This window comes from Delphinus delphis, chromosome 8, assembly GCF_949987515.2.
Source record: "Delphinus delphis chromosome 8, mDelDel1.2, whole genome shotgun sequence".
Classification (NCBI taxonomy): Eukaryota; Metazoa; Chordata; class Mammalia; order Artiodactyla; family Delphinidae; genus Delphinus; species Delphinus delphis.
The window spans coordinates 6,006,557-6,231,806 of NC_082690.1; the positions used below are offsets into that span (position 1 = coordinate 6,006,557).

Sequence of the window (225,250 nt, forward strand, 5' to 3'; positions counted from 1 at the left end):
CAGGATCCTTGGCCCAGCCCAGACCTGTGCCATTAGGACTGGGGTGCCAGCCAGTGCTGCTTTTTGTGGTCTTGAGAGAGGACCGTACCATGCCCCTCTCCAGGTTTCAGCCCCTCTCATCCCAGGGAGGTGACGTTGTGGGACAGAATGAATCAACTCTCATACACTCTGGTACCCACAGCCATGGGCAGTGCGATGGGGGGTGGGAGTGCCACCTTTCTTGAGGTCCCCGGGCAGCTGAGCACTGTTCCAGTTGAGTTTTCAGGGCCAGACACGAAGCCCCTGGAGCTCAGGTGCCCTCCTCGCCAAGTGCTTACCTGCCCCGGCGTGATTCCACCCTGCTGCCACCTCCCCTGCTGTAATTTACCCCCGTGCTGGGTTCTGCCCCCAGCCCCAGACCAGGCAGTCACAAAGTCCTTGGCTGCCTTAACCAGGTGATATTGCTTGCCCCGATCCACAGCTTGGGGTGAAAACACCAAGTGCAGAGTGACTTTAATATGACCTTTCTCGCCTCCCTCTTTTGCTTTACAATGAAAAGCTCTGGAACCTTCTCTGGAGATCTCTCTTCTGCATAGTCGGATCCCCGAAGTGACACTGTCGCTGGGACCGGTGTGAGGGTCTCCTGGGGTATATGTCTCAGGCACTTGGCCTCAGAGGAGGGAGCGACTGGGGTCTCCCCAAGGACGCTGGTTGAGGGGCCTGTCCAGCACTGGAGGAGTTAATGTGGGAGCGCGTAAGCGAAGGGGAAAAAGTTGGAGTTGACACTTAAAGGGGGGCGGGGGGGCGGGGGAGCGAGCCCCGCTGACTCCTGATTGGTTTTACATTTCATCCAAATTTTTTTTCTCTCCTCTCTCGCTCCCTCTTTTCAGTTTCTCTCTCTGATCCCAGGGGAGGGGAAACGGGAATAGTGAGAGATCAAAAATAAACCTCTTATGTCAAAGCCGGGAAGGAAGTATAAATACGAAGGGCTCGGCAGCCCACTCTGTGCTTCCCGGGGTGGGGAGAAGGCAGGGGCGGAGGACGCGCACGCTGCCGGGGCGCCAGTTGCTCGCGATCGGCTGGGCGGGAGGGCGCGGGAGCAGCGGCAGCGCCGCCAGCCAGAGGGGCCGCCCGGGAACCGCCGCCGCCAGGCGCCCACGGGCCACGCGGCCGGCCAACCGCCCGAGCTCCTGCCCGCAGGGACAGCGGCCGGGCCGCCAGCACCTGCCCGCGCCGGGCCCGCTTCCTCCATCGCTCGCGCCGCAGCCGCAGCCCCCATGCCCCGCGCCGCCCCCCGGTGGCCGCCGCTCCTGCTGCTGCTGCTGCTGCCGCTGCTGCCGCCGCCGCCGCTCGCCCGCGGCGCCCCGGCCAGGCCTGGAGGCGGGGGGCCGGCCTCGGCGCTGGTGGTGCCCACGCGGTTGCCGGGCGGCGCGGGCGAGCTCGCGCTCCACCTGTCCGCCTTCGGCCGCGACTTCGAGCTGCGCCTGGCGCCCGACGCCAGCTTCCTGGCGCCCGAGTTCAAGGTCGAGCGCCTCGGGGGCTCCGGCGGGGCGGCCGGGGGCGAGCAAGAGCTGCGCAGCTGCTTCTTCTCGGGCACGGTGAACGGGGAGCCCGAGTCGCTGGCGGCCGTCAGCCTGTGCCGCGGGCTGAGCGGCTCCTTCCTGCTGGACGGCGAGGAGTTCACCATCCAGCCTCAGGGCGCGGGGGGCTCCTTGCACCAGCCGCACCGCCTGCAGCGCCGGGGGCCCGGGCGCGCAGCCGCCGCCCAAGCCCAGCCCTTGCCGGGAGCGCCCGAGTGGGAGGCGGAGAAGGGAGAGGGTCGGAGGCAGGAGGACGACGAGCAGGGCAAAGACGAGGAGGCGGAAGGCGCCAGCGAGCCGCCGCCGACCCTGGGGGCCACGAGTAGGACCAAGCGGTTTGTGTCTGAGGCTCGCTTCGTGGAAACGCTGCTGGTGGCCGATGCGTCCATGGCTGCTTTCTACGGAGCCGACCTGCAGGTAGGACTCGCTGTGCCCGGAGACGCCGGTCACCTCCCAGAGTCTCCAAATTCTTCCCTTTCCGTCCCGCTGAGAAAACCCTTCCCGTTCCTCACCCCAGACAAGGTTCTTTCCTTTCTGAGAAAGCCCAGTAACTCCTTTCCTGACCCCTGACACCTGGGCTACCTCCAGCTCCTCCCATGCGTCCCTTCCAACTTAGAGGGCGGGTCCTGGGCTTCCTCCTCCCTGCTCACCCCCCTCCCTCACATCCTGAACTGAAAGTGGGTTTTAAAGCCCCCCCCCACGCCCCAGACACCTGCCCCTCCCAACAGACATGATAAGTGAACATCTGGGGAGAACCTCCACCCCACCCCCGCCTCTCCGCCCTCTGCTGTCTCCAGACCTGGGAGGCTCCCAGGGAGAGGCAGCTGGGATGGAAAGATTCCCTTTGCCTACAGAACTGAGGCTGCCATAAGTAAAAGACATTGTTTGCAGGGAGTTGAACCTGGAAAGGGGCTGCCCAACTTCTGTGTGCCCAGCTGGTTCTGATCAGGGGCACGGACACCTTGCCAACCTGGCGCTCAGCCCTGGCAGAACTTGGCAGTGCCGGCATCAGCACAACAAGGGAGGGGAACAGAATTTCTGCCTGGGGGCTCAGCCCGGGAAACTGAAGCTTTAGTGGAAAAGGGAAGGAGAAGGGGGTGGGGATCTGAACTCCTCTGGTGAATGTTCCTGGTGGAGCCAGAACTATCCTTGGTCCGCCCGAGCTGCTCTCCGCCCAGACACAGCTCTCTACGGAGCTGGGACAGGAAAGCTGATTCCAGGGGACAGCTCCTGTAGCCAGGCCATTTCCCACTAGATTCCAGGACGGTGCAGAAACAGCAGGAGGTGTGTGTGTCACCCTACACCCCAACACCTCGTGAAGTGGAAGGGTTCCAGGAGAGGCTGCGCTTTCTCCTCCCTGGGGGAGCGCAGAACCAGAGACGTGCGCGGTGGAGAAGAACTGACCTGCCCCGCGGTCACAGTTTCCTGAAAAAGGCACCTTGGCCGCTGCTGCAGCTTAGTTGCTGCCTTTTCGGTGATGGCAGTCTTGGCTGGGACCCTATTCTAGGCTCGGCCTGTGCCCAGCTGTTGCGGGCACCTAGTGCTTCGGCGTTCCCTGTGCAGCATAGTCTAGACGAGGTGCAGCCGGCCCTCCAGCTTCTCGCCCCAGCTTTCTCACTCTGCAGTCACTGGGAAATGCATTCTAGATGGAAGGGTGGGAAGAGCTGGCCGCTCCCCTGGCTGCTGCCGGGCCGTTAAAGCCCCGCGGGCTCCGTGTGCGCTGTCCCGGTATTCAGTCCTCCCAGAGCACGGGGAGGCGGCTTGGAGCCGTCAGTGCGGTCCGCCCCCGGGACTGTGGGTCTGCACTGACTGAGTATCTGCTTCCCTGCCTTCCATGAGAGCAGGGGGAGGTACCAGCCGCCTTCTCTGACTCCTTTCCGCAAGCAAGTCCTCCAGAGGGCGGCAGGGCGGTGGGCTTCTCCCGTCTCGGGTGAGGATGGCTGCTCCAGCGACCAGGGGCTCCATCAGAAAGCACATTCACCGCAAACCCAGAGCTGAGGGGCTCAGCCCCTCCCACGCACGACTCCTTTCTGACGGCTGCCTGAGAACCAGGAGGTAGGAAAGCCAACAAGAACACAGAGCAGCAGCAGAAAGAGAAATTTGCCTTTCTGTCTTCAGAGCCAGAATGTCCTCCCTGACGTTTTCCTACCATCTCACTCTGAGCTCAGCGCCCAGACACTTCAGATGCTGTGTGTTTGCCTCCAGCACACACTCGGCAGCTCCGGAGGTCAGAGCCATCTGAAAGCAGACGTGACTGCTGCCGCCAGGGCTCCCAAGCCACGGAAGCCAGGGGCTGGGCTGGGTTCTGCCCAGGTCTGCTGCACCAGACAAGTTGACTTGCTCTTTGCAGAGCCACCCAGGAGCACTTCCACCCTCGTATGACCCCTGGCTGGGTGACGCAGAGCACGCTTGCCCCCTCTGCTCCGCCTGCACACACACAGGTTTCTGGACCACACAGACTGGCACCTCTGCAGCAGCCGGCTCCCTCGGGCCCGGAGAGCGCGTCGCAATAGGCATCGGGCACCTTGAAGACTGAGGTCCTCTCCCTGGGCGGGCGGGGGGCTCCCTCTCTCCTTGGGGCCAGCCCTGCCGCCTCCACCTCGGTCTCATCACGTCACTGCCTGCACCCTGCTGTCGCCGCGCTGGGGTGGGGCAGGGGCCGAGACACAGCTGTCTCTGTGACTGGCCCCTGGCCCTCTGCTCCGACCGCTCACAGGCGACGGAGATGCCACAGAGCAGACCTGAACTTCTCAGCTCCATTGCCTGGGCTTCCTGGCTCGGCCAAGACAGGAGCGGATGTCAAGGGCCGGTTCCCCACGACCTTGCCTGCCCAGACCCACCTCCCCACATGGAGCCTAGTTCTTTACAAGTAACTCTCCGAGGGGCCTCCTGGAGACTACATTCATACGGACGGAAAAAGCTTCGGGGTGTCCCGGCAGCGGGGGTGTGTGAGGAGGGTGAAGAGCGCCTTCCCCTCACCTGTGAAGCGCGGCACCTGCACTAGGTAATCGATTCTAGCCCAAACGTCGACGAGGCTGCTTCGTGGTGAGTCTTCTGGAAAGTTCAGCACCACGTGGAGAAGCCGCCCGCTGAGTGTGCTCAGTCTGCACCTGGGCGGAAGTGCCTGTGAAGGGGCAGAGGAAGAAAGGCCAGCTCTCCAGCATCCGAGGGCGGTGCCGCCTCCTGAGCACCTGGAGGGTGTGAGGCCCTGGCTCCCCCGACATCATCCACGCTGTGGGACTGGGTCACTGAACCCAGCAGCCCAAAGACGTCCAGCCGCAGTGGGAGGCCCGGTCCTGAGAAGGACCCACCTTCGAGGCCAAGAGAAAGAATCATCCGCGCGCAAGGCTGGTCTCACTGCTAAGCGACAGGGGAATCTTCCAGACTCTGTACACTTGAGTTCAGTCAGTCCCTTGACAGGAGGGGCCCTGTCTCCCACCTTCTTCTCTGGTTTCAGAGTTAAGGAGCTCAGACAAAGGGGGTGTCCTGAAAGGAGGGACCACCTCAGAAGAGACCGTTAACTCTGTCTGCATCCGGCCACAGCTAATTGTTCCCTGGATGAAACTGGAGCAGGAGAGGGGCGTGTGGGGACCGTGCTGCGCCCCAGGGTTGGTCTGGGAAGCTGTCCTTCCAGGGCAGCGGCTGCAGGCTGAGCTTCTGAACTCGCTGCTGAGCAGGGAGGGCCCCCAGAGGAGGAGTCCCAAGATTCAGGCTACTAGCAGGTGGTTTCCGGGAAGGGCCAAGTCACAGCCATTTCGTCTCCCCTTGCCCTTGCCCCGTGGGGAAATGTCTCCCCCGCCAGCCCTAATACCCGAAGTGGCCAAGTACCCCGGCTTGCCCAGCACAGCCTCCATCTAGGCCTGTTCGTTCTGGCATCATTATTAATAGTCTCATCTTTCACTCTGAAAAGTGTCCTGTTTTGGATAATAACAGAAACAGACACATGCCCGAGTCTCCACAGGCCACGTAATGTGCATGTGAAGTATGTTCCCCCACTGGCAGAAGACCAAGTCTTCTCCATCCCTTCGGTCTGCTGCCGCCAGAGGGATGGACTCTATGAAGTATTTCCCAAAGAGAAGGCCCTAGTATTCAACGCCACTTCCCCCTCCCCCCCGAGGGGGGCGGCGGGGGGAGTTGGGCAGAGACAACATCAGGGGCACCCTGGCTGGCTGGCTGGCATGCTTTGTCCGGGCTGTGCTGCAGTTTTCCTTGCAGCAGCAAAGAGGGTGGCAGTCAGTGCCGTGAGGAAGAGCATAGACTTTGACAGGAAATAGACGTGAGTGGCCTTGAGCGAGCCACCCATTCCTCGGTACCTCGATTTCCTCGCCAGCCTGACAGGCACAGCTATACCAACGTCCTGGCAGTGTCTGGAGGAGACGGTAGAACACGGACGGCACCTGACCCAGAGCCTGGCACGTCGTAGGTGCGCGGCGAAGCGTGGCTGGCGCTAGAGCTGCCTCGGGTGACGCATTTGTCAGGGCAGGAGGGCAGGGCAGTCCCACGCCGTCAGAGCCAGCCAGCGCTGTGCCAGCTGTGCTGTCGCACGCAGCCCAGGACCTGCCTCTCAGCCTCTGCTCTGCCTGGACTGTGTCCACTGGGCCCCTTGTGGTGCTGAAAACTGCGTGCTTCGGCGACGTGGCCTTGCCCCTCGCTGCTTGGAGGACGAGGACGGAGGAAGGACGTCTGTGCAGGACCTTGTCTTTTCTCCATCTCTTCTTTCCTCTCCCTTTGCTTCTCCCTCCTCCCCAGCAGTCTCAGGCCCCAGAGAGATGCCAGAAGGGAGAGTGATGGCCCCGTTGCGGAGGCCGCAGAGTTTCCACGTTACCACCCCTCCTCTCCCTGCCTCTCCCAGGCATGCTGCGAGGAGAGCGCTGGGCCCACAGCGTCAGGGATGACGCTCTGAAGAGAAGTAGTTGCTGGAAGTGTGTTTGGCCCGGGCCCAGCCTTCGCCAGACTCCCGCCATAGCTGGCCCTGGCTGCACGGGGGGTGGGGGTGGGGGGAGCTCCGGGGAAGGAATCTCCTTGTTTGTGTCTCAGAGAATCAGAGGGCTATGTCCCAGCCTAGCTGGCGGAGTGTCTTTTCGCTCCTCCAGGTCCTGGGGGCGCCAATGGAGAAGGAGGCCCCCTGAAAAGTGCCCACCTTTCCCTAAGGAGACCCAAGGGCAGGAGATCCCCGGGCCATTCCAGAGTCGGGTTGTGTGACCACCCCGGCCCGGCTGGCCCTGGCCTCTGACCTACCCGACCTGGCTGTGGGGAGGCTGTCTGCTGGGGGCCCCGCTGCAGCCCACAGCCCGCACCCACGTGGTGCACAGGGAGGTATAAATCGACAGGGCGCGGTAGAGCAAGCGAGCTAACCTTCTCCTTGACTGGCTCCTGGGCCCATTCTCTGTGGGACTGGAAGTCAGGCCTGCCCTTTTGGACCAGGAAATGGACCGAGAAGCGAGGGCTCACAGACTCACGGCCGCCCACCCGCCCAGGCCCAGTGGCCCTTCCCCCAGGGCGCTGTCAGATGCACAGGGAGCCGGGCCACCGTTCCTCAGAGGAGCTGATGGTGGCAGGGCATCCCGTCCCCAAGTGCAGTGAGGCAAGACAGAAGGGGAGGTGAGCCAGACCAGGACTGGGGACTTGAACAGAAACTCTGGCGCACACAGTCCTGGCAGCCCTCTTGCGATGGGAATTATCTTCTGAGAAAGCAGCCAGGACCTTCAAATGTCCTCCCGTCTAACCCACCTCCTGGAAGGGAAATGGCTCTCAAGCCAGCTCGGCCCCCCAGTTGTTACTCGGTGTCGGGAGAAGATGCTGTGAGCTGCCTGAACTCAAGCAAGGAGACTCCAAGAACCTCGGTGTCGGGATGCGCGCCCGTGCCGGCCTTTGTGCAGCAGTTTGTACGTGTGCACCTCTGGTTTTCGTCGGGGACGCGCCCATCACATGGCCTCTGCTAGTCTGACCAGGCAGCTTGGGAACCAGACCCTTCCGAGACCTTAGGTCTCCAGTTCCTTATTCTGAGCCTTCGGGGCATCTCTCATCTTCACACCTTCTTTGTAAGACATCAGCTCCCCAGTTATGAGATTGTGACGGTGGGACTGAAAGGAAGGCCTCCTGTGAGGAGAGTTTCAGGTTGTCTCGGAAGAAGTTCCCGGAGTTGGCCCCTGGTCCTTCCCGGGGTAGGAGGCCCTGGACGCAGGAGAGGCCTGGAGGAAGTAGGCCCCAGCAAAAGCTGTGCTCCTCAGCCCACGCCCCCAGTTGCATACTGATGTAATTGCTTGTTTCCCTCAGGAATCCGACTCCAGGGGCTGGTGCCAAGTTTCAGCTTTGCTGATAAGATGTTTACATCAGCCTAAACATAGCTGGAGTGCTTGACACACTAAGTAACCTGCCAACCCCTGTTCGTAGGGCTTAACTTACAAAATATCTGGCTGGTCGCCGGCGAGGTGAACAGACAGATCCCATTCACAAACAGTGGGATTCGTCTGGAACTCCCACACATGGCCTCAGCCCGTGGAATGTCTGTCTCCAGCCTTTCACCCTCCTTTCCTTCCTTCTTCTCCCACCTTCCAAAACACAGGAGGGAAGAAAGAGAGGCCACAGGAGGTGGTGCCCTGGGGAGCAGGGAGGAGGGCTGGCTGGAGGCCTGAAGGCCTGTAGGCCTCTGCGCCATTCGTCTCCTGTTCTGCAAAGTCATCCAAGAGGACTCCTTTCTGGAGGCCCTGGAGGCAGAAGAGTGAGCCCCATCTGGCCTCCACCAAAGCCTTGGGAGCAGTTGGCAGCCCAGGGTTGGGGCAGAGGCCAAGCACCGATGTCAACTCCTTCAGCTGGCCTTGGTGGGACCGGAAGCAGTGGGAGGCTGAGCGCCTGGGTCTCAGCGACCCACCCGATTCTCTCCCACCCCAGGCAGAGGGGAATAAACCCTCTGGGCTGTCCAGGCAGAAGCCAGGAGGCCAAGCCCTGGGAGACTTACTGAGAAGAGTGTAGACCTCAGAGACAGACACGCTTGGCTGGCACTCCGGCATTAAGAGCTGCGCGGCTGTAGACAAGTTATTTAACTTGCGAGAACTTCCACTTCCTCGTTCGTGAAATGGGGATGACAATCCCTACTTCCCAGAGTTTTTGTGAGCATTTAATGAGGTGACACGTGTACCATCTGCAGAGGAGCTATTGTTAGGAGTGATCATCAGAGCAAAGTTTTCCCATCCTGAAGAATAGGGGTTGCCCCAGCAGACATCAGGAAAATTCTCGACGGATTTTAACCTTGAGCGCTCAGATAATTGCTTCTGGGCTGAGGGCGGAGAGGGGATGCGTGGCTGGCAGGGAGACGGTTGGTGTCAGGGTTAAGGTAGAATAACCAGTGCAGTCCACTAGAAGAACTTTCTGTGATGATGGAAATGTTCTGTCTGCTCAGTCTGATGCAGTAGCCACAAGCCATTCACGGCCATTGGTGCTCGTGAAATGTGGCCAGTGTGGCAGAGGAGCTAGCATTTTAATTTTATTGAATTGTAATGGATTTAGATGTCCGTGGCCACATGTGGCTGGTCAGGATGTTAAACACTTAAGCTTTGGAGCCAGGTGCTCTGGGTTCACATGCTGGTTGACACACTAACTCTGGGACATTGGGCCATACTGAGCCGTGAATTTCTTATATGTACAGTGAAGGGAAGTGATGCCAGGGCCTCGGGGGTTTTGGGAGCCTTCACCGAGGTGCTGTGTACCGATGCCCAGCACACAGGGGGCATAACTCGGCGTGACGGCAGGGGCGGGCGGCGGCCAGGAGATTTACCCCTCCCTCTCCACCCCTCCTTCCTGCAGAACCACATCCTGACGCTGATGTCTGTGGCGGCCCACATCTACAAGCACCCCAGCATCAGGAACTCCATCAACCTGATGGTGGTGAAGGTGCTGATCGTGGAGGATGAGAGATGGGGCCCCGAGGTGTCCGACAACGGCGGGCTGACGCTGCGCAACTTCTGCCGCTGGCAGCGGCGCTTCAACCAGCCCAGCGATCGGCACCCCGAGCACTTCGACACGGCCATCCTGCTCACCAGACAGGTCCGCGGGCCCCTGGGAACCGGGGGCGGGGTGGGAGGGCGCGCCGAGGGGGCCACGGCCGCCCAGACACGGGGACCGGCCCCCTGCTGGCCCCAGCTAGACCCCAGGAGCCTCGTGCGTGGACAAGAAGGGGGAGGTCACGAGGACACGTATGAGGTATTTGCGAGGGAAGGAGAGGAATTCGTGGGGGCTCTGCTCCAGAACTTTGAGAGCAGCTGTCTGCTGAGGTCATAACAAGAGGAAACGGGCTCAAACTGCCCGGAGAGCAATGTGGAGCTGGAACTAAGACAGGAGGTCCAGCTGCCGTGGGGGTTAAAGGCGGTGGAGGTAACCAGGGAGTCCCCTCAAGATTTCCCCAATGGCAGGAGGCCTGCCCATCTCCCTGGTGTGGTTTAAACAGATGGCTTCCTGAAGGCCAGCAAGTGTGATCAGGTGTGGAGACCCTGCTCACCCCCCAGGCCTCACGCACAACCCCAAGGCGAGTGCTGCATTTTTTAGCCCCACTTTACAGCTGGGGAAAGCGAGGCACAGAGCTGCCACCCCGTGGCAGCGCCCGCAGTCAGGCCCCGGCCACCTCGCTGTGGGGTCCACACCCTTAACCACCGCCAGGCTATCCCACCTCCCGGGACGAGCTTTCCGAGTGTCTGGCAGCCCAAGGACACGCCGACACAGAAGGAGAAACGGCCTTTGGGGAGAAATAGGGATTTGACTTAAAACGTGTCCTGCGTCTCCGGAGGCGCAGGAATGGGAAGGGTTTCCATCCTGTGTCTGTCCTCACGTCCCGCTTTCTCCGCGAGCAGAACTTCTGCGGGAAGGAGGGCTTGTGTGACACCCTGGGCGTGGCGGACATTGGCACCATCTGTGACCCCAGCAAGAGCTGCTCCGTGATCGAGGACGAGGGCCTGCAGGCGGCCTACACTCTGGCCCACGAGCTCGGTAAGGCTCGCCACGCCAGAGGCCTGGGCTGCTGGACCGGGTGGGAGGACCGGCCCTCCCGAGTCCAGCCAGCGAGGCCCCCCCAGGACCCTGCCGCCTCTCGGGGCCACCCCTCCTTGTTCCGGCAGGGTGACTCTGCCCTCGTGCTCTCTCCACCCCCACCCTGAGCACGGGGCCATCCTCGGAGGTCACCAGGGAAATGCCAGCGCTCGGGTAGAGCCGTGGGGCCGCATCCCGGCTAAGCAGTCAGGGTTCTGGAAGGTCAGCTAGCAAATGACTGAGACAAGTGTGAATCCGCACAGGCCCCGGCAGAAAATAAAGGAACCCCGGTGTTCCTGGAGCTCTGAGCAAGCTTCCTGGGAGAGGAGAGGCAGGCAGGGTGGGCCGGGAAGAGTCTTTGAGGAATGAGTGCAGCGCCGTGGTGGTCCCTCGAGGCGCTGGCGCCGCGTAGGCCTTCAGAGGCCCTCTGCCCCCTGGGCGGACGGCTGAGGGCAGTGGCGACGCTGGGTGGACCGCGGGTCTCGTCCTCCCCAGGGCACGTCCTCAGCATGCCCCACGACGACTCCAAGCCCTGTGCTCGGCTCTTCGGGCCCCTGGGCAAGCACCACATGATGGCGCCCCTCTTCGTCCACCTGAACAAGACGCTGCCCTGGTCCCCCTGCAGCGCCATGTACCTCACGGAGCTCCTGGACGGCGGGCACGGTAGGTCCCCCAGGCTCCTCCCCGGCCAGCGGCCGGCACCTGCAGCGCAGACGTCTCGGCCTGGGAGAGACTCAGGAGCTGTGTCCCCGCCACCCCGCCGGGCTCAGTGTTCTGACCACTCCACAGAGCACGCCCTTCCGTGGCCCAGCTTCCAGCAGTCCCTTTAGATTAACCCACAGAGCAGGCGGAAGGAATCTGAGAAGGTCTGTCTGGAGGAGGTGGGTTCGAACAGAGCTCGAAGGAACGGAAGAATTTTTGTCGTGCAGAGGGGAGAAGGGAGCTTCTGGCTGGAGCGATAGATCACAGGGGTAGCATGCAAATGGCAGAGAGGCAGGAAGCGCCCCGTGAGGGCAAGGAGTGGGGCAAGGTGCTTGGTGAAGACAGCCTGACTTGTTGAGTAAAGCAGTGAAAACACAACTGGTTCTTGATTCTTGATACAAAAATAATAGATTGTCCAACATCAATACTTTGGTTTTATTTCTCCTGGCCTGGTTTTTAAGAGTCCATTTAGGGGCTTCCCTGGTGGTGCAGTGGTTGGGAGTCCGCCTGCCGATGCAGGGGACACGGGTTCGTGCCGCGGTCCGGGAGGATCCCACGTGCCGTGGAGCGGCTGGGCCCGTGAGCCATGGCCGCTGGGCCTGCGCATCCGGAGCCTGTGCTCTGCAACGGGAGAGGCCCGCGTACCGCAAAAAAAAAATTTAAAAAAAAAAAGAGTCCATTTACATCCGCAATTATACTGTGACCTAGGTTAGTGTTACGCTTAGCTGGCCTTCCCTCGGTAAACACTGAATGCGTATAAGATGTTCTGGATACCAAAAGAAACGCAACCCTTAAAACGAAAACTTGCTACTGAGAGTCAAAACTTGGAGGAGCTTCTGTGGGTGACTGAGTGCTGACAGTTTGTAGGCGGAGGTCAAGGAGGCCTCGAGTGTGACCCCTCCTTCCTATTTCTCTGCTTCCTCCACAGGAGACTGTCTCCTGGACGCCCCTGCCTCGGCCCTGCCTCTGCCCACAGGCCTCCCAGGCCGCAGGGCCCTCTACGAGCTGGACCAACAGTGCAAGCAGATCTTTGGGCTGGGCTTCCGCCACTGCCCCAACACCTCTGCTCAGGACATCTGTGCCCAGCTCTGGTGCCACATGGATGGCGCCGAGCCCCTTTGCCACACGAAGAACGGCAGCCTGCCCTGGGCGGACGGGACGCCTTGCGGGCCCGGGAGCCTCTGCTTGGATGGCAGCTGCCTGCCTGAGGAGGAAGTAGAGAAGCCCAAGGTGAGGGCCGGCCACTGGGAGTGCGGGACAGGGACGGGGAGGGCTGTTTCCAAGGAGGAAACCACACCTGAGAGCCATGAACTAAGAGACTTTGGGCCTAGGGGCAACTATGAGGAAAATCACTCACCTTTGGACAAAGCAAAGCGTATTTATCCAAAGCCGAGAGGAGCTGTTCAGGACTGATGGATGACGTCAGCAGGGCTCCGGGCATTTGGGGGACTCCGCCTGTGGGGCTGCCACGGAGTCGACTTGAAGGCCTGTGAGGCTTGGTGCTAGGTGTGGAACGCTCCAGCGCAAGAGCAGGTGTGGGCACGCAGCAGACAGAAGCCGTTATGAATTCTGTTATAAACAGGTAGCGTGACAGCAGAGGAGGGACATCCAATCGAGAATGAGGGGAAGGTATTCACATCCTACCCGTGGCGGAGCCGAGTGCATAGCTAGGGGTCAGGAGAGTGAGAGTAATTGTGGGAACTCCTTGCTCGAGGAGGAGGGAAGGAGGAATCGGAGTCACCTCTGACCAGGCAGAGAAAACCTGGCAGAGTAACCTCGCACGGAAAGGCAAAAAGGCAATGCCAGGGAGAGTTTTTAAATGATTTGCTTCTCTGCCCTCTGCTCTTAATACATCCGAACTGGGAGGCCGATCACATTTCTCGGCGAGTCACTGAGCCATCTGTGAAACAGCATCCGCCGGGTTCGCAGCCTGGGCCCGGCCCAGCTCTGAGTCACCAGGGTGGCCTGTGCGCTCACCCTCCGCAGGGCTGTCCTCGGGGGTGCTGCCGTTGCACTGAGGCCCGGGAGCCCGCGTGGGCGGGGAAACCACATGCTTCTTCTAAGCCTGAGCTGGGACGGGATCCACGGATTCATTCTCAGCCCCCTCCCAGCCCACACCCCGACACTGAGCTTCTCCCAGCCCTGTCCTATAGCGTGCGCTTCACACGTTCCTGAGGGGAGAGGCAGGGAGGGAGCCCATCCAACCTTTCCCAGCACCACAGCCAAGCCCAGTACAGGGAAAGGTGGCCAGAAAATGATCACGGGATGATGCTTATCACCTATTTTTAAGGGGAAAAGACAGATCATAAAATACTGTATATATATATATATATATATATATATATATATATATATATATATGTATATGACAGAATCATATCTGTGTAAAATAAAACCTGGCACCTTCATGATTCTATAGTCAGAGCAAAGGTACAAAAGGATATTGATGAAAATCACGTCGATCGTTTCATCTGGGTAGTGGTATTTTGTAAGCGTTACTTTCTTTTTTACACCTGTATTTTTCATTTTTTATACGAGCACGTATGACTTCTGCAACTTTTTAAAAATTATTTTCATTTCGAAACCTTAACGAACCCACCCAAGGCAATGCCTTGTCCTCAGGGTCAGTTGTAAAGTTGGAAGCCACTCTAGTTTATTTCCCAGCACCATCCTACCCCTGGACCTGGCAGCCGGCAGACTCGTGGCCACACCTCCTGGAGCTCAGTCCTTTAGATCAGAACTTAACCCGCCTCAGCACTGGTGGCATCTGGGCTGCGTGCGTCCCGGCTGTGGGAGGCTCTCGTGCTCGTGGCTGGATGTTTAGCGGCACCCTGCCCGCCGCCCGCCCGAGGCCAGCAGCCTACGCCCTGCCCAGCTGGGACAACCGCAGGGTCTCCGAACACTGCCACGTGTCCCGGCCGATGGAGAGCCGCTGCGTTAGACCCAACCTTATTCCCGTAAAAGTGTTTCACTCAGCAACTCCTGTTGAGCACCTTACAAAGGGCAAGGCACTGTTGTAGACACCGGGGGGCCGGCCGCGAGCAAGGCCAGCACAGACTGCGATCGGGGAGCCGCGGCTGCACGGGCCACACAGCCCCTGCACAGGTGAATCAGGCAGTTTACCGAACTGCGTGCGCCAGGACGGGTGCAACTAGGTGAGGAGGTCACACCAAGAGCCGAGGCCTCCTGCCCTCTGCTCCCCACTCAGCGCAGCCTTGTGTGTTGCAGGCCGTGGTGGATGGAGGCTGGTCCCCCTGGGGAACCTGGGGAGAATGTTCACGGACCTGCGGAGGAGGAGTACAGTTTTCACACCGCGAGTGCGAGGACCCCGAGCCTCAGAACGGAGGGAGATACTGCCTGGGTCGGAGAGCCAAGTACCAATCGTGCCACACGGAGGAGTGCCCCCCTGATGGTAATCACCACACCGGCCAGAGCAGCTGCTGTGTTGCCTGCAGCAGATCCCCAGAGGACTGCAGGGGTCTCCCGGGCGCAGAGCTTTCCTGGGTGCAGACATAAATGGTTTAGAGCAGCCCGTGGCGACCCGGGACCGCTCTCCCTGTCCGGGGAGAGCCTGGCAAAGTCGAGGAGAGACACTGCCCTGGTCTTCCAAGATGCGGAGATGGAGGGCGTCACTCCCAACCAAACTTACTCATTAGAGCTGGAGGAGGGCTTTGCAGAGGGGCGGGCGTCTAGGATAACGTCTGAACCCTCGTCTGTATGCAGAATGGAGGCGTTTTCCAAAGCTAGGGTCAGAGCCAAACCTCCAATATCTTTCCAGCCAACATCCAGCTCAGGGTGGAGGGAAGATTTCTGCATCTGACCCTAGCGCACATTCCCCCTGAGAAGAGTTGCCCGTCTCCCCTTGGAGCGTGGTAACTGCCTGGTGGCCCCTTCTTGGGAAGCAGCCCCACCTCTGCCTCTCCTGGGAACGTCCTCCCCAGTGCCTGCTACAAAGCCCACACATTACCACAGGGGCAGCAGACGGTGTGAGAGCAAACCACTGCGGGCCTTTTCCCCACCATCCCATCCGTGCAGCCCCAGGAAGTATTGGCAGGCAGCAAAGGACAAGCAGAGAGACGCATCCAGGCGCAGAGGCGCACTGGCATTGGAATGGTGTCTAATGAGGGAATCTGGAGGCTCTGCAGTTTTGCAAGATGAGGAAGATCAGTAACGGCACGAAGCTCTAGAAACCCTGCCCTGGAACTGTGAGGGTCTGCCTGGCACACGGGTGAAGCGTTCCCGGGGGAATGAGAGAGAGAGAAAGGGGAGGGGAATGAATATAGGCGTGAGGTAGACACGGAGCCTAGGCGGTACCAGGATTTCAGGTGCACCGGGACCAGCCATCTCAGTCAGTGAGTGTTTTGGTGCCTCTTGTGTGGCTAGAACTGGAATAGGTGTTATAATGACATAAGAAGCATGTTCTCTGTCCTCAGGGAACGTGCAGATCTTGTTAGAGATCCAAACCCCTTTTACAGAGCAATTAAAGGTCAGTCTGTGAGGCACAGACCCCAGACCGACAAGGAATCCAGAGCGAGGAGAGGCCTGGCCTGGCCTGGCCGGAAGTTTCTTGGGGACCCAGGGCTGAGCGGGGCCCGGAGGGCTGAGACGGTGATGAAGTGCAGGAGGACGCGCTGCGATGGGGGCTAGGGTCCCCCCCAGGGCACAGCTGGGCAGAGTGGGCCAGCATTTCCAGGCCAGCCAAGGGTGCGTAAAAGCTAAGATAGCCTCAGGAGGCTCTCTGTGCTGGCTGTCCCATCAGGTCACCGGGGAAGCTTTTCCAAACACAGAGGCCCAGACGCCTCAGGTGTCCTGACTCAGAATCTCAGGAGGAGTGCACGGCCACCTGGGATTTGAAGCTCCTCAGACCATGCAGATGTGCAGCTGGCGTGGAGAACCTCGGTAGTAAGAGCGGGTTTAACTTCAGGATTGTGGAAGGGAAAAACCCAGGTCTTAATTCAGACAGATTGTTCTGGAGGCAGCCTGCAGCAGGACGGGAGAGGAAGCAGGCTGTGTGTCGGAGGCTGGGCACCAAGTCTCGCAGGAAACCACAGGCCTTGGCTTGCGAGCAGTGGACCGAGATGCTGACAGTGGGAAGGAGACATTTAAGATCACAGATCGTCCTGAGTAGAGTGCAGGACTTAATGACAGGTTGGAAATAGTGGATGTGGATGCGCAAATATTCAGAAGATACCAGGGTTCCGGTCTCAGGCTGGAACGTGGTAGCATCACCAAATGAAAATCCAGCCAGTTCTTCATATGGAGAAACCATATGGAGTTGGGCCTCGCTGAGCTGGAGGTAATTGCAGCATCTACAAATGGAGCTCCCCCAGAGAGACCCAGAATTACAGCAAGTGGGGTGGAGAGGCGAGGTCAGAACTAGAGACGTAGATCTGGGAGCCTTCGGCCACATGTCCACGGAGGTCAGGATAAATCACGATCAGTAGAGGCCCAAAAACATCACTCCACGTGTCATTCCGTGGTTCCCCCGTCCCCACCTAAATTTATCCATCTGTAAAGCAGAATTAATATTCTCCCCAAATGGGAAGATATTTTCCCCAGAAAGCCCAGCTGCGGCTGGCTGCTCCTTTCCTTGCCCCGTGAGTCAGGCCTTAGGTCGGTGTCTAGGAAAGTTGGGCCCAGGTGACACTGGACCTGTGTCCTCGGGTTGGGTCAAGTCCGGGAGGAAGAAGGGTGCCCGGAATCTCGGCATTTCTCCCGTGGGGTCCTCCCTGCTTCAGCTCAGCCTGTTAGCTCCATGCCCTCTCGCCCTCATTTCAGGGAAAAGCTTCAGGGAGCAGCAGTGTGAGAAGTACAATGCCTACAATTACACGGACGTGGATGGGAACCTGCTGCAGTGGGTCCCCAAGTACGCAGGGGTGTCCCCCCGGGACCGCTGCAAGCTGTTCTGCCGAGCCCGGGGGCGGAGTGAGTTCAAAGTGTTCGAAGCCAAGGTGAGGATCCTTCTGGAACTCAGGTGCACAGGTGGGGAGGAAGGCCCCCTGGCCTGAGCCCAGGAGTGGGCGGTGTCAGGGCTCACTGGGCCCTCTGACTGCCCCCTCCCTCCCCCACTGCAGGTGATCGACGGCACCCTGTGCGGGCCCGAGACTCTGGCCATCTGTGTCCGTGGCCAGTGTGTCAAGGCTGGCTGTGACCACGTGGTGGACTCGCCTAGGAAGCTGGACAAATGCGGCGTGTGCGGTGGCAAAGGCAACTCGTGCAGGAAGGTGTCCGGTTCCCTCAACCCCTCCAGGTGGGTCTCTCCAGAAGTTCTGTCCCTGGCTGCGCGAGCGGACCGGGCTTTGGAGTCACAGGGGCCTAAGTGTGCACTGTGGCTGCTACTCCATCCCCGTGGAGCACTGAGCTTCAGTTTCTTCATAAAACGCGGCATCCTCTCTATCTCAGAGGCGCTGTGGCGAGGCACGAGATGGACAGAGCGCTTGGCCCGGGGTCTGGCCCGCAGAGATGACGGCTCTCAGGGCAGCCAGAGGCCACATGGATAGGGATGTATCTTCTATGAGTCAACTGGCAGTAGAGCTACACTGAGTAACCGGGACCCTTGCCAGAAAGCAGCTCTTCCAGGCCTGCTGTGGGAAGGACATTTCACCCTAATCTGGCGGGCTCTGCCCTTTCTGCAGGTGCATCTTCAGAAACGGGGCCCACGGGGGGGTCTTGGCAGCCTCGGGGCTTCACGGACCTGAGAACTCCAGACGCTTTCTCACACCTTAAAGCCACACGTTCATAAAGCTCCTATATCTGTTCAAGTGCTTTCACTTCTGTGGGCTCGACGGATTCCTAAAATAAGTCTATTGGGGCCAAGACCGTTACTCCCCTTTTACAGACGAGGAAACTAAGGCACAAAGAGATTACATGACTCTTCCAGGGTCACAGTGGTAGGTCATGGCGGCCAGAGGTGAGCCTAGGTTTGTCCATTCCCGGGCGGTTTTTTCCTGTCCCACACACACTTCCCGGGGAGGAAGGGCTAGGGCCTGCGGCCACACTGCACCCCTAGCCGGCTCCCTCACTCTCTCTCCTCTCATCAGCCTCAGAAAACAGAATCCGCCTGTTTGGCAGACAACTCAGGAGTCTTTTCAAATTTAAACTCAAAGGATATAGGAAAAAGAAGCACGGGGTGTGGGACAGTCAGACATTGAGTCCCTTCCCAGAGCTCTCTCAGGCATTAGACATGGGGCCTGGGGTCCTTTCTCAGCTGCCCAGTGGGCGCGAGGCAAGGATAGCAAAGAGCAGCGTGCCTGTGCTCCTCAATCCTCCTCACTCCCCTCCCAGCCTACGAAGCCAAATACTTCCACCCCAAAAGAGAAGAATAAGAATTAAGGCTGGGCTTCCCCGGTGGCGCAGTGGTTGAGAGTCCGCCTGCCGATGCAGGGGACGTGGGTTCGTGCCCCGGTCCGAGAGGATCCCACATGCCGCGGAGCGGCTGGGCCCGTGAGCCATGGCCGCTGAGCCTGCGCGTCCGGAGCCTGTGCTCCGCAATGGGAGAGGCCACAACAGTGAGAGGCCCGCATACCGCAAAAAAAAAAAAAAAAAAAAAGAATTAAGGTTTCTCCATCCCACATAAAGCCCCAGACCCACGATAAAGTTGAAACATTTTCCCCAAACAGCATCCCAGCACCCCAGACAGCCCCACTCATGGTGCTGGGCACGCCCAGAAGAAGGCTCCTCAGAGCAGGCTGGGTTGCCCTGCGCCCTGCCCTAGAGCCACGATAACCAAATACCAGCACCTGATGGACTCTAGGAGGTGGCGTGAGGCGTCCGTCTGGTCAGCTTCTGGAATCGCTGTGTGTATCAGATTTGTCCACATGGGTGTGAGCTCTGGGATGAAAGTGGCCAAAGTTTACACCACTGCAAGGAGCTGCACGTGCCTGAGATCTCTTTTCAGCCAAGAGCCCAGGTTTGGCAGCAACGGCTCAGCGTTCGCCCCCTCTAGGCTGCCTTCCCCTCTGTGCTATTGTCGAGATCTAAACTCCAAACATTTGAGATAGAGCTCCCAGGCCAAGCAAAAGTCCCGGTGTACCAAGTGTTCCTGTCGGCCTCCGCAGCTAATTTACTGGGCACTTTGGGGCGACTACTTCCTTATTTGCTTGCAGACTTTTGTCTGCCCACCCCCAGTCTCTGCATGCTGACTTCCTGAGTACCGGGCTGGGGAGCCACGGGTTCTAAAGGTGTCTTCCTGTCATAGTTATGGCTACAATGACATCGTCACCATCCCAGCCGGCGCCACTAACATCGACGTGAAACAGCGGAGCCACCCAGGGATCCAGAACGACGGCAACTACCTGGCCTTGAAGACCGCCGACGGGCAGTACCTGCTCAATGGAAACCTGGCCATCTCCGCCGTGGAACAGGACATCCTGGTGAAGGGCACCATCCTCAAGTACAGCGGCTCCATCACCTCCCTGGAGCGGCTGCAGAGCTTCTGGCCGCTGCCTGAGCCCCTGACCGTGCAGCTCCTGACAGCCCCCGGGGAGCTCTTTCCCCCCAAAGTCAAGTATACCTTCTTTGTCCCTAACGACGTGAACTTCAGCATACAGAGCAACAAAGAGAGAGCGACGACCAACGTCATCCAGCCCCTGCTCAACGCGCAGTGGGTCCTGGGAGACTGGTCTGAGTGCTCCAGCAGCTGCGGGGCCGGCTGGCAGCGGCGGGCGGTGGAGTGCCGTGACCCCGGAGGCCAGGCCTCCACCACCTGCGACGAGGCTCTGAAGCCTGAGGATGCCAAGCCGTGCGGAAGCCAGCCATGCGCCCCGTGATCCGGCGGGCGGGCCAGGCTTATGCTCATGGACTCGGGGCCCGGGGTGCAGACCAGGGTCACGCTACGGTGACCCCACGTCTGGGGGTGGCGTGGCCTGCCTACCCAGGCTCCCCACTGCTGCAGCTGGGCATGAATCCATGGGGGGAGGAGAGGAGAGGAGACAGACCACAGATGCTAATGTCTACTATCTAGTGGGTTGGACCTTGCTTGGGTTCAAGTAGAGGGCATAGGTTAAAAGGTAAAGAGTGCTCTCACGGACCCAAAAAGAAGACTCGGTCAGCCTGTTTGCAAAGGACTAACAAAGTTAAACGAAAAAAGTTATTTCTACTTGGTTCCCTCGTTAAATAATCTACCTCAGAGGGGAAAAAATTAGTCAAAGAGAGATGTGGAGTAGGGGTGGATGGTGAGTGTCAAAGCAAGCACTGTAGCTGCACCCCGAACTCTCTTCAGAAATGACCAGGAGTGTCTTCAGTATTAAACCCATCGCCTGGAGGGCTGCGAGCCACAGGATTGTGGAGAGCCCGTGCTCTCAGGCTCCCACCTGCAGGGCTGGGTCCATTTCAAGTATTTATGCAAATGTGTCTCTGAACTAAAGTGTGATCTTGCGCCAGTGGAGTGGTCTGATCTGGTTCGGTATTTCTTCGGCAAGAACGGGGGACCCAGGGCCCGAGGACAGAGGCTAAAACTAGGTCGGCTCACCTTGAGCACAGCCAGGGAGGCTGGCACCTTGCCTGCACCTCTGGGGCCTCCCCCGAGTTCTCACGTCTGCTGAATCCAGGTCATTCAGGCAAGTCTTTATCTGCATGATCTAGACCAGTGGTTCTCAAACTTCAGTGGGCATTAGGGTCATCTAAAGGGCTGCTTGAAACACAGATGGCCGCGCCTCACCCCAGAGTTTCCGATTCAGCGGATCAGGGGCCTGAGAATCCACATTTCTAACAAGTTCCCAGGTGACGTGGAGGCTGCTAGTTTGGGGACCACACTTTGAGAACCACTGCTCTAGTGGAAACTTCCAGCTCTGAGGTAACACAACGTTATTCCCGAGAAAGCCCATGCCACGCCACTCTGCATATGTCCTCGTCCTCACATGTACACACTGACCAGGCAGAGATACAAGATTCTCCTCGCATCTGAGGAATGCTGCACCTGTTTCCAAGTAACATCATCCCAATGACCTCAGCTCCTTCTCTCCACGCCAAATGTCATTCCCAGCTCACAACTCTTTTGACCCAGGCGAGTTGCAACTGTCCCAATCAGCCCTTTTACATAGCCTGACCTTCCCCACTTAGCCACCTGAAACCTGCCTGAGAGCCTCCCAAACCCCATCTTCCCTCCATGTCACCTCATCTCTTCCTGGTCAGATGAAGCCCCCAGCTCGACTTCCATATGGTCTGGCGTAGAGGGAGCTCAGTCCTTGGTCATAGTGGGCGAAAAGGAACAGACGACATCAAGAAATGACATTCTAGGGAAAAGGAGGAAAATATCTAAATTTGCATCGTCCCTTTTCCTGTCACCATTGACCCCACCCCCCCTTGTCCTTCCCTTTAGCTTTCTCTCAAGACCCCTTCAAGTAAAAAGTGGCCTGGAGCCCTTGTGTAAATGAGGAAAAGGTGCCCGCTGGGAGGACTCGGGCCGTTGGGACACAGGCAGGGCAAACAGGCAGGGATGTCAGCCCCTACCGTGTCCTCAGCTGGTCGTCTTCTTGTGGTGCACACTCTACACGGTGGCCGTGGACACCGCGGACCACTTTTCCCCGACTGCCGGCTTTTAGTGAGTGGGAGGCCGGGCTTACCTAGGCATAAACAGTCACACACACACTGGCACATTGCTGACGACCAGGAAAGCCAGATCTGTCCTTGCTGTGAACCGGCTTTACTGAGATGGATCGTATGTCCCTGCAACCCTTCATCTCCTTCCATTTCTCACTCTTCCCCGAATAGTCAAGGCCAGGTGTGTCCCCATTAACCACCCAGGCCAGTCCAGCTGTGCCGTACCTAGAGCCTCTGCGTCGTTACCAGGCGCAGAGCTTGCCCTGGAGTTCAGCTGGCAGCTGGGCTGCTGATGCGCAAAGCAGAATGGAATCCAGCTTGGCTCTTCCTTGCTGTGTGGCCTCAGCGAGGCTCACAGAATACATACTTGTTTGTGTCTGGAAACTCAACAGCTGCAGCTCAGGGACTCAGGAAACAGATCTGCCTACCAGAGAGAGACCACGCCATCATTTCCCCCAGCCTACCACGACCACCCTTCTAGCCCAGAGAAGGGAAGGTTGCATTTCCTCTGCTGAGAGCTTGCATTTTCCAGCAAGAGTTCCTCGCAGAAACGGTCGTGGTGCCTCCTCGTGCAAGTCCACAAGGCCCTGACTCAGCAGGTAACTGGGTCATTCCTCTGGATCCTCCGAGCTCCTGCCAGAAATATTTCAAAGGTGGTACATTAGCATCGAAGTCCATTTCCAACCTCTGTCCGTGAGACAAGTGAATCCTTGTCTGGGGTTTATTCTCTGCCCTTTATTCTCCTGTAGCGGACCAGAGGGCTTTGTGAATTTACAGAAGCACGTTCCCCGGCCCGCTTTAGTAAACCACCCTTCTCTCCCAGGGGTGATGGGAATGTCTTCCCACCAGCTCCACACCTTGCTCTCTGATGACGTCCACTAGCTTTAGATCCTTCGTGTTTGGGCATTTTAGCCAGTGGACCCTCTTACTGAGGACTTTTCCTCCTTCCTAGCATCCAAACATTAGTTCTTCTTGCTTTCCCCTGGAGCCCTCTTCATTTTTACCAAGCCTTCCTACCACCACCAAAACAAACAAATAAACAAACAAAAAGGACAGGAACAAGAGGAATGTTCTCAAGAATATGTTGTCTTTTGCTTTGCTGTGATATCTCTGTGTGGTCCAGACAGATAGAGTGGCTTTGTCACAGCTTCACTCTCAGGCCTGTGAAGTGAGGTGGTACCTCTGCTGTGCGCCAGGCCTTCACACACGGCCTGAGTCCCCCAGAGTCCGAGTCTCACCTGGTCGCGGGGAAAGAGGCTCCCGAGCCCACAGCGATCTGGGCTCTGTACGCTATGCCTCAGATCTCCAAGCCCCTCCGGGAAGCAGCGGGGCACCCGTGGCTGTTGGGGAATTAGGAATGGTTTGTCCATAAGAGTGACCAGAAACATGGAAGTTACCAGAGGCTAGTGCTATCCTTGGATTTCCAGATTTCCAGATTTCTCCTGCCATAGTCGCGTCACTTCCTCTCGCCTCTAGGGTGAGTTGAAGCTAGATTACTAAGTACACGGTCAAAGTCAAACACGAGACGGGGTGAGCGCGACGAAGACTGTGACGACAGCATTTTAGGCCAAAGGCTAAGTCACTGTCTCAACACCTGTCCTCCTCCACCCAGGGTGTGCTCCGTGCGGAGTGGAGAGACGTGTATCCCCGGCAGCGCCCTCCTCCCCTAATTCCACCGTCGATTAGACACTCAGCCAGCCCAGGGTCCTGAGCAGGCACTGCCCGTGAGTCCTAGGACGGGAGAGAGGCAGTAGCACCCATGCCCGGGAGGCACGCAAACCGGGGTTCACTGCCTGTGGTGGCCTCGGCTGCAGGATGGCGTGTCTTTCTGAGAAAGGTCTCTCCTAGTACGGCACCTTTCCCCGTGGTCCTCCACCGAGCTTGTAGCTTCGAGAAAGCTGCCTGCGGAATATGAGAGAGAGAGAAGGCACCAACCTAAGCTGCTGTTTTTGCTGGTTCAATCTAGGTAATCACTAGAGACGTACTGTGGTCAGATCGACCTTACATTCAAAACAGTTCTAAACAAAACGAAATAACTCGCAAAGGGAACTGGAAGTTGGAGCGCTGAGTGAGCAGGGCGGTTGGGTTGCGACACCCCTGCTGCCCCTGCCTCGCGGGCACCACGTCAGCCCCTCCCAGCCACCTGTCTGCTCTTCAGGTCAACACTTCTTCCCAACAACCTGGCCAGGTGTATCAGAACAGGTGCACCCCGTTACAGCTCTGTTCCTGCTTCTTCACATGGGGACCTTCTCTGATACTCCACTGGGGAGGTAGTGGGCCTTCCTGGCTAGTGTCACCTTCCCAGTAGTGTCAGCCAACCCACACCCCCCAAAACAAGACCCTGCTCAAGTACTGGGAAGAGAAAGATGAGACCCAGCGCAAAAGCAGAGCCTGAGCTGAGATGCTAGTGCTGGAAGAGAGGAACACAGGAGCCTTCAAACGCACCTGTCTCTTTTAGGACACACTTTCCCTCAGGCCTGGGGCTCAGCGACGAGAGACAGGAAAGTCCTGGCTAGTCTTCCAGCCCCACGAGCTGCCCAGCCTACCCCTGGCAGACACACAATTGCCCCAGGAAAGGAGAGAAGAGTCTTCCCCAGCCCTCATCGTTCCTCATTCCAAACAACTTGTAAGTCCCAGGGGCACTGGAAGAGTTTGCCCTCAGCCAAACACAACTTCCTGTTTCTAAGAAAGGGAAGAAAAAAATAGTTGAAAGGGTTTTTGGATACTGGAGATGTCGAGTTTCTGTAAACGCAAATGAATCAGACACATGTGGAATAAATTTCTCCGGAAGTAAGAAAAGATGCTGTGAGTTTCTCTTGCTGGACCAGAAAGTGGAAAAAGCGTAGCTGAGATGAGAGGTGCATCCGAGGCTAAAAGGAGAGAGAAAAGCGGTGTGAATGTCGCATCAAAGAGAGGGACCCGGTGATGACGAAGGTCCGTGTGGGCCTCCGAAGACCACATCCTGAGCTCGCTTGTTTATTCCTCACCACTTCTCCACCTCTGAGGTCATAGATTTAAACATCCTGCCCCCCAACCACAAGTTACGACCCTTCCCGACCTCTCACTGCTCCCCTTACACTTATTCTAGCGAGTCCAGATCCTTGACGGCCCCCCATACACACGTCCCCATCTTTATTTCTCTGCCTCTGCCTCTGTTTCTTCTTTCCCTGTGTGCTTAAAGTCCGTGTTCCAGCACCTCAAGTTCGATCTTCCAACGTTCCCACCTTCCTTGCCCCACTGACTGTCTGGGGCTCCACAGCAGAGCCCACGAAGACCGTTCCACCCTCTGCCTGAGGCTCGCCGTCGTGACTCTGGCAACCGGGCTCCACACCCCCGAGCATGTGGGACCACCGTGAAGTTGGCATCTCCAGTGGAAGCTCTGACCAGCCACCCACACAGGCTTCCCTCGTCGGCTCTGTTGCTGCTTCTCTACAAGATTATCGTCCACTTTCTCCACTCTCCTCACAAGCTCATGATCCTGCTGTGAGTGGAAGACCTCACCACCACCTACTCAGCAGAACCCAACACTGCATCTCCCATGATACGAGGAGAGAGGGGACACGGTCTCGCTGTTGACAGGTCAGGCTACGGACTCGAGTCTAGAGGAACATCCTGATTCTGCCTTATTTTAGAGTCAAGAGGCATATTCCAGTAACTATCAAGTCCGTCGGAGAGCGGAGATTCAGGACCTTATTAAATGAGTCTCCCAGGTCCTCCAGGGCACAGCACGCCAGGTCCTAGGCCTCCAGGAGTCCCTACCCCGTCATCCTTGCCCACACCTCTGTTCTCCACCGCCCAGCCAGAGTAATGCCTTTCCTTGTGCTTGTCCCCTGACATGACTGATCAGTTATTCCACTCTGTCTGGTTTCACTGCTGCAGGGAGCTTGAATTTCAGATGTCAGGGTGGAGGAAGGGGAGGTGGAAAAGCCCTCCTGGGGACAGAACCAAGAACAACAATGACAGCAGCCTTTCCCCCATGCTCGCCCATCTCTGGTGTGTTACAATGCTGAAAGAATGTCTCCCTCTTCTCCATCTCGTGTTATATTACCAAAGATCCCTTCTATTTTTCTAGCCCCCAAATGCGCTAGATCTCAGAACAGGGATGGGAAGAAAACAACAAAACAAAACAAAACAAAACAAAACCCTGCCCCACAAGAGAATGAACGTCATCATACAAGAAAGCTCGGTGTCTTACCGCCCGTCCTAAGCCTTACCTGTAGCTCTATCTATTCTTTTAAAACCTATCCTCTTTTCCTTTTTCTGTTACATGTTGAGGTATTTCCGCCGGTCAGAATCAATCCCTTCTAGAAGCCAGAGCCCTCCACCTTCTCTAGGTCCTCAGCCCATATATATTCTTCCCTCTGCCTGAAATGACCTTTTTCCCTTTTTCTACTCCCCGGACTTCAACACATTCCTAGTTATTCATCAATTCCCAGATTCAAGGTCACTTAGTCAAAGAAGCCCTCGGGCTAGATGCAACAGCCGCACGGCCTTGTGCACTTTGCTTTTCAAACACTCAGCTGGACCACAGACTCCGTGAGGTCTGGACCACACCCTGTGCTCACTGCATCACTCACGTCTGGCCTAGAGCCTGTCATGCAGCAGACACTTAATACATGAGAAAACAAGTGATCAAGTTGTTTTTCTGTCTTACAAACAATATGTTTACACCTCCCCACGTCCCTCTCTGTTCCTTTCACCCTCCTCACCCCCTAACAAGCCAGCTCTCCCCACCACTGCCCACAGGACTGCTGGCCAAGGCCGTCAGTGACCTTGCTAAGTCTGCAGACATTCCTCTCTCCGGCTGCCTGAGTCCTCCCCTCCTTCGTGGTTCCTGTCCCCCGCTCACTCCTAACTTGCGGAGATCCTCAGGGTCCTACTCACGCTTCCTGGGGTGGGGGGCGGGGGGCGGAAATCTCGTACGGTCACGTGGTTACGGTTTTTTCCTACATGCTGATCGCTCCCAAATTTAAATCCTGAGACTGTCGGGGTCCCCAAGACCACCCCATCATTCTGAGATTCGCTAGAACTCCCGAGACTCGGGGCGGCTTGTGCTCATGGCTGAGATTTATCGGAGACATGCTGAGGATACCGGCTGAATCATAAGGGACAGAGACACGGGCGGGTCCAGAGAATCCGTGTGAGGCTTCCATGCTCTCCGCCTCCCACGGGGGCTGCACGGAGCTCGCTCTTCCCCAGCAATGAAAATGCAGCCACGCGCGTGTGAGGTTTCAGCCCAGGGACGCCCAGGAGAGACTCAGAGCTCAGGGCTGTATCCGAGGGCTGCGCATGTGGACGCCCTCCACCTGGCACACAGCAACACGCCAGACTCCCGGAAGGAAAGCCGGCGTCCACCATAAACCACAGGGTCTGCGCAGACAGTCTAGGCGCAGAAAACCAGCCTTGTCGGTTCACTGGTGACGGGGGCACCCTGAGAGCCGAGGTCCCAGACACCAGCCGAGGGCCAGCCGTGCCATCAGGTGTCTCTAAGGACGGCGGCCTCGGGCCTGCTGTGTTCCCTTCTTTCCGCGCAGGCTGGCTCTGTCTCCTGAACCACAGGCCCATATGCTTCCAGCTCCCCGCCAGACTCAGTGGCCTCAAACTCACCCTCTCCCAGCTGTTGTGCCTGTTCCCTCCCCGCCACCCATCCTATGCACTGGCCTCCACGTGAACCACTTCTCTCTAGTCCGCCAGCTGCTCGGGACCCCCAATCCAGGACGGAACAGACAGCACGTCCCACCCCTCCCATCTGATTCTCACATTATTCAGAGTTCTCTTTTAAACCTGAACATTGGATCATTTCACTTCTCCACTTAAACCCTTTAATGAGCACATAAATGTAACCCTCTCAGCAAGACCTGCCAGTTCCTGAGCGACCTGCCCCCAGGAGCTCCCAGTCTGATTTCATGTCCCTCCCTGCTCTGGGGACACTGTGTCTTGTCAGTTTCTCTCCAAGCCCTTTCTCACCCGGGGGCCTCACACGCACCCTCCCCGAGCCTGTGATGCCCTTTCCTCGGCTCACGCCAGGCTCCCTCCACTCATCCTTCACGTTGAGGGTTGGAGGTCGCGTCCTCAGAAGTCCTCCCCTGTCTTCCATAGTCTAAATGAGGCCCTGTTACTCTCTTCCATAACAGTAACTACATATGTCTGCGAGGAGCGTTCATTTCATGCCTCCCTCTCCCCACCACTAGACTGCAAGCTCCATGGGGGCGAGGATTCTGTGCTCGCCCTGGATTTCCAGAGCCAACACGCACAGGGCTGTGTGCGTCTCCGCCAGGTGGGCTGCCATGACACAGCGCCGGAGACTAGGGGCTTAAGTAACATGAATCGGATTCTCCCCGTTCTGGAGGCTGCAAGTCCGAGACCAGGGTGCAATCACGGTCAGTTCCTGGTGAGAACCCACCTCCTGGCTGGCCGGCAGTCCCCTTCCTCCGTGTCCACATACGACCTTTCCTCGGTGCATGCTCACGGGGAGAGAACCTCCTTCAAGTTCCTCTGTAATTCCCACCGCCTCTAGGACAATTCCTGAGGCCCTCAGCACAGCTTCTGAGCCTGCGGTGACCCGGCCCTCCTCTCAGTCCGGTGCCTGTCTTGGCAGCGCCCCTGCAAAACTTCCTCTTCTGCAGGAGCACGTTCAGTGCCCTGGCTGCCCTGACACCCCTGCCTCCTACGGGGCAGCTCTCTCCACCGTGGCAGCACACCTCGCCCGCAGCCCCTTCGCAGCCCGGATCCCTGCGCCGGGGTGGTGCAGCCGAGGATGCCCGGTGAGCGGATGCAGTAAAGCTGCCCCAAACTGTGCTCCTAGGAGGTGGGGAGCTGCCGGAGAGGAGAGGAAACACATGCCGGGGGAGGAAAGAGCCGCGCACGTGAGCTGGGGGCAGGAGGCTGAGACCAGCTCGGTGCGCGCGGTCAGCTCGGTGTGCGAAGTCACTCAGTCCCTGGCTGCCCGCCGGTAGAGCAGAGGCGGCCCACCACGCCCCGCTACCACGTCCTGAGGGAACCAGCGGGGCCTGCCGCATCTGTGTGCGCGTGTTCCCCAAGTCCCGTGAGCGGTTAACGGGTGAGCGTGGCACACAGTGGACGCTCCGTGCACGGACGTCCTTCTCCCCTCTCCCTGCTGCCCGTTCCCAAGCCCATCCCCTGACCTCCACATCACACGTGTGCCTCCAGCCCTGGCACCTCTCCCATATTTTCCTGCTGGCACCTGCTGGCAGCCCTGGCACCTCTCCCATATTTTCCTGCTCCCTGGACAGCTGGCGTTGCCCTCACCGTGTTGTACGCTATCCCAGCGGATCCATGTAGATGAAGTGGTGCATAATTCCTTTTGTCTGAATAGCCTCAATCTATCTACTGATGGAAATGAAAATTGAGAATAAATTTGCTAGATCTTAGCCTCCACTGTATTCCAAGCTGAAAGCTGACTTGGATGTCACATACATGGCAAAAGGGTAAGCATGTGTATTCGAAAAACTGTAGACTGAGAGTTAGATGATTTGGCTTTGAGCTTTGTGTCTGTCATTTATCAGCTAAGTGAACTTGGGCAAGCCACACAGTCCCTCTGAACAACAGTGCCTTCGTGGAGAAAACGTCCTACCAACCTCAGATAATTTGTGTAAGATTTAGATGAAAGAACGCTACATGAGTGTGCTTTGCACATTACCACGTGCTATGGAAGTGTAGGGGATTCAATACCCTGAGTCTTAGGAGAGTGGAGGCATCACCTGCTGGATCAGCATTTTGGTTACAACCAAATCCCTGGGTTGGAGGAGGCTGTAGGCAGAGGAGGAGAAAGAAAAGCATAAACTTACCTAAGTTAGAGAACACCGGAATCGGTAGCATAAGTTCTCTGTGTGATGGCAAGTCGGCGAGAATTGGAGGGACAAAAGAGCCACGCTGGCCATGTCTGACTCAGGGCTCTGGGGCTTCAAAGCCAGCGCCAGGCTGGGCAGACGTGTAGAGGGTGGACCACCCTCCTCCCCCTCTGAGTGTGGAGACTTGGGAAATAAACACAAGATCTGAGGATCAGAATAGACACTTTATATTTTTACAATAGCAAGAGATTGGAAACTCCCAAATGCCCGTCCATATGGGACTAGTTAAATAAATTATGGAAATTCATTCAATGATACACTATGCAGCCATTTTAAAAGGTGAAAAAAAACAAAAGGATGTTGAACACTATGTATAGTATGCTACCAACTGTGGGGCAATGTAAGATTTATTTGCTAATGTATGTTTAAAACATGTCTGCAGGGACAGGAGACACTGTAAACCCTGGTGGGATCTACAAAGGGGACTAAGAAGCTGGGGAACAGGCGTGCGGGAAGATATATATGCCCCTTTTTGCCTTTTGCGTTTTGAACTGCGTGACTGTGAGACCACCCTGTGTGTGCGTGGAAGTGCGTGCGTGCACATACGTGTTTATGCGTGTGCGTACCAGTTTTACTGGACTGGATCAATGTCTTGAACCTGAAGCCAATGGACTCTCTCCTTCCTAATACTTAGGTCTCCACCCTAATTTCAGACCCCATGACCCACACATGCAGAAATCAAATCCAGACAGCAACACGCAGGACAAGAGCCACAGAACACATGCTGTCAGTCCCTGGGAAACGGCCAAGGGCTGTGGACAGCAGTGCCTTTCTCCCAGTCTCAACAGTGGGAAGAGAGGGCTTGGACGTTTCTCCAACTGGATGGCCTCTCCCTGCCGTGTCGATATAAAGGGTGGGATGACAAGCATCCTCCCTAACGGTACAAGAAAAGTCAGCGTCAAGTGGAGGAAGAAAAGATGAGCCACACATGTGAAACGGTTGGGGCTGGGGAGGTGGGTGCTAAGAAGGAAGCTGATGGGAGTGTGCAAAGCTAAGTTAAAGGATTCTGAGAAAAATTAAGTGGTGTCAGCGTGTCGTGGGTCACAACTCCTGTGAGGGCCAGGGACCCAAATATTTTCTATTGCATCCGTTAGTGAGACGGAAGGGTAAAGGGGATACAACTTTTGATCTGGCGTAATTAGCGAGGATGCTGACAAGATGGGAGCCTGATTCAGTCTGGTTCTAAGGAAGCCCCTCCCTCACTGCCCCTCACTGCATTCCTGCTCCCCACACATAGAAATATCTCTTCATTCGGTGTTCCAACGTTCTGTTTTACATTTGGTTTTGTTCAACTGCTGCGTCTGCTTAGCCAATTTCTGCTTAGACGCTGAAGCGCCAAGAAACTACACGAGAAGAGCAGGGCCTGGGCAGGATCAGAACTGCCGGAGATTTTGCCACCAAGCCTCATGCACCAAGACTGCCAGGAGAGCTTTGCAAATGGAATCAGTCTGAATGCAGCTGATGAGAAACATGTGAATGAACGAAGCCAGTACAAACAGAAACCGTTGAGTTTCCCACCGCAGTAGCCTGGAGTGGCTTCCCCAAAGTTTCTACTCAGATGTGTTTGCCTTTCTGTCACCAAGAGGACTCATGCTCATGCCTCCAGATCCTGCCGACTAACCCTGACCTCCCAAAGCCCACGTCCCCTCGAGTCCACTCGGCGCTCAGGGTGCAGTTTGCCCGGGAGCTATCTGGTTCCTCTGTTTGGTACACTTTTATAGGGGACAGGTGGGAGGTAGAATTTGGTCACAATATGGTGCCTCCTCTTCCCTGGAATTGGAAAACGTTACAAAACCTCACCCACTGACTAGGTGTGTCCCCATCACCCCCAAATAAAAGTCCAAGATGCCTCTCAAATGTTGTTGGGGAATTTGGGACATTCTCCTGTAATTTCCTCAAAGAAGCATACCTGATATCAAACCATCAATGGCAACATGCATTGTAACACGTCTCAGCTGAAGTTGTAATAAAGGAACATGATTATTTGCCTAGAGCTAAGAAGAACAGAGTTAGGTAGTAATAAAACCTGAACAGAGGTTGTCTAGGAACTTCCAAGGAAGAGGGCACCCTGATTCCTACTAATACTTGCACTGGAGCCCAGCCTGCTGTGTCTACAGAGTGGAAAATTACAACACTCCCAGGAGATATTAACTCCAGACAGATGTGGTTCTGGCAGTGTCCGGTTTCCTTTTCCTGATTCCATCTTCACCATGCGGCCTTTTCCATCTTAATTGAGAGCAGTTGGCCAGCTCCAACGGCCCTAACAGATAGCGGCCATTAGCTACCCGGACATTACGCTTTATCAGTCAGGCACTGTGTGTTTAGCCGGCGTGATTTTGGGCAAATGCCACATAGGGATTTGGCATCTGCAAAGCTTTGGTTCAGACCTGGGACCGACGGTGATTGATGGTGCTGTGATTCAATATTTAGGAATCGTTGAGCCGCCAGTCCAGAAACAATTAAACCACTGGTCAGAGAGTTGTTCTGCTTCTTAGGTTCTCTGAAGGATAACTTAGCTACGTGTTACTCCGAGCATAAACATTACGCTGACCTCGATCCAGGAATTTAAACAGTGTCATTTAATGTAAACGCTAGCAAATACCTTCTTGCTGAAGTGGTCTGTTTTCGGGATGGGTTAGGGTTTCTTCTCTCCAAAGGACTTTGGGGCATTGGACTTTAAACTCACAGTCAGATCTGCGTTTCTTCTCTCATTTGCATGGCGTGGCCTCCCAGGCATCCACAGCAGCTGCTAAGGTTGAGAGAGCCCCCTGCTGATGGCCTGCGTGTAACGTCACGGCACACGGCAAGGAAAACTGGGGGAAGTCTCAAGATCTCCCGAATCTGAAAACTGTGACCTGTCTCTAGACCCAGAGCAGACTTCTGCTGTGAAAATCCAGGCTCTAGAAATGTCCTTTATTTCCTCAAAGAATCCGCATTTTTTTCCAATTTTACGCTTCCGGGAAGTAGAACAAAGGAGGGCGGTCTGTCTGTCTGTCTCTCTCTCTGCAACTGCAGTGCCCTGATCCACTCCAGGACAGTTCTGCTCTGTGTGTGCATCCTGGAGGACAGGAGTGGGAGCCTGAGTATATCTAGAGTCCCAGAATCATGGCACTGAATTTAGGAGCATTCACCCTTTGTGGCGCGTCCAGACGGAGAACTCTGCTGAGGCCACAGCCTGAAAGAGCAATTCTTCCCGGCAGCTGTGGCCTTGATTCTGGAGGTTAACAGCTTAACACCAGGGTGTGGTGCCCAATTACAAAGTCTGAAAATTAACGGTGATAAGGGCGGGCCGCCTGCCAAGGCCTGCAGTGTGAATCCCAAGAGAAGCGCTTTCTATTTCGGGACCTCTCTCAACCCAGCGCGCGCTGTCCTGTGCTTTGATGCATGTCCCATCTCACCGTCTATACGTTTCTTCCTCCAACTCTTTTATTCCTAAACTTTCTTGAGTTCTCAACCCATGGACAGTGACGACAACTTACTCCCTATCCCATCTAACTCTCCGAAAAGAATAGTCATGAGGTCATATGAGTCAAGTACCTGACCCAGATGTCAGCAGGAAGAACCAACGATACAACTTCCCCTGCCACAAGTATCAAAGGGAAGGGAGAGGAAATGGCAAACAGAGTATCAGACCTGGATGACAGGGAACAAAAGAACAATAAGGTCCTTTTCCTTGAGACGGCTCCCCTGGAAAGAAAAAAAGAAAAGTGAAATCTCGCGCCCGCATAATGTAGCCAACACTGCCAAGAACTGTATGCAAAAGGAGTCATCTCCGGAAAATCAAGAGATCAAAAGGTCTTCGGTGCTCAGAGATCTTCAGGGACTCCCCATTGCCCGGTAAAGTCTGAAGTCTTTAAGAGGGTATTCAAGTTTCTTTACTTTTTCTGCCACAGTCCCTACCTGACCCAACACATGTATGCAGAGCTCACTCTGGCAGCTACACCGCTTTCACCTCATGTTTTCTTGCTCCTGTTCCTTCCTTCTCCTTCTGTCAGGGGCCTGCCCGTCCTTCAAGAGTTAGCTCAAATGGCCCATCCTCCGTGAAGGCTTCTCCAGCTCTCCCAGACCGAATAAACTCCTCTCTCCCTTAGGTTCCCAAAGGATTCTTGTTTATATCCTGCCTCCAACCCCACCGTCATAATACTTATGTACAGTCCTGATAGTTCAGTCTCCTCTGCGGTTTATAAAGTAAGATCCAGCCACGCATTCATTCCTGCATCTCCCCTCGAATTCCCACCTCCACCAGGTCTCTCCATGCCCCACCATTCCCCATCCTCATTCCTCCTGTAAAGGAACTATCATAGCTTCTTCTGCATAGGAGATTCTCAACACACTTCTTGTTCCATTAAATTACGTTAATAACTAAGAAGATTAGGAGATTACAGTTCACTCCAAATACAGAAGAAGGGCAGTACCATGACAACGGGCAAGTGAGATATTACTTCAGACCCTAAGTAATAAGAACCCTCATTTGTCAGTTCCAAGATGGCTCATCTAGAAGCTGCTCAAGATTTTTAATTTCTCCAGGTTACGGTCCCCGCCTTCTACATGTGACCAGAGAGCACTGAGAACCATTTTTGAGCAACTGTGAATCAGGAACCACTCCCCACCCACCTTGCTCAAGACAGTTTACCGCCATCTGCCAGAAAGTTGTCATTAAAAACGACCCAAATATGCTATGAGCAGGGGGCAAGTGCTGACCCCGGAGTTGTGCAATGACCAGCCCTAAGTGGCCTTAAACATGAGAAGTTGAACATATCTGTGGACCTAAAAAATTATTCACAACCTAAAAGTTGAGAGTTATGTTTTATTCGGCGGGAATTTTTAGGACTTCAGGCCCGGGAGGCAACATCTCAAGTAACCCTGAGAAAACTGCTCCAAAGAGGCGAGGTGGGAGCCAGGTTATATATCAACAGAAGTTTTGCAACAAAGGACAGGGAGCCAGAACATCAAAAGATGATTATTATTTTTTTAATATTTATTTGGTTGTGCTGGGTCTTAGTTGCGGCAGGCGGGCTCCTTAGCTGTGGCATGCGAACTCCTAGTTACGGCATGCATGTGGGATCTAGTGTCTGTGAGTGAATCCCTGGCCAGGGACCGAGCCTGGGCCCCCTGCATTGGGAGTGCACAGTCTTAACCACTGCGCCACCAGGGAAGTCCCCAAAAGATTATTTTTAATGAAAGAAAACCAGATATCCCAAGTTAAGGAATTTAGCGCTTTTCTATGGATGGGAAGATGCAAGAGTCTGTGCTCACTGAAATCATTCCTTTGATGTGCACCTCAGCTCTCTGGGGCCAGTATCCTGCACTTTCTCATCCCGAGTCTCCTCAGGGTGCACCGTGGGGAGTGGCTGCAGCCTGATGGCTGCTAGATGGCAGGTATTCTTTCCTTCCTGAGTTCCCTCAGGGCTCTCCAGCTCACATCCATTGCAGTGGTGGCTGCAATTGGTGATGACTGTGACATACTTTCTTTACTGATATGGCAGGAAATACTCCACCTTTCATATGCAATCAGTGTTTGTCCTTCAAGATGGTCGTCACAGTGGTACATTGACTTTGGCGTTCAAATCCAGGTTAACTATTTTAACCTTCAGTTTCCATGCCTCTGAAATGGAGCTAATAAAATCCCTCTTCATCAGGTTGCTTTTAGGATTAAATGAGATTTTGAATATCAAGTACTTAATGACTCACAACAAATGCTCAGTAAGTGAAAGCTATTCTTATTACAGTAATGCTTCCATAATTTAATACATTTCTGAAAGTTTTCTTTTGGAATCACCTTCAAAGCCCTTTTATAAGCCACATGTAAAAATCATGGGGTTTTTTTTTCTAATTTTTTTTAATTCCTTATTTTTGCTAAAATATTACCATATTTGAGTCTCCATTTTATTAATCAGATTTATCTAAAAATTATATTTAGAGGTTCACAAAAGTCAAATCCACTATTTAAAGAACAAGTGCTGCAATCACTGACTAGACACTTCAGGTACTTATGGAATTCCAAAGGCATGGTTCAAAACTCAAATGTTGTATAAAAAGCACTTACATCTTACTCAAACATCCCAGACCCATTCTCCACAATATCTAGAAAAAGGTTAGAACTGCTCCCAGTTTAATTCAAATCAAGTATTTACTGAATAAATATATGAAGGTTATTGAGGGATGACAATTGTAAAAATCAGGTCTTCTGAATCCATAGACTAGAATGCCAAGAAACCCAAAACTGTGGAAGCAACCCAGCGTGGAAGCTGAGTTAAGCTGACATTCTAGATGGCTCCAGGGCACTTCAGTGGAGGGATAGTCTCTGAGCTCCCTTCTGGACCTGAGAATAACTTGAATTATTACCTCATATTCCAATTTTTCGCTGCTTAGCCAGAGAATGTCCTTGAAAGGTCACTGGATTCACTCACAGACACTGCCAAAGCTCTGATTTTTCGAGAGTGGATTATTATTCATTCAATCAACAAGCACTTCCTGGCTCCTCTTGTAGATACAGCACTTAACACCGTAGGAGTTACAGGGAAGATAATGCACGAACCCTGACCTCATGGGGATTCCACTCTAGAGGAGACTAGAATCTAGAATTCCAATGTGAAAAATGTCAGTTCTAATCAGTGTACAAGACTACAAAGTATCTATCATAAGTAATGTAATGACTCATTGAGTAAAGAGTAGAAACAATGCACGCTCTGGAGAGAAAGACACCAGTGGGAGTGGTCATGGAGGTCTCGGAATGAAACTCAGCCTTAGAGGACAGAAATGCTTTCAACAGGCAGCGAGAAGGGGGACTGTTCCAGGGGAGGGGACCATTACAATGGCATAGTGATATAAGTGGCCTTGGAAAACGGAAAGCGGACAAGACTCAGAGGCTAAAGTAAGGACATAGTGGTTATAGAATGGGAAAGGTAGTTTGGGACCATATTGTATAGAATCTGAATGGCAGGAATTCATACTTAATCCTGCAGAGTCTAGGACGGGACACTCCCCTGTTGTACGCTGGAGAAAGTTAGGCAGGAGATGTGGAAATGCTAAGCTTTCAATGGGCCCTTTTGACATGAGTTCCAGAGTCAAAGGGCTTCACAGGCAAATGGGTCTAAATTTTCTGCCTGGAAAAAAAAAATGGGGGGATTAGCTGTACATTTCAGTCTTCCGTGTTCACCCTGGCCTCTCTGACTGAGGGTCACCAGTAACGGGCAGCTGAAGCAGGAAAAGCCAAAGAAACTGAGAGCTGCTGGTGGCTGGAAAGAAATTGTTCCTGGCAGTGAAATCTGCCCCATCGATGCCTGGGGTAAAGCAGTTGGGATTAGGTGGTTCGCTGGGCCCCACGGCATGGTCTGTGGTGCTGTCAGCAGTCTTTCATCAAAACATGAGCGTGTAGCGCGCAGTGGTGGCTGGTTTATATTCTGGATATGAAACGCAGGCTTACGTGTCCGTCTATTTATATGTGCACCCAGGCCTGCTGGATGACTACCATTCCATTCAAGGGAGGTGAAATAAAACCCTCTGGTATAGCACGCTGAGATACACACCACACATTCCTGGAAGCAGCAGGCAAGAAAGGGTTTGCCCTGCAACCACAAAAGAGAATACAGTAGGGGAAACCACACAGTGGCATAACAGACCACAAAGAGAAATCCACTCTCAGAGTGTGGAAAACTGGTCTTGGAGAAAGCAGTAGGTGGGATTTTGAACAAACCACACGGACTCTGAAAGCAACATGAAGGGCCCTGGGGGCACCACCTGTCCCATCTGCATCAGCTCCATTGTCCAACTCCAGTCTTGTTGAAATCCTTGCATTGGGAGCCCACGTAGTTTGCGCTGACTTCATGCCGCCATGCCTTAGGCATACCCTACAACCGAGACTAAGCCAATTTCCACCCAGAGGAAAGCAGATTGCAGAAGTCAGCAAGGTTGGTTGTGTGGGAAATGGCTAAATGGAGTTTGAAGGCTCCCAGAGTTACCACCGGTCGGCAGTGTACCCTGACGAAACCCGCTGCTTTTGTGGACTTGCAGTGCCAACCGCCAGCCTCCCACTCCTCTCGGGTTCCCCACCCTTGGGCATTTATAGACAGACCCATATTTCATTTTGTCGGCCTAATGCTTTCCCAGGTTACCAGGACTGAATGCTGCCTCTTTGGAACTGGTGCTCAGCTCATGGCACTTTTCACGCACCTCGTTTTGTCTGATTATTTACATACACAGCTTTCCCCCCCACTAGTTTGTAAACTCCTGTGGGTGAGACATAATCGCCCCCTCCCCACATCACCTTAAACATCAGAGATATTCAATAAACTCTTACTGACAGTATATACAAATATATTTTGTATAGTTGGGAAACTATAAATCATCTAAAAAAAAAAGGAAACTTGAAGCTTTGTGAGTGGGAAACCAATTAGGAGACAACTGCCATAGTTGAAGGGACAGTTAGTGAGCGTCTGGAGTCAAGGGGGCGGAGAAGGAGACGTGAGGCCTCAATACCTGTTGCCGACTCCTTCACTGACTTTTAGAGCAAAGTGACACCTAGGCAAAGCACAGATCACCTCCAAGATGAAGATCACAGCCAAACAGTATCGCTGTTTGTCCAAACTCTGACTTGCTCTGAATGGATAATTGGGTATTAAAACCAGTACTATTCTAATAAAAAAGTAGAGGAACAGTCAGGTTTGGGGAGGTGACCACCAACCTTGAGGAAAAGAAGCAGATGTGAGGATTCTTCCCTCCAGCCTCCCTCACTCCATCCCTTCCTTTCCATCCCCACAGTAATCCTTTCCCCAGCCAGTCCTCACATCCCCTTCTCTCCCCTGCCCCTTGAGCTAAATGCTCACTAACTGTCCCTTGACCTGTGGCAGCTGTCTTCTAATTGGTCTTCCACTCAAATATCTTCGACAGTTTTTTTTCTAGGTAATTTATAGTTTCGCAAACATATCCCACACATTTCCACCCCCAGATCTTTGTTCAAGCCTTTGTGGGGCCTCTGGACTATTTTCCCCCATATCTGCCTATTCAAATTTTATTTATTCTTCAAGATTCAGTCTAACCACATCATCCTTCATTGAATCTTCCCTGAAATTTCCTCCTGGAAGCAATTTCTCTTTTTCTGAACTCTCATGGCACTTGGCACCTTTCTTACTGTATTTGGCATACTCTGTATTACAGTTTTCCATGTACATCTTTGCTCTCCAATTAAAATGGAAATTCCTGGGGACACAAACTTTTATCTTATCTCCCATAGTACCATGCATTGTTAATTTCATATAATATGTCCTCCATGAATACTTGTTGAGTGAAGGAATGTATGAATGAATGAGGATATAAAGCAATATAAATAATTGAATGAATGGGATGGATTGTCAGTATTTCCCAGACTTAAGGAAAAGGAAAGTCACTCCAGATGCTTATCAGGTTGAACCTCTTACCGTTACTTAGGTTAATTATTATTAGCCTCATTTTACAGACAAAGTAACCGAGGCCAGTGTAGACCAAATGCTTATGGAAATCATATTGCCCAATGCAAGGCTCTTTATTCTAGGCCATTCTGCTCAATATTAGCCTCTATTTTTTAATCTCTGGCACGTATGTCATGGGATTCTCTTCAAGAAGACCAGAAAAGATACCCTAGTTCTTTTTATTCCCTTCTCATTAACCCCTTTTTTTAGTCCCATGCCTTCATAGAGGGTACAGATGAGCACTTATAATAAGAAGATGTCCTACTCTATATAAACAGGGCAGACAGGGTCTAAATACATCCAAAAGGCAAAAGTTTTTCAGGATCAAAAGTAATTCCCAGAGAATCCCCTGGTGGTCCAATGGTTAGGACTCAGCACTTTTACTGCCGTGACCTGAGTTCAAGCCCTGGTCGAGGAACGGAGATCCCGCAAGCCAAGCAGCTCAGCCAAAAAAAAAGTAATTCCCAGATTAGAGTCTATGGATACGGTGAGGAGGGAACTTTATCAAAAGCAGCAGCCTAACTGTGCAGAATGTGAGAAATCAGCCAATCACAGACGCCTCCATCAGCAGGCAGGGCTGGGAGAACAACTGTCTGCAAGTGTTCCTGTCTCTCCTGGCCACAACGCTACCAGGACCTCCTTGGTAGATGGTTCCCTGGACTTGGTTCAGAGCCCATGAATGGAAACTCTCAGGACAAGCTTTTTCTTCTTGCTGCTGGCAAACTGCCCCAGAAGCATTCCAACCCCCTGGGCTCCACCGGGAAGCAGGCATCAGATCACAAGAGCAGAGCACCAGCTACCAGGGACAGGGTGGACCTGGCTTGGTAGAGGCCCCAGGCTCCAAGAAGTGAGAAGATCACTAAACAGGCTAGTTCTGCTACAGCAGGAAGAGTTAAGCCTGCTCCTGAGAAATCTCTGGCAAACGTTCTCACGGTATGATTTGTGAACAGCAGTTCCTGATAAAAACTCAGAAAGAAGATAGTAGTTATTAACACCCTTTGGGCTGAGGCCTGCACCTCCTTTGACAGTCTTTCTGCATGTTAGACAAAGGGGTGCAGAAAATCAGAAAGATTTACGGGCAGTTGGGGGTTAGCGCCGCAGCCTGGAATCAGAAGGTAGTTCTCACCTGGCCTTTCTAAGAGATAAAAAGCTAAACGGTTCTGTGCCTCTATGTCCCCAGCCGTAAGATGGGTTTTCCTGGACTGGGACTGTTGTGCTTGTATGTGAGATGCCAGATCTACGCTCCACGCATCAGCCACGTGTCCTCAAGCCACATCAGCCTGGAGTGGGAACCGTGATGGTCACTTCAGGCTCAGTTCTCAGCGGTAACAAGAACCTTCCTCGTGGGCTGCTTCCTCCCGGCAGCTCAGTCCCCGGACGCCGTGCCCTTCCTCTGGCTGCGGCGACGCCACTGGAGCCCCAGTCTGGGCTGTGGGCCGTGCTGACCTTACAAACCCTGGTGTGGCATTCTAGCGCTCGGCTCCAGCACTCCCCTCCCCAGAGGGCCCAACTGCTCCTCTCCGGTTTCATTCCATTCTCTTCTTGGGCTCCCACATCACACAGACCTTGAAGTACCTGACTGGTTTCTGCACTTCACTAAGCTTCCTTGAAGGGTTGGGGTAAAAGGCCATTCGAAAGGTGTCTCACCATGTTACGCTCTTTTTTTTTTTTTTTGGCCAAGTCCCTTGCATTGGAAGCGTGGACTTGACCACTGGATGACCGGGGGAGTCCCAGTACGCTCTTCTAACGTTGAGGGCATATTTTAAAACATAATCACTGAGCCTTCATCACACTTATCAAAAATAACAATAATTCCTTAAAGTCCTCTCCTACCAATCCCTATGCATATTTCCTTGATTTTCCCAGTCTTTTTACTATGGATTTGTTTCCATCAGGATCCAAACAAGGGCCTCACGATGCATTTGGTTATCTCTTCTGACTCTATTTTGTCTGATAATAACTCACCCTCCCTTTTTCTCTAATGCCATTTTTGTTGCAGCATAATGCATTATTAGTTGGAAAGACTGGGTCATTTCTCCCACAGAATGTCCCACCTTTTGGATTTAGCCAATTGTATCCTTGTCATTTAAGTATTTCTTCCATCCCCCATATCTCCTATAAATTAACAGCAGTTCTAATGACTTGATTAAAATCAGGATCAGTTTTTTAGGCAAGAAACGTTATAGAGATACTTCCCGTTGCATCACCACATATAATGTTTGTGTTGTCCCACTTTTAGGGAGGCTAAGGTTGATCACAGGGTGTAGGTGGTGTCAGCCTGACCCTTCCATCATAATGCTCCCCACTGACATTTCAGCTAATAGTTTTAGCCTCATTAATGGAAGTTGCCTAGATCAATTATCTCTTTAGAGGTGGAAAATAGTGCATTTTAAAAAATTCTATCATTCCTTCTGCATTTATTGGTTGGAATTCTCCTATTATAGGACCTACTTGTATGAAAGATTTAGTTACCCCATAATATATGGCATAGAAAAGATAAAATACTTTCTCATTATTTATTCATTTTCAGAATAAAAAAATATTACCCTAGCAACTTCCAATGGCAAGGCTATTAGGTTGTTTGTGATTTTTTTGGTTTCATTATGAACTCATGTTTTTTATGTATTCGATGGGTTTTAATCGATTGAAGTTATTATTCTTTTTGATGCAGAAATTGCCCTATCTTGGCCAATAAGGGCCTTTAAAGTGGTTCCTGTGTTGTTTTGACATGACCTCTAATAGTCTGGGAGAGTTTCCTTGCAAAACAAGTGGTCCATGGCTCATCATGTAGATTTCTTGTCCCAGACCTGGAATCAGCCATTTCACCATGGGAAATGGTATTTAGAGACCCATGTCAGGATTTTTATTTAATTAAGCTTTGCAAACATAATTGAGACTTTCTGTGTGGACATCTCTTGCATCTCACTGCCCTTTTTTTTTCCATTGGAGGTAAATACTACCATGAATGTGTTATTTATCCTTCTTATTTAAGTTTTTATTCTTTTACTACATATTTTGTATACATACATATTGAATGGCATTGTCTTGCAGATACTTAAATCTTATAAGATGGTATTACACTGTGTGTATCTTATTTCAATCAGTGTTTTCCACACTATACTATATTTTTTATATTTACCCATATTGGTAGATATATTGCCAGGTCATATTCACTGCTGCGTTTTCTTTCCTGGTATAACTATACCACAGTTCTGTTCCTGTTGATGAATTCTTTGGTTTTCAAATTTTGCTATTACAAACAATACTGCAATGGATATTCTCCATCACACCTCACTGTGCATAGCATGAGAATTTCTCTAGGGTATATTTCTAGATGTGAAACTGCTCAGTCTTCGGGTATGAGCACCTTCAGGTTTCCTAGATACTGCTAATTGCTCTCCAGAATGGTTGTGCAAATTGATACTTCCACCAGCAGTGTACAAAAGTTCCCACTTTCTTCCTACAATCTCACTCAAACTTGGTATTATCAGACTTTTTAATTTGCGAAGTGATTTCTCCTTGGCATCTTAATTTTCACTTCTGTGACTGCTAGTGAGGTGTGTCAGCTCCTTGCGTGGTTGTTTCTATTGCGTTTGAGAGCACAGTAGTTAAGACCATAGGAACTGAAGCCAGACTCCTAGGCTCAAGCTCAGCTCTATCACTTAACTATCAGTGATGTTAGGCACACTATTTAGCCCTTTCTGTGCTCGTTTCTTCATCTGTAAAGTGGGGGTGATAAACACCTGTCTCGTAGGGGCATAGTAAAGATTAAATGAGTTCATACATCTCGAGTGCTTAGGACAGTGCCCAGCCATCATCATCATCATCATCATCGTTATTGGCTCGCCGGGGTTCTTTCTATATTCTGGATACTATTTTCTTTGTTAGATTTTGCATTTTAAATATCTTTTCCCAAATGTCTGCAATTCGTCTTTTTACTTTGTTTTTGGTATCTTTTGTTTTTGCAGAAAGTTTTTTGTAATATGATGTAATAAAATGTTGTCCTTAGTTTTTCCCATACAGTTCAAGGTTTTGGTGTAAAGCCTAAGAAATCTTTCTATACACAAGGTCATAAAGACCTGTATTTTCTTATAAAAGTTTAAAGTTTTTTTTTTTTTTTTTTTACTTGTAGGGTTTTAACCCACCTGTGATGTAAGAGAGGGATCCAACTTTGTGTTTTTCCACACACATAATCAATTTTCCAAGCACCATTTATTGAACGGTCTTTGTCTTCCCATTTATTTATAATTCTACATTTATTACATATTGGGTCCACATATGTGTGAGTGTGTTTCTGGGCTTCCTATCCTGTTCCATTGATTCATTTTCCAATTCTTGTGCCATCCCACTATGTCCGAATTTCGAAGACTTTTATCTTAAAATAAGCCTTCATATCTCATAGAACAAGTCCCACCTCCTCTCTCTTTTTTTTTAACATCTTTATGGAGTATAATTGCTTTACAATGGTGTGTTAGTTTCTGCTGTATAACAAACTGAATCAGCTATACGAATACATACATCCCCATATCTCCTCCCTCTTGTGTCTCCATCCCACCCTCCCTATCCCACCTCTCTAGGTGGTCACAAAGCACCGAGCTGATCTCCCTGTGCTATGCGGCTGCTTCCCACTAGCTATCTATTTTACATTTGGTAGTGTGTATATGTCCACGCCACTCTCTCACTTCCACCTCTTCTTTTTTGAAATGGAATCTCAGTTCTTGGCCCCTTGCTCCTCCACAGAGTCTCCCGGAGCCTGAAGGACAGTGTAGACTGTGTCTAACATCTGAGAAATCTGGCTGGTAGCTGCTCTGATGACGGAGCAAAGGGAGGTATTAGGGAGATCCCACATCCCCAGAATTTATCTGAGTGAAGTGTGGAGGTATTTCCCCTGAGCCAGTTGTGGGCCATAGGAAAGACTTGCCTTTGTGGGATCATCTTAGACCCATGTAAGAGGGCCAGCTTCTATAAAGAACTATAGCTGATGGTAAGCTAAGTAACCCGGTGGAAAAGATGCACTCTCCCATATGAATGACATTGGAGACGAGAGATTCCCAGAAACAGCAGGTGCCCCAAAACGCCCACAGAAGACCTTCTGGATAGAAAAAGTCAGCTTTAAACCTCCGCCCAGTCCCAGGTGATCTGACCTGCTCATAACGGGGCTGGGCCAGTAGGACCTTTCCCTTTGCTCCCCTTTCTTTCCCTGCTTCAATTCTAGAGGAGCCAGAGACCACCTAATGAGTGCAAGGGGAGGAGGAGAAAACCTCGTCGAGGAAACAGATGGCACACATACCGTGCTGTCTATTCCCGTTGCAAGCTTTCCACCTGTTGCAGACTCAGGCTGGGGATGAAGATAAGCTTCAACTTGGTGATGCTGGAAGTTTTGACTATTACCTGGGACTATATATCTTAATTCATAAACTGAGACCATTTCTCACGATCAAAGGACTTTTTAGTTGGAGTGGCCAAAAAAGTGAATGAGTTTTCATTTATTCAGTGGCAAGGAAGAATTGGTCCACAATTCAGCTTACAAGGACAAGAGCGGGAGGCAAATAAGGACACTGCACAACTGTATTCCACGGATCCTACTCATGTGAGGTACTTACTATCTTTATTATGTTGCTGAATTAAATTTGCTAATATTTTACCTAGGAATCTTGCATCTACATTCTTAAGTGTGGTTAATAGATAATTATCTTGTCCTTGTCAGCTTTGGTATCGAAGTTATACTAACTTCATAAAAAGATCTGGGGAGCTGTCCCCCTTTTCTATCATCTGAAACAGGTATAATATAAGGATTATATGTTTGTTGATGACTTTGTAAAACTTGTCTCCAAAACCACCTGGGCCCGACTTTGGGGTGACTTTGGGGTACAGGAGACTGGGTAATATAACCTATAATTCCACTTAGGTACAATAAGGTCTCAGTCGCTGGGAGGCAAACAAATGTGGGGCACCATTCTCCCTGTGCATCGTGGAACCCTCACCCGCCTCTTAGGCCCCTCAGGTAGCATGGATAGCCCAGGGCTCATGATGGAAGGAGAATGCCAGTGCCAATTTGGATATCAAATTTTAGTAAAGCTGGATTTCTTTCTTTTTAGATAAAAGTTAAATAGAAATTGAAGAAAAAGGAAAAATATTGCCTCCCCTGCACCAGTGGAACCTCTTATGCACCCCATCTTTGGAGATGTGGACTGAACATGACCAGCAGCTAAAGCGGTCCGCGCGGAGCCTCTGCGGGGAAAGGGAGAGACAGGAAGAGGGGCTGGCGGTGGCAGCAGCCACGTGCAGGTTTTACCTGTGAGTCTGATCATAAGAGTCCCTGAGCGCGCTTGTTAACAAAAGAGACTCCCAGACTTTAGCCCAGACTTACCAAATCAGAATCTCAGAGTGGGATGTGGGTGGGTGCCTGGAACCTGTATTTTCATTTTGATAACCACTCCAGAAGTCTTGTAAATGGGCAAGTTTGGGAAACACACAAAAGGAGAATAAGCATGGGCTTTGGAGTTAGGCCAGAGCTCCATAATCACTCACCCTTTAACAGTTGTGGGCTTAGGGTGTGCCACTTAATCTCCCTGTGCCTCCAGGCCCTTAAGAAAAGGGGGTTAGTCATACCTCCCTGGTAGGGTAGCCACAAGGATTCAATGAGAGGATTCATGTAAAACACCCTGTACAATGTCCAGCACTTGGTAAATGGTCATCTTTTTTATGGACAGGCTTCTGGTGGAAGATGTGAGGCTTACATTTCCAACCTGCAAAACATTCATCCGTGAGGTTGAGATGAAGGGATGGTGCCTCAGTTCTCGTTTGTTCAGCATTCAGTCCCATTTTTCTGGTAGCAGTGACGGTTTTTTCTTAGAGAATCATCACCACCTTTTAGTGCCAGTTCATGTAGTTCAGGTTGATGGATCTGACCCTGCCCTTCACCTCCAGGGCTGAGTGTGATCAAGGCCTGGCCAATCAGCATACTCCTTTCCCCCTGGCCGCCATGACTGGTTCTGAATAAGGAGTATGACCCAAGTTGGTCCAGTGAAATTCCACCTTGGGACTTTTCACTAGAGCTGTGAGCCTGGAGCTGAGCTGCCAGCTGCCCGCTTGCCAGAGGAAGGGAGGGCCCACCTGAGAACGCAGCAACAGAGGAGAGAAAGCCTGAGATATGGGGAACATGGGACCAAAGCTCAAAGGAACCTGGAGCCCTGGAATCGAGACATGCTGAAGCAATTCCATCCTGGGAATTTTCAGTTACGTGAGCCAACAACTTTTTTTCACTTAAGACAGTTTGAGTTAAATTTTCTGTTACTTGCATTCAAAAGGGTTCTGACAATGAGTTTTAAGGCACTTCTTCTATTTTAGTCTTCAACTTACTGTATAATCATGTAAGCCCCTTTCTTGTCTGATACATTTCCTAACTTTATTAGGAAGAAGCAATCCCATGGCCTTAGCATTTAGACTTGATGGATAATGGAAATTGCTAAGGCATGATCACTCCCTGGGGATTAGACAACTCAAATCCTTTCCATCTAAATAGATTCTTTTCTCTCAGGGTGAGAAGGAGCTGATATTTAGGTAGGTCTCTGTTTTTGTTCTCCAAACTCTGAGAAAGGTTGCCGTTAAAGGGCAACACAACAATTAAAAGCTGTTGGATGTAAGAATGACACGCTGGGTTGGTATGCAGTACTGTGCAGCTGAGATGATTATTCTCAATTAATGGGCAAACATTACACAATTGTCTCTTTCAAGTCCAGAGTGCTAATGTATAATACACAATCAGAGGGCATTGTCCATCAGCCTGTAACTCGTTAGCCACGGCCAATTCCTTACCCCTTAGAAATAAAGTAGTCTGTTGTTCATGAAAGCCACAATTTGGGGTCTTTTAAATTTGCAGCTATAGACCAGGTGAAGGATTTCTATTTGGGAAGAATCCAGGTGGAATTGGGAACCGAAATTCCTGTTGCGAACTCATTATTAAGGCAAAATCAGTGTTGGTAGAATGGGGGTGGGAGGGAGGTGGGCTCTGATCTCCTGTGCCTCTCACCAGGAACCCCACTCAAGGACTCTTGGCCAGTCTGGCTGAGGCAGCATCTGCCCTGCTGAGGGACATCCCAGAATGGACATGTCCCTATGTGACTGCCCAGGGAATGCCAAATAGATTGGGTCATTTTATTCAAACCTGGGGGACTTGGCTGCCCAGGCACATGCTCTGTGGATGAACTCACTTTTGCTTTGGTCCACATGGCTGCCGAAGTCTGCAGCTCAGACAGCAAGGGAAAGAGGTGAGGAGAAGGCAGGGAGGGAGATCAGAGAAATCTGTGGAAGAGGATTGAATTACTGTCGGATCACAGGGTGTGGGAGACTCTGGGACAGATTGATGGGAGAGCCTACCCGGCTGGCAGGGACCTGAGAACTGTCACAGATGGCGGTGCTGAGCCAGCTGCCTTGCTTGTGCGTGCAGAGCACAAGCTAAATGGGAGCAAGACATCTTAACAGCTACCAAAACACCCAGCAGTATATCAGCCCACCTAACTGGAAAACAAAGCAGGCCTTTGGACTCCAAATCCCCCAGGCCAAAGCCATATCTACAATGTTATCCAGTGTCTTGCTTCACAGGGCATGTCTCTATCAGTCTTTCAACAAACACCTATTAAAAGCTTCTAAATGTCAGGGCTGGCTGCGCTAGGTGCTGGGGATGTGAAGGAAATATGCACAGTACTCCCCTCTAAGGGTCTCACCACCTAGTAAACAATTATAAAAAAGGGAAAAAATGCAGTAGGAGCTGGGGTAAAAGAGAGCACAAGTACTACAGGAAACAGGCACCAGCTTATGTTAAGTTGTTATGTAAAGCTAAAGAATTCGTATCTTCAAACATGCATGAACCACTCTTCAAATTCCACCCAACAGTTGTCTCTCATCCAATCCAGGCTCATACCTATGACCTCAGCATGGTAAAAATATCCCCCATGGCCCTTAAGGTCTAGTAATAATTTAATGTTTTGTTTTTCTCTGTATGTTCTCTGATGTGTTTTCATATCTCGGATGTCTTTCTTTTCGAGGGTGTTATTTACTCTGGTTGGTAGGATATGATATTAAAAGGTCAAGGCTTTAATTTTTTGGAACATTTAGCTTCATTTGGAAAGAGAATTAAGCCCCCACGATCAGAGGTTTACCCCTCAATCTAAGCCAGAGGCTTAGCAAATGTGGATTGTGTCCTTGCTTACTGGGGCCAGAGCAAGAGACAAAGAGGTTCGCTCCATTCAAACCCATCGTCATTACCAGATATTATGGTATTGACAGGACACAGCCATTACGTGGTTTGGCAGCGTTACTGTGCTCATAAATAATGGTAAATATGAGCATGTGTGTGTGTGTGTGTGTGTGTGTGGGCATGTGCCCATGTAACGTTTTGCAGTCTCCTTGAGGGCAGCGATAATGGTAATTATTGTGAACGGACAAGCATAACCCCAGATACTGACAAGGCACACTCCCTCATATCTCTCATGTCTGTGCTCAGCATCACCTCCTCAGAAAGCCCTTCCCTGATCACGACTAGAATGTAAAGTCACTGGGATTTTTGTCTATTTTGTTCACTGTCCACAAAATTAAAGACCTGAACTTTTAAAATGTCATATTCCACTGAGTACGTTAAACAACACAGTCAAGAAGAAAGATGTCCTATATATAGGATGAATAAACAGCAAGGTCCTACTGTATAGCACAGGGAACTATATTCAATATCCTATAACAAACCATAATGGAAAAGAACATGCAAAAGAATATATGTATGTAACTGCATCAATTTGCTGTACAGCAGAAACTACCACAGCATTGTAAATCAACTCTACTTCAATAAAATAAGTTTAAAAAAAAAAGAAAGATGACCAAGACGTGAAAACAGAGAATCTACACGGAAAAGAACACAATCAATAAATTGTTGCTAGACCTGAATGGCCTGGGGATAGTTTGACCCTGTTGAGGTCATGGATATGAAACTAATGGGACAAGAGAAAACCGTTGGACGGACATAAGGGAAGATGTGGCATCTGAAGAGTGGTTTATGTGGCTGAGGACAATCACGAAGTCTTTGGCTTCACACCACAACTTACATGAAATGGTGCTACCTTCTGGGTGCAGCTCCTAGAACAGTGCCTGACACATAATAGCCACTCAGTAACTTCTTATTGAATGTCAAGCGCTCTTCAATGAAGTTATTTGTTTCCTGTCATTTAATTTTGTAAAAAGGTAGTATGTTGACATAGTTCAACATTCATTTTAGTGTAAAAAGGTAACACAAGGCCTTGTTCTTACCCTATTCTCTGCCTGACTGGTTCCCACCCAGCAACCATGTCCTGTAACCATTTTTATTACTTTCCTTCCAGACTTTGTTTATGCAAATCAAATATAACTATATTTTTATTTTATTATGCAAAAGATAACATACTATCTACTCTGATATTAACCTTGCTTTTTTTCATTCAATAATATAAGTTGATGAATGGGTAATGTGGTATATTTATACAACAGAATATTATTCTACCATAAAAAAGAAGGAAATTCTGCCATTTGTGATAACATGGATGGACTTTGAGGGCATCATGCTAAGTGAAATGAGTCAGACAGGAAAGACAAATACTGCATGATCTCATTTACATGGGAAATGTAAAAAAAAAAATCGTACTCATAGAAGCAGAGAAGAGGTTGGTGGTTGCTAGAGGCTGGGGGCAGGAGGGAGAAACTGGGGTGAAGGCAGTCAAAAGGTACAAACTTCTAGTTCTAAGATAAGTAAGTTCTAGAGATAGAACATATAGCATGGTGACTATAGTTAACAATACTGTATTGTACATCGGAAAGTTGCTAAGAGAGTAGATCTTAAAAGTTCCCATCACAAGAAAAAATAATTGTAACTATGTGAGGTGATGGATGTTAACTAAACCTATTGTAGTGATCATTTTGCAATACATATGTACATCAAATAATTATGTTGTACATCTTAAACTAATACAATGTTATGTCAGTTGTTTCTCAATAAAATGGAAGGGAAAGATATAAGTTGGAGATTCTTCAAGTTCAATTTGGTGTCTTCAATTTTTTTTTTTTTTTTTTACAGTTCCAGTCAATTCTACTGTTTAAATGTTCCACAGTTTATTAAACCAGCCCATGTGGATGGACACTTGTGTTGTTTCCAGTCTTTTGCTATTAAAAAACAAAAGCACTCTATACCATATAATAGTATAAATTCCCAGAGATAGGATTGCTAGGTCAAATAGTTTATGTCTTGGTAATTTTATATACATATTGCCAAATTGCCTTCCAAAGGGGTTATGTAAATTTAAGTCCTCACCAGCAATGTAAAAAAAAAAAAGTCTGTCTCCCCACCACCTTGCCAACAGAGTTTTATCAAACTTAGAATTTTGCTAATCTAGTAAGTAAAAAATAATACCTCAGTATGTTTTTTATTTGCATTTCTCTTGTGACACAGAGCACCTCTTTATTTCTATGAATGGATACTTCATACCTTTCTTATGTTTCTGTTAGGTTAATCGTCTTTGTATACTTGGCTTATAAGAAGCACATTACATATAGGGAGGTTAGCCCTTTCTCTGTAATGTGAGTTTCAAAATTTTTTTCCAGTAGTGTGTTGGTTAGTGTTTAGTAATGGTCTCTGGGGAAAATAAATCCTGGTTTATAGCATTTGCCAAGTTCCATGATGTAAATATTCCCACCACAGCCAATTTCAAGCTACCAACATATCACTAAATGTGGAGTTGGGGAGAAACGTGCAACACCAGGCCATTATGTAATATCTCCATGATACAGACACAACAGATGTAAATCACTCCAAGAGCATGGATGATAGCAAAATGTTGTTAAACAATTAGAGTGATGAGTCTTTGAGCATATATTACCTTTGTTTCATTCTTTATTTAATTATAAGTTTATATAACTTAATTTTAAATAATGGCTGTGGTTGACAACCAGCTTGCAAAATTTCTAAAATTTAATAATCAGCTCCTGTGAGCCAGTGCAGGCCATCTCCAACACCCCACTGCCTTTTATTCTATTTGTTTTCTGCCTTTTTTTTTCAAATGATGTTTTTCATCATGCAAAGGTTTCATTCTGATGTAGTTTTATTTATCAGTCATATTATTTATGAGTTCAGAATATTAAGTAATGGTTAGGAAGACCTTCCCCATTCCAAGATTATAAGAGTTTTACCATGTTTTCTTCTGACACTTTTATGGTTTCACTTTTATGTTTAAATCTTTAATCCATTTAGAGGATATGCTAGTGTATGGTGGGAGGTGCGGCTCCTACATGCAGTGTTTCCATCCAGTTATCTCACAGGAGGTGTTGAATGGTCCGTCTTTTCCCACTGGTTTGTAAAGCCACCGTTATATGATGTGGCTTTCTCGATTTTAATGAACGTGGTATTTATCATTATTTGAATGATGTTTTAATTATGATTATAGTTCATAAACAGCTTCCCTGTGTCTGCTCATTTGATTCTTTAACCTATAGTGGTAGGTTTGGTAGATTATAATAGCTACCATATTTTCATGCCCAGCATACTTTCCCATCCTCTGTCTCTTGAATCCTTTAGGGAACTCCCCCTTCATGCAATGTGATCCTGGAGAGACGGTCAATTATGGTACACTGGCCAAATACTGCGTTATATATGCGACCTAGGCTGGCCAATCCAAAAATCCCAACCCACGGTAATAGGCTAGGGTTTGGACATCTGACCTGAGCAAGGCAATATAATCTTCCTTGGGAATGATATTTGAAAAAGATTTTCTGTTGGAATTGTTAAGCTGGGAGATACGTTCTTTAGATCTTCTTAACTGACACATAAATTAAAACTATCTGAGAAAAAGCCAAATAAAAACAAGCAGAGCTAAGAAATGGAGAGCCAAAAAGTTTTAAAGGCATCATTTGGGTCTTTGGATCCAGCCTTGCTCCAAAGCCAATGCCCTTGGACAACCAGGAATAAAAGCCTACAAATTCCTTTTTTTATTTTTAACTTACGTTCATGTGTTCAATATGGCTTCTTATAATTTGCAGTCAAAAGAGTTCTAACCCTCTTCAATAGATATTACTGTTCCCACATTACAGAGGAAGAAACAGAGGCTGGTAGAGGTTAAATTCAATCAGTGTTAACGTGCTTCCCACTCTTTGCTCTTACCTTCTGGGACCCGTCCTTCCAGCACTGGCAGCTCCTCTCTTTGTGTATTGTATCCTGAAGATTTTCTGGTGATGACTGGGAAGAAAGGCCATATTAATGTATGGAGGCTGCTTACTATCTTCTAAAACAGTTAAGATTCTAAATTAGATCTGTTCTATTCCTCCTCATCAGACTTTCTTTTCCTGTAGCAAGGTGAAAATCTCCCTGACCCGACTTCTCAATATGATCAAAGTTTTGGCTTTATCCTTGGTATCTTTGGCTGGAAAGGTATAAAAGCTCATTATCCAATGATGTCACATTCAAATCAGCCTCAGAGTGTCTTTTCATATTGCGAGGAGAAATTTGATTTTCTAAAGTCCCTTTATAATTGGGAATTTCTTTATACTATCTGGAGTAGAGTATACCTCAAAAACATTCTGAGTTAGAACCAGGTCCTCTAAGAATTCTCCTTCCTATGGAACAGCTAATACTTAGAGCTTCACAATTAGAAATGTTATACAGACTTCTGTTAAAATGCAAACAGCCCCTGGACAGGTTTACACTCGAGTCTTTTGGCTATGTGCACTTTAATGTGAATTCATTTAGCAGATTGGAACATATTTTCACTGAGGTAGTAGGAGGCAAAGGAGGACAAGTAGGCAGAGAAGAAAAAGGAGAGGAGAGGCAGGGGATACTAATGATAGGAGAAAGAGTGAAGAAATGGAGAGGTGAAGACAATTACTAAAGGCTTTCCTCCCAAGTCACTTCTGAGATAGAGCTGTGAACCACAGTCAGGGTTAGGACAAGCTGATATGACAGCTACCATTAGGAATGAATTGAATTAGATTCTCGAGCTCTGAGGGGGGATCTAATTCAGCACTAGAACCAGCCATATCATTATCTTCACATTTTCTTCTACTTGGTCATTTTTGGCATCGCTCAAGACCCTTCATGAGCTGGAATTAATATGCATCCAGAAATCAGACCCAACCATTTGTAGCATGTAACTGCAGCTGTCCCACACTGTCAGCAAGCACCAACTCCCTGAGCAATTTACTACCTGGACAGAAGTTCATTTCATAAGCGTATCTGTTCTCAAATGTCATCCAATAACCTAGTGGATTCCTCATCTATAAAATTTCAACTCTCCAAGCAAGTTCCTGTTCCAAGCCTCCTTACAGTGGCTCAGAGCGTCTTTGCTCCACCATTTTTTAGTAACTACACACACCTTCACTTAGGTTACATGCCAAGTGCTCTGATGCTCTTTGGTGAAAGTCCAAGTGAAGGCAAAACTAGGTTAAAGAAAAGACTTCAGCAAAATGGCAGCCTAGGAAGCTCCAAGTTTTCATTCCCCAACAGAAATGTTTTTTAGAAAGGCAGAAACTGTCTGAACCAATCTTACTGGAGCTCTGGAAAACACTCAAAGTTTTGAGCCACCAAACAAATACCCAATCAAGAAAAAGCCATCGTGGGGCTTCCCTGGTGGCACAGTGGTTAAGAATCCGCCTGCCAATGCAGGGGACACGGGTTCAAGCCCTGGTCTGGGAAGATCCCACATGCCGCGGAGCAACTAAGCCCATGCGCCACAACTACTGAGCCTGCGCTCTAGAGCCTGGGAGCTACAACTACTGAAGCCCGCGGGCCTAGAGCCCATGCTCTGCAATAAGAGAAGCCACCACAGTGAGAAGCCCATGCACCGCAAGAAAAAGTAGCCCCTGATCGCCGCAACTAGAGAAAGCGCGCACGCAGCAACGAAGACCCAATGCAGCCAAAGATAAAATAAATGTAAAAAAAGAAAAGAAAAGAAAAAGCCATCTTCAAAACAGCAAGAAAGTTCTGTGGCATTTTTAGTTACATTTACTCCACCCTTCCCCAGCATGGCAGTGGTTTTGGTCTTGAAGTGGTGGCAACCTGGTTTCCAGTATCATTCCTCAAACTAGAAGAAGCAGAGCAGAAATTATTTGCAAATTATTGTGTACATTTAAACTGTCCGGTGGATACCTGAAGGACTGACACAAGAGCCTGTCTCTTTATGTCTAACTCAGAAATCAGGTGGTAAAAGTGGTGGACACTACTCATAAAACTTGCAAATGACAATAGCCCCACAGACTCCTGGAGCAAGAAATTATAGGTGGAAACATACAATAGACCTTCTAAGGTGCAGAGGACAATCTGGGGTAAGACTGGGAATCTAGGACATTTGAAAGCAGTCAAAAATATGGGGGGATTTAGGAAGCCATATGCACACCCAGGCAAGATGCGTGCTCAGAAAATTGCTGAGAAGACCTTAAGATTTTACCTGACTGATTGCTAGCCTCAGAACTAGCCTAGCTAAGTACTGAAGGAATGCCCTAGTACAGAGCCAATCTGCAAACACTGGAAGAGTTCCTGGCACTCAAGAAAATTTCTATCAAAACATCTGATTTTGAGCTGAATGTGAGCTAAAGGAACAGAGACTTCAGTGATCACATGTGACCAGCAATAGCCTCTGCAAAAATAGTTAGGAAATCACTCAAAACAAACAGACTATTACAGCCTTCAACAACAATAACAACAACAAAACCAGCAAACCCTGGGAAAGGGGAAGAATGTGATTTCCAGAGTCATCATATATATATATTTGGCCATGCCCCTGACATATGGGATATTAGTTCCCCATCCAGGGACGGAACCTGCACCCCTGCAGTGGAAGCATGGAGTCTTAACCACTGGACCACCAGGGAGGTCCCCAGAGTTACCATATTATAGTAGTTAAATATCCAATTTTAAGCAAAAGAAGATTGCAAGGCATAGAAAGAAATGGGCAAACATTCAAAGGAACAAAATCAATTCACAGAAACCATTCCTGAGGAAGCCCAGACATCAGACTTACTAGATAAAACTTAAATATGCTCAAAGACCTAAAGGAAAACATGGATAAGGAACTAATGGAAACCAGGAAAAATCATTTATAGATAAAATGAGAATATCAACAGAAATTATAAAAAGGAACCAAACAGAAATTGTGGAGCTGAAAATTACAATAATTGAAATGAAAATTTCACTGGAGGGATTCAACAGCAGATGTGAGCAAAGAGAAGAAAGAATCAGCAAGCTTGAAAATAAGACAATCAAAATCATAGAGTCTGAGGTGCAGAAACAAAAACAATGAAGAAAAGTGAACTAAGGGATCATGAAGTATACCAACATACACATTATGAGAGTCCCAGAAAAGACAAGAGGGGGGTGGAGATTATTTGAAGAAATAATGGCAAAACATCTCAACTTTGATGAAATAAATAAACCTACAACTGTAAGAAGCCTGATGGACTCCAAATAGGATAAACTCAAAAAGACCCAACCAAGACATATAAGCAAACTGTCCAAAGATAAAGAGAGAGTCTTAAAAGCAGCAAGAGAAAAGTGAATCATCATCACGTACTAGGGATTCTCAATAACAATATCAGCCAATTTTTCACAACAAACCCTGGAGGCCAGAAAGACATGGGATAAAATCTTTAAAGTACTGAAAGATAAACCTGTCAACCAAGAATTCTATAGCTGGCAAAACTTGCCTTCAAAAATAAACGAAGGGTTTCCCTGGTGGTACAGTGGTTGAGAGTCCGCCTGCTGATGCAGGGGACGTGGGTTCGTGCCCCAGTCTGGGAGGATCCCACATGCTGTGGAGCGGCTGCCTGTGTTCCGCAACGGGAGAGGCCACAGCAGTGAGAGGCCCGTGTACTGCAAAAATAAATAAATAAAAATTAAAATTAAAAATATAAACGAAAAATTAAGACATTCCTAGATAAACAAAAGCTGAGGAAACTGATTACCACTAGGCTTGCCCTACCAGAAATGCTAAAGGGAGTCCTTCAGGTTAAAATGAAAGGATGTTATTCAGTAACTTGAAGTTGTATGAAGAAACAAAGGTCTCTGATAAAGGGTTTAAAAGAAAAAATGCATAAAGAATAATTATAGAGCTATGTTATTGGGCACTGTTATGGGTGGTATTATGTCCCCCACCACCACCACCAATTAATAGTTGAAGTCCTAACCCTCAGTACCTCAGAATGTGATCTTATTTGGACATAAGGTCATTGCAGATATAATTAGTTAAGATGAGGTCATACTGGAATGGGTGGACCCCTAATCCAATATGACTGCTGTCCTTATAAAAAGGGGAAGTTTGAGACAGGTATACGGGGAGAATGCTATATGAAGATGAAGGCAGAGATCAGGGTGATGTTTCTACAAGCCAAGGAACAACAAAGATTTTCAAGAGACCACCTGAAGCTAAGTAAGAGGCATGGAACAGATTCTCTCTCACAGCCTCAAAAGATAGCAACTTGCTGACATGTTGATCTCAGACTTCTAGCCTCCATACCTGTGAGACAATAAATTTCTCTTATTTAAGTGATCCAATTTGTGATAATTTTTTAGAGTAGCATTAGGAAACTATTATAGGCACATAATACATAAAGATGTAATTTGTGACATCAATAACATAAAGTGGCAGGGGAAGACAGTTATATAGGAGTGGAGTTTTTGTATGCAGTTGAAATTAAGCTGGTGTCAGTTAAAATTAGGTTGTTATAAATTTAGGATGTTAAATGTTATCATGATTATAGCCACAAAAATATAGCTAGAGAATATATACAAAAGGAAATGAGAAGGGAATCAAAATGTGTGACTACAAAAAAAATCAACAAAACACAGAAGAAAGCAATAATGGAGTAAATGAGGAACGAAAAAGCTAACAGACATACAAAAACCAAATAGCAAAATGATGGAAATAAGTCCTTCATTATCAGTAACTGCTTTAGATGTAAATGGATTAAACTCTTCAATCAAAAGGCAAAGGCTGGCAGAACTGATTTAAAAACACAATCCAACTATATAATGTCTAAAACAGATTCACTTTATATCCAAAAACACAAAAGGGCTGAAAGTGAAAGGGTGGAAGAAGATATCCCATGCAAACAATAATCCAAAGAGTGCCAGGGCGGCTATACTAGTTAGACAAAATAGACATTAAGTCAAAGACTGTTACAAGAGACAAATAAGGACTATCTAAGATATTATATATCTATAAAAGGGTCAATTCATCAGGAAGATATAATAATTATAAGCATAGATGCACCAAACAGCAGAGCCAAAGACTATATGCAGAAAACCTTGACAGAATTGAAAGGAGAAATAGTCCTTCAAAAATAGTTGGACACTACAAACCCTACCTTCAGTAATGAACAGAACAACCAGACATAATATTAATAAGGAATAGAGGGCTTAAACAACACCATAAACTAAATATATATGTATATATATACATATATATGCAGAAAACTCTAGGAACAACAGAATACACACTTTTCTCAAGTGCACATGGAACATTCTCCAAGATAGACCATATGTTAGATGACAAAACAATTCTTAATAAATTTAAAAAGACTTAAGTCATGCAGAGTATCTTCCTATCAAAATAGAAGGGAAATTAGAAAATTCAAAAATATGTGGAAATTAAACAACATACTCTTAAATATCCAAAGGGTTAAAGAAGAGAAATTAGAAATTAGAAAATACCTTGATAAAAATGAAAATGAAAACACAACATATCAAAATTTGTGGGATGCAGAAAAAGTAGTATTAAAAGGAAATTTTGGGCTTCCCTGGTGGCGCAGTGGTTGAGAGTCTGCCTGCCAATGCAGGGGACATGGGTTTGTGCCCCGGTCCGGGAGGATCCCACATGCCGCGGAGCAGCTGGGCCCATGAGCCATGGCTGCTGAGCCTGTGTGTCCAGAGCCTATGCTCCTCAATGGGAGAGGCCACAACAGTGAGAGGCCCACGAACCGCAAAAAAAAAAAAAAAAGGGAAATTTGCAGCCGTAAAAATTTACATTAAAAAAAGGAGAAAGATCTCAAATCAATAACCTAACTTACACCTTAAGAGAACTAGAAAAGACAAACAGGGAAGCTCAACACTAACAGACAGAAGGAAATAATAAAGATTAGAGTGGAGAAAAATAGAGAATAAAAAAAAATAGAGAAAATCAACAAAATTAAAAATTGATGTTTTGAAAAAAATCAGTAAAGTTGACAACTCTTTAGCTAGATTGGATAAGAAAAAAAGAGAAAACTCAAATTACTAAATAAGGTTGGGGGGAAAGGACATTACTATTGACTTTACAGAGATAAAAAGGATTATAAGAGAATACTATGAATAATTGTATGCCAACACACTGGATAATCTAGATAAAGTGGATAAATTCCTAGAAACATACAACCTACCAAAACTGACTCATGAAGAGAAAATCTGAATAGATCTATAATTAGTAAGAAGATTGAATCAGTAATCAAAATCTCTCAACAAAGAGGCCTTCCCTGGTGCCACAGTGGTTAAGAATTCACCTGCCAGTTCAAGGGACGCGGGTTTGAGCCCTGATCCGGGAAGATCCCACATGCTGCAGAGCAACTAAGTCCATGCGCCACAACTACTGAGCCTGTGCTCTAAGGCCCATGAGCCACAACTACTGAGCCTGTGTGCCACAACTACTGAAGCCCATGTGCCTAGAGCCCGCACTCCGCAACAAGAGAAGCCACTGCAATGAGAAGCCTGCGCACCACAACGAAGACCCAATTAAGACCCAATGAAGACCCAATGCAGCCAAAAATAAAAATAAGTGAAATAATACAGGTACAAAAGGACAGATACCATATAATTCCACTTACATGAGTTACCAAGAATAGGCAAATTCACAGAAACAGAAAGTAGATTAGAGGTGACCAAGTGCTGTGGGGAAGGTAGAATGGGCATTATTGTTTAATGTGTACAGTTTCTGTTTGGGATAATGAAGGAGTTCTGGAAAGGGTTAGTGGTAATGGTTGCACAACAATTTAAATGTACTTAGTGTCACTGAATTTTATACTTTAAAATGGTTAAAATGGTAAATTTCATGTTATATATATTTTACAATAAATTTTTTAAACTATATTGAAGATAAAATGTGTTTTCATAGCCCTCTCGAACCACCCATTGTCATTTGATCTTTTCCCCTTATTCAACCAAATGTATTGATTGCTAACCAGATGTCAGCTCTCCGATAGGTTCTCAGCTTTCAAAGATACACAGAATAGTCTCCGTCATAAAGGGCTTTATAATCTGCTTGGAAAGGCATGAAAGTAAATCTAACAGACAAAAGTGGGTGATAAGTACCATGATATTGGTAAGCGTAGGGAATTTAGGAAGCACATAGGTATGAGCATTTAGCTCAGGTAGGAAATATCTGGAAACACTTTCCAAAGATGTTAGTGACTGAGCTGAGTCTCAACATATAGAAGTGGCTAACTCCTGGCTAGGAGAAAGGGGATAAGTTTCTAAGGCAAGAGGAGCAATATGTAAAAAGACACAAACAGTAAAGAGAAAATGAGCATATTGGGGAAATGGGATAATATATGATATGAAATTGGCGGGGGTGGGGTGGAGAGAGGAGGGTGAATATTGAAGAGTTGGACAGGGTTCAGAAAGTGCATACCTTATATAATATGGGAGTTTGTACTTTATCCTAAGGGCAATGAGTAGCCATTGTATAAGGTTTCAGAAAGAGGAATCATGTGATAGCTATGTCTCTAAAAGAGACCTTCCTGGCTACACCAAGACAATGGACAGATGAGGGGTTCGACTCCAGGCATACAAGTGAGAACTGATAAAGGGCCTGAATAAGGCACTGGCAACGCCCATGGAGACTGGTAGCCAGAGTTGAGAAATGTTCATGATAACAACTCAGAAGACTAGTTATTGGTTGGATGTGAGTGATGGGAAGACTCTTGGGTTTCTAGCTTGGGAAATTTGGTGAGAGGTAGTATGGTTCACTGAAACGAGAAACTCAGAAGAAACAGGTCCAGGGCAAGAGGGATCATTTCTGTTCAGAAATGTTGCACCTGTGGGGTAGAAACAGATGGCTATTTAAGTGTGGAGTTCAGGAAAAATGCTTGATGTACAGATGTAAATTGGAGAGCCCACTGAATAGAAAGGAGAATTTGCCTTAAAGGAACCGATGTCTAAACATACAATCACATTATAGAAGGAACTATACTCCTTCCATCCACCACAGGGTAATTCAAGGAAAGGAGCAGTTCCCCTGTGTGACATCAAAATCAAACTATATGGGCAGTCACCCACTCAACCTTGTATGTAATAAGGCTTATGAGAATAAACTGATTATCAGTAAACCTGGGAGCTTTCCAAACTGGTTTCTATTTTGAAGCAAAGAGGACTTCTAACATATATCTTGTGCATGGCAAATCAAATCTTAAATCCATATTTGAGATCAATCCTTTGGGAATCTTGTCAACAACCAGAAAAGGGTAGCTATCAAACAAAAACAAAACAAAACAAAAATAAAACAAGTGTTACTATGCTCTATTCTTTTTTTTAATGGGCATTCAGCCGTTTTTTCCCATAACTGTTCTTCTTTCCTTCTAGTGCTGACAGAAATTTTTCTTCCTAGCAGGTAGATTCTATCTGCAGAATTCCTAAAAAAACTGGATCACATCATATATGGGAGAGGAAGACCAGGCTTTAGAGTAAGAAAATCCTGAGTGTGAATTCCATTCCACCATTTACAACATCACGGACAAATTTATTTATTCACTCATCCATTCATGCAACAGACAGGTATAGAGCACATTCTATATGATAGGTCCTGTCCTAAATACATATATTTAATACTGAGCTGAAAGTTCTTGTTCATAGACCAATGAGGGAGCAGACATACAATCACAGAATTACAGAATAAGGTAATTTCTAGAAAATTGGGGAACACAGTACACCTAACTCTGCTTTTTAGGAAAGCTTTACTGAGACTTGAAGGAGGAGAAGGTGTTTGGCAGATAGGAGAGGTGGTAAGAACTATGAAAGATTAAAGGACCCTGGAGAGATGGGAAATAGAGGGGGAGGAGATTCCTGGTGGAAGGAACTACAAGACCAAAGTCAAGGAGGCATTAGAAAGTAAAACGTTGGGTTCTAAGAGCTTCAGGTCATTTTTATAGGGTAGGCACATGAATGATACAGACAGGTGTAAGCTTCCATGTGTAAGCTGGGGCCACATCATGCACATTCTGCTGTCTTTGTCACCTAGAGGCACCATTGAGGCATCCTCCTTCCTCTCCACTTAGACTGAAGAAATACTACTCTTTGGGGTACATACTGCTTTTTCATACTATTGCTGTCTCACACTCTGCTTCGGAAACTCCCACTCATTATTTGGGGACTTTGACATTGTGTTCATAAGCTCCTCTAAATTCTGTAGCACCCTGTATTACTCGGGGGTTCTCCAGAGAAACAAAACAAATAGGATATATACGTACAGAGAGAGAGAGATTGATCTTAAGGACTTAGCTCACACAGTTGTGAGGGCTGGCAAGTCCAAAACCTGCAGGGCAGGCCAGCAGGCAGGAAATTCACGCAGGTTTCTATGCTGCAGTTTGGAGGAAGAGTTGCTTCTTCTGTAAGAAGCCTCAGTCTTTGGCCTTAAGGACTTCAATTTATTTGATGGGGCACACCCACATTATGAGGGGTAATTTGCTTTAAACAAAGTTGGTATACATACATACATACATATACATACATACATACATACATATATATATAGAGAGAGAGAGAGAGAGAGAGAGAGAGAGGGAGAGGGAGAGAGAGAGAGAGAGAGAGAGAGAGAGAGAGAATGTTAATCACACCTAAAAATATATCTTCGTAGCAACATCTAGGCTGGTATTTGACCAAATAACTGGGCACCATAGCCTAGCCAAGCTGACACAGAAAATTAATTGTTGCACATCCCTTGAGATTTCTTTTTTTAATTGAAATATAGTTGATTTATTTGGGTTGGCCAAAAAGTTCGTAAACGAACTTTTTGGCCAACCCAATACAATGTTGTGTTAGTTTCAGGTGTATAGCAAAGTGATTTAGTTATACATATACACGTATATATTCTTTTTCAGATTCTTTTCCCTTATAGATTATTACAAAATATTGAGTATAGTTCCCTATGCTATACAGTAGGTCCTTGTTGTTTATCTATTATATATATGTATTACTGTGTATATGGTAATTGCAAACTCCTAACTTATGCCCCCCTTCCCCTTCAGTAACCATAAGTTTATTTTTTATGCCTGTGGGTCTATTTGTTTTGTATATAAGTTTATTTGTATCATTTTTTAGATTCCACATATAAGCAATATCATATGATATTTGTCTTTCTATGTCTGACTTACTTCACTTAGTATGATAATCACTAGGTCCATCCATGTTACTGCAAATGGCATTATTTCATTCTTTTTATGGCTGAGTAATATTCCAGTGTGTATATATATATATATATATATATATATATATATATATATATATATATATATATATACTGCATCTTCTTTATCTATTCATCTGTCAATGGACATTTAGGCTGCTTTCATGTCTTGGATATTGTAAATAGTGCTGCAGTGAACATTGGGGTGCATGTCTTTTCAGTTATGGTTTTCTCTGGATATATGCCCAGGAGTGGGATTGCTCTATTTTTTAGTTTTTTAAGGCACCTCCATACTGTTCTCCATAGTGGCTGTACCAGCTTACATTCTCACAAACAGTGTAGGAGGGTTCCTTTTTCTCCACACCCTCTCCAGCATTTATTTGTAGACTTTTTGATGATGGCCATTCTGACCAGTGTGAGGTGATAACTCATTGTAGTTTTGATTTGCCTTTCTCTAATAACTAGCAAGGTTCAGCATATTTTCATGTGCCTTTGGCTATCTGTATGTCTTATGTGGAGATGTCTATTTAGATCTTCTGTCTATTTTTTGACTGGGTTGTTTGGTTTTTTGATATTGAGCTGTATGAACTATTTGTATATTTTGGAGATTAATCTCTTCTTGGTTGCATCATCTGCAAATATTTTTTCCCATTCTGTAGGTTGTCTTTTTTTTTTTTTTTTTTTTTGCAAAGGATTTTCAGTTTATTATCGCTAGGTAAATATCACACTAAAAAACAAGCTCCTCTTCCTCCCCCCCACCACCCCCGTAGGTTGTCTTTTTGTTTTGTTTATGGTTTCCTTTGCTGTGCAAAAGCTTTTAAGTTTAATTAGGTCCCATTGATTTATTTTTGTTTTTATTTCCACTACTCTAGGAGATGGATCCAAAAAGATATTGCTGTGATTCATGTCAAAGAGTGTTCTGCCGATGTTTCCCTCTAGGAGTTTTATGGTATCCAGTCTTACATTTAGGTCTTTAATCCATTTTGAGTTTGCTTCTGTGTATGGGGTAAGAAAATGTTCTAATTTCATTCTTTTACATGTATTTGTCCACTTTTCCCAGTACCACTTATTGAAGAGCATGTCTTTTCTCCATTGTATATTCTTGCCTCCTTTGTCGTAAATTAACTGACCATAGAGATTTCAAACTATCTAGATATATCAGGCAGGAGTCCAGCAGGAAATAGAAATCAATGAGACGGATTTTGTGAAAGAACTACCTTTAGAAGTACTGTTGGGTTTAAGGGAACAAACAAGAGATGCCAAGGTACCTGTCAAGAACTGTTAGGGATCTGAGATTTTACCCTATTTGAAAGCTAATGAGATAGCCTGTTACAGCTTCATGGGCAGTGATTGAAGACATGACACTCCTGGATCAAAGATGAAGGATAGTTGACTACACATAGCAATAACAGTAGCCAGAGCATCAGCATTTTTTTTTGGTTATCTAAGCCTCAACTCCCCCAGAGTGACACGAAGGGGGCCAGATAACAACTGTACATGTGATGGGTTGAATTACAGGCCAGGAAACCCTGAGTTTAGGAAATGCAATCTTTTATAATGGGCAGTAGGCATGTCTGCCCTTTGCTTCAGAGGGAGACGTTATCTTCATTACACTGGACAGTGAGTATGACTGCCTTTTGCTCCAGAGAGAGACACTATCTTCACTTTCCAAGGCTATTCGGTATACAAACATCCTTGAAAAGATCATCAGCAACAAAGGGCATTTAGTACCTTACTCACAAGATGTACAAAAACATGAGAGACCCGTGGAGAATTATCTCCTGATATTACCTAGAAATCAGTGGGGTAAAAATCTTTTATTCATAGGGTCAAAATTCAAGAAGAAGAGAGTTATCTGAGGCCAGTGAGAGCTGGATCCATGGAAAAGGGGCCATTAGTGGGAACTCTAGTCATGGAGAGACACATATGCTACTAGAGAAGCAATGCTGAAGCAGGGAGAGACTGGGAAGGAACTCTGTTCTCTCTTTCACTCACACTGATTTTTGGCCAGTGACTCCAATTTGTCAAACTCCACATGAAGCCAGCTAGCAAGGACACCTGCAGGACACAGTTCATAGGGGCCAGTCTTACATATCCAAAGCAGCACTGAGAGAAGACTGGAGAATCTATTGGGGATGCAGTGGAGGAAAATAATCAGTATAATATATGGTCCCTCCCATATCTTAGTTTCAAAACTTCTTGACTTTCTGGGATCAAATGATCTTCACGCTGCTCACTCTAGTCAACCACCCTTGAGGCTACATGAAACTTATCAGCACACAGGACTCCTCTACCTATGAAATATTGAGCCTAAATATACAGATCCATGACCACACTTGCTAAACCTCCAGCTTTTTCACTCTCTTTTTCCCCAGTAAACCTGCTTTGCTTACTTGAGCACCACTGATTCTTGCATTCCATGTATTTCTTCCGATTCCAATTTCCTTCTTATTGAGTTACTACATTTAATGATGCTTTCAGAAAGAGTCACTGAGAGATACATTCTCAGTCTTTTGACTGGCTAAACATGTTTTTATCCTATTCTCAATATTCTATGTTAGTTTAGCTGGGTATAGAATTCTGGTGTACCGGTTATTTCTCTCAGAACTTTAAAGATATTATTCCAGTGTTTTCTAGCTTCTAGTCTCAATGACGAGATACCAGGTTAATACTTTTTTTCTCCGTAGGTGACCCTTGTCTTTGTCTCTAGTGTCCTGTGTTTACATAAGGATTGCTATTGATTTATTTTGCTCATGAGTCAGCTTTCTTCAATTTGAACAATCAAGTCTTCTAATACTTGGAAAATTCTCAGCCCATATCTTTTTGATATTGCCTTTCCCCATTCTTTTTTTTAAATTTAATTTTTATTTTTTTATACAGCAGGTTATATTAGTCATCAATTTTATACACATCAGTGTATACATGTCAATCCCAATCGCCCAATTCATCACACACACACACCCCACCCCACCCCACCCCCGCCGCTTTCCCCCTTTGGTGTCCATACGTTTGTTCTGTACATCTGTGTCTCAATATCTGCCCTGCAAACTGGTTCATCTGTACCATTTTTCTAGGTTCCACATATATGCGTTAATATACGATATTTGTTTTTCTCTTTCTGACTTACTTCACTCTGTATGACAGTCTCTAGATCTATCCACGTCTCAACAAATGACCCAAATTCGTTCCTTTTTATAGCTGAGTAATATTCCATTGTACATATGTATCACATCTTCTTTACCCATTCGTCTGTTGATGGGCATTTAGGTTGCTTCCATGATCTGGACATTGTAAGTAGTGCTTCAAGGAACATTGGGGTGCATGTGTCTTTTTGAATTATGGTTTTCTCTGGGTATATGCCCAGTAGTGGGATTGCTGGGTCATATGGTAATTTTTTTAGTTTTTTAAGGAACCTCCATACTGTTCTCCATAGTGGCTGTATCAATTTACATTCCCACCAACAGTGCAAGAGGGTTCCCTTTTCTCCACACCCTCTCCAGCATTTGTTGTTTGTACATTTTCTGATGACGCCATTCTAACTGGTGTGAGGTGGTACCTCATTGTAGTTTTGATTTGCATTTCCCTAATAATTAGTGATGTTGAGCAGCTTTTCATGTGCTTCTTTGCCATCTGTATGTCTCCTTTGGAGAAATGTTTATTTAGGTCTTTGGCCCATTTTTGGATTGGGTTGTTTGTTTTTTTAATATTGAGCTGCATGAGCTGTTTATATATTTTGGAGATTAATCCTTTGTCTGTTGATTCATTTGCAAATATCTTCTCCCATTCTGAGGGTTGTCTTTTCATCTTGTTTATGGTTTCCTTTGCTGTGCAAAAGCTTTGAAGTTTCATTAGGTCCCATTTATTTATTTTTGTTTTTATTTCCATTACTCTAGGAGGTGGATCAAAAAAGACTCTACTGTGATTTATGTCAAAAAGTGTTCTTCCTATGTTTTCCTCCAAGAGTTTTATAGTGTCCAGTCTTACATTTAGGTCTCTAATCCATTTTGAGTTTATTTTTGTGTATGGTGTTAGGGAGTGTTCTAATTTCATTCTTTTACATGTAGCTATCCAGTCTTCCCAGCACCACTTATTGAAGAGACTGTCTTTTCTCCATTGTATGTCCTTGCCTCCTTTGTCACAGATTAGCTGACCATAGGTGCGTGGGTTTATCTCTGGGCTTTCTATCTTGTTCCATTGATCTATGTTTCTGTTTTTGTGCCAGTACCATACTGTCTTGTTTACTGTAGCTTTGTAGTATAGTCTGAAGTCAGGGAGTCTGATTCCTCCAGCTCCGTTTTTTTCCCACAAGACTGCTTTGGTCATTTGGGTCTTTTGTGTCTCCATACAAATTTTAAGAGTTTTTGTTCTAGTTCTGTAAAAACTGCCATTGGTAATTTGATAGGGATTGCATTGAATCTGTAGATTGCTTTGGGTAGTATAGTAATTTTCACAATATTGATTCTTCCAATCCAAGAACATGGTATATCTCTCCATCTGTTGGTATCATCTTTAATTTCTTTCATCAGTGTCTTACAGTTTTCTGCATACAGGTCTTTTTTCTCCCTAGGTAGGATTATTCCTAGGTATTTTATTCTTTTTGTTGCAATGGTAAATGGGAGTGTTTCCTTAATTTCTCTTTCAGATTTTTCATCACTAGTGTATAGGAATGCAAGAGATTTCTGTGCATTAATTTTGTATCCTGCAACTTTACCAAATTCATTGATTAGCTCTAGTAGTTTTCTGGTGGCATTTTTTAGGATTCTCTATGTATAGTATCATGTCATCTGCAAACAGTGACAGTTTTACTTCTTCTTTTACAATTTGGATTCATTTTATTTCTTTTTCTTCTCTGACTGCCGTGGCTAGGACTTGCAAAACTATGTTGAATAATAGTGGTGAGAGTGGGCATCCCTGTCTTGTTGCTGATCTTAGAGGAAATGCTTTCAGTTTTTCACCATTGAGAATGATATTGCTGTGGGTTTGTCATATATTGCCTTTATTATGTTGAGGTAGGTTCCCTCTATGCCCACTTTCTGGAGAGTTTTTATCATAAAAGCTTTTTCTGCATCTATTGAGATGATCATATGGTTTTTATTCTTCAATTTGTTAATATGGTGAATCACATTGATTGATTTGTGTATATTGAAGAATCCTTGCATCCCTGGGATAAACCCCACTTGATCATGGTGTATGATCCTTTTAATGTGTTGTTGGATTCTGTTTGCTAGTATTTTGTTGAGGATTTTTGCATCTATATTCATCAGTGATATTGGTCTGTAATTTTCTGTTTTTGTAGTATCTTTGTCTGGTTTTGGTATCAGTGTGATGGTGGCCTCATAGAATGAGTTTGGGAGTGTATCTTCCTCTGCAATTTTTTGGAAGAGTTTGAGAAGGATAGGTGTTAGCTCTTCTCTAAATGTTTGATAGAATTCACCTGTGAAGCCATCTGGTCCTGGACTTTTGTTTGTTGGAAGGTTTTAAATCACAGTTTCAATTTCTTTACTTGTGATTGGTCTGTTCATATTTTCTATTTCTTCCTGGTTCAGTCTCAGCAGGTTATACCTCTCTAAGAATTTGTCCATTTCTTCCAGATTGTCCATTTCATTGGCATAGAGTTGCTCATAGTAGTCTCTTAGGATGCTTTGTATTTCTGCGGTGTCTGTTGTAACTTCTCCTTTTTCGTTTCTAATTTTATTGACTTGAGTACTCTCCCTCTTTTTCTTGATGAGTCTGGCTAATGGTATATCAATTTGTTTACCTTCTCAAAGCACCATCTTTTAGTTTTATTGATCTTTGCTATTGTTCTCTTTGTTTGTATTTCATTTATTTCTGCTCTGATCTTTATGATTTCTTTCCTTCTGCTAACTTTGGGTTTTGTTTGTTCTTTTTTCTCTAGTTCCTTTAGGTGCAAGGTTAGATTGTTTATTTGAGATTTTTCTTGTTTCTTGAGGTAGGCTTGTATAGCTATAAACTTCCCTCTTAGAACTGCTTTTGCTGCATCCTATAGGTTTTGGATCATCGTGTTTTCATTGTCATTTGTCTCTAGTTATTTTTTGATTTCCTCTTTGATTTCTTCAGTGATCTCTTGTTTATTTAGTAACGTATTGTTTAGCCTCCATGTGTTTGTGTTTTTTACGTTTTTCTCCCTGTACTTCATTTCTAATCTCATAGCGTTGTGGTCAGAAAAGATGCTTGATTTGATTTCAATTTTCTTAAATTCACCGAGGCTTGATTTGTGACCCAAGATGTGATCTGTCCTGGAGAATGTTCCATGTGCACTTGAGAAGAAAGTGTAATCTGCTGTTTTTGGATGGAATGTCCTATAAATACCAATTAAATCTATCTGGTCTATTGTGTCATTTAAAGCTTCTGTTTCCTTATTTATTTTCATCTTGGATGATCTGTCCATTGGTGTATGTGAGGTGTTAAAGTCCCCCACTGTTATTGTGTTACTGTTGGTTTCCTCTTTTAGAGCTGTTAGCAGTTGCCTTATGTATTGAGGTGCTCCTATGTTGGGTGCATATATATTTATAATTGCTATATCTTCTTCTTGGATTGATCCCTTGATCATTATGTAGTGTCCTTCCTTGTCTCTTGTAACATTCTTTATTTTAAGGTCTATTTTATCTGATATGAGTATTGCTACTCCAGCTTTCTTTTGATTTCCATTTGCATGGAATATCTTTTTCCATCCCCTCACTTTCAGTCTGTATGTGTCCCTAGGTCTGAAGTGGGTCTCTTGTAGACAGCATATATATGGGTCTTGTTTTTCTATCCATTCAGCAAGCCTGTGTCTTTTGGTTGGAGCATTTAATCCATTCACGTTTAAGGTGATTATCGATATGTATGTTCCTATGACCATTTTCTTAATTGTTTTGGGTTTGTTTTTGTAGGTTCTTTTCTTCTCTTGTGTTTCCCACTTAGAGAAGTTCCTTTAGCATTTGTTGTCGAGCTGGTTTGGTGGTGCTGAATTCTCTTACCTTTTGCTCGTCTGTAAAGCTTTTGATTTCTCCATCAAATCTGAATGAGATCCTTGCCGGGTAATCTTGGTTGTAGGTTCTTCCCTTTCATCACTTTAAGTATATCATGCCACTCGTTTTTGGCTTATAGAGTTTCTGCTGAGAAATCAGCTGTTAACCTTATGGGAGTTCCCTTGTATGTTATTTGTTGTTTTTCCCTTGCTGCTTTCAATTATTTTTATTTGTCTTTAATTTTTGCCAATTTGATTACTGTGTGTATCAGCGTGTTTCTCCTTGGGTTTATCCTGTATGGGACTCGCTGCACTTCCTGGACTTGGGTGGCTATTTCCTTTCCCATGTTAGGGAAGTTTTCGACTATAATCTCTTCAAATATTTTCTTTCATCCTTTCTCTCCCTCTTCTCCTTCTGGGACCCCTATAATGCGAATGTTGTTGCTTTTAATGTTGTCCCAGAGGTCTCTTAGGCTGTCGTCATTTCTTTTCATTCTTTTTTCTTTATTCTGTTCTGCAGCAGTGAATTCCACCATTCTGTCTTCCAGGTCACGTATCCGTTCTTCTTCCTCAGTTATTCTGCTACTGGTTCCTTCTAATGTAGTTTTCATTTCAGTTATTGTATTGTTCATCTCTGTTTGTTTGTTCTTTAATTCTTCTAGGTCTTTGTTAAACATTTCCTGCATCTTCTCGATCTTTGCCTCCATTCTTTTTCCGAGGTCCTGGATCATCTTCACTATAATTATTCTGAATTCTTTTTCTGGAAGGTTCCCTATCTCCACTTCATTTAGTTGTTTTTCTGGGGTTTTATCTTGTTCCTTCATCTGGTACATAGCCCTCTGCCTTTTCATCTTGTCTCTCTTTCTGTGAATGTGGTTTTTGTTCCACAGGCTGCAGGATTGTAGTTCTTCTTGCTTCTGCTGTCTGCCCTCTGGTGGATGCGGCTATGTAAGAGGCTTGTGCAAGTTTCCTGATGGGCGGCACTGGTGGTAGGTAGAGCTGGCTGTTGCTCTGGTGGGCAGAGTTCAGTAAAACTTTAATCTGGTTGGCTGCTGATGGGTGGGGCTGGGTTCCCTCCCTGTTGGTTGTTTGGCCCGAGGCAACCCAACACTGGAGGCAACCCTACCTGGGCTCTTTGGTGGGGCTAATGACAGACTCTGGGAGGGCTCATGCCAAGGAGTTCTTCCCGGAACTTCTGCTGCCAGTGTCCTTGTCACCAGGGTGAGCCTCAGCCACCACCCCCCACCCCCGCCTCTGCAGGAGACCCTCCAACACTAGCAGGTAGGTCTGGTTCAGTCTCCCCTGGGGTCACTGCTCCTCCCTCTGGGTCCCGATGCGCACACTACTTTGTGTGTGCCCTCCAAGAGTGGAGTCTCTGTTTCCCCCAGTCCTGTCGAAGTCCTGCAATCAAATCCCACTAGCCTTCAAAGTCTGATTCTCTAGGAATTCCTCCTCCCGTTGCCGGACCCCCAGGTTGGGAAGCCTGACGTGGGGCTCAGAACCTTCACTCCAGTGAGTGGACTTCTGTCGTATAAGTATTCTCCAGTTTGTGAGTCACCCACCCAGCAGTTATGGGATTTGATTTTACTGTGATTGCGCCCCTCCTACTGTCTCATTGTGGCTTCTCCTTTGTCTTTGGATGTGGGGTATCTTTTTTGGTGAGTTCCAGTGTCCTCCTGTCGATGATTGTCCAGCAGCTACTTGTGATTCTGGTGTTCTCGCAAGAGGGAGTGAGAGTATGTCCTTCTACTCCACCATCTTGGTTCTGCTCTCTCCCCCATTCTTTCTACTTTCTTTTCCTGGAAGCTACTGTATCCTCTATATCTCCACTTTTCTTTCATAGTCTCCATCCTTTCTGTTTGTGCAATCATTTGCATAGTTACCTTTTGGCTATGTTTCACTCCACAAATCATTCATTAATGTGTTAGTCTACAGTTTAACCCACTTATTCAGTTTCCATTTCAATAAAAATGTTTTTCATTTTGAGAAACTCTATTTGGCTCTTCTTCAAATCTACCCAGTCTATTTTCAAAGTCTTGTTTTCTCATTATGATTTCTATATCTTCTTTCATCTCTTTAGTTAGTTTCAAACTACTTATTTTATAATCTTTTCAAGACTGTTTCATAAAAACAAGGTTTCAGAGTTCTAACTCCATTGATAGAATTAGATTTGGATAAATCTCTGCATAATGGATCATTTCCCATGTGGTTTGGAATTTTGAGTATAAGTTCATCTTCAATAGAGATTAGTTTTCCCATGTGAGTCTCCTGGTTGATGGAGGTATACTACATAGTGACTTTATATTTGCATCTTCCAGGCACACAAAGGATTTCACTGTCCAGGATAACAAACTGTCCAGGACCAGCCTTTATACTAATATCTCCTCTTCAGGAATCCCATTAATAAAAATAAGGAAAATTCAGATTCAAAATCTGAACATGGGGCAGAAATACATTTCCTTATTACTCCCCTGGGAAGTCTGTAGTTTTCACTGAGATACCGGGGGTAATTTTATCAGAGTCCTGGCTTGATTTAGGGATCTCAGTTCCAGCTTCTTGCCTTGTTCTCTCTTAAGGCTCTATCTCCTATCCTTATACAGGTGTTGTGAGCCCAGTACCTAGTTTCTAAAGTATATACACTGCTTTGCTATCTCCCTGACCAATGAATCATGTTTACAGATCCAGATTTTAGCTCCTCTTTCACTTTTGGCACCAGGAACACCAGTTCTATGCCTGTGCAGTGGAAAGGGGTAACAGAGATCCTCACTGGCTCATTCTGCCATGATGCTAAGACTGGCAGTCCCCTTACATTGCTACTTCATTAATAACTCTAATCCCTTCATCTCTCCATTTGTCCAGGAACCTTACTCCATTCACGGCTATGGTGCCAACCCTAACCAGACTGGAATCCACAGTACACCATTCAACCATTCTACTTCCTACAACCCACCTGTAGACTTCTTTTATTCTGCCTCACCCATGTGGCAAACACTCAAGATTGGATCTATCTGAAAATCCCTTTTCTTATAGCAAGCCTATGATGAACACAGTGCAAGCATGGACTTTGGAGTAAAACAGCTAAATTTGAATCCCAGCTCTGCCATTCACTAGCCAAGTAACCCTGGGCAAGTTATTTAACTTCTCTAAGGCTTCATTTTTCTCCAGTAAAATGTAAATAATATGTATCTCCGAGTTATTGTAAGAACAAAATAAAATAGTAAAGGCAAAGCACTCAGCACAACTCCTGACACTTTCGATAAATGTAGTTATTATTAGATTCCGGAGAAAATCTCCAGATTTTCACCCTCAGCAAGACCCTCTGTGGGGCTTGGGGACCTCGTTTGTGAGGCCTTTCCTATTTCCCACAAGTGCTCTTGCAAATCTGCGACATTCTCTTCAAGCCATGCACCACAACTCTGACCCAGCAGGTAACTTTGCTTCCTATCTAGATGAAAACATTGAGAGTATCAGATGCCTTCACCATCAACTTACTGCCCTCATGAGAGCCTTGTATCAAATATGGTTTTTCATTTCTTTTTTGAGTACATGTTGTGTGCCAGGCAGTGTTTTACGTCCTGTGTATACATCAATGAACAAAAGAAACAAAAAAGAAACAAAAATCCCTCCCCTATATAATTTACATTTTACTGGCAGAAAAGAAAACAATAAAATAAAATAAGTAAATTACATTGTATCTTAGAAAGTTTTCAGTGTAATGAAGAAAAGTAAACCGCTGGCAGGATTACAATTTCAGATAGGGTTATCAGGAAAGTTCTCACTGAAAAGGTGGCATCTTAATAAAGGCAGTGAAGGAATGAGGAAATAGAAAGTACGGGTAGAGACATGCCTGGTGTGTTTGAGAAAAGCAATGACGCCAGGTTGGCTAAAGAGAGGTGAGTGAATAGAGCACTGTGGGAAGTAAGGTCACAGAACTAAGGAGGGGTGAGATTGTGTAGGGTCTTGTAAACCATTACCAGGACATTGAATCTCAGTTTGAGTTAGATGGAAAGCCTTTGGAGGATTCTGAGTAGAGGGATGACTCGAGATGTTAATATTTTAATGGCACCTCTCCGCTGCTATGTTGACAACTGGCTGAAGAGATGTAAGAGCAGACTCAGGGAAACTAGTTAGGAGGTTACGGAAATAATACAGGCAAGAGATGCTGGTAAGTCCTATCAAGGTAGTAGCAGTGAAAGTCGTGAGAAATGGTCAAATTCTGTATATATTTTGAAGAAAGTGCCAGTAGTGTTTGTTAATGCACTGAATGTGGAGTGGGAGCAAAAGAGAGGAATCAAGGATGATTCCCAGATTTTTTGCCGAAGCAACTAGAAAGATAAAGATCCAACGAATTAATGAAGAAGTACTGAGGGGATTGGGTTTGGGCGGGTAGGATAAGGATGATGAGGAATTTAGTGTAGGGCACGTTAAATCAAAGATGCCCACTTGATTTTCAAACAGAGATGTCAGGTAGATTACTGGAGTTTGACATTCGAGGGAGAAGCCCAGGCTGGAGATATACATTTGGAAGTTGTCAGCATATTTAAAGCCATGAGACAGGGTGATATCACCCACCAAGGGAGTGAGTGCAAACCTACTCTGCAAACAGAGTAGGTCCAAGGACTGAGGAGGAGACAGTAAGGACGATTAGCAAAGGAGACTAAGACAGGGTGCCTAGAGAGGTGGGAGGAGAGCTGGGAGCGTGTGGTGGTGTGTCCCAGATGTCAAGTGAAGAGCATCCCAAAGAGGCAACGATCAACTCAGTCAGATGGCACTAAGTGAGGCGAGGATGGAGCACTGACCGTTGGCTACAGCAATCCAGAGGTGATCCGTTACCTGGACAAAAGCTGTCTGGGTGGAGCAGTGAGAGCAGAAGCCTAACTGGAGTGGATTTAAGAGAGCTAGCTCAAATAGATACTTGTACGTCAATGTTCATAATAGTATTATTCACACTAGCCAAAAGGTGTTAACAGCCCAGATGTCCATCAGTGGATGAATGGATAAACACAATGTGGTACATACATACATACAATGGAATAGGAAGGAAATTCTGATACGTACTACAAGCTGGATGAACCTTAAAAACTTATACTAAGTGAAATAAACTAGACAAAAAAGGACAAATACTGCAGGATTCCACTTATACGAGGCATTTAGAATGCTCAAATTCATAGAAACAAAAAGCAAATGGTGGTTACCAGAGGCTGGGGTGAGGTACTGGGAGTTATCGTTTAATGTGTACAGAGTTTCTGTTTGGGACGATTTAAAAGTTCTGGACAGTTCTTGACGTGGTCATGATTGCACAACAGTGTGAATGTTCTTAGTGCCACTGATCTGTATGCTTAAAAACAGATAAAATGGCAAATTTTATATTATGTACATTTAACCATGCAACAACAAAAAAAATTTTAAAGGGAAAGAATTGGAAACAAGGCAGACGAATCTTTCAGGAAGTTTTGCTGTAAAAGGGAGCAAAGAAATGGGGCAGTAGAAGGAGAAGGGAGAGGTCAAGAAAGAATTTAAGAAGGGAGAAATGACAAGTTGCTTTGATGCCAGTTGTAATGATCCTGGAGAAGGGGCGAAGTGATAATGCAGAGAGCAGGGAGATCGCTCCAGTGGTGTTACTGAGTTAGCAAGAGGACATGGCTTGGTGCCAGGTGGCAGGGAGGCCTTGCTGGCAGCAGAGGAAGGGGCAGTCTCTGAAGGAAGGGCTGGGACTTCCCTGGCGGTCCAGTGGTTAAGACTCTGCACTTCCACTGCAGGGAGTACGGGTTCCATCCCTGGTTGGGGAACTAAGATCCCACATGCCGCAAGATGTGGGCGGGGGTGGGGGGAACAAAACCACGAAACAAAATGAAGGAGATGCTGGGAGCAAGAGAGTTTCAACCACCCCACAGGAAGGAAGGCAGAGTCCCTGGATCCACACAGTGGGGATGGGTGGGTAGATGTGGTGATAAAGAGTCTGTCAAAATTCTCTTCTGACTGCTTTTCTTTCCTTTCTGATATAGAAAGGATGGTCACTGTGGTAGACAGAGTAATGGCCCCCCAAAGTTGTCACATCCTAATCCCTGGAACCTGTGAATATTAACTTACATGGTCAAAGGGAATTTGCAGATGTGATTCACGGTAAGGACCTTGAGATGGGAAGATTATGCTGGATTATCTGGGCAGGCCCAATCTAATCACGTGAGTCCTTAAAAGTGGAAGAGGGGAATGAAATACGGCCACATAGTACAACACGGAGGAACCTTAAAAACACGCTAAGTGAGAGAAGACAGGCACAAACGAGCATGTACTGTATGATTCCACTTAGATGAAATGTCCGGGATAGGCAAATCCATAGAGACGGAGAGTAAGTTAGCGGTTGCCAGGGTTTGGGGCTGGGGAGAATACAGGGTGACTGCTAAAGGTACAGGGTTTCTCTGGGGGATGATGAAAACTGTTTTGTAACTGGTAGTGGTGAAAGGTGCACAATTCTGTGAATATACTAAAGATGACTGAATTGTACACTTTAAATGGGTGAATTGTAGAGTATGTGAGTTAGATCTTCAATAAAGCTGTTACTAAAATCAAACAAACAAAACTGGAAGAGGGAAACAGAAGATTGCATCAGAGCAACATGTGACAATTGATATAGCGTCAGAGAGTTGCTGACTTTACAGACAGGAGACCATGAGCCAAGGAAGGCAGGTGGCCTCTAGAGCCCGGAAAAGCAAGGAAATGGGTTCCCCCCTTGAGCTTCCAGAAAGGGACACAGCCTTGCCTACACCTTGATTTTAGCCCAGTGAGTCCTGTGTCGACGTTTTGACCCATAGAACTATAAGACAATATATTTGTGTTGATCTCAGCCACTACATTTGTGGTCATTCATGTTATGGGTCATCAACTGTGAGTGAGAGTAAAGAAGAGTTATTAGAGGTTTGACAGGAGAGGAGACGTTAGGAAATAGTCCTGTAGGAAAGCAAAAGAGTGAACTGACTAGGAAAATAGAGCACGATTACCAGCCAGTGTTAAAAACACGCCTAAGGGAGTTGGGAACTTCTTTTCCCCCATCTAGATGGCTACTGTGGGAAGTCTGGTTTTTTATTCCCACAACTGGGCAATATTTCATTGATTGTTTCATCCAGCGAGTGGATGCTCAGAGTAAGCAGGAGGTGGGAGACGGGAATCTGTCGTTTGCTTGGTTGGACTCCGTTTCTGGTCTCAGTTTCGTGGACACCCAGCAGTCTGAGTGCGAGTCACTAAACAAGCCCACAACCTTCTCTGGTACTCAACAGAGGAGTGAGCAATCTGTCCTCACACTGGAGGGAAGACCCACTGGGTCAGACATAGTGAGAGGTGGCATGTCAGCCTCCAAAGTGGCTCATAAGTACAACATATTGTGCTCTATGGGTGATTTAAGAGATCTTCCAAGGTAATTTCTACACCTGATTTTTAATATTTGTAACGTGTTTGTTGTATAATTTAGTTATTTTCCATGTTTACTATAGAAAAGAAGACAAAAAAACAAGGCAGCTAGATGAAACCGAGTACAGAAGCCAATGGCATGCGAGGAATGCTGGAGAGATATAAAAATAAGTAGAGCATACATGTTCTGAACTAGATAGACAGGGAAGGAAGGACCAAGACATACCAAATATTCCTGATTCACTAAATACACGTGAGATACACCAAGCATCCAATGTTTATGAGCCACCCATCGATGATGCCCTGCTGACCCCACTTGTCCTCTGCCCGAGAAATGTAGGTGAAACCACAGCTACTGGACTTCCCTGGTGGCGCAGTGGTTAAGAGTCTGCCTGCCAACGCAGGGGACACAGGTTCGATTCCTGTTCTGGGAAGATCCCACATGCAGCAGAGCAACTAAGCCTGTGCGCCACAACTAGTGAGCCTGCGTGCTGCAACTACTGAAGCTTGCGCGCCCAGAGCCTGTGCTCTGCAACGAGAAGCCACCGCAATGAGAAGCCTGCGCACCGCAACAAAGAGTGGCCCCCGCTCGCTGCAACTAGAGAGAAAGCCCGCTCACAGCAACGAAAATCCAACACAGCCAAAAAGTAAATAAATTAATTAATTAAATAAAATTACTTTAAAAAAAAAAACACAGCTACTCATCAGGGTAATTGATGAGATACAAGTATTTGCCAGGTATACTTGCCCCTGCATCATTCCAATAAACAAGTGTGTATGATGGCCCTATGTACCTTCAGTCTATGGGATCCCCTTGCTCAGACGCAACTCTGATTCCCATAAAGCCCCACCACCAGAGAGGAAAACTAACACAACAGGGAAAAAATGGGAATATGAACACTGTATAATCCAGACTCAGGTAGTATGGTTCTTCCACTGTGCTTGTAGCTTATCCAATGTGTGTTCACATACCCCACCTTTCCCCTTACTTCTCACTATGTGTTTTAAAATTTATTGATAAACTCTGAGATTTGAGCTTCTTAGTTTGGTCTATGCACTTTTCTCCTCTGTGGCCTCTGGGATAACTTTGCCTAATATGGGTCTTGGAGGTTATCACTGGCCCAAGGTAAATTCAGCATCAGGAGCTGACTTTAGAATCTTTGCAAACGATTGTGACTCTACTGTTTTGAGAGTGATTAAGTTTGTCATTTAGCCGATAGGTTGCAAAACCGTGTGCAATCATATGCAGACATGGTCAAACAGAGATGCTGGGAATCAGAGACGGATGTGGTAGCTAGCTATGTCTTTGAATAGCTTCTCACTGAGGAGGCAAGGTATCTGTTGTTCTATGTGGGAAAAGTGCATTATGTTGGACAAGGGAATTTATGATACTGGATGTATGGGAAGAAATATGTGTGTACCCTCTATGAGATTGCCTGCCTGGCATTCCCCCTTCTTCTGGAAATTGCCCCTTTGCATCCACATATCTGGCATAGAAGCTGCATGTTCTTAATGATGCCCATCGCGTTGATTTTGGTTGGTTGGTTTAGGGATGAGTACCTGACCTAAGCTAATAAGCCCCTTCTCTGGAATTTTTGAATTTAGGGCTCAAAGAATTGAGGTCAATTCCTCTCCAGTGTAGACATTTGTGTTGTTGTTCTTACAGACTGCAGTATACTAGGGTTTTAACCTTATATCTGGGGTTCTAGAGCCAGATTGCTTAGATTTCTTTTTTATTTATTTATTTATTTTTGGCTGCGTTGGGTCTTCATTGCTGCAAGTGGGCTTTCTCTAGTTGCGGCGAGCAGGGGCTACTCTTCATTGCCATGCGCAGGCTTCTCATTGCAGTGGCTTCTCATGTTGCGGAGCACGGGCTCTAGGTGCATGGGCTTCAGTAGTTGCGGCTCACAGACTCAGTAGTTGGGGCTCTAGAGTGCAGGCTCAGTAGTTGTGGTGAACGGGCTTAGTTGCTCCGCGGCATGTGGGATCTTCCTAGACCAGGAATCGAACCTGCGTCCCCTGCATTGGCAGGCAGATTCTTAACCATTGCGCCACCAGGGAAGTCCCCAGATTGCTTAGATTTCAATCCTGACTCTGACATTTACTATCTATGTGAACTTACTCTCTCTTCAGTTCCTTACCTGTCAATTACAGGTAATTATATCTACTTCATAAGGTTATAATGAATATTAGAAGAACTTAGGAGAGTACCTTGTTCTCAATAAATGTTCGTTATCGGGCTTCCCTGGTGGCGCAGTAGTTGAGAGTCCGCCTGCCGATGCAGGGGACGCAGGTTCGTGCCCCGGTCCGGGAAGATCCCACATGCCGCGGAGCAGCTGGGCCCGTGAGCCATGGCTGCTGAGCCTGCGTCTGGAGCCTGTGCTCCGCAACGGGAGAGGCCACAACAGTGAGAGGCCCACGTACTGAAAAAAAAAAAAATGTTAGTTATCTTTACTCTTTACAAATCGAGACAAATGTTTGTTTTTCCCAAATCTGACTTCAATTCAATGTTATTCAACATTTATTTTTTGCACACATACTATATTACGAGCGTTAAATTAAGCTTAGGAAAAAATATGGTACCAAAATAGACAAGGTCCCTGACTTTTTTGATCTTATAGTTTAGTGGGGGAAGCAAATATTAAACAAATAATCACAGAAATAATACAAGCTATAAGACTTGCTATGAAGGACAAGTAGAAGGTGGTATAAGAGATTATAACTGGAACACCAATCTAGCCTTCCTTAAGAAAGCAATGTAAGAGTTAGTAAGGGAAGAGGACATTGGAGAAAGCTTTCCAGGTAGAGGGGTCATCAAAAGCTTTTTGAGGCTTAGATATAGTGAGAAAAGGAGGAGGAAAATAGCAGGAAATGAGGCTGGAGAAACAGACAGGGACCAGATCATTCAGGACCTTGCAAGATGAATAGGGCACTAAAGGTTCAAGATCTTGGAGGTTAGGTTAAGGATTTTGGATCAGGATGGTGGCAGTTGAAAATGAGAGTCGACAGGGTTAAGAGATAGTGAAAGGGAAAGAATCAAGCATTTATCCTGCTTTCTTACATGAACTATACCAACAGGTAATCAAATAATTGAAGAGGGGTGATTTCCCTTGTAGAAATATTGTAGCTTCTAAATGAAGAATGATTGAATTATATCACCATTTTAAAACCCCTAATGAATGAATTGATGCAGGCATTATTCACCAACAGCTGTTAACACTACAAAAAGAGAGACAAGCACACACTGTGTGTCTCCTAATGGAAAAATACACCACCACCCAGGAAGGTATCCTGCCAAAAAATTAAACACGAATCTGATAATACATCTAGATCTTACTACCAATTTATAGAAAATAACAGAAGACAAGGTAACACATTAAAGTATGCTGTGGGGATGCAACTCACAAAATCTGGATTGTGGCAAAAACTAAAGGACAAACAACTAACTTCCTTAAATTTAAAAAAAAAAAAATACTAGGAGTTCCCTGGCAGCCTAGTGATTAGAATTCTGGGCTTTCACTACCATGGCCCGGGTTCAATCCCTGGTCAGGGAACTGAGAACCCACACGCCTAGCGGCGTGGCAAAAAAACCAAAAAACAAAAACAAAAAACGGGAAAACAAAGAAAGAAAAAATAAATACAGAGGACTTTCAAAAATGTACCAACCCAAAAACAATCTAAAAAAGAGTGGATATATGTACATGTATAACTGATTCACTTTGCTGTACACCTGAAACTAACACAACATTATAAATCAACTATACTCCAAAAAAATTTATTTTTTAATTAAGAAAAAAAATGTACCAACCAAACACAGTATAGTTCCTCACTGAAACATTTGGTTTAAAAAAAAAAGGAACATTTATGAGTCTATTGGAAATGTGTATAGTAACAGGATATTTTATGACATTAAGAAATCATTGTTATTTTAAATTTGTGATTATGGCATTGGGAGTTTTTTTTTGAACTCTTTTAGAAATACAGACTATTTACATAGAAAATCATATGATATCTGGACTTTTCTTCAAAATAATATGGGAAGGGGAAAAAAATTGAAGCGGGTATGGACGAGGCAATGTTGGCCACTGACTGGATTCGGGGGCTTGAGTGTTAGGTACATGTTTATATATTTTTAACTGTCCTTTCTATATTTTATATGTTTGAAATTCTCCACAATAAAGAAGAAGGGGGCTTCCCTAGTGGCGCACTGGTTGAGAGTCTGCCTGCTAATGCAGGGGACACGGGTTCGAGCCCCGGTCTGGGAAGATCCCACATGCCGCAGAGCAACTAGGCCCGTGAGCCACAACTACTCAGCCTGCGCATCTGGAGCCTGTGCTCCACAACAGGAGAGGCCGCGGTAGGGAGAGGCCCGCGCACCGCGATGAAGACTGGCCCCTGCTTGCCACAACTAGAGAAAGCCCTCACACAGAAACGAAGACCCAATGCAACCAAAAATAAAATTAATTAATTTTAAAAAAGATGTTTATATTAAAAGAAATTTGGAAAGCAAAACTGACATAATTTAATAATAAATCGAGAGAGGGAGGTGTCAGAGAGGACCCTGGGTTCTGATTTTTGTGCCTGGTTCTAAAATGGTACCCTTCGGTGATCAGAAAACAGTGAGCGAGAACACTGTCTATAGAAGAAGGCCTCTCGTCTACCTTGGACATGTTGAGTCTGAGGTATTTCTGAGACAACCAAGCAAAGTGGAACTAGTAGGCAGTTAGACAGGCACATCTGGAGCTGGGCAGAGAGATATGGGCTAGCAGTGTGCATTTAAGAATCAACGGCCTGGGTGGTCCAGTGGTAAAGAATCTGCCTTCCAATGCAGGAGATGTGGGCTCGATCCCTGCTTGGGGATATAAGATTCCACATACTGCAGGGCAACTAAGCCCACGTGCCACAACTACTGAGCCCACGTGCCACAACTAGAGAGAGAAAACCCACACGCCACAACTAGAGAGCAGCCCATGTGCCATAACTAACACCCGATGCAGCCAAAAATAAAAATAAATAAATTTTTTAAAAAGTGCATTAAGGGCTTCCCTGGTGGCGCAGTGGTTCAGAGTCTGCCTGCCGATGCAGGGGACGCAGGTTTGTGCACCAGTCCGGGAAGATCCCACATGCCGCGGAGCGGCTGGGCCCGTGAGCCATGGTCGCTGAGCCTGCACGTCCAGAGCCTGTGCTCCGCGGCGGGAGAGGCCACAGCAGTGAGAGGCCCGCATACCGCAAAAAATAAATAAATAAATAAATATTAGTCTCTCTTAAAAAAAAAAAAAAAGTGCATTAAAAAAAAAAGAATGGCTCACAGAGTTTAGACAGGTCTGCCTGGGCACCAGTTCTTAAACTTGAGCAAGGGTCTGAATTACCAGGAGAGTTCATTTAAACACAGATCGCTGGGCCACTACCCCAGAGTTTCTGAATCAGTAGGTCTAGATATGACTTAAGAATTCACATTTCTAACAATTTGACAGGTGACGCTAATGCTGCGGTCTGGAGACCACATTTTTGAGGCTCACTAGTCCCGGAAGATAGTATAAACACTAGTTCTCAACCCTGCATGCACATTGAGAATGTCAGCAAAGACAAGGGAGTGTTTTGATCGAGTACTCAACAAGTCCAAATGCTGCTCAAAAGTCCAGTGAGATGGGGAATTCCCTTGCGGTCTGGTGGTTAGGACTCGGGCGCTTTCACTGCTGTGGGCCCGGGTTCAATCCCTGATCGGGGAACTAAGATTCCACAAGCTGTGTGGCACCCCCTCCCCCCAAAAAATCCAGTAAGATGAGAGTGCAAATAAATATCCTCTGGATTAGCAACACAGAAACAATTGGTGACAGTAAGAAGGTAGAGTGAAGGGAAGATCAAATTAGAGGGGATGAGAAGTAAAGAAGAAGCAAGAGCAAAGAACAGTGAGTGCGGATAATATTTAGGTTTGAGAAGTCTGGCTGTGAATCCTGTGAAGAGGAAGAAAAATAGTGTTGTGGTGGGAGGCGAGGTGGGCTGCGAGCAAACAAAAGCATTAAGATCAAATCACTGAGACCAAAGCATCGCCTTCTTCCTTGAATTAAAAAAAAAAATTAAACCACCAATTCCCCATCTGAAGATGAGCTGTATTTCAATAGTTGCATCTTAAAGATCTAACGAGTCTTCAAAAATCAAAAGGATGTTGTGACCAGATTTGACAATTATGAATAAAGCTGCTACAAACATTAAAAAAAAAAAATCGAAAGGATGGACTTTTTTTTAAAGGATGGACTTGGGGCTTCCCTGGTGGCGCAGTGGTTGAGAGTCCGCCTGCTGATGCAGGGGACATGGGTTCGTGCCCCGGTCCGGGAAGATCCCACATGCCTCGGAGCGGCTGGGCCCGTGAGCCATGGCCGCTGAGTCTGCGCGTCTGGAGCCTGTGGAGAGGCAGGGAGAGGCCACGACAGTGAGAGGCCTGCGTACAGCAAAAAAAAAAAAAAAAAAAAAAAAGGATGGACTTTAATTGTGGATATTCTGGCATCTTGGAGAAGAATGGGTAAGTCTACTGAAGCACAAGCTTCTTCCCTGACATCACAGGTCTTGGGAAGTTGCCATTCTACTGATAAAATTGGCCCCCATATTCATTTATTTCATTATTCATGATTCATTCCTTAAACATTTATCAAATACCTATTATGGGCTAGACACTGTGCTAGGCTCTGGGATTAAAGTGGTGAATGATAAGAGGGAACTACAGTGGTAATTAGAAGAGTGTTGGAGAAATGCAGGGAGCTCTAAGAATCTATACCATGGGATCTAACACAGTCAGGGGAAACAGGGGAGGAGGCCTTGAATGAGTGGTTGTCAGAAAGAGAGCTGAATTCCATTTATATGAAACGTCCAGAATGGGCAAATCTGTAGAAGCAGAAAGTATACAGATTAGTGGTTGCCTAGGGCTGAGGAGCTGGGGAGGAAGGGAGAGTGACTGCTAATGGTAAGAGTTTCTTCTTGGGGTTACGAGAATGTTCAAAAATTGACTGTGGTGATGACTGCACAACTCTGCATATACTAAAAAACACTGAACTGTAACACTTTAAATGGGTGCATTGCATGGTATGTAAATTATATCTCATAATGTTCATGTATTTTGTTAAAAAAACAAAATTCATCTCAGTAAATTTGAAGATCTAATTCAGTTTATTCGATTCCTGAATCAGGTAGCATCCCATCTAGCAATGAGAAGTGTGCTCTGAGGGGCTGTACAAAACGGGAGGTTTTATAGGAAGAAGTGGGGGGCAAGGGATGTTTAATAAAAGAATAGAAAGGATTATTTTTAGGCCAGGACACCTTCTTCTGTGGGGGGAAGTGACAGCAAGGGTTTCATCATGCAGACTGCATCTTCTTCCTGGGGCGGGATGAGGTGGGGAATGGAGAGGGTCCCTGTGACAGATTATTATTATTGCTGACCAGAAACTTCCAAACTGGCTGATTAAGATTACATTCCCGGTAAAGGTCGAAACTGCAATTAGGTCAGGTATTAAGTCTAGGTTTGGTACCATGGGCTTTAGCAAAAGTGACGCCATTTGGGCTTGTGGTTTTTCTCTTTATTTTTTTATTATTATTATGTTAATTATTTATTTTTGTCTGTGTTGGGTCTTCCTTGCTGCGCATGCGGGCTTTCTCTAGTTGCAGGGAGCAGGGGCTACTCTTCCTTGCGGTGCACGGGTTTCTTCACTGCAGTGGCTTCTCTTGCAGAGCACGGGCTCTAGGCTCATGGGCTTCAGTAGTTGTGGCACATGGGCTCAGTTGTGGCCCGTGGGCTCTAGAGTGCAGGCTCAGTAGTTGTGGCACACAGGCTTATTTGTTCTGTAGCTTATGGGATCTTCCCAAACAAGGGCTCGAACCCATGTCCCCTGCATTGGCAGGCAGATTCTTAACCACTGAACCACCGGGAAGCCCTGGTTTTTCTCTTTAAATACATATATTATGTAGAAGAGATGTGTGGATTGAGAGGAATTAGATAAGGAACAATGTATACATATACAGAGGGATTAATGTGTGCACTGGAGGAAAGAGTGTGGCATTTTAGAAGATGTGAAAAAAAAATCTGCATCTGGCATGTTCCTTGAAAGAGTATAATGAGAGTTGAAGCTGAAGCTATGTATTGAACAGGCCCACATTTGTAGCTGTGAAAGCCATGGTAAAAGTTTGAGATTTTATCCTAAAAACAATAGGAAGCCATTGTTGTGTGATAAGATCACTATGCATTTTAACTCCAGCTACCATGCAGAGAGTGAAGAGAAGGGGGGGGTATATTCGGGAAACCAGGTAGGTGGTATTACAGTTCTCCGGGTACAAGGTATTGGTTGGTGTCTTAGATTGTTAATGCAAGTTCGTGTGCCCGATGCACAGTGAGGCCAAACAAACAAACAAACATCGGGGCCATGCAAGATGAGGAGGCTCATGCCCTAAAAAGCCCGGAGCTCCCCGAAGGTCGGCAAAGCACTTTTAAAAGCCAGGGTGGCAGGGGGAGCCTCAGGGTATGTGATCAGCTTATCAGCTTATCAATTCTCTGATTGTCTGATGGTGAGGTAGCAGGGTGGTGTCACAGGGGTTAACTTTATCAGTCCTTAGGCTCCAGGAGGCCTGGGGCTATGTGATCAAGGTTAGCATCTTCCATTTGTTGGAGAGGGGTTTTTTTTACATCTGCAAAACAACTCAGGAAACGTGCATCAAATCCACTATTATCTAGGTACTTCAGAGAGGAGCTAAAGCAGAGGATCTGGGGGAAGGCCTGTCCTGGGAAGGGAAGGCCCCATGGGGTCCTGCTTGGTTACAAGATTAGGATGGTGGTCGTAGGAATGGACGAATTCAGCAGGACTTGTTGATGGGTTGGAACTGAGATGTGGTAGAGTAGTGAAGTAGCCAAGCTGACATGCTCAACTGGATGGATGATGAAATGGGAATACCAGAAGAGGTGCAAGTTTCAGGGTTGGGGAGTAAGGCTAATTTTGTTAATATAGTTGGAATGATCTAATAGGGGAGCAAGGCTGCTTTGTGCAGTAGTGAGTTCTCCTCTATTGGAATTATCCGAGTTGGACTAGAGATCTTTCAGTTAAGTGTCCAGTGTTCTTGCTCTGAAATAAGCTGTGGACTAAGTAACTAAGTTCCCATTCAGCCCTTATGGTCTACCACAAGCGAGTGCCATCTCTGCCAGAATCTGGCCCCCCGAACAGCTCAGGGCTGAAATAAAACGCTCTTCGCCTGGAATTTGAATTCCTCAGAATCACCTACACCAGGTTAATAATTAAAGGTTCCTCATAACTGTCTCCGTTTGTTTGTTTCACCTGTGTGCAGGATTCTGGTTTCATAAAATCCTCCCAGCAGTATTATTTAACCTAGTGTGGAAAAAAGGTGTATATATTCCGCCAACCCAAGGGCAAGTCTCTACTAGCCCAGGAGAAAGTGGGAGGCTGCAGATGCCACAGAAAGTGACCCTGCCCAAAGCCAAAACAGAGGAGAGGACTCCTACAAAGTTAATCTTTTTATATCTTCTCACACCCTATCCAACCATCTAGCCCTGTGCCCTTAGGGTCCCACAGCCATTGGGTGGTTAATTTATCCTCCAGTCCCAGGGAGGGGGTGGGGTGAGAAGATGATAATTTTTAAATATAAAATGAAAAACAGAAAAGTACAAAAAGGGAGGAAACGGAGAAAAGACAAGAGAGTAATACAAGAAAAGCTGTATTTTGTGCCAGGGCTGCCACCTCAATCCCCTGGGAAGCAGTAAGGACTTGCCTAGAGGTCCCTTATCGACTCTCCGATTAAATGCCCTAGGAGAGGTCCGCGGGATTTGTTTGACTGTTTTATTCCCACCCTGATTCTTCTCCAGGTATTACCTTGTGCACCTGCTCTAACACACACCAGGCCCTTCTGTCGCTGCCGTTCCCCTTCCAGGGTAAGCATTCCGCCTTCTTTTTCTTCTCCTTCTTCAAATCTCAGCACAAACTTTCTGGGCCTCATGCGCATCTTCCTGACTTTCCTCATCTCTGAAATGGGAATAATAAAAATGATGGTAGGAATAACAGCAAAACCTACGTATTACGATTGCTGTTGGGATTAAACATTATATATACTTGAAAATCTGTTGGAAACCGCAGAAGACTATACAATTTGACGTTGCTTTTTATGGCCTTTATTTCTCACGTAGATTTCAGTGGCTAGAAAGAGGGGGTGCTAGGGTGCTGGGGTGCTTGTCTCTCAGTGAGATCAATGCAAGACGTTGCCAAGTGTTTCAGAAGAAAACGCCACTCTACTTCAGACGGGGTGCCGGCCACCTTGAACAAAGCCCTTTGGAGAAGTTTTTCCGTGCAAAACCTGAAGGCATGGGAAAACACAGCATGCAGCTGAGGAGCCCCCGGGCGCTGCAGGCCGCACCCCCTTGGCCCCAGCGCGGCCGGCCGACTAGCCTGGGGCGCGCTTCTGCCAGCCGCCCAGGGCGCCCCTCCGGGCCACCGAGCCCCGTCCGAGCGCTCGCCCGCCGGGCCGGGGACGCTAAGGCTTGGAGTCCCGGAGTTTTAACACTTCACGCGATTTTGCAGTTGACCGAGAACTCTCAAGCCCCCCGCATACTCCCTCGCCGGAAAGTCAAGTTAGTGGCGGTGGAACCAAACGAGACTCCAGGTGTGAAAGGAACAGGCATATTTGGGGAGCGGCTCTAGGTGACCCCGTGTTGGGGGAATAAGATGGATTTCTCCAGTCATTTCAAAACCGCACCTCCCGCCGGGTGGCCCAGGGAAATTCTAGAACAATCCTCGGGCGCCGAGAGGACGCCCCGGGCTGCAGAGGCCGCAGGGAGCCGGACACCGGCCGGGCTTGGCTGCCTGCGGGAAGGCGGGTGCGGGAGCCGGCGGCGCACGGCATCCTCACCTGTCCGGGGCCGCCTCTCCGCAGGCCTCAGTTTCCGCGTGTGAGAAATGGGCTGACTACCAGCTCACCCTCTCACCGAGAGAGAGCATCTGGGGTGTTCCGGTTCAGCGCCGCTACAGAAACCACTCGAGAAAACAGGAGTTTGTTTCGGTTTTAGTTCAAAGAAGGAAAAAAAAATGCAAGAAGCGTGCACCGTGCGCAGAAATGCTTGTCAAGGTTAGCGGGAAGCCGGCTGAGCAGACGGGCAGAGGAAGGGCGAATTGGCCAGGGCCTACGCGGCCTGTGAAGGTAACTCTACACGTGTTCACGAAGGCATGAAGATGCACGGCTCCTGTCAAAACCCGCGGGTGCGTCGGGAGACCAAACTCGAGCGACGGCGACCGGGAGCAGCGTCCTCTGCGCCTGCGCAGTACCCGCGTTTCCCCGCCCCGAGCTCGCGCCCCGCCCCCGAGCTCTCTCCGCCCCGCCCACTTGCCCTCCCCCTCCCCAGCCCGGCCGCCCGCGCAGAGCATTGTGGGACACAAACAAAGTGCCCCCAAACAGGCTGGAGTGAGCGGAGCGGCAACCGCGGCGGCGCCGGCCCGCACGCGCGCGGCGGCGGCTCCCTCCCAACCTCCCCCTCCCCTCCCCTCACTCCCCTTCCCCTTCCCCACCCCGCCCCGCCGGGAAAACGCGAGCCGTCGCCTCGCTCCCCAAACCGCCGCCTGCCCTCGGCCAACCGCCCCCAACGGCCGCCCGCGCGCGGCTCGCCGGGCCCCCTCGCTCCTCCCCTCAGGCCCCCAGAGCGCTCCCCTCCCGCCGCCTCGCACTCTCCCACCTCGCAGGCACGCCGCTGCTCGGGGCCGCCATGCCCCTGCCGCAGGCTGTCCACGGGCCTAGGCGCGGCGGCCCGAGATAGGGTCTCCTCCGCCTCCCGGGGGAGGAGAGAGGGAGCGGGCCGTGCGCTCCGCCCCCTACCCCCGGGCTGCCGCCGCCACCGTCGCCACCACCCCCTCGCCGCCTCAGCCTGGCGGGGAGGAGGAGGAGGAGGAGCAGCAGGCCTCCGGGCCCTGGCACCGCCGCCCGCAGGTAACGGGGAGGGGAGGGCAGGGCCGGCCCCTCTTCGCCGCCCGCGCCCTCGGGCGCGCCCTCCGAAGGGCTGACGCCGTGCGTCCCGCATCTGGGCGCTGGACGGAAGGGAACGCCTGGTCTCCTCACCCCCCTCCGCGCCGGGAGACACCCCGCAGGGTCCCCTCAATGGCATCTGAGCCTTCGGGAAGGAGACTGGCCTTGGGTCCCGCCGTCCAGGAGAAATTGCCCCAATCTCCCAGGACGCCCCGCATCCGCACGCGTGTGTGCCCAGCACCCTAACCCCGAGGAGGCGGAGTGTTAGCGTCTCACCTGGTCGAGCCCGCAGCGCGAGACCCACTGTTCCCTCCTCTCCCCTGCTGCTTTTTTTCTCTGGTACTGGGAAGAAAAGGTTGGCACTTACTTAAAAAACAAAAAATGAAAACCTTTTTTTGTTTCCTATCTGGGGATCAGTCTGCATCTAGTCATTTTCTGCTGGCCTAACCAGAAAAGGGTTACCTGCGAGTGAAATGACGAGTACGTTAGAACTGATGAAAGGAAGCATGCTTGTGAGTTGTATGAAGGTTAACCAGAATTTAGAGTAAAGCCCAGTAAGTCTGCTTTATTGGGACTGACTTATAGAAATGAAGGCCAGAACTTACATTTTTTTCCACGTATAAGTAGATTTTCTGTTGGTTAGGAAGACATTCTCTTTAACTTCCACTTATTTTCTTACTGTTTTATTCAGATAAGCGGCTAATACCAAAAGCAGACTTCACAATTTGATAGATACCAGTTGTTTGGGTAGGTAGTTTTTTTTTGCCTAGAGTGTTTCGGTCGGAATTATTGCATTTAAAAAAAATATTATGTAAATCTTCATTTATACAGTTACCCCCATTACTTCACTTTCACTGCCAATGGATATTTAATTTTACCTAATGTAGCTTCCTAATCATGGAATGTGGCAATAATGAAAGGAATGTTTTCCTGTAGTCTTGTATTTTAGGATGATTGCATTAATTATGAAAACCAGATTTACTTATTGTGTGCAACACTGCTAGGCATTTTACATATCTGATGTGATTTTATTCTCAGAACAACCTAATGACTTAAGATATTATTACTTGAGTTTTACAGATGAGACAAACTCAAGTGATATTAAGTAACTTGCTTTAAAAGGCCACACAACTAGTTAGTGATAGAGGTGAGATTTGTATCCAGATATAATTCCAGTGTAGATGTGTTTTCTACCATTCCTCTCAGTACAGGTACACTTTTTTTAAACTTAATTATGAAAAATGTCAGTCTCTTTGAAATTGAGGGAAAAATGCAGTGAACACCCCAGTACCTAGATTCAGTGATTGACATTTTTGCCATTTCCCCCCTCTCCTCCCTTTCTGTGTGTCTCAATATGTAATCATTTGAAAGTAAATTGCAAACTCCATGACACTCCAGTATTTCAGCATGGATTCCTAAAACTAAGGACATTCTAACCCCAGTATCATTATCAACACCTTTCTAAATTAACAATCCATATGCAAATTTCCTTAGTATGCCAAGGTCTCTTTTGGGAAATCTACCCCTACCCCCAGCATTGCATTTGTTGATCACGCCTCTAGTCCTTTTTTAAAAGAGGAGTACCCATCTTTTTTTATTCTGACAATTAACCAAACCACTTGCTTTATAGAATGCTCCCACTTCTGGGTTTGTCTGTTTCCTAATGGTGTCATTTAATTAATTCCTCTATCACCCTGAATTTCCTGTTACTGGAAGTTAGGTCTAAAGAAAAGCTTGAGTAGCTTAAGGAAAACTTTATTTGGCAAGAATATTTAATAGATGATGCTGTGTACTTCATGTTATGCCATTTAGGAGGTATTTAACGTCAGATTGCCACACTGTTAAGGATACTAAATGTGACCACTTGATCAAAATGGTGACTACCAGATCTGTTATAAAGATGTGGTTTCCCTGTTTGTGATTTGTACGTGATCTTGGAGTAGTTCCTTGACACCAAGCAAATACCTGTTTCTGCCTACCCTTTGCTCAGTGATTTTAGCACCCATTGATGACTCTTGCTTAAATCAGTTATTTTATTGGAGATTTTCTGTCTGGAAGATTTCCTTCATTAACTAGGAGTGAACTAAACTTCCTCCTAAAAATGCTAATGTCCTCCCTCCAGTTATCAGTATTCAGAGTAAAGAATACTGGGGCAATAGTCACCCCCAGTGGTGGCAAATAAGGGTTTTTTTTTTTTTTTCTTTTTTATGGGGATAACTGTAAGGAGCAGGGCCCCATGGGGCCTTCCCAGGAGGGCCTTCCCCCAGATCCTCTGCTGTGGCTCCTCTCTGAAGTACCTAGATAATAGTGTTTGATGCACATTTCCTGAGTTGTTTTGCAGATGTAAACCTACCCCCCTCCAACAAATGGAAGATGTTAACTCCTTGGCGACCTTGAGCACATAGCCCCAGGCCTCCTGTTGCCTAAGGACTGATAATGTTAACCCCTGTGACACCACCCTGCTGCCTCACCATCAGACAGTCGGAGAATTGTGCACAAGCTGATCACAAACCTCGCAACCTCCCTCCCTCACCTGGCTTTTAAAAGTACTTCGCCAGCCTTCGGGGAGCTTGGGGCTTATTAGGGCATGAGCCACCTCATCTCCTTGCATGGCCCTGCAGTAAACCTTTCTCTGCTCCAGACTCCGACGTTTCAGTTTGTTTGGCCTCACTGTGTGTCAGGCACATGAACTTGCGTTAAAAGTTTCGCTATGGACTCATGGGTTTTAATTTATTTTTTTTTTTTTATTAATAACCATTACAGTCGTTTTTCTTCTTGATCTAACTGTCCCAAATTTGGACAGTAGGAACCTTTTCAAGCTGTCTCCTGTGTCTTTTTACTGCTGGGAGTGCTTTCTGGCACAGGATATCCCAGGCTTGCCTTGTTACTTTCCTCGTTTCAGATCTGGAATGGGCTGTTAATCTAAGGAGTCTTGGTTCTTTGTAGTGAGAAACGGTGTATAGACACCAAGATCTGGATGTTTGGCATATTCATTGCTGCTGGAGTGTCACTATTTCTAGGCCCTTTCAGAGGGGAGAACTAAAAATGGTTTTTTGCTTGTGAATCAAGTTCTTAGTGATATATCCAATTCAGATTTAACGTAGCAGATTTTTCTTTAACTTCTTTGATTCTATATTGGTCTCTTTTGTCTTAAACAAAAATCTTGGTTCCTAATAAAATTAACATACTTGCCTTATCCTCCTATGTATACTTAAAATCATTTCAAAATTATCATACCAATATCATTACTAACAATAAACTGAGTAAAGTTTAAGGTTTCTTTGCATCTATTTTTGTCCTTAGAATATATTACATGAAGGCTGTATAATCAGAGTACTTACTGTGTTCAGAAGTCACTTGAAGTACTTTCCTCTGTTTGGTTATACTGCCAATTTGATATGGTTAATTGGTTTTTTGTTTTTTGTTTTGTTTTTGCTGTACGCGGGCCTCTCACCACTGCGGTCTCTACCGCTGCCGCGGAGCACAGGCTCCAGACGCCCAGGCCCAGCAGCCATGGGTCACGGGCCCAGCCGCTCCGCCGCATGTGGGATCCTCCCAGATCGGGGCACGAACCCGCGTCCCCTGCATCGGCAGGCGGACTCTCAACCACTACACCACCAGGGAAGCCCTGGTTTCATTTTTTATCTTAAGGTTTTCTTTTTTAAACTTTATTTTTTTTTCAGAAAGAAACAACTTTTTATTGAAGTGTAGTTGATTTACAATGTTGTGTTAGTTTCAGGTGTACAGCAAAGTGATTCAGATATACATACATTCTTTTTCAGATTCTTTTCCTTTATAGGTTATTATAAGATACTGAATATAGTTCCCTGTGCCATAGGTCCTTGCTTATTTTATATTTAGTAATGTGTATCTGTTAATCCCAAACCCCTAATTTTTCATCCCCCCTTCCCCCTTTGGTAAACTTTGGTTAACCTTTGGTAAGTTTGTTTTCTTTGTGAGTCTGTATTTTGTAAATAAGTTAATTTGTATCACTTTTTTAGATTCCACATATAAGTGATATCATGTGATATTTGTCTTTGTCTGACTTACTTCACTTAGTTAGATAATCTCTAGGTCCGTATATGTTGCTGCAAATGGCATTATTGTTTTTTATGGCTGAGTAATATTCCGGTGTCTGGAGGGGTGTGTGTGTGTGTGTGTGTGTTTGTATACACACATACTACATCTCTTTATCCATTCATCTGTCAGTGGACATTTAGGTTGCTTCCATGTCCTGGCTATTGTAAACAGTGCTGCAGTGAACATTGCGGTCCATGACTCTTTTTGAATTACGGTTTTCTCAGGGTCTATGCCCAGGTGTGGGATTGCAGGATCATATGTTAGCTCTATTTTTAGTTTTTTTAAGGAACCTCTATACTGTTCTTCACAGTGGCTGCACTAGTTTATGTTCCCACCAACAGTGTAAAAGGGCTCCCTTTTAAACTTTTATGTTTGAGTATATAAAATATATACAAGGTTCAAAAGTCAAAATAATATTTTAAAAGTATGCTTAAAGAAGACTCACCCAAATTAGTTTTTAAGATGAAGTGTTCTTTAACTTCGTCAACCCTTTTAATATCTAATCTCATAAATCTTGACTGCAGTGGGCAAAGTATGTTACTTATGTGAAGCGATATAGGAGTACTTTTAAATTTTGCAATTCAATTCCGATTCCTCTGGCAAAGAGAAAGCACTAGACTAATCTTCAGAGGTGAGCAGAGAAGTAGATTTCAAGCTTGTTTTTTTTTGTTTGTTTTTGGTTTTGTTTTTTGTTGTAGTCAGGCCTCACTGCTGTGGCCTCTCCCGTTGCGGAGCACAGGCTCCGGACGCGCAGGCTCAGCGGCCATGGCTCACGGGCCCAGCCACCCCGAGGCATGTGGGATCTTCCCAGACCGGGGCATGAACCTGCGTCCCCTGCATCGGCAGGCGGACTCTCAACCACTGCACCACCAGGGAGGCCCTCAAGCTTGTTTTTGCAAGCTTTACTTTGAAAATCATATCTTTATTGTTTGGTCAATTTTTTTTTTTTTTTTTTTTCCTTTTGGCTGCAGGCTTGGGGGATCTTAGTTCCCCGACGCTGGGCCCTGGCATTGAAAGCCCAGAAACCTAATCACTAGGCCACCGGGGAATTCCGAAAACCATGTCTTTAAAGGGGCATGTAGTTGGTAGAGTTTTATGAATCCATCTACTTATATGTCACACAGCAAAACTGACATACATATGCTATCTGCAAATATAAAAGGTATTTGGATATATGATCAGTGAGCATAGCACTTTTTTTTCGATTGGGCAAATTTGATAGAAATTATAATTATGCCTACAAATGAGAATATATAAGGGAGCAATCAGTGGTTGTCTAAAATAAGCAGAATACAATTATGCAGTTTATAAGCTGCTTATCACCCAGGAAAAGTTGTGCCCACGGTGTGTTTCCCTCTGTGTACACCATCACTGCTTTTGGTAATAGAGCAAACATCTCTTTCCTTCAGGAAATGGAGTGGGAAAATGAGGAATGCATATGCTTTGGTCCCATTTGCCTTCATTCTGTCTTTAATCTTGGTAAAATATACTACCCAAGGTTAGAACACATAAGGTGATGAAAAAATGCCACAAAGTGTAGCATAGGTATATACACTCACATAGCAGCTAGAGCTTATTGTGGTAGACTGAGTGGGCTAATACAGTGATGATAATTGCCAGCATTTGTTGAGCCCTTTTAAAAAGGTAGCACTGTGCTAGACATTTCATACATCATCTCATTCACATCTCACACTAACCCTTTGTTATTGCTGCTGGTATCTGCAAATAAGGAAACTGATATCCAGGTTTCAAACTCAAGTCTGTCTTAAGTGTTTCACTTAACTACTTTGCTGCACCTCACAACTAAATATATGTCATAAAATTGGATATATTTTCACTCAGCATGAATCAAATTAAAGGAAGTGCATGACTGACATTAGTCCTATAGCAGCACTGAAGATTGCATCTAAAATTTTCCTAATAAAATGTTGGAGGTTTTAATTTTTTTTTTTAATTTTTATTTGTTTACTTATTTATTTGGTTGTGTTGGGTCTTCGTTGCTGCACATGGGTTTCTCTAGTTGCATCGACCGGGGGCTACTCTCCGTTGCGGTGCGCGGGCTTCTCATTGCAGTGGTTTCCTCTTGTTCTGGAGCTCGGGGTTTAGGCACGCAGGCTTCAGTAGTTGTGGCACATGCGCTCAGTAGTTGTGGCTCACGGGGTCTAGAGTGCAGGCTCAGTAGTTGTGGCACATGGGCTTAGTTGTTCCACAGCATGTGGGATCTTCCTGGACCAGGGATTAAACCCGTGTCCCCTGCATTGGCAGGCGGATTCTTAACCACTGCGCCACCAGGGAAGTCTGCAGTGTTGGAGGTTTTAAACTTTAAGTCTTCCTAGCCTTGTAAAGGATAAAACTCTCTTGTTATTGAAAATGGTCAAGCATCAAAGACTGTTGTAAAGGGGTTTCCTTCATTAGTTGGGGGATCCTAATTAATTTGGCTTCTTCCAACTGTAATTTTTTAATATCTTTATTATATATATTGAATGTGTGTATGTGTGTGTGTGTGTGTGTGTGTGTGTGTGTGTATATATATATACTTTTTTTCCCCCTCCTGTGGTTTCCTGGTATTCTGTAGACTATTGAGCATGTCTTTATATAAGATATAATGGGATGTTTTTACTTTAAATGCAACCGCATTCATGACTGAGACAGTTTTCCGTGTACCTCAGACTGATTGCTTGAAATTTATCTCCTGTTAAGCTGAAAGCCACATTAGTTTTCCTTTGTTCTTTATATCAGAAATACTTCACCCCATTTTAGACAATGAGCTGGAAATCTCTGGATTCTTAGCCACAGGATCTAAAATAAAATAGTGATTGCATATGTGTTTTTAAAAATATAAAGATACATTAAATTTATATTACACTCTTGCTTGAAGGGCACATTGAATATTACATTAATTTCTTCACTAACATTATTAGGGCCAGAGGTGACCTTAGCCAGCACATTTTTACATAACTGATCATGGAATACATCACTGGCTTATATCATTGTGGTATTTCACATTGATAACTGTCTTATAAGAGTGAAAGTTGATGGATGAAACTTACTAATGTCTCACTTTTCTAGAACATCTTCTTTGTCTCCATATTGAATGTTCTTCCATTTTAATAATTGTATAGCTTTAAAAAAACTTAAAAATTACAAATGTTTGATACTCCAAGAATTTGTAATTTCTGTATTCTATATTGTTCTTCTATAGGTATTCAGTGGTATATATATGTATTTTTTTATGTTGACAAGATTTGCTGTTTACTTGGTTTTGATTTTTTTTTTTTTAATTTTTATTTATTTATTTATTTATTTTTGTGGTACGCGGGCCTCTCACTGTTGTGGCCTCTCCCGTTGCGGAGCGCAGGCTCAGCGGCCGTGGCTCATGGGCCCAGCTGCTCCACGGCATGTGGGATCTTCCCGGACCGGGGCACGAACCTGCGTCCCCTGCATCGGCAGGCGGACTCTCAACCACTGCACCACCAGGGAAGCCCGGTTTTGATAATTTTTGATGCATTCAGCATAACTATTGTACAAACATCTTTGGGTACCATATAACCAAGACTTTGAATATTTGGAATCAGGATTTTGTGGAACTACTGCCCTCGGGCTTCTGAAATGACTTTAGATAATTCCTTTTAAAAATGATTTTCTCTAATTCAGATCTTAACCTAAGTATCTGATCTTCACCTACTGTTAGCAAGCAAGCCTATTCAGAACTACCCTCTATTAAATGTTAATTTTATTCACTTTGATAAAATTAGTAAATTCTTTGGTCCAAACAAAGAAAATAAAATGTAAGAGTTTTCAGGGACTCGAGGCATACTTACTTTGCTTCCATTTCATTTTTCTCTTTTACTGGTGTGTTTACTAGCGTGTGTGTGTGTGTGTGTGCGTGCGTGTGTGTGCTTTCTTCCATTTTTACCTTTTTCTCCTTTTTTACATTTTGACTATCTGGGTTTTACTTTTTCCTTTGCTTTTGCTTTTCTTTCTTTTTGCTTTGGATCACCCAACATTGCTCATTTCCTTTTTGTGGCTTTCCATTACTCCATGTTTCTTTTATCTTTGGTGCCTTTTACTGTGCCATATGAAACTATACCCTACTTCTGTGAGAATTGTTTCTATTTACAGGAATCACTGCCTCTGTTTTTGGCCTGCCTGGTATGTTTCCTCCTCTTTTCTTCCTACTTCCTTCAACTGGGTTCACTTAGCTTTACTTTGAGAGGCAGTTCAGTGTAAAGCATCACTGAGCATGCCGCCTAGGTTCAGATCTTGACTCTAGTGTTTACTAATTGTATGGCCATGGGCTGGTTCCTTAACTCTGTGCTTCATTTTCCTTGGTTAAGTGGAGATACCAAGTGATACCTATCTCAAAAGGTTGTGTGAAAATTAAATTATTTAATATGTAAAAAATGCCTAGAATAATGCTTGGTACATATTGAGTACTATGTAAGTATTAACTAATGATTATTACTGCTTTTTTTAAAAAAATGGTTCAAAGCCATTGATTATCCTTTAACAGTTTCTTGAGATATCCATAACTCAAAAGCCATAGATTATTGACACTAGAAATTTGTGGTCTCCAATTTCAGTGGGGCCTTCAGTGCCACCTAGCCATCCTTTTTTTCTCCTCCACACATTTTTTGCATATTTCATTTTCCTCATAATTCTGCTTTATGTCCTCTCTTGTCAGCAGTCTAACCTCTACCTATAACTTCAGAGAGAAGTAAAAGCCAAAGCTATCAGAAAAGAACTCCCACTACTTCTTCTCACCACCCACCTATAAGCCTAACTGTAACTATATACCCTTCCTTTCCTTTTTTCTTACACTGGGTCTCTTTCTGTTTAAGGCTAATTCTTTTACTCAAGCACTGAATCCAGTTTCTTTTTATTTATCCAGGGATCTTACACTATCTGTTATCACCTGTTTTCTATATCTTTTCCTTCTCTGATTCTTTTCCACCAATACTCAAAACATTCTCTGTATATTTTACCACAATTTAGAAAAGCTTATCAGGGGGAAAAAACATTCTGTAGTTTCTCCCATTTTATAAAAATATCGGTATCCTCCCCCGAGCCCTTATTTCCCTCCAGCTAACCCCCTTGCCCTATCTTTAGAGCCAAACTTCTTTAGATTGAATTGTCTACTCAAAATTTTCACTTGCTCATTTCTATATAGTCTTTATTGCAATCTAGCATCTAACTCTACTGCCTCTCCATTATGTGCTGTTTTAAGGTCACCAGTGACTCCTTGCAGATAAATTGAATAGACTTTATATCTTATTTGACCTATCAGCAGCATTTGACACTGTCAACCACTCCCCTTGAAATGCTCTATGCCCTTCATTTCTGGAGCATTCTACCATCCTGGTTGTAACAGGGAAGAACAAAATCTGACTCCATGTTGGATCTGTTTCTTTTACTTTGACCTTTGCTTTCCATTGTTTTTGTTCTGTCTGTAGGTATAGGCATACATAATGGCCTGCCCCTCTGCCTGAATGTTAAACTGAAGTGCCTTTATTTAGCTCACAGGGAAACAGTGACCTGCCCACCTGTGAATGGCTGCAGAAAAGAAGAAGAAATTAACACATCCCCTCCCTAGCACTGGCCAGAACCAGGAGATATTTTGCAAGACTTACTTACTTCCTCACCTCCTCCCCTCTCTGTTCTATAAAAGAAACTAGCATCCCCATCCTGATAAGATGGTACTCTAGGCTGCTAATCTGCCATCTTTTCGGTCTCAGTAAAGTCACCGTTCATTGCCTCAACACCTCGTCTCCTGACTTACTCGCCTGTCATGTGGCAAGCAGAGTGAGCTTGGTCTCGGTAACATGGTCATTCTATATATCACTTGCCCAGGTTTTCCTTCTGCTGCCCCCTCCCCCTTTTTTTCCCACCTCTTTTTCCCTTGGTCAGTCTAGCTAAAGACTTATCAATTTTGCTTGTCTCTTCATAGAACCAAGTTTTGGCTTTAATTTTTTCTGTGATTTTTCTATTTTCTGTTTAATTTATGTCTGAGCTTTATTTCCTTCAATTTGGGGGGGGTTTGTCTTGCTCATTTTCTAACTTCTTAAGGTAGAAACCTAGGCCATTGATTTTTTTTTTTTAAATTGTAGTGAAGTACAGATAAAAAATTTACCAACTTAACCATTTTTAAGTGTGCTGTTCAGTGGCATAAAGTACATTCACATTATTATGCAACTCTCACCACCATCTATCTTCAGAACTGCTTTCATCTGCAGAACTGTAATATAATTCTGTACTCATTGAACAATAACTCCCTATTCCCCTCTCCCCCCAGCCCCTGGCAACCACCCTTCTACTTTCTTTCTATGAATTTGACTGCTCTAGGGACCTCATATAATTGAAATCCAACAACGTTTGTCATTTTGTGACTAGCTTGTTTCACTTAGCATTATGTCCTCAAGGTTCATCCATATCATAGCACATATCAGAATTTCCTTCCTTTTTAAGGCTAAATAATATTCCATTGTACATACTACAATGTGGTATATACCACATCAGTGTGTACATACCACATTTTGTTTATTCATTTATCTATCGATAGACATTTAGCTATTGTGAATAACGCTCCTGTGAACATTCATGTACAAGTATATGCTCATGTCTCTGCTTTCAGTTCCTTTGGGTATATACCCAGAAGTAGAGTTGCTGGATCATATGGTAATTCTGTTTAATTTTTTGAGTAACTGCCATACTGTTTTCCATAGTTCTACGCTTACATTCCCACCAGCAGTGCACAAGGGCTCCATTTCTCCACATCCTTGTCAACACTTGTTATTTTCTGTTATTTTGTTTTTTATAGTAGTCATCGTAATGAATGTGAGATGGTAGAGTGTGAGGTGGTAGGACACTGATTTTTAGACCTTCTCTAATATATATATTTAAAGCTATAACTTTTACTTTAAGCACTATTGTAGCTGCATTGTACAAATGTTGATAATGTATTTTCAGTATTTTACTCAGTTAAAAATACTTTGCAGTTTCTCTTGTTGATTCCTTCATCACTATGGGTTATTTAGAAGTGTGTTATATTTAAAATACATGAAATTTTCTTGATAACTCATTGACTTCTAATTTTTTAATTGTGATTAGAGAACATAGTCTGTGTGCATTCATTCCTTTAAAATTTATTTAGAAGATTTGTCTTATGGCCCAGCATATGGTCTGACTAGGTGAACATACCTTGTTGCACTTGAAAAGACTGTGTACCAGTGACCTTTGTGATATTCAAGATAGCCAGCTCTAGCCTTCCTTTACTTGCTGTTTGCATGGTGTATCTTCTAAAATACCTCTCTGTCTTTTTATTTAAAGTAAGTTCCCTGTAACGAACATGTAGTTGGGCTTGCTTTTTTAATCCTACTCTCTGCCTTTTAAATTGGAATGTTTATTAGTCCATTAAAATTTAATGTAGCTACATTTTACATTATTTTGAAAAGCAGGCGTGTATTAGTTTGCTAGGGCTGCTGTAACCATAAACTGGATGGCATGAAGAGAAACTTCTTTTTTTTTTTTTTTTGTGGTACGCAGGCCTCTCACTGCTGTGGCCTCTCCCGTTGCGGAGCACAGGTTCCGGACGCGCAGGTTCAGCGGCCACGGCTCATGGGCCCAGCCGCTCCGCGGCATGTGGGATCTTCCCAGATCGGGGCACGAACCCGCGCCCCCTGCATCGGCAGGTGGATTTGCAACCGCTGCGCCACCAGGGAAGCCCGAAGAGAAACTTTTGTCTCAGTTCTGGAGGGTAGAAGTCTGAAATCATGGTGTTGGCAGGGTTGGTTCCTTCTAAGGGAAGGAACTTACGAGGGAAGGATCTCTTCTTGGCCTCTCTCCTTGCTTTTACTAGTGCCTTGGCTTGTGGCAGCATAATTTCAATCTTAATATGGCATTCTCCCTTTGTGCATCTGTCTTTGTATTTCACTTTATATAAGAACATCCTAATTACCTCAGTTTAATTTGATTGCTTTTTAAAGAGCATGTTTCCAAATAAGGTAACATTCTCAGGTACTGGGGATTAGGATCAGCCTGTCTTTTGAGGGACACGCTTCAATCCATAAGACACATATAAGGTTGGCAACAGTACAAAAGCGTATTAGGTAAAGCCACTATACTTGTGTACGTATTTTAAAGCATACATAGTAGGACTCATGAGTACTTGGTAGGAACACTTAAAACACTCTTTAGAGAAACAGAGCTCTTTAAATGCTAATTGGCTAAAACTGACTTGAATTTGATTTGCTTATGTAAGGATCCAAGAGACTGAATAAGATATACCCTTTCTTCAAGCTTTTTTTCTGGTAAAAATGATTTGAGGTTAATAGCTGATATCCCTTAAGTACTGTGATTGAATTCTTGTAAATGGTAACTGATGGGATGGGGAGAGAGAGGGGACTGTGAATTTGTGTTTTCAGTCAGACAGATCTTTTTTCAAATCCTGGTTTTATTACTTATAGGAATGTGGACAAGTTAATTTAACTTCTGTTTCCTCCTTTATAACTGGATCTTAAAAATTCTTTTCCCAGAATTGTGAGACCAGAGTGTGATAAAGACACTTGGTAGGAGTTACTCAATGTATATTAACTTATTTTCCCTGGATATAGAAATTAATAATCAGCATGACTCTGTGGTTACCAGCAATGAGAAGAAATTCTAATAGTTTAATATCACTGGTTTAATTGATTTATTGTTTAACTCCAGGTAAATCTCATTCTCTCTTCTTCTCAAAGCTCTGAACTAGAAAGAACTTCTTCCTATAGTAAAATGATTAAAACCTTTACTTGATTAAAAAGTGGCTAGTTATAGGGGCTTCCCTGGTGGTGCAGTGGTTGAGAGTCCGCCTGCCAATGCAGGAGACACGGGTTCGTGCCCCGGTCTGGGAAGATCCCACATGCTGCGGAGTGGCTAGGCCCGTGAGCCATGGCCACTGAGCCTGCGCGTCTGGAGCCTGTGCTCAGCAACAGGAGAGGCCACAACAGTGAGAGGCCCGCGTACCGCAAAAAAAAAAAAAAAAATTCAGTTATTTTGCCTCAAGTTTTACTTTGTTGTCCATCATTTATAATTATACTTTTATTAATAATGTGAATGAACATAAAAGAATATGCTTATTCCAAAAGTAAGCACCGTAAGTCACAAACATTTATACAGCTTTTTAAAAATGCCCTGTGTTAGGCAGTTAAAGAATATACACAGGCTCAACCTTTTCCCTCAAATAGCATATGGATCTCTAGGACAGCAAAATCTGTAGGCAGCTAATTGATCACCTATTATACATAAAATACTGATTAAAAGAGCAGTGATCCTTTTGTGGCCGTAAAGCGATGCCTAGTTGAGAACCACTGCACTATAATAAGGAACGTTACTGATAAGAGTATAGCACATGTAAATGGTGTAGAGACAGAAATGATTTAGAAACTGTACTGGTGTGTCTACACGAAGACTTGTGCACAAATGTTCATAGCAGTTTTATTTGTAATAGCCCCAAACTGGAAACAACTCAAGAGTTTGTCCTCTGTTAAATGATAATCAGACTGTGGTACATCCACACAATGGAAGAGTACTCAGCAATAAAAAGGAACAAAAATTCTTGAGCCTAACAACATGGATGAATCTCAAAATAATTATATCCAGTGAAAGAAGCCAGATGAATAAGAAAATATATACTGCCTGATTCCATTTATGTTAAAATTCTAGAAAATGCAACTAGTCTAAAATGAAAAGCAAATTCGTGGTTGGGGGGGTGTAGGAGGGCTGGAGGGCAAGATTGTGAAGAGGCACAAAGAAAATTATAGGAGTCATGGAAATGTTCCTTATCTTGATATCTGTGTGAAAACTGACCTAATTGTATGCTTTAAATATGTTTGGTTTATTTTACATCAGTTATACTTCAAGCATTTATAAAATGATTTTTAAAGAACATAGGTATAATTGATTCTAAAAATATACTGGAATTATCCTTGGAGAGACAGGACATATACCTGGTAAACCTAAATTGGTATTATATCAAATACCTAAACTGGTATTATATCAAATCTCAGATCAGTGGTCAAGACAGAAAATGCTACAGGAGTTCAGTGGAGGGAAGGGCAGCATAGTTTAATAATAAAATGAGGAGAGAATTAAAGTCAGAGTACTTGATTTTGAGGCCCTATTAGGCCACTTATTTTTTTCTGATCTTTATTTTCTGTGATTTTTGAAGAATTTCCTAATCTACTTCATAAGATTTTTTAAGATCCAAAGAAAATACACTGTAATCTGAAAAGTGGCATGCAAATGGAAGGTATTGCTGATATCCAGAGAAGAAGGAAGAACAAAATAGAGTAGTATTTGACCCATTGAGAGCAATAAGGGAATTCCAAAATGAGAACAGAGGTGGGGAAGTGGAAATATGTGTAGTATGTTCAGAGAATGAGTCAAAGATCAGTTTGGAGCAAAGAGTTGTGTTGGAGAGCAAGGAAGAAAAGATAACTAAAGCATCTAAAAGCACAATAGAGCAGAGAGAATATGAGATATATAGCGAGAAAGACTAGCATCAGGATGTAAATTGCTGTTTAATTGCCTTATGGCTTTGGATAAGTCATTTATCCTCTGAGCTTCAGTTTCTTCATCACTATAATGGGAGGATAATAGTCTGCCTTATCTTGAGTACTTTATGTATTGAAATCAATTGATGTCCAGTGATACATATATGAACATGCTGAAAAGAACTTAGTGCTGTTCAGAGTTATACAATGTGATAGCTAAGGCATGAGGTAATAATTGCTGTACTAAAATCATTGGATTTTAGACAATGTGAACAGTGATGGAGGATTAACTCAAGATTGGTGAGATTAAAGAGAAGGAGACCAATCAGGATGTTAAGTAGCCCAAGGTAGTGTGGCTAATGGAGAAAAGAAAGAGTGGATTTGAGATAGGTCTTAGTGACCAAGTCTGTGTTAGGAGGAAAAGTGAAAGATAGAAGTTGTATTAGCTTCCTGTGGCTCTTGTAATAAATTATCAGGAACTGGATGGCTTAAAACAACAAATTTATTCTCTCACAGTTCTGGAGGCCAGAAGTTCAAAATCAGTATCACTGGGTTGAAATCACGATGTTGGCAGGTACCCGCTTCCTCCAAAGGCTCTGGTGGGGTGGGGAATCCATTCCCTACCTCCGCTAGTTTCTGGTGGCTGTGTAGCCATTCTGTGCCTTGCAGCCAAATCACCCCAATTTCTGCCTGTCTTCCTATCACCTTCTCTGATATTGGTGTCAAATCTTCTAACCTCTCTCTTAGAACAATGCTAAAGGTTGTATGTAGGAGCCACCTGGATATCCAGAGAAGTCTTCCTATTTTGGCATACTTAATCACACCTGCAAAGTCTGCCATAAAAGTACCATTTGCAAATTCCAGGGAGTAATTCATGGACATATTTTGAGGAGTGACCTTTTTTAGTTTACCACAGAAGTCAAAGATGACTCCTAGGTTTTTCACTTTTTGGAATGTGGTATCATTGGCCAGAGAACTTCAAGAGGAAGAGTACATTTGTGAGAAGTGATGATTAATTCATTTGGACCTGTTGAAGTACCTGTGGGACATCTGTATATGGATATTCATTTTGTGTAGCAGAAAACTTTGAATCGAGTGACTTAAACACTAAGAACATTGACTATTTCAAACAAAAACAAAACAAATCCTAGAGTAAGACAGCTTCAGAGTTAGTTGCTCAGCAATTCAGTGACATCATCAAGGGCCTCAATTCTCAACTTTTTGCTTTGCCATCTTTAAGGTAGCTCTCCTTATGGTTCCAAGGTGACCCCTTACAGTTCTAAGCCTTAAGTCCAGAGATGAAAACACCTAACCGGCTTGTTTTGTGTGCCTATTTTTTTTTTTAATCAGCAAGGAGATCTAACCCTAACCCCTGAATCTCCCCAGCAAGCTCTATTCCTCTTAGCCAGATAAACATTTTAACGTTTTCTTGACTAACTTTTACCTAAATAGATCTATTATGTCTATGTTGCAGTTGGTCCTTTATGATTATCTTGACAAGTGGATTTTACTACTCTTTGATGTGCAAATTTGAATATACAAAACCGTCTTTTTCTGGCTTGGCTCAGATGTTTGAACAGCAGTCTATTCACCTTGCTGAGCCTTTTCTAAGTTCTTGTCTACAGATATCTAACCATCTCCTGATTTAACATTAAATGTTAAGGCAGTGGTTACTGTGGTGTGGGAACTCTCCTGAGATCCCCAGAAGCTTTCAGAGGGTACACGAGGTCAAAACAATTTCATAATAGTATTAAAATATTGTTTGTCATTTTCATTCTTATTCTCATGGTGTACAGTGGAGTTTTCAAGAGGCTACTTGAAGTGGGATATTACAACAGACTGAATGCAGATGCAGATAGGAGGATTCCACTGATATAATAATAATAAACCAGACTTGAAGAGATTTGCAAAAATCCATGCCACTCTTGCTTCTCTTTTGTTCTGAGAAAGTGTAGGTTTTTGAAAAATATGTTGTGCTAACATGTAATGGGCTTATTATTTTTAATGAATGAAGTTTTTGCATTTCTAAGTTTCAATGTATAATGTGGTAATATTAGTAAATATAGTTCACATAAACAAAAGTCCTTTGGAATTCTCAGTAAATTTTAAGAGTGTAAAGGCGTCCTTGAGACTAAAGAGTTCGAAATCTTGCCATCTAGTGTTGATGCTACTCTAAACACATACTCACAAGTTTTTCCATTTTACTAGTTTACCTTGTCTCCCTAGCTGATGATTATCAATTATCTCATAGATATGGCATCTTTACGTATTGCAGGATTTGTTGTGCGTACTTCAGAATCATTCATACTGCTCAGTGATTTATTCCATTCACGGGGTGGGGGGCAGCATCCTTTCTCACTGTTTATTAAAATGTTTAACTCTGCGTTTTGTTTCCACCATAATCACATACTTCTCTTTATTCAGTTTAACGGTTTTTGTGTTTATTGACCATGATGGATTTAATAGTATTCATAACTACCTCAAAACTAAGCACAGAGAGATTAAACTAATGAAGACTAGAGCAAAGATTTAAATGACCATGCAAAACCATTATTATTGTTTCTTGGTAGTGGGTATAGTTAACACTCTTGCTCTGGAGAATGACTTTGAATTATCAATAAACATTTATAAGTTGGGGAGTATCTGTAATTTTTCTGAATTTGCCTATGAAGGGAGATTAGCTAAGGGAAGACTTCCAAGTTTTGACAGGAGATGGTGAATCAAAAATGAGTACTAGATTTTAAGCTCTGGGTGACTGGATAATTGAAAGCATCTATCATTAATAGTTAGAAGTCTTGTTGTGGAGTATCAGTTGAGGAGAAAGAATTTGAGTTCAGTTTCAGACAGTGAATTTGAAGGATGGCAAACACATTCAGATGGATTTATCTAGCACTCTTGCTCATCATAAGAGGTCCAGAATTGGAGTTCAGGAAGGATGCTGGGGTTAGAGATTTGAGATTAATTCAGCCAAAGGTGAGAGAGTCAGACCTATCAATAAGGATACTTCATCTAGTACTCAGTGCTGTATCACATTCTTGTGGGTATACTATGTGCTAGGCACTGGGTGCTTCCCATGTACTCATTTAACCTCATTTAAACCCCTGCCACATTTAACTTGTGTAAGGGCATCCAGTCAGTTCAATGATATAGTCATGATTAAGATCCAGGTTTGTAGAGAAAGATAAATACTGTATGATATTGCTTATATGTGGAATCTTAAAAAAAAATACAACAAACTAATGAATATAACACAAAAGAAGCAGACTCACAGATATAGAGAACAAATTAGTGGTTACCAGTTGGGGGGGGCAATATAGGGGTGGGGGAGTGAGAGGTACAAACTCTTGGGTGTAAGATAGGCTCAAGGATGTATTATACACCATGGGGAATATAGCCAATATTTTGTGATAACTGTAAATGGAAAGTGACCTTTAAAACTATAAAATTTTTTTTTAATTAAAAAAAAAAAAAACAGGAGTTCCCTGGCTGTCCAGTGGTTAGGACTTGGAACTTCCACTGCAGCGGGCATGGGTTCTATCCCTGGTGGTCAGGGAACTAAGATCCTGCAAGCAGCATGGCGCAGCCAAAAAAACCCCCAGAAAAACAGAAACAGACTCACAGACATAGAAAACAAACTTCTGGTTACCAAAGGGGAGAGGTGGAAGAACAGATTAGAAGTATGAGATTAACAGATACAGACTACTATACATAAAACAGATAAGCAACAAGGATTTACTATGTGGCACAGGGAGTTATACCCAATATCTTGTAAGAACCTACAATGGAATGTAGTCTGCAGAAAAACCTTAATCACTATGCTGTATCCTTGAGACTAACAAAATATTGTAAATTAACTATGCTTGAATAATAAACAGGTTATAAAACAACGACAGCAACAAAGATCCAGGTTTGTCTGAACTAAAAAGCAATTGCTCTTCCTACTATATAAGCTGTCTCTAGGCACCATTAATATATGAATTAATAATTGAGTATAGTGAAATAAATAATGCTTAGTTATACATGAGGTGGAGAAATCTGTTGCTGGATTTGGGCAATATGAAAAGACTTTAATTCTTTTAATTAATGCATTGTACTGTGTCAAAAGACTCAATGTATTTATCCTTATAGCAATTTTCTATAGTTCAAAGGGGTGTGGATACTAAGAGTATCTATCTATGGCATATCTAGAATTTAAAACCTTAATAGGAATTAAGGAGTTATGATGTAAGATATATATTGCTCATTGGGGAGATTTGAGGTAGTAAGTTTCTAAGAAAATTCAAATTAATAGGTTTTTTAAAGCCTTTATTGAAGATTTCTATATAGATTGAAGAGTTGTAACTATAAGCATGTATTTTTCTGGGACATTCAGATAATTACAATAGGCTAATGTTTGGTATTTTTACTCACCTTTTCCTCTTTAGGTTGTTTTACAGCAAAGACTACAACTAAAACTCAGCTTTTAAAATTTTTTTCTTTATTTCAAACATTTTGTTAGAGAATTTGCCTAACTAAATCATTGGTTTGAAAATTTAGAAAGGTATTTACTTGAATGAGTCATAACCTTTTCCCATCCCAAGCTGTTTCCAATTGTTTCCTATATGGAAACAATTATTCTTATACTATTATCAAATCAGTGGAAAGAGTACTTGTAATTTAGGAATACTGGCTCCAGGTCCTGTTTTTAACTGTGATTTTTGTACAAAGCAGTAGACTCCAAGAATCAAGTAATCTGAGCTCCAGTCCCATCTTCCATTAAGTTACGACTGGTTAACGTTTCTAGGCTTTTTAGCATAGTATCTAGCACTTGGTAATGTTTGGTGAACTAAACTTTTAAACACATAATCTACTAATACACCTTTTGGCTTTAAAATTCAAGTTCCTTCATTCTATTTTCTGAGGGTTTTTTCCCAGTTGAGGGGGGAAAAAATTGCATCTGTTCAACCTATTCCTCCATCCTTTATCTGTTTAAGCTCTAAGATAATGTTCAAGCCATGAAACATTCTCTTATATTATAAGAGAATGAAAACTATCAGTTCCAGAGACATACTTCACAGTCTGACATATGTTTCCTCTGGAGACACTTAACATAGTATTGACTATATCAAAGTGCTATGTTTTTCAATAGTTGTCTGTATCTCCAAAGGTTGGTGATTTCCAGAGTTGCTGTAGGAAGTCCTGTTCTTGACCAATTTGAGTCAGGGTCCTCAACGGACCAGATATTACCAGAGGTTTTGTGGTTGCTGTCTCTTTATCAGTTGTGAGTTAAAGCTAAGAGCTATTGTGAAGAACCATTACTAATGTACAGTACCATTAATAGTTGTGGCAATTATGAATTATTTAAGTGTGATTATTACAATTAACTTTTATCCATGAATAAATTTTTAATGAAAAGGATGAGTAAGCAAAGTGTGAGTTGCACTTCCATATTGCCTATAAGCAAGAATGATTTTAATCTTGCTTTTTAATATTGTCTGTGGAGTAGAGAATCAGAAAAAAAAATCAAGATTCCTTCTCATTGTCAAACTCAATTTTTAAAAGTGAAGTTGAACATATTTATTTTCTTTATATAAAAATGAAATTTTTTGATTTATTTAAATGATGAACTTATTTCTTACACACTTTGTAAAATCCTTTTGGGAATACCATGCCAAAGTAAAGTCTGATGCTGTTTGCTTTTGTTCTCTGCAGTTCTTTTGAGGGTTGTCAAAATCTGGCCTTGTCAATGAAGAAGTTTTAGAAGTAGGTGATGCTGCTGTCTGCACAACAGTGTGAATGTACTTAATGCCACTGAACTGTACACTTAAAAATGGTTAGAATGGCAAATTTTATCTTATATATGTTTAACACAGTTTTTTTTAACATCTTTATTGGAGTATAATTACTTTACAATGGTGTGTTAGTTTCTGCTGAATAACAAAGTGAATCAGCCATACATATACACATATCCCCACGTCTCCTCCCTCTTGCGTCTCCCTCCCACCCTCCCTATCCCACCCCTCTAGGTGGACACAAAGCACCGAGCTGACCTCCCTGTGCTATGCGGTTGCTTCCCACTAGCTATCTATTTTACATTTGGTAGTGTATGTGTGTCCATGCCACTCTCTCACTTCGTCCCAGTTTACCCTTCCCCCTCCCCGTGTCCTCAAGTCCATTCTCTACATCTGCGTCTTTATTCCTGTCCTGCCCCTAGGTTCTTCAGATTTTTTTTTTTTTAGATTCCATATATATGCGTTAGCATACGGTATTTGTTTTTCTCTTTCTGACTTACTTCACTCTGTATGACAGTCTCTAGGTCCATCCACCTCACTACAAATAACTCAATTTCGTTTCTTTTTATGGCTGAGTAATATTCCATTGTACATATGTGCCACATCTTCTTTATCCATTCATCTGTCGATGGACACTTAGGTGGCTTCCATGTCCTGGCTATTGTAAACAGACCTGCAGTGAACATCGTGGTCCATGACTGTTTTTGAATTATAGTTTTCTCAGGGTATATGCCCAGTAGTGGGATTGCTGGGTCATATGGTAGTTCTATTTTTAGTTTTTAAGGAACCTCCATACTGTTCTCCATAGTGGCTGTATCAGTTTATATTCCCACCAACAGTGCAGGAGGGTTCCCTTTTCTCCACACCGTCTCCAGCATTTATTGTTTGTAGATTTTTTTAAAAATTTTATATATTTTTGGGTGTGTTGGGTCTTCGTTTCTGTACAAGAGCTTTCTCTAGTTGCGGCGAGCGGGGGCCACTCTTCATCGCAGTGTGCGGGCGGGCCTCTCACTGTTGCGGCGGCCTCTCTTGTTGCGGAGCACAGGCTCCAGATGCGCAGGCTCAGTAGTTGTGGCTCATGGGCCTAGTTGCTCCGCAGCATGTGGGATCTTCCCAGACCAGGGCTCGAACCTGTGTCCCCTGCATTGGCAGGCAGATTCTCAACCACTGCACCACCAGGGAAGCCCTGTTTGTACATTTTTTGATGATGGCCATTCTGACCGGTGTGAGGTGATACCTCATTGTAGTTTTGATTTGCATTTTTCTAATGATTAGTGATGTTGAGCATCCTTTCATGTGTTTGTTGGCAATCTGTATATCTTCTTTGGAGAAACTATTTAACACAGTTTTTTTTAAAACCTGAATTTTTGCCCATGGAGGTGTATCATATATGTGACCATCCTCTTTCATGTGTGATATGGCTAAATAAATAAAATTAAAATACTGGTGGTAACTGCCAACTTGGAAAATGTGAACAGTTTAAAGTGGTAGCCACTCTTACTTAAGATGATACAGAACTTTATGATTGTGGTAACTTCTATCAAATGATTTTTAAGTATTCGAAGGCTGTGGAACTAGATGACCTCCAAGATTGATCTCTACCTGGAGATTCTTTGAATTTGTGAATAAATCTTGCTTTCATTAGTTAAGTAGAGGATTAAAAAACTGTGGAAACAATCCAAATTTTTATCAACAGATGAATATATAAACAAAATATACATACAGCGGGATATTATACAGTCTTTAAAAAGGAAGGAAATTCTGATACATGCTACAGAATGGATGAGACATTATGCTAAATGAAATAAGCCAGTTACAAAAGGACAAATATTGGATGATTCCATTTATATGATGTACCTAGGGTAGTCACATTCATAGAGGTAGAAATAGAAGGTTGGTTACCAGGGTCTGGTAGAGGGTGAAGAATGAGGAGTTATTGTTTGATGAGCACTGAGTTTTGTTATGGGATGATGAAAAAGATGCAGACATAGTGAAGATGGTTGTACAACAGTGTGAATGTCCTGAAAGCAACTGGACTGTACCCTTAAAAATGGTTAAAATGGTAAATTTTATGTTATTTATTTTGCCACAATAAAAAAACCTTTATTAACTGCTGTTAATTAAATAACCTATTAGATAATATAGGTGTTTTCATTTATAATAGAGTTTTGGAAAACTTTTTTTTAATAAAGTGATATGGGCACATTACCAATACAGTAAAACTGCTTTTTGATATATTACTTGAAGTATGGCTAGTAAGACTGAGGAGCTGAATTTTCAATTTAATTTATTTTAATTTATTTAAATCAAAATAACCACATATCTCTAGTAGCTCCTTCATTGAACAGTGTAATTGTATATTTTCTTCATCTTTTTACTTTCAGCCTACCTATATCATTATATCTGAAGTGAGTTTCTTACAGATAGCATGTAGTTGGCTCATAGTTTGAAAATATGCATTCTACCAGTCTGTGTCTTTTAGTTGGTTTTATTTGGATTACATACATTCAAGGAAATTATTGATATGTTGAGGCTTAAGTCTGCCATTTTTTTGTTTTTGTTTGTTCCCTCTCTTCTTTGTTTCTGTTATTTTCCTGCCTTCCTGTGGGTTACTTGTACCTTTCTGAGAATCCATTTTGATTTATCCTTAGTGTTTTGAATGCATGTCTTTGTATGTATTATTTTGAATTTGCTCTAGGTATTACATATACATAAATAACTTATCACAGCCTACTGTTGTCAGTATTTTACCAGTCTGAGTGAAGTATAGAAGGCTTACCTCTTTTTGAAGTTACACTCCCCTGTTTATAATTGCCTTAAATATTTCCTGTACATGCTTTGAGAATCACATCATTGTTATAGTTTTTGCTTCAATTTTGTGAAACAATTTAGAAAAGTCAGAGGAGAAGGAAAGACTATGTAGCCTATACAGTTGACCCTTGAACACGGCAGGGATTGGGGCACCAAGCTGACCCTCTGCACAGTGGATAATCTGTGTATAACTTATAGTCAGCCCTTCAAATCTGAGGGTTCCTCCGTATTCAAGGTTCTGCATCCTTGGATTCAGCGAACCTTGATTCAGCTAACCGGAGATCATGTAGTACTGTAGTATTCACTATTGAAAAAAAAAATCCACATTATGAGTGGACCTGCACAGTTCAAAGGGTTACTGTAATTTGATATTTTTCATTGTTCTTTCATTTCAAGAGCTGTCTGAACTTACTCTTTTTGGGTGGACCTGCTGGCATCTGATTCTCTAGTTTTCAGTCATATAAGAATGTCTTGATTTCCTCTTTATTCCTGAAGGATGATTTTTGTTGGCTATAGCATTCTTGGTTGGCAGTTCTTTTCTTTGAGTACTTAAAAAGTGCTGTGCCACTTCCTTCTGGCCTCATGGTTTCTGATGAGAAAGATTCCATTATTTGAATTGTTTTCCCCTTATAAGTAGGGAGTCATTCCCCTCTTGCTGCTTTTAAGATTTTTTCCTTTGTCTTTCTGTTTCCAACAGTTTGCTTATGATGTGTCTGAGCATGGACTTCTCTGAATTTATCCTGTGCAGGTGTGTTTGAGCTTCTTAAATCTCAGAGTTTTTGCCAAATTTGGGAAGTTTTCAGCCATTATTTTTTTCAGCCCCTGCCTCTCTTTCCTTTCCTGTCAGAACTCGGAAGATATCCGTATTATATCTTTTTTATAGTTCCGTAGGTCCCTTAGGCGCAATTCATTATCTTTTCAGGCGCAATTCATTATCTTTTCTCTCTGTTGTTCAAACTGAGTAATTTCTAATGTTCTATCATCAAGTTTACTGACTCTTTCCCCTGTCCTCTTCATTCTTTTGTTGAACTATCTCTTGAATTTTTTGTAACAGCTTTAAAATTAGTATACCTACCCTACATATTCACCCATTTAAAGTGTACAGTTCAGTGGCTTTTAGTATATTCATTTATTTGTGCATCAATCACTGCAATCAATTTTAGACCATTTTCCATTACCTAAAAAATCCCTGAACCCCTTAGCTGTTACCCCCAAATTTCCCCACTCCCCAACCCTAGGCAACCACTAATTTACTTTCTGTCCCTCTAGATTTTCCTGTTCAGAACATTTCATATAAAAGGAATCATACAATATGTGGTCCTTTGTAACTGGCTTTTTCACTTGGCATAATGTTTTCAAATTTTATCCATGTTGTAGCATGTATCAGTACTTCATTTCTTTTTTGTTACCAAATAGTACTCCATTGTATAAATGTACCACATTTTATTTGTCCGTTCATCAATGATGGATATTTGGGTTGTTTTTACTTTTTGAGTACCGTGAATATTTTGCTATGCAGTATAGGTTTCTATGTGGACATCTCTTCAATTCTTTTGGGTGGGTAGAGTTGTTAGAACATATGATGACTCTGTATAACCTTTTAAGGAACTTCCAAGACTGTTTTCCAAGTGGCTGTGCCATTTTGTATTCCTAGCAGCAGTGTATGAAGTTTTCTGTTTCTCAGCAACATTTGTCATTGTCTTTTTGGCAGATAACAACATCCTAGTGGGTGTGAAGTGGTATCTCATTGCAGTTATTGTATTTTATCTTTTATTCTTTTACTGACATTTTCTATTTTTTCATTTGTTACTGGCATGTTCATAATTATTCCTTAAAGCATTTTTATGATGGCTACTTTAAAATCCTTGTCAAGCAGTTAGAACATTTGTATCATTTTAGTGTTGGCATCCATAGACTTTTCTTATTAAAATTGACGTTTTTCTTGGTTCCTTGTATGATGAATGATTTTCTGTTGTATCCTGGACATTTTTGGATTTATGTTGAGGCTCTGGATCTTACTTAAATCTTCAGTTTTAGCAGGCCTCCTCAGACACAACTCCAGCAAGAGAAGGGGGGGCTCTGCCTCATTACTACTAGGTAGAGGTGAAAAAATACATGGTGGAGAAAGTAGTGCCTAGTTACTGCTGGTCAGAGTTGGAAGTTTGAGTTCCCCACTAGGCTTGTGTTGAACTACCCTGGTGAAAAAGGAGGAACACTTTGTTTACGCTCCCCTGTGGCCTCTACTGACTGATGAGGACCCTCTTTATCACTGGGCAGGGATGGAAGTCCGTACCCACCTTGGCCTTCTCTGACACATATCAACAGGGGGCAGAGGCACCTCGTTACGCTTGCGGAAAGGGAAACATCTCAGCTCCTCTCTTGGCCTGTGTTGACGTGGTTGAAGTAAGAGTTTTTTCTGTGACGTTCGACTGAGTAGAGCAATTATTGTCTTAAACATTTTCTTTCTTCCTAGGCTTCCTCTTGCCTTGTTCTTTGGCTATAAAGAGCTGGCTTTTCTTGGAACTTTTTTTTTTGTCTACACCTTCTGGCATTTGTTGGCCTTCTGGCTCCTTTCACCCAGTCCAGGATATAATAGGTAAATACAAAACTGAGAGGACTCACCAGTGTCATTCCTTGCGGGTCTACTATTTCTCTTTCAAAGTTGTCTCATGTTTATTTTATACATAATGTACATAGTGCTTAACTGTACTAAGTGGAAGGAATAGAAAAAAGTGTTATATTCATCTTGGCCCAGAATCAAAACTCTCTCTTGCCCATTTTTTCATGGGGTTGTTTTCTTACCATTGAGTTGTAAGGCTCTTTACGTATTTCGGATAAAAGTTCTTTGACAGATGTGTGATTTGCAAATAATTTCTTCCAAGCTGGAGCTTGTCTTTTCATCCTCTTTTAATAATAGTGTTTTCACAAAAGTTTTTAATTTTGAAGTCCAGTTTATCATCTTTTTGCTTTCCATTGTGATTTTGGTTTAATATCTAAGAACTCTTTGCCTAACCTCTGGTCACGAAGGTTTTCTCCTATCTTTTTTTAAAGATGTTGTATAGTTTTAGCTTTACATTTAGATCTGTGACCCATTTTGAGTTAACTTGTGGGTGAAGGATGAGGTTTCAGTCAAGGTTTTCTTTTCATATATGGAATTTCAGTTGTTGCAATAACATTTACTGAAATGACTTTCTTTACTCCATTGAATTGCTTTTGCTCCTTTGTCAAAAATCAGCCATGTTTGTGTGGATATATTTTTGGATTCTCTTCTGTTCCATTGGTCTCTGTGTCTGTCCTTTTGCTAATACTACTCTATCTGGATTACGGTAGCTTTATAGTAAGTGTTTAACTTACTTTGATAACTTTAACTTCATTTTTCTCTTTCAAAATTGTTTTGTCCGTTCTAGTTCTTTTTGCTTTGTATATAAATTTTAGAATCAACTCGTCTATACCTACCAAAAAAAATCCTGCTGTAATTGTAATCATGTTAAATTTGTAGAACAATTTGAGAAGGAATGACATTTTTATTATATTCTTTTCCAATTCATGAAAATAATGTTTCTCCATTTACCTAGGTCCTCCTTAATTTCTTTTATCCATGTTTTATACTTTTCAGCATATAGGTTCTGTACATGATTTTTTAATTTTATATTTAAGTTTTCTTTTCTGGGATTACTGTAATGATATTGAGGGTTTAAAATTTTTTAAATTAAATTTAGATTTCCTGTTGTTCATTGCTATTGTATAAAAATACACTTGACTTCTTCATGTTTACCTCGTGTCCTGTGACTTAATAGTTGTAGAAGGCTTTTTAAAAATTTTTTTATTGAGGTATAGTTGATGTACAGTATTATATTGTTTCAGGTATACACAATAGTGATTCACAATTTTTAAAGGTTTTACTCCATTTATAGTTATAAAATATTGGCTACATATACCAGAAAAAAAAGCAGGCAACACAAAAGCTGCCTGTGAGAGAGAGACCAGTTATCAGATTTAACAGAAAAAGATTTCAAAGTAACCATTGTAAATATATTCACTAAAGGAAACTAAAGGAACTAAAGGAAAGCGTGATTAAAGAAGTAAAGGATGGTGTAATGACAATTTCACATAAAACAGGGACTATTGATAGTAAATAGGAATTATTGGAAAGAACGATAGAAATTCTGGAATTGAAAAACACAATGACAGAAATAAAAAATTCACTAAAGGGACTCATTAGTAGGTTTGACCTGGTAAAGAAAGATTTAGCAGACTTGAACGTAGCACAATAGAGATTATTCAAACCAAAGAACAGAGAGGAAAAAAGATGAAGAAAAATGAACAGTCTCAGAAAAATGTGGGACACCATCCAGCACACCAACATATGTGTAATTGGATTACCAGAAGGAGAGGAGAGAGAAAAGAGAAGAAAAAATATTTGAAGAAATAATGACAGGAAACGTCTCAAATTTTTTGAAGAACAGTAACCTACATATCCAGAAGCTCTATGAACTCCCAAGGAAGAAAAATGCAAAGAAATCTCCAAACAGACCTATCATAGTAAAAATGCTGAAAATCAAAGACAAGGAGAAAATTTTGAAAGCAGCAAGAGAAACATAACTCGTTACTTACAATGGAACCCCCCAAGTAAGATTAATAGCTGACTGCCTATCAGAAATAGGGGAGGCCAGAAAGCAGTGTGATAACATATTCAAAGTGCTCAAAGAAAAAAACTGTCAACCAAGAATCCTGTACTGTCTTTCTAAAGTGAAAGCAAAATATTTTAAACAAAAACTGATTTTCTTGCTAGCAGACCACCCTATAAGAAATACTGAAAGAAGTTCTTAAGGCTGAAAGCGAATGACCCTAGATAGTAATTCAAATGCACACACAAACAGAAGAGCACTGGTATAGGTAAATATGTAATTATTAAAAATAGTAGAAATGGATATTTTTCTTTCTTCTCATAACTGATTTAAAACGCAAGTTATAAAATAGGTACGTAATATAATATTGGGCCTATAACATATAGAAGTGTAATGAATGTAATGTATTTGTCAATAATAGCTCAAAAATGGAGGGAACAAAACTATTGGGCTACACAAGTGACTACAGATGGTAAAGTAATGATCATAACAATGTTGTGTTTGTAACATTAATATATATATATAATATATATAATAATAGTACTAGGAAAAGGGAGGAAGGAGTAATGTTTCTTTGTGTCACTGATATTAAGCTAGTAGAAATCAACAGCTGATTCTGATAAGTTGAGACTTATATGGTAAACTCTTGAGCAGTCACTGAGAATGTAACTCAAAAAAATAGAAAAGTCATTAAGGAAATTACAGTGCTATATTAGAAAATACTCATTGAATCCAAAAGAATTCACTACAGGAAGAATAAAGGAACAAAAAAGACATGAGACATACAGAAGCAAATTAGAATGAAAGGCATAAGTCCAGCTATATCAATAATAACATTAAATGTGACTGGATTAAACAGTCAAAAGGCAGAGATTCTCAAATTGGGCTACCAAAAAAAAAAGATCTAGCTACATGCTGTCTACAGGAGACACATTTTTTTAAAAGTAATTAATTTGTTTTTGGCTGCGTTGGGTCTTCATTGCTGCACATGGTCTTTCTCTAGTTGCAGCGAGTGGGGGCTACTCTTTGTTGCGGTGCACGGGCTTCTCATTGTGGTGGCTTCTTTTGTCGCAGAGCATGGGCTCTAGGTGCATGGGCTTCAGTAGTTGTGGCATTCGGGCTCAGTAGTTGTGGCTCACGGGCTCTAGACCACAGTCTCAGTAGTTGTGGCGCACGGGCTTAGTTGCTCCACGGCATGTAGGGTCTTCCCGGACCAGGGCTCAAACCCGTGTCCCCTGCATTGGCAGGTGGATTCTTAACCACTGTGCCATCAGGGAAGTCCGAGACACATTTTAGATCCAAAGATAGACACAGATTGAAAGAGAATAGAAAAAAGATTTACCATGCAAACAGCAACTACAAGAAAACCAGAGTGGTTGTACTAATAGCAGACAAAATAGACTTTAACAAAAAATGTTACTAGGGACATTTTATAATGATAATAGTGTCACTTCATCAGGAAGATACAACAATTATAAAAATTAATGCACTTATCAACAGAGTACCAAAATACATGAAACAAAAATGGACAGAAATGGAGAGATAGACAATTCAGCATTAATAGATGGAGACTTCAATACACCACTTTCAGTAATGTATAGAATAGCTTGGGAATTCCCTGGTGGTCCAGTAGTTAGGACTCCACACTTCCACTGCGGGGGCATGGGTTGGATCCCTGGTTGGGGAACTAAGATCCCACATGCCACATGGCATGGCCAAAAAATAAATAAATAAAGAGAATAGAATAGCTGAAAGAAGATCAACAGGAAGTTAAGATCCCACATGCCACATGGCATGGCCAAAAAATAAAATAAATAAAGAGAATAGAATAGCTGACAGAAGATCAACAGGAAGTAGACGCTATAAACCAACTAGACCTAGCAGACAACTATACAACACTGCACCCATTAACAATAGAATATACATTCTCAAGTGCATTCTCCAGTGTAGCTCATATGCTAGGCCGTAAAACAAACCTCAGGAGATCTTCAGAGGTTGAAATAATGCAAAGTATGTTCTGAGACCTTATTGGAATGAAATTATAAATCAATAGCAGGACAAATTTTGGAAATCTCATAGATACGTGGAAATAAAACAATGCATTCCTAAAGAACCAGCGGGTCAAAGAAGGAGTCAAACAGGAAATCAGAAAACATTTTGAGATGAATTAAAATGAAGATACAATGTACCAAAATTTATGATATGCAGCTATAACAATGCTTAGATGGAAATTTATAGTTGTATATACCTATATTAAGGAAGAAGAAAGATCTCAAATTAATAACCACCCTTCCGCTTAAGACACTGGATAAAGAAGAGGAAACTAAAGCTAAAGCAACCAGAAGGAAGGAAGTAATAAAGATTATAAAGGAGTACTATGAACAATGAACCATCAGAAATGAAATTAATGCAGTTCCATTCACAGTAGCATCAAAAAGGATAAAGTACTTAGGAAATAATTTAACAAAGGAAGTGCAAAACTTGTACTTTGAATACTGCCAAACGTTGTTGAAAGAAATTAAAGATGGTCTAAGTAAATGGAAAAACATCCCATGTTCATGAATTGGAAGCCTCAGTGTTGTGAAGACGGCAGTACACCCCAAACTAATCTATAAACTTGAACACTGTCAAAATCTCAGCTGAGGGACTTCCCTGGTGGTGCAGTGGATACGACTCTGCACTCCCGAAGCAGGGGGCCCGGTTTCGATCCCTGGTCAGGGAGCTAGATCCCACATGCGTGCTGCAACTAAGGAGTTGACAAGCCACAACTAAGACCCAATGCAACCAAAATAAATTAATTAATTAATGAATTTTTTAAAAATCTCAGCTGATATTTTTTTTGTAGAGGTTGACACCCTGATTCTAAAAGTTACAAGGGGGGCTTCCCTGGTGGTGCAGTGGTTAAGAATCCGCCTGCCAATGCAGGGGACACAGGTTCGAGCCCTGGTCCAGGAAGATCCCGCATGCCGTGGAGCAGCTAAGCCCGTGAGCCACAACTACTGAGCCTGCACGCCTAGAGCCCGCGAGCCACAACTACTGAATCCCATGTGCCTAGAGCCCGTGCTCCACAGCAAGAGAAGCCCGTGCACCACCACAAAGAGTAGCCCCCGCTCGCTGCAACTAAAGAAAGCCTGCACGCAGCAACGAAGACCCAACGTAGCCATAAATAAATAAAGTTACAAGGAACCCAGAATAGCCAAAACAATATTGAAAAAGGGACAGATTTGTAGGACTCAGACTTCCTGATTTCAAACTTACTATGTAGTAGCAGTAATCAAGAATAAGGATAGACATATAGAACAATGGAATAGAATTGAGAGTCCAGATGTAAACCCATATATCTATGCTTAACTGATTTTCAACAAGGCTGTCAAGACCATTGAATGGGGAAGAGTAAGTAGTCTTTTTAACAAATAGTACTGGGACAACTGTGTAGCCACATACAAAAGAATGAAGTTGGACATTTACCTCACATCATATATAAAAAATAACTCAAAATGAGCTAAAACTATAAAACTGCTAGAATAAGACAGAGGTAATTCCTCATGACATTGGCGTTGGCAAGGAATTCTTGGATATGACACCAAAAACACAAGCAACAAAAGAAAAAAATAGATGTTAAACTTCATCAAGATTAAAAACTTGTGCTTCAGAGGACACCAAGAAAGTGAAATAACAACTCACAAAATGGGAGAAAATTTTTGTAAACTGTATATCCGATAAGCAACTTGTATCTAGAATAAAGAACTTTTACAATTCAATAATAAAAAGACAACCCAGTTAAAAAATGGACAAAGTAGCTGAATAGACATTTCTCCAAGGATGATTTGCAAATAGCCAATAAGCACATGAAAAGATGTTCAGCATCATTAGTTATCAGGGAAATGCAAATCAAAACCACAGTGAGGGGGCTTCCCTGGTGGCGCAGTGGTTGAGAGTCCACCTGCCAATGCAGGGGATGCGGGTTCGTGCCCCGGTCCGGGAAGACCCAAATGCCGCGGAGCGGCTGGGCCCGTGAGCCATGGCTGCTGAGCCTGCGCGTCCGGAGCCTGTGCTCTGCAATGGGAGAGGCCACGAAAGTGAGAGGACCGCGTACCAGAAAAAAAAAAAAATTAACAATAATTTCTTGACATTTTCAAGTAGTCAATAAAAACAAATTTCCAATTATCTTATGTTTATTCTTTAAGATATGCACAGAGTTTCCCATTCTAGTTCCCCCTTTATCTCTTTCTTCCTTGCTGTTTTTTTCCTTCCAAGTCTTTTGTCCTGTAGAGTTTCTCACAGTCTAAATTTTGCCGTTTGCACTGCAGTGGTATAGCTTAATATATTCCTGTTCCTCTGTATTTACTGGGAATTGGTAGTTGGATCTAGAAACTTGGTCAGATTTTTCATTTATTAGCTGGAATATTTCTATAAAGAGAAACCTTTCATATTCTATTTGATTACTTAAAAACACTGTTTATATTGGAAAGGCAGGATAAATGCTTTATTTCCCCCCCCCTTTTAAAATTAATTAATTAATTAATTAGTTTATTTAGGCTGCACCGGGTCTTAGTTGAGGCATGTAGGATCTTCATTGTGGCATGTGAGATCTTTTATTATTATTATTATTATTTTAAATTTAGTTGCACTGGGTCTTAGTTGCAGCTCATGGGCTCCTTAGTTGTGGCATGCGGGCTCCTTAGTTGTGATATGCGAACTCTTAGTTGCAGCATGCATGTGGCATCTAGTTCCCTGACCAGGGATCGAACCTGGGCCCCCTGCATTGGGAGCATGGAGTCATAGCCACTGGACCACCAGGGAAGTCCCTCTTTCCTTCTTTTTAAAACCAGTTTTCAAAATAATTTTTTGGTTCATTAGCATCTTTAAAGGTGATGGATTAGGTTTGTTTTTGTTTCTAGTGTCATGTGAACTCATGAATGTATTTCATTGATTCAGTTTACTGTTGCATTTTTTGCCATTGGGAACCTCCTCAAAGTGACTTGCATTTTGGCATACCCCTAGTGATCTTTGATAGCTTCCTTGCATAGCTGATAAGATGCTCCAGGTGGACATTTACTGCCCCCAAAGTGCAATCTGTCTTTTCTCTAAGGAGCCGTGATTTCTTTTAGTGGGAAATGGAATTTGAAAGCCAGTCGGGGTGCTAGGGATATTCATGGCTGAAGATTAACTACATTATGAGTTCATACTGATGCTTTTAATTCAAATTCAAGGCTGTAAATTCAAATTGCAACTTTATCTTCACCTTTTAACCACTGATAATGAATAGATATAGGCACTTTATATAGCCAAACCAGATAGAAATTTCAGGACATGTATCTATCCATTCATGTATTTCACTGCTTCTGTATTATGCTAAATACTGGACAGGTTCAAAATGTAAATTAGACACCATAAAATGTTTTCACCGAATCCTTTTGCTCTCTGCTTGCTCCAAGCTTCTCACAACTTGCTTTTCTGCCTCTGCTCCCTACACATTCTTTAGATGTCTTAGGCTCTAACAAATTCAACAGGATGAAATTTACCAGTGACCTATGTAAAACCCAGTATTTAGGTCCAGCTCCGACCTCTTCCCTGAACTCCAGACCAGAATAGGCAACTTCATATATACGTGTACTCTCGGATATTCCTCTCAGAAGTATTTCAGATTGTATGCTTAAAACCAAAATATTTCTTTTCATTCAAATATAAGCCCTACCAAAACCAGCTCTTCCTCTTTCACTGCCTTGTTTGGTGAAAATACCATCCACTCAACCATCCATGTCAAAACCTAGGGTTACATTCTTGTCTGCTACTACTCCCCCATCCCATCCCCAACACAAAATCATGCCTAGGTGGTTTTACCTCCTAAATATTTCTCAGTTTATGTTCTCTATCCTCACTGCCACTGATTTAGTCCGATTTTATCTTATCTTACACTTGTACTGCTCTAACAGCCACCCTCTGTATTGCTACCAGGATAATCTTAAAATGTAGCTGTAAATAACACTGCTCTCCAGTGGTTCTCCAGTGGTTACCTATTGCATAAGGTCCTAGGCCCTTAGCATTGGTATAAACATAAACGTAAGTGTCCTCAAACAAGCAGTGTTTCAAGTCTCAATTCCTCTGTAAAATCAGATTATTATCATCTTACCTCACGTGAGATAACATATCTGAAGGTCCTAGTGCTGCATTTGCTACTCTACACAGTCAACTAGTACAGATACTTCATATATAAATTCCACCTGGATATTCCTATTAGAGGCATCTTAAATTCAGTATGTCTCTCTCCCTAACCTTCTTTTCTGTCCTTGATTGGTTTTAATTAGAATATAGGGTGGGAACGAAGTTATCTCAGTTCAGTTTTAGCATAATTAAAACCTTGTTAGTATAATTTGGAAAATTAGTTTCCAGTTTTGAGATGTGGCTGGATATTTAAACATGCAAATTCTTATTAAATATCAAGTTTCACATCCTCGCAAATTAGTTTCAAGGTTAGCAGTCTCATTACTTTCTCTTTAATCATCTGAGGCAGCCACCTCACTTTATATGCTGAAGAGCTACTCCATTTTTTTTTAGTTTTATTTATTTATTTATTGGCTGTGTTGGATCTTCGTTGCTGCACACGGGCTTTCTCTAGTTGCGGTGAGTGGGGTCTACTCTTCGTTGAGGTGCACAGGCTTCTTGTTGCAGTGGCTTCTCTTGTTGTGGAGCACGGGCTCTAGGCGTGCGGGCTCAGTAGTTGTGGCACGCGGGCTGTAGAGCGCAGGCTCAGTAGTTGTGGCACGCGGGCTCTAGAGCACAGGCTTAGTAGTTGTGGCTCGCGGGCTCTAGAGAGCAGGCTTGGTAGTTGTGGCACTCGGGCTTAGTTGCTCCGTGGCATGTGGGATCTTCCTGGACCAGAGCTCGAACCCATGAACCCTGCATTGGCAGGCGGATTCTTAACCACTGTGCCACCAGGGAAGTCCGAGCTACTCCATTTTAATCTCAAATCCTCTGATAATTTTTATCAGTTAATCTTTATATCAAAATATACATATTCAGGATGTGCTCTGTGTCATATAAGAAATAGTAGATATTTTGAAATTTTATCTCCATTTCATTTTATTCACACTGTTTCTAGGGTAATAATAGAAGCTAACATTTATTGAATGTTTACTTTGTGCCAGGAATTGTGCTAATTCAGTCCTCTTGACTATCTTGAAAGTGTAATTTCCATTCCTGTTTTACAAATGAGAAAACTGAAGCATGGAGAGATGAAGTAACTAGACTTAAGATTTAATGCCTGAATGGTAAATGGAAGAGTCAGAATTCAAAACTTAATATTTGTCTAACTTAAACTATTATAGCAACTGGGCTATATACCTTATTTGGTAAATGTTTTTCAACCCAACTGCAAAACAGAATCATAGGATATTTTTCTCTCCCTTTTTTTTTTTTTTTTTTTTTTGCGGTACATGGGTCTCTCATCGTTGTGGCCTCCCCCGCTGCGGAGCAGAGGCTCCGGACACGCAGGCTTAGCAGCCATGGCTCACGGGCCCAGCCGCTCCGCGGCATGTGGGATCCTTCCAGACCGGGGCACGAACCCGTGTCCCCTGCATCGGCAGGCAGAGTCTCAACCACTGCGCCACCAGGGAAGCCCTATTTTTCTCTCCTTAAAGTATATGTTGTTTAGCAACGGCCGCTTTCATAAACACGTATATACTATTTCATAAGTAATTTGGAATAAAAGGGATGGGAAGGAAACTTTCTGAATTACTCACTAGTTCAAATTGCAAGCTATTACAAAATACATTTTTATTTTGAGTACTACATAAATTCTGCATTAGTAATTGGATTGAAAAAATATTTATTTGAGAATTTTAAATGAGTTCCAAATTAAATATATAACTACACACATACATATTCATCTACATGCATATGGAAAGATATGAGGTTTTTTAAAATAGAATTATCTAATTTATAAAAATTTCAGGATATACTTTCTGGCTTCTGTACTATCCATATTATGTATGACTTTTTCAAATAACATAATTTCATCCCAAGTTTTGCCACAATGTATGTTACTGCAGTATTTCTAAATTACATTTGTCTGTGTTATTTATTATAGAGTATGTCATGAGACTAAGTTTTCACAGACCTGTGTTGGGAAATTAATGTAATAAATACATGGCATACAGGGCATTTCCCAGTCTAATCTTCATCTTCCGTCCATTCCATACCTCCATCTGTATTATACTTTGTACCATATGTGTGTAACCATTACATTGAACAAACACAGTTTACGGAAGGTACTCAGAATCCATTTTATTTTTGTCTTCCACCATCCTCATAAATTTATTCTGTGGGGAATAAATAATAAATAAATAAATTTATTTATTCTTTTATCCTCCAGCCTCTTGAAGGGCAAGTCTTAATAACTTTTCTAGTTACTTTCAGGGAATAGAAACATTATTTTCGAGAACTAATAAATTTAATTCAGAGTTAAAGGTTTTATTCTTTGCCCACCTCAGGCCTACTCTAGGTCTGCAGTGGAAAGTGAGGTTTGTTTGCCTTCCTTTTTCTTTCTGTTTTTCCTCTGCCCTTTTATTCCTCCTCATTTGCTGACTGTGGTTTCTGGACCCTCCAGGATTGAGAGAAGCCAGGATTGAATAAGAAAAGGTCTTTAATAACAGTAGCAGCAGCGGCTGATGTTTCTGTAGCATTTATTTCGTGCTAAGTACTGTTAAAAGCACTTTATGTGTATCAGGCCAGTTAATGCTCAGAGCTCTCTGAAGTAAGTTCTGTTATCCCTGTTTCACTGCTGAAGAAATTACGGTGAAGTTTGGTGACTTGTCTAAGGTCCCACTGCTACACATGGCGGTACCAGGATGTGCAACCCAGCATTTGGGCACCAGAGTCTCTTCAGCCACTTCGGGCGTTGCTTTTATATACTGTCGGGAGATGGTAAGCATACTTTGTAGTCTTGGCCAGAGTTTAAATCAGACTTGTATCCATTAGATTTTTTTCAAGTGTGACACATTTTCTGTAGACCTGAAACAAAGGGCAAATTTGCCTTAACCCCTTTCCATTACTGGGGAGTAGAAGGGAGTGGGAGAGGGTTTGAAACTCACAACACACCGATCACTCGGCAAAGTCCTTTCCTAATATTTAACTCTTTGAACGTTGAAGGTGGGTGTAACTCAAGGTTGAAACTAAGTTTTCCCCTGCCTCCATGTCCAGGTGGCCTTGCACCTCACTTTGGATGCAGTATCTGTTGTTTGGGGCCTCCACCCAAACCAAGATTGAAATGTTCTCCAAATATAGTATTTAATTTCTTGCTTTCACACCTGTGTTCATGCAGATGGTCCCTGGATTATGAGTATCACTTGCTTGAAGCCATGTTCCTCCCTGAACCATGTGATCCCGATCAAACTAAGTGCTCCTCATGGCCTGGCTTTTAAAGAAGCCAGTTTACTGGGGTACAGCAAATGAACAAAAATCTTCCAAATAAAGCTTTCCCATTTTTTTCCCTCTTCATCTCGTTCCTGTGAGAGAGAAATCAGCAGATATGTTAAATGGTAGTTTGGTCAGATCAGTCTTAGCTGCCTGGTGTCTCGTTGTGATTGCTTGTCTTTGGGAAAGCGCACAGGCAGATTTATATTTGAGATGTCGCCTCTGATTGGTCAGGGTAGTTACTTCAGCGGCCTTACCTGGCTGGCTCGGCCCAGAGCTTCATGCCATTTATTGTGTTATCAGACTAAGAAGAACCTCAGATTGGTCATTTTGTCTTCTCATGTTGGGATATTCAGTGAATTTTTTATATTTATTGAGCTGGAAATCTTTAGGGTGTCTTTTTTAAATCTTTTCCCCTTCACATGTACATTTACTTACAAAGAACATTCGAAAGTGATGTTTATGTAGTGGATTGATGTTTGAACTGACGACCTCTGCATGCCCACATTTAGAGTAACTTATAGTGCCATTAACAACAATTTGCCAGTACAGTGCACACACTGTACGCAAGGCACGTCAGGATGGTGAGCGCTCACTGAGATCGTGTGAGGTCCCATGAAAGCCTGGCACTCTCCTCTGCTTTATCACCTGGCAGAGCTCTACTTTCATTACTCCCTGCCCTCCATGGTGCCTCTCCTGCCCTGCACGTTCAGAATTAAATTTTTCTTTGTTTGCTTTCACATAGCACTAGCTGTGTAGTTTTAATTAGGTACGTGTGTCGTCTTCATAAAGACTGTACGTTTTCTGTGTTTTTTTGGCTGCATTGGGTCTTCGTTGCTGCGCGTGGGCTTTCTCTAGTTGCGGTGAGCGGGGACTTCTCACTGCTGTGGCTTCTCTTGTTGTGGAGCATGGGCTCTAGGTGCGTGGGCTTCAGCAGTTGTGGCATGTGGGCTCACTAGTTGGGGCACACGGGCTCAGTAGTTGGGGCTCGCGGGCTCTAGAGCTCAGGCTCAGTAGTTGCGGCGCACGGGCTTAGTTGCTCTGTGACATGTGGGATCTTCCTAGACCAGGGCTCGAACCCATGTCCCCTGTATTGGCAGGCGGATTCTTAACCACTGTGCCACCAGGGAAGCCCAAGACTGTAAACTTAATGAGGTCAAGGACAATGTTTTATTTTTAATTGTGTTCCTCTCTTTACATAATAAAGTTCCTCACATCTAATCAGTCGATTATTGAATTAAGTTTTCAATAGTATAAACAAAATCAGTCAGTAGTATGATTTGACTGTCAGAATACCGGGTCTAGTCTTACCAATATTTGTACCCAGACAAGGGAGGTAAAAATAGTAAAGTTATGCTCAAGTTATAATCCTGCCATACCTATCATATTGTGTACAACCCTGGGAACCAGTCTTAAAGGAGTACGGGAAATGGAGATTGTTGAGAGCATAGCAAGGATGTTCATCAAATTTTAAGGAGAACTTAAAAGGACAAGGGATGTTTAGCTTAAAGAATAGAACCTTAGGAAAGAATGGAATGTGATTGCCATCTTCAGTTTTTGAAAGCTTTTTCAAGGGGAAAGAAGAAGTAGACCTACTCTGCATGACTTTGGGGTTTGAACCAAGAGGAACTGAAACCCTAGGGTTTTGCAGCAGTATGGTGCTTTTTAAAAGAAAAAAATTGTTTAATGTGCAAAAAGAAGAGAATAAACACCCATAGTCTACCAGTGATTCCCTTGAATATGATGAAAGCTACCATCAATACACACATTCTGTGTGCAATTTCAGAAGGATCATGGCGCCCTTAGTGAATCCATGAATCTCTAGTTAAGACCTCATGTTCTCTTGTTCTGTGTGTGTGTGTGTACAAATATAAACATGTGTGTATATATTTCACAAAGATGATTATCATCTATATACTCATCACATTTTTCTCTAAATACATAATAATGACCACTATTGAGTTTTCACTGGATTCAGTAATTGTGCATTCGTTTAATACTCAGAACCACACATTTTTCCAGGTCAGTTAAATATTCATGATCTTCAACACCATTTTTAACTGGTGGCTATATTTTTGAGACATTTGAAATCTTCTTTATCTAGAGATGATTTACAAAAAGTGTTTCCCCAAATTTGTTTTGCATTTATTTTAGTACTTTTTTTTTTTTAAAAAGAAAAGTTATTTGTCTTAGATAAAATAATTGATGTACATAGCTATGTGGGGTTTTTTTGTTTTTTTTTTTTTACATCTTTATTGGAGTATAATTGCTTTACAATGGTGTGTTAGTTTCTGCTTTATAACAAAGTGAATCAGTTATACATATACATATGTTCCCATATCTCTTCCCTCTTGAGTCTCCCTCCCTCCCACCCTCCCTATCCCACCCCTCTAGGTGGTCACAAAGCACCGAGCTGATCTCCCTGTGCTATGCGGCTGCTTCCCACTAGCTAGCTATTTTACGTTTGGTAGTGTATATATGTCCATGCCACTCTCGCTTTGTCACAGCTTACCCTTCCCCCTCCCCGTATCCTCAAGTCCATTCTCTAGTAGGTCTGTGTCTTTATTCCTGTCTTACCCCTAGGTTCTTCATGACATTTTTTTTTTCTTAAATTCCATATATATGTGTTTAGCTATGTGTTCTTGTATTGGAAAAGCAATCTACCAGTCAAAAGACCCAGATCTTAGCTTTGGTTGTCATTTGTTAGCCATTTAACTTCTCTGAGCATTAGTGTTTTCTTACCTTTATCAAGGGGCTAGTACAAGCCTCCGTGACTTTCACATAGAGGAGGTAAAAAGAGTTTAGGGGGAAAGTACTGTAAAAACTGTTATTTAAAAGTATTATTAGATTTGCAAAATTAAAAGTATTTAAGAATGTCAGTTTTTTACATTTTTAGTGAATAAATGTAAAATGTGATACAGGCAAACCAACTTTTTTTTTTTAAGGGAAAATCCAGTCAGTTGATTACTAAACATTATTTGTTTTATGAATTTTCTTTCAGGAAGGTGGTTTTATCGTGTTAGTAATCTAAACAGCAGTAGCTGCTTTCACTTGAGTGCTCACAACGTGCCAAATACTGTGCTCAGCATGTGCGGCGTGTATTGTCTCATTTAGTCCTTATAACAAACAGCCTTGGAGGAATTGTTGAAGAAAGAATGCAGACCTATCACGTCATAAAACTTAGACTCTTGGTCACTTGTATTTACTCACTTTATATCCTAAAAGAGGCAGGATAAAGCATTGAGGTTAAGAGTGTAGGTTCTGGAGCCAGCCTGACTGGATTTGAACCCTGGGTCTGCCACTTAATAATTTTCTGACTTCAGCAAGGTAGTTAACCTTTTTCTGTTAAATGGGGATAAAATGTACCTACTGGTAGAGACATCATGACAATCAAATTATCGAATGTGAAGCATTTAGAACTATATCTGGAAAATAGTATTCTATAATTGTCATTATTTGCAAATTATTATTATTTAAAACTATGCAGCTCATTAAGTGTGACATTAGCTCACAGACTCCACTGATAGGACACTTTAGGGGACAGATATAGAGAACGTATTTTAATATATTTCTTACCTTGAACTAACTTTCTCACTACCATCTTTCAGCTTGTTGATTTAGCATGGTGGCCTCATGAAAACGATCTAAATCACCTTTTATTTCAGCTACTAAACCATCAATTAATGCTTATTTTATGTATCTTTTAGGACATTCTGATTCATTTGCATCCTTGAAGAGCATCGGTAGAAGAGGAAGGAAAAGATGGGTGTGAAAACATTTACTCATAGCTCTTCTTCCCATAGCCAGGAAATGCTTGGAAAGCTAAATATGCTTCGAAATGATGGACATTTTTGTGATATCACTATTCGTGTCCAGGACAAAATCTTCCGGGCACATAAGGTGGTACTAGCAGCTTGCAGTGATTTCTTTCGCACCAAACTTGTAGGCCAAGCAGAGGATGAGAACAAGAATGTGTTGGATTTGCATCATGTCACAGTGACTGGCTTTATACCCCTTTTAGAATATGCTTACACAGCCACTCTGTCAATTAACACAGAAAATATCATTGATGTTCTAGCTGCAGCCAGCTATATGCAAATGTTCAGTGTTGCTAGCACCTGCTCAGAGTTCATGAAATCAAGCATTTTATGGAATACACCCAACAGCCAACCAGAAAAGGGTCTAGATGCTGGACAAGAAAATAACTCTAACTGCAATTTTACGTCTCGAGATGGAAGCATTTCTCCAGTGTCTTCAGAGTGCAGTGTGGTAGAAAGAACCATTCCTGTTTGCCGAGAGTCGAGGAGAAAGCGCAAAAGCTACATTGTTATGTCTCCTGAAAGTCCTGTGAAGTGTAGCACACAAACAAGTTCTCCACAGGTATTGAATTCTTCAGCTTCCTACTCAGAAAATAGAAATCAACCAGTTGACTCTTCTCTAGCTTTTCCCTGGACTTTTCCTTTTGGAATTGATCGAAGGATTCAGCCTGATAAGCTTAAGCAAGCAGAAAATACCCGGACTTTAGAATTACCTGGCCCATCTGAGACAGGTAGAAGAATGGCTGATTATGTGACTTGTGAGAGCACAAAAACTACCTTACCTCTGGGTACCGAGGAAGATGTCCGGGTCAAAGTAGAAAGGTTAAGTGATGAGGAGGTCCATGAGGAAGTATCCCAGCCTGTCAGTGCATCTCAGAGTTCACTGAGTGATCAGCAGACAGTGCCAGGAAGTGAACAAGTCCAAGAGGACCTTCTGATTAGTCCACAGTCTTCCTCTATAGGTATAGTGTCTTCTATGTTTTCCATAATGCTATGAAGTCAAGTCTAGCTTTTCTTTTTTTAAAAGATTTAATTTAATTTTCTTTTTTTTGCCTGCGTTGGGTCTATTATTTTTAATTTATTTATTTATTTATTTTTGGCTGCATTGGGTCTTCGTTGCTGCAAGCTGGCTTTCTCTAGTTGCGGTGAGAGGGGGCTACTCTTCGTTGTGGTGCGTGGGCTTCTCATTGCAGTGGCTTCTCTTGTTGCGGAGCGTGGGATCTAGGCACTTGGGCTTCAGTAGTTGTGGCTCACAGGCTCAGTAGTTGTGGCTCACGGGCTCTAGAGCGCAGGCTCTGTAGTTGTGGTGCACAGGCTTAGTTGCTCCGTGGCATGTTGGATCTTCCAGGACCAGGGCTTGAGCCCGTGTTCCCTGCATTGGTAGGCGGATTCTTAACCAATGCGCCACCAGGGAAGTCCCTGCGTTGGGTTTTTGTTGCTGCGCACGGGCTTTCTCTAGTTGCGGCGAGTGGGGGCTACTCTTCGTTGCGGTACATGGGCTTCTCACTGCAGTGGCTTCTCTTGTTGCAGAGCACGGATTCTAGGCATGCAGGCTTCAGTAGCTGTGGCTCGCGGGCTCTGGACCGCAGGCTTGGTAGTTGTGGCTCCCGGGCTTAGTTGCTCCGTGGCATGTGGGATCTTCCCGGACCAGGGATCGAACCCGTGTCCCCTGCATTGGCAGGTGGATTCTTATACACTGCGCCACTAAGGAAGTCCCTAAGTCAAGTATTTTTAAGTGCTTATTAGATAAAAGTTTGGTGCTGTATCCTATAGGAAGTATTAAGAAGAATAAAACATGGTAACTGGGTTTTTTAGATGGTATTAATACTACAATATTTTTTTAATAAGTTACCCACAGGGAGCAAAGAAAATAGTTGAACAGTATCTGATGGGACACATATATGATGGCACAGTTCATATGTCTGTGATTAGTGAATTACTTTCAATGCAAAAAATACCAGTTTAAAAAATCCAGTTAGTGTTTTATTCTTGATTAAAATATTTATTGAAAACTTAGCCATGTGCCAAACTTGGGGATATATGATGAAAAAGACATATAGTGCCTGCATCTGAGGAGTTAATAGTCTAATTGGGGAAGCAGATGAGTAAATCAACAATCAGCACTAGACTAGAGGTAGGAACAATGTGTTACAGGTTCACTAAGGAAAGAGCAAGTTAACACTGTGTATTTGAGCTGGATCTTACATAATAAGTAGGAGTTTGCCCAGGTGAGGGAATGACATTTCTTTGAAAATGTATAAAAGCACAGAGGGGTAGAAGAACATTGCATATTTGATAAAGCAGTGAATTCAGTGCACAATGATGTGAATAAAGCATGGAAGCCTACAAGTATAGAAAATAATGGGAAATAAGAAAAATGAGCAGTTGAGAACATGTTGTGAAAAGCCTTGAACACTAGTTTCAGCTAGGAGTGCATTCAACTGCGTATAACAGGATCCCTTCAAAATGGCTTAAACCAAATGGGATTTTATTATTATTGCATAAAATATTCAGAAATAGGAAGTCCAGGACTGGTAGAGTGGCTCTACAGTGACCTAGGCCCCTTATATTTTTATAATCCACCGTCCTTAGTTTGTCATCCATATATTTATTGCTTCATGGTTATAAGATTTTTGCTTCATCTTTAGCCTCATATTCTAGAAAGGGGTAACTCTTGTATGGAATATGTTCCTAGAAGTCCCCAAAAAACTTCTGCCAGTTTATGTCACGTCATCTTTCCTAGCTGCAAGAGAATCTGGGAATACATGTATATTAGTTGGGTATGTAACTGCCTCACAAAATTACAGGAGAATGGATATTGTATGCAACTAGCAGTGTCTACCACAGCTTGGCCAAGCAAGCTTGGGTTTTATCCTAGTGGTAATAAAGAGTCTGCCTTAAATGAATGAAAAATAAAACATTTACAGATATTTTAGGAAAATGAATTTGATATTGGTCAAATTCATAGGGGGTTGGCTGGGGAGAGACAGTCCAAAAACCAGTAACAGTACAGTTGTCTTTGTATGAATGAAGATGCTTAGCATAATACTATAAAGAAAATGGGTATTAAGAGACTTTGTAAAGGAAGAATCATTACTACCTGATGATATTGAATATGTGGTTTGAGGGAATAAGAGGGTCAGGGTACCTGGATGACCAGGAAAATACTGATAACATTTTATTATATTCATTGATTATAAGTCACAGTTTTTCATATTTTATTATCTCTAAATTCAAATATGTTTTGCAATTAATAATCTTTACAGTTACTTTTTCTTTCTTAATGGTACAAAAAATAACGGTAGTTGTACACTCGATAGGAATCTATTAGATGCCATAACTACTATGAAAATCATTGGGAGGAGGTGGGAGCCCAGTTTTAAGAGTAAGTCAGCAAGATTTGTTCCATGTGAACCATGCTTGGGTGATGACCAGGCAACATGCCACAGAGCCGTTGAAAGGCAGGGTGGGTGAGATCAAGACTGGAGATTACCAGTTTAGGACTTTTAGCAGTGACAGATTGACTCTCAACAGGAAAATGTGTGTGTAAGAGCGAAAGCCAGAGAACTGATCCTTGAGAAGTATCTATGTTCAGGGAGAGAAGAAAACCCAACAAAGATCAATAAAGAGGTTTTCTCCCAAAGATTGGAGAACCAGGAGGGCCCCTTACCTTTGTTAATTTCTTGGATTTTGATCCACCATATGAGTTTCCCAGGGCTGTCACAGCAGCCGCCACACACTGGGTGATTTAAAACAAGAGAAATTTATTTCCTCACAGTTCAGAAGGCTAAAAGTCTGAAATTATGGTGTTGGCAGGGAAGGTTGTAGGGAAGGATCCTTTGCTTCTTCCTAGCTTCTGACAGTTACTAACATTCCTTGACAGTCCTCAACGTGTAGCTGCATCTCTCCAGTTTCTGCTTCCATCTTTATGGGGCCTTCCCTCTGTCTCTGGCTTCAGCACCACATCTCCCTTCTAAGGACACCAGTCATTGGATTATGGCCCACCCTACTCCAGTATGACCTCATCTAACTTGATACATCTGCAGAGACCCTATTTCCAAATAGGGCTATATTTACAGGTGCTAGGGGTTAGGACTTGAGTATGTCTTGGGCGGGGGCGGGGGGGGGGGGACACAATTCTACTCATATACCTACTAAAGATAATATTCCGAAATTTGGGACAAGATACTTGTGCTTTTCAAGTGACCACACACTCAGTAATATATTTGATGGCAGGAGATCCTAGCTATTTGACAATGTGACCAAGTTTTTGTTAAATTACTAACATGTTTAATCTTGGAAACACCTTGGTACCTTCTGAATAATGAACTAATAAGTAATTACTATTTTAATTATTTATCTGAGAACTTAGAAGCCAAATATTAATCTGAGTATCTTTCTAACTAAATTTGTGAAATAGCCTTATTAGATATGTGAAATAGCCTTATTTTACCACTCAAGTATATCTAATCAGTTCACATTTTGCCTTTATTATATTATTAACATGATTAAATAGAGAAGTTAGGAGCATAAGTAGAATAAGCCTTTCAGTTTTATAAGAATACTTCCTTTCCAATATATACTATTACAAATGTAGGTTCTGTTACAAAGCAGACATACAAAGAACTCTGATCTGAATATCATATAATCAGATAATCCAAATTAGGGTTTTTTTCCCTTGTCTTCATAGCAGATGTACTAATCACTCTCAACTAACCTATCTTAACTCCAAATCTGTACACCAAAATAAAGCCCTACAGAAAAAAGTTAAATTCCTCAGGTATACTAGGCAGTGAAAAAATGTAGGAGGGAGAAGAGGAAGATGTGTGTGGTACTTTTTTTCCATATTCCATAAGAATACTTCATAAGAGTACTTAATTTTACTAACTTATTAAAGATGATATATAGCAGGTAGTTTGTCATTCTAGAGACTGAGAGTATAATACTGAATATACTCATTATAAAGAAAACAAACAAAAAATACTCCTTATGAAATTCTAAAATAATAATTTAATTACTCATGAAATTAATTCAAATAAGATTTTACCTGTTCTTTTTATTGCCAGTTGCCCAGCAGAAAGTTATAAAATCTGACACTCCCAATAAATACAATAAGTACAGCAAATTTAAGAGAGAAATAATTGCTAAGTTTAGATTGGGTCTTGCTTCTCAAAAAGCTGGCCATCTATATCTGGTATGGTTTAAGGAAAATTTGTTTAAGTGAGAAGGACTTCATGATAGGGCTTCATTATTTGTCTTGAAGTATTCGATTATCTGTATACACCAAAGATAAAATAGTTTTAGATAATCCACAGTTTACTATGCTAATGAAGAAATTCAGGGGTTTTTCCTAGACTCTAAAATCTGCCGTTAAAAGAGAAGTGACTGTTATGAGGGTCAGTTAAGATGTTGAGAAATTTGACGGTTTGTGTATGAATAGTGAATAAACTTGTTGAGGTGAGCAGTTAGAATGATGGAAGAATTTGCGACACTGAGCATATATGCAGTATAGCATAATGATTAAAAATTCAGGACTTGGAGTCAGGCAGGTTTGGAGTCTGCTACCAGTTTCTGCCACTTACTAGATGTGTGACTTTGAACAAGTCACTGAACCTCACCAGGTTTCCATAACCATAAAGTAATGGTAGTATTACCTATCTATTAAGTATGTCAGTGCTCTCCAGCAAGACCACCAGGAACACACCTGTAGTTGAACAAGTTGGGGTGGTGGTTTTAATACCTGAAAATCCCAAACAGTTACTTAAATATACAGAATGAGTTAGTGTGCAGCGGGCATGTGTAAACCCTGTGTCCAACATAGAAGTAGTATCCTAGTAGTGGGCGTATTGGAATGTAAGTATCATTCATTACAGCAAGAGTGAGCCAGTTTTGGTCCCTTAAAATGGACAGATTCCTTAAGTGGAGTTAAATAGTTCCTGCAAGCCAGGCTCAAGTATCTCTGAAGAGAACGAACTGGCTATCATAATCAGGATGGTCCCAGGATTAGTGTCTTTCTGACTGAATAGGTCTTGCTGTTAGGATTGTAATGACCTCAGCAGAAACATGTTAATTTGAGGTCAGGGTCCATTTTTCTATGGCCGAAGCCTGGGATATGATATAATATTCCCTATAAAAGGGAATCTGCCTTCTGTAGTGCTTAAAAGAACAGTTATTAAGTTTTTGTCAGCAGGGTCAGATGGAGGATAATAGATCCAGCAATCTGTTAAATTCAGATTAGTAACTATGGTCTGGGGTGGGGGGGAAGTACAAGAGTTTTGTTTTTCCTTAAGTGGCAGAAGGAGATCTTAGGAGTTCAGAAACAATAGGATGAAGATGAAAGATCGTATTGGTTTTAATAGTCAAGATTAATAGTAAAGAGTACTGAAGAATCAGAAAATTAATCTGATTTTGTCATCTTGGGTAGGAGCTGTCCATTTTGAAGTCAGTATCTTCTGGAGAATTCCTTAGAAGGAATGGATGCACAGGAGTTGGAAGGGTGTGATATGTGTCTTTTAAGTTGGGAAACATGAATCCAATGAATGCCACCTCAAACTGTTACCACTGAATCAGTTGTTAACAATATCTGATCAGTTCCTTTCTATTGATAATCAATGGAGAGTTTTCTCTGGTGGCATCTTTTCCAGAAAACCAAAACTCCAGATTTTAAATCATTCATAAGCTCTTCTCTGTTTGTGATAAACCTGGGGTATCATTGTAGTATCAGTGTAGAACCTAAGATTTAAACCAAAATTCCCACTTGAAAAAGGCAGCCTACTATCAACTCATAAGGAGTCGACTTGTGGGTCGTAGAGATGATTTGTCTTATTGCTATCAAGGCTCTTGGCAGTACTTAAGACTGTGGAAGTTAAGAGGGTTTTTAAGTGCTTTGATAAGTATAGTTTTAAGATCTCATGTGTTCTCTTTATTTTTCTCTTGAAGTTTGTGGGTGATGGGGACAGCGGAGAGTCTGAGTAAAAGATCAGCTTATAGAGTTCTTTCAGAGCAACATCAGTGTAATGTGTGGTCCTGTTACTTGAGAATAGTTGGGATTTCCCCAATCAGGAATACAGAATCTATTAATTTTTCTTTTGCCGTTACAGCATAGCTGTTTAGCATGAGGACGCCTCAATCTACCCTAAAAATAAACAATCATCAAACAAACTCATAGCTCATTTGGAGGTGTTTAAAGATGTACATCAATGCTTGGTTCCTATCTTTGTCTTACCAAGGTTGTGTCATCGCTGGGAAGGCCATACACTGGAAATACCCATGGGGGTAGCTCTTGAAATCCCTGCCCCAGTGTTGGTACAATATTGATGTATCTCAGATGGACAATCTTGTTCATGTCGGAAGCTCCCTGCAAAATGGCTACTTCCAATTCCAAATTGTCCTTGGTGAAATTGAGTCAATTGAGAGATAAGTGTAACGTGTTAGGATTATGGAGAAAACATGAAGGAAACAGATGTTTGGCCTGGAAGAGATGCAGTTTCAGATTGAGATGACTCATAAGAACTGCAGTGGTCCATAAGAATAATGCTTGTGTAACTTTTTATTTCCAGTCGCAGAGGCCAGGGACCAGATGAAGCCTCCTGGTTCTGGGCATTTGAAACTAAGCAAAGCAGTTCACACAAAGACAAAATTGAAGTCAAGTCCTAATAAGGTTTTTTTAAACATCTTTATTGAAATACAACTTACATATCATAAAATTCGCCCATTTAAAGTGTATACTATAGTGGTTTTTAGTATATTCACAGAGTTGTGTAATTATCCCCCCGAAAGGAAACCCTGTACCCCTTAACAATGCCTCTCTTCTAGTCCTACCCCTATCCCTAGGCAACTACTAATACACTGTATAGATTTGCCTGTTCTGGACATTTCATATAAATGGGAGTATGCACTGTGTAGTCTTTTCTGACTGACTTCTGTCACTTTCTGTTATATTTTCAAGGCTCATATATGTCATACCTTGTAAAGTTTTGAAATGTTTTTGCCAGTCGGAGATCTTCTGAACTCAGCCTCCAGGGCCAGTTCAGATGGACCAGTCTGGTCTCTGTCCATCCTCTCATTACAGTGTATTTCTCTTGTAGACAAGAGTCAACACTAGATAGATAGATCATAGGAGCAGGTGTTAGAAGGCCAGAAAACAGTTTTGTCAGGGAACAATGACAAGTCCAACTGGATAAACAAAATATTCCCCAAAGACCTTTTTCTAGGAAAGCAAAATAAGCCCAACACTGAAAGGCTTCAGTGAAATATTTGAGCTCACTTGAGCATGAGCTTACCTCCCGGCCAGAAGCAGGTTGCACCTCAGAAGGACTTTTAGATATGCACTCTGTTGTCGAGGTTCCCAGTGCAAGGCAGAAAGACCTTCAGCCAAATCTCGATGAGCCCTTCATTTCTGCCAATGCGCTGTTGCCAGAGGCCACCAGGAGCATACCTGGTGAAACAAGTTGAGTTCAGTACCCATTTGAAGTGTGGGAGGTCACACACCATGGGGTCTTTCGGGCTTCTCAATAAGAGGGTGTTAGAAAGGACTTATTAGAGGATTTGGGCTTGTGTTACGTGATTTCAGGACAGCTGCAAGAACAAAGGATTGTTTGTTCAATCCAATTCAAGTAAGTGGGATTTGCTCGGGGACTGGTGATGTCTGAAAGCATAAATAACTCTGTGACTGAGAATCTTAACAAATATCTAGGAATGCAGACCAAAGTAAACCTAAAGCCAGCAGGGACTTCCATTAGCTAGAAGGGGGAGGTTTGGTATTTTTGTGATTGCACAGTGACCTTGTTTTTGTCTGTGCTTAAAAAAATTATGTGTTTGAGACCAGTGTGATCGGGTCTGATGTTGGTGTTCTGCAAGATTGTTTTATGTCCAACAGAAAACACTAGGCCTAGCTGTGAATACCAGGCCCACTCCTAAGTGTCAGTGTCAGGCCAGTTCCTCTTTCTCAAGTATGAAATAAGTTGTTTAAAACATATAGAACTGTGGCTGGAACATGGTAAAAGCTCAGTAGTGGCTGGACCACTGTAATTATTTTTCACCACCAGAATGGTTTTTGTAAGTGTCTTAAGTACTTAAACAACGGTTAGCGAAAACAGAAATCAGTTTGATGGAATAGAAGCTATTATACAGCACTCCTTAATGATGGAAGAGAGTAGATTCTCTCTTGATAAAATAGCCCTTAACATGCAAAGCTGATTGTCTCTATAAATCCGCTTTACTGTTGTATAAGAGAGAGGGTTCTATTCAGAATTCTTAGTCCTCATTACCACTGAGAGCAGAATCCCTATACTTTATTTATTTATTTAATTTTTATTTATTTATTTATTTATTTGGCTGTGCTGGATCTTAGTTGCAGCATGCAGGATCTTTAGTTGTAGCATTCGGGCTCTTTTAGTTGCGGCATGCAGGATCCAGTTCCCTGACCAGGGATCGAACCTGGGCCCCTGCATTGGGAGTGCAGAGTGTTACCCACTGGACCACCAGGGAAGTCCCAGAATCCCTATAGTTTAGAAAGGAAACTTCTTTTTTTTTTTTTTTTTTTTTTTTTTTGCGGTACGCAGGCCTCTCACTGTTGTGGCCTCTCCTGCTGCGGAGCACAGGCTCCGGACGCACAGGCCCAGCAGCCATGGCTCACGGACCCAGCCGCTCCGCGGCATGTGGGATCCTCCCAGACCAGGGCACGAACCTGTGTCCCCTGCATCTGCAGTTGGACTCTCAACCACTGCGCCACCAGGGAAGCCCGGAAACTTCATTTTAATAATTTAAGAAACATCACTATCACCTCAGCAAAGTAAAATTGCTGGTATAGCCTGCTATTAAATCAGTTCAATTAAAATTCCAATTAATATGGTTACTTGTGCTGTCATGGGCAGAAACCACCGTCTCAGGAAAAAGTTTACAAGATTTATTTGTGCTGATGGTTACGTAAGTGATATAACACTATGTGTTATAATGTCCACAGTATGGATAGATTTCTAAAAGTCTGTTTTAACTCTTAATTTAGCTTGGTGTTGTTTTTATTTTTGGCACATTTAATGTGCCATGGACTAGAAGAGAGTACCCTTTGTTTTACTTTCCACGCTTTCTATCCATCAGATTAGGGATCTAGAGGCCAAGGTTTAGATATTTTAGAATGGAAATAGATTTAAGAGGGACCATCTGCTAGATATGTCTCGTACTCCATTTTAGTTCTTTTTGACCAGCCTTTTAAGCAGACTCCTGGTAACACCAGAATCAATCCAAAGCACAGTGGGTTTCATTTCCACCTCACCATGACCCCACTCCCTCCTAAAAGTATTACAGTTTACTTGATGGTGAAATTTCAGTTAGATCAGTCTTCCTGGCCTGCCCTAATCACACCTTCAGGCCTTTTTTGCAAGTCTTTACCTATAAGCTTTAATGTTGCCTGCGTTCTGAAGAACTGCAGAATACTATAAAGTAGATTTTTGTGTGTGTCCATGGTGTCCAGATCCAAATACCTGGATTTTTCCAGTTTTTAATCCTAGGACAGATTGAAATGTTAGTGTTTAGTTCCCTCTTTAAGGAAAAAAGTGACAGTGGGAAGATATTGACAAGTGAACAGCTCTTTCTTAAGCAAAATGCAACATTATCTGGTCCTCCAACCCACATCTGGTTTAAAAACAAATGAGAAGGATCAGGAATAAGTTGGATAAATAGGCATAGGGGAAAAGCATAAATGTTTCTTGATAGTAAGGGAATAAGAAAAGAAAAGGCATGCACAGGAATGCCAAATACACACCAGTAAGGGTGAGATGGGGGTGAGGGGACAGGAGGAATAGAGGTGCAGTTAGGGATGAATGTAAATGCATAGGGTCTTGTCTTCTTTCAAAAACCTCTATCAGGGCTTCCCTGGTGGCGCAGTGGTTGAGAGTCCGCCTGCCGATGCAGGGGACATGGGTTCGTGCCCTGGTCCGAGAAGATCCCACATACCGCGGAGCGGCTGGGCCCGTGAGCCATGGCCGCTGAGCCTGCGCGTCCAGAGCCTGTGCTCCGCAACAGGAGAGGCCACAACAGTGAGAGGCCCGCATACCGCAAAAAAAAAAAAAAAAAATCTCTATCAGTGTATTAGAACACAGTATAACAATTGGTGTTCTTGATGATTACCGTGAGTCATCAAGAAACAAGAAAAGAATTATATTTAGTATTATTTATTTACGAAGTCAAGGCAAAATACAACTGTCACAAATTTTCTAGTGCAAATTATTTAATAAAGTAAGCTTGGATGCCTTAAAAGGGATTCGGTTAGTTTTTTGGAAAATTTTACTTAAGTAGAAAATGTGATCGGTTCCTAATGTCAGCAAATTCAAGTGTTCCAAGGGGGAAAACTGAAGTATCGGATTCAAAATTTTCACTGGGAGGAAGTTTCATCCTGTGTATCTGTTAACAGATGATATTTATTAAATGTTCACATGTATATGGTGTTGTACAACTGTTACAGTTAGTACCTTTTAGCTTTCATTAAAATACTGCAACCAGAAGAGTGCTGGCCGTAAGGACTGCACAGCCGCAGAGGCTCGTTTGTTCACTTGGGGCAGCACAGCTTATTCGCACGCCGTAAAGCCATTGACCAGGTTTAGTACCTGATGAGAACAGGCGAGGCTGGTTGGATCTACCCTCCCACTGAAAACAACGTGATCTTTTTATTTTAAGTCACCTTTTAAAGTATTTGAAAAGATGGTTAGGGAACTGCCAGGTTAATTTTAGGGGGGAGTCTGATGCAGAGAGGTAAGTACATATCAGAGCACTAAAACCATTTTTTACATAAGACATTTGCCAAAACACAAGAGGGCTTTGGTTCATCAAGTCGAAGAGTGAGGGAAACAGAGATCGACCCTGTGAAGTCTTAAAGAAGTTGCCCCACGCATTAAGCACTAGGACTCAACCTGCTCCCCTTCCTCCAGACTCCACAGGGGATTCTAGAAACAGCTGCCTTGGCAGTGGGCCGACTAAGAGATGAAAAGGGAAAAGGGGGAAAAACACATCCCTGAGAAGTGGTGGGCACAGACCAGCCTCCTGCAGATTTACATTCTGCTTACTCCTTGCATGGGTAGGCCAGTGAATCTCAAACAGTGAATTGGGTTAGACAGGGCCTGCCCTCTAGGAATCTGGCAGAGGCGAACAGAAAGCTTCTCTGGAAGAGGGTATGTTCATCCTCCCCTTAGCAAATCAGTCCCCTGCAAATCATTTTCAAGGGCAGTAATCACTGTCAGAACAACCAGCGCACGCACGAAACATGGATATCAAACATTTTGGCAGCAGATGGGATTTCAGCAGAAGAGAGAATTGGTGAATCAGAAGATAAATTAGAAGAAATCACCTGAGTGCTGCACAGAGAGAGAAACTATTAGGGTTCTCCAGAGAAACAGAACCAGTAGGACATATATATAGATATACAGAAGGAGGTTTATTCGGAGGGATTCACTCACATGATTTTGGAGGGTTAGAAATTCCATAATCTGCTGTCTGCCAGGTGGAGGCCAGGAAAGTCGGTTGTGTGGTTCCAGCCCAAATCCGAAGGCCTGGGAACTGCTGGCCTCTTAGTGTCCAAAATCCCAGTCCAAGTCCAAAGGCCCAAGAACCAGAAGTGCTGATGTTCAAGAGCAGGAGAAGATGGATGTCCCAGCTCAAGCAGAGAGCAAATTTGCCCTTCTTTCACCTTTTTGTTCTGTTCAGGCCATCACCAGACTGGATGATACCCACCTGCAATTGGTGAAGATGATCTTCCTTACAAAGTCTACCAATTTAAATGCTGATCTCTCTGGAAACACCCTCACAGACACACCCAGAAATTATATTTTACCAGCCCTCTGGTCACCCCTTAGCCCAGTACATTGACACATACATTAACCATCACACAGACAGTGGTAGAGACTATAGGTGTAAAAGAGGGTAAGGGTTATGGATGGTACAAACATAGGTATGATGAAAGTCCTAAAAGGAGAGGAGAGAATGGCTGAGAATTTTCCAGAATCTACGAAAGACAACAGTCCATAGATAAGAGGCCAGCAAATTCCAAGATGTTCAGGGAGCAAATGAACAAGGTGAGAGGATTTGATCCACCTCAAATCAAGATTTATTATAAAGCTACAGTAACTAAAGTGTGGCATTCATGCAAGTACAGACAAGCAGAGGGAACTAGTAGAGAACCCAGAAACAGACCCATGCTTTTAGAGCACTGCAGAGCAGAGGAGAAAAGACAGACTTTCCAGTAACTGTGTTCCATCACAAAATCAACTCCAGGTGTGTTAAAGAAAAGACCCAAGTGCCAAGGGCAAAACCTAAATCTTTCATAAGGTAATTTGAGATAGGGAAGGATTTTTAAAAACAAGCTCTGAAAGCCATAACCATAAAGGAAAAGACTGATCAATTCAATTAAAATATAAATTTTTTGGTCATCAAAAGAAAATGTAAAAAGACAAGCCATGTAAGAGGGGGAAATATTTGTAACATCTTTTACCTACAAAGATTTTGTATCCGAAACATGAAAAGAACTCATGATAAAAAGGACAACTCAATAGCAAGACTTGAACAGGCATGTCACAGAAGAGGGGTTCAATAAATACATGAAGTTAAAAAAATACATATTCTATGACCGAGCAAGTCCATTCCTGATAATAGATACCCTAGAAAAAAAAGCATGTGTATGTGCATTGTTACTTGAATATATGCACAGCAGGGAATTCCCTAGCGGTCCAGTGGTTAGGGCTCTGCGCTTCCACTGCAGGGGGCATGCGTTCTCAATCCCTGGTCGGGAACAACAAAAACAACAAAGTATATTCCCAGCAGTGTTGCTCATAGTAGCCTGAAACTGTCCATCAAGAGTGAATTGGATAGGGCTTCCCTGGTGGCACAGTGGTTGAGAGTCTGCCTGCCGATGCAGGGGACGCGGGTTCGTGCCCCGGTCCAGGAGGATCCCACATGCCGCGGAGCCTGCGAGTCCAGAGCCTGTGCTCCGCAGCGGGAGGGGCCACAACAGTGAGAGGCCCGCGTACCGCAAAAAAAAAAAGTGAATTGGATAGATGATGAATAATATCTAACTTCATTTACATGTAACAACATGGATAAGTCCACAATATTGAAGGAAAGAAGCAAGGCATAAGAATACATACAGTGTGACTCATTTTATGTAAAGTTTAAACCAGACACCATTAAATGGTATGTACTCTTGCGTACTCTTCGTGGTGAGGGCATGATAGTAAATATTTTAGACTTGACTTCTGTCCCAAGCTCACTTGCTCCACTCTGCCACTGGAGTGAAAGCAACCCTCGATGGTGTTCAGCTGTGTTGTAGCATAAAACAACCCCTAGTTTATGGAAATATGCATTTGAGGTAAAATTACTTTTTAAAAGGAAGGGGGAGGGGATTTCCTGGCGGTCCAGTGGTTAGGACTCTGCGCTTTCACTGCCGAGGGCGCGGGTTCGATCCCTGGTTGGGGGAGGATCCAGCAAGCGGAACAGCACAGCCAAAAACAAATGGAAATAAAAAATAAATAAAAGGAAGCAGGATAAGAAGAAAAGGAAAAAAATGAAAGAGGATGCTGATGGTTGCCTCCTGGAAGGAGGGGTTTGTGATCAGAGAAGGGTAATGGGAACTTTCAGGATGCTGCCAGTGTTTTAGGGGGTTGTGAGGAGGTTTCACAGATGTTCACCTTACAGCTGTCTTTCTCATTCTATGTGGAAGTTATGTGTACAACAAGTAAGTTGTATGTCACAATAAAATAAGTTTTAAAAAACAAAACTTGTTAGTGCTTCCTTAAATGATTGTTACAACATTACTTAATTTTATGTGAATTTTTGTTTAGTTTACATTTGAATTGCTCTACTTTCTAAAATTTATATCAAAGAAATACTCTTGAAAGAATTTAAGTAGTGATATAAGGCTGTTGTTTCACATGTGATTTTTTAAAATCACATAAACGTTTAATTAAAATAAAAGTAGGGACTTAACCTGGTGGTCCAGTGGTTAAGAATCCGCCTTCCAATGCAGGGGATGGATGTGTGTTCAATCCAGATCCCACTTGCTGCAGGGCAACTAAGCCCATGTGCCACAACTACTGAGCCCATGCACCGCAACAAAAGATCCCGCACGTCACAACGAAGACCCCGTGTGCCGCAACTAAGACCCGATGCAGCCAAATAATAAAATAAAATGTAAAAATTAAACAAAAGTTAAAAAGTTATAGAACACTACTACTTCTGACCGGTAATTCAGGGTATATACATTAAATAATCTGTTCAGAGGCTTGGAGACACAGCTTACAATTTATATCTTGGCTTTATTTATTACACCAAAGTATTGACAGCTGTCTTTTTTATTCACAGGTTCAGTAGATGAAGGCGTCACTGAAGGGTTACCTACACTTCAGAGCACTTCTAGCACCAGTGCTCACGCAGATGATGATGATCGGTTAGTACTAACATAGTACATAGTTTTCTTGTAAGGGCTGTGCTTGTAACTCTAAACCCAAGCATTCTATCTGGGAATTATATAAAAGTTTATTGCGACCTCCCTTTAGTATATTTTTTAGTCATCAGGTAGCCACATAAATTAGACAAGTTATAGTACAAGGGTTTTTTTTTGGCATTTCCAAGACTTCCCAGCCCAGTTGCTTTAAATAGTATCTATATTAGGGGTTGGCAGGCTGTGGACCACAGGCTAATTCCAGCCACCACCTTTATTTGTAAATCAAGTTTTATTGGAACACAGACATGCTCATTTGTTTATATATTGTCCGTGGATGGCAGAGTTGAATGGTTGAAACAGATCATGTGGTGTGCAAAGCCAAAAATAATTACATCTGACCTGCTACCAAAAAAGTTGATCAAACCCTTATCTATATACTCATGGTTCCCAAGTCATTATCTTCACATTGACCCTTCCTGTTTGATAATTTTCACATAGACATAGCAGGGCCAAGACTTAATATATGGCCAAGACAGACTCTAGCCTTTCCCTCCCCTCAGGCCTGCTCCTCCAGTCCTCCTGTCTCGGTGAACAGCACCATCATCCCCCCAGTTTCCCAAGCATTGTCTCTGGGAATTATACTTGATCCTTCTTTCCCTCACCTCCCACCACCATATTTAATCTTTAAGCAAGTCCTGTCAGCTCTGCATCCAAAATATACTTCTCCTCCTTCTCAGTCCACTTCTCCTCCAGCTCTGCTACTGCCACCCCAGCCCAGGTCACCACCATCTTTTGCCTTCACTACAGTAATCTTCAACTGGCCCCTGATTTCATTCTCCCCTACTCCAGTCATTCTCCATGTAGCAGCCAGAATGATTTTGTTTTTTAAATTAAGTCAGATTATGTTGCTGTTCTAAGTAGCAGATTCTTAAAATTCTCCAGTAGATTCACACTTAAAATCTAAACTCCTCACTATGCCTTTACAGGCCTACCTGATAGGACTTCCTTCAGACCATACTCCTCCTTGCATACCATATCCAGCCACGCTGACCTTCTTTCAGTTCCTAGAATATTTCTAGTCCATATTTGTTCTGGTTTGGGGCCTGTCTGCCATTTTAGGGCCTTTACTCTGCCTGAAATGCTTTCTCCCCTAATTTCCACATTGCTCACTCTTTCCTGAATCTTCAGATCACTGTCTAAGTGTCAGTTCTCAAGGAAAATTTTCCTGACCACCAGTCTAAAGTAAAACACCGATCACTCTGTTTTAATTCTCTGTTCTGATCATTTTCTCAAGTGTTTATTGTCTGTCTCTGACCACTGAATATAGACTTCACTGAATTAACTCCTCCTCTTAGAGTCCGGGACAGACTTAAAAAGTATATTTGTTGAAAACTTGAAGGATTCAAAGAACTCAAACAAGGTTTTTTGTTCTTGAATAGCTAAACCTGATACAGCAGGTTATGAACCAGAGTCATTTGAATACGTTAATGAAGGTGTAAACAAATGGAAATATGCCTACATTCCTTAATTTCAAACGTTAATGAGGTTGTCTGTTCTATACTAGATACTGTGCTGAGTGGTGGCATATTGAGATGAAACGTAATAACCCTTTACCCTCAAAGAGATCAAGCCAACTTTGGGGGAGGGGGAAGAGGTTAAAGACAGACAAGTAAGCAGATAATCATGAGTCATCTGCAGAGGGATCGGTTGCTCTGCATAGGAGGGTACCTGCCTAAACCACTGATGAATCAAAGAAGGCTTTCGGGAGGAGGAGGTAACTTCTTGGGTACATTTCATAAAACGGCTGGGCGTGTTATCTAAGCACGTGAAGGAAGTTAAATACATGAAAGCACAGCACTCAGAGAGAACTGTTAAGGAGGAACTGCTTGGTATGGGTATGTTTGGGGAGTATGACAAGAAATGAGGCTGGAAGAGTACACAGACCCAGATCATGCAGAGTCTCGTCTGCCTTCACTCAAGATAACAGTGAACCATCGCAGGATTTTTATCAGGGGACTGATTTAATCAGAGAGATCACTGTGAAACAGTGAGGATGGGTTAAAGGGGTGTGGGCTAAAGAGAAGGAGTTATTAATTCAGCCGTGTATTGATGAGGGCCTGAATTAAAGCAGTAGTAGGAAGGAAAGTATTAGAGAGATTAAAGATACCTAAAGTAAAATAGTTTATGATATGTGCTTGGTCATACGACCTTGCTTAACTTAAGATACTTGACATTCTGGACAATAACATTGTTTCTCCTTTTGTTATAAATGAAACTTGTAATCTAACTTTTAAACTGCTTCAAAAAGTCTTAAAGTGTTTTTTTGTTGTTGTTGTTCATTTAAAGTTGTGCAGAAGTGTTTATTGAACTTAAAAATCAGAGCCTGGTTGCCTTCTTTGGTCTGTTTTTTAGATTGGAAAATGTTCAGTATCCCTACCAACTCTACATTGCTCCTTCCACCAGCAGCACAGAACGGCCAAGTCCAAATGGTCCAGATAGACCTTTTCAGTGTCCAACATGTGGGGTGCGATTCACCCGTATTCAGAACCTGAAACAGCACATGCTCATCCACTCAGGTAATGTCATCATCCCTATTGTGGCATAAATGAGCACTCCAAAACATTTTATTTTGAACTTCCAGTTAAAAACAGTAAACAGATGCTTTTGAGTTAGAAAAAAGTTTATCTCTGGGAAGTCTAGTGAGAACAGATAAACATAGGTCCATTGCTGAATTGGTGCAGTGTCAGAAATGTATTTGCTTACAGGCATCAGTATTCTCATTAAGACTTGGGTTGGGTGTAATATGTAAATGAAAAGGATATCAGATGCATGTGTGTATATATGTGAGGGAGAAAAGCACAAATACATACGGTAAAGCAAATGGGGTTAACAGGATGTATATTGGTGTTCTTTGTACTATTCTTGTAACTTCTCTAAATTTATAATTATTTCCAAATAAAAAGTTTTTAAAAATTAATAACAATAATTTAATTTTAATTCTACAGTCCTAAATTTCTCTGTGCCCTGATTAGTCAGCCTTGTAGTATTTTTTTGGTGTAAAAGAGATTTTGGATAAATGATGTGTAAAACATATTTGAAATTTAAGTTAAGTGTTCACGTAAAGGCAGTAAAATTCTTGCAGATAGAACACTGACCTCTGATAAGAAATCTTTACCGCTATTCTCAGCTGTATAACTATTTCACTTAGATAGGTCTAACAGTCCCTGTGCTAACACTAATTCCCTATGACTTTGTTGAATCAATGGATGATGTTTTGAAGGGTTTTGAAATTTTATTTGCTAAAACTGTGATAATGAATTGGAAGGGACCATTAATATACTTTATATTTCATATATTAATTTCTACATATTTTTCCATCACTATTACATTAAATACCCAAAAACTCAATCAAGTAGTAGTTCTGTTGCAATCACTAATTATGTTCAGAGATGTTAGAATTTCCCTTTTTTCTTCTCATTTTTCTCTTGAGATAGGAAATGAAGAGTAGGTACTGATCATTTTCACATCTTCTCAATATAAACCTCACTACTTTAATGAAATGAAGTAATCTTTTGTGAAGATTTGGGCTCTGCTTAAATACTCTGGTTAAATTGTGTTTTGAAGTCTATAAAATACAAGATTTGGAAGCGTTCAAAAATCCATTGGAGTATATATTACCTCAATTACCCCCACCCCATGGTGCCTTTCTTTCTCGCTTTCTTTTTTCAAGCACTAGCGACTTCTTAGATGTTCTGTACCTTTTCTGAGATACTGAGTTTGGAACTCATTTTTGCTGATGATTTTTGTCTTTTCAGATTATCTCTTGCTACAGAATTACAGTTCAGAAGTCTGTGAGGTTTATGACATTTCCACTTATTTTATTTTTAGATAATATTTTGTTTTGCTTTATTTTATAGGAATTAAACCATTTCAGTGTGACCGCTGTGGGAAAAAGTTCACCAGGGCTTACTCGCTAAAGATGCATCGCCTAAAGCATGAAGGTAAACGCTGTTTCCGGTGCCAGATATGTAGTGCCACTTTCACTTCCTTCGGGGAATATAAACACCACATGAGGGTTTCCCGGCACATTATCCGCAAGCCTCGGATTTACGAGTGCAAAACATGTGGCGCCATGTTCACCAACTCTGGAAATTTAATCGTGCACCTGAGGAGTCTGAACCATGAAGCGTCAGAGCTAGCAAACTACTTCCAGAGCAGGTGAGGTGCACAACAAAAACCGAACCAGGAAAACTGCTTTCTAAACTCTCTTTTCCTGCTTTTAGGGCAGCCTGCTGTGTTTTTTTATCAGGTTGCCAGCTAATCAGTCACATGCCTTTTAAATTCCCACTATCCAATAATGCTCTGATCTCCTGATCTGATCAAATTTTGCTGATCCTTCTAAGTATAAACAATTTTAAATACATTTATAGTTGGCATTAGAAATCTTTTCCTACAGAAGTAGACTACTTATCAGCTTGTTTTGGTTTTTTTGTGGGTTTTTGTTGTTGTTTTTTTAAATACAAGGTTAAAGTAATTCTGTAGTACATTTTAAAATAGACCTTATTGGAGAATTTACCGTGTCAGATGATATTTAGTGATAGTGGATTACTTCAGACTCTTTGGATGTTAATTAAATTCTTGACCACTTCTCTCTTTTTTCTTTAAATAATAAGAGAAAATTCTACACCAACTATGGTGTAGAACTAATGGATATGATAATTTACATCAAATGAAGTTTTCCTTTTTTTATTTCAGTTTAGAGCTCCATGCTTTTAATATAAAAAGCTTATAATAGAGTTACCTTTCTGATTTATTGGGTATCCAAGGATCAGGTTCTAGTTCTAGCTCTGCCACTAACTAGTGTTATGATTTAACACATCACTTTACAGACGAAGAAGCTTGAAACGTAGAGAAAGATAAAATGTAAGCTTTAAAGATGATTCCTAAGGTCTCCTCTAGATATAAAATTCTGTTGTCTATTTTTAATACTTTATCAGAATTGTACATCTGTAGGAATTCTTAGTTTCTTATAAAATCAAATCTTAAATTTTTAACTGCCTTCATTTTTTAAATCTTATTTTTCAGTAGATTATTCCTGCATAGATTTTGTTTTCTCTTCAAGCCAGACATTTTGTTTAATGTAATCATTTCTAACTCTGGGTGTCTGGTTATCATATCACTAAACCTAGATTATACATGACATAACAAACTTTGTTCCGGACTAAAATAGTGTCCCAGTTAACCACGCCTGTTTTCTATATCTTCCCTGTACTGAGCCCTCTATCCTCTACTCTTGTTTAACACCTGAACACTTTTTAGAAAATATAACATAGGACATCTTAAATTGCTTTGCAGATGAGCAGACTTCAGTTTTTTAAATTAATAGTGGACAAATTATAAAATAACCTTAAGTATATTAGTTATTGACATTATAAAGTGTAATGAATTTTTTTTTAACTGTAAAGATTTAAATCAAGCATCTAAGTAGTTTTTTACATTTCTCTATATAGTAGATTATATAAAAGGTCACTTATGCCTGAGGATTTAGTTTCTTAACTAATTTATATCCAGGAAGTAATAAAAAGCTAGGTTTATATACCTTATAATTAGTGTATAATCCAAGAAAGGTCACTCATAAGTTATTCAAATGATCTTTGTTTAAATGAACATGCTATTTCCATCTGTTTTGTATACAAAAACTCTTCTACATTAGAACAAGCAAGGCTGTTTAGGTGTCCAGAGTGACACTGAAGGTGATAATCTTAGCTCTCTTGGTGGTAGGGAGAGTTGGTATACTTTGGTTCTAATGGATGGTTTTGGTTCATATATTTAGGAAAGTTTAGAAGTTGAAAATTCCTGAGTTCTAATCTTCATTCAAAAATTAGAGAAATGAAAAATCCCAGTCTTGTTTTACAAATCAGGTCTTTGTATTGTGTCTTATTTATTACTGGCTTGAAAATTAACTCCCTGTTTCATCCTTTGCCTCTTACCTAGTGATTTCCTAGTACCGGACTACTTAAACCAGGAGCAAGAAGAGACCCTTGTTCAGTATGATCTTGGAGAACACAGTTTTGAAAACAACTCCTCTGTCCAGATGCCTGTAATTTCACAGGTCTCCTCGACCCAGAATTGTGAAAGCACTTTTCCCTTGGGGTCTCTTGGTGGGCTGACAGAAAAAGAGGAGGAAATGCCAGGGCAGCCAAAGACCAGTGCTTGTGCCGAGGCAACCAGAGAGGAACCCCCAAAATCAGAGCTGTCTTCTGTAACTATTGAGTAATTTCATGGTTTGGCTTCATTTTTGATTTTTGGAAAGTGCCTGTGCTTGGTCTTGTACATTTGAATTTAATTTAACTTTTTAAGAAAAAAAGGGTTTGGGAAAGAATTTCCCTTTTTACTTTGTAAGTTCTGCAACTGATGTTTTATTTTTCATGACTGAGAGATTGCTTCTGTAAGTGCACAGTAACATGGTGTTGAAATATAATAGAAACCTTGAGACTTAAGGAGAACCAGCTGACTTAAAACTGGTATCAGTTTCCTCTTCCATTATCAGGAGTAGGCTAACAACAGATCACTAGGTCAAGAAGAAATCAGATGATTATTGACCTTCCTGAAATGAAAGCGTACACCAGAGACATATTACAGAACGAATCTGGCAGATGGCCTGAATAGATGTTTACTCCTATACACAGGATATTGTACAGTCTTTTGTAAAGCCTGTTGTTTTTGGAAGTATTTATGGTGAGCTTTCTTAAAAATTATTAGGGTATATACTTCTGAAATCCCACGTGTTTTGTGTTTTTTTTTTTTTTTTAAGCTTTGTCACTATAGTTTTTCATGGTGAAAATTTGGTATTGGGGTAGGTATTCCCTGTACCTTTGTAGTACCACTCCTCCAAATAATCTTTCTTCTGTGAAAGAAGGCGAAGAACCATGGTTAAGGATAGTCAACTTGTGTGAAATGACCAGGAACAGAGAATATAGTGTGTGAATCGGCTTCATAGGAACTCTTTCATACTGCTTTTCTGGATAAAATTACTGTTTACCTGGTCTTTGAATGTTAATGCCTGGCTAATTGGGTCATTGCCTAAATCAGTTTTCTCTTGCCTATACTTGGCATGATCCCATGAAAAGGAGATATACTGGAGATGTTCTATATTTTATACATAGGTTTGTGTATTGTTGAGGATGTTTTTATTCTGCTGTTTTGGACAAAATAAAGAATTCTCTGTTAAGGCTATATTCTTAACCCAACTGCGATTGTTTACAAAATACCCATATGACAGTGATAAATTGTCCTTATTCCAAAATATTTTAAGACATTGCCAAATGTCATATTAAAAGCAGTTAGGATAGTTTTTACGCAATGTAAGCAATAATGTAGAAGTAGAGGAGAGTCTATAAAATGATGATCTATGACTCAAATCTATTTGGGGAAAAAAAGGATTGTTAAGACTAAAGAAAAACTAAAAACCTTAAATTAATGACTATTACCTCTTGCTGCTAAAAAAGAAAAGAAAAGAAAGAAACTTCGTGGTTTATAGTTGAAACATATATGATACTCTAGACTGGAATATACATTTTTACCTGGTGCCATTAAAGCATCACTGACCTTGATCCTAAATATTCATGAGTCCATGAACAATGATCTTTTGAGTAACTCTTTTTTTCTATGTATGTACCCAAAGTTTAATAATTATGAAAACACCTGATTAGGTTAGAAAAAGAAAATACAGTTTCTTATTCAAAACACAAGATCTCAGTTTTGTCTGGGTGCTAGTCGTTAATAATAAAATTTTTCTAAGTTATAGTGATTTGTTTCATTTTTTTATTAATTGGCTAATTCTGTAACTTCTTTTATCCCCTACAAATGTAAAGGAAGGGAAAGTGAACTCATTGAAGATTTTTTTTAGGCTAATGTTCTTTCTGTCTGTTTGAATATTCTGCTATTTTTAACTTGTTTCCAACTCCTTTTCTCACTCATGAACCTGTTGTTTCCTCTTCGCTCCCAAACATAGGTATAGTACCTTCAGGAAAATCAACATACACAGATTATGATGGCCTCCCATTATATATGCTTCTTTACTAATAGGTTGAATTACTTTCTTCAACAGACTGTGATACTAATAGCGGTACTGCTGTGTCTCAACTGGAAAGGTCAGGAATTTTTATTTTTAATGTAATATAGATCCTTTGGAAACTGTTATGCCTACCAGTAGATAAATCTCAAAAGTTAATTTTAAAATCTTAATGGAGAAAACAAAGAATCGGTAAAATTATGACCAGGAGTCATTGTTGCCCTCAGTTCTAAGAGTTATTTTTTTAAAAAAGAAGAAGAAGGAAGGAAGAAAAGGAGGAAAGAAATAGGGTTAATGAGAAGAAATATATCAGAACCATTTGGAGATTTGTGGGTTGAAAGTGTTTTAGCACACCCCCGTCCTGAGAATTTTGTATTAAGAGAGTCCTACACAGTTTTGGCAGCTCTGAGGTGTTCTGTGTTCTCAGAATGTAGGATTGACCACCATCACTGGCTATTTTTTCCCAAATGGAAACTTTAGATTTTCATTGGTATTTACAAATTATACAGATTTCCAAGTTTTATGAAACGTTTGAATCTACTGTGAAAATGCCGATTGTTGGTTGTCTGCTCCCCAAATCTTATCAATACAGGTAACTAACTAGTACTTAACGTGATATAAAGAGTCCTTTTTTTCTATTTCAGTGAGGCTCTACATTTTTCTTGATACACAGTTTAAGGATACTTAGCTTATGGATCTGTTTTAGGAAACTAAGCTATGAGGGATAATTGTATATAGTGCTATTTAGATTTATTTAAAATTCCTCTAAGAGAAGGATGCCTGGATATATAATTTTTACCAGAATATATGGAAAACATTGCAGAGATGAAAGCCAGTTATATTATCTCATCCATTAGAAATTACCAGTATAACTAAACATAAAAAAAATTCCAGTTTAGAATACTTTAGCATAGCTATCTTTCTGAAAGGCCCAAGGAGGGGTAACTTTGTTAAAGGGCTTAAATTTTAGGATGCAAGATAAATTGCCTTTTTAAACCAAGTATTTTATATAAGAAAAGCATTTATTTTTCATTTTAAAGCTACCAAATAGGTATGATATACATACTTTAGAAATGAGCAAAGATATTTGCTGTGATACTGGATATTACAGCTCCTGCAGTCATTCTTTCCATTTTTAAGGGTGTATTCTAACAGTGGAAGCATCTAGCATGTCAGTGATTGTACTAATTCAGAAACGAAAGCATTAATACTTGTTTTCATTTTTTTGAATTTTAAGTTCGAGAAAGGGATGCAGATGGAGGTTATCACCCACAAATGTATTTAAATGGATATTTCTTACTTTGAATTTAAAGTAACCTTCTTCATTTTCATTTTAAATAATTAGTTATATATTTAGTTACATTGCCAGTTTTTAAAGTTCTCACTTTCAGTGAGGCAAAAGTGTACTAAAATGTTTAAATAGCTTCATTCATTCTTACATTTTAACATTTCAGCAACCATTCTGGCTTACAGAACTTACATTCTGGTTCCATGTTATGACACATGCCCTTCGGTTTTCAAAACAAAAAAACTTCCATTTTGTTAAAATATGTTACCAAGTGGAATGAACCAGCCAGCACATCTAATATACTTATCGTTGGTAACTCTGTTACCTTCTAACTACTGAGCCAGTCTCTCCAGATGTGTAAATGGTTCCCTGGGAGCCTTTGGAAGTTGTATTAAGTCTTTTCGGTCTTTTATTTTATCTCTTATTATTTTTTATTCTCATACTTAATCTAAATGGAGACGAGTTAACTAGCTTAGTGGCTTTTATTCTGAAGATTCTCAGATCATGGTTCAGTTTCTTTTAGCTTTGTAGCCCCTGAGAAATACATTACTTTATAAGGTAATGGCAGTTTGTACTAGTGTACCACATGGAGAGAATTATTCTTATTACTTGATGAATGAACAATCCTAAAATTATAATATTGTACCCGAAAGGGCTTTGAGATTTAAGGAATTGATGAAGAGAATTAAAACTTTTGTGTGTCACTTACTCTATTTTCACCTGTATTGAAAATGTGAAGCTCTGGAGTATACAACTAAGTGAGGGAGAATAGTTTTCTAGTTATTAATATTAATTGGGAGGGAAAAAACTAGTAAAGTTCACATCTGGAAGCGACCCAAATTTGCTAAAAGGTAGTAAATGTGGTTTTCAGTGTAAGTTATTGACATAAGATGATTTATTTATAATATATTTAGATTTTGAAAGTTACTGAGAGAACCATGTATACAAACAAGATTTTCTTTTCTAAATCAGTGGTACAGAATGGGGGGTGCTCAATTACATTAACCATGTCTATGAGGAATATTTATAGCTAAGCATACTCCTCCCAGGCTTTAGGCTCAAATCGTCAAAATTTAAGTTATTCCATATTTTGCCTATACCCTTTTTTATCTTTCAGTGTCATTTTTGCTTGACAACATGTTGGTGGCCATAGGGTATTTTTATTTGGAAGGTCCTCAGCAAGACTAATTTGCCAAAAGCAATAATGGTTCACATTAACAATGAAGTAGAGTTGAACCAATTTCCAGGTTCAACTAAGGAGCAGACAGTCTATGGGTATTTCATTTTTAGATTATAAATATGTTGAGATTTATTAATGGGGAGTTAAGCCTATGTCAGATTATGGGATGAAGACTCTTAGTGACATCATAGTTGTACTTTTTTTTTTAACTTCATACTTGACACAGTTAGATATTTCTACTACATCATAGTGATTATATTTTTATGATTAAAAAAAAGTAATAGTTCCATATCTTTACAAATAGTCTCTGCAGAGATGTCAGGAGATGATGTTACTGGCATCTCAATTTGGCAGTATCCAAAAATTGAGACTGCCTTCAAGTGTATATGCTACTTCGGTTATATAGCTCCCTCTGCATAGGGGCCAGGCCAGTTCCAACTAATACCAAGGTTCTTATGTACATAATAGTTTTCGAAGAATTTAAGGGTTCAGACCATTGGTTGAAAACAAAAAACTTTAAAAAAAATTTTTTAAAGACTTAAAATTTTTAAATTTCCGTTTGAAGTGCCTGGTTTATAAAATCTGATTCTTTGATGATTGCCTTTCTCTTTTAAACTGACTGATTTTGCTGAGTAAACTTAAAGCCGTAGGCTCAATTGTAATGATTTATTGGTAAAATTGCTGCTTGATGGTTTGAGGTTCTACAGTGTTGTGACTTTTATTAAATAGTCCCTGTTTTCCCAAATACCGGTCTAACCATAGCCAGATTTCATTATTCAATTAAACAGGTTTAAAAATCACCCTGTAAACGAATATTCAGGTTACCAAAGTACATCATCTGCTGAGGAAGGATCAATCTTCCCTACATTAAGAGGAGCCGTCATCTCCTCTAAACACATGCTGTTTCCTTGGTATTAGTGGAGGCTGTGTTCATTTAAAGATGGGAAGCCTTTCTTGCAGCTCCTAGAAACACCTGCTTTTTCTAGAAAGAACCTTTTCTATGATTAGGTTATAATTGTGTTTTCTCTAAGAGCTTTCTTTTATTTCAGTTATCAGTTTTCAAGTTGACAAATGCTATGTAAAGTCTCTCATACTGAGAGTGGTCCATTAAATTACTGAAAGTTACACTGCTGTTCATCTTTCAGGTGCCTGAAATGAATGCCATCAGGTGATCAGGAGTGAGATCATAAACTTTATTCATTTTCTTCCTTGTACAAAGTGATGGCTTCTAATGCTTATATTTCAAGATATTTTTTAAAAATACAACAGTCTCTTGTAGAGTAAAATTTGATTTCAATCCAGGTCCCAATAATATATTTGATTTTTCTGTTGTTGCTGGTGCCTCCTGTTGCATCAGATAGAGATTGCCTGCCTCCTTGTAGGGCACCCTTGTGGCACCTTATGTCCAATTGGAAGATAGTATATGGCTTCTTTGTGCCTCTGCTATCTTTTCAAAAGCCATTTTATAAAAATCCTAGGTAGCCTATTTTAATATTTAAATATATATATTTGTGAGAGATACTTTTAGAACAGACTTTTTTTTTTACTTTAAATTTCCTGTATTCCCATTTTTAAGAGTAAATGTAAACTTTCCAGGATTTGAACTTGTCTTTTTCCACAGCAGCATAATGAAAAGCCGATTTGAGACAATAGACCATAATTCAGTGATAGAAGAAATTAATGTCTGATTAAAGGAAACAGACGTGAAGGGAAAAAAATTGTTTTGATGTAACAGAAATCAGTTTTTAAATAAAATTGTTTTAGTTTCTGTAATTTTGTATTTGCTGCTATAGTAGCTCAATATTTTACAGAGCTAACATATAAATCTGGCTCCATTCAAAAACTGGAGTACTTTCTAGTACATCCAGCCTAGGAGGAAGGTGTGTATGTACCACAGTCTTCCAGATGGGTGACTGGTGGTCCTGTTTAGCTAATGAATGCATGCTTTAAAATTCACCTATAGCCCAACATCAAGGAAGTTTGGGAGAAACTTTTATCTTGCTAGTTACAGCATTATGATTCTTCTTGGGCAGTGGCATTTGGTGAAACCCTTGGGGGAGGGAAGGTGATGCTGGGGAAAAAATGTGAATTAAATTATGTGGAAGGGTGTTGTCACGTCTTCTACCCTCCTAGAACCAGTACAACTTTCTTACCTGTGACAGGCCCAAGTTCACCAGCTTTGTATCCAGTTATCATCTCCTTCAAGTTTGGCTTTACTTGGTTACAGTGGCCATAGCTAAGTTATTTGGCATGTTTGACTTTCAACAGTAACAAAAATGGTTTTGGATTTGTTTTGTTTCCTAAAAATGTATACAGTGTCAGAACTTCACATTTTATATACTAGTATCTGGCTATGAGTACTTTACAGGAACCATAGTTCTTGGTGACTACATACATATATATATTTTTGTGACTTTTTTGTATACTAAGTGCCGTTTCAATGTTACAATCATTTTTAGAGTTGTTGTAATCACTGTGAATATCATGTTTTTTCAAATATGTTCTGAGCCTATAGTGTTTGCTTTGTGAATATATGTGTATCGTATATATTCTGTATAGTTACATTGTACTGAAATATTAGCTTGTTTGATATAAGGAAAGTATGTATTGAGTACTTTTTGCTAGCCTGGTTGTTTAATCTTTTTTTAAAAGGTTTAAACTTTTTTAAAAACAAAAACTTTAAACCAGCCTTTATTACATGGTCACAAATAAAGTTGCAGTTAGACGGGATGGGCAGGGAAAAAAATAGTTTTGAGTGTCTTTGAATAGAAACATAAGACTAAGGTTTGTTTGGTTCCCCCCCCACCCCGACCCTTCATTAAAATATCTTATTAATGCTTTATGGAGTAAAACTTCCTGCTGTTGTTATTTACTGTTGGCTGGAAGGAAGAATTGGTGGTGCTGATCGAGGTCAAGTGGATAAGAAAAGTCATGAGACTAAGGCGCACCTTAAGTAAGCATCCACTGAGTTTGTACAGACTAGAGAGTGTTCTGCGAGTCAGCATACACATCAGCTTCCTGGGCAGGTAAGAAAAGAGCTGAAAGGGCAAGGAGTCCATGAACACCATCCCTAAAACGGAAAAGAATATGAAGGAGGCTAGTTGGAGAAAGTCATCAAATCCTAGAGCTGTTGGCCAGGTATCTTGTGCAGACCTGCTTTCCTGAGTGGTGGGTTATGTCTTGAGAAGTTGCCTTGAATCTTTCTGAGGCTATACTTCATTGATTAGAGAGACCTGTTGGGGTATTTCAATAATACCTTACAACCAAGGAGTAGAGAATGGTACTTACTGGGGGAAGGCAACTCATTGCCTAGGTGATGAGCCTGTGAGAGCCTGAAGGAAGGGCATTCTAACTACAGATGCACCTTGCTGTGGATTTTGACAATAAGTGGTCTATAGAGTGAGAGCAACCGCCAAAGGAGACTGTGCCCTGACCCCAAGCTACCAGCATCACTTAAGTTCAGGGAGGAAAAGCATAAATTTTTAAGAAGCATTTTCTATCATTCAGTGAGTGTGTTGAGTGTTTTGTTTTTTTGGTTTTTCTTGCAGTACGCAGGCCTCTTACTGCTGTGGCCTCTCCAGTCACAGAGCACACGCTCCGGACGCGCAGGCTCAGCGGCCGTGGCTCACGGGCCCAGCCGCTCCGCGGCATGTGGGATCTTCCCAGACCGGGGCACGAACCGGTGTCCCCTGCATTGGCAGGCGGACTCTCAACCACTGCACCACCAGGGAAGCCCTGTTGAGTGTTTTTAACAATGGTGTACCAAACCGTTCAAGGCCGGCAAACTGTGTTGGGGTCCTCAGTAGCTACCTCAGCCACAGGTGATCCATATAAATGCAGAACGTAGACTTTTAAGTACTCCTGCCTTACAGTTTGATTTGCATATGAATAACAGGCCAGAAAAATTCCTTTCAGAGAATGATACTAAAGGTAGTAAAGGAAGATGTGTGTCTGTCTCCTCGATGCATGGCACTGGGATACACAGTTGGGGCGTTCTTTTCTGAACAGAATGTTTGTTCTAAGTACTAAACTGAGAGATCTGCAAATGTACTGAGAGTTTAAATGGGGGGAACTTGCTCATAAACATCAAATCCCAAAATGTAATGTAATTCATTTTTCACATGGGTAAACTTTTATACAGATGGGAAAACTAAGATGGGGCATATAGTCAATCCAGAAAGAGCTTCCTCATCAGCAAAAGGATGAGAACCAGGGTTTGAACAGCCGTGGGGACGAAGGGAAAGCTGTTTTACTGTTGTTAAACTCTTGATTTGTTTTCTTGAATTCTTGTGCCAAAAATACTTGAAATTTTTATACCCACCCATTCTATAGATAAGCAAACAAGTCACTGCAGAGGCTATGGGCAGAGCTGTCTTTAGAGTCATTTTGTGGGGCGCCTCCATACAGTCCCACACCCTTCTTTCTACTGTTGCCTACTTTTTTCCACGGCTAACATTTCTGGGGGCCTTTGGCTGGAGTCTGAAAGACTGAATAAGTGAGTGAGTGCGTCTCATTGACCAGAGAACCTGAAAAGTTAGACAGGCTTAGCACCATACACATACACACACTCAGTAAAGGGCCAGCTACAAATGAATTACCTCTGATGATTCTTGCCATCTAGAGACCCTCTGTTGGGAAAGTTGCTTTAGAACATAAGAAAAGATCACAACCAAATAAAATTCCACTAGTCCACTTTAATTTAGGGGCTGAGGCAGATGTGCTCTCTTTGGCATTTCAGGCAGCAGTGGTAAATGTGGTAGGACCTGTGTGCATGATAACTTTTGTCCAGAAACAGAATTCTCTGTTGAATGCAAATGAGTCTACCTACAAGATTAGTAAAAACTCCTTTTCAGAGTGTTTTACAGTTTATAAAATGCTAGCACTGTGAGTGATTTGGTTTTCAAAAACCCAGTGACATAATAACAAATGTATGACCCACGCAGATAGGGCCCTTCCTACCCATTATAGAAAGGCAGTAGAGCCACCCTGAACTCCCTAGGCACCAACAGGGCTGCAACCCGAGAAGTCTTGAGTTGATACAGCGCTCAGCTCTCCCAGACCCAGCGATAGGAAGAAAACCCTGAAGCTTTGACCCCGCCAGTCCTAGCGTTGCGATTCTTTGGGGCACTAGCATTTTGGGAGACCCTTGAGGGAGGGTAACGCTGGCAGAAAGTGTGAGTTCGTTTATGCAGATGGGTGTTTTTGTCTTTTGTGCCAGGGCCTAGTTCTAAAGGAGAGTCAAGTTAACTTACTCTCCTGATGTGAAACAGTTACAGGTGACCTTGCTGTAAATATGTGAACTGGTCGTGTGCTTTTCTTTGTGTGATTTTACCTAAATATCACCTCTGGATTATCTTTCCCACCCCTGTTGGTAATATTTTCTGTCATTTTCTCCATCCCTGCTGCTGCTACTTAATTCAAGCCTCTGTTGTTTCTGGCCTAGAAACAAAAACAGCCCTCTCTCCAGTCCGGCCCCCTCTGGTCCATCCTTCCCGTTTCTGCTGGGTCATGTTTTAACCGGGCCACTGCCCTGCTTAAAGTCCGCCTCCCGCTCCCTGGGAAATCCGTCCCGGCCTGCTGTGCTTGGCTAGTTGTAGTTGGACTTTCACTACAAAGGTCAGGCTTCACCTCCTCTTGGAACCCGCCACTCAGTCCCCACTCCCGTCTACCTCCAGTTTTGGGGTGAAGGTCCCTCTCCCTAGCAGATTTTGTTTAGCTACACCAACCCACGTCTCAGTCACACTGTCTTGTAAAGCTACCTCCTGGGGCAGTTATGAGAATGGAATGATTATATGTAAAAGGCTTAGAACAGCAAGCACCTAGTATAGAGTAGCCACTTGAAAAGTCTTGTCTATTATAACTAGCGTGTCTCCCTCACCTGATTTATTTCTTGACATCAGGGACTGTGTCTTCTATTTGTATATTCGCTGTAGTGCCAGGCACATAGTAGAACTCAAAAAAATGTTGAAGGAATAATTGAATGTTGCCAGGAAATGGTCATAAGCTCACTTTACCAGAATGCTCAGAGGTACTCACCAGGGAACTTTAGGACAGAACACCGAGAAGCATGGCACCTGACAGTTTGCCTCAACTCCCACTTCAAGTCTAATCCTCAGAACAACTGCCGTCAGCCTGGCCACAATTTCTCCAGATTGTTCTCTGAAACACTGGTGCTGCCATTTCCCTCCCTTTAGTCCGGTTTACTCATCCATCAAGTCCATACCTAAGTTTCACTTCTTAAAGAAGCATTCCCAGAGCCTCCCACGCTGGGCTCTGACTTCCTGTTAGGTTCACGAGCATCCTGTGCTTTTATTACAATGGTGATTGATTATTTAAAAGCAGTTGGACTAAACTCCATTTGATTAAGTTCCATTCGGACAGGGCCATACCTGTCTCTTGTACCAAGGTGTCCCCAGGCCTGGGGTTGATTGAATGAAGTCTCTGACCCTAGGAGCTTATGGTTTCTGAAGTAAAGACTTACAGAAATAGAACGAATATGAAAATAACTGAGTACCATGAGGGAAACAGCAAAGCATGTCCTCTGCCAATTTGGAGGGAGAGACCTGGCTGGAGGGATCAGGGAGGCTACGTGGAGGAGGAACATTTGAGCTGGAATTTCCTTGTAAAGAGGTCTAGAAATTTGTACTGGCAGAAATGGGGGTGGGATGGCACTTAGGAAACAACACTGAGCACAAGAGGTGGAATGTCCAGGGAGTGGAAGTGGTTTGGTTTGCTGAGAGTTACAGTATCCCTGAAAAGAAAATGGGAGAAAATGTTAGAAAGCAGACTGGAACCAGATGAGGAGGCCTTTAAGAACTTGAACTGAATTTGGTAGGAAATAGAAAAGCATCACACATTTTGAGGCAGAGGGACAACTTAATCAGAGCTTGCTCTAGAAAGATTAAGAACAAGCATGAAGTAGATTAGAGGGAAGGCGCACAGACTGAACTGCGCTCACTGAGGAATTACTTAAGTAGTTCAGGGAAGAGCCCAGAGGAAGGTGCCGTGAGTGGCACTGGAGCAGGGGTCTGGGGAAGGGTTTGGTGAGAGCGTGGGGCTGGGATCTGAAGCATGTCTAGTCTCTGAACAGTGGACAATATCAGCTCTATTTCAGGCCCTCCAAGTGCTATTTACTTGATGTTGTCAAATTCTTAAGGGAACTCCCTTTGGTTTTGAGGGGGAACTCTGTGTCCTAGACAAAAATAGAGAAAGAGATAGGCAGAGTTCTGAGCCAGGTTCCAGAGCTGAGCCCAGAGTTAGGGTGAGGAGAGGTTTAGGAATAGTCGTGCAAGGAAGTTACTTAGCTGGGTGGCCCTTTCATAGCAAAGCCTGGCTTCTACTAAACCAGGTTGGTGGGGTTGAAATTTCCAAAGACATTTCTCACGTCCTGCTTTCCTCTGCTGCTTACATTCCTTCTATTTTCCTTCAACAGACACTGAGTGTCTGCCACACGAGACACTTCCAGGCACTGCAAGCACAGCATGGAACGGAACAACAGAAACCTTGCCCTCGTGGGGTTCATCATCTGGGTGGAGGGGAAGGGGTTTGGCCAACACTGAAGGTAAAGTGTGGGGGTGGGTAAGGGAGCAGTTTGATGGCCAAGGTGAGAGGATGGCCAGTAAGCCAGGTCCAAGCAGGTGAGGGTCCACACACAAGGTCAAGGGCGCTACCAGGCATGTTCAGGAGGGAGGCTGGGCTCCCCACCCACTCCTCTGTGGGAAGAAGCCAGAGCAGAACAGGATGTGCCTGGAGATTAAAAAGGGACATAGACTGAGCATGGAGGATGGAGGAAGTTTGTTTCCACGTGTAACATCTTTTCCTGGACAAACTCAGAAGAAGTCTATTTCCCCAACACAGGCCAAGGAACAGGTGCTCTAAGTTAGAAACTGAGCTTAAAGGCTGGATACCGGCAGCAGCTGTAGATTTAACTTTTTAACGCAGCTCGTTGTATGTATCCAGATTTTTGGCTTCTAAGTTCAAGGTGCTGTTTAAGAGACCTGCGTGTATCAAATACCCAGACACATCCTTTCCTACAGGGGGATTGACTCTCACAGGCTCCTACGTACACGGAGCCCAGAGATGAGGTGTAGGCTGCCAGCGTGTAATCTCCATTGACATAGGAAACATGAAGTGGCTTTTGGAAGACGGTTGCTCTTCCCCAAGAACCTCCTGACGTGAGGAGATACGCATAACTGCCCTGGAAAGTTTTATCAAGTGCCTTTTGAAGAGGTACAGCAAGGAAGGCCTAGGGAAAGGATGAGATTTAAACGGGGAAATGTGCATATGCGTGGAAAAACCAAGCACCGATTCATCCAGTGCTGCCCAGCACGTGCCAGGTACATCCATGCATAATTTCTACCCAGAACAGGGGTTCCACAGCTCCCGCGGCCTCCCAGGTACGACCGTGTGACACCAGTGAGAATTCAGATCCACTGTCCAACGTGGCAGGGCCTTCCATGTGGTCCCAGGAGAGAGGGACTGGTACAGATTAGCTTTGGGGAAGGTCTAGCTTTGCCTTGCACGTTTTAAGTGCCATGAAACATTGATGTGTACACGCATACATACAAACACACACACGAGGAGTAGGGGCAAGGGAAGAAGGGAGGCTTCCGTTTCAGTCAGGGTCCATCTGCAGTTCCGGTCTCCCCATATCAGGAGTCCTGCCCGCCCAGCACCTCCTCCCTGGGGCTGCTACCAGGCCCGCCCTCTGGGGGCCCTGGGCCTGCACCCCTGAAACAATGGTACCAGAAGCTCTTCTGTGCCCCACCCCTCGCTGTCAGCAACAGCCGCCATCCCAGAGCCAAACAGTTGGAGCCCCTTATTTGCCTCTGTTGACAGGCACCAGGTGTAAAAGGTTTTTCCCGTTTGCTGAATCCCTTCCCACCTGGACTCTCCCAGTCACTGGGGGTTTTTTGTTTGGTTTTAATTTTTTGGCCACGCCGAGTGGCATGCAGGATCTTAGTTCCCCGGCCAGGGTTTGAACCCGCACCCACCATAATGGAAGCGCGGAGTCTTAAGCAGTGGACCGCCAGAGAAGTCCCTCAGTCACTGGTTTACCCCAGCTCTCGTGTGCGTCAGTGGATTTTCCGGCTCCTCTCCCATCGTAAAGTGTAGGTTGGAGGGGTGAGCAGAGCCAAGAGCAAAGGAAAAACCCAGCAGTTCGTTCTGCCCAGCAACCCCCAGGCTCCAGTGGGAACCAGATACCTCCTCGGGGCTCAGCCCACAGCATGGTCCTCAGCGCCCGCGTGCCTGCACCTCGGACCGGGGTTGGGGGGGGCTCTCTCTGCTTCCCCACACGTCACTCCAAGTACGTTACATAAGAAGCATAATCTGTTTTCAGTGTAGACGTGGAAGGTTGGTCCTTGCTTCCCAGAAGTTACCCATAACGAAGTCCCATGAGTAATAAGTAGAAAATAGGGGTTTTCTAATCCCAAGGAGGATGAGAAGCATGTGGGGAGGCCAGGGCTGAATGTAATTCAGACTCAGTCCAAGATAATGTTAATCTAGGGTGACAGGAACATGTGGTAACAAATATGCTTAAGACCTTTCCAGGGCCAAAACCTCACCTTTTAGTAGCTGCACACGGGTGAGGTTTTCATGAAACCCTCAGCTCTGCCGCCTGCCTTTTGAAGGCTCTTTCCCTCCTGTGACTGACGCACAGGACAGGAGCGTGTGTGGGCTCATGAGCCGCTTACCTTCCCAGCCTCGCTTTCCTCCTGCCCACCCCCATGCCCGAGCCTGGCAACACGGTGAGAGGTCAGTCAGTGAGGAGGGACGAATACACAGCCTGGAAATGGGTCCATAATAATGGCAGTCTGTCCTGTCACAGATGAAAAACAGGTGTAACACGAACCTCAATACGCTTCCTACCTTTCACTTTCACTCTCAGTGATGGGAGAAACACCTGATTATGAGCTGCTCGTGGGGGAGTGAAGCTCTTCATCAGCTTCCCTAGTCCGTGAAAACGGCATCAGTGAGGAAAGCCGGACGGGGATCAGTGTTGACCTTGGAGACGTGGAACGTTTCCAGGTACATTAAGTGGGAGGAAACCCACATTCTGGAAAAGGTGACCCGAGGAGTTTCTGGGGGCCCTCTATCCCTCCCCCCGACCCCAAGAAGAGAGGAAAGAGGACGCTCAGTCCCCCTGGCCGTGACCATGACGCCCGAGTTCCTGGGCCTCCCATAAACCTGCTCCAGCCGAGGAGTCTGCCAAGGACGCCCGCGTGATGCCAGCCCTGAACGCGCTCCAGAGTCACGTAAGCGAGCCCTGCTGCACTTACGGAGCTGGCCGTCCAGCGCCTGCCAGCCTCTCCAGGACGGTGAGTTTCCCATGGTGGCCACTGCCCATGAAGTTCGCACTCTGGGGTGAGGGGTCGGGAAGAGGAAAGGCAGCACAGCCACTGGAGAGCCGCCTTCACAGTGGGCCCAGACGCGGTGTTTCCACGCTTGGGAACACAGGGTTCCACATCTGGGCTTTGCCAAGACTCACCATGAACTGGGTGGGAGGAGGTCGTGGAGACTGGCGGGCCACCCACACCTTTCTTCCAGACCGGCTGCTTCAGCGGCTGTGCCTATGGCGTGCAGGGCGTGAGCGCCCCCTACTGCTCTCACCTAGAATGATCCCCAGGGCAGGGACTCGAAAGAATCTTTGCCTTTAAGCCAAGCTTACAAAATATTTATTAAACCTAATTAAAAGGCTTTTGTTTAAAATAAATACCCAGCGAAACAGTTCAAACTGTTAACCACTCGTTTATTTTTCAAAAGCCTTTGAACTAGAACAAAATGGATTGTCTTTTCAGCTCCGGTTGCGACATTCCCCCAGGTCCCAGTGAAAGTCCTTGTCATTGGTGACCCAGAAACATTTCTGTCACCCCACCCAGGCTCATTCTGTGGCTCCTTCTTTGGGACTGGAGAAATCTGAGGAAGGGGATTTCCCTGGACGCAGCAGGACCCCACAGGCCTTCTGTCAGTCCTCCTTTTCCAGTCACTTCTCCAAGCCCAGGTGCCCCCATCACTTTGGGCCTCTGTTCCTTTTGCTTCGGCTTCCCCCAAGGCCAGCCAGCATTCAGCAGACATGAATGGCTCAAGGGAGGAAGCTGAGGGCAGAAGTGACCCTTCTGAGTCACAGGTCAGAGCACGTTGTCCAGCTGCCCACAGCCAAGACCTCAAGGAAACGTTCTGTCCCTCCATTCCCCACTAGCCCTAGGTGGAGGAATAAGAGAAAGCAGATGGTTTGGCCCCTGAGAAAGGGAAATGCCCAGGGGCTGCCGGGGGTAGTAGCCAAGGAAATAGGAACGGGAAAGATTTTGAGACGCTGAAGGAGCCCTTTCAGAGCCCCGCTAGTTCATTTTGGCCTTTTCCACGTGTGCCTAAGCCACGGAGCTGATCGCCTGGCAAGAGGCCCTGGATCCTCCAGGCTTCAGGTTGGGGGTGCCCTGCCTCTGGAAGGCAGTCCAGGACTTAACTGCACGGGCTTTGGAGTCCAGCGGCTGGGTTTGCATCCTTCCTCTTCTCTTTCTGAGGAACCTTGAGCGAGATGCTGTGGGGAGGATGCAGTGATGTGATGCACACGAGGCACTCGGCACGCACTGCCCCGTTACTGACACTTCGTAGATATCACTGGAGCAGCTGAGCTGCCGGACCCTCCCCAGCGAGGACAGCGGCGGGACAGACATGTCGGCAGGGTAGGTGTGCATAGCAGGTTCCTACCTACCCGACCTCCAAAGCTTCTTTCCAGCTGTGAGGTTGAATGGAGGTGTCCTTCCAGTTCTAAAAGGGCAGCCCTCAGGCAGCAGTTACCCCACTGAGCAACTGGAGGGTCACAGAGGCCCGGGGAGGCAAGTGGCCAGGCCCTGTGACCTCACACCTCCTGGGAATGTGAACTCCCTCCCACCCACCAAGGGCCCCCGACGGGCTCCAGGACCTGCTTCCCAGCGTCTGCAAGGCCAGGCCCGACGAGCCTGAAGCAGCCCTCATCCTACAACCGCCCTGTTCCCAAGTCACAAAGGGCGCAGGGCGACCCTCGGCAAAAGCCTGTCGAATCCATGACTTCTTTCCTCATCCTTTCTTCTGGCTGGTATAAATAAGCCAGTTTTTAACCGTGTTTTTGCAAGGGTCATGTGTTCCAAACATAGATTTCAATTTTTTCTAGTCTGTTTCTACACATTTTTCTTGTCCTTTTAAGTATTTGGACAGTACCTAGGTTATGAAATTCAAAGAGGTATCTGATGCCCTGTTTCCTTCGGAGCTGTTGTCTGACAGAGAGAGAGAGAGAGAGAGAGAGAAGGAGGGAGAGGGAGAGGGAAGGAGAGAGCTCCCCTACCCTCCTCTCGGGACCTGGTCCTTCTCCTGTCCCCCAGCCCTCCCACACACACACCGTGTACTTGCAGCTCTTTGGAAAAAGAACACGGGCTAAGGGTGGAAGAGTTTTCTTTTCGAGTTAAACAAGTCTGTATGAAGTTCCAGAAGAGAGGTCTGGCAGGGAGACTGAGTTATTCCTGACCACAGGGGCGTGGGCAGGGAAAATCGTGATAACCTCAGGGTGAAGGAAGCGTGTGGTGGAGGAAAGCACAGAGCCAAGGGGAAGGGCAAGCTAAGTTTGCACCCCAGGAAAATACACAGCCCTCCCGCTGGAAGATTCTGAGGCAGCGGAACAACCAGACAATGGAGTTGATTCCACCTCGCCTGGAAACAGCTGTGGACCCTGACTTTTTAGAAACAACTGGAGATGAGGGGAAAAGGCAGAAAAACAGCCTCGGAGCTGCAGGTGCAGGGCGATGGCACAGGAGCGCGCAGCCCTCTGGAGAAGAAAAGGGGGAAACAGATAATGAAATGAACTGAAATCCGAAGAGCTGGGGTTTCTTCACCAAAATACAGTCATCACTGTAGGCATATCAGACCAGAAGCAATCAGCGCGTCGTGCAAGTGCTGATCTGAGAGTCAAGGGCTGCTTTCCTCAGCATCTCTCTTGCGGGGAGCAGGGGCGTGGGGGGCGAGGACAGCCAGAACATAAAGGGAATCTGGACCCAGGCCCCCCTCACGCTCGGCTGGCACCCAGGTCCCCCTTGCTCCCCCTTTTCCTGTTGTGCCAGAGGCGGCTCCCTCTCCTCAGGGAGGAGCCTGTCCACGCCCAGGCCTAGAGGAAGCACCACTTGCTCAAAGCCCCTCTGACGTCTTCACTCCCCGCTGTCAATGCCGTGTTTGTCACCTTGTGGAAGAACGGTTGGAACGATCTTCTAGGTCAACCCGAAGACGTAAAAGCAGGTGATAAATGTTCATATTCCTGCTTGGGGGCCTGCTCTCATCATCTGAGTGGTATTTGGTGGCTTTCCAAGCTCTGTTCCAGATTGCCACCCTGAGGAACCCCAGCCTGGTGACCTGAAAGCAGTTGCCCGGACCCCCTTCCAACAGACACTTCCCCCTTCCCTCGGCCCATCACCCTTACCGGACGAGTTGAAATGGCACGAGGGCTGATGCAAACCCCCCCACGCTTTGGGCCAGGTGGACCCCAGGGACCCAATAAACAGCGGCATCCCACCTGGGCTGGCAAAGCAGATGGAGAACGAGTGCACTGCCCACCTGGAGCAAACCCCTCACCTGGAAAATAGCTCTCACGGCAGGGAGGCCTCGTGACCAGGTCTGTTGGAGTTCCCCAAAGCAAGGGGGACTCGAGCCTAGGGGCTGGCCCACAGGGTCTCTGAGAACGTGGCCCCTTCATTCTACCCGCGAGAAGTTCCTTCCCTCGTGAAACGACGGTGTGTGAGTAACAGAGTCTATGGGGGACAGAGCCTAGGTGCCCGGGTCCTAGGAGACTAGATTGGGACCTTGGGCGGTTACTTACACTCTTGGCGCCGTGGTTTTCTGTTGTAAAGTGGGAACGACCATAGGGCTGTTGTGAGGTTTACATCAGACAAGTAAGGTGGCTCTTTCATTAGATGGTAGGTATGTTGGAGCTTCAGTGTTCCAAGAAACTCAAGTCTGAGAAACACCAGCTTTAAGGTCCAATCTCCCTTACGTGTGGCTGCAGGTGTGCAAAACACACACACCCTCGTGATTCCAAGCCTGGGAAAGTGGGAGGCCTCATTCCATCACAGAGAGCTGAGGGAGGCCCCCTGAATTGAATCTGTGGGCATGCCACGTGCCCCAGAGAGGGGGAGGGTGTCCTGTGGTAACAGCCAGGCCATGTTTCCAGGACCGGGAGCTCAGGCCCTAAAACACAGCCCTGCCCCTCCCCCAAGAACGCGCGCGCGTGCGTGCGTGCGTGTGCGTGCGTGTGTGTGTGTGTGTGTGTGTGTGTAAGAATGTACCTGCCCACGGGCTGCAGCATCTGTCAGCTGTGGTAACGGGTATCGTTCCACGCTTGCTCCTCCGGGGGATAACACCCACCTCCTGCCACTGGTCACCTCTGTCCTCAAACCCTAAACCTCTTTTGACCCCGCCCTGGGCATGTTCATCCTCTGGGTCCCAGAGCCTGAGGGCCAGCAGGCCCCTGCCGCAGGGAGGGGTGGGTGCGGGGCCTCCTGCTGCCCACCTGTGACGGGGCACGAAGGGACTGGAAGCTGCAGGAGACAGCCTTCCGAGAACGGCTGGGCCTGGGGTCCGTCCCAATCCACCTCCCCACCCTGCGCAGCGAGGGCCCTTCTCCCGTGACAGCACCTTGGCCACCGGGAGGCTGGCGGCCTGGGAAGCCCTGCGGTGCCCCCTGGTGGCTGAACAGCTTCCCTACGCCCTTGTGGTTCCCGCCCCCCCCCCAACGCCCCGCCCGGCCCTGGGTCCCTGCAGACTGTTCCTCCTGCAGAATCCAGGTCTGGATCAGATCCCTGTCCACGAAATAGGATGAAACATTGACTGAACTTCCATTTTAATGCTTGTGATTGGTGGCTAAAACAAGTGAGACACAGGGTAGTTTGGGGGACCAGAGAGATGGCTCGTTTCAAGATCCTAGCAACTAAAACAGGCTAGTCAGTCAGGAAAAGGCCTCACAGTGGTTCGTTGAGCTTTTGTGGGGACCCAACCGAAGGCAACAGAGAGCATGAAGCCGAGGCAGCGCCTTGTGCACAGGCCCGTGTGCCTGCCTGGGGCAGCGCTGCCTGGTTGCCTGGGTGCGGTCGCACGAACGGCACTGCACCGTCGTGGGCCTGGCTGCGGCCACAGCAGGCTGCACGGGCGGAACTGAACTTGCTCACACTTGGAGCTGGAGTTCTTGAACTGGACATGAAAATGTGTGCGGAACAGTTTTGGTCACTAGTCTCTCCCTAGGCCTGCACCCGGGTGCAGGAAGCTGAGGCGGTGGCTCAGGGCTGGTGCTGGCGCCGCTGCCCTCGGCAGAGAGGAGCAGACCCGGGCCGGCTGTCACTCCTGTCGTCAGCCCTGACTGTGCTCGGGCCTCTGTCTTCATTACAGCTCGAAGACGAGACTGACTTCCCACTAGCTAAGGAGTCTTCGCCGATTCTTATCTGTGGTCAGAAGTAACGCTGGATTTGGCTCCACAGTCTTTTGAAAGGCACTGATGCTTTGTTTGGTTTCCAGGCGTCAAATGTTTGTGGCTTCCAGGACCCTGCCAGGACCGCAGGACACTCCTGCAAAGCGCAGTGCCGGGCACCTGGTGGGCACTCAGAGATGCGGATGCTCTTAGCCCTGTGGTTCGTCAGAATCACCCGGAAGGCTTGTTAAAGCAGACGGCTGCGCCCCGCCTCCCAGAATCTCTGACGCCGGAGGTCTGGGTGAAGTGTGAGAATTGAGTCTCTGCGACGCCCCAGGTGGTGTGGATGCTCCTGGCCCCGGGGCCACGCTGTGGGAACGCTGTCCTGGATGACCTGCCCAGTCCCAGCCCGGACATGCCGGTGAGACCCCTGAGGCAGCGGGGTGACCCCAAAGGGCCCCAGGAGGATAACAATGAGGCTGAGAAACCACCATAGACTGGGACAGAGGGCTGTGGAGAGGGAGCCCCTGTGCCTTTAGGGGACAGTGAAGTCGTCTCATGACCCCGCCTGCGTTTCTGACCTGGGGAGAGCGTCTTCTGGACCATGTCAGGTGCCGACAGGAGAGCGGTGCTGTGGGTAGGCACAGGCCAGGCCTGGCTGCCTGAGGGGCTCTCACCCTTGGGAACCAGACCACAAGTGAAGCCTCTCCCTACACACCAGGTATGTACACTCGGCACCATCTGCACAGGGTCTTCTGACAGCACCTTCATTCTCCTACTCCCCACACCTGGGCAAAAATGATACCCTTTCCCTTCCCTGGAAGGAAAACCCAATGTGGATGCTTGCACAGCTGTCAAGACAAAACTTCTCCCTCTTTCCAGAGGGTAAGGCCCTCAGGCTAAAATGAAAGAGGCAGCTCACCTCCTCCAGGAAGTCTGCCCAGATTGTTCCCTTTGGTTTCCAAAACACATAGAGAGCAATGACCATTCAGTCAACAAATATGTGTTAGCATCTTCTAGGAGCTGAGCTGGCGATACAGCAATGAGCGAAGACCACCCACCCTCCCTCACACGGCCATCTGATTTCTCTTCCTAGGTCTGCTGCTATCCCCCAGCCCCAGCTCGTACAGAGCCTTGGCATACGGAAGGCCCTCAAACATCTTCTCAAGAACTCCCTGAGCCCTCCCCAGATCCTCGTCTCTGTCCCTCTGAGTCATCCCAAGCAAGAAGGGAGAGAATACTGTAATTTACTAAGGAAAAATCAAAGGAGGAAGGACAGCACTAGACATGGGAGAAGCCTCAAGCGAGGCGGCATCATCGGGACCCACCCACTCAGCCCACGCTGGACAGCTGTGAGTTCACGCACACTCTCGTGTCCAAGTGTGCAAGCGCAGGCGCACAGGTACACACACACACACACACACACACACACACACACACACACACACACACAGCATTCGCGTGACCATGTCCCCACCTGACCGAAACCGCCAGGACAAAGCTCCTCCCCCATCGCGGGGAGCGGCACCCCGTCCCACCCCTCCTGTCCCGGCACCAGGCCCCTGTCTGGGGAGCTTCAGGTAAGGGAGGAAACACAGCCCTGTGCTGGCCTGGGGACTGTCACAGGGCACTGTGGTCCCCACTCTCAGCCTGACTCCAGGCTCTGTGCTGAGGGGAATTTAAACCCAGTTTCTTGCTGCTGGGGCTAGGGGAGCCCATCAACTCCAGTAAGAAAGAAAAATTACCTAAAAAGAAAGTGTTTTACTCATACACACAAATATACACACTGAACCCTGCCCTGGGAGCCGGCAAAACATTCGAACCTTGGACCCGGCTGACTTCCAGGTCCCTCAGGCCTGGATTTCCTGAAGCAGGCGACCCTGGGAGCCCGTGGTGTCCCACCAGCCCCGCCCAAGGGGCCCCAAAGTCCAAACAAGAGCTGGTCCTATATCTGAGGCAGACGAAGCCAGCCTTCCCTGTATTCGAGGAAAAGAGCCTCCGGCCCAGCGTGGCGCCAGGGCCGAAAGGCTGTGTCTTCAAACCTCCGGCCTGGCACTGCCAGGCATCCTCCCCTCCCCTCCCCGAACACGCTTGGGAAGCTGGGGGTGTGGGGTGGGTGAGAGGCCTGCGGGCGCGTCTCCATCTCCAGAGGCTCGGGGATCAGGTCCCAGTCTGGGTTCCGGGGGCCAAGCCGGGGGTCCGGCCAGCAATCCCGTCTTCAGCCCGCACGTGCGCACCTGGGGTGGCACCTCGCCGCTACACCCCGGTCTGCTGTTTAATCCAGTCCCGAAACACGGAGAGCCTCGTGTACACGCCTGGCTTGTCCCTCTGCGCGCAGCCGTCGCCCCAGCTCACCACGCCGGCCTGGAACATCCGCCCATTGGCCTCCGGGCTGGACAGCGGGCCCCCGGAATCGCCCTGCGGGGAGACCAGGCCTTGGCACCGAGCCCCGCCGCCCCGCCCCTCCGCGCCGCCCCCAGCCCCGCCGGCCCACCTGGCAGGCGTCCACGCCGCCGCTGAGGTAGCCCACGCACATCATGCGCGCGGTGATCTGCTGCGGCAGCAGGCGCTCGCACGTGGTCTGGTTGATGACGCGGATCTCGCCCTTCTGCAGGATCAGCGCCCTGGTGCCTGGGAGGCAGCAGAAGCGGGGGACAGGGCGGGAGGGGAGGCCGGCAGTCAGCGGGGGGACCCGACCAGCAGAGCCCCCGAAATAGCGCGGATGCCCGCGGCCCACACGTGGCTAAAACCTGAGGGCACGTCTCCAGGATGGGATGCTGTGCAGCGGGGCAGAGTGATCAGGCCGCGCTGACCATCTGTCGGGTGAGGAATCCGATACCCACCCTGGGAAGGCGTGTGATAAAGGGAGGGACAGAAGGACGGCCACGAGGCCCCCCCCAATCCCACAGCGGTTGGACTGCGGGCAGAGCTGTCAGCCCCTCACCCCAACTTCACCTCCACCCCTGCTCACCTCCCTCCTGCGTGTGGCCCCAGCCGGTGACCCAGATGGCCTTGCCGGCGGGGAAGGCATGCGCGGCGTCCGGCAGGCAGATGGGCCGCACGGTAGCGCTGTACTCGGCCGGCTGCTCCAGCTGCAGCAGCGCGATGTCGTAGTCAAAGGTGAAGTCGTTGAAGAAGGGGTGGGAGATGACGCGCTGCAGCCGGCGCTCCTGCACCCCGGGGGCGCTGCGCTTGCTCTGGTCGTGCAGGCCCAGGAAGGCGGTCCACATGCTGTGGTCAGAGTACCTGCCGGGGGCCGGAGGACGGGCGGAGAGGGAGGCCTGAGCCGGCACCCTCGGCCCCGTGCCCTGTGCCCCTCGACCCGAGCCCGCGCCCACCCCAGGACAATGCTCAGCTGCCCTCGCTTATCTCATTACCAAAAAGATTTCCCTTCTCATTAATCTACCCTTCCATGGAAGGGACACATCCATCCAAATACTTCTCTAACACAGCGGTACATACTTTAAGTACCAGAGGAGCTGAAAAGTAGATGGAACTTCACCAGGTTTGTCGTCGGCAGCGGGATGGTGCAGCAATTCTGACTACTGTGTATGGGACGACTGAACCAGTAAAAAGACAAGACCCTGGTGTTGCTGGGACCCAGTTTCCCACGTGGGAAAAGGGAGACACCAACAGGCAGAGGCGGAGGAGAGAAGAACCCCATGCTGCTGACATGCCATCAGAGCAGGAAAAGCTCACGGCTGTTCAGAAAGATGATGGCCTCAGAGCCATGGCATCCCCAACAGCAGACAGAACGTGGCTTCTGACGATCCTTCCCCATGGAAAGGAACCAAGGCTCCTTGGAGGAGTGGCTGATTTCAGTTCTGGAGCAAGCAGCACATAGAGTGAACCAGGAATATACTGTGTTACCAGAAGTGAGTGGGAGCTGGCACGAGGGCGGGGCCAGTAGGACAAGGCTTTCACTAGTCAAGATCTGGCTCATCTGGACACCAAAGTAAACTAGGGGTTAGAGCGCTATACGTGATAAACAATACAAGAAGCGGAGGAGAATCTGTCCTGAAGCTAAAAAATAATCTCAAAATAATTTATAAGAAGAGAAGGAAAGCTGTGCTTTACAGAAAAACACCAGCTAATAAACACAGAAGAAATGACACAATAAGTCATATTTCACACCTTCCACAGCAATAACCGATACACGCAAGAATCATCAACAGATGCTAAAAACCACTGGGTAACAAGATAGCCACACTGGGACTTCCCTCCTGGTCCAGTGGTTAAGCCCGGGTTCGACCCCTGGTCAGGGAACTAGATCCCGCTTGCGGCAACTAAAAGAAAAGATCCCACATGCCGCAACTAAGACCTGGTGCAGCCAAATAAATAAATACGTAAATATTAAAAAAAAAAGATACACACACCAATTCAAAGCATCACCCAAGAGTCATAACCAACGGGGGAAGCACCTTTATAAGTACTGGTAGACACCACCCTAACCAAGTAATCAGACTTATCTCCAAATCGTCACCACTGATGGGGTATTATGTACTTCCTGAGGACACATCACCTATGCAGTGTTTCCTGACCAGAAAAAAAAAAATGTAACCTAACTCTAATCATGAAACAACAACCAAAAACAACCAGATCGAGAGACATTCTGCAAAATAACATCCTGGACTTTTCAAAAACGTACTGCCACTAAAGAACAAAAATTAAAAGGCTGGGAGAGACCGTTCTACATTTTAAAGAGACGAGTCAAAACTAATGACTTAAAACAAAGCATATCCCTTGACTGGATCCTACATTTTTTAAAAACCTATAAATACTGGGAGAACTGGAGGAATCTGAAATGCGGACCATATGCCAGCTAACAGTGCTACGTCAGTGCGATCGTTTCCGGATGCGATAACCGTATGGTGGTTACATGGGAGGGTTTCCCTGTTCTTGGGAGACGCCGCCTGCCGTCCTCGGGGAAGAAGTGCCACGATGGTTGCGCCTAACTCGGAAATGGCTCAGAAAGGGGTACGTGAACGTCTAGTGAAGCACAGCCTAGCAGTGATCTGTGTGCTCGAGCCCGCCGATGAGTACTGTGTCCGACAGCAGAAGGAATCTGAGAAGACTTCAGTGTCAGTCACCAGAGAGGACCTGGAACTTCCAGAAGACAAAGAAGAGAAACAAAAGCAGGACAAGAAAAGACAGTGTGAAAACTCCACAAGGTCATGAAGGACCTCTTGGAGAAAAAAAAGCCCCAAAGCTGGTCGTGTCGAGCCGACTGGTGACATCCCCGTGCTGCATCGTCACAAGCACATCAGCTGGACAGCAAACATAGAAAGAATGGTGAAGGCCCAAGCGTTAAGAGGCAACTCAGCAGCGATGGGTTAGATGGCGGCAAAGAAACACCTGCAGATAAACCCCGGCCATTCCGTCAAGACCTAAGGCAAAAGGCAGAGGTCGACACAGCCGACCACGCCAAGCACTCTTCTGGCGCCCGACGTGTTACGTCTTCTTATCCCCCAGCCAGTCAAGGTGGTCTTGGGCCACCGTCTGAACCCAGCAGCCCATGCCCTTGACCACGAGATGCCACCTCTCGGTAACACCCTGGGATCACTTGCTGACTCAGAAATGTGTCCAAAGTACCTGCACTCCAGGTCCTGGCACACTTCCTCCCTGCCTGTCCCTGCTCACAACCCTCCCTTTGTCTGGAAGGTCTGAGTCACCTGGTCCACTGACACCCTCACGTTTCAACAGCAGACCAGACACCCTGCCCATAAAGGCACTCCTAGCAGCCACCCTCCCTAGCACTCAGGGGAGCTCTAACCCACACACTGGGCCCTCGGCAGCCTCCCCCCAGCTCTGGCACAGCCCTTACTACGTGCACATGTGTATGGCAACTTGTCCCCCTACCCTGGGACGTCTGGAAGTGCAGGGACCAAGTCTAATTCAGCTTTCTCTCCCGGTGCCAATGGTAGCAATGGCTGTTGAGGGCATTAATGGGCAGAAGTAAGACTGCTGAGCAGGAGAAGATGAAGGAAAAGGAAATGAGAAATGAAAAGGTGAAGCAAGGGAAAGAGGAAGAAGCCGGGCAGGGCCCAGGGGCAGGTGCTTCAGGAAGTCCACGCACATCCCAGCTCACCCTGCAGACGGGGCTAGGAACGGGGACGGTGGCGGCTGTGTGGGTGCAGAGGACCCAGATCTTGGTTTCTTCTCACAGAATGCCTAGTTCTAGGGCTGGACCAGGAAAATACAGGATGAGCCTAGAGTACCAGGTGGTGTCCAAAAGCAAGGAGGTGGCTCAGAAAAACAAAAGAATGGGGGCATGTCCTAGGGAGCTGGGCGCCAGCCTGGAGAGCTCTCAGTGGTCGGCTCTGGAATAATCTAGCGACAGTAAACAACACGGTATTGGATTACAACCCGAAATATAAATATATGCACGAGTCCCTACAAACATAAATAGATGATTAAATAAATACATGGGAGAGAGGGACAAAGCTTCCTTACAAAGCAATTCCACACTGACTCATTTTCAAAGAATAGAGTACAGAAGGGGGAAACACTTCCGAGTGGAGAGAGCAGTCATCACCATCTTAACCAGATGACCGAGATGAGCTGAGTATCACCAGAGATAAGCCACGTTGACATCATTTACCTGCTGATACAACGTGACTTTCTTCCAAACACTCATGACCCCAGTCTAATCACGAGAACAACCTCAGATGCATCCAGATGGGGGCACTCTACAGGGCCCCTGGCCTCCAGACTGTCCAGGTCACGAAAAACACACAAAGACTGAGAAATCGTCCCGAACCAGAGGAGACTGGGGGGACAGGACAACAGACACAAAGGGGGCACCTGGACAAACTCCTGCAGCAGAAAGGATGCTGGTGTGAAACCGGTGCCAGGGAGCCTGCGGGGGAGCCCAGGGGGAGCCCAGGGGGAGCCCCGAGGCAGCCCGGAGGCAAGTTCCTAGTAAGGGACCGTGAGTTTCTCGTGAGTTTCTCGTTTCTCGGTGCTGACAAAAGCAGCATGATAACATCAAGGGCAATTGGGCGGGGATATGGGGAAACTGCCTCCTATCTTTGCAGCTTGTCCACACTCCAAAATGGTAAGTTCATTCTAAAAATTCTGAAGTAAGCTCCCATCACCCCAAGAAGAAAGCGGGTCGCTTCTGCCCAGAGTGGAGTGGAGTGTGACAGAGTGAGAAGAGCGGGGCAGGCTGGACCAGGCTGCACTTCACCAGCCCAGCAGCGCCCGGGGTCCACCACTGACCCCACTCCCCCCAAGCCTCTGCTGTTACATCACCCCCAGCACGTGCACCTGTCTGACCGGCCCCAGTGTCTGGCCTTAGGCCTACATCATGCTATGGGTCCTGTCTGTCCCGGAAGTCCATGGTGGTCCCGCTCTCTCTTGGCCAAGGGGCGACCGTGGCACCCTGGGTCCCCTTCCCACGCAGCTGCCCGTGGCAGGAGGGCAGGCGCCCGGCAGGAAGGCCCTGGGTGAGGGGGACCCCTGTGCCCGAGTCTCCAGGAGCAAGCTGTCCCCTCAGTCCCCCTCCCGCAGCCGATGGCCAGAGGGCCTGGGCGGGCTGGACCTAAGTCAGAAAGAGCCCCGGCGCTGGGCCACCTGCTCCTGCTAAGCCTGGCCCTGCCCACCCGCCCTGAGAGGCCGGCATGGCCCGGTGGCATGCTTGGTGCCCCTCCCTGCACCGGGCTCGGGTCTGCTGTGGACCTGAGGCTACGATGGGCTGAGCACCTACTGTGCACCAGGCACGGGCTCAGCGCTTCAGGTGCGTCCCCGCGCTCCCTTCTCACACCTCTCAGCGTAAAAATCACAGCGTCACCATCAGCACCCAGGAGCCTGAGGCCTAGGAAGGTGAATAACTCGCCCACGGTGGCCTGGCAAGCCAGGGCCAGGCGGTGAATGAAAGGGTCCCGAGGGGTCTCCACCGTGCAGAGGCTGACCGCACCGGCTCTGGAATCCACACACGTGGGCCCCAGTCTGGCTCTGCCTCTTAAAAGCTGTACCACCTCAGGCAAATGTCCTTACCTCTCTGACCCTCCGTTTCTGTAAAACGGGGACGTGTTCAGACCCATCTGCCTGGGCTGTTAGGAGAGGCACTGAGATCCCGCTGGACAAGAGGGGCACCCAATAAACACTCATTTTTATTACTTCTGTTATTAAGCCCCATCCTGGGGGGTCTGCCACCCCTCCAGTCCCAGCCCTGCCTCACCTGGGCACAACTCACAGACACAGGGCCTTTCCACCCCAGGAAACATGGAGGGGCGCCCCACTTAGGGCCGGCACGAGGCCTCCCCGCTCCGGCCCATGGCGTACCTGAATCCTCTGTGGTTGACGAAGCAGTGGGCGGCGGACACCATCCAGCTGGGGGAGATGAGGGAAGCCCCACACACGTGGCCCTGGCCCCGGGCGTGGAGGCTCACCTGCCAGGGCCACTCACCTTCGTCCGCGTTCTCACCCCCGACAACCCGAGACTGCCTGGAGAATGACCGCAGCCCACAGTCTGGGAGGGGCAGAGACGGGAGTCACAGTGGGGCACCAGCCCCGCCACCGGAGCAGCAGCCGGGGCAGCCACCTGGCCCCTCTCCCTGCCCCCAAATTCAAAACCCTCACTCCCCACCTCCCGCTCCTGCACAGGGGCCTTCAGACATCTGATGGTTAGCTTAGATTTAATTTGGGTGTCATTTGCCCAGACTTTCTTGTTGCATGCGGAAGGACACAGCTCTGAGGGAAGAGCAATGGGTGACGTGAAGTCACAGAACAGCTGCTGCTTTGCTCACATGTAACCTACGGCCAGCGCTTCTGAAATACACAAGAGGCTGCAAATTAAAGTATGGGCGGGGTGGGGACAAAACCCTGCCGAGGGCTCCAGGACTTGCCCCTGTGGCCAGGTCTACAGAGCGGGGGTCAGCCCAGCACCGCGGCCAGGACACCAGCCCTGCCACAGAGGCCCTGACGTACTAGCTGCCCTGGGCCTTGCCTCCAGGACCAGAACTGCCTGTGAGGCAGTGCCTGGGTGCCAATCAGCAAAGTTATCCTTTCCTCCAGGCAGACACACCCTCTCACCAGGGCAGAGCTGGGTGAGTGAAGCGCTGACATAATGCCCACCTCCGTATGCGCCTTGCACAGTGAACAACCTGCACAACTGTATGCGGCAGCCCTGCTCACCACAGTCCTTCTCATCCGAGCCATCGATACAGTCCTTCTTCCCGTCACACTCGGGGTTGCCCTTGCTCACACAGAGCCCGTCGAGGCAGCGGTAGGTGTGTTTGGTGCAGGTGACGGTGCTCACTGCTCACGGAGGAGGACGCAGGGGGAGGGAATCAATCTCTCTCCCGAACCCAGGCTGATGGTCCCTCCCCCTCACGCCCCTCTTGGGCCTGCCCCCTCATCCGCACCCGTGCCCAGCCGACACCCTTTCTCGCACACTCAGTGTGCAGGGCGGTCTGTGTGTGTTGAACTCTGGACCCGCTGCACGTGAGTGTGGCAGGCAAGCGCCCAAGGGAAGGGGGCGGGGCCTGGCCTCACCGTGGTCGCACTTGGCCTCATCGGACCCGTCCCCACAGTTGTCCTTCCCGTCACACTGCTGGCTCTGCGGGAGGCACTTCCCGTTGTTACACCTGAAGGTCTCGGGCGGGCAGCCTGGGAAAGCGCAAGGACTCAGCAGGGGCTGGCGGGTCAGCAGAGGGCCGCGGGGAGCCCAGCCGCCACTCCCCGCCCCACTCACTGCAGCCCTGCTCATCACTGCCGTCCTCGCAGTCCTTCACGGAGTCACAGACCCAGAAGAGGGGCTTGCAGAGCTTGTCCGTGCATGTGAACTGGTAGGTGGCGTTGCATTCTGGAGGGGCGAGGGGCCGCAGTTAGACACGAGGCTCACTCAGCACCCGCTCTTCCCAGGAGTTGGGGCACCGCGCTCCTGGGGACCACGTCCCGCCTGGCTGTGGAAGCTGACTCAGCACCGCCTGCTCCAAAGGGGGCCCCCAGGAGCCCGAGGAAAGGCGGCCTGTCGTCTGCCCCGGGCCGGGAACAACCTCCCCCACCGTCTCGGGCCATCCCGCCGCAGGGTCGGTGGCAGAAGTCGGGCACAGCAAGGGCAGAGGATGCCCGGGTCTGGCAGCCCCGACTCACGGCAGTGGAGCTCGTCGCTGTGGTCGGTGCAGTCAGCCCAGCCGTCACAGCGCAGCTCCTCCTGGATACACCGCCCTGTGTTACACATGAACCTGCCCGGGCACGCTGCAGAGAGACAGGGCAGGCCTCAAGTCCACGACCCCCAGCCCCGCCTCCAGCTCAGAGGAGCAAGGCTGCAGCTGGGGGTCTCCAGGTCCACTGAGCTGTGACAAGGGGCTTCCTACAGCTAGCGGGCGAGGGCCAGTCGAGGTCCCTCCCCCTCCCCCCATGACCAAACCCCGGGAAGCCCTGGGCAGAGTGGAGAGAGGCTGGCGGGTGCGCATGCAGTTCTACTGCCCCGTGTCCTTGGTCAGCCACATCCCCGAGCGCCAGGCTCCCCGTCAGCAAGTCGCAGCAGCAGCAGCTCTGCAGACGGCTGATGTGTCCCACCCCAGTGTCACACGGCATCACCGGCTTCCCTTAATTCTAAGACATTTTCCACATTCCGAGGTTTCTGAAATTGGAATGTGTCTGACAACTGATGTCATCAGGCAGATAACAAAATGGAGAGGAGGCCGTTGTCACTTTTCTGCACAGGTAGCTCAGTCACTTAACAAAGCGGTTTGTTCATCTAATTACACTTCTGGCGGTGAGTCGTGTAGTTGAATTTGTACTTAAATTTGGACGTTTGTGTGCAGTAAAAGTGACTTCCAAAAGGTTATTCTAGGATGCAGGGTGGAAACAAAATAATCACCATGGACGTGGAAGAACTGGTATTCACAGCGGACAGTGAAATTAAAGGTCACGGAAACTGCCAGACCTCTTCCGTAGAGATCACAGAATTTCCAAAGCTAGGAGTAGTTAGTGTGATGACTCAAGCCCCAGTATGTTCTAATGTGTCTCAAAAGCATGCTGTTAATCCTATAGGTGCTCGAAGACACACAGAGACAAGCACAGATTCTCAAAGTGATGCAGAACCATAGGGACAATAGACCAAAGGAACTCGGGGGTCCTCGGCCTGAGATGCCGCACCCAGGGACCACAGGACACGGTGTGTGCCGGCATTCACTGTCGGCCTTTTTTCACAAGTGCATCTAAGGTAGCCTTTTTTTTCCCCCGCAGAAAGCTACTACAGCAACTGATAATGCATCCTACCGGCCCCGGTGGCCTAGAGTCAGGAGAGCACAGCGCTAATAAAATGCAGAACAGAGAGCTCATCGCGGGCCCACCCTCCAGCCAGGCCCCGCCTCCCGAGCGTGTCACTCACGGTCACTGGCATCGTAGGACAGGTACTCGGCCAGGAACCCGGTGTCCGTGTAGGACTGGTCCGAGTGGAAGTGGACGGTGATCTTGCTGCTGCCGCTGCTCACGACAAACTGGGGCCTCTCTCCACAGTACCTGGGGGCGGCAGGGGCCTCAGCAGGAGGAAGAAGACCCGCCCCGGGGCTGGGGCAGCCCCCTCCCCCTTCCCCTCCCCCGACACCCACCTCTCCCCATTGATCTCCACGTAGTCCTTGGAGCAGGAGCCCAGGGGGACGTTGGGCTCCAGCAAGAAGAAGGCTTTGAAGTGCACCTTCACATTTTGGTTGTCGGGCACCTGGGGAGAGAGATGCTGCTGACCCTCTGTGCCGCTTCGCTCCTTCCTAAGTCCGGGGTGGCCCGTGGCAGCCACGGGGCCAGGACCATGGCGGGAGCACGGCTGCCGGGTTCTTCCCTCCGGCCCACGGGGGCAGTAAGGACGTGGCAGGAGGGATCCGAGCTCCATGCTTGGAAGACCTTTCAGACTTGCAAACAGCGAGACACACTATTACGTTACTAAAGAAGGCTGGAAATTCCCCCCCCATCATCGACTGGACGGCGTGAGGTGTCCCGTCGGCAAGACGCCTGTCTCCTGCCGTCCAGCAAGCGCGTCCTCTGAGTGTCACTCAGCCTTTGGCCTCGTCCCAACGGCTCCTCTAAGAGGCCGGCACCCCTGCTCTCACGTTGCCCAGAGCGAGCCACGGCCAGAGAGGGAAGTCCCGGGCCCAGGTCCCTCCGTCACGTCAGGCGCCGGCCAGGAGGCGGGTGTGAGCCCGGGTCTGCTGGATGCTGCCTGAACCTGCCCCGCCTGCGGCCTCCATACTTGCACCTTAGGGGAGGCCGGAGGCACTCATCGTGCTTTCTCCTGGTGCCCTGGAGCATCCCTCCCCCTCCCTCCCCCTCCCTGTCCCTTGTCCCCCCCACCTTCTCTAGCCGCCTCCGCCCCCCCATCACAGCGCCTACCTCGATGTTCCAGGTGCAGTTGATGTTGGGCGGGTAGTGGGCTGGATAGTAGGGGCTGCTAAATGTGCCCTGGGCTGCATGCAAGTCGCCTCCACAGCCTGAAAGGAAGGGGAGGGGGGAGGGCGTGAGGACCAAGGGCCCAGGCAGGCCGAGAGCCCTGAGGAGCTGGCCAGCCTCCCTCAAGCTCCTGCCTGGGCACCAGACACTCCATGACCAGGAGAGCCTGAGCGTCAAATGTGGTCCTGAGGCTTGTCCCCTCCTGGGCTGCCCCTTACTGCTCATCCGAGGCAACTGGAAGACCGTGGCCTCGAAGCCGGGGTGTCGGCGCTCGGTGTTGGTCACCAGCGTGACGAGCAGGACGTTCTGGGAGGAGAGGAAGGTCAGGTTGTAGGAGGGAGGGTATGAGCCACACAGCCTGCGGGGCAGAAGGGCGGGCGTATGAGCACACAGAACCCAGCAGAGGGGCCGAGGGTGGGGTCCCAAAGCCCTCCCCACACAGGCAACCAGCTACCTGAGTAAGGATCTCCTCAAAAGACTGTCTCTGTTTATAACAGCAAGAACTCAGAAACACTGAATGCCTAACAGTAGAGGACTCATTAAACACACTATGGACCAAATAATAGCAACAACAGCAGTAGTAACGGCATCAACTACCAACACTTACTAGGAACACGCCAGGCACTGTCCTTAGTGCTTCTGTATCCATTAACTCAGGTATTCGTCACAACAACCATTAAATACTATTATCCCCATTTTACAGATAAGGAAACAGAGGCAAAACAGGTGAAGTAACTTACCCAAGACTGCACAGTTAATAAGTGGCAGGACTAAACGAAAAGACAACGCATGGAATGGGAGAAAATATTTGCAAACGATGCGACCAACAAGGGATTAATCTCCAAAATATATAAATACAAACAGCTCATGCAGCTCAATATCAAAAAAACCAAACAACCCAATCAAAAAATGGGCAGAAGATCTAAATAGACATTTCTCCAAAGAAGACATACAGATGGCCAAAAAGCATATGAAATGATGCTCAACATCGATAATTATTAGAGAAACGCAAATCAAAACCACAATGAGCTATCACCTCACACCAGTCAGAATGGCCATCATCAAAAAGTCTACAGACAAGAAATGCTGGAGAGGGTGTAGAGAAAAGGGAATCGTCCTGCACTGTTGGTGGGAATGTAAACTGGTGCAGCCACTATGGAGAACAGTATGGAGGTTCCTCAAGAAACTAAAAATAGAATTACCATATGATCCAGCAATCCCACTCCTGGGCATATATCCAGAGAACACCATAATTCAAAAAGATACATGCACCCCAATGTTCATAGTAGCACTATTACAATAGCCAGGACATGGAAGCAACCTAAATGTCCATTGACAGATAAATGGATAAAGAAGATGTGGTACATATAAACAATGGGATATTACTCAGCCATAAAAAGGAATGAAATAATGCTATTTGCAGCAACATGGATCGACCTAGAGATTACCATACTAAGTGAAGAAAGAGAAAGACAAATATCATACGATATCGCCTATATGTGGACTCTAAAAAACATGATACAAACGAACTTATTTACAAAACAGAAACAGACTCACATACATAGAAAACAAACCTATGGCTGCCAAAGGGGGAAGGGGAGGAGGGATATATTAAGAGGTTGGGATTGACATATACACACTACTCTATATGAAATAGATGATCAACAAGGACCTACTGTATAGCACAGGGAACTCTACTCAATACTCTGAAATAACCTATATGGGAAAAGAGTCTGAAAAAGAATAGACATAAGTATATGTATAACTGAATCACTTTGCTGTACACCTGAAACTAACACAACATTGTAAATCAACTATACTCCAATATAAAATTTAAAAATAAAATTAAAATAAAGTTTAAAATTTTTTTTAATTTAAGAGTCAATAAATAAAGAAATGGAGAAAAGAAATCTCCTCCCCTCAAAAAAAAAATGGTGGTCCACTTCACTGGACCACCAGGGGAGTGTCAGGGGACTTCCCTGGTGGTCCAGTGGTTAAGACTCCGTGCTTCCAGCACAGGGGGCATGGGTTCAATCCCTGGTTGGGGAACTAAGATCCCACATGCTGTGCGGTGCAGCCAAAAAAAGAAAAAAGAAAAAGAAAAAAATGTGGCAGGCCTGAAATTCAGACTCAGCACTCAGGCTCCAGAGGCCTCAGGGCCAAAGAGCATGTCATGTGCACTAAGCAAGGCCACAGCCTGCAGCCATTACCAGTGACAGTCAGAGACACGCTACTCACCTGGGAAGATGATCCTAACATACGCCATCTTTACAAAGCACATAACAAGACCACGTGTGCCACATAACCCTTTTTTAAAAATAAATACACAAACCTACACATAGCAAAAAATTCTATAAGAACGTGCAACACACATTTAACAGTGATTATTTCCAGATAGGAAGACTATGAGTGGCGTCTGTCCTCTTCGTGCTTGTCTGTTCTCCACCCTGCCGCCCAGGACCAGGTATTCATTTGTTGTACAGTCAATCAGTTAGAGAAACAGAAAGAAACCCTGCATGAAAAGGGTGTTTAGACCGAAGTCCTGGCTGTGAAGCTGTGGCGGCAGATGGCTCCCTCCTGGTTTGGGCCTGAAGTTCAGACCTTTTTAGCTGTGAAACGTGTGCCCGGCTCATTTCCACAGGCAGCAGTGGGAGGCTCTGGTCCACTGAGTCGGGAGCGGCAGGGGGAGCCGAGTGAAGGCAGGTCACCCCCACCAGCAGCCTCCGATTCACCTCGGCACCCTCAGCAGGTGCAGTATGCCTTTTCTTAATTGAAGTACAGCTGATTTACAATGTTTCAGGTGTACGGCAAACTGATTCAGTTATACGTAGATATATTCTCTTTCAGATTTTTCCATTGTAGGTTATTACAAGATACTGAAAATAGTTCTCTGTGCTCTACAGGAGGTCCCTGTTCATCTGCTTCATATATAGTAGTGTGTGCCTGCTCTCTGTGCCTTTTTATTTACTATAACCTCAATGCTTTGATACCTGGGGCTTGCTGGCCTGGAAAGGCAGCCCACCCCCCAGGGCTAGCCAATCCCTGGAGACAGTAAAGACCGGGGTGAGACTTTCACAGGCAGACTAACTAATCCAGAGCCCACACCCCGACACCTTCTCTGTGGAGGTCCCCTGCTCCAGGCCACTCTCCATCTACCCTGATCACCCAGGTACCAGACGACTGGAGACAGCCCTAGGGCCCAGAGCCCGCTGGAGTCATTCAAACCAGCCGGTCCGAAGGTGCTGCCCTGCCCTGCTTTGCCTTTCCTGGAGAATCTACAGCAAGGGCTCTTGCCCACGTTTTCCTCCAGCCCCCTCTGCCTCCTGATGACCCTGGTGCTTCCCCATATGGCCCTGTGTGGCCCCATCTTTTCGGCTGTTGACCTCACTATCACTGAGTAACAACGAGACCTTCATTTACAACAGCAGGTGGAGGAATTCCCTGGCGGTCCAGGGGTTAGGACTCGGCACATCCACTGCCAGGGCCTGGGTTCAATCCCTGGTCGGGGAACTAAGATCCCACAAGTCTCGAGGAAAGAAAGAGAGAAAGAGAGAAAAAAAGGAAGGGAGGAAGGAAGGAAGGAAGGAAGGAAGGAAGGAAGGGAGGAAGGGAGGAGGGAGGGAGGGAGGGAGGAGGGGGAGGGGAGGGGGAGGGGAGGGGAGGGGAGGGGAGGGGAGGAGGGAGAGGGAGAGGGAGGAGGGAGAGGGAGGATGGAGAGGGAGAGGGAGAGGGAGAGGGAGAAGAAGAGGGAGAGGGAGAGGGAGAGGGAGAGGGAGAGGGAGGAGGGAGGAGGGGGAGGGAGAGGGGGAGGGAGAGGGGGAGGGAGAGGGGGAGGGAGGAGGGAGGAGGGAGGAGGAAGGAGGGAGGAGGGAGGAGAGAGGAGGGAGAGGGAGAGGGATACAACAGCAGGTGGCACCTCCACTCCGGCAGGTAAAAGACAGGTGAAGGAGTGCCCAGCATCTAGGGACCTGTGGGCCTCCAGCATCCTTGCCCAGGCTGACAGTCACCTCTGAGATGCTCCCCTGCAGCTCGGGCTGAGGACCACGCCATGCCTGCTCTCTGCTGCCTGCAAGCTGGCAGCGGCCTGAACCTCCAGCCTCCACTGCAGTCATTCCGGAGGCCCAGCCTATCACGGGCAGCCGCCAGGCTCCCGCTGCCCACCTCCACTTGCCCGGGACACTCACTGCACCACAGCCCGGGGTTCCACGGGGCTCAGGGTGTCATACACAGTGACCAGGTCACTGCCACTTTCATCACAGGTCGCGACATCGAAGCTGCGGAAGGTGAGGCTCAGTGTGGAGTCAGCGTCCCCCCGCAGGGTCCACTGGCAGCGGGCGTGAGACGGGTAGGGGCTGTCGGGGAAGCCGGGCGTGGTGAAGCGGGTCGGCTCGCTGCCACGGGCGTGCAGGGCAAAGCTGCAGCTGTCTGTGTGGGGCAAGAGGATATGGGGCAGAGCTGGGCAGGGCCACGAGGGGAGCAACCAGGACCCCCGCCTGAGGTGGAGAGGCAGCCAGACCTGGCCCCTCTGAGGCGTCCCAGGCTGCTCTGGACCCGGGAGAGACTGGGAAGGGGGCTTCTCATGGCCCGGGAGAGGCAGAGGGATGTGCTGGCCATCACCACCATGTGACTCTGGGGGACCCCCCTGACTGAAGGGGCATCTGGCCACATACCCCCCGCCTCTCCTTTGGGAGGAGGGCGGATACTTACTGTCCTGGGTGCTCTGTACTGTTCTGGGGTCAGTGGCTGAAGAGCAAGAGGGAGAGTAAAGCATTTACTGATGCGTCTATTTCCGTATTCCTGCTTCCTTACTGCCCTAAAGGGAGGGGCCGGCCAGCAGGCAGTCTCCTCTCCTGGGCACTAGCCCTGGGATGCCCGCCCCGGCGCCCCTGCACTCACGGAAGGCCACCACTGAGGTCAGCACGAAGGAGCTCACGGCGCGGGCTCGGGGCGGCAGCGTGACCACGTGTTCCTGCGCCATGGCCTGCTCGGCCTCCTGCACCAGGTACTGGGGGATGCTGAACTCCGACCAGTAGTAGGCGATGATGCTGCCCTCGCTGGGGAGAGAGGGGCGAGCCTGAGGTGCCGGGGCCCATGCCCTCCCAGGTGCCCGCTGGAGACGGGGCAGGATTAAGGCCTTCCGAGGGGCCTCACCAAGAGACCTTCTCCAGGCCGGGCCGGCCCCCAGGCTCCTGTACGCCCACCCACCTGCTGATCCCTTGAGCCCGAGGCCTGGGCCTCTTCCTCTCACAGCCTCACGCCCAAGCAGACGTGCTGTGTTGCGGGGGGCAGTGCAGCTCAGGCTCACGAGCGGGAAGAATCCTGGAATGGAGTCTGGGTTCTGCCTCTAGCTTGGGCGCACTGAGCGCAGCTTCTAGAGCCTGCTTCCTGAGCTTGAAAGGGGCTGACAATGCCACCTGCCACACAGCACCCATAGGGATTCAGTCAGACTAGCAAAAGCAAAAGTACTTTGGAGATAAAGTCAGGACAAGGACTGGGGCCTTGGCTCTCTAGGCAGGACCTCGCGGCCGCATCACTCCGCAGGGCCCAGACGCTGCACCAGAGCAGCGCCTTTCCGCCGGCCTTCCAGCACCCACCTGAAGGCGGTCACAGCTGACTTCCTGTAGTAGGGGCCCAGGACAGGGATCCCGCTGTATAAGAGCTTCAGCTGAGGGAAGGAGAGGAGGCTGATGGGGGTCCAGAGAGCGTCCATGACCCCGGGCCCCCACCCAGGCCGCTCCCTCCCTCCTGGGACCCGGGGCCCCTTCCCAGGTGCCCGGGAGCCCACATCGCACACCAGCCCAGGCATGTGGGAGCAGAGGGGAGCCTCCTTTCTGCTGGGCAAGGGTGCGCATGCCAGAGACGACAGCAGGGCCTGGGCTCTGCCCAGGGACGGGACTCACCGCTTCCTTCACCTTCTTGGCCAGGTTTGCAAACTCAGTGGAGCTGGAGTTCTCGTAGGCATCCAGGAAGTTCTCGTTCGTGATCCTCAGGTAGCCATTGAAGACCTTCTGAACCCGCACGTTCCGGTCTGTGAGAGAACAGTGAAAGACGGCGGTCAGAGGAAGGGACACACGCCCTCCTGTCCCCCCACTGTCACAGCTGCCCTCAGCCACCCCGGGGGAGCAGACCCTGAGCCCCACCACCTCCCCGTGGGAGGAGCCCTCCTTTCCCTCCCCCCAAACCGCACCTTCCCTCCCTCCCGCTCACAGCAGGCGGCCCCGGGTGGGCCCCTGGAGGAGGGTCCACTCACACTGGAAGTGCCACACCAGGAGCCCCGCCATGAGGGACAGCACCAGGAGGCCAGCCAGCACGGCTACGGGCACCACCCACCGCCGCGGGCCGCCCTTCTCCACCTTCCTGGCGTTGTTGGCCGGCAGGAACTCCACGCCTTCCTCAAAGCCATTCATGTTCTGAACAGAGAAATCAGTGCACTGCCGGTCAGAACCCCCGGCCTCAGGCAGAACCTCTCCACGCTGTCAGGTCCACCCAGGAAGGAAAAGCCAGGAGGAAGGAGCAGTGGCCTCCCCTCCACGCATCCCCAGGCACGTGCTGCTTAAGAACTGTGAGTTTAAATAAAAGGGAAACAAACAGCCCACCTGACCCCAGTCGTTGAGGCTGTCAGCTACATGAATCATCTTTGACACAGGAGGATGCACAGATGTGGGGACAGAGGGCCCAGCGCAGGGCCAGGATTGCCTCGGGCAAGCTGCGCCGTATGCCCTGACCCTAACCCTTGCTCCACCAATGTTTAACCGGCCAAAAGAAAGACGTCAGTAAACTGGGCAGCTCTGCCGTGCCACTGCAGGACAAGCCACTCTGCCCTGAGCCTGAAGGCTCCCAGTCCAGGACCCCAAGGTGGGCTGAGAAGGCCAGGGCTCTACTGGAATCCACACCCAGGCTCAGACCCGAGAGCGTGAAAAACAAACAAAACTTTCAACAAACAGGATGGCGGGGGGGGTCTCCAGGAAGAGGGGGGCATGAGTACGGGCGGGCAGGTGAGGTGTCTGCGGCACGCGGTGACAGGTAGGCAACTTTTCCACCCTCCCGCACCCACTCTATCTGCTGCCCTAAACCCGGGGAGGGGCTGTGCCCTTTTATTCATTTATGATTATTATTTTTTTAATTTTATTGATTTTATTTTTTTGCTGTGTTGGGTCTTTGTTGCTGCGCGCGAGCTTGGGGCCACTCTTCGTTGAGGTGCACGGGCTTCTCACTGCAGTGGCTTCCCTTGTTGAGGAGCACAGGCTCTAGGCGCACGGGCTTCAGTAGTTGTGTCACACGGGCTCAGTAGTCGTGGCTCGTGGGCTCTAGAGCGCAGGCTCAGTAGTTGTGGCGCACGGGCTTAGCTGCTCCACAGCATGTGGGATCTTCTCGGACCAAGGCTCGAACCCGTGTCCCCTGCATTGGCAGGCGGATTCTTAACCACTGCGCCACCAGGGAAGTCCCGGGCTGGGCCCTTTTAGAGTTAACTGCCTCATACCTACTCCAACAGGGTGTGTAATAAAAGCAGTAGCCCCACCCCAAATTCCACAGATGTGGCCATTTTTAAGTTTACAGATGTGGCTGTTTTGGTATTAAGCTCATAACTGTAAATGATGGCCTTGAACTGCCATTTCATGATTTGTCACATTCAAACATTACCTATTTACTCACTGTTGTGGAAGATTCTCCCCACTCCTGCCCCATCTGGATATTCGCTTCTCTAACTTTAGTTTCCTAATTGGTTATATTTGTGACTTTATCTAATATCAAACACAGAAATACATCCCATAGCTAACCCTACCATGGTAATCATATTACAATATATAAATGTATCAAATCAACACGGTGTACATCTTATTATGTCAATTACATCTCAAAAAGAAATAAATTTTTTAAAAGAAAATAAAAAACACAGCCCAGAGGCACTTAAAATGTTTCCAAGCTGCTTGTTCTGGAATTTGTCTCCATATTTCTAAATAATATGCCAATACCAGTAACTTGATTCATCTATATAAAATATAATCAGCTGATTTCCTATTATGATAGGGTGGATTTCAATGTCCTTCCTTCTCTGTCTCTCACCCATCCTCCCAATAGTTATGGGGCTGAAGTTTAAAACAAATTATATCCATACTGTATGTTTTCATTATTAGCCTTTGAAAACACTGTTCACTATTGTTTGCTTCTCACTACAACTGAGTTGTTTTTCCTGCTGTGAACCTTCATTTACTTGGATTTCTTTTTAACATATACCCAAGTCATTCCACACAATCTAAGAGCACTGTAATGTTCTTCTAATCTTCCACATATAAAGCCTGTCGAAGAACTTCTCGTTTCATTTTCCTCCTGGGGGCACTCTGTCCTTCCCCGTCAGTGCTGTCTGGAACTTCCTCCACCATCATCCTGGGAAGTTCCTTCAACTCCCTCTTGTGTGTATGGTTTGTCGTTGTTTTGTTTTGTTTTTGTCTTTTTGGCTGCACTGCACAGCTTGCAGGATCTTAGTTCCCTGACCAGGGATTGAACTCGGGGCCATGGCAGTGGAAGCACCGAGTCCTAACCACTGGACCTGTGGGGAACTCCCAACTCCCTCTTGTGTTAAAACCCCTATTTCCTGGATTCCATGTCTCATCTCTCTTGGTTTACTTCATTTGGGTGGAACACATACTTCAGTAGTTTCCAGAGAGGCACGTTTCTTGTGACTTCACATGTTTAGAAGGACCTTAATTCTGGGTTTGGCTGGGTATAGGACTATAAGTTTCAAATAATTTGCACTTAGAATTTTGAAGGCTTCAATGTTTTCCAGCTTCTAGTTGTGCTTTGGAGAAATATGATAATAGTACAAATCCATTATTTTCTATTCATGATTTGTTATCTTTCTCTGAAAGTCTTGAGTAAATGCTTTGAATTCGGTCTTTAAATTTCACTACACTGAGCTCTCCACCTGCCCTTTGAATTTGGAAACTCGTATCTTTCAGTCTGGGGAACTTTCTTGTATTATTTTGTAGATTATGTCCTCCCCTGCATTTTCTCTTTCTCTTTCTGTAAGTTCTATTATACTGATCCTCTGCTTTACTTATCCATCTTGTTTTGTAATCTTTCTATTGAGTTTTTCATTTCTGCTATCAAAACTTTCATTTCCAAGAGTTCTCTCTTATTTTATGAATTTTGGAGGCAAAGTCTTCTCATCCTGATGTTTCTATTGAGTAACTTTTCTCTGTTGTTGACTTTCTCTTCCGTGTTGAAGGCTTTCCTCAAATGCTTGAGGATGTGTGGCTGTTTACCCATATTTAGGAATGAAGTCCTAAAGGTTGTTCAGAAGCTCTGTGGGCATGGCTTGTCCACAGGTGGCTTCACTTTGGGCCACAATTCAGCGGCTAGCCAGATATTTTTCTGGGCACTCCCAACTGCTAGGCTGTGTAGACCTTTTCTATGGGATAGCTTAGTTACTGCAGAGAATAGTTTTCTAATCTTCTGGGTGGGGTGATTTAACCCCAGCCACTACCATTCAGAACATGGGAGAGAAGAGACTGTTTTCCCCTTCACTCCAGCCTCTGGCACCTGCTGTCCTCAAGTCTGGAGAAACTGATTTCCCATCCCTTATGGGGGACTCATGGGTAGGAGTAGTTTTGTTTGGGATGGAGGTGGGGCTCTGGGGGTTTCTAACAATGCCCTTCCGTGTCTCATCTCTATCTTCCATAAATACCTGAGCCCAGTTCCTGAGTCTGGCAGAGGATGTACTCAGAGAAATGCTAGAAGAATACTTCCAAGCACCAAAGAGAGGTACGTCTCTTCAGATTGAAAGGGTTCGCTGAATGGTGAGAAAGATAAATGAAAAAGCACACATAACAAAAGATATCATGTTGAAATTTCAGAACACCAAAGCTTAAAAGTACATCATCTATTGCAAATGACGTGACTGACAAGGGCTTAATTTCCAAAATATACAAAGAAGACACACAGATGGACAACAGGCACACAAAAAGATGCTCAACATCAATAATTATTAGAGAAATTCAAATCAAAACTACAATGAGGTATCACCTCAGTCAGAATAGCCATCATCAAAATGTCTACAAATAGGGCTTCCCTGGTGGCGCAGTGGTTGGGAGTCCGCCTGCCGATGCAGGGGACACGGGTTTGTGCCCCGGTCCGGGAAGATCCCACATGCCGCGGAGTGGCTGGGCCCGTGAGCCATGGCCGCTGAGCCTGCGCGTCCAGAGCCTGTGCTCCACAACGGGAGAGGCCACAACAGTGAGTGGCCCGCGTACCGCAAAAAAAAAAAAAAAAAAAAAAACTACAACGAGGTATCACCTCACACCAGGCAGAATGGCCATCATCAAAATGTCTACAAATAATAAATCCTGGAGAGGATGTGGAGAAAAGGGAACCCTCCTACACTGTTGGTGGGAATGTAAATTGGTGCAACCACTATGGAGAACAGTATGGAGGTTCCTTAAAAAACTAAAAATAGAGCTGCCATATGACCCAGCAATCCCACTCCTGGGCATATATCTGGAGAAAACCATCATTTGAAAAGATACATGCACCCCAATGTTCATAGCAGCAGTATTCACAATAACCAAGGCATGGAAACAACCTAAATGTCCATCTACAGATGAACGGATACAGAAGATATGGTATATTTATACAATGGAATATTACTCAGCCATAAAAAAATGAATTAATGTCATTTGCAGCAACATGGATGGACCTAGAGATTATCATACTAAGCGAAGTAAGTCAGAAAGAGAAAGACAAATACCATATGATATCACTTATCTGTGGAATATAAAATACGACACATGGGAATTCCTTGGTGGTCCAGTGGTTAGGACTCCACGCTTTCACTGCTGAGGACACAGGTTCAATCCCTGGTCGGGGAACTAAGATCCCACAAGCCACAAGGCACAGCCAAAAAAAAAAAAAAAATAGAATACGACACAAATGAACTTATCTACAAAACAGAAACAGACTCACAGACATAGAAAACAGACTTGTGGTTGCCAAGATGGGGAGTGGGGGTTGGGCAGGGGAGGGTTGGACTGGGAGTTTGGAATTAGCAGATGCAAACTAGTAGATATAGGATGGATAAACAAGGTCCTACTGTATAGCACAGGGAACTATTCAATATTCTGTAATAAACCAGGAAAAGAATATGAAAAAGAATGTATATATGTAACTGAATCACTTTGCTGTACGGCATAAATTAACACATTATAAATCAACACTACTCCAATAAAATAAATGTTTTTAAAGGAGTACATCCTCTACATGCCTATCTGGCTTTTTCCCCCTCTCTCATACTTTACATTTCTTTGTCATTTAGTTCTATTTTGGGATTTTTTTAAAAACTTACTCTCATAAACCTTCTATGGAATTTTTAAAATAGTTTCACTGGGGTACAACTGACGTAAAATAAACTGTACATGTTTAAAGTGTACAATTTTTGGCATATATATACAGCCATGAAACTATCACCATGATCAAGATAATGAACCTATCCATCACCTTCCAAAGTTTCCTCCTGGCTCTTCCCTCCTCCTTTCCTTCCTGACTCCCTTTCCTGTCCCCAAACTACCACTTATCCGATTCCCATCAGTAAAGATTAGTTTGCTTCTTCTAGAACTTTATATAAATGGAATTAAACAGTATGTACTCTTTACTGTCTGACTACTTTTACTCAACACTACTTTTATGCAACATATGAGATTCACCTGTGTTACTATGTTTATTATATTAACAGTGCATTCCTTTCCAGTGTTGAGTAGTAGCCTATTGAATGGATATAACACAATTTGTCTACCTAGTCACCTGTTAATGGATATTTGTGTTGTTTCCAGGTAGGGGGGGATTACAAATAAAGCTGCTATAAACGTTCCTGTATGAGTCCTTGTACTGGTATATGCTTTCATTTCTTTGGGGCAAATACCTTGAGTGGAATAGCAAGTCTGTATGACAGCTGTACGTTTAACTCTTTAAGAAACTGCCCGACTGTTTTCCGAAGTGACTGCACCATTTTACACTCCCATCAGCAGTGTGTGAGAAATCCAGTTGTCCACATCCTATCCAAAACTGGATGTGGTCAGTCTTTTACATTTTATCTGTTCTAACAGAAGTATAGTGGTATCTCACTGTGGTTTTAAGTTCCTTTTCCTTACTGACTAATGACGTTGAGCATCTTTTCAGGTACTTGGTTGCCATCTGTTTATCTTCTTTGGTGACGTATCTCTTCAGATCTTTTGCCTAGTTTTAAAAATTGGTTTGCTTAGTTTCTTATTACTGTATTCTGGTTACAAGTCCTTTATCAGATATATATTTTGCAAAGGTTTTCTCCTAGTCTGTGGCTTGGATTTTCATTCTCTTGACAGTGTCTTTTGAAGAAGAGAAGTTTTTCATTTTGATGAAGTCCAATTTATCAGGTTTTTCTTTATGGATTCTGATTTTGTGGCTGTATTTAAGAAATCTTTGCATAACACAAGGCAACAAGGATTTCCTCCTATGTTTTCTTCCAGTAGTTTTAATGTTTTAGGTTTTTCATTTGGGTCTAGAATCCACTTTGAGTTAAAAATTTTTTTTAATGGTGTAAGGTATGGATCAAAGTTCTTTTTTTTTCTTTTTTTCCCCTTTACATATGGATATCCACTATCATCTGTTGTGCAGACTATCCCTTTTCTACTGAATTGCCTTTGCACCTTTGTCAAAAATCAGTTAGTTGTCCCTTTATACACGGGTCTATTTCCAGACTCTATTCTATCCCATTGATCTCTTTGTCTATCTGTATGCTAATACCACCCTGTCTCCATTACTGCAGCTTTGTAAGTCAAAAAAGCTATTGAAATAATAAGTGAGTTTAGCAAGGTTGTAGGATATAAGATCAGTATCTAAAAATCTATTGTACTTCTATACATTAACAATTACCAACTGGAAATTAAAACAAAACAAAACGAAAAACCCTTACAATAACATCAACAATATGAAATACTTTTGGGAAAATCTGACAAAAGATGCAAAACACCTGTATGCTGAAAACTACAAAACGGTGGTAAGAGGAAATTTAAAAGACAGAAATGAATCAAGCAATAGCCTGTGTTCATGGACTGGAAGACTCAAGAGAGTTCAGATGTCTGTTCTCCTCAGATTTGCCTACAGAGTCAATACAATCTTGATCAAAACCTCAGCAGGCTCTTCCTAGAAACTGATGAGCTGCTTCTGAAATTCACATAGAAATGCAACAAGCCCTGAAAAAGAACAAAACTGGAGGACTTACATCACCGGATCTCGAGATTTACTGAAAAGGCAACAAATGTTTTATTTATTTATTTACTTATTAATTTTTGTCTGCATTGGGTCTTCATTGCTGCGCGCGGGCTTTCTTTAGTTGCGGTGAGAGGGGGCTACTCTTCGTTGCGGTGCGCGGGCTTCTCACTGTGGTGGCTTCTCTTGTTGCGGAGCACAGGCTCTAGGCACACGGGCTTCAGTAGTTGTAGCTCGCAGCTCTAGAGCGCAGGCTCAGTAGTTGTGGCGCATGGGCTTAGCTGCTCCGTGGCATGTGGGATCTTCCCGGACCAGGGCTCGAACCCGTGTCCCCTGCATTGGCAGGCAGACTCTCAAGTCCCTGTGTGTCTATGTTTATATGTGTTGGAAGAAATGTAACATAATAGTTTCATATGTTTATTTTCAATGTACAGGGTAATTTCACAACTGTTTTCCTACCCAAGCCTCACAACAATCCTGGAATCATGCGTGACTGGTGCCCTCACTGCCGTTCTACAGAAAGGCAGGGAGAAATGGTGACCTTGCAAGACCACACACTCACTGGGTGGCAGCTGCAGATTTGATCCTGATTTTCTACCTCCCTGGTCAGCTTCCAGAACTCAGGGAGCAAGTATTCTGGGATATGGGAAAGCAAACTCCTTGGGAAGGGGAAGGTGGCCAACAGCATGGACAGCGGAGCCCAAGGGCCACCCCAGCCTGGCCGTGGAGCAAGTTGTCAGCCATGGCGCTGGCTCATAGGCAGGGCCCTGGCCGTCCCTGCACTGTGAATACCAGGCTCCACTCAGCCCAGAAATGCTGTTTAATCAGTAACTAGACGACTTCCTTTTATTACCCTACTCTTGGCTCCATTTTCAGGCATATTAGAGATCATCTTGCCTAACCCAGTCCTTTCACTGATAAGGAAACTGAGGCTGAGAGACAGGGAGTGACCTGTCCAAAGTCACAAAGGGAGTGAAGCCAGTAAAGCAGCAAAGCGGGACAAGCCACACCAACCCTCGCCGGGGTTTCACGGATGCCCGGGATTGGGTGGCCCCCGGGAGCAAGTGGCAGGGAGCTCCCATCCGTTTGGGCTTAACTGAAAACATAACCTTCTCCCTACACTAACCATCTCTCTACAGACTGCAGAGCCAACAGAAGAGGGAGGATGCTGGTGCCTGCCTCTGCCTGTCCTGTCTTTCGTAAAAGTAAACACATTTACAGGTGCACATACAAAACACAGTGTTGTAAAGCAGGTGCTGGCCTACCACAAACAGAGGCCATGCAACTCTCATGGCCTCTTCTCCCCGGCCAGCTCGAGTTAGATCTTGGCTCAAGGCCAGCTCAGACAAGAGAGCAAGGGATGACTTCCTGGAGGACAGACATCAGGGGTGCACACAGAGTGAAGCCCCAAAGGGACAAAGGGGGAAACCCAAGGGGTGGGGTGCAGGGGCAAATCAGATCACCACCATCCCCACCCAACTTCCTGGAGGGATAGAGAGAGTACCACCCAAAAATCCAGGAGGGGAGACAGAGAAGCCCCGGAAAATATCATACTTTCTGCTGGTTTAAGCACACTAGTGCAAATGATGCATATCCTCCCCAAGGTCAGTGGTTGTCCAAAACACTAATTTACAGAAGGTAAAAAGGAAAAGGCATATTTTATCTGATGCTATAGGAAAGACCTTTGCGGTCACCCTACTCCTGTTAAGTACGAAACTCACCAGGGCTGAAAGCTAAATGCTTAGCAAGCAAAACTGTGTCCAAGTCAACCACAGAACCCTCATGCTGGCGAGGACCCTTTACCTGGTTCCCCAAGCGCACACTGACGGCCGGCCACTCGCTCACCAGGGCCCGCTCTCCCACCGGCTCCGGGGACCCGCAGATCCAAAGCCGGAAGGTGGCATTGGCAGCTCAGTGCGGTCCTCATGGGAGAAAAGCTACTGGTAAGGGTTCACGTTTATAAATAGCAAAAACAATACTAACGATCTAAAAATCTGCACGAGATTTCAGTCGAAGCAGACGGAGAAGAAATAAATCTTCATGCCAGGCTCTCCTTTTAAAGACTGTTCCTCATTTGGCCAAGGTTGGGTGTGATTTGCCGGGAAGGCAGGGGATGAAGACTGAAGAGGTGGCCCAGAGTCCTGGGAGGGGCCCCGAAAGGCCCTCACGTGACGTCTGGTGATGTGCTTCTGCAGCTGAGGATCAAGGTCAAGGGGCAGAGGTAATGTCACTGGCTGGAGACACCGACCTGAGACGAAGACGAGGGTGGCTGGCTTCATGTGCCACTCCCAACTCTGCCGTGGGCTGGTGGCAGGCGCTCTTCACTCACCGGTTCTGTGACTCGGTGTACCCACCACCAGCTGGGATGGATTTCAATTCCATGATGATGTCATCCCACCACCGTGGTCATGAGGACCATAAAATATCCCTGAGATGGTTCAAGCAAGAAAGCACAGTCTCAGCACCTGCAGCGGGTTTCCAAGGTGAGGGCCAATTCCATGGCACTGCGAAGATGCTTTTCTTTCCAAGAGGAAAGACAAAGCCGGCGTGACTCTCGTGGCCGCTCCCCGATGCCAGTTCCAATCAGATCCTGGCCAGGGTCCCCAGAAACTCAGCATGGGCTCAAGGCCACCGGAGACGACAGAGCAAGGAGTGTATTCCAAAACTTAACACTGCATTTGTCATCCTGGGAGATGCTGAGAACAGTACAACACGTAGCACTGAGATACCAGGGGTGACACTGGAGAAAGGCCCCTTCTTCAAGCTGCTGGCTATAAAGGGACCCTGTACTTAGATGGACTCTCTCCAGTTAAGTCAGCACCCACAAAAAAATCCAAGAGGCTGTGGGCAGCGTGCGGCCAATACGCAGGCTCCCAAGGGTGGGGACTTCACCTAGCCTGTGGCCACTGCAGTCCTGGCCCAGCAAAATGATGGGCACAGAAAGGACACTTGATTTCCTCATCACAGGACGATCGAAGCAACAAAGGAGAAGGGAAAAGAAGCCCACGTCGGAATCCACCCGCTCACCAGCCCGGGGCATCTGATCCCAAAAGAAGCCAGATTCTCAAGAAACAGGAAGCTCCCATTGACGGCACCAGCCCAGCATACTCCACACTTGCCTAGCCATGAAAAATAACGATAAAAAATCAATAAAAGCAGCACAGCGCTCGCTCAGCATCCACATTCCCCGGCCCCTCTCCCGGGAGATCCTAATGCAGCAGGGCAGGAGCAGAGCCCTGGGGTCCGCAAGTCTAGCCTGTGTCCCAGGTCATTCTTGGGAACCAGCCTGTGAGAATACACTGCCGCCTACCATTCCCAGGAGGCTGCTGGCCCGGCTCCCCCACCGCCCGCCACAGCGAGAGGAGCCAGCTGGGTCGTGTCAGTTTCAGTCAGCCTATTTTAAGCAACCGCCTGGGATGCGAGGTACCTGCGCAAGGGGCTGGACTTGGCTTCTGCGCCCAGGACCTCCCCACGATAGGTTATTAGCACCATCTAGAAGCCCCGGAGGCTGCCAGCAGATTTCTGCCAGCCAAGGCCGGTCAGCTGGTGATGGACTCCCCAAACCCTCTGCCTTCTCATTGCTTGACCCTCTCACCCTTCCCCTTCAACCTCGTCACTGTCCTCAGCTGCCCCACCTGAAGAAGGACCTGCCGGAAAATGGGTGAGGCTGCGGGGCCTTAAGGAGGATCCAGAATTACCTGCAGATCTGTGAGTCTAAGGAGAACAAAAAGCTGACCGAGAGCCAACAGCTCCCACTGAAGGAAACTAAATAACCCAAAACTGCACACCTGGTCAGAGCAGGACGGAGAGTCCCAGGGGGCTGACTCAGCCAACGCGGGCACTGTTGGCCCGGGACCGGGTGGTTCTCTGCCAGCCAGCGTCAAGCTCCTGCAGGTTTCATGTCCGTGTCCCCTTCCGATACCTGGCACTGCCCAGGGCCACCCCTGCCCCCGCCCATACCACTGTGGCACTGGTACCACACCACCTGCAACTGGACTCCGTGGATACAAGCCTCTTCTTTCTTTTATGAGGGGTTGGAGTTGGTGGATTTCCACCCCTTCAACACTGGTCTGGGGGTGCTAACCTTGACCCCAGCCAGGAGGCCCCCAAGGCTGTAAGGAAGCAGGCACCATCCTGCCACTCTGAAAGGCTCTGCTCCTGTCACCACCTCCCAAGCCCAGCCTGTCCCTGAGGACACAGCCCAGGGCCGAGCCCCTCCAGGAAGTGCCCAAGGACCACCCTGGTCCACAGTCTTTCTCGCTGGGACCTCACCTCCCTCAGACCCTTGGCATCAATGATAGCCCCCAGCCACAGAGGGCAGACAGGCAGTCCTAGGAAGTCAGGCTGCCCCACTTTCCTCTTTGTACTGCTTCTCTACCCCGTACCCCCTTCCCTTGACCTTGCGCAGGGTTAGAACCTGACTGATTGATGGGAGGAAGGACTTCTCTCTTCCTAGCCAGAATTACGTAGCCTACCCAAGGCAGGTGCCAGGACCCAGGCAACTTTCCAGACCGGTGTCCACCCCTAGAAGGGGAGAGAATGCTCAGTCCACACCCCAGCGATCTGCTGATAGCCCCCCAAGCTCTCTGGTGTCAGCCAGCCCGGCCACCTGCTATACCTGATACCGATACCAAGGCAGATCCAAGTTTAGGCCCTCCCGGTCTCACCCTCTCCCAGCCCTCAGTTCAATGCTCCCCCAGGGCACAACCTCTTTTGTAATTCCAACCAGAGAATTCCATCTCAGATGGGCTCCAAGATTGTGTAACAGAGCAGCACCCCCAAACCCAGCCAGTCTCTTTGATCCCACAAACTTTGCACCTGCCCTGTCCTTTCTGGCCAGAGACCATCTTCCTGGGGCAGCCACGCCCACCTTTCTCCCGCTCCAGTCACCTGACCGGGAGCAGAAGTATCTGCCCGCAGGGGCACAACCAGGCAGCTTCCCCCAGAAGCTAAACCAGAAAGAAACTAAACAAAGAACCAAGAAACAAGACTAAGAAACTAAGAAACAAGAAACTAAACAAGAAAGAAACTAAACAAGACAGAGATAAAGGCAGCGCCGCCGTGTAACTCCTTTCCATCCTTCTTCTTGACTTTTCACCGAGCCCACATTCTGATTTCATGGGCTAGTGCTTTTTCTAGCTATTGACATTTTTGTTGAGATCACTGTAAATCCAAGTGCAGTTGTAAGAAATAATACCAAGATCCCTTGTACACTTTGCCCAGTTTCCCTCAGTGGTAACATCTCGTAAGACGACATTATAACACCACAATGTTGATATAACCCACAGATCTGGGTCAGAGTTCCCATTCTACTTGTACTCGTTTGTGTGTAACTATTAAGTTCCATACGATTTAATCACTGGTGTATGTTCCTGTAACTACCAAGTGTCAAGATTCTGAACAGTTCCAACGCAAGGATCCCTCCCACTGCCCTTCTGCAACCATACCCACTTCCCTTCTGCCCCCCAGCCACTAGCCTAAAACCGTCCTTTCAAAAATGTTAGATAATCCCTCGTCCGGGAAGATCCCACATGCCGCGGAGCAACTAAGCCCGCGCTCCACAACTACTGAGCCTGCGCTCTAGAGCCCGTGCTCCGCAACGAGAGAAGCCACCGCAATGAGAAGCCCACGCACAGCAACGAAGAGTAGCCCCCGCTCGCTGCAACCAGAGAAAGCCCGCGTGCAGCCTCGAAGACCCAATGCAGCCAAAAATAAATAAATAAATAAATTTATTTTTTTTAATGTTATATAAATGGATCATCCAGTATAGAATCTTTGGGGACTGCTGGCTTTTTTCACTCAGCAAGATTCCCTGGAGCACCATGCATCAATGCTTTGCTCCTTTTTATTTCTGAGTGGTATTCCGCAGTACCTTTTAGCCTTTTTTAACAGCTGCCTTGCTGGACCCAGGGATCTGCAGAAGTTAGTGGAAACACCCCCAAGCACACCAGCCTCCAGGAATTGACTACATTCAGAAACGCCTCTTCCACCTTTTCAGTAGCTCCCAGGAATGTTCACTCAGCTACAAATCTAGCTGTTTGGGAGAAAGCACTGAATATGCAAACAAGAAAGCCCCTTTGTCGCCAGGGGAGGGCACCTGGAGGCCCCAGTCCACAATTACAACCTGTGCACAGAAGTCAAACGACGGGAGAGAGGAGAGAACTGTGTCCTTGGAATCGGATTCTTAGAGCTGAAACAGTTTAGACATCATTGCATCTCCCGTCCTCCCAGGGCCACCCTTTCTGGGGCAAAGAGTATTTTCAGTTAGGGCCGGCGTTACAAAGTTCTCCCTTCCCCCGAGGGCGATCGGCATCACAATAGCCCTGCACATTAGCACTGCAATACAACCAGCCTAATTCCTCCAGCTCAGGGAAGCTCCTGAAATACTCTCCTGGGTCTGCTCTTTCTCTGGCTAAAATGCTGAACAACAGTTCAAAGTGTTTTCTGAACCTCTGGCCATCTGCACAGCAGCAACATTCCCGTTAAGATGTGGAACCCAGAATTCAACAGCATAATCCAAACGGGGCCTGACCAGCAAGGGCCCCATGAGGGCTGCCCGTCAATCTCTTCCCTTATCCTCACCGTTCTGTTTCCATTAATTGTCCAATAACACAGTCAATTAGCACACACAAATAATACAAATAAAATAATAATAATACAGAATGACAGATCCACCTGATGAAAGTTTACACAGCAAGAGCAGTTTTTCAAAGAGTAGGAAGTAACATGGAAAAACTCTCTAAAATACAATGGTAAATGAAAAAAAAAAAGTCAAATTGTTGGGCACTTCCCACCCTTCCAGACTCAGCTTAGGTGTCTCCTCTGAGATGCTCCCAAGGAAAGCCCCTGCCCCACCATTTTACTGGGGTGACAGCCTCCAGTTTCCCTATCACCCCAAACATACCCGCATCCCAGTCTCTCAGTCTCTCAAAGTCAACCATCTGCTCCTTAAGGACGGGGGAGCGGAGAGGGGGCTGTGTCTTGCTCCACAATCTTAGCATGGGTTAAGATTTGTAATAAACGTGTGATGAATTAATTCATTACAACCATGCCTTTAGCTGCAGAATAGGAATGACATCATGATTCCATTTGGGGAAATAGAAGACTGTGGGATAACAGAAACCAAACTATTTATAGGGGTTATAAAACCTGGGGAAGAGAATTTCAGAGGAATTTCACTGTGTGTATTTCTGTATTGCTCAACTTTAAAAAGTCCTTTCCTAACTTTAATGATCAGAAAAAAGAAAGCAACTTTTTTTAGAAAATATGCATAGGAAATACCAAGTTATTAAAATGCCTCTCTAGGGAATTCCCTGGCGGTCCAGTGCGTAGGACTCCACGTTTTCATTGCTGAGGGCCTGGGTTCAATCCCTGGTCCGGGAACTAAGATCCTGCATGCCTCGTGGGTGCAGCCAAAATAAATTGTATAAACAAATAAAAACATCGGGGAGGGGGAAATTTTTTACTTTACATTTTAGGGAGCCACATTACATGCCTGGTTTCCGTCAACTCAAACTTCTGGATCTGCTGTGGTGCTGTTCACTCCTCAGGCCCCTCACGTCTCAGCTGTGGGAGGGTGGAGGTTTTGCGTCTGCTGTCGGGGTGGTGCTCTTACCCGTAAGGCAGCCGGACACAGTGCTATTCTCAGCAGCCTCTCCTGCAGGCAGCCTAGGTCCTTCTGACTCATGATTAAATCATCCGAGGTATCGGCCTTTCCCTCCCACTAGGGTATCATCGACAGAGCTGAGGAGCAAACCTCCAAGACTTCATCAGAGTTGTTACTAGATAAGAAATGACACAGGGCTTCCCTGGTGGCGCAGTGGTTAAGAACCCGCCTGCCAATGCAGGGGACATGGGTTCGAGCCCTGGTCCTGGAAAATCCCACATGCCGCGGAGCAACTAAGCCCATGCGCCACAACTGCTGAGCCTGTGCTCTAGAGCCCGTGAGCCACAACTACTGAGCCTATGTGCCACAACTACTGAAGCCCACATACCTAGAGCCCGTGCTCCGCAACAAGAGAAGCCACCGCAATGAGAAGCCCGCGCACCACAATGAAGAGTAGCCCCCGCTCGCCGCAACTAGAGAAAGCCCCGCACAGCGACGAAGACCTAACGCAGCCAAAAATAAATGAATAAAATAATTAATTTATAAAAAAAGAAATGACAATGGAGGGAATCAGGGGCAGCCCCGAGGCCACCGCCCCAAAGGCCTTGGATGCACGAGGGGACCCTTGTAGGCCCAGCTGCTCAGCCAGACACCCCCTCCAGACCAGACTCTCCTCCAGCCGCCGGCCCTCCAGCGTGACCAGCAGATAGGAGGCTGATATGCCTTCCAGAACATAAACAGTACGTGTACAGCAACACACTAGATAAAACCCAAGCGTGTGGCAAAGACTGGAAAGAGTCATGCAAAACGTAAACAACCTGATGAGTCCCCTTATGATTTTTAATCGTGTGTGTAGTGAAAACAAAGCTACGTTTTCCAAAGCCTGTTGAAATCCCATCTCCAGCCAGTCTCCTGGTCTATCAGGTGAGTGACCTCATCAAGAGGAGAAAGCGGACGAGTCTGGCGTGAGAGGTCTCTAGTGGATCCGTGCTGGCACCTGGTTCTCAGCACGCCGTTGGACGATGGGTTCTAGGATTTGGCTGGGGACGTGCATCAATCACCCTGCCCTTGGCATACAACTGTACAACGGCTTTGAGGTTAAGGCTATGAGCTTTGAAGGTGCACAGATCTAGGTTTGAACTCCTGCTGCGCCTCTGCCTTTGGGCCATTACGCAAGCCCTCTGAACCTCAGTGTGGTCATCTGTAAACTAGGCGTTGTTCGCGTATAGCTGCTGTGAGGATAGAGAAAGAGGATACATTGAAGTCCTCGTATTTAGTGATGGGTAGCAGTGATTAGCACCATCTTCTTCTCCATCTTTTCACCATCATCACCACCAACTAACTCAGAGAGACAGAGGATCCAAGATGCTGACCGGTTAGCCAACTATCACAAGGGTTCTAAAGGTTCTGTTGCTAAGCCTGGACAGAATAAGCAAATTCTGAAAATAGGAGATTCCAAGACAGAATTCTCATAGGAATCTGCTTCTAGCAAAGTTCTCAGTGGGACTTCCCTGGCGGCTCCGTGGTTAAGACTCCACGCTCCCAATGCAGGGGGCCCGGGTTCGATCCCTGGTCAGGTAAGTAGATCCCACATGCTGCAACTAAAGATCCCGTGTGCCACAACTAAGACCCGGTGCAGCCAAATACATAAATAAATAAATATATAAAAAGAAAAAAAAGTTCTTAGCAAAGAAAAAAGGGCAATTACTGCCCATGAGCTCTGAGCAAACCCCAAATACCCTTCTCACCTCTGCCAGCCAGGGTGAGAATTCCATGAGAACCTTGGAACTTCCCATTTCCCATTTCTATGCTACCAAATGGTTATTATAAACGCGCTAAGCCCCAGGCATTTCAGAAAATCCCAAGTAGAGAAAATCCATTTTCTTACGAAATCAAACCAACTCTTACCCTTAGCAATTCTCCCCTTCCTGAGCCCACTGGGCTGCCAGCCCCGCCTTGCACTGCAGCAGTCCAAGTAGAATATAGTAAAGCCAGACTGCCTGAGTTCAAATCCTGATCTCACCACTGTTTCCCTCTGTGACCTTAGGCAAGTTACTCAGCCTCTCTGTGCTACACTTTCCTCACCTATAAAAGGATAATAATAGTCTTACTCTAAGAGGTACAATACCCACACATGGTACATGCTCAATAAACTCAGCGATGATTATCCGTATTCTAAACACTCCAGTAGTAGCCAGTGCGCAAGGTCAGAAGCCACATCTTTGGGACCTGGGCTCCTTGGGGGCTTGTCACACCCTCACTCCTCTTCCAAGAACAGACTTTCTCTCTTAGGAGAGACAGGAGCCAACAGCCTGGGCAGAACCACAGACCAGAGAACGAGCTGGCAGCAGGGGACTCCGGAACCACGGCGGCCACAGGCCACAGCTAGCAGTGAGAGGCCCAGGTTGGGAAGCCTGTGATGAGATGCGCCTTCACCAAGGAGCCGGCTCTGGACAGACCCACGCCCGAGTGATTCCCAGGGGCAGCAGGCGACGTGGGCTTTCTCCTTGGGCAGCTGTCAAGCTAGTGTTGTCTTCTCTTACCCTCAGTTTTCCCGTGTCCTAAACGAGGGCCACGGATTTCCAGGTCTTCCCAGCACCGAGGTGGAGGGAAGGGTGTTATAAGGCCCGCAGGCTTGCTGTCCATTCACAGCACCCAGGTCTCAGTCTTAGTTCCCACTGCTCACCAGCACCCCTGCACACACCTCCCAGCACGGGGCCTTCCCCTTCCGGAGAGGCCAGCACAGGCTCAAAGAACCGAGAAAGGAGGAAGTGCTTGAAGTTCTGTTTTGTGTGGTAGGAGGAAGAAAGGGATGTGTAGCCGGTCTTAGCATCCATTTCCCTTTCGCAGGAGGACTTTCCTCATAGAAGCCAAGTAAAGGGAGAGAAATGAAAACTGAAGAGGGTTTCCATGGCTGGGATGCTATTCCCCAGCACCCCTCGAAGACATTCCCTGTGTTCAGCAGGCAGGCCGCATATCTGTGCAGTTAGCATCCTGACAACCTGGGTTCTCAGCCTCTTCCCATGCATCCTGCTGATTCGACGTCACCTTACAGTTTGTCTTGAGGCTTTTCCAACTCAGAAATTCAAACTGTGTGATTTGTACACCAGGCTGCAACTTATAAAGGGCTTTCATGTAAAGCATCCCCTTTAATCTTTGCAAAAAACCTGTAACATGTATATCATCCCCATTTTATAGCCACAGAAACTGAGGCACAGAGAGATTAGGTAACATCTCTGAGATCACCTGGCGGGAAAGCAGCAGCACCAGGTCTTGGCTCCATGTTGGATGCTCCTGTCACCACATCACAGATGGCTCTGGCCACAATTCACCCCCCCTGGCCCTTATGCCTGGGTTAGACATCCCTCCTAAGCGGCCCGCAGGCTTCTCCAGAACCCAGTCCTTACCATGCAGAACTCAACTCCCTGAGGGCAGGGACTGTGTGACTGGGCTCCTTCTCAGGGCTATTACCCAGCACCTGGCACATGCTCCATCCATGGGCACCTAATAAATAGCTATTATGCGGATGAGTGAATGTTCGACCTCTGATTTTGATCCCACCACATCTGACTTCTCAATCCTGGTCTCTGCTTGCCGAGGAGATACTGAGTCTCACCCAGGGCAATGCTGACTTGAGGAGGAACAAAGAGCTCCTTCAAAGCAGCTTCCTCGCCACCATCAAAGGTTCAGCAGGAGCCAGGACACCGGGTGAGGCAGGCTTCCCACTTCTCGTTAACAGCCACGACAACTGGCATCTGTGCCCCTGCTCTCACGCAGGCAGGGCTCACACAGTCCCCAGACACAACACGTACATCAGGGCTCCGGAGACGATGGGGAACACAGAGGTGACCACTTCCCACTAAACAGGAACAGGTGGAAGTGGGGCAGGGGCCGGAGTCATCAGCCTTGGGAAGGAGGCAGCCAGTACAAGCACCACCAAACAGAATCCTTCTCCAGCCACGCAGGGATGGAAGAGGCCAGGAGCAAGGAACTCAAACGCAGCAGTGCCGCGTGAGGCCCCGCAGGACCCAGCCAGGCTCTGCTAATGCCGAGGACAAACCCAGGGACAGCAGCTGCCCCTCCCAGTCAGAAGACGAGTCAAGGGAGAGTCTGCAGACCCTGACTGCAAACACTGCAGGGTGATCCAGGGGCTGAGAGCTCTGGGAAAGGACGGAGTGGAGAGGCACATCTGAAGACTTCCCGGAGAGACAGAAAGGAGCTTTGGGCACAGCAGGCTACTTCCTTCGGGACAGTGAGTCACGTCTAATGTTCACACACAGCTCTTAGCGTGGCTCTCAAGAAGGTAAGCTCCTTAAGGGAAACAACCATATCTTATCTGTCTTTGAGAGCCCAGCTCAGGACGAGGTACAGAGTGGGTTCAACGGAGCCTGGCAGGAGAAAAGACAGAGTGACCCACGCGGGGGAAAATGGCAGAAACGGAGTGGAAGGAAGAGCCCAGAGGAGAACGGATGAGCTTCACGGCAGGTGAGAAATGAGCAGGGACCAAGGGGGAAGGAAGCGAGGGCTGACGGGTGGGAGCTCCGTGGGAGCCCGGAGGACGGTGTGGAGCGTGGGCGGTGAGAGGCGAGTCCAGAAGACCCAGCTCTCCCAGTGTCAGCAGGAGACAGTCCCAGGAAGGGAAGTGAGAAAAAGCAAGTGACGCGGAGGGAGGGAAGAAAAACAGTGCTGAAATAACAAACACCAAACAGCAGGCCCTCTGCTGAGGCAGGAGTCCAGAGCCCCAAGAGGCAATTATCAGGGATTCACAAACACGGCAATTACAGAAAGGAAACAGAAGCCGCAGAAGCTGGCCACCCAGCTGCATCCACCTCCAGCAGGGCAGACACTCAGTGGGAACACAGACCCCAGCCTCCAGACTGGCTGCTGAGTCCACACTTCCTTCCGCAAAGGGGGTAGAAAAGTGGAGAAAACAAGGGTGCCCAGACTCAGCTGCTATTTGTGGTTCAGGGAACCACGGAAGCCCCAGAATCTGGTCTTCTGCAAGCTCCCTCAGTCAGGATGCCTCTTGGAGAAAGGAACTGATTTGAGAGACCTCCAGAATCTGGCCTGGCATGGGAGCAACGGCTGCAGTGCGGGGTAGCAGAGGAGCTTACTGACCCCAGGATCCCGGAAGAAAGGGAGGGGCAGACCATCCACTGCTCCCTCCTGAAACAGCCCCTGCCTCTCAGCGCCCACTCGGTGTGCGGGCCTTCCAGGACGCCGGGGTCCCCGCTGGCAGAGAGGTGGAGGCCTGGCTGCTAGTTTCGCCTGGGCACTGCTACCTAGGTGTGGCCATCAATAAAGCAGCTAACAGCCCATTCCCGCCTCTCTACGGTAAGACTTAATGTTCGTTTTTAAGGTCTTTTAAGATGTCCTTGTCCTTTCTGCCAAACGAGAGCTTCCTGCTTCAGTGTCTCCAAAAAGCTCAAGACGCAGGTTCTCACATCCTGTCCCAGAGTCACCTTCCCAAAGGGCTCCATCCCCGCCCTCGGAGAAGCCCGAGCAAGCTCCACCTGGGAGTCCTAAGCTCCAGGCTCCATGGCAACCGAAGCTCTGGTCTCCCAGTTGCCCTCTGCACAGGTGCTCCATTGCCTTCTGATCAGCAAGACAAAAACAAATTCCTGCAGAGGCCAAGGACGCTAGGACTCCAAAGCCCCCTGGAAACATCCCTTCCCCGGCCCAAACCACCCACTCAGAGCCTGCGCCGCTACTTCCTTTCCCGATGTGCACGGACAGCGCGGAGCTCTTCAGGGACCGAGATGAGCCCCTTCCAGGCCAGGGAAAGGCCCGAGGGGCGGGAGGACCGGGACAGGGCACTGCGGGACCGCCGGAACCGGGGAGGGCGCCGCGAGGCTGGAACCGAAGGTCCGGCCGGGAGCCCGCCGAGCAGGAAATTCCACCTGTCGGGTCGGCGCCGCGGCCACAAGCCGGCAGCGTAGCGGCTCCCTTGGCCGAGAGAAGCTCTGTGCTGCCGGCCCCCTGGGACCCCCGGCCCCCAGACCCCTGGCCCGCCGGTCCCCGGCCCCCCCAGGCCCCCGGCCGCGGCCCCCCGCGCGTCCCGCCCCGAAGGCGCCCGCGCCTCCCGCGCTCGCCCACCTCCGGCCGCGAGGTGTACTTGAGTCCCGCGCCGAGGCCCCCGGAGCCGCCTGGGCCCCTGCGCGCCCGCTCGCTCTTCATGGTCCCGAAGGCCGTGTGGCTCAGGCCATCGCCGCGGGGCCGGGGCGCGGGGCGGGCCTGATTCCGGTCTCAGGCCCAGCGCTCCGGCCGCCGAGGCTCTGCCGGGCCCTTCCTGTCGCGCACAGGTAGTTTCAGGGTGTGGCTCCCGGGCCGCCCCGCCCGCCACGCCGCCGCCGCCGCCGCACCTTCCCGGGCCCCCGCCCTCCTCTCCCCTCCCCTCCCCTTTCCCTCCCCTTCCCTCCTCCTCTTTTCTCCCCTCCCCTCCCCTCCCCTCCTCTCCCCTCCCCTCCCCTTCCCCTCCCCTTCCCTCCTCCTCTCCTCTCCCCTCCCCTCCCCTCCCCTTCCCTCCCCCACCCCCACCCCGCCGGGCTCGGGACCGCCTTCTCCCCTCGGGAAGCGGGAAAGCGAGGCCACCGCCTGAAGGTGGTGGAAGAGCTAGTGGCGACCTGACTGGGGGTGGCCCTCAGTCCGCACAGTGCCTCCGCACGGAACAGGCGGGCGGGAAGGGCCGAACAACTGCGAAACTTAATCCCCACCCCCTCGCCCTCCTCCACGAGTAGAAGTGGCCCTTTCCGCTGGAAGTCGACCTCCCTGCCGCCTCCTAGAGGCCCACCTTGGTTTCTTTCCCTCCCTCCCCCCTGCATCTTCAGTTTCTCCCCACCTTGCTCCACATCCAGGTCTCAGTTATAACCCCTCCAAACTCAAACAAAACCCATTTTCTGGCCCCTAAGTGTCAAGGTTCCCAAAGCTCTCTCTTCAGCCTCCTCCTTTTTTTCTCTACACTTTCTTGGCAATTCATCTTGTGGCTTCAAGTAAGTAAATCTGCCTTCCTAGCACTGGCATCGTGAAGGAGTGCCACTTCGGCATTCGCAATTGCTCAGGAACTTCTCCATTTGTGTTCTACTGGCGTTACAGAGTCAACAAATTTTATTGAGCACATATTATATGCTAAGCACTGTTCTGGGTGCTGGGAAACAAGAGTAAACAAAATTAAAACCCCTGCTTTGCAATCAGCAGGCCCTGAACTTCCTTCCCAGACTTGCCATCTTGCACTGTTTTCTCCATTTATAATACTGTTCTCCTAGGCTCCAAACCGTGGAATCGCCTTTGACTCTGCAGCCCCCTTGCATCTCATACCTACTTCGATCCAGACCTGAGCAAGTCTTTCTCTTTAGTAGCTGATGTGTACCACCTCTCTTTCCTCCCCATTCAGAAGACCCCACTTCAAGCTCTTATCCCCCTTTGTCTGGATTAGTATAAGAAGCAAATGGAGAATGTGCCCACCCTGTCCATGGAGAGAGGTGGCCAAGCTCTGGCCAGAGGCACTGGGGCACCAGGGCAGCGAGGATGTCGGCTTTGTTAGTCCCGGCCAGTGTCCATGCTGTGAGCCAGAGGAAGCTGCAGCCCACCCAGGCCACCCTCACCCTGATCCCTTCAGCAGTAAACAAGATAGAACAACTTCTGAAAGATAAGCCTGAACACGTAGGTGTGAAAGTTGGTGTCCAAACCAAGGGCTGTAATGGCCTTTGCTACCTGCTAGAATATACGAAGACAGGGAAACTCTGACGAGGAGGTTGTTCAAGATGGTGTCAGCATGTTCATCGAGAAGAAAGTACAGTGAATACTTTTAGGAACAGAAATGGACTGTGTTGAAGACAAATGATCCAGTGAGCTTGTGTTGAACACCCCAAACATCAGGGCTTCTCTGGTGGCGCAGTGGTTAAGAATCCGCCTGCCAATGCAGGGGACACAGGTTCGAGCCCTGGTCCAGGAAGATCCCACATGCCGCGGAGCAACTAAGCCCATGTGCCACAACTACTGAGCCTGTGCTCTAGAGCCCGTGAACCACAACTACTGAGCCCACACGCCACAACTACTGAAGCCCGCGTGCCTAGAGCCAGTGCTCCGCAAAAAGAGAAGCCACCACAATGAGAAGCCCGCACACCGCAACAAAGAGTAGCCCCCGCTCACTGCAACTAGAGAAAGCCCACGTGCAGCAAGGAAGACCCAGAGCAGCCAAAAATAAATAGATAAAAATAAATAAATGTATTAAACAAACAAACAAACCTCAAAGGAACGTGTGTCTGTGGAGAAAGCATTGCCGTTAGACTCCTCAGGACTGCTCGGGCTGTAGGCCCCAGGAGAGTTGTGGAAGCTCTAGGGCTTATTGAAGAAATCATGTGACTGTCACGTGCTTAAGGTTTGTAATGTCTGGCTGCCTTACAAGGAAAGTAAAGTGGTGCGTTTAGAAAAAATAATAATAGTAAGCAACTGGATCTCCTGCCTCCAGTTTGCTACCCTCTGACCTCTCCGGCACAGGCAATCAGGTTACTTATCCTAAACCACAGCTCCAGTAAAACCCGCAGCGTCTTCTGGATCAAATCCAACTTCCTGCCTGGCTCTCACAGCGTGACCTGTCTTCCTTTGCAAACTTGCCTCCCGGCACTCCTGCTAGGACCCCTTTTCTGCAGCCAGGCTTCCCCACATTTGCACCTTTCCTAAAGCTTCTCATCTGCTGGGAAGCCCTTCTCCTTCACAAGCATCTCTGCACATTGGGACAAAGCCGCTTGCGCAGCACTAGTCATTCATGTTCTTCACCAGAGTGTTTCCAGCTCTCTGCCTTCTGGGCACAGGCTGGAATTTGAAGTTAGGTGTGGCCCTGTGGCTAACTGTGGGCAGGGAAATGGCAAATGGCAAACGATACACACCTCTTCCAGGTAGGAGCATGAGGACGCAATGCGCAATCCCCATGCCTTCTCTCCCTGGCTAGGTGATCCTGGAAGCACATGCTGAGATAAGGCAAGACCCCTATGAGCCTGCAGCCCTAGGTGGCTGCAGTGAGCAGAGACTTCTGCTGATGTGCATTTGACATGTAGCATCAACGAGAAGTAAGCTTTTGGGATGTTAAGCCACTGAGAGTCGAGGTTTGTTTGTTATTGCAGCAAGTCTAGCCTATCCAGATTGATACCCTACTTCCTCCATGAGGTTTTCCTTCCCTCTAAACCAGAACTAGGTCTGTTTATACATCTACTGTGGAATTTATCACCTTTTCTTTGCATTTCTGTCAATGTCTTATGCACCTTTGAGTCCTCAGAGCCTAGCACACTGACTGGCACCATCCCCTGAATAAATAGAAAATAAGTCTCTGCCTCTTCCATCCTACGAAGCATTCCAAAGCTAAAGAGAAGATATCAGAAAATAATTTTCTGTGTATTGTGACAAAGTCACCTACGGAACTTTGTAGGTACTACCTTGGTACCACAGTCACCAATGACACAATACCCTTCAATTAGTGTAGATGATGGAAAGTAAGCTGGATCCAAAGTAACATAAAGGAGAGGCACTCCTGGCACTAAAACCTGCTGCCCTGCTACGAAAGGAGTGTCTCATATCATCTCCCAGGTTCCTGGAACATCCTCTTTTATCTCATGGAGCTGTGAACGCCTTGCACGTAGAAGGCACTCAGTGCTGTCATTTGAATGCAAAGCACATGCCCTGCATTGACTGCAATTGCAGGCTAGGAGGAGGTGATGCAGGCCAAGACCCTCACCTTGACACTGTGTCACGTCAGCTTACTGAGTGCACACCAAGCATGTGACAGGGGAAGAAGTGTAACCACATGTCCTGATATTAAACCCATGACATGTGAGGTCAGTGATTTTATTCCTAAATTGTAAGTGAAGAAACCCAAGAGCAGAAGCCCGAGCTTCTTTTTTTGTTTGTTTGTTTGTTTTTAATATTTATATATTTTGGCTGTACCGGGTCTTAGTTGCAGGCATGCGAACTCTTAGTTGTGGCATGCGTGCGGGATCTAGTTCCCCGACCAGGGATCGAACCCGGGCCCACTGCATTGAGAGCGTGGAGTCTTAGCCACTGGACCACCAGGGAAGCCCCCTGAGCTTCGTAATATGCTGACATGCTCATCAGCTGCATGGCCTCATTTTTCCCTGCAACCACATTTAGAGAGCTCTTACGTGGACCAGGAAAATCAAAACGCCCTCAAGTGCAAGCTCTAATGGAGGAGAGTACCAGATTCTGGAAGAACTGAGGAAGGAGAGATTAACTATGCCTGTGAGAGCTCCACAGAAGTGGCATTTCAGCTGAATTTGGATTTCACCGAGAGAAGGAGAAAAGGGGTTGGGGGGGCGGGGTGAGATGTGGGAAAGATTCCAGGCAGATGCAGTATTGCTCTCAAGGCCAGGGACGTGGATGGGCGTCATGCAGGGGGAAGGCAGAATTTCCTCGTGACCGCTAAACAACTGGTATTTAGAAAGTGCATGTTTACCTTCCACTGGGGAGTAGGTGTCAGGTATACACATCTTGTTCTAGACGATTAAGCTACATTCACGGATGACGGCTCCCTCACTGGTTCACCCTGCTCTCCGCCCATTCCAAACCTCTCCCACACCACTTGTCTGCGGACGGGTCCTCTCGGGAGTGGGATTTGCCTGCAGGCCTGGAGTGATCTGCTTCGCCTGGGTTTGCTCCGCTTCTCACCAACTTGAGCAGCAGCAGAGCTGCTGGGTCTGCCTGACGCGGCCACAATCCCTCCCATGTCGTCACCAGTCGAAGCCAGTGTCTTTCAGCCTGTGGTCAGTCCACTAAGCAGCTCTGGCCCCAAGGACATTGGGGCAGTCGGAGTGGGCTTCTGAGGGGCCCCCAGGGGACAGAGTCCTGGGGTCAAGAAGAGAAGGACTTACCCGGGGAGGGGGAGTGTTTGTGGGGGAAGAGAAAGATGGGAGTAGCTTGGGAGTGGGAGTGTTTGTGGGGGAAGAGAAAGATGGTGAAGGAGGCCCTGTGAGTTGGTCACTGCAGCAAACTACATGGGCCTCAGGCTGACATCTGAGTTTGAGTCTGGATTTACCCCCTAGGAGTGTGAGAACCCGGCTATATCCTTTAGGCTGTCTGCTCTTGGGTTTCTTCACTTACAATTTAGGAATAAAAGCACTGACCTCACATGTCATGGGTTTAATGTCAGGACATGTGGTTACACTTCTTCCCCTGTCACATGCGTGGTGTGCACTCAGTAAGCTGACGTGACACAGTGTCAGGGTGAGGGTCTTGGCCTGCATCACCTCCTCCTAGCCTGCAATCGCGGTCAATGCAGGGCATGTGCTTTGCATTCAAATGACAGCACTGAGTGCCTTCTACGTGCAAGGCATTCACAGCTCCATGAGATAAAAGAGGATGTTCCAGGAACCTGGGAGATAATATGAGACACTCCTTTTGCAGCAGGGCAGCAAGTTTTAGGGCCATGAGTGCCTCTTCTTTATGTTACTTCGGATCTGGCCATCTTAGTAATAATACCTTCAACGTCCATTTATTGAAACAGTTCTAAAGGCATCACCGACTTTCTTTATACCACCCACCCACAAACAACAAATCTGTCAGTTCTACCCCCAAAATATATTCGGAATCTGTCTACCCCTTGTTTTCCTACTGCATCTCACTATTGCAAGCCACCATCTAGTCCTCCCCGGACTACACGTCACCTCCTGAAGCCCTGCCTTCTTCCACTCAGCTCCACCCCAGTCGGCTGTGATTACAGATACACGACACTGCATCACCCGTCTTTCAAAACACAAAGTTCCTGAAAGCAAGGATCAGTATCTGCTGGTTCCCCAGCTCACACTCAAGAAATGCTTGTTAAATTATTTTAAAATGAAATGAATAAGTGAAAATGTTTTCTGGTTTTCCATTATCACTCAAAATTTTTATTGTTAAATGCAACGCAAATATAGAAAAGAGCATAAAGTACATACACAGCTTATTGGATTATTCTAAAGCAACACCTTATCATCACCACTGGAACTTTGTCAGCACAGCCCAACCCTGACCCCTCCATGTGCCTGTCCCCAAACAACCCCAGTTCCCCGACCAGGGATCGAACCCGGGCCCTGGGGAGGGGATTACTTGCTCATTTTTCTTGCATGGTTTTGATCATCCAGGCCTGAATCTCTGCACATCATTGTTTAGCTTTGGCCTGCTTTTTGTTTGTCTGTTTTGTTTCCAACATGTCTTTTAGGTCTCTTTTAATCTAGAGGTTCCCGTTTTTCTTCCTTTACAGTTGTTCTTCCTTTACAATTTATTTACTGAAGAAATCAGACCATTTGTCCTGTAGACTTCCCACAGTGAGGATTTTGTGGACTGTATCTTCAAACTGTTGTCTCTTTAGTGAGTTCCCTCGTGCTCTGTATTCCCTACAAATTGCTGTATTTAGAGGCTTAACGAGATGAACGTTTGATTGTGTTTTGGAGGGAAGATTCTTCATAGGTGGTGGTGTGTTTTTCAACGTGAGGCCTATGTCTGGCTGTCTCGTTTTGTTTTCCTAGGTCCATGCTTAGATTCTAAATTCAGGAAATGTGAACGGTAACATTTCAATTTATCGTCCCTTGTTTATTTACATGCTGGAATACTTCTATAGAGAGAAATTTCTCATCTATGTGGTTACCCGCTAGTAATGTTTGTACAGGAAGGCAAGAGTAAAGGCCTGAGTCTCTCCCTCTGTTGAGTAGTTTTCAAAATAGTCAGCTTTCTAGCATTTTCCAAAGGGAACAACTGGTGTTTGTTTGCTTGTTTTTGTATTATTATGAATTCTTGGATTTAAATGTATTGATATGTTTTGGTTCATTGCCATTTGTATGCTATTGATGTTCAAACTCTCCCCTCTGTGACCAGCAGGGATGTCTTCAAGTTGGTTCTGACTCTTTTTTTAAAAATATTTATTTATTTATTTATTTTGGCTGCACTGGGTCTTAGTTGCAGCGTGCCGGATCTTTTTAGTTGTGGCATGCGGACTCTTAGTTGTGACATGTGGACTTCTTAGTTGTGACATGTGGACTCTTAGTTGTGGCATGTGGGATCTTGTTCCCCGACAGAGGATTGAACCCGGGCCCCCAGCACTGGGAGCGCAGAGTCTCTTAGCCACTGGACCAGCAGGGAAGTCCTGGTTCTGACTCTTTTTTGACCCAATCCTACTCATCTTTGATCATTCTTTGCTTTCTGGTCGGATGTTTCAGGTTCACCTTGTACGTTCCCTGCCCACACATGCAATCAGCCATTTCTTCAACAAGTCCCATTGTCTTTTAGTGAGAAACAGCATTTCAAGACAATCACCTGGCACAAGGAATGTTTATTACTACTGCGTTGGTCACTTTTTCCGGGGCTTTTTTCTCTTTTGTCTGTGCCATGCAGCTTGTGGGATCTCAGTTCCCCGGCCAGGGCCACGGCAGTGAAAGCCTAGAATCCTAATCGCTAGGCCACAAGGGAACTCCCGTTTCTGGGGCTTTTGAAGGACAAAGCTAGGAATTTTTTTAAAAGAGATAAAATACCCAACAAATTCACACTGATATTTCTGATTCAAATATAGGACCCCAGGGTAGTACTGACTGTAACATCTTGTATCTGTATTTTCCTTTTCCCACACTGAGAGTCCTTCTCATGTCACTGGGTTTTTTAGTCCCATCTCCTTTATTGAGTGAAGGCAACAGGCACAATTTTCTCATTAGAGTTCAGCGAATCTGCCCTTAATGGAGTTTTTGTCAACTTGCCAGCTCAGAAACAACAGAATGCTCTAGCTGATATGAGCAAAAAAAAAAAAAAAAGAGGAAATTATTAAAAGATCCTTAGGAAGCTCATAGAATCTCTGGGAGGGCCAGAGAGGCAAGAAGGGAAGAGACAGAGCCAGGAACAAGGCCAGCCGTACCACAGGGCTGCCTGGGAAGCCTCACTGCTCCTGTCCCAGGGAGACGCCACGACAGCTCAGCCCAGTGAGACCGACCCTGGACACGTCATGCTACCCTACTGCCCGGAAGCTGCATGTTCTGTTGTCGCTATAACCAGAGAGTGGCCTGTGGGGTCTCTTGTTCCCTCTTTTTTTTTTTTTTTTTAGAGGATGTTGGGGGTAGGAGTTTATTAATTTATTTTATTTATTTTGGCTGTGTTGGGTCTTCGTTTCTGTGCGAGGGCTTTCTCTAGTTGTGGTAAGCGGGGGCCACTCTTCATCGCGGTGCGTGGGCCTCTCACTGTCGCGGCCTCTCTTGTTGTGGAGCACAGGCTCCAGACGCGCAGGCTCAGTAGTTGTGGCTCATGGGCCCGGTTGCTCCATGGCATGTGGGATCTTCCCAGACCAGGGCACGAACCCGTGTCCCCTGCATTAGCAGGCAGACTCTCAACCACTGTGCCACCAGGGAAGCCCTCTTTGTTTCCTCTTGAGTGAGTCTCTTGTGAGTGCATGTCATTGGTGACTCTAAGTGACACCTGTGCCCTCCCCACAAGCCAGCTGAGAAGTCCAGTTCTGTTCCTACCTTGGGTAGACAGGACACATAATATGGAAATCCTGCCAACATAACAGGGCTGCCCCCAAAACACCCTGGTGTCCACGGACGGTGCAAATGCAGTCTCGGAGCCTGTCTGGATATGTATTTTATTACCTGGGCCTACTTACCTGCTTCTCTGCTGAGCATCTTTGAGAATTTCTGCCTGTCCACATCATCAGCACATCCAAGTTCATCCTTTCTTTCATCTGGTATTTGTAGCTACCCCCTGACCCATGGTGCTGCATGGGGCCTATTTATTATTTCTTTTATTTATTTAAATTAATTAATTAATTAATTATTTTTTAAATTAATTTTTATTGGAGTATAGTTGCTTTACAATGTTGTGTTAGCTTCTACTACACAGCAGAATGAATCAGCCATACATGTACCTATATCCCCTTCCTTTTGGACTTCCCTCCCATTTAGGCCACCACAGTGCATTAAGTAGGGATCCCTTGCTCTACAGTACATTCCCATCAGTTTTATACATAGTATCAATAGTGTATGTGTCATATTTTATTTTATACAGAGTATCAATAGTGTGTATGTGTCAATCCCAATCTCCCAATTCCTCCCACCCCACCCCTTTCCCCCTTGGTATCCATACATTTGTTCTCTACGTCTGTGTCTCTATTTCCGCTTTGCAACATGGGCTTTTTAAAAATCAAAGTACCTGATACATTTGCTTACATTCTGAGTCCAGTGTTCATTCACCAAGTGAAAGGAAGTTTTAATCAAATAATGTAAATAAATATGTGGTTTACAAGATTCTTGCAGCGTATGCTCTTCACTCCACAGAACAAGAAAGTGACAAGATTGACGTTTCTACTCCTAGTACAAACTCTTCAATGGCCACATTATCGGGTAAAAAATATTATCTTCTGATATGAAGTTGGTAAAAAAGTTTCATTTTTATTTGGCCGTGTGGCTTGCAGGATCCTAGTTCTCCCACCAGGGATTGAACTCAGGCCCTCGGCAGTGCAAGTGAGGAGTCCCAACCACCGATCCGCTAGGGAACTCCCCAAAAGTATGAAATTATCAAGACCGTGGACTTACATCACACATTAATAGTGTCCATTTACAACGTACATTAATAATGACGTGTATGTTGGGTCTGGCGGCACTGACAAATATTATGAGGCCAACATGTTTAATGACACTTAAAAACTAAATGACCAGCACGTGAAGACAAGCCACCACAATTTTTTCAGCACTGGAAGTCATGCAATACTCAATCTTGTAATTTACAAAATTTCATTTAGGAATGATAAACATACAGCCTGAGGTTCTTAATTAAATGCCAAAGACAAAAAGCCATAAACCATCGTAGAATCACCTTGTCCTGCCACAGTAAAAAGGGCTGAAATGATACACAAAAGCAACACGGAAGCAGTATAACCCATGCTTCTGTCAGCAAGTGCTGTCGGAAGATGACAGCTTTGAAGAAACAAGCAAAAAGCCACATCAGGCTATGGAAGGTGTGGATGAAAGTACAGCTCAGTTTACGGTATAATATTTACCAATTGCTTTAATCACAACGTACACAAAAACTGTTGTTTTATTGAGCCCTGTGTACCGGGAGAAGATGTTTTCAACAAATAATACCAGCTCACATTCACTGAGCACTTGTCTACACTGGGCACTGGTGTAGCTCTAGCATCTTTCCCTGTGGCCACTCACTCCTAACCCAACAACCTAAGTGCTATCACCACCCCCATTTCTTCAGACGGAGAAACTAAGGCACAGAGCAGTTAGACAACCTCCTCAAGGTCACCCAGCCAGTAAGTAGGTGGCCAAATTAGGAAAAGAATCAGGTAGTTTGCCTTCAGAATTCCCACTTGTAACATGATAGCCGCCTTTTAAATTTTATTTGTATTTTATGGGAAAGAATGTAGTATGAAAAATCTCGGAAAATGTAACGCTGATGGATTGGATGCTTTGGTTGGAATAATGAAATAGTTCCAAATAAAGTTTGATGCTGGAAATCATAAGTGCACGAAATGCTACCAAATGTCTCCAACCAATGTAGTTATTCTGATTAGAATCAGAATATGAATCTTCACAGTATTTTTAAATAAGATTGGAAGTGACCAAGGAAACATTTTGTACGTCACAGAGAGATTAATCTTGTGACAAAGTAATCAGTTGTTGAACTTAATGATGTTATGCTGTTCCCTGTTTGTTTTTTAAGCTAAAAACACCTTTTCAACTTGTTTTTTCTAAAGAAACCTATGCTATGGAGAAATTTGAAAACCAACGTCTGGAAAGGTTTTCATTAGTAGTTAATTCTGCTGTCAAAAGTGATGCCTCATCTGAAAGACCTATCTGTATACTTAAGCTCGGAAATAGGACTGGTAGATAGAATAGGAAATTTAGTATCGTGCTGTTAACAGGCACAGTCAAGGATGACTTACCCCATTCCAGCCTGTTTTTGCAATTTCTCTTCCGGCTTAAAAGAAAAAAAAAACTTTATTGAGGTATAATTGACATACAATAAACTGCACATATTAGAAAGGTACAATCTGATAAGTTTGACATACGTCAGACTTACACACCCCTGAAACCATCACCACAGTCAAGAACTCTTTCAGCTTTGATAGCCATGAAATACAAGGAGACCTTAGAACCTGACTTTCTAATTGCTGTGTTGCAAAGTGTTAGAACACAATTTAAAAATAAGAAGGTGTTGGGGCTTCCCTGGTGGCACAGTGGTTGAGAGTCCGCCTGCCGATGCAGGGGACACGGGTTCGTGCCCCGGTCCGGGAAGATCCCACACGCCGCGGAGCGGCTGGGCCCGTGAGCCACGGCCGCTGAGCCTGTGCGTCCGGAGCCTGTGCTCCTCAACGGGAGAGGCCACAGCAGTGAGAGCCCCGTGTACCGCAAAAAATAAATAAATAAGAAGGTGTGAGGGTACGTAACTCTCCACTCCTTAAGCACATAGCAATGCCCTGCCAGCGAGGGGAGAGGAGGGAAACTTCACAGGGGAGAAGCTGACAAACACACCACAGGCAGGTTATCAAGGACGACATGGATAGGGACAATCATGGGGACAGCTCGTCCCCTTGATAGGCTGTGATGAGCACGGCACTTGGCTGTGGTCTTCCTCCCCAGTAACACACAATCCCAGGGTCTTGTCATGAGAAGAACACCCCACCCATCCTGGTAGAGGAGCATATCCTACAATATGCCTGACCAGTATATGCCTCAAAACCTTCAAAGCCATCAAAAACAGGGGAAGTCTGAGGAAGCTCCAGTCGGGAGGAGTTTAAAGAGACACACGTAAGTATGTGATATCCCGGGACAGAAAAGGGACACTGGGTAAAAACTAAGGAGATCTGAAAGAACTATGGACTTTAGTTAGAGAGAGAATGAAAGCAATCACTTTGCTTGCACTAAAACTTGTAATATTTCACTGGACCCAACAGGCTTTGTACCTTTAGTGAATAAAATTTGGAAAAAAAATTTCATCTTTCTTATGCTTCCCAAATTTCCGTTTATGATAGTACATGCATACAGTTTTTAAGTGACTCTCTATAGAGGGCGCAAATTTAAAAGGTTTTACTCTTGGAGGTTGCTGCTCTCATCAGAAAGAGACACCGACTCCAGCATTTTAAGTTCAACCAGACCCGGGTTAAGTTGGCCTGAGAACTCCTCGACATTCCTCAAGAAGTCATGCCCCATCCATTTCAAGGACTCTAGAAAAACGTTTTTTATTTGGGTAGGTCCTGTCCCCTTCCCTGGATACCTGGGCCACTCCCTGAGGAAAAGCACAGCAGCCTGCGATTGTGAAGGCCTGCTAGACCCAGTGCCCACAGAGGGCAGGACAGACACCCTTTCCCCTTATTCATTCTACGTAACAAGGCAAGGCACCGACTCTGTTTTACAAGGACCACTTCACCTTTTGTCCCAGAAAAGTACTGCACGTCCCAGACTTTGGCTCTGTGCTGAGGAACATGTGAGCTGGTGGCTGTTTCAGCTGTGAAATGGGGGGGCAGGGGGCGGGTGCCACAGGGCCTTCTGGTTCCTTCCATCAATCTTGCCCGTGTCCACTTCTGACAAGCCACGTCAGACCGTGCGTTCCTTTGGAGGGGACCCTGGGGCCTGTCCAAATTAACTTAGAGACTCATCACGTCCCAGTGTGTCTCCTAAATCAGAGAATCAGCGTCATGGCAACTGAAACCAGAGATTACTAGGACACCTGGGCTGGCTCAGACCTCGACTGCCAGGTTCCGATTTGTAACTGAGAGCAGACGAGGAGGTCGGATGACCTCACGCCAAAGTCCGCGGGGAGCTGCCGGCACCGCAGGCTGCCAGCAAGGTGGGCAGGGCCACATTCCCCAGAGGGCAAGGCTGAGTCACCGGCAGAAACTAGGGGCTGAGCAAGTTTCTCTCAGGACCCTGTGCGGGGAAGGTGCCGCCAGGGAGCAGAGTGGAGCTGGTCTAGGTGAGGTCTGCCCTGCAGTCCCTGCCTTACACACATTTCCTTTCAAAATTAAAAAACTACCATCTGCATAGAGCATCTATAGATCTACAGATACAGAGGTAGACTCTCCATCAATCCAGGGTGAGGGCGACAGGTGAACCTCAGCGCCAGGATGTTCGGATCTGCCCTCAGCTCCCTTTGTACTGACCCCATTGGGGTAAAGGAACCCACTGCTATTTCACCAGTCCCAGGCAGTTCCGAGGCCCACCACTGACAGCGGTGTGGGTGATGGACACCAGTCCTAAGAGTTGGCCAGTTGGGTGAGTCCTGGTTGACAGGCGCCACTTAGGAGGTGACTCCTGGGCCCACTGTCTCCCGGGGCCGACATACACGGAGCAAGGGGATGGATGGACAGTGACAGCTGGGCTTGGGTCTCTGCTTCACTCCTCACCAGGCGGAGGACCTCAGCTTTCTGTAAGATAACAGCCATGCTCTGAAGTTCAGACAATGAAATGAGGCGCTGTTTACAAAGCAGCTAGCAGACGGCAGGCACTAACCTACAGAAAGCGGGTCTGTGAGGTTTGGAACTGAATCATAATGAACGTAGACCCCCATTTTCCAGCTGGTATTGCAGAGGGTCAAGTGAAAACACTCTTTAGAACACTGGCGGAAACTGGCTTCAAAAAAATGAAATTTCGTCTTTTTCGCGACCTTTCTGGCAGCAAGTTGTGAGGCCAGTGCAGGAGGGAGGGGCAGACGGGGACGTGCTGATCGCTACAGAGAACCAGCCTGTTCAACTGGTTTGTCCCAAGGTGCTTCCTCGCCAGAGGCTCATAAAATGCACACTCCCTGTATGTACATATATGTGCACTTACACACAGGTACGCATGTATATGCAAGGGACTCTTAACTGCATCATATACTGTAAATCAGCATCACAGTAAACTAGAGTGAGGACTCTTGAGATTAGCCCCTGCATTTAGTCAGACAAGTAGCCGGATGTTAGATGACCAGCGAAAACCACCCCCAGGCACAAAGTGCTGAAAGCAGGCGTGGGGCAGACAAGCCTCCTTCAATGAGAAAAACGGTGCCTACCAGTGGCAGGTTATTTAAGAAACTCAGAAATGGAGGCTGCAAACCTTTCTCTAAAAACTCAGCCACAAGCTCCACTCACTGTTTCCAGAATCAGGAAGAAAAGTCTCATATTAATAAACATTAATGGTATTTTGCTGCATCAAATTCTTAACTTTCGGACTGATTTTATTTCTTTTAGCTCATCATGTAATTCATTCTCACATTTGATCAAATGAATGATCACTACATGTTTATAGGAATTTATAGGACGTCGATAGCTCAAAAGGAAACAGTTCATTTAGAGAAGGAAGAAAACTTTAAAAATTCCTGATGTACAAACTCAGATGGATTTGTCATCATAAAAAGAAGAAATGTTATATGAAATATCAAGGTAAAGCAAGCAGGGACTTCCCCAGTGGTCCAGTGGTTAGGACTCCACACTTCCACTGCAGTGGGGGGAACAGGTTCAACCCCCAGTCAGGGAACTAAGATCCCGCATGCCATTCGGTGGAGACAAAAAAAAAAAAAGAAGAAGAAGAGAAAGATAAAGCAAGCAGCTCTTATGGAATTTAAAAATATAATTACAAAATTCACTAGAAAGGCTGAAGGTAAGGAGAGCAATCACCTAGATTATAGACTAAAAC

General features: G+C 45.9%; 3 protein-coding genes and 1 long non-coding RNA gene across 10 annotated transcripts; 2 read left to right on the forward strand and 2 right to left on the reverse strand.

Moving 5' to 3' along the window:
- The first annotated feature begins 932 nt into the window (after positions 1–932).
- ADAMTS8 (ADAM metallopeptidase with thrombospondin type 1 motif 8) lies at positions 933–20,680 on the forward strand. Its single transcript, XM_060017653.2, has 9 exons — positions 933–1,976; positions 9,363–9,602; positions 10,403–10,538; positions 11,073–11,240; positions 12,208–12,509; positions 14,508–14,691; positions 17,058–17,230; positions 17,354–17,529; positions 19,477–20,680. The coding sequence occupies exons 1-9, from the start codon at positions 933–935 to the stop codon at positions 20,045–20,047; spliced, it is 2,994 nt and encodes a 997-aa protein (XP_059873636.1). The 3' UTR covers positions 20,048–20,680.
- A 142-nt stretch (positions 20,681–20,822) lies between these two features.
- On the reverse strand, positions 20,823–88,773 carry LOC138414141 (uncharacterized). 2 transcript variants are annotated; one of them, XR_011246564.1, is made up of 8 exons: positions 88,649–88,773; positions 87,832–88,162; positions 87,039–87,279; positions 86,802–86,951; positions 79,150–79,361; positions 52,310–52,384; positions 21,729–23,720; positions 20,823–21,511 (listed from the first exon to the last, which is right to left on the reverse strand). It is a non-coding gene; the product is annotated as an uncharacterized lncRNA (long non-coding RNA). The 2 variants fall into 2 exon arrangements; XR_011246565.1 differs by lacking the exons at positions 20,823–21,511; positions 21,729–23,720; positions 88,649–88,773 and adding an exon at positions 29,689–29,812 and having other exon boundaries at positions 87,832–88,249.
- ZBTB44 (zinc finger and BTB domain containing 44) lies at positions 88,664–159,650 on the forward strand. 6 transcript variants are annotated; one of them, XR_009520338.1, is made up of 7 exons: positions 88,766–88,899; positions 129,876–130,948; positions 145,332–145,416; positions 147,826–147,989; positions 149,331–149,631; positions 151,408–153,566; positions 159,504–159,650. XR_009520338.1 is itself a non-coding variant. In XM_060017655.2 (7 exons), the coding sequence occupies exons 3-7, from the start codon at positions 129,931–129,933 to the stop codon at positions 151,688–151,690; spliced, it is 1,851 nt and encodes a 616-aa protein (XP_059873638.1). In that variant the 5' UTR covers positions 88,843–88,899; positions 89,627–89,682; positions 129,876–129,930; the 3' UTR covers positions 151,691–158,797. The 6 variants fall into 6 exon arrangements, 5 of the variants coding, with proteins under 5 accessions (XP_059873642.1, XP_059873637.1, XP_059873641.1 ...); XM_060017655.2 differs by lacking the exon at positions 159,504–159,650 and adding an exon at positions 89,627–89,682 and having other exon boundaries at positions 88,843–88,899; positions 151,408–158,797; XM_060017654.1 differs by lacking the exon at positions 159,504–159,650 and having other exon boundaries at positions 151,408–158,797.
- Positions 159,651–173,117: 13,467 nt separating this feature from the next.
- On the reverse strand, positions 173,118–210,910 carry ST14 (ST14 transmembrane serine protease matriptase). Its single transcript, XM_060017660.1, has 19 exons — positions 210,711–210,910; positions 190,023–190,182; positions 189,673–189,800; positions 189,367–189,437; positions 188,669–188,826; positions 188,480–188,515; positions 187,957–188,197; positions 183,991–184,130; positions 183,716–183,813; positions 182,941–183,050; positions 182,721–182,851; positions 181,475–181,579; positions 181,074–181,184; positions 180,875–180,988; positions 180,515–180,637; positions 179,663–179,849; positions 174,348–174,622; positions 173,871–174,007; positions 173,118–173,794 (listed from the first exon to the last, which is right to left on the reverse strand). The coding sequence occupies exons 1-19, from the start codon at positions 210,789–210,791 to the stop codon at positions 173,633–173,635; spliced, it is 2,568 nt and encodes an 855-aa protein (XP_059873643.1). The 5' UTR covers positions 210,792–210,910; the 3' UTR covers positions 173,118–173,632.
- Between the last annotated feature and the right edge of the window lie 14,340 nt (positions 210,911–225,250).

Coding starts and splice junctions, on each gene's coding strand:
- ADAMTS8 (XM_060017653.2), top strand. CDS start 933: ATGTCAAAGCCGGGAAGGAAGTATAAATACGAAGGGCTCGGCAGCCCA. Junction 14,692..17,057: donor GGAGGAGTGCCCCCCTGATG/GTAATCACCACA, acceptor CCCTCATTTCAG/GGAAAAGCTTCAGGGAGCAG. Junction 17,231..17,353: donor TCAAAGTGTTCGAAGCCAAG/GTGAGGATCCTT, acceptor CCCCCACTGCAG/GTGATCGACGGCACCCTGTG.
- ZBTB44 (XM_060017654.1), top strand. CDS start 129,931: ATGGGTGTGAAAACATTTACTCATAGCTCTTCTTCCCATAGCCAGGAA. Junction 130,949..145,331: donor TCCACAGTCTTCCTCTATAG/GTATAGTGTCTT, acceptor TTTTATTCACAG/GTTCAGTAGATGAAGGCGTC. Junction 145,417..147,825: donor CACGCAGATGATGATGATCG/GTTAGTACTAAC, acceptor TCTGTTTTTTAG/ATTGGAAAATGTTCAGTATC.
- ST14 (XM_060017660.1), bottom strand. CDS start 210,791: ATGAAGAGCGAGCGGGCGCGCAGGGGCCCAGGCGGCTCCGGGGGCCTC. Junction 183,051..183,715: donor ACTGCACCTGGAACATCGAG/GTAGGCGCTGTG, acceptor CTCTCTCCCCAG/GTGCCCGACAACCAAAATGT. Junction 180,989..181,073: donor CAGTGATGAGCAGGGCTGCA/GTGAGTGGGGCG, acceptor GCGCTTTCCCAG/GCTGCCCGCCCGAGACCTTC.